This window comes from Phodopus roborovskii, unplaced genomic scaffold (assembly GCF_943737965.1).
Source record: "Phodopus roborovskii unplaced genomic scaffold, PHOROB, whole genome shotgun sequence".
Classification (NCBI taxonomy): Eukaryota; Metazoa; Chordata; class Mammalia; order Rodentia; family Cricetidae; genus Phodopus; species Phodopus roborovskii.
Genome location: NW_026126418.1, coordinates 67,052,841 through 67,331,435, shown reverse-complemented (window position 1 = coordinate 67,331,435; position 278,595 = coordinate 67,052,841). Strand labels below are relative to the sequence as shown.

The 278,595-nt window shown below is 51.0% G+C and overlaps 10 protein-coding genes across 23 annotated transcripts; 8 read left to right on the top strand and 2 right to left on the bottom strand.

Moving 5' to 3' along the window:
• The first annotated feature begins 32,224 nt into the window (after positions 1–32,224).
• Notch1 (notch receptor 1) lies at positions 32,225–79,676 on the top strand. Its single transcript, XM_051184905.1, has 34 exons — positions 32,225–32,503; positions 34,056–34,134; positions 50,958–51,220; positions 51,757–52,095; positions 54,870–54,992; positions 55,476–55,709; positions 56,329–56,484; positions 56,642–56,827; positions 57,125–57,238; positions 58,001–58,114; positions 58,412–58,645; positions 58,724–58,834; positions 59,608–59,800; positions 60,269–60,414; positions 60,606–60,719; positions 62,488–62,607; positions 62,869–63,021; positions 63,718–63,946; positions 64,438–64,639; positions 65,435–65,588; positions 65,719–65,903; positions 66,348–66,480; positions 66,691–66,948; positions 67,032–67,144; positions 67,983–68,554; positions 68,757–69,158; positions 70,238–70,386; positions 71,321–71,537; positions 71,749–71,836; positions 71,927–72,092; positions 73,171–73,466; positions 74,905–75,052; positions 75,150–75,247; positions 76,538–79,676. The coding sequence occupies exons 1-34, from the start codon at positions 32,443–32,445 to the stop codon at positions 77,981–77,983; spliced, it is 7,596 nt and encodes a 2,531-aa protein (XP_051040862.1). The 5' UTR covers positions 32,225–32,442; the 3' UTR covers positions 77,984–79,676.
• Positions 79,677–88,378: 8,702 nt separating this feature from the next.
• On the top strand, positions 88,379–124,117 carry Sec16a (SEC16 homolog A, endoplasmic reticulum export factor). Of its 4 annotated transcripts, XM_051184904.1 has the most exons (32): positions 88,380–88,612; positions 92,457–95,012; positions 95,709–96,146; positions 98,421–98,557; positions 101,203–101,300; positions 102,648–102,771; positions 103,239–103,437; positions 103,580–103,754; positions 104,297–104,439; positions 104,923–104,984; positions 105,094–105,232; positions 105,623–105,868; positions 106,311–106,408; positions 106,682–106,763; positions 106,950–107,067; positions 107,239–107,350; positions 107,543–107,648; positions 108,895–109,035; positions 109,879–109,992; positions 110,218–110,401; positions 111,579–111,824; positions 112,374–112,456; positions 113,864–114,013; positions 116,474–116,551; positions 116,947–117,003; positions 117,147–117,258; positions 117,640–117,777; positions 118,039–118,103; positions 118,777–118,851; positions 119,494–119,553; positions 120,531–120,608; positions 122,561–124,117. In XM_051184904.1, the coding sequence occupies exons 2-32, from the start codon at positions 92,520–92,522 to the stop codon at positions 122,627–122,629; spliced, it is 6,420 nt and encodes a 2,139-aa protein (XP_051040861.1). In that variant the 5' UTR covers positions 88,380–88,612; positions 92,457–92,519; the 3' UTR covers positions 122,630–124,117. The 4 variants fall into 4 exon arrangements, with proteins under 4 accessions (XP_051040857.1, XP_051040858.1, XP_051040859.1 ...); XM_051184900.1 differs by having other exon boundaries at positions 88,379–88,612; positions 92,457–96,146; XM_051184901.1 differs by lacking the exon at positions 119,494–119,553 and having other exon boundaries at positions 88,379–88,612; positions 92,457–96,146.
• Positions 124,118–124,349: 232 nt separating this feature from the next.
• Inpp5e (inositol polyphosphate-5-phosphatase E) lies at positions 124,350–135,985 on the top strand. 3 transcript variants are annotated; one of them, XM_051184892.1, is made up of 10 exons: positions 124,351–125,741; positions 130,551–130,674; positions 131,145–131,242; positions 131,900–132,024; positions 132,456–132,575; positions 132,846–132,953; positions 133,443–133,601; positions 133,667–133,782; positions 134,368–134,504; positions 134,983–135,985. In XM_051184892.1, exons 1-10 carry the CDS (start codon positions 124,945–124,947, stop codon positions 135,113–135,115), a joined length of 1,917 nt encoding a protein of 638 aa, XP_051040849.1. In that variant the 5' UTR covers positions 124,351–124,944; the 3' UTR covers positions 135,116–135,985. The 3 variants fall into 3 exon arrangements, with proteins under 3 accessions (XP_051040850.1, XP_051040851.1, XP_051040849.1); XM_051184893.1 differs by lacking the exon at positions 132,846–132,953 and having other exon boundaries at positions 124,350–125,741; XM_051184894.1 differs by lacking the exon at positions 133,443–133,601 and having other exon boundaries at positions 124,350–125,741.
• A 1,671-nt stretch (positions 135,986–137,656) lies between these two features.
• On the bottom strand, positions 137,657–144,903 carry Pmpca (peptidase, mitochondrial processing subunit alpha). Its single transcript, XM_051184895.1, has 13 exons — positions 144,774–144,903; positions 143,887–144,089; positions 143,419–143,498; positions 143,149–143,231; positions 142,679–142,773; positions 141,882–141,982; positions 141,273–141,536; positions 140,950–141,042; positions 140,755–140,873; positions 140,564–140,654; positions 140,343–140,405; positions 138,832–138,976; positions 137,657–137,957 (listed from the first exon to the last, which is right to left on the bottom strand). Exons 1-13 carry the CDS (start codon positions 144,839–144,841, stop codon positions 137,788–137,790), a joined length of 1,575 nt encoding a protein of 524 aa, XP_051040852.1. The 5' UTR covers positions 144,842–144,903; the 3' UTR covers positions 137,657–137,787.
• On the top strand, positions 144,878–152,073 carry Entr1 (endosome associated trafficking regulator 1). 4 transcript variants are annotated; one of them, XM_051184896.1, is made up of 10 exons: positions 144,878–145,057; positions 145,141–145,290; positions 145,626–145,694; positions 146,453–146,568; positions 146,812–147,222; positions 147,969–148,042; positions 148,435–148,546; positions 148,903–148,965; positions 149,458–149,597; positions 151,138–152,073. In XM_051184896.1, the coding sequence occupies exons 1-10, from the start codon at positions 144,988–144,990 to the stop codon at positions 151,232–151,234; spliced, it is 1,302 nt and encodes a 433-aa protein (XP_051040853.1). In that variant the 5' UTR covers positions 144,878–144,987; the 3' UTR covers positions 151,235–152,073. The 4 variants fall into 4 exon arrangements, with proteins under 4 accessions (XP_051040853.1, XP_051040854.1, XP_051040855.1 ...); XM_051184897.1 differs by lacking the exon at positions 145,626–145,694; XM_051184898.1 differs by lacking the exon at positions 145,141–145,290 and having other exon boundaries at positions 144,879–145,057.
• A 1,583-nt stretch (positions 152,074–153,656) lies between these two features.
• Positions 153,657–171,411, top strand: Snapc4 (small nuclear RNA activating complex polypeptide 4). Of its 2 annotated transcripts, none has more exons than XM_051184891.1 (23): positions 153,657–153,766; positions 155,484–155,622; positions 156,020–156,066; positions 156,444–156,611; positions 156,750–156,875; positions 157,359–157,437; positions 157,916–157,997; positions 158,968–159,072; positions 159,147–159,219; positions 159,579–159,743; positions 160,718–160,865; positions 161,103–161,209; positions 161,360–161,454; positions 163,080–163,174; positions 164,361–164,440; positions 164,732–165,100; positions 165,807–166,134; positions 166,403–166,473; positions 166,716–166,832; positions 167,599–167,626; positions 168,021–169,480; positions 170,290–170,411; positions 171,044–171,411. In XM_051184891.1, the coding sequence occupies exons 2-22, from the start codon at positions 155,493–155,495 to the stop codon at positions 170,401–170,403; spliced, it is 3,987 nt and encodes a 1,328-aa protein (XP_051040848.1). In that variant the 5' UTR covers positions 153,657–153,766; positions 155,484–155,492; the 3' UTR covers positions 170,404–170,411; positions 171,044–171,411. The 2 variants fall into 2 exon arrangements, with proteins under 2 accessions (XP_051040848.1, XP_051040847.1); XM_051184890.1 differs by having other exon boundaries at positions 153,659–153,766; positions 155,480–155,622.
• A 2,290-nt stretch (positions 171,412–173,701) lies between these two features.
• Card9 (caspase recruitment domain family member 9) lies at positions 173,702–182,352 on the top strand. 3 transcript variants are annotated; one of them, XM_051184887.1, is made up of 13 exons: positions 173,702–173,830; positions 174,536–174,724; positions 175,168–175,305; positions 176,055–176,359; positions 176,429–176,608; positions 176,719–176,862; positions 177,189–177,314; positions 178,650–178,841; positions 179,311–179,352; positions 179,775–179,823; positions 181,139–181,212; positions 182,011–182,087; positions 182,163–182,352. In XM_051184887.1, exons 1-13 carry the CDS (start codon positions 173,776–173,778, stop codon positions 182,260–182,262), a joined length of 1,671 nt encoding a protein of 556 aa, XP_051040844.1. In that variant the 5' UTR covers positions 173,702–173,775; the 3' UTR covers positions 182,263–182,352. The 3 variants fall into 3 exon arrangements, 2 of the variants coding, with proteins under 2 accessions (XP_051040844.1, XP_051040843.1); XR_007834557.1 differs by lacking the exons at positions 182,011–182,087; positions 182,163–182,352 and adding an exon at positions 180,760–180,909 and having other exon boundaries at positions 181,139–181,268; XM_051184886.1 differs by lacking the exons at positions 179,775–179,823; positions 182,011–182,087; positions 182,163–182,352 and having other exon boundaries at positions 181,139–181,343.
• Positions 182,353–182,482: 130 nt separating this feature from the next.
• On the top strand, positions 182,483–184,357 carry Dnlz (DNL-type zinc finger). The gene is made up of 3 exons (XM_051184888.1): positions 182,483–182,784; positions 183,120–183,259; positions 184,100–184,357. Exons 1-3 carry the CDS (start codon positions 182,557–182,559, stop codon positions 184,251–184,253), a joined length of 522 nt encoding a protein of 173 aa, XP_051040845.1. The 5' UTR covers positions 182,483–182,556; the 3' UTR covers positions 184,254–184,357.
• Positions 184,358–186,279: 1,922 nt separating this feature from the next.
• Positions 186,280–212,121, bottom strand: Gpsm1 (G protein signaling modulator 1). Of its 3 annotated transcripts, none has more exons than XM_051184883.1 (14): positions 211,960–212,121; positions 205,165–205,386; positions 204,198–204,333; positions 203,801–203,943; positions 203,291–203,414; positions 202,920–203,035; positions 202,237–202,392; positions 201,335–201,443; positions 200,262–200,385; positions 194,923–194,993; positions 194,068–194,247; positions 189,744–189,900; positions 189,118–189,326; positions 186,280–187,711 (listed from the first exon to the last, which is right to left on the bottom strand). In XM_051184883.1, the coding sequence occupies exons 1-14, from the start codon at positions 212,025–212,027 to the stop codon at positions 187,505–187,507; spliced, it is 2,022 nt and encodes a 673-aa protein (XP_051040840.1). In that variant the 5' UTR covers positions 212,028–212,121; the 3' UTR covers positions 186,280–187,504. The 3 variants fall into 3 exon arrangements, with proteins under 3 accessions (XP_051040840.1, XP_051040842.1, XP_051040841.1); XM_051184884.1 differs by lacking the exon at positions 186,280–187,711 and adding an exon at positions 188,090–188,386; XM_051184885.1 differs by lacking the exon at positions 194,068–194,247.
• A 20,432-nt stretch (positions 212,122–232,553) lies between these two features.
• On the top strand, positions 232,554–278,013 carry Ccdc187 (coiled-coil domain containing 187). The gene is made up of 23 exons (XM_051183867.1): positions 232,554–232,696; positions 233,085–233,590; positions 237,114–237,212; positions 238,750–238,884; positions 247,205–247,321; positions 247,807–248,978; positions 249,421–249,515; positions 252,657–253,228; positions 253,594–253,681; positions 256,478–256,590; positions 261,147–261,244; positions 261,546–261,682; positions 262,349–262,422; positions 265,459–265,535; positions 266,006–266,199; positions 266,975–267,062; positions 267,822–267,968; positions 268,817–268,947; positions 270,645–270,787; positions 272,107–272,195; positions 272,417–272,486; positions 274,382–274,512; positions 275,896–278,013. The coding sequence occupies exons 1-23, from the start codon at positions 232,554–232,556 to the stop codon at positions 277,924–277,926; spliced, it is 6,450 nt and encodes a 2,149-aa protein (XP_051039824.1). The 3' UTR covers positions 277,927–278,013.
• Positions 278,014–278,595: the final 582 nt, after the last annotated feature.

The following is a 278,595-nucleotide window of genomic DNA, read 5'->3' as shown; positions in this document are numbered from 1 at the left end:
AGACTCCAATCTCCTCCAGCCTGGGCCCAGCCCTCTGAGGCTGTGACCCACCAGAGGTGTGAGGAGGAGGAGCACCTCCCTACCCTGTCCACAGACTTGAGTAGCCTCAGTTTCCCCACTGTGTGTTGACTTTTGCTAAGTGTACAGATGCTTTTCCTGTTCTCAGGCAGACCGGAACTCCCCCAGCCCCCTTCTGGAGCCAGTCTGGAGTTGGTTTCTGGAGAGAGGTTGCCCAGGCCTGTTCAGACTTATCGCCGATACTGGCAGCATAGCCCCTTTCTTGTGCTGGAGCCAGCCCAGCACCCCGTTCCTATTGGGGGTATACCTTCTCCAGCCCATCATGGAGGCTGAAAACAGATTAAAGGCTAAGCAGAGTGGGGCCAGAGACAATGAAAGGTATGCTGGTCTCAGGATCTTCCACCAGAGCTTTGCTGACAAGCTGGCAAGCACCCTCTGAAGCCCACTGAGTGACCGACCACTCCTTGCCTTGTGACATCTTCCTCTTCCCATCCAGTGGGGCCTGCAACTGCCTTCCTACTTCAGTTTCCTCCATTGTCACTAGGCTACTGGTGGCTTTGCCAAGTCCCTGGCACAATGTGGCATCTGCCTTGTCAGGCCCTGGTAAACCACTGGCTACTTGACAACATTTCCTCTGGGGCAAGAGAGATGTCATGGGGTGAGAGGCCCAGAGAGGAGTCTCCCCCTGGTCACATAAAAATGGGCCAGCCTGGGCTTGGACCCTTGCCTTGTCTTTGGCTGAGAAGATAAATTCTATCTCTTCATCAGTGCTGAGGGGAACAAAGAGGCTTTGTGTGGCCTCTGAGTGACAAGGCACAGTGTTTTCCCTCCAAATGCAGGATGAGATACCAGGGATCCTTTCCCCAGCACTGAATCTTGTTATAGAGGGCAGGTTCATGGTGGTCACAAAGGCTTTCTGCTCCTCATACTCAGGGCAGGGGATGCCATGCAGGAACTGTGCAGTCTTAGAGGTCAGCCATGTTTTAGCTAGGAATGGCCTCATCCACATTCACCCTCACAGAACATTCATCCTCACATGAACCTGCAGATCCCACACACCACTATAGAACATTTATCATCCAGGACCTTCTCTGTGATTTCTAAAGTTTCTCAATCACTGAAACAGCAAAAAAAGTACACACACTCATGCACAGGCACACACAATTGCACACACAATCATACACAGACACACACACACACATACACACACACACACTTATGCATAGACTTGTGTACAAGCACACAGACTCATGCACAGACAAATATGTGTACACACAACCATGCACAGATACACATGCATGTACACACATAGTTACACACACTCATGCACAGGCACACATAGTTACACACACAGTCATGGTCAGGAAGAGAGGTATACATACATAGTTACACATTCACAGTCTCACACACAAAAATAGCACACATACACAATTACACAAATCATGTGTGCAAATATAGACTCACATACTATCATGCATACACATATCACATGTGCACACAAATGTCCCCACACATACTCGTGCACACATGCATGCACACACACTGGCACACACAAAGATATAAGGCAGCCTGAGATTGGTCTGTCTCATTTGTTTTTCTGTACTTTTATCATGTACATCCTGATTTACAAAATTAGAATCATGCCTTCATTCATTTGTTTGCTCATTCACCCATTCATTCTTTCCATGAGTAATTATTCACAGCCTTGCTCATTCCAGGGACACCGCTGAAACAGCTGAGCTCAGCCCTGCCTTGCCCTATGTGGTCTATCAAGGCCACACAATAGACCACATGAGATTTACATATGGGATCAGTACTCAGTTACTACTCAAACTCTCTCCTTACTTCTAAATATTAAATGGGTTTCTGCAATGTACCAGGGGGTCACAGTGGATCCTGCTGGAGATGTGGTGGAGATGTGGCAATTCCATTATTCAACATGTTGGCATAGACTGATGTTTTTATACCACTCTTTGCAGAAATGTGGTTTCTTGGAACCATCCCTGTAGGTGTGTGCTGGTTTAAGCTTGCTATGAAGATGAGAAAACCACAGCAGGAGGGATGACCCAAGCTGTACCCACCAGTGAAGACATACCATTTGTCTGACTTTGTAGCTTCTCATGGAACACTGCCTTTTCCAGGCCCCTTTGGGGACTGAGTCCCTAGCTATGGTTTTGGATAGATCTTCCACATCTTAACTGTTTACCAGGACCCTCCCATACCCAGAAATGGATGCAGCATGATGCCAGAAGATAAACCCCAGCTCAGCAAGCATCTGTGTAAGGCTCAGGCAGGGCTCCCAACCCTGAGCTCAGCCACAGTTGCACTAGAGGATGGTACTCAGGTTGAATGGCCCTGCTTCTCCCAGTCCTTAAAAGGGTACCTCTTAAATATCTGACAGTGGTGGTGCATGCCTTTCGTGCCAGCACTGGGGAGGCAGAGACAGGTGGGACTCTGTGAGTCTGAGGGTTAGCCTGGTCTACAAAGGGAGTTCCAGAATAGCCGGAGCTGTTATATGAGAAACATTGCCTCAAAAAAAAAAAAAAAAAAAGTGTTAAAATGTATAAGACAAAAACCTACTTGTTTCAAAACCACAGTGCAGTGCAGGACACAAAACCTACCACCCTGGGATGAATATCCAGGTATGGTAATGCTTGTTGGTCAGTCCTCATGTCCTGTGTCCAATGGCCAGACACTCTGTTTCTGTCCCCAACTGCCATAACAAAGTGCCACAAAGGAGATGGCGTTGGGCCATGGAATCAACTTCTCTCCCAGACCTGAGAGTGAGGTGTGGCAGGGATCCAGGCTCTGAGCAGGAGCCTTCTTGTCTCTTCTGGATTCTGGTGCCTCCGAGTCTTCCAGGTCCATGACAGCATCATTTCAATCACTGCCCCCTCTTCCCTCTGTATACTCTCTTCTTGTAGAGAAACCCGACATTGGATTGAGAGCGACCCTGAACCTAGGCTAAACTCAACTCAAGTCCTTCACTAACTACTACAGCCCAAACCTTAGTTCCAACTAAGGCTACAGTATGAGGTGTGGCCAAGATGGGTTTGGGAGAATTCTTTTCTCATTGTTGGTCCAGCACCCCAGAGGTTAGGTGTAAAGTCACCTTAGGCACTGTCGGTTCATCCCCTGAAGGGTAGGCGAGTAAGCAGCTTCCCTTAGGAACCCTGCTTCCTCAGTGGATGTTACTGAGCAGGTTTGCTAAGATGTGCCAGGGTAGAATGAGCAGCACAGGCTTGTGTTGAACTCCCACTTCACAGCTGGGAGCTGAACCTAGACTGTCCTGGAGCCGCCTCTAAAGTACCATCCCAATCAAAGCGGTCCCAGGGAATCTAACCGCAGGCCCAGTGTTGCCAGCTGCTGAAATCTGCCTGTCTCTGCCTCCTGAGTGCTAGGATTAAAGGCATGTGCGACCAGGTGTTGTGGGTGCGAGCACTCAGGAGTCAGAGAGGCAGGCAAATCTCTGTGAGTTTGAAATCAGACTGGTCTACAGAGCAAGTTCTGGGAAGGCTCTAAATCAATACAGAGAAACCCTGTCCAGAAAAAACAAAAACAAAAAGGAAGAAAGCGAGGCAGAACGAAAGAGAGAAAGAACGAAAGAACAAAAGAAAGGAAGGAAGGAAGGAAGAAAGAAAGAAAGAAAGAAAGAAAGGAAAAGAAACCAGCAGGGCGATGGTGGCATATGCTTTTAATCCTAGCACTCAGGAGGCAGAGACAGGCAGATCTCTGGGAGTTCAAAGCCAGCCTGGTCTACAGAGTGAGTGCCAGGACAGCCAGGGCTGTTATATAAGAAGCAGACAAAACAGTAATATCAAAAGACCAGCCAAAGTAGGCTGGTACTGTCACTATCCCCACTTCAGATAGGAGAAGGAGAAGAAGAAGCTAAAGAGATCAGGTATTCTAAACAAATTTTATTTGTGTGTGTGTGTGTGTGTGTGTGTGTGTGTGTGTGTGTGTGTGCTCGTGCGCGTGCATGCACTTGCACGTGCAGGCACACACCTGTGGACATCAGAAGCTAAGTAAGCTACAGAAGTTGGTTCTCTCTGCCCATTATCTGGGTCCTGGGCATCAAATGCAGGCTGCTGCATTTAGCTGCAGGCTCTTTACCTGCTGAGATTTCTCACTGGCCTAAGACCAGGTCTCCTGCTTGGACCAAGGATCTAGCAGATGAGCATCTAAGGAGCTCACTGCTTAACCCCTTGCCTACCTTCCCTTCAAAACAGCAATTCCCCAGTTACCTTGGTGCTCAGAAACTACCCTCTTTAGTCTATAACTCCAGGAGGCTTTGAAGGCCATCCTGTGTGCCTGAAGTCTGTGGCCAGGCCCTACTGTCACATTCCCGTGTAACAGCTCTGAGGGGGAAAGTTTCCTCAATGGAGGTGTTGCAGCTCTGAGAGGAAAGGCATCCTGGCAGTTGGGAGCCAAGGAATACCACCAAGTCAGACCACACAACAAATATCACACTAGAGATTTGTTGGGAGAGACACAAGAAGGTAGCTGTCTCAGCTAGGGCAGAAGCTGCAGGGAACTGAGCAGGAGACGAGCTTTACATAGGGTTTCTTGGGGGCAGAATTTTCCAGGGTGGATATTTCCAGGGTGAGGATTGGTGGGATTCCAAGTCCTAAGGTTAGGGTGAGCTCAGGGATTGGCAGGATTTCAAGTTCAGGGGCTGGTAGTTTTTTAGCTCAGAGATTGACTTTCAAACCAGGAAGTATGCTTGGACCTTTTACCCTACAGGCAGGCCTCTGAACACTTCCAACAGGGAAACCCTCACCAGCTGACCCTTCCTGGCATAGTTGCAGCAGGTCCCTTTCCTTCCTCAGTCCCTTGTCTAACCACCAGCCAGCTTCTGATATAGAATCATGGCATCCATTTCCTAAGTCTTGGGCCTCCCCTTAAGTACCAGATGGAGATGCAATGGGGCTGCTGGCATTGTGGGGGTATACTTGCCATCCCAGCACTCAGGCAGTTGAGGGAGGAAGATTGTGACTCAAGGCCAATGTAGCCTATACAATGACCATTTGTGTAGTTGTAGACAGTTTTTGTCTCAACAACAAAATGCAGAATGCCTCCCAAGGCCTGGGCAGTACCACGTGATATTCACTTCGCCTGTCAGTTGCCACCCTGCCTAGAAGCCATGTTCACCCTTTTCTGTTTCTTGAAGGCACTAAGTACCTTCCTGCCAGGGCTGCCTTCCTTTAGGGGCATGACTCACCCCCCTTTTCTGGTCTCTCACCACCCCCTCCCTTTTGGGGGGGGGTGTTCCAAGACAAGAGTTCTCTGTTAGCCCTGGCTGTCCCGGAACAAGCTCTGTAGAACAGAACGCTACCACCACCTGGCTCTGTCCCCATCTTTTTAAGGCAGGTGCAGCAATGGGCTTCAGAGAGGGTCTCCCACCTGGAGTAAGGAGCTGCCTTGCTCAGTACACAGCAGAATCCCTGACAGACATGGAGGACAGTCCATACTGCAGTAGCTCTGGGTCACCGCTCCACAAGCCCAGGTGTCTTCTGGAGTCTCGAGTAACCCTGACCACCTAGCTGGAGGTTCTGGAGACAGAGGACAAGAGGCCTGCTCCCAGTTAACAAGGGGCTGGCCAGGGGAGCCCTTGCCCACCCAGGGTTCCCTTCCTGCCCATCCACCCCCCACTGTGGCTCCAGGGGTCTCAGGGACAGTCCCACCCGACCAGAGGAAATCCTTGAATTTTCCGAGGGTGAATGGAAGCAAACCTTCTTGTTTATTTCCTGGTGAATTGTAGAGGGTGGGAAAGTGGCTGGGGGCTGGCTTTAACTCTTTCTCCCCTGGATTTAATTGTCCCCTTTCCGGCCAGGCTCCTCCAGGCTCCTGGCGCCTGGTTTTCCTGAGACTTGGGGTGGGGGGAGGGTTATGTGAAAAAACACAACAAAAAACAAAGTTCAGCAATAAATAAGTCCCTGGCGTGTAGAGTCTGGGAACCAGGAAATGCTTCCCAGGCCCCTGAAGGAGCAAGGATGCAAAGCTGGGGGCTGGGGAAGTACACACACACCTGACCAGGATCCAGGCCTGGTGAGGCCAGGGAGGTGGGAATCTCAGCTCCTGCCCTAGCTGCAAAGCTGGAATACCCCACCCCCATCCTACCCACCCTGCAGTGCAGAGTGAACTCTCAGGCGCTCTGGGGTTCTGAGATGTTCAGTTCTGGCAAGGGGGCCAGGCAGCCACGGCAAGCTTTTCCCATTACCTCACCGGAAGGGCTGAGCCGAGGCTCTCAGTGGGTTATGGATCTGGCCTGAGCTGCCCCTGCAGATGTGTACCCCAAGTCCAAAGCCTGAGGTCTCCTTCCAGCTGAGACCAGTTTAGGAGTGTGTGGGTAGTAAGTCCACTGAGACCCCAGATGCAGACCCAATGTACTAAAGACTTCCTTTCTGCCCACTTGCAGTGGAGTCTTTCGGTTGGGAGCTGAAGCCTCATCCTCTCTAACACCCAGGACTATGTAGCCTTCTTCTACCCTTCTCTGCACAGGAATGGCTAGAGTACTTCCCTGCATGCATGACACCCTGGGTTTGATTCCTCAGCACCACAATCCCCCACCACCATCCGCACAGACTTACATAAACTGGTGGCTTATTCCTGCATTCCCAGCACTTGGGAAGTTGAAGCATGGGAGCTGCTTTGAGTTCAAAGCTAGCCCAGGATACAGAGCAAGAAATGACACAAAACTAAAACCCAAACCTACCAGACTAGGATCCTGGCTCAATGAAGAGGCGCGCGCGCACGCGCGCGCACACACACACACACACACACACACCAGCACCAACACCTGATTTGAACTTCTCAGTGTAGTTGGCCTGCTCACCCAACTTTCTGAATTGTGTATACACACACACACACACACACACACACACACACACACACACGCCCACACAAGCCTGGGATACACAAGGAAATGTGATCTGTCAATGTGACCGGCAGGCCAGCCCAGCCCTTGACACCAGTTCTCACAGCCCCAGCAGCAGGACTGAGGCTCCCACAAGGCTGCTTCCCTCAGCAGATGCTCCTCTGCCCCCAACTTGCTACAAACACCAACCAGATGTTGGGACTGTCGCCCGCGGGGTGTGTGTGTGAGTGTGTGTGTGCGTGTGTGTGTGTGTGTGCGTGTGTGTGTGTGTGTGTGTGCGTGCGTGTGTGTGTGTGTGTGTGTGTGTGTGTGTAAGTGGTTTATCTGGGGAGCCCAGCCTGGAGTGAGTATGACCTGGAGGGGTGCATGTCTATGCTGAGGACACAGCTGAGGCCATCAGAACTAGGGCAATGCAAGCCTTCCTTGTGGCACAGAGAGGGAGACCAACAATGGGGAGGTCAGTAGGTTAACCTGCCTAAAATTACCAACCCAGGCCTCCTTTTGAGTCTGACCCACAGAGACTTCAGGCTACACCCTGCCTCCCTGAGCCTGCTTGGCCTCTGTCCCCCATGTACTAGCTGGAGCATGTAGGAGGCTGTGCAGGATCAGTGCAGCGGGATCACATGGAGAAGGAAAAACCCTCAAGCTCAGCTCACCACACCTCAGCATCACTGTGGAGAATCCACAAGTCAAAACTCCTGAAATTCAGTCTCTTCATGACACCTCTTACTAGAGGTCCATGTCTCTAGAACAAACCCAGGTGACCCCCCCTCAACTATGCACACTCAACTGCAGATGTGTTAGCAATTATATGTATATGCTTATACATGCACACACCACAGGTCACATACCATTAAAAGTATGCAAACAAGACCTTACACATGTACATATACATGCTCATAAATACCTATGTGCCTTCACATATGACAACAAGCATTTGAATGGAACTCTTGTATAGGTACCCACACACATTCCTGTACACCACAAAGCTGTTTCTAGAGCACACACTTCAATCCCAAGCCTTTTCCAGTGCACTCTGCCAGGTTATGTACTAGTGAGAACTCAGAGCAGAGTCACAAGGGGCTATGGCCTCAAAAAGCCACCACAAAGCTTCACAGGACAGGTCTCTCTCCCTGAAGCCTACAGAAATGCAGATCAGGACAGAGGAAAGGTGTATGTCCAGGAGACAGGCATCTGACAAGCTGCAGGAACTCAGCCTTGGCATAGTGCAGCCAGGACTGCCTCCAGCTACTGATACCAGGGAATAGAGACCCGTCTCCTCCACATAACTGAACATAACTGAAGTAAGTGAATGAAAGCTGCTTTTCAGGTTGGTTCCTGACACTTGGAAATTGGCTCTGGGGTTCAGGCTGCCTGCTGTGCCAGCATTTCTTGCCTTTTCTGCTTGTCAGGGTACCAGTCATGTGTCATGCCACTGTATCAGTGAGAAGACCTTGTATGTAAGCCCAGACAGGCAAGTTAAACATCATCATTTATGAGTTGCATAGTCATGGTGTCTCTTCACAGCATTAGAAACCCTAAGATGGTGGTATTTCCTCTCATGTCTGTGGGATTAACATTTGGAGGACCCAGCAAGATAAAACTCCCAACCCAAATTCAGAAGCCAGACCCTTCCCTCCAGCCCTCAGGAACTGAATAGTTACTTCATAGGGAGTATACACCTTAGGGACACTCCAAGGCCCAGGGACATGACTTCAGTTCAGTGGATTGCCTAAGTAAACAGCTACATCAAAAGAAGCCGGCAAGTGCCTATCTACATGAATGCAGCTTGTTTTAATTAATTTGGCCATGATTTGAGTCAGTGGTCTTTCTCTTTGTATCTGTGGGATTAACAGCTTCTGCTTCTCCCAGGCAGCTGGTCTGGTCCTAAAGTCTTCTTTGCAGCTTTCCTCCTCTGAGGAGTTTTCTTTGCAGCTCAGCTTCTTTGGTCTAAGAGGCACTCTCAGCTTTTATAGTTTACTCTGGCAGGGAGGGGAGCGGAGTGAATCTGGTCAGTTTCAGGGACTTCCTGGAGATATTTTGAATTGTTTACTTTCTTGTTAAGGAACTTCCTGGTAGAATGGAATGTTTTAATCTAGGAGGAAACTGTTACACAGCAAGGGTCTGTGCTTCTGGGAATGTCAGCATAGTGAGTTCCCAAGGACACTCTTGTGCCTCACACAAGGCCCAACTTTGCTAGGGTTACAGCTACATGCTACATAGATGGATGAATGGATGAGTGAGTAGATGGACAGATGTGCTTTTGACTAGGGAGAAATGGGGAAAGGGAGTCAGGGCTTATGGAGACCCAGGAATGCTCCCAAATCCATGTTTCCTATTTCCCCACTCACTCAATGCACAGGGTAGGATCTCACAGGCCCACACTAAAGACCCAGGGGAGGACCAAGGCCAGCAAACTGGAGTATTTGCTCAAGGGATTCTGAGGAAGGCTTTTAGCTTGTGGGAAAGGTGATTGACCTCTACTGAATAAGGAGGCTTCTGATCCCTAGAGGATAGGGCAATGTTAACAGGTGCAAGTGGGGGGAGGGGCAGAGATCAGGGACAGGGATGGGAATCCAACTAGGTCTGGTCCTACCCTTCCCTTGAGATGTGACCTTAACAGTTTGATTATCCTCTCTGGCCTGCCTCAGTTTCCCATCCTAAGTTTGTAAGCATAGGTATCTTGGTTTCCTACAGGTTCCCAGGGGACCTGAGGCACAGGGGTTGGGTGGTGAGCAGCTGACTGGCTGTGGGAAGCAGTCTTGAGGTGGAAGGAAGGCTGGCTCCAGACAACCCAGGACAAGGGTGACTGCAAAGACAGCCTCTGGGAGCTGCTTATCGTGAATTGACACCCGAGAGAGGGAGGAAGTAGGGTAGGGGTGGGGCCTACAGATCCCAGGCAGTAGGAGGGGAGTGGAGCAGCAGGTGGGTGGGAATAGTTGTCCCTGAAGACTGGCTCCTTGTAGCCTACAGCAGCTCACAGGGCAGCTGACCAGGTAACAGCTGTCAGGACAGCAGCAGAGCTGAGGTCTTACCATGTGCTATTCATATGAGGTCTTTCACTGTCCTAGTGCAAGAAGCTCCCAGCTATGGGGCCTGACTAGCCCAGAATGAAGTCCTAGGGACTTAGGGGACTCCTCCAGGAAACTTCTGGCCATGATGTACAGAAGGTACAGGGCACCAGGACATCTTACCTAGGTCCGTATCTCCTTGGAAAACCCAATGCCCGTGCTGCATGTGCTGGGGTGGCAGAGCACCACAGACTGGGGGTCTTGAAACAATGGAAATCAATACCCTCCTTCTTTCCACCAGAGACGTCCAAGGCCAGGTGAGGTCAGGTCTGGTGCCCCAGGATTGAGGATTCACCCTCTACTCCACCTTCCCTCAGTGTCTGTCTCTAAGGCCTGGCCCACCTCGTGACAAATCCTTCACTCATCAGGTCTGAAGTCCTCTTCCCAGATAAGGTCCCATTCCTGAGAGTTTGCCACTTACAAATCAAGACCCTAGCCCAACACCAGGGACTAATGGGAACCTCCCCTCCCCTTACTGCCTCTGGTCCTTAATTAGGATTTGGTAGTTTTTTTCTTTGTTTTTCTGGAGCAGGAGTATTCTTGTAGATGGGACAGTTGGTGTTCCTGCCTACCTGTTTGGCTGTAGGCATTCTCTGGGTCCTAGTAAGTAGCATACCTGTCCCTCACAGGCGACCTGCCTCCTTGCTGAGGTCACCAAAGCCAAAAACAGAGCTATAGGTAGCAGTAGCTGTGGGCTGAGCCCAGCATGGGCACAGAAAGAAGACACCTCCTGTGGGTCCAAGAGCCTGGGAAGCCTGGGGCAGGCATGGTCCCCAACCCCCAGGGCCCAGCCAGGGCTGGGCTAGGGTTTCCCAAACTGGTGCCACCACCAGGCAGGGGCCTCCCTGGCATGTCCAGCCTGTGGCTGGCTCCCAGGACGCTGCAGAAATGTCCTTTTGTTGGTTGAACAAAGCAGCTTTGAGCTGGGCCCTTATCACAGGCTGTAGTGAGATGGGACACCATAGATCCAGGCAGGGGCCGGCTGGCCAGCCTGGACAGGCATCCCCCAAACCTGGGGAGACAGTGAAAGCCTGTGGAGGGTTGGGGGAGGGATAGGTGAGTGTCACCTGAACTCAGGAAACAAGGTACATAAAGCAGGCACAGGTGGGCACAGACATGGGCATGCTCTTGCACACGGGTAAACATAGGCAGGTTTCCCTGGCTGGACCAAGCCTCTTCCTATGCATGATCCCCGGTGGATGTGCTACTCATCCTGTGTCCATGCCTGATGGTTAAACCCTGTACTGCTAGACCAAGACCGCTTTAAGATGCCACATTGGGCACAGTACAGTGGCTCTCTATCTCTGCCTCCTGCCTTGACCAGCCTGTAGGGCTCTGGGCATACTTCTCCCTCTTGCCTTCCTCTTACTGCATCCTGTGCCAAACGAATCAGGAGCCATCTGAATGATGAATGAATGAATGAATGAATGAATGAATGAGTGAGTGAGTGAGTGAAAAGTGAATAGTACTTACCTAACATTCACAAAGCCCCAGGTGTGTTGATGTGCACCTGTGATCTTAGCCTGTAGGAGGTGGAGACAGTAAGCTGTGTCACAGTTCAAGTCTAGCTTGGGCTACATGAGACCCTGTCTCAAAAAGAAAACAAAAACAAAATACAAACAAACAAACAAAACACCCAGAGGGGCTTTGAGATGCCATTTCAGTTGAGGACCCTTGGCACCAAGCCTGATGGCCTGAGTTTGAGGTTTACAACCCATATGGAAGGAAAGAACTGATTTCTGAAAGTTGTCTTTTGATCCAAACACATGCAATAAGTAACTATTAAAGAAAATAAATCTGAAAAAGGAAAAAAAATAAATGAAGAATGAGTAAGGGGTAGAAAGAGTCCCAAGCCTCAGGCATTCAACCCTTGGTGAGGGAACTGGTATTTCCCAGACCCCAGATTAAATAGGGAGACCCGCCAGGTGCTGGCCCTTCTAGATGGATGGAGGCCAGATAAAGTGCTTGGCAGACTCGTGCTGTCTGTCCTGAGAGGCTCTCACTCTGCTGGAGGCTGGGTGGGTTCCATGGAGATGGCTCCATGACTGGGCAAGGCATGGATGTCAAGATCCATTGCAGGCCCATCAATGTCCACAACGGGCAGGGACCTCACTCACTGTCCATGCTGCAGGCCAGACTGGCCCTGGGCTGGTACTGAAGTTGAAAGAGGGCCCCATGGTTCCTGCCTCCCCCTCTCCCAGCCCCTGAGCACTAGCCCCGACCTCACGTGGTCTTGGCCTGGTGTCCAGGGACACTAGAGGTCCCCTATGAGGACCCCTCCTTCAGCTCTGTACCTGGTACTTAGCCAGGTCAGTCTGTCTCTCCTTTGTCCCTTGGATTCCCACCTATATAGCCCATTCTGCCCATGATTAGGGTCTTCTGTTGTTCTTCCTCTAGCCTCCACAACTTTCTCACAAGCACTTTTTATTTTTCTGGAGACAGGATCTCATGTCATCCAAGTTAAACCTAAAACTCTCTGTACAGTCAAAGATGACTTAGAACTTGCAGTCTTCTACCTCGCAAATACACCATGCTATGTACACAGTGACAGGCACTGAGCCCAGGACTTTGTGTTTCCTAGTCATGCACTCTGCTAACTGAGTTACACTGCTAGCCCCCCACCCAATAAAATGTAACATCATCAGGAAGGACTGGGATCCTGTGGCTCATTTGAGAACCTGTCTCATCTAGAGCAACCCTGGATGGCTGGACTTCAGGACTGTGTCTTGTAGAAAATCCATCTTGTTCTGCCCACTGACCAGCAGGCTGCAGCTGGGTAAAAGTTCTGAGTCCTCAGCATAGTGTGTGCTTCTGTCCCTGTGGAAAGGGCCTCATAGAAGCTTTGAGGGCCCACTCAGCCTGGGACAGACAGGCTGGAAATCCTGAGTGAAGTAGAACCTTTCTGGAATTCACACTGAAAAAGATAAGTCCCAAAGATCTCAGTAACCTGAGGGACTCTGTCATTCTGTCCCTGATGGCTAGTCATGAGAAGAACCCAACAAGTCATGGATGGGTGATCCCTGGGTAGAGCAGAGAGCAGGAAGAGGAAGAGTAAAGCCACCACAATCACTGATGAGGACAGCATGGCACTCACCCACTCATGTACACACACACACAGAGAGAGAGAGAGAGAGAGACACATTTTATTTTATTTTATTTTATTTTAACCTTTATTTTATGTGCATTGGTGTAAAGGTATCAGATCCCCTGGAACCTGAATTACAGACAGTTGTGAGCTGTCATGTGGGTGCTGGGAATTGAACCTGCGTCCTCTGGAAGAACAGTCAGTGCTCCAGCCTCCAAATAAATTTTCTTGTCAATTTGTCCTAAGGCTGACAAAAATCAAATACAGAAGATTTTTGTTTGTTTGTTTGTTTTTTATGAACTCAACTATACAGAGTAACTCTTTTACATATCAACAGCTACACAGAATAACTGTTCTACATAGCAACAACCACTAAGTAAATAAATCAGAACAAGATGGCTCAGTAGGTAAAGGTACTTGCTGCCAAGTCCAAAGACCTGAGTTCCATGTGTGGAACTCACATGGTGGAAGGACAGAACCAGCTCCTGCAAATCATCCCCTGACCTACACACACACACAGACACTGTGTGATAGTTTTAAAAAGTCAATGTCTGACTGGTGGCCACACCTTTGATCCCAGCACTCAGGAGGCAGAAGCAGGCAAATCTCTGTGAGTTCTAGGCCAGCCTGATCTAAAGAGCGTATTCCACAATAGCCAGAGCTACACAGAGCAACGTTGTCTCAGAAACACACACACACACACACACACACACACACACACACACACAAGGTCTGCTATTTAGCAAAATGGAGAAAGCATTTGGTTGACTACATCACAAAAGACTGCTTTTTTTCCCCCTCAAATATAAAGAGCTACAACAAACCAACAACCAGTGTCAAGGTGTGTGGAAAGACAGATGAGTCACAAGAGAGAAGATGGTTTATAAAGAGTTGAGAAAAATGTAAATTAAAGTTGCACTAACATATCAGATTGGCAGGGTCTGCTTCCAAGGCCATGGCAGTGGGAGGAGCCAAGGCTCACAAACTGTTGTCATGGTTGTGACCTCGCTAACAGTGACTTGGGGAATTTCCCAGCATTACCCATGCACACTCTTTGACCCCATTCTAGGACGGCATCCTGACACTGGGTACATCAGAGGAATGCTGAGCACCTTGCATAGGCTGTGCAGGCCACTCTGAAATAGTTCACAGGCAGATGCAAGAGTGAAAGGAAGTGCTTTCTTTGTTTGACATCGTCACTGGGAAAAGAGGGTGGCAGTCAGAGGCAGTCACGGGACAGAGTGCAGTGCCTGTAGAACCTGAGGCAGGGAGGGTCTACAGGACCCTGTCACCTTGGCTGTTCTTAGAAGAGGTTTGTCTGAACACTTGTTCTGGAGCAGGTGAGCTTATTCCTCTTTCAAATCCGTAAGGAGCAGGGAAGAGGGTGGCTGCATCCCTTTTGCCTTCAGTCTGGGTCAGAGCTCTGGGTACCAAGTCAGAGGTGGGAAGGATGAAGTTGTTCTATCAGGCACCACTGAGCTGGGTAGGAAGAGTTCAGCGCTGACCAAGGGAGCCTTTTCTTCTCAAACTCGGGCTTTGCAGATGCAAGGGCAAGTCACGGGTGAGAGGTGACAAACATTCTGTGGCCTGCTGTGCTGGACCAGATGCAGAGAAAGGAATGAAAAGCCAAGGCTGGCAGCTGCTGGACCCACCCCTTCTATTTCCTGGTCTGAGCTTCCAGCTCAGGCTGAAATGGAGTCTGCACGGCCAGGCTGTCAAGACCATTGTGTGGCACAAGTGCCTGCATACTTAGTGTCTCACTGAATGGAGCACAAGTGTCCCATGAATGTTGCCAGAGCCAATGAGACTGCTTGGAGCCCCATTCCAGGGACAGCCCAGCAGTGTACAGCCTTCCCAACCTCTGAGTGTCTTCATCACTCACGCTTGCCAGGAGAGAAGATGGAGAAGTTCCCACACCAACTAGGAGTGGATGAGGCCTGCTGAGCATAGTGGTCCAGGTTCTACACTGTGCATCTCTTAGCAGCAGGCTGGTCTTCCTGTTGCCTTAGTGATTACAGCTATAAAATAGGTGGGAGACCCCCTCCTGAGAGGGCAACTAGTGTCAGCCCAAGGTATAAGGGAGTGGGGGAGATGGAGAGGGAGGAAGGAGAACATTCTCACTGGGGATGAGCAGATACTGCTCTTGTATATCTGGTCACGGTCCTGTGGGCTGTGGGGTCTGTATTACCATCTTCCTCTAGTGGTTAGTTCAAGGCTCTGTAGCCCATGATGGGAAGACTGAAGTTCTAGAGACTGCTCTCTCTCCCACTTGGTCCCACACAATGGTAGGGGGGCACCAGGTACTCAGATGCCCAGAATCTAGGTGCATGCAGACAACAAGGCCCAGTGACCCCCAAGGGCACAACCTTGTTTCATCCCAGTACTCTGGCTCTTTGTTAACTGGGCTCTTGTAGGAGTAGTTGCACATTGAGGACTCTTACTCTGTTGTACCCCAAGGTTGGCTCTGCTGATCCTCACTTTAGGATACAATCTGAGTGTGGAATTATAGCTTCTGCCTTTACATTTGACACTGGGTATGGGGGTGCATTGTTATGCTCCTGGACCAGAGGAGCCAGAGGCCCTGAAATATCAGGCAGAGAGGCTCAGAGCCAATTCCCAGGTAGGACAGGCAGACTGCTAGACATTGGCACCAGACTTACAGCAATGGGCATGGGGCAACAAAAAGGGGCTGCACATGAGCCTGGAACCTACATGAGGATAGGGGACAGGCAGGTCACAGGAGCATGCTGAGGATGAGGAAGAGGAGAGATTTGGGAAGAGAGGAGGCTGTGGGGGCAGTAAGGAGTTCAGGCCTGGTGTGCCTGCCTTTTCCATAGCTTTATTCTGTCCAGGGAACAGGTATTCTGTAGAAGACAGAGAGGCTAGGGTAAAGAGTGCCAGGCTTTGTCCTTTCCCAGTCTGGTGTCCAAAGTTTCATAGATAACCAACAGTAGCCAGCCTAGACCAGTGCTTGGCTGGATGCCTGTAGAAGCTCTCCTCCTCTCTGTATAGGGCAATGCTGGCCTGGCTGGCTCCCCTGGGAGCTGGACAGAGAAGCTATTCTTTCCTGTCTCAAGAGAATGTGATCACTCTACACCTATGGCAGATAAAGAGTTAAGATTCTAGTTCCTAGCTAGCATGTTTTCCTAGTGTGATGTCGAACCAGTTGGCCCCTACCCTCAGACTGTTACCCTATCTGTAAGGTGGGTTTGGTGGCTGTCCGTGTGTCAAGGCTAAGCTGTGAACTCTGAGCCTGGCTGTAGGGAGCACTCTGGGTGAGCATATGGCCAAGAGCAGGCCATAGGTGAGGTCCTCAGGGATGACAGCAGGCTCTGCTATCTGTAAGTGAGGAAAACCAAGGCATGAAATAGTGGGGACTTTCCAAGGACAGAGCCTGAGAATGAGGGATAAGCAGGATGAGTGTGGGGCCCCAGAAACCAATTGTAGTGTTGAAAAGGACAGAGGATGCGGGACAGCAAGGGCTGGAAGAGCTACACCTACCACCAGGCATTCATGGTAGTCATCAGAGGTCTGAGCAGCCTTGGATGCCTCTGGGTCATGGTTAAAGAGGTGGAAGCTGATGGCCAGTGTGAAGATGCCTGCCACCACAGACCACAGAGATTTGCAGAGTAGCACTGGTGGCAAGAGCCTAGGCTGACATAACTGGCAGAGTGACTATGGCTAGGAATCCAACATGGCCACACACCCTCCTCCCATACTCTGGGGCTCGAGGATCCTCCCTAGTAGGGTCTGGTCTGCACTTACTCAAAGTTCTCAAGGGCTGCTCTAAGCCTTTTACCCCTACAGGCTGGGAACTCAGCAGAGGCAGTAACCTAGAGAGAAAGAGAGCTTCCACTCTCCAAAGTCAGCAGGGTGCACAATCAGGGGCTCTCTTTCTAGAATTGGTCTGGGCTCCAGAGAGCCACAGACTATGGGCACTGGTGACTTTCCATGTATGATGTTTAAGAACCCTAGGGAATGGGTGATGATGTGGGACACCTCTGTGTTAGTGTTCCAGCTTATCTTGGGTTCAGGCCTTCTAGGCCTCCCCTCTCCCTACCCTGGCTGGCTCTGGCTTTCAACTCCCTGGACCCACATGGAGACAATGAGGTGAAAGGAGGCCCTGGGGCTGGAGTGAAGGGGCCACAGGGCTAGGAAGAGGCCTAAACTGTGCTATCCAAGGCCACACTTGGGCTGGTTCTACCAGACCAGTGCTCCTACGCCTTAGAAAAACTGTGATCCATCCAGGGCCTATGTCATAGCCTGGTTCTACTGTCCCTGCCTCTGAAGATACTCTTGAAAACACAGGCCTTTGATAAGCAGAACAGGACCTAACCCTTTCCTACACCACAGACTCATGCTTCAGAAGGAGAAACTGAGTCAGGACTCCTCATCTGCATCTGCATAGGTAAATACACACACAGGAACTGTTGATTCACCTGCACCCTACGTCTTCCTTCCCGACACATGAGTTAGGACCTGGGATGGACCTCAACCTCAGCACCCGCTATGGTGAGTAAAATTCCTGGAGCACAGAAGCTGCCTGTGCCCCACACTGAATATCCATCATGGTCCCCAGGCCAGCTACTCATTGAATACAGCATTTACGCCACCCAAGAGATCACATTCTCTTATCTCCTGCCCACTAATTATCTGTGGCAGCAGATTTTGTGAAATTCATACAGCATATGATCCTGGCACCGGCTTCTCTTACTGAGTCTAGCCTGGTACTCCAGACCAATTTGTTGAACCCTTCATCAGAGCTTGGTTCTCCTCCTTGTTCCTTCTCCAGTCCTCTGCATCTCTCTCTCTCTCTCTCTCTCTCTCTTTCTCTCTCTCTCTCTCTCTCTCTGTGTGTGTGTGTGTGTGTGAGAGAGAGAGAGAGAGAGAGAGAGGAAGAGAGAGAGAGAGGAAGAGAGACGGTCTCTTGCCCTGCTGGTTTTGCACAGCTTGGAGAAGAAGAAGCAAGTACCACTTCAATTCTCCAGACCTGGGCCAGGAGGTAACAGACTTTACTGAAGTCACTGAGAGCTTCCCCTGCAGAAGATGTTGGAGATGCTCCTCTGACCCTCCAGGTAGGGACTGGGCATCCAGCAGGATGTGTGGTGTGATTCTGAGCAGGGGTATGGAGGCTTTCTCTCAGGAAAGATGTATAGGAACCCTCCCCACATCACCTCATGTGCAGCCCTGCAGCCTGAGGGAAGCTCACCCAGCAAGGAGAGGAGATAACTACTCCACTTAGCCTAATAATTGCTCCTGTAGAACAGAGGTGGTTAATGGTGAGAATAACACATCACCCCTGATGGTGGCTGAACACCACTGGGCTACAGCATGTTTTCCCAGCAGCCTGGTCATTTTCCCTTTGCTTTATGACATCCATGAAGCCTAGTACGGCTGCTCCCTTCCAAACCATGGAAACCCAGGGCTGACCTACAGCACACTGGGACTCTCAAGAGAAGTGTCCATTCTCAGCTCTTCAGGTTAGGCAGAGGCCAAAATGGAAAATCTATGGAGTTCTGGGCCCCCACAAGATACAGAACCCTCAGAACTTCTGAGCCAGTGGTTCTCAGCCTTTCTAATGGGCCCTTTAACATAGTTCCTCATGTTCTGGTGGACCCCAACCATAAAATTATTTTTGTTGCTATTTCATAACTGTAATTTTGCTACTGTTATGAATCATAATGCAAATATCTGTGTATTCTGATGGCCTTGGGCTACCTCTGTGAAAGGGCTGTTCAGCCCCCAAATGGGTTGTAATCTACTGGTTGAGAACCACTGCCCTGAGCTGTGCCAAAGTAGCTGCTGGTTTGTCTCTGTCTTTGTCTCTATGGTGATTCAGTTTCACCATTGTCTTATTTTTTTTCCTTCAAGACAGGGCCTCACTATGTAGCTCTGGCTGTCCTGGAACCGACTATGTAGACCTGCTGGCCTCAAACCCACAGATCCTCCTGCCTCTGCCTTCTGTCCGACACTGTGCTTGGCCTCACTTTCCCATCCTTAAAACAAGCCTTACAGGGAGATGATAATGTATCAAGAAAGTGAGTGACTATTTTCCTTAATCCAGGGCCCCAGGACCACGTGAAGATACTCTGGCCATGAGAGCACCAACCCAACTCAGGCCCATAATGTGGGGCTAGAGCAGGCACTGAACCTACCTCTGGGACTGGCTGTTTGAGATGAAGAATCATCCTCTGCCCACCTAGGCTAGGAGAAAGGAAGTGGACATGGGTGAACTATCTTGGAGTTGCTCAAAATAGCCATCCAGCCCTGCCAGGCCCTGCTGCATCTGGCCAAGGTAGTGGTCCCTGAGTGTAGTCCCCAAGCTGTGTTAGTAGTCCCTTCAGCCAGCTGGTCTTTCGTTGTTCAGGGTCTTTGTTCCTACCCTCCCCATTCCTAGTCTAATTTCCATGGTTGTGAGGATATCATCACAATTGTGGTGGCCCCCACCCCACCTTTGGAATCTGTAGCTACCTCTACTCCCAGGAAATGATGTTAGGCTAGACATTTGGATGCTACACTTCTCAGCTAATATTCAGGGAGCAATAGAGACAGACAATGAGAGCTGGAGGACTAGAGAATATTGTTGGAGCAGTTCAGGATGCTCTCCCTCCCCTCCCAGAAGCACATCTGGCTCTGTATCCCCAGGAGCTGGGGCAAGTCCTAGGGACGTCTCTACCCAAGGGATGGGGATTGGCTGATCCAGGTGGTACGACCCTGCCCTCTGCCCTGCTGCCCACTCACCCCAGCCCACTCAGTGACCCAGAGACAGACCCGGAATCCAGCCAGAGCAGAATGCTGCAGCTTCCCACCGGAATAGCTGGTGGGTGGTGGCCTCCCTCCTGTGTGTTCAGGCACAAGCTGGAATGCAGACTCCATTGCTCTTCTTGGCTGGAGCAGCATACAGAGCTCAACTTTCTGCCTGCCTCTGTCCTGCCTCTTCTCATCCAAGTCCATCACTGTGAGCATTTCCCACGCCGTCGGACTTTCCGTGGTTCGGCAGGCGTCACTGGTTACTGTCAGCAGCCCACTGCTTAGTTAGATGGCGCCGCCCAGCTCCACACATTTGGTCCTCTTCCAGGTCTGGGGTTATAAATAACACCTCCAGGGGTCCCCGCAGCAGCCAGTTTTCTGGCTCCCACGATGCTTCCTCAAGAGGAACTCCCAGAGGTGGAACCCACAGGTCATGGTGCTTGGGCCTCTAATGCCTCTCTCGCTACCCACGGTCGCTGGAGTGAATCTGGGAACCAGCTGGGTGAAGAGAGAAAGCTGCCAGGCCCTTACTGTAGCAGGGAACCTCAACTGCTCAGGATTGACGGTCTCCTCAGGCCTTATACTGCTCAGCTTGCACAATTCCAAGGAGTTCTCACGCTATCAGACCCACATGACAAGCTCATATTTTTGGTGGACAATTTGGGTCTTCAGGATCTGCTTAAAATATCCCAGGGCTTTTGTTTGTTTAGTGGTGCTACTGGAGTTGTAACTCAGGGCCTTGGTAATACTAGGCAAGTGCCCTGCCACTGGGCCCCAGCCCTGGCACTCCTGGAGCTTTTTCATCCATTGCAAGCTCCAATCAAGAGACAGGCCGACATCAACCACCAACCTTAGGCTGACCTTGGCTGCCTTCCCCTACAGGGCCTCAGTTACCCCACACAGCTCTAGTGGGGAGGGGACAGGGGCAGGCTTGACCAAAGTCCCAGCATATGCTGATGGAATCATTCTGGAGCTACATGGCGTGGAGAGTGTACTTTGAGTCCAGGCCCCCAGAGCCTCAGGGAGCTGGCCAGGGACTCTGGCTTTGTCTGTGATACTGAGCCAGCCCTGCTCTGCAACCCAGCTGTGGGCTCCTGAGACAGCCCCATGGGCAGAGCTGTTGTGTGGTCTTGACAGCTGGCACAGTCAGGTAGTGGACACAGCACAAGGAAGTCACCGTTTCCTGCCAACTCCACAAGCACTGTGATGCCTCTGGCCTGTTCCTTCCTTTCTCTCAGGACCTCCAGCCTCTGTGGATTTTCCTGTTTACTGTGTCTCAGAGGCCAGCCTGGATCTGGATGGTCAGGGCTGGTTGTCAGAGTCCATTGTCATCTTATTCCCAGGTCACAGCACTACCAGGCAGAGATAGGCTCATCTCGCATCTGCCTCTACTCTAGACCCTGGCTTAGTGGCCCAGTCCTTTTCAGAAACCCAGCCCAGCTTGGCTGCCCTCATATAGGAAGCTATCCCCAGGCTTGAGGGAGCAAAGGAGCAGTCTGCTGCGGGCACTTCCCATCCAAGCTGACCTTCCTAGCCACCTATTTAGGCCTCTGAGCCGTATGACTCCTGGGCTGGTGCTCAGAGCCAGGACCTTGAGCAAGGCCCACTCAGGGGACTGTGAGTTCCCCACACTGATACTCATACTGTCAGCTCAGTTGGAGATGCTAGGGAAGTAGGGGGTAGGAGGGGTAAGGGGCTGTCTACTACCTATCAGAGACCACTCAATAGCAAACTCTAGGTTAGTGCGGGGTGCGGGGTAGGGGGTGGGGAGTGGGGGGTGGGGGCACCCAGAGGTCAGGGCTCAGAATCTACCAGGTAAAGGGTTCAGTGAATTAGGAAGGACAAGCTGTGAAGTGCCTGCCTTACTCTGTTAATTACCACATGTCCAGCTCGAATTCTGTCAATGTTTCCCAAGCAGGCGTGGTCAGATAACAAGGCTGAAATAATCTAAACTTTTCTTTTTTTACTTATTTTTACTTTTTAGATAAAGTCTCGTGTATTTCAGGCTGATTTTGAACTGACTATTTAGCTAAGGATGACCTTGATTTTGGATCCTTTTGCCTCCACCTCCCAAGAGCTGGAAGTACAGGCCATGTGTTACCACAGTCAGTTTATAGTTTATACAGTGCTGGGGATGGAGGCCTTTGTGCTTCCCAGGCAAGCACTCTACATTCTATCTACTGAGTCCCAGCCCCAGCCTATACTTTTAACCACATTGCCTTTGCTTGTTTTGTTTTATTTTTCAAGACAGGCTTTTTCTGTACAACCCTGACTGTCTGAGAACTCACTCAGTAGACCAGGCTGGCCTCGAATTTACAGCGATCTCTCTGCCTCTGCCTCAGAGTGCTGGGACTAAATTTGACCCCACTACACCCATACCCGGCAAACACACATTGTAGTTTATATGCTTGGCCTACCCATGGGAAAGTGCAGGAGAAAGAAAGTATGTACCCAGTTTACGTGGACACTTAGCAAGTGTTCACAAGTCTGGCTCCTGGAAGAACAGGCCTAGGATCCAGGCTTCTGTCAGTGATATGGTGGACAGTCTTCAACATTCCCTTTTCCACTCAGGTTTGGCCTTCCTGACTGAGCCTGGCATCCTGGGAAAAGTCTTCCTTACGACAGCCAAAGGACACGAGACACTCCTGAAAATGGTGACCTGAGATGGACAAGGACAAAGGGCTGGAAGTTAGGGACCCAGAGAACTCCTCCAGGGCTGACTTGCTGTGTACCCTAGGTAGGTGTGACTGCAATCGCAGGAGCAGGGCATCCTGGAACTTACTGTCTTTAGGATGACACTACAGATCCTGAACTTTACACCCAGCATGGTGGAACCTCAGGTTGTACTCACTCACTACTGGTCACTGTCCACATCAGGACAGGGTCCCGTTGTCTGTCTCTCAACCGCCATCCAAGCAATCCAACTGGATCTCCCTGTACCCATACTCTGCTCACCTCCTTCCTTGACTGTCACAGTACCCTGGGACCTTCCCTCTGCTCTGAACTCTGAACTGGTACTTTCTAAAAGTTCAGTCCCTTCTAAGCAGGGACAGGTGGTAGAGAGTCTGTCCAGGGCAGGCTCTCCCCATGCTCCAGAGGAAGCTTTCTTCTTCTAAGAGCAAACAGAACCTACAGTCTGGCTGTGGGGCCCCCAGTACCTCTGACCCCATGATGAAGCCCTGAGTCCTCCCAAGCCCATGTGTGTGCGGAAACACCTGTTGGCCCTAGGAGTCTGGCAGCAGGCACAGCTCAGCATGTGGGAGAGCAATGGGCAGCCGTTTCCCTAAGGAGCCACCAACCACAGCCACAACTACAGCTGGGTGGATTGAGGAAGTAGGCAAGGGGCGGGTGGGTAAATGTCCTCAACTGGAGATGGGGTTGTCACTTAGCCAGGTTGGAAGGGGACACATGGTCCTGAGGCAGCCATTGAGGCAAGCTGCAGACTGGCCTTAGTGGCCTGGCAAGGAAGAAGGTGGACACAGTACTATTGTGACAGACTTTGGGCCAAGGCCCTTCCCACATACCCTGACTGAGTAAACAGGCTCTGTGCTCATCCTGTCCTTATGCTGGCCAGCTTACCCCATTACTGGACATAGTCTGAACAGAGAGGTAGAGAAGGGGAACATCATAGGTCCCCCATCTCAACTATCCACTAAAAATACTAACCACAGTTGTATCAGGGCAGTACACTGAGATCTCAGTTATTCCACTTACCCCACAGTGCCAAAAGCAGACCCATTCCATGACGTGGAACCTGAGACACAAAGCAGGACTGCCATCAGCTAGCTTGCTAGACCCCATTCTGAGGGCCTGTAGCCAAGGACTTGCTTCTAAGCCTGAAAGCCAACTCCCAAACTCCTGAGTAGGCACAGGGCTTGTAGAGGCTTCTGGAGGAGAACTCAGACCGAATCCTTCTGTCTCTGCTTCCCGAGTGCTGGGTTTATGAATGAGTGTGTGCACGCGTGCATGGACGTGTGTGTGTGTGTGTGTGTGTGTGTGTGTGTGTGCTTACCACATGAATATAGCACTGTTGGGAGCCTCCATAAGGGTATTGGGCCCTGAACCTAGATGCTCTGCAAGAGCAGGAAGTATTCTGAACTGCTGAGCCATCTCTAGTCATTAAACTCAGTCTTAAAAATGTGAGCCCATAGTCAATGGGAGTCAGTCAATAGGAAGTCAGCTGGGCTTCAAAGAGATGATCTACAGCCCCAAGGTCTCAGTCCTGTCCATACTGTTCTGTGGGCAAGCTTCCTTGGGAATCTCTGTGTTTCTGGGATGTCTAGCTACCCCAGAAGGTCAAATAGAGACCGATAGAGACAAGAGACAAACACACACACACACACACACACACACACACACACACTTAACAAGTAAATACCCCCCCCCACACACACACTAAACTGGCTTTCTCACAGAGTAGAGATGGAGATAGAGGCCCAGAGGACCTGGGCCCTACCTTCTCTGATTTAAAGCCACCTCAGGATGTTTGTGACTCAAACCAGTCCTTCTGGCTGTCTTATTTCCTTGGGTAAGGTTGGTTAGACCAACACAGCAACTAAAGATATAGCCTGCCACTTAATCCCTTCTGTGTATTCAGAAAGCCATGGTGCCCAGATCCCAGGTGCTCTTGCCTTTATAAGCCCAGGTCTTGGAGCAATGCTGCCTTACTGAGTGATCTACACACACTAAGATATCTCATCATGCTGTTTCACCTAAAATGACGCCTCCAGGCCTCAGGTTCAGAAGAGACAGGTACCTGGCAACTTCAGGAAGGCTCAATTCCCTCCATTGACCCAATACTTCTGCCAGCCTTGGACAAAGCTTAGACGTTTAAGAGCTACCTTTGGTAGCATGAAAATACATCACCTTGTATCTGCTTCCAGGACAGCAAGTTACCAGGACCTTAGTGGCTGGAAACCATGGAAATGTAGAGTTTCTCAATTCTGGAGACTATAATATTATTCATTCATTCACTCCTTCATTGAGCAGGGTTCCTTATAGGCGGAGCTGGTCTCTATTTTTCTGTAAGATCAAGGATGAGAGCCAAGTACTGGTCCTTGTCTCCATCCCAAGCAGTGTGATTATGGCTGTGCAAATAGCCTTAATGAAGGTATGGCAGAGTCTCACTGCCTACAGGATGCTCCCTGCAGGTTCTAGTGTATCCCTGCCTTCAGTGCATATCTGCATTACTCTTTCTTACCCATCTCCACGAAGCCTTCTCTCCCTCTTCTTGTAAGGTACTAGCCTTAGCAGAGGACCACACTGATGTATAATGACCTTATTTCAATCCGTTACATCTGCAAAGACTTTTCTCCCAAAGAAAGCCACACAGATTCCAGGGGGACACACATCAACTCATAATATCCCATGAGCTGGAACTGGGTTCTGACGGGAAGAATCAAAGCACAGCTAGGGAAGATGGTTTCATGAGGTCATACTGTATGGCCCAGCCTGGCCTGGCCAAAGTCCTCTCAAGCACTCATTGCTTCCAGTCCTTTCAAACTTGGAGGTCCATCTGTAGATACACGGTGAGGTGCAGGACAGCAGAGAACTGTGTGCACCCCTTGCCCTCACCTTCTTGGTTCTCCATTCACACATCGCTTCTTTAGAGCCTCATACCCTAAATGGCACCAGTACTCCACCTCTCCCCTCCCCCACACCCCCGTTCCAACCCCCAAACCCTCATGGTCCCTTTTACCCTAGAGACACCTGCTTTCTGTCTTCCTTCCTCCTTCCAGGAGCTCCACCAAGAAGGGTCTCTGTCTTGGTTACAAGTGCCCAGAACCCAGATCAGCAGGAAGAGGTTCAAACAGATTCTGAACCCACAGAATACTACCATACTCGAAGGCTGCCCCTGCTCCCAACCTTCCCCCATTCGGATCTTATTAAAACCCAAGATGCTCAGACTGATTTTTTTCTCTGTGTGTGTGTCTCTCTCTCTCTCAGATCTCACTCACTTTGAAACAGTGGTATGCTGGGGCTTTTCCTCAGACCTAGTCTGTAAGAGGCCTCTTGGTCCAGGCATCAGGTCTTCAAACACCGACTTGGGAAGACAGCTGTGGCTCAGTGAGGGATTCGAATACATGGACCAACCAATGGATGGATGGAGTGGCACAGGCACAGGCTACTATGGCCTGTGCCTGTAGGTTGCCTGTGGCTCCCATTCCTTGTTCAGGTTCCCTGGACTCTGTGGTTCCCCCATAGTGCTAAAAAGCCCAACAAGCTCTCCCCAACAAGCTCTCTCCCTCAGTACCCCCACCCCCCAGTTCTTACAGCTTCACAGGCTCCCAGGATCTGGAGGTGGAGCGTAGGGGGTCTCGGTGCAGACAGCATCTGCTTTGCTTCACTGTTCTCTGGAAGGGGCTCTATGACTTGCTATTCGAAGTTTGCAGCAGATGTTTCCATGACCGAACTCAGGAGGACCCCCAGCTTTGAGCAAAGGAGGCCAGATACTCCTGGGAGTGTGGGCTCTGAGGACAAGAGGATTTGATCGGGTCAGACGCTTCGTAGCAGTCCACCTTCCCGATTGTCCCCAAGTGTCACCCTAGCTTAGAGAGACTTATCAATCAGCTCAAGATAATCAAGGAACGACTCAAGAAACTGCTCCCCCCCCCCACACACACACTGGCCTTCACCAGAAAGGCCCTAGGCTGTCACCCCCTCCCACCTCCACATTCAGTCGATGGGAAGCAACGGTCTTTTCATGGGTGAGAACAGAAGAATAGAAAGACCAATAAATTCTGAGAGGCCCCCTGAGACTGCCATTCCACAGGGAACTCGAAGAAGCGCTGTCAGCACTCAGCCTGGCTCAACGGGTGCCTGGCACGTGCTCACCAGCCTTGAGTCCTGGCCCCATATGCATAGCCCTGGTATCCTGGTTCCCAGAGTTCTCATGTCCCCTGGATGGGCTAAGAAGCTCTGCCTCCCCTGTCACTGGGAGCCTCTGGGAATGAGTCCTACTGCAGTCCGTTGGCTCTGCCCCCTCCACCCCTGGTGACAGTTCCTTCCGCTGATTTATGTGTGGTAAAGACTTCAGTGCCCCAGAGCTGAGCACCAGGAGATGCTGAGAAATCTCTCTGTCCAGCTCTAGGCTACAAGGACTGGTCTGTCTCTACTGATTTTCATTATTCCAGCAGACATTCACCAGTGAGATGTTCCTTGTGATAAGCAGCTTAAGATCTTGAACCCCCTTCCTGGGTCCTGTCCCAGAAGCACCAAGCATGCTTGCACATTTGACTGGCATTGCCACAGAGGTGCCAGTGCCGGTGCCTGTTTTTATTTAAATGGCCCTGAGCAAGGCTGACTAAACTAACATTCCCACGCCAACCCTCGGCAGTGCCTCTGGTTTGGGGTAATTTTTTTCCCTTAACTGTCAAGGCAAAAATATAGAAGAATTCTGGCATTACTTAAGGATTGTTGGGGTTTTTTTCCCTTCTCTCTAGAGACCCAAAAATAGCTCACAGATGTGCTGTACCTGCTATTGTTCGAGCTCTTGTTACTTTACCACCAGAACTCCCAGCTCTCCCTGTAACCCAAACCCTGATTTCCAGGTCCATTTTCTGTTAAAGAGGGGGCTGTCGGGGAAGCAAGCCTAGAGGACGGAAGCTCTAAACATGTCTAAATGTGTCTGGAGCAAATTCCAGGAAACACAGGCCAGTGAGAAGCCAACCCGTGTGTGGGAGGGGGTCTCTAGGATTGTAGCCAGGGCAAGAGTGGGCAGTGAATGGATGCAGGGCCTCATAGATTTCTGCTAGGGCAGGAGACTTGAGTGGGAATCCCACCCAGTCCCAGGAAAACTAAAGTGGACTTTTTTTTTCTTTTTTGAAAAGGCAACTTCCCAGCTATTTTTAATCACCAAAAAGGAAGAGAGGAAAGAAGAGGAAGGAAGAAGAGTAAAAGAAAGGGAAGGAAAAAGGAGGGAGATGGTAGGAAGGAGTCGGCTTTTCCAATGACTCAGCCCCTAGGCTGGTGAAGGCTGAACTGGTACTGAGCCCAAAGGGTGGAGCTTCACAGTTTCGTCCCCTGGGGCCTTTTCTTTTTGGAGAAAGTTCTGAGCTGGAGTGGGCAGGGGGCCAGGCAGGGTGGAGGCTCCCCTCCTCCCAGCTCTGCAGGGGTTCTTGGGCCCCAGGATCCTGGGATTCTGAGGATATGTGGGCAGACCGAGAGGCCTGGCCAGGATCCACAACCCTGCACAGACCAGCAGGATAGTATGGTAACAGCTTCCTGTGGGCCCAGCCCCTGCCCAGAGGTACAGTTTCTGGGTTCAGCCTCTCAATTCTGCTGGGGTTCACCCTCCATTAAACTACCCTGATTTGAGCAAGGCTGTTCAATTTCTCAGTGTACCCTCAGTGTAACCCACATGACGGCACTGTTTCTTTCCCTGGAGCTCTCAGGAAGTAACAGAAGTGACTACTGACCACAAAGGATACCATCTTAGGCTGTATGAACAGCTGAGGGAATCTCAGGGCTTGGATAAACTTCAGTGAGGTGTTCATCAGCACACACCCCAAGCCCCACTAAATTTTGGGAGCCCATCGGTTGGGTGTTCTTTCAACAGTTTGGGAACTCCTGGGGACAGGCAGATGGCCTCCATCAGAAAGCCTGAGGCTATCATCTCTGGGATGACAGTGGCAAACCTGTAGCCTGAGTGTGCCTCATGTGGGCCTTGGGAGCTCACCTGCTAGGGAGCTAGGTACCTGTCTCAGAGACTTGCCCGGGCAGCACACTGTGGGGCCTCCCCATAGTAGGGGAGCATCAGGGCCTGCCTCTGGGATGCTTTTCCTCCTTCTCAGGTTCCTAAGGCAGCAGAAAGCCCTGAGAAGGCTCCCAGCTATACAAGGAGCCATTGACCTCATAGATGGGCTCAGGGAGGCACTGGCTGGTCAGAGCATTTGATGCACCAAAAACAAACAAACAAACAAACAAAAATCCAAAACCATGAAACATCTCTGCTGGCCTTTGTACACTCCCTTCAGCCTCCCTTAGTTATGGGTCAATCAGCAAACCTTCCTGAGCATTTGGTTCCAGGACCCAGTAGGGCACAGGTCCTTCTTCTGAGACCCAAGCAGACAAGGTATCACCAACCGTTAGCTGGCAAAAGCTTAGGGAAGGGGGCCCAGAACTGGGAGGGCATTTTACAAGGCAGGGGGCCTGGAGTGTGCGTTCACACTGGCACAGCTGAGACAGCCAACACTAGTCGCAGGGGAGCCAGCCCCGGCCTGTCTGTCTAGGACAACAGTTCAGGCCCTGGAAGCACATATGGAGAGAGGTTCAAACCTCTGGGAAAATGTTCAAAGCAGTGCTTGAGTGCAAGTAGACAGGCATCTACAGCTCACTTAGTAAGGGGAAACTGAGGCCTAGAGGCTCGAGAGGCCCACAGTAGTTGCTCTGACTTAGAATCCAGGGATCTAGCTCAGAGGCTAATAGATACACCAGGACTGAAGCCTGGCTGAGGTTAATACAGAGGTCAGTGTTCCTGTACCCTCTAGGCTGGGCACTTCTTGGATCTCTAAGCCCAAATGTTGTAAACAGCTGGATTCCAAGGATGGTGATCTGGAATGTTCTTGTAGCAGCCTGTTCTGCTGGCACTCCACTCAGGACAAGACACTCACCACCACAGAACACCTTCACGTTCAGCCCTTCCTTTCCCCTACCCTATGCTGTCTCCTCTGTCACTCCAACCAGGGGATACCATGAAGACATATCCTGTGCCCTAAGTGGGACATGTCTGAGCCTCGCTGAGAACTAACTGGAGAACCTATTTCTACCTGCACCCACACTGCTGAGTCCTGCGGGGTACAAGTGCCAGAGTGAGGCCCTGCAGGAGGAAAAGGCTCCTGAATCCAAGCTTGGGAGGCCTAATCCCAGGTACTCCTAGGACTCTGCTGCCCATCATATTCTTATGCAGACCTGGTCTCTCCAGGACAACCAGGCCATGCTGGTCTGTATTCATGAAGCAGGTGGTTGCAATGTTCCAGGTTTATGTCACACAGCCTGAGAGTGAGTATACAGCAGGCCCTCCATAAAGGCCTGTGTGCTGACCAGCTGTGCTTTAGAGGGGTCCAGAGTCCGGCATGGGAACACTTGCTCTGCTCTTAGAAACCCTTGCAGTCTTGGGGATGCCCTGCAGGCACCCCAGGGAATGAAGGAGGGAGACTGACCCAATGCAGACTTAAGTGGCCTCTCTGTACCAATTGTCTGAGGTGGGCCCCAAGAGAGGAAGGAGGTGGCTGTTAGCCACTCTGTCTCTCCACTCCTCACTCCAGGCTCTGAAGCCTTACCTGACTGAGAAACTTATCCTGGCTCCTATTATAAGCTGCAACTGGGAGCTAAAAGTTACTTCCCACTGGGGTAGCCTTGCTGGGCACCTCTTCCTCACTTCCATTGGGTTTCTGGAAGGTCTTTTTCCTGACTGGCCAGGTTTTCTTACTTTCTAATCTCTTTTCCTTGTTTTACCTGGAAGAGGAGGCCCACTATCTCCAGCAGCTTCACACCTACTTGCCAAGAGCTCAGCCCCAGCCCTGCCCCCACCCAGGCCCTTTCTCTGGCCCAGCTGTCTGAGTGTTTTGTAGCTAAGGATATGTATGCATCTCTCCTGGCTGTGTGCTTGGTTTCTACCTATAAAGAGAGCCAACAAGTGTTTGGTGTCAGCTGGTCTGATGTGTAGCCATACTCGTTGCTGGACATGAGTGGAAGAGACACAGGCACCTGTAGACAGACAGGATGGCAGGTAGGGAGATGCTGCCTGACCAATGCATTGCTCCCCAGACTCTGGAAGGAGGAGACCTTTGTAACCAAGCCAGCCTGGGTGGCCCATCTTGGCAAGGCTGGAATATAGTTGTTCCATACCCCAGCAGCCAGAGGCCTTCAGAGCCCATCTCAGAAGAGGCACTTGCAGAGTCTTGAGTATGTGAACTCTGCACAGCTAGCCAGCCCTTCCTTCTATGGAAACTGCTCTCTGGGGCTGCAAATCTGTTATATAAATATTTCTCAGCACTGGGCACCTTTTCTCCTGGGTACTGACCCCATGCTGCTACACCTCCCTCCCCCCACTTGATGCCAGCTTCTGAAAGGAGCAGGGGAGGGGCCTGGATAATGGGTCTGCACTGGCTCTCTAGAATACCCTCTAGAAACAGGTATGTCAAGCGCAATGGGTAGGGCTGCAGGAGAAATGAACCCACTTCTGTCTCCCTGGGCAAGGGCTGCCTTCCAAATTCTGGATTCCCAAATTCGTTTGACTTTCCCGTTTTAGGATTCTCCTGCCAGGTTCTATCAAGATTTAAGGCTCCTTTAGGCATTCCCCTGCTCTGGGAGCCTCCTAGGACAATATAAGCTGGGGGCTATATCCTGTGTTGCACTCACCATCCTGTTTAGGGATGGGGAGATGTTGTCCATTCCAGATTTCATTGAACTTTGATTGCACAGGGACAAGGAAGGCATCTTGGACGCCCAGAGCTAATCAGCTTGGCACAGGATGTCCAAGTCTAGCACCAAGGTAGAGCGATAACTGGTCAAAGAAAACCATGTTGAGAGAGGCTGCGCTGGGTTAGCAGTCATTGTACTGGGTTTCTGCACTTTCCCGGGCCACCTTAGCTGGGCAGAGCCAGGAACCAGTGAAAAGAGTGGCCATGGAACGTCTAGACACGGATTCCTTCTGGGGAGCGAGAGTGCAATTTATTCAGAAAGGCACTGGCCCTTTGGGGAGTTCCCTCGGGGAGCCCCGAGCTCACTTCTATAGAGGCTGCAGGCGCGAAGCCACTATCCTTTAAGGTCAAGCGTTCCGGAAGTCACGGCTGGAGTGCCTGGCCTCATTCATCCAGATGCCTAAAACCGAGACCAAAGTTTCCCAGGAGTGGGGCCCCAGGGCCAGCGACGCACCCAACGTCGTCAGGGCGTGACTTCTAAACTCTCACTCCGGGAGTTCCCAAACTGGGCTTCAGCAGCTCCTACCTACGGGCCCAGACCTAGCTCCAAGAGGGACCTAGTTCCCGGGTCAGCTTCGCCTTTCCTACTCGGCCCAAATCTCTTCGGCTATTGAAATGCAAATCTTGGCCAAATGTCCCTGAGGGAGGCGACACACAAAGCCTGATCCTTCCGCAGCCCCAGCTCAAACTTTTGGTCTCTGTAAACTTTCGAACAAGAAGTAGTCCCTAAGTGTCTGTTCTCTATATACCCCTCCAAGCTTCCTTGTCTTGCAAAACACAGGGTCCTGGCTCGGGACGCTCTCTCTAGCCGGAGAAGGCGCAGAGCCCACCAGGGTGCTGGGAGGGACAGGGCCAGCAAGGGGGGCTTTGGGTGCTCAGGAACCGGGGGCGGAGCGCGTTGAGATGGGGCGGGGCAGGGGCGGGCCCCCATGGGGGCGGAGCGCACGCCTGCCCTGAGCCTCACTAGTGCCTTGGCCGCGGGAGGGAGCGCAGGGGCGTGGGGCACAGGGCGCGGGTGCGAGCCCAGTGAAGGAACGAGCCGGGGTGCCTAGTAGCGCTGGGGAGACCCTGAGAGCCCAGCGCCGCCCACCTGCCAGGAAAGAGAGGGCAGCAGTGGGTGGACGCCCGCGGGACCGCCGGTGGTGCGCGTAAACGTCCGATCCCCGCCGGCCACCGCAAGAGGCCGCCGCCCGGGCAGCGGGCAGCCGGCGTGCAGGCATGCCGCGGCTTCTGGCGCCCTTGCTCTGCCTAACGCTGCTGCCTGCGCTCGCCGCAAGAGGTAGGCGCCTGCGAGCCCGCAACTTCGCGCGCCCTTCGGAAACTTCGGCTGCGCCTTGCGCGCGCCATGGGTGGATGGGAGTGAGGGCTCCAGCTGCCAGAGTTGGGAGCGGGAGAGGGCGGACGGGACCTGGGGGCCTGGCGTCCTCGCTTGTGAGGGGGATCCTTCTCAGCTCCCCTTCCGGGTGGACTCGCTTTACCCAGAACGCCCGAAGATGTTGGAAGTTCGGTTTGGGGCCTTGGGACTTCGGGGCCCTGGGCCCGGGAGGCTCAACCCTGACTCGCACTTGGGCAGCCACGCCTGGGGCTCGCCGCGGGGGCGGACAGGCTGCCTGTGCCTGCTACTTTTCGATTTGAATCGAATCGGTTTTGGTTTCCTGTTGCTTCTTGGGACCATTATTTTTTTTTCCTTCTTCGCCACTGGTTTGTGCTTGGGCGGATGTTGGGGCTCTGTGTTCGCCTTGCTTAGCGCGGGGTGGGGGCGATGTGCCCTGGACTCTCAGTGCCCGATTTCGGAATCGCTGTCCTCTAGCGGTATTCAAACTTTCAAAGGGGTCTATGTGTAGGCGGCTTGCTGCTTAGGGTAGGGGTGGGACTCACTCACTTAGGAAGTTTGGAACTCATGCTCGAGCAGAGACTGGAACCTGCTGCGGGAGGCGGGGGGGGGGGTACGCTTTTTTCCCTGCCGGATTCACAGAATGGGGCACTGCTGAGGAGTCTCGTAGTGACCAGCTGCACCCGTCTCCCAGTAATTGGAGCGGAGAAGTACCTGCTCTTCTCTTAAAAGTGGGTTTTTATGTGACACTCCAGCTCGGTCCCCACACCAGGGCTACATTTCTGGAGCTCTTTAAGTTGGGGGTGGGAGGGACTTGATTAAGAGCCCTTTCCCGAGAAGAGGGTGGAATTCTTTCCAAGTGCGGGCTCTAAGACCCCCTCCCTGGGTGCGGCGGGGGGCTGCCCCTGGAGATGCCTGCGAACAGGTATTGGGTGTCGGAGGAGGCGGGGCAGGTCTCGGGTGCGGCCCCGCTGCCCCAGGAGGCGGCCCTGGCGCGACAATGGGCTGCTCTGATTCCCGGGCCGGCGCTTTGTTGGAGGGCGGGGTGGCGGGCTCCGCAGCTGTCGCTTTTTCCCACGATCGGGGGAGCTTGAGTATGGCTGTCCCCTCCCTCCTGCAGCCCCCTCGAACCTTGTGTTTGAACTGAGGCAAGGATGGAGGCTGGTCGGGGGCTTTGCTGGGCTTCTTAATCCACACCCACTTTTGGCTGTGTTTGTAAGAAGTTTGGGAGTCATTCAGTTCTTTCTGTTGCTGTCCACTTCGAGTAAGTGGGGTTGTACACCTGACACCTAGCCAGCTTATTCCTTTTCCACCCTATTTCTGACTACAACAGTGCGAACAGAACATTGATCCCCGAAGGGCTGCCCATTGTCACCACCCGACTTTGAGTAACTCTAATACACAAACACCGTGGCAGTCGTCTCCATCCACCATCAGGACCACAAGGAGTCAGCTGCTCAGAACCCAGACTGACCTCTCTCCTCTCACCCTTCCCCAGGCTTGAGATGCTCCCAGCCAAGTGGGACCTGCCTGAATGGAGGGAGGTGTGAAGTGGCCAACGGCACTGAAGCCTGCGTGTGAGTACCGCCCCTGAGGGGACCTGTTGCTTTTGTCAGAGCAGAGCCCCTGCCTTCTGGGGACAGAACACTGGGCCATTGTCTTCAGAAGACAGCCCAGAGGCTGAGTATAGTCACGTGCTGACTTTTATTGGACAAAGTCTGGCAATTACTTAATCACCAGCAATTATGCCGCGTGTGGAGCTACTCTGGCCCCTGGAGGTTGGCACACTCCTTCATGGGCCCCCTCAGGCTCCTGAGAATCCATGGTACCCTAATTCCTTTTTTTTTTTTTTTTTTTTTTTTTTTTTTTTTTTTTTTTTGAGACAGGTTTTCTCTGTTTTGCTTTGGAGCTCTTTAGACCAGGCTGGCCTTGAACTCACAGAAATCCACCTGCCTCTACCTCCTGAATGCTGGGACTAAGGGCATGCACCAGCAATGCCTGGCCTATTTCTTATTTAAAATGCTTGAGAAATTGATGTCTTTGATGGGCAGTCTGGAGCACTTACTGAGAGTCTGACCCCCAGTCCCCCACCCCATACACACACACCTGGGAGCCCTCTTCTGGGCAGGAAACCACTAAGCAGAAAATTGTCCCTTTTTTGTTGTTTTGTTTGTTTGTTTTTGGCTTTTGCTTTCTTGAGATAGGGTCTCACTATGTAGCTCAGGCAGTCCCGGAACTCACTATGTATAGAGACCTTCAACTCAAGAGATCTGCATGCCTCTGCCCCCAGGTGGGATCGCAACCACTAGCTAGTGGAAGGTGCCTGTATTAAGACGAGACTCACCCCTCCTTTCTCCTTGGGTTCAAGGTGAGGTTGGGAGAGTTGGAATGGTGCTTGTTGGCACTGCTGCCTGGGTGGTGGGTGTGGGTAATCACTGGAGTCTGGTTTCTCTCCTGGCAGCTGCAGCACCACCTTCTGACTCAATGCCAGAGGTCCTCAGCCTCAGGTCCTCAGCTGTGAAATGGGCGTGACTTGGGGGTGGGAAGGTCTCCTTCATGCTGGGAAATCCTTTTGGGAAGGATCCCTGCCTGGCTGCCCACAGAGACCAGCCAGCCAGGGGAAGTCTCCAGGGCTAGGGCTAGGGCTAGTGCCCTTCAACTTGAGCTCCTCTCTGATGAGACTAGCAAGGTGCTGGAGGCTAAGGCCTCCCCTGGAAGCTGCAGACAGAAAGGTCTCCAGGCTCCAGCCTTCATGGCGCGCTCTCATTCCAACTGCTGAAGGGCCCATCCCCTTGACAACGGGTACTGCTGCCTACAGTACCCAGCCTGTGGGCTGCAGCCCCACCTCCCTGGCCAGCCCGCCCTGTACTGAAGCCAATTAAGCAGGTCTGTGAGCAGTTTATTGGACAAAGCCGATTGTGCTTCTGTCAGACACTAATGAATGCACACTACTTTTTTTTTTTTTTTGCTTTTTTGGGGGGCCCCTTTCTCCCCCTGCAGAAGCCTCACGGACGCTTGATGCCCTAAATCTTATTTCCTTCCATTCAGAGGCCGACAGCTGGGATTCAGTAGAAGGGCAGCAGCTATTGTTGGGAGGCGATTAATGCTGTGTGATTAATTATGCGTGGCTTCCCAGAAAATGCACAACCCCCTTCCCCGCCACTGTGCTCCTTGCTTTGCCTGCCTCACTGGTAGGGCAGGGCTGAAAGTCTTCTTACTTCTGCTTACTTCAAACTGAGGAAGGTGGGGGTAGTTTCTTCTTAGCCCCACCAGGCAGTGGGTACAGCCTGGCCTGTTGTGCGCCAGACACTTGTGCTATGTTATCTGGTAGAGCTGTGCATGGGGTGCAGTCTGCTTGCTGCAGTCCCACCAATAGCTTGTATTTTAGTATCTGTATGAAGACCTTTCAAGCCAAAGGCAAAATGGTGCTGTACTTTCTCTCTCACCTTCCAAACTTGGGGGTGCTGCTTGCAAATCCCTTGCAGTCAAGCTAGGCCACCTAAAGAACCTTGGTGCCAGGCCTTGTGTCTTGCATTGGATCCTAAGGCCCTTCCTTCTTGGCGGAAAACTTGCCTCAGTTTGGCTCAGAGTACCACGGAGGTCTGTCCACAGAGGCCCCATTGTGCTCACTCCGTAAGTCCAATGAGATGAAATAGATACACTCATTTCTGGTCAGCAGAGCTGAAGGCCAAGGCTACAGCTAGGTCTGGCTTGTGATGAGTACAGGTTGGGACTCACCATGTAGTTTAGGGGACTTTGTAGCCAGCCCATAGAGGACTCGTTCACTGTCTGGGCTTGGGTGCTTGAGGACCCCCTCCTCCTGTTACTTGGTGGCTATTACATTCCCATCCCTGTCCACTTCTTCGGATGGCCTCAGGAGGCCTATCCAAGAGTTGACCACAGAACTTATGGAGAGTCCACCTCTCCTAGCTGAGGAGAAGAAGAAGCCTCCCCTTTTTCTCAGGGGCAGGTTTGGAGCCTGTAGACCTCAGTCTGGTGCTGCCTACTCTGAGAAGGGCCTGGGAAGGATGGAGTCATAGGAAAGCGAATTAGTGCCTTGTGAATTACCTCTTCTACCTAGACAGAGAAACTTACCCCGAAGCTGCTTGACAGGGAGTTTCAGAACTTACGATTGAAAAATGAATCCTTTTGGTGCCAAGTGCCTTCTCAAAATGCTCAGGGCCACTGAGATCTATCGAGCCAGTGACTATGTGGGAAAGGCCTGGTTTTGCACACTGTACACCCAGCACAGTCCAGGCAGTTGCTGGGTGAGGTGGGATATCGGAACCCCTTTGGGGAAGCTTAGTGTTCACTGTGGCTTCCTTGTGGACCCAGTGTGTGCTGAGGGGTAATGCTAAAAAAGAGCTGTCATTTGAAGAGCTGGTGGAGGGGGTGGTGTACACACTTAGGTTAAACATGAGTTTGCTGATCAAAAGGGCTTACAAAGGGCTGCAGGCTCTGAGCTGAGGGAGCTTAAGCATAGTGTTAGGGAGACTTCATCAGAAGCAAAGTCAGATGTGATGCTGGCATCTTCTAAATGCGTTTAGAAATTTGGGCTGATGGATGATAATCTTGGGACACCCTACATTTGAGGTTTGAGCTCAGCCTTGCCATCTTTAAATCGGGGCAGATACAGGATTGATGTCCTGGTGGTGCATAAGGGTTGAGTAAGAGCTGTGGGTGGTAGACACTGTAGAATGTCTGTCTTTTGCATGCTGTCCTCGTGAGCTCGTGAGCCTGGCTTCAAGGGTCTCGCTTGTTCTCCTTTATTAAGTTGGTTAATGAATGAATCCACCATCCCAAAAGTGCTGTGTGGTGGGCCTGTTTGGATTACTGTTTAGGAATGAGCTGGCTGGTTCTGAGGATTCTAGCCTGGGACATGGCTGCTGTTGTCGGTTCTTTTGGTTTCCTTTTTTGGACTTTCTGTGTCTGTGCTCTCACAGCAGGCATATGTATGGGAGCCAGATGACAACTTTTTGTGAGTCAGTTCTCTGAGATCTGGAGATCGAAATCAGGTAGTCAGGCTCGTATAGTAAATGCCTTTACCCTCTGAGCCATCTTGCTGCTCCTTCAAACACTTCAAAGCAGCTGCTGTGTTCCGAGTCCATTCCAGGTATAGCCCAGATCTGAGCCAGGACCACTCAGCATTAATAGCCATGCTGCATGTGTGTGATATATAGCAGGTGGGCCTATCCCACCATGGCCTGACAATCTCTCAGTGGATCACCAGAGTGTCTCAGCTGATGCCATTTCCTCCAGAGAATGTGATAGCCACATTCCTGGCCCATCACTTCCCGCCTCCTTGGTGAGGAAACAGGGGTGAGGCCGGAAGTGATTGGTGGGCTGAGGAGGGACCCAACATAATGTCATGTGTCTTCTGTCATCTGGCCCTGCTACTGTTCCATTGAGTCACTTGCCATCTTGGGTTGGTCCCACCCTCCCCAGTAGGAGAGTCGAAGCTGTTGTCCCAGGCCTGCCTATCTGTGCAGTGCCATGACTGGCCTTCAAGGACATGAGGTTAGAAAAACAGGTGAAAAACAGCCTCACAACCTCACTTGTCATGGAACCAGTGGGGAGATGTCCAGGTACTGGAACACCTGAGTAGAGGCGGGGTGTTCCATGAAGGAAAGTGTCTCTGTGGGCAGCCCTGCCTCTGGCCAGCAGCCAAGCGTTTTTCCATTGAATGAATAATAATAATGCTAAAAGGAGAGAGACAGAAAGCAAGCTGTGACCTCAGCAGGAAGAGGGTGGGGTAAGGCAGGCAGGAGCACCCTGTTTCAAGGAACTGAGCAGAGTGTAGATAACCAGGGCTGGCTGCTGGTTTCCCCAGAAGCTGGGTGATAGAAGGGTCTCCACAAAGTTCCATAGCCAGAGTCAAAGGTGGAATCTCCACTGGGGCAAAAGAAAGCTGGCTCTAGTGGTCCTTGCCCCTGGCCCCTGGCCCCTGTGGTGGGGCAGTACACACTGGTCAGACAGGGCCCAGAGGACAGTGGCAGGCAGGGCTGAGGGGTTGAGCTGTATCATGTGGGGAGGGATGTGCTTCACGTCTCATCTATAAATAGTGAGAGGATGTGGCTTTGCAGTAGAGTGGAATCCACGTTGCTTTCCTCAAAAACATAAAGGTAGCAGCACTGGCAGAACCAGGGCTGCCATGATCAGCCCCGGAAACTTGGTGGCAGTAGGCAGGGTTTTCCCTGAGGGTCTGCCTGGTCTACCCTGTTTGTTTCATCTCCAGTTTATAGGTGAAGCTAAGGGTGAAGAGGCCGGCGGGGGGGGGGGGGCAGAGGACCTAAGGCCAACTTGCATCAGCTTTCACCTTCATGTGCAGGCGTATCCAGAACTTTCCAGACCTTTCCCAGAGGCTGAGGGGGACTCGTCACCAGCTTTAACGAGCGGCTGGCTTCAGGGCATCGCTGTGACTGCGTCAGGATGTGTCTGATCCCCCTTGTTTCCCAGGCAGGGCACACCCTGGCATCTGCTGGCTGGAAGACACAGACCAGCTGGTTGTGGTGAACTTTACTCCAGTCTCAGTTTACCCTCATTCATGAGAGGGCCCCAGAGCCTCTTTCCTGCTGTTTCTAGGCTGGGCTCAGGGATAACCTACAGGTGTAAGAGTGGCTGTTACAGGTAACAGCACCTAGGATTGAAAAGTAGCCATGTGGCAGGGCCAGTTCTGCAAGCTGGGGCATATTTTGGCCTCAGGCTGGGGACACCCCTACTGAAGAGGGGAGTGATTGTCAGGGTGGGAGGGCAGTAGATGTCTTTCTTGTGGCCTCACCCCACCCTATCTTGCTGTCCCAGAGCCCAGGTTCTGAGGACTAATTTGGGAGACGGGGCTTTTGAGTGGTAGATTACACATTTCATAAAATGTGCTATTTGAGCCATGGAAAGTGCACAATACAGCGTGCTTGGTGGAGGCATGGATTGCACAACCGGCACACCTATCCAGTTCCAGACTCTTAATCGCTCCAAAGGCAGCTGCTTGCCAGCCCCCCCCCCCCCATCCCTGGCACCCACCGAGCTGCCCTCTGTCCCTGAGCCTTTGCTGTTCCATTTCCTGTGGATGAAGTTACCCTGTCGGTGGCTACTGAGCGCTGCTTTTTGAGCGTGAATAATGTCAGGGTCTCCCTGTGCCACTCTGGGTGCCAGCTCTGCGCTCCTCTTAGGCTACATTCCAGATGCTGGCATCACCAGGATGAGTCCTGTTCTGAGTCCTGACAAGTCCTTAGGGGTCAGGATGTACATCTCTAGGTGTCTGTGCTGCCACCTGGGACGATAGGGTTCCTTGAGCAGGGCCTGGTATGCTCCCATGTGAGTCAGTGATAATGGCCTGGTGTGCCCAAGTCCCCACATTGCCCAGTGCCCATGGCAGACTCGGCCATCCTTACCTTGCCTTCCATCCTGAAGGAAGATATAGTGAAGCCTGTGTGCCCAGTGCAGGACAGTGGAGGCAGAGGATTTTTGCTGAGTGTTCAGCAAACTCTGGATCCTAGGGTACGGAGCAGGCATGGCAGCCACCCTACCTAGGCACCCAGCTGAGGAGATGGGAAGCCAGGGAAGGTGGGCCTCTGGGGTCAGCCTTAGTCTCCAAAGAGTAAAGCTTGGGGGATGCCTTGTCTGTGTGTGCTGGGCCTTCCATAGCTTTGGGTGAGGCCCACCACAGGGTGGCATGTACAGTAGCCTGGATGGGTCTACAGGAAGGGGACTTGAGCCAGCAAGCGCAGTGTGTTGGGGCAGTAGGGAGGGAAGTTCTGGCCCTGCCCTGCTTCAGCATGTGCTGTGGTTTCCCCTCCATGGACTGGGAGCCTTGAGCAGACCTGCCAGTCACTCATAGGCACTGACTGTTCCCTGGGAGGGGAACTAAGCTCCATGAGAGCAGAGAGCCCTGCCCTCACCTTAGAGATGGAGGTTACCTCCTCAGTTGTCCCTGACGCTCAGAGGGGTATAATGTCTCCCACAGGACTGTCTACTTAGCAAGCACAGGTGGGAGCTGACCATCCAGACCCGAGTGTTCCCAGTGTAGGGACTAGGGGTTGTTGGACGGACTTAGAATTTGGGGGCTGCTTTTTCATTGTGCCCAAGACCCATACGATTCCAGGAATAGAACACCCCGTCCCCCAGGACCTCACCTCTGAACCGTGCCTTTTTGTTGCAGCTCTTCCCTCCAGTGGCTCTTGGGACAGAAGTGCTCTGGATAGGTGGCCCTCCCAACTGTCCCCTGGTTTCTCCCTGTGCTCCTGTCATTTGCATATTGGAGGGAATTAACTAGGTTAATTCTCTCCTTCCTGCCCCTCCCCCAAGCTTTTAAAGCAGTTTCTATGTGTGGCAGGTGAGTTATATCCACCCCTGAGACACAGGTCGGAATGGCTATCCCCAGCTGTGGAACCAGCCTTGCCCTAACTGGTGGATAAGAGGAGCTGTCATTGGGCTTGTGTTGGCTTATCCTATCACCTGGCTGGGTGTCCCTAGTGCGACTGAAGTGCTTAAAGTGCTTGTCCTTCTGAACTAAGTAAATGAGCCCCTTGTCATCTGTCGACATTGCTAATTTGCTGAACAAATTCTACCACAGGTAGTGCCAGAGGCCAGTCTGCCCCAAGCCCCAGCACAGGCCTGGGGAGCCAGGCCCTGCCAGAGGCACTGTCAATCTTGTGTGAGCAACTCTTCCTTATGCAACTAGCTGAGGATTTGAAAGGTGGCTACCTCTACCCCTGAGAGTCCTTAGGCCTGAGCTGGGGGACAAAGGACTGTCCCTCCAAGATGATACCCAGGCCTTGAGGCCATAGTTTGGCTCTGGGCATCCTGCCTTAACACCACATGTGGGTCACCCTGTATGAATCACAGCCCAGCCGCAGGGAGGCCAGGGAGCCGCAGGCAGCATGGAGGCCACTGACTTTCCTAGAGAAACATCTGTGTTTAATCAAGTTCAGGAAGAAAGCTGGGGCAGCAGCCCGCTCCCTGGAGCAGGTTTTCCCACGGTCCAGAATCTCAAGTGTGCGCGCCTGTGTGTGTGTGTGTGTGTGTGTGTGTGTGTGTGTGTGGTATTGTAGTTGCTTATGTGTGTGCTCGTGTGTGTGTGAGGGTGCATGGAAGTGGGAGGAGAGGAGACAAAGTTGACAGCGGCTTTCTTTCCTCCACCATACTCCCTCCGCCTTTATTTTTGTGATAGTGTGTGGCACTGAACTTGAAGCCCATCAATTCAGCTGCACAGCCAGCCATTGGTCTTCAGGGATCCTACTCCTGTCTTCTCTCCTTGGAAGGCTGGGGCTACAGTAACATGCCAACACACCCACATTTTTACCTGGGCTCTGGGAATTTGAACTTAGGTCTTTGTACTTGCACAGCAAGTGCTTTGCCTACTGAGTCAATATTTTATGTGTGTGTTCATGTATGTATCTGTGTATGTTTGGCATGTGTATGGAGGCCAGAGGTCAACACTGGGTGTCCTCTAATGCATTCCATCTTATTTTTTATAAAAGGGTTGCTCACAGAACCTGGAGCTCACCAAGTCAACTAGAGTGGTTGGCCAACAAGTCCCAAGGATTCTCTTGTCTCCACCTCCCTAGTGCTAGGATTACAACTATGTGCCACCATTCTTGGCTTATGTGGGTGCTGAGGGTTGATCTTAAGTCCTCATGCTTGCTCAGAAAACACTTTACTGATGGAGCCAGTGTCCTTACTTTAAAGACCCTGTCTGCATAGGCCAGATCCCAGAGAGACCCCAGGGGAAGCAGCTCACACTGGGATCCCAACTTGCTGGCTTCAGGCTCTCAGACCATTGCTGTGCATGAGAAGGAATGTGGGTGGTAAAAGCTGGAAAGATCACCCAGGTCTGAAGAACAGCAGCTCGGGTCTTGGGCTTGGGGACCTGCCTCCCACCATTTCCTCTCAGTTTCGGTTCTTAGTGAGCGGAAACAGTACAGTTACTGGAAATGAGAGGTTTGGGGGGAAAGCGGGGCTTCCAATGTTTGTGCTTTGCCCCGAGGTGCCTGGGGTAGGAGCAGATGCTATCTGTGCACTTGACCCTCTGCTGCTTCTTGGATCTCTGTTTCATGTGTGGGCCTAGTTGATCATGGCTTCTAGTGGTTGTTGGTCCTGTGATGTGGGGCTTTCCTCCTTTACTTCCTCTTCTAGGGGTCAGACTAGGGTGACCACAACTCTGTCTCAGAGTCTGATAGTCAAGACCAGGTGGGGCTGTGTCCCAGGGACTGTGATATGACAAGTCAAGCCATGGCTGTATCCTATCTTCATGGCCCAGAGTCTGTGGTATTGGCAAGTAGGCTAAACTAAGTGGTCTAGTTAGATGGATTGGGGCAGGCCTGGGGCCAGGTGGGTAGCCCTGGGTTTCTAAGATCTGGTGCACAGTCTTCAGAACCCACAGTGCAGGCAGGATTCCCTCCTCTCCTATATTCTGGACTTGGCCTCTGAGCCAGCATGTCCCCTTCTAGCACTCTGTTTCACTAGCCTGTGCCTGCCTGGTCAAAGCTTAGATAATGTTTCCTTCAGACTTGGGGCTGCAACTACAGTCTCATACTTCCTCTTCATGTGACAGGACCCAGCTCCTTGGGGTGACTGGAGGATCCCATGGGGCTGCTGATGCTGGAGGTGCTGGCTGGCCTTACTGCTGGTGTACTGGGCTTCGTTTGTCTTTGGGTCTCACTGTGCTATCGTGAAGCTGCTGAAAATGCTGGGTTGACCTTGGATGGCTCTGACTTAATGGGGAAATGTTCTTTTTGTTTTGTTCAACCCCAGCTAAGGCTTTGGGAGGTCACAGGGATGTCAGTGAACTGATGCTTAAGAAGAGGCTAGGCAGGCTAGAGAGATGGTTCAGCCATTAAGGCTAGGCTCACAACCAAAAAATATAAGAGAAGAGGCCAGGCATGGGGGAATCAGTGTCTAAAGGCGCAGAGAGTCCAGAACCTGCAAGCCCAAAGCTTGTCCTAGACCAACTGCCCTGGGACACCCCGGACCCCATACAGGTCCCAGCCCTAGAGCGCCCACTCCTCTCTGGACGCCTTCTAGGGCAGAGTATACTCAATTGGCTGTCCCTCTCCTCTAGAGTTTACCGCGTCCTGAAGCAGAGTGAGAGTTTCTCATGGATGGCCGGTACACTGTGAGACTTTTTGTGACCAGGATGGGGATGAGGCTATCTAGCTGTCTGTTGGGGTGTGGGGACGTCCCTGGCATGGGAGCTCTTTTCTTGTTGGAAAACATTTGGCTGGGGTGGGAGCTGCTGAGTTTTGAAGGGTTGGGGTGACCTCTGGGGCCCCCACCAAAACTGCAGTCTGCACTTCAGCCAGTCATCCGAAGGATTCACTGAATGCGGGTTTCCTGGGAGCCTCAGAAGAATGCAGCCAAGGTCTGTCTCTCTTTGTGTGCCCAGTAGCCGGTGGCTCTGCCCCAGTGGGTAGCTGGACATGGGCTTCACTGCAGTCTTCAGAGCCCACAGTTGGGAAGGGTGGCCACAGGGATGGCATCGGGCAACCCTTCTACTTGGAGGGTCCTGAGGAGTTTGGAGAAGCTAGGAGTTTTGAGATTTCTCTTGCAGTGGCAGGGGCCTTTCGATTCCTAGGCTTCTCACTAAGAACCCTGCCCCTTCCCTAGGAATTTTGTTGCAGCCAAACTCCTCTACTATGTGCTTTGCCCTTTCTTTCTGGGAGAGCAGGTGATCAGGCCACAATCTAGACAGGGGGATGAGGCAGCTTGGGACATAGGGGCACCTTTTCCACTTTCCCAAGAAGCCTCTACTACTTTGCTCTGCCTGTGACTGTTCTCTGAGCAAAGGCTAGTCCACCATGGACAAAGGAATTAAGTACTATAGAATCTGGGGTGTGTGTATAGAACCTGTTGAGCCTTTGTCTTCCCATCTGTAAAATGGGCCTAGCCTACCTCTAGAACTGTAGTAAGGGTCTAGTGAAGTGAAGCTTCTAACATCCAAGGGCCAGTTTAGCCTTTTGGACCTGAGCAGCCACCTTCACCGTCTTCACATTTACATGAGGAAGCAGAGATGGGCAGGAGGCACGCTGCTTCTGGCTTTGTCGTAGAGCTCAGTGTAGGGCGTCTGACTTCGTCTCGCTCTGGACGAAGCTCTTCACTTAGCCTGAGTAGCTATAGGTGCAGGGCTGAGCTACACAGACCAGAGTGGCCTGTACTTGTTGGCTGTGGCCATCCCTAGCTTTCCTTGGTACTGCTGTTACACAGAGGCTTGTCCCTGTGAGTCCCCAGGACCACTCAGAGTGGCTGTCGGGCGTTGTGGCGTGCCAAAGGAAGTCAAATTCTTAGCCTTGCCTGAAACTTGGGGCTCTCTGTGTTTTAGGAAGATTAAGCAGGAAACTGTCCCCAGTGGAAGCAGGAGCTTTAGCAGGTGTTTTTCACACCCTAGCAGTGACCTCTGCTTCCTGGTGACCCCAGTTTGCTGGGTGATGCTTTTGCCAATGGTGGAAGGGGCAGGTTGGGTGGGGTCCCCCACCACCCCTGCTCCCATGGGTCACCACTTCCCACAGACCAACTCCAGGAAATTATTTGATTGCCCCTCCCCCAGGAGCCTTTGGTCCCCTCAAAGGGGCCTTCACAGGCAGCAGCCAGGGGCATTGTTTTCCCTGTAGTGGGAAAGGTGGCTTCCCTGGAGGGCAGGTTCCAACCTCAACTGTCTCCCACACAAAGGGCTTCCCTGAGCCAGGCCAGGAAGCGGGTGCTTTTCCTGAGCTTCCTTTTCCAGCATATTTTAAACCACCCAAGGATGCAACTGGGGGGAAAGATTTGAAGACAAAAAAGCTGAGTGTGCTGGGAGTGGTTCTTTGAGCTGGAAAGCCTGGGCCCTGGCTTCAATCCTGGCTAGCACCTGTAGCCACCTGTAGACATGCTACACCTGCCCCCGCTGTGACCCACTCTCCTCTGTCCACTACAGTCTCAACAGCAGCTGTTTGGTGCAGGACATTCTACCCACCCACAGTGCTTGCTGCTGCTGTGGCAGCCAGTGAGTGGCAGGGCCTCAGGGGCTGGGAGGAGACCACAGTTCAGTTATCCCTGCCTGCCATCCCTGCTGGGATGGATGCAACCATAGGCACTGGCTATAAGTAGCAATGTTGCTGTCCCCATTGAGAAAAGGCTATCAGTGCCTTGAGCTGCATGGACACCCATATGCTTATGTACCTCATCTAGCCAGGGTGGGGAAGGATGCTTGGTTGTGAGTATGAAATCAAGAGACCATGAGGTTGAAGGGGGCTATTCCCACCCCCTGTGTTCTGAATGATTTTCAGATAAGTGTTTGGATCCAGGCAGGTTTGATAGGAAGCTAGGATCTTGTATGCTGTTTGTGCTGAGGGCTGTGGGGAAGTAAAGGGATGGGCTGTGGTTTGCAGGGGTCTTCTGTCTTTTGGACTTTGAACGGACTGTTTCTGAACCAGGGAGAACACCAGGGAGTCAGCAGGTCACTGAGCCACTGCTCAGCCTTCTGTGATGCCTTCCTTCTGCAAGGCACTGGGATTTATTTGGGGGGGGGGGACCTTGAACTGGCCTCTGCTCAGGGAAAAAAATAAATAAAGTGCCAGAACCTCTCTCCTGCTCCCAGAAGCCTTTGCCAAGGATGGGGCTGGGATTGTTGACCCTGGGAAAACCCTACAGGGTAGGCTGTTTAAGAGGTAGGCCTGGTTTGGGACCCATTGTGGGAAGGCTAGGTGGCAGGCGGCCAGCCTTACCGCGTTTTAGCTGAACAGAACAAAGTCAGACTGGAGAGAAGTAATCTACCTTTCTTCCTTCCTTCTGTTCTTCCTTCCTTCCTTCCTTCCTTCCTTTTTCTCTTCAAAGAGTCCTTTATTTACTGTACATTTGGGATTGTCTGTATGAAGGTGTCAGATCACCTGAAACTAGAGCTACCGACAGTTGTGAACTGCCATGTGGTTGCTGGGAATTGAACACTGGTCCTTTGGAAGGGACGCCAGTGTTCTTCACCACTTGAGCCATCTCTGCAGCCCCCAGAAATCTATATTTCTACATTGAACCTTCCCTGAGTTATAAGTGCATGGCCACTACTTGTTGAGTGGGAGTTTGCAAAACCCGCTATACTTGGGTAGCTCTAGACACAGGTAGAGAAGACCTAAGGGATGGATGAAGACAAGGGCTCCCTCCGCCACCACCACCTTGTGCCAGATACTCTTATTGGTGTGGGGGACTGAGGGATACAATAATGCACTGGATGGGGAGGCCAGCCTCTGCTCACACTTTGGATCATAGACCTGGTGTGTACTCTGGGCCCAGGGGATCAGATGCCTCCCTGCAGGTCCCTGGCCTCAGAGAAGAATAAGCAGGGATCTTGGTGCTCAGATAGGGGCCTGTGATGCCTTCCAGTCCTCAGATGGGTGCTCTTACCTATGCAATGAATGTGTTCCCCAAGGGACAGGACCACACCTTTGTGAATCAAACCTAGCCGTACCCCAGAATGACAGTCCCTCAGCGTCTTGGATCTGTTGGTGCCTGCTGCAAGGGTCCCCCTTCAACAGCCACCCCCACACCTGTACACTCATGCTTACGAGTGTACACACACGTACACAGCTCTCTTGTGAAACTGAGGCTAAACTGAGTGGTTCGCCTCACTGTGTAGCGGCTGAAGCAGAGCTGGGAGGGCCCTACAAGTCTCACCCCCTTCTGGAAGTGCTTTCTCTCGCTTGAAAGTTCCTCTGGCCACTAGGTTCTGGGAAGCCAATGAAGGGTCTCCAGCACTGAGGACCCCCCCCCACCGCAAGCCATATTTAATAGACCCTCTACTCCTTTCCCCAGCCCTGCTTGACCAGACCATAAACCCATCAATGGCAGGAGCTAAGAAGCTCCCACCACAGTCCCTCTGCCCCTCCTCATTTTGGGGTGGAGGAGCTGTCATCTGTCCCCTGGGGGTGGCAGATGGCCATGTAGTTTGGAAAGGAAAACAGCACAATTTAGAATTAGTCCCGGGTGAGAGGCCGCAGCAACATCTGCCTCCGGATGCTTTGGGGAATCACATTTCTATGGAGCAGCGCTGCCAGGGAGGTGGGAGGCAGCACAGTAGAAATACTGAAGCCGCCAACAAAGCGCACCCAGCAGTTGTGGGATGACGGGCACAGGGGCCATTTGTACTCCTCTGCATCTGCGGAAGCCTGCCCCCTTCCTGGGCCCCAGCCTGCCTGCCACTCACCTGCAGCCAGCCACAGTGGGGCAGGTCACACCTCAGGCCTTGGAGTATGTGATGTAGAAGAGGCAAAGTGGAGAAGTAGGTACCTTAGGAGGCCTCAAGAAGGAAGCAAAGGGAGGCGCACCTGCCGTGGCCAGGTTCCCACTGCGGGAAGCCTTGAGTGCCAGAGCTTGGCAGAGTTCTCATCTTGTTGACACAGTTCAGGCTCCTGTCCTGAAGTCCCACCTTTCAGTCCTTGGAAGGATCCTTCTGCCACCTGGATAGGAGGACTCGGGGGAAGCAGAGGACATTCTAGGTCGCTCAGGGCGGCTCTGGTCTGGTGCTTAGGGACTCCCCAGTGAATGTACACTGTTGGCTACAGCTTCCCATGCAGGGTTTAGGTGCCTTTTCATTGCTCTCAACCACAGCGTTGAGGACCAAATGGTCTCTGATGCTGGGGATTGTGGCCATGACTGTAGCCCAGCTGTGACCTCAAGGTCCCTTCTACCGTCTTAGGGACACATGGATGCTATGAGGAAAGAATGTGGCTAGGTGGTACAGACAGAGGAGAAGGGCCTTCCCCCTCCCCCACGCTCCCCAGCTGCCCCTGAGCTAGACCCTGCCACCCGGCTCCAGGCATCTGAGGGATGGTCCCATCCAGGTATCCCTGCTGGTCTTCCAGCTGTGTTATGTAGGTGGTGGTGGACAGTGGCCTCCCTCCCCTAGGCCCAGCTAGGCAACATGCCTGCACTATGGTGTCCCCAAGCTCAGGGTGGCAGTGGGGCAGACAATGGGCCTTCTCAGTCACCACATTCCCCCACGGAGGAGCTTCCCTGGCCACTGGCTCCCCAGCTCCTGCTCCACCCGCTGGGGTTGGCGTCTGGCCGCACCCAGCAGGAGCAGCTGTCCCCTCTACAGCCGCACCTGCTCCCTGATGCCCTTTGTCCATACTGCTGGTGCCTGATTTATTGGCCATATTTTCCCCCTTGCTGGTCCAGCAGAACACGGCCGCGCTGGCAAGTGTACATCACGCTTAGGCAGGTTCCCCCAGTCCTCCCATTGTGGTTCCTATTCAGGGCGTTATAGGGAACACAGCCCCTGGCTGCAGGGGAAGAGGAGTGTGAGCAGGTCTAGAGCCTTGGCTACATTCAGTGTCTATACATTTAAAAACCTAATAGGGAGTTGCTTGAGGGCTGGAGACCCAGAATGGCATTGTGTTTGCCCCATTTTTCCACCCAGAAAAATCTTCCCGCCTCTTAGATCCTCAGTCTCACTGGCCAAGAGCTCCCCCCCCCCCACTCCCCTAGACTGCAGGGATGGGTGGACGGCAGCTCCATTTGGCTTTGAAGATGAAGCTCCCTCTGTCCCTCAACACCCCCTCCCCCGCGGCTTCACCAGTGGCTGGGAAAGAAAAAAAAAACCTTTTCTCCAAGTGGGCTGAGGCCAACTCTGCCCGACAAAGGGGCATTGATCCAGAGAGGAGGGCTGCTTCTAGGGGCCAGCTCAGCCTGCAGATCCCAGGCTCCCAGCGGCCTCTCCAGCCGGTTAGTAACTGGATCCATGAGTAGCAAAGGCAATGTCTGCCTCCTAGCCTCCCCAAGTGTGGCTCTGCCAGAGCCTAGGTGCCCCAGAGAAGCAGGTGTGGATCTCAGTGGCCAGTCACACTGGTGGGGAGGTGCCCTTCAAGGATACCCCATGCAGGAGGAGCCAGATGCCTCTCACCCTGACACACACACACACACACACACACACACACACACACACACACCAAACGCACACTTCCCATGCTGTGCAGGAACCATTGCAAAGGCTTGAGTTAACTCCCTGGGGGAGGGGGTGATTTGTTTTCTTTAAGCCAGTTGGTTTGAGACTTTTGGCTTCTGGCAACAGATGGTCTCCGGAGTGGCCATTTTGTGTCCTCCATACCCAAGCCATGGACACAGATGAAAGGCTTCAGAGAGGACAGATGCCTCCCAGTTTTTCTGCTGAGATACCTGACCCCAGGCCCCAAGCTGCCTCCAGCAGCTCTCAGTGGGGTGGTCTCTCCTGGGGCCACTCACACATAGAGGTTTGGTTATAAATAGCAGTTGAGAAGCAAGTGGAGGCCAGCAGGCTGGCACTGGAGGTGGGGTGTGGGGCAGGTTACAGCCTCAACTTTGGGTGCTTGGGGATCAAGGGACAGTCTGTCTCAGTGGGCAGGCTCTGTTGGTAGGGGCTATGTCTACCCAGACCCCTCCATGGAGCTGCTTTGTCAGGCAGCACGTTCTGCCTCAGAGCCTTTGCCTCTGGGAAGAGCTTGGCTTGGCTGCTCCCAGAGCCTTCTCTGGGAGTGTGGGGCCTGGAGGTGGGGCAGGAATGGGGTCTGGGAATTTATGGCAGGCAGGTGGCTAAGGCAATGGCTGGGGCAGTGGTGGACCTTGAGCTTGTCCCTTCAGGGAACCAGTGAGTCTAAGCACGGAGTTTCCACAAAGAGCTGAGGAGGGCTATCCTTCACTGCATTGTGTCTCAGAGAACGGTGCTACTACTGCTGGACGTACAGAGAACTTGTGTCTGGAAATTTAATTTGTCCCCTGAGGGGATGCCATTGCTGCCAGGGGTATGATATGAGGAACCCGTGTCTGGGAGCTGAGTTGTAGAGAGTGGGTGCCAGCCTGCATCCTGGCATAGCCCCCTTGCTATGGGGCAGGAACTGAATAGAAAGAAAGCACATACACTCTCCAGTCTGTCTCGCTTCCCGCGTTTACTGTGCTATTGATGTTTGAAAGTCGAAGGAACCGTGAACTCTTTTATTACTCAGATGATGCATATTCATGACAGAAGCTGGGAGAGAAAAGCAGATCAGCCTCCCAAATGAGAATTTCACAGAGTGCCCCCCGCCTTGGGGGCTCTGCTGGGCCTGCTGGGGCCCCTTCTCCATGGCTGTCTGCAAGTATAGACCCACAGGTTTGAAATCTGCCTGGTCTGAAATTCAAGCTGGTCTTGTCTGTAGCCTGGCCCCAATTAGCAGTTATTATTATTTCTTTTTATTGAGGTGAAGTTCACGTAGTACGTGAAAGTACCCACTTTAAAGGGAGAGCCTCTGAGGTACTGGTTCACGCTCCAGAAATGTCATCTCAAGAACCTCTGCCCAAGCACCAAGCAGCCACTGTGTCTCTGTTCTAGAACCTGATTCCAGTTGCACCTGCTGCCCCGGGTGGGAATAGCTGTGGCCATGACAGAAAGGAGGGCTGGGAGCTAACTGCCCTGTATGTCTGTCAACAGCTGCAGTGGGCCCTTCGTGGGCCAACGATGCCAGGACCCCAATCCATGCCTGAGCACACCCTGCAAGAATGCTGGAACATGCCATGTTGTGGACCATGGTGGCACTGTGAATTATGCCTGTAGCTGTCCCCTGGGTTACTCTGGGCCCCTCTGCCTGACACCTCTGGACAATGCCTGCCTAGCTAACCCCTGCCGCAATGGGGGTACCTGTGACCTGCTCACTCTCACAGAATACAAGTGCCGTTGTCCCCCAGGATGGTCAGGTAAGGGCTGTAGGAAAGTTGTGAAATTCATGGCTGGGACCCTTATAGTAGTCCAGGCTACCATACTATCTATTTGCCTTGAGATACTTTGGTATGCCACACTTTCTTCTAGCTCAGAGATAAGAAGGCAACTACTATCTAGAAAAATCTTGGTAATGAACTCTGGCCCTTTTGCAGCCCCGAACTGTCTGATTTTTGCCTGCACTATTCCAGAGCCCTGAACCCTCACTATTTCTGTGAGCAAAGGGGGAGCCCTCATGCAGCCCTGGTCTCACCTTCTCCTTGCTAGGATGCTTTGAGCTGCCATTGGTTATATATGTGGTGTACAAACTTTAGGCAACCCATTCCTACTCCTGTCTTTGTCCTTGGGTGGTCACCTGGTCTCTTGTAATCCCCAGTCCTCTGTGTGCAGAAAGATGTTCACAGCAGGTACTAAGAATCATCCCTAGTTGGTGCCTCCATGATGTCCAAATCTGCCATGGGCTCATAGGGAGGCCCTGGCTACAGCTGACGCTCTTACCCACCCCTCTCCCCAGGAAAGTCATGTCAGCAAGCTGACCCGTGTGCCTCCAACCCCTGTGCCAATGGTGGCCAGTGCCTGCCCTTTGAGTCTTCGTACATCTGTGGCTGCCCACCTGGTTTCCATGGCCCCACCTGCAGGCAAGATGTTAACGAGTGCAGCCAGAACCCTGGGCTGTGCCGCCACGGAGGCACCTGCCACAATGAGATCGGCTCCTATCGCTGCGCCTGCCGCGCCACCCATACTGGTCCCCACTGTGAACTACCCTACGTGCCTTGCAGCCCCTCACCCTGCCAGAATGGGGGCACCTGCCGCCCTACGGGGGACACCACCCATGAGTGCGCCTGTCTGCCAGGTAAGTCCCATCTCGAAGTGCTGGCCTATAGCCTGGATGTCTGTGTCCATGCATGTTATGTTGTCAAGCCAGAGGGGTGCAGAAAAGGGATCATACCCTTTGTGGAAGGAGCACAGGAAGAAGTTTAGAGAAGAGCAGCAGCAGAGAGCTTGGCAGACAGGTGTCCATGGAGGGAACCTTAGGAGTAGAGTAAGAGCAGGTCAAGATAAAGGTACCAGGACTGGAGAGATGACTCAGCTGTTGGAAGCACTGGCTGCTCTTCCAAAGGTCCTGGGTTCAATTCCCATCACCCACATGGCAGCTCACAGCTGTCCAGTGGTTCTGATTTCCTCATCAGTGCACATTAAAAAAAATTAGGTAGAGGTACCAGAAGCCAGGTGACACTCTCAATGACACCACACACTTCAGGCCCCACTGGTCCGTTTCTGTCTGGGCCATCTGCTGAGATCTGACAGCTGGTTGCATGAAAGCCTTCTTTCTGCTAAGGGCGGCTTCCCTTGGTGCTCCCTTCATCCTGAAACTCCCCTGAGCTCGGCCGCCTGACACCCTGTCAATACCCTGAGCCTTTCAGGGCTGGGGCCAACCTGCCTCATAAACAAGCTGCCTGGTACCTACACGTGAGTCTCTATATGTCAGGAGAGCACCCTGTTGTGGGCAGTCCCTGGGGTTTCCCCTGTCTCGGGGGATGGAAGTTGAGAAGTAGGGCCTTGAGGACTTAGGGGCTGAGAATTGCTCATCACATCTGCAGTGTTCTTCCCTCTGGGCCAGCTCTCTCTACAAGGGTGGGGCCTACAGGCCCAACCCTAGTCCTTTCTGCTGCCTCTAAGGATGGTAACTCAGAGGTTTGAGACCTCATCTCAGCCACATACCAGGTGGTTGGGAGGAAGGGAGAGTGGGCTCAGGAAATAGGAATAAGTTTGGTTGCTGGGGGTAACCTTAGGCCACTCCACCCCCTTTGCAACCCTGGGGCCACCCTACCCCCTGAAAAAGGGAAGTTCCCTTCTGCACTGAGCTTGCAGAGCAAGCCTCAAGACTCTGCGTGCAGACACTGGCTTGTGCATTTCCTGAAAGTCATTGGGCAAGCTTAGAGGTAACAGCTGCATACACATTCTATGCCTGGCTTGGCTTTCTGGTGGGCTGGAACAGAATCTTCATGCTCAGTAGGCCCCAGAGCTATGGGTTCAGATCCTTCTTGGTGGCCACATAAGACCTTAGGCGTTAGAACCTGGGTTGAGAGGCTATAATGGTGGGTCTGTCATGTGGGCTGGGTAAAAGTGGCTTTGTCCAAGGATCTTGTGCATGGAGCTGGCACCAGTCCACCTTAGGCAGGGTGGGGTGGGTCAACTCAGGGTACTGGGAGGTGGGCAGGAGGGAAGGAAGGGCTGGGTGAGGTCTATTTACCATAACTGGTGGGTCTCAGAGGTTAATATGTAGTGACTGGGTCACCCCTAAAAATGGGACACCCATTACCCTGCATGGAGACTGTTTCAGAGTAAGGAGAGGTGAGAATTATTTGCCCAAGTTGCTGTTGAAGGGACTCAGTCAGGGATCAGTTATACCTACCATTTGGTATCTCAGGTAGCCCTGTACCAGTTCCCCTGAGGGGCACATGACCTAGGGAGATACAGGACACTAAGGTCAGGACAGAATTCAGCCCCAGGAGCTCTGACTAGGAACTGAAGTGGTCCCAGCTCCTGTGTACCTGCTGAGCCTCCCTTGGCTCCCTCATGCTCTCACAGGCCCTATTTCCCTGGAGGATGCTGTACAGGCAACGGAGGCTCCAGCCAGCCTGCATGTGGGACTTACACTCTCTTGTCCTCTCCCCCAGTGAGATCGTTCGTTCTGCACTGCTCAGGGCTCCTCAGGCTCAATTCTAGCCTGGAAACTTGCCCTGTGTTAGAATAAAACTCTGCACAGGCAGGGAGACATGGTGTTTGGTCTTGCTGACCTCTAGGTGGGCCCTAGGCTCCAAATCGTTTCTTCTTCCACTCAGACAAGCATTTGCTCTTCACTTTGGCTTTTCCCAGCCTCCAACTTTTTGCTGTGGTGCAAGGTGGTGGGGTGGAGGGGAATCTTTGAGAAGGAGCCAAACAGGTGGGTTCTCCAAGGGCAGGAGGGGTTCAAAGGCATCCCCAGAGAGGGTGTTAATTAGTAACTGGCTGCAGGTTTGGCTGTTGCCAGACTCGCCTTTCTGGGTTGATCATTGAACCGGCGGGAGTTGAGGAGATTAATAGCTAACTGGCAGCTGAGGAGGCCCTCATGAAGGCCACACTGCAGGCCACACCTCGGGGCTCAGCCCCAGGCTAGATGGGCTGCTTTAGCCTGTGGAGGAGAGACATGTGCCCTGACTGTGCTCTGAGGAAAAGGGCTCACAGGTCCTGATTCGGCAGGCCTGCCGGGGTCCCACTGCTCTGGTTTCCAGCACAGTGCTCCCAACCCCCAGTTAAGCTCTCGCAGTTTTAGGCATTTGTGGCTGCCACACTGGTTTAGTATAGAGGACCCCAGGATGCAGTCACCAGAAACTCTGTTAGTGTTTTTGTGACAGAACCTTCTAGAACACTATGTTCCCGGATCCCTCTCTGTTTAGCCAGCCCTTTACACAGCGACTTTCTAGAGAGGAGCTGTCTGTTACCTGTGGACACAGAGGGTTATATAGGTACCTTGCCTTGAAGAGGATATTGCAGACCCAGCCAGACACTGAAGACACTGGAGCCCAACAGGGCACCTCAGCAGGCCCCTAAGGCCAGGTTGACTTGATGGACCCTGTCCCACAGGCTTTGCTGGCCAGAACTGTGAAGAAAATGTGGATGACTGTCCAGGAAACAACTGTAAGAATGGGGGTGCCTGTGTGGATGGTGTGAATACCTATAATTGCCGCTGCCCACCAGAATGGACAGGTATGTACATGGGACTTCCATGGGACAGCCTTCTACTAGCCAAACTGCACACAATGGAGTGATAGAGAGGTCTGGGCTCTGTTCTATGCTGGAAGCCCAAACTGGAAGACCCAGGGTGACCCATGTGACTGGTGGCATAGGACAGCCCCTGTACCTCCACTCGGAGTCAGCCCAGCTCATCATCTCATCATGTGCTGGTTCAGGTGGACTGTTAGCACACTTCCAGAATCAGAACCTTAGCACTGAGCCAGACAGGAGTCTAACACTCTAGACAAGCTACCCAGGGATGAATACAGAGCTGTCCTCAGGGGGCTCACTAGTTATTGGTAAGCTAGGACAGCCATGAGATGACAGCCCTTTGGGCTGGAGAATGGGGTGATGTGTGCTGGACTTCTGGAGAGGGTGGCTTGCAGCCCCATAGTCCAGGGCAGGGAGCTCAGTGCATAGCATCTCTTGAGGTTGATGGTCCTGTGGGCCTCGCAGGTCAGTACTGCACAGAAGATGTGGATGAGTGTCAGCTCATGCCCAACGCTTGCCAGAATGGTGGAACCTGCCACAATACCCATGGTGGCTACAACTGCGTGTGTGTCAACGGCTGGACTGGCGAGGACTGCAGTGAGAATATTGATGACTGTGCCAGTGCTGCCTGTTTCCAGGGTGCCACCTGCCATGATCGTGTGGCCTCCTTCTACTGCGAGTGTCCACATGGGCGCACAGGTGAGTGAGCTAAGAGTCTCCCAGGAGAATGCAAGCTCACCATCCCTGGCTCACCATCCCTGGCTACACACACCTGAGACACTGAGTGAGGTGGCAGGGACCAGCTTCACTCAGACATAGATAGCTACAGGGCTGGGCACTCAGTGCAGTTGGTAGAGTGCCTGCCTAGCATGCATAGGGGCCTCAATTTAACTCCCAGTGCCACATAAACTGTGTGGGTAGTGGTACATATCTGTCAACCCATCAGTCAGGGAACAGTGGATCAAAAGTTCAAAGTCTTCTTTGGCTACATAGCAAACTTGAGTCCAGCCTAGAATATTTGAGAGACCCTGTCTCAGAGAAGCAAAACAAACAAACAAAAAAACACCACCACCAACAACAACAAAAAACAGATAAAGCTGTGGCTCTTTGGCACCTCCAGCAGTGACCAGGTGGGCCTTGCTAGACAGAAAGGCATACTGGTGACAAGACACTTGCAGTGATCTGAGCATTGTGGGATGCTTGAGTGGACCACATAGATTCATTTCAGTGTGTTGGGTGAGGATGGTCCAGCTGCAAAAGCTAGTCATTCCCAGGGTAGGGAAAAGCAATGGCCACTCACCACAGGTGCCCTGTCTAGGTCTGCTGTGCCACCTCAACGATGCATGCATCAGCAACCCCTGCAATGAGGGCTCCAACTGCGACACCAATCCTGTCAATGGCAAGGCCATCTGCACTTGCCCCTCAGGATACACGGGACCAGCCTGCAGCCAGGATGTGGATGAATGTGCTCTGGGTAGGTGCAGATGCAAGGGCAAGGCAGCTGGAACAGCCTGGCCTGTCATATTGGGGATTTGACATGTCCTGGAGAACCACCAGTTTGATGGCATGGGCTAGGGCATTGTGGGTGATCTGGAGGCCAGATCAGCCCTCATCTATGCCTCCCCAACCAGGTGCCAACCCCTGTGAGCATGCGGGCAAGTGCCTAAACACCTTGGGTTCCTTTGAGTGCCAGTGTCTACAGGGCTACACGGGGCCCCGCTGTGAGATTGATGTCAATGAGTGCATCTCCAACCCATGTCAGAATGATGCCACCTGCCTGGACCAAATTGGGGAGTTCCAGTGTATATGTATGCCAGGTATGTTTATGCTGTCTCCTACCTTGGGGGCTGCCAAGAGCATGGAAACAGGAGACTTGAGTCGTGGCTGGATAGCTTCAAGTAAGGCTTCAGTCAAGGTTGGCAGCATCTTGGAAACTGAGGCTCGGTTAACAGGACAAAGCAGAGAAGTATCCAGAGTAGATATAGACATGAACCACAGTGGGCTGGCATACTAGGGCTACATGAGGGAGGGTCATTTCTGTCCCAAGTCTTCAGCTGGGGGCTCTAGTAGGATCTACTGAAGCTATCTTCAGTCTTACCATCTCCCATCCACAGGGTATGAGGGTGTGTACTGTGAGGTCAACACAGACGAGTGCGCCAGCAGCCCCTGCCTGCACAATGGCCACTGTATGGACAAGATCAACGAGTTCCTGTGTCAGTGTCCCAAAGGTGAGACCACCTACTTAACATAGGATCTGTGTCCTCTTGATCTCTACCAGACTGCTTTAGGGAGGACTTCACCTTGTTAGTTGACCAGGGTGTTTTTAGGCCTCCCTCAAAGGTGAAGGCCCACCTGAGTGAGCAGTGGCCATTGAGCCCATGCTGAGATGTCAGAGCCTGGCACCAGAAAACATTTACTACAGAGGGGAAGGATGACAAGAGCTGCAGTGCTCCTGAGATAGGAGGGTTCACCTGCCTGGCTTTCCCCATGTCCACTTCTTGATGATCATGGGAAATGAGGACATAGTGTGGGCATCTGACTTTTGGGGCTGGAAAGGACTTGGAGGAACTGTGGAGGGAATGGAGGGGTCTTGGGAAGGTGTCTCCCTGCCTCAGGGCTCGACCAGGCCTTGGGCCTTCTGAGATGTAAATCAGCCATCCTAGACATGGTTGAGCCAGGGGAGCCCCATTCACAGCCTAGTGCAGCTGTATCCATAGCAACCAGAGGAGGTTTGGGGAAAAAGGACCCTCTGTTGGGCTAGGGAGGCAGCCACTGAGAATGCTGAACAAGGAGCTTTGATCAGAGGGACAGGGTGCAAGAGGCAGAATTCAAGGGGTACATAGAAGCCTGGAGGTTAGCTGCACCGCGGGCCAAAGCACTGGCTATGGATTCCACGTGGGCAGGCATTCAACTAACTGTAGGGTTGGTGGGTAGCAACCAAGGGGCTAGGATACAGTCAGATGTGACCATCTTCTCTCGCTTGGCCACAGGCTTCAGCGGGCACCTGTGCCAGTATGATGTGGATGAGTGTGCAAGCACACCTTGCAAGAATGGTGCCAAGTGTCTGGATGGGCCCAACACCTACACCTGCGTGTGCACAGAAGGTACAAGAGGCAGTACAGGATCTGGGGGAGGACACGGGGCTAGACGGTAGGAAGGGAATGGGAGACTGGGAAGGCCTTGTCTAGAGCCATCTAATCTGCGGATCAGGAACTTAGCTCCACTTTTCACTGCAGGCAGGAGTGATGAAAATATCCCAGGGTATATGACATCTCCACATCCATCAGTGACCTGGCAGTGACCTTGGGCCTGCTCAGTGGTTTCCCAATGTGTGACCAACTGAGTATTGAGGGAGTAACTGGCCCTGAAGCTCAACTGTGCCCACCCTTCTTGTGATCCAGGTTACACAGGAACACACTGCGAGGTGGACATTGATGAATGTGACCCTGACCCATGTCACTATGGTTCCTGCAAGGATGGTGTGGCCACATTTACCTGCCTCTGCCAGCCAGGCTACACAGGCCACCACTGCGAGACCAACATTAATGAGTGCCACAGCCAGCCGTGCCGTCACGGGGGCACTTGCCAGGACCGTGACAACTCCTACCTCTGCTTATGCCTCAAGGGAACCACAGGTGACTGGCCAGAACTGGCAATGGGTGGAAAAGGCAAGGCTAGTCTTGGAAGCTGACCGCATTTCACTCTGACCCTAGGACCCAACTGTGAGATCAACTTGGATGACTGTGCCAGCAACCCCTGCGACTCAGGCACATGCCTAGACAAGATTGATGGCTACGAGTGTGCCTGTGAGCCAGGTTACACAGGTAAATGGCAGAAGTCAAAGGTCAAGGTTAACCCTAGAGTCCTTAGATGAGTCAGGTCTGGGAGGGACTCTGGGGTCAGCGGGGTTCAAGGGCTGGATGATACAAGGTGGGTTGCCACTACCCAACTCTTGGTCTGCCAAATAGTGGAGGTGTCAGAAAGACTGGGTGGCCTCCACATACTTTCTGTCCCCTGTGAGTGTCAGCCGTGGCCACGTAAGATCTGATGGCCCAATAAGCTGTGTCCAGGCTCTTGGGCATGTGTTCTAATTCTGACCCTTAGATCTGATTGGATCCTTAGCTTCTCTGGGCTCCTGTGGTCTTGTCAGCTAGAGGGACAGTGATACCCTCTGTCCAAGAGATACACTGGGAGGACAGTGGAAGAGAATGGGTCTCAAGACTATAGTGACGCTGGGCTGAGGAATGACCCAGTTGGTACGGTGTTGGCCTAGTGTACATGAAGTCCTGGGTTCGGTTCTACACCACATACCAGATTCGGTGGCATATGTTTATAACACCAGCACTTTGACATTGAAAGCAAGGGGATCAGAAGTTCGGGTCATTCTCAGCTACTTAGTGAGTTTGAGGCCAGACTGGAAAGAGACCCTGAAGCTACTGGCACTACAGTCATGTGGCTCATTGCTACATAAAGCAGTTTACCATAGCTTAGAATTTCATAGAATTGCATGGGGAAACTGAGGCCCAGAAAGGTCTAGCTCCAGGAGGGGTGGGCCCTGGGTGGCAGGCCTGGTATCTAAATCCCTCCCCATCCACAGGGAGCATGTGCAACGTCAACATTGATGAGTGTGCAGGCAGCCCCTGCCACAATGGGGGTACCTGTGAGGATGGCATCGCTGGCTTCACCTGCCGCTGCCCCGAGGGCTACCATGACCCCACATGCCTGTCTGAGGTCAACGAGTGCAACAGTAACCCCTGCATCCATGGGGCTTGCCGGGATGCTCTCAATGGGTACGGCAGGCTGGCCTGGGAGGTACCAGCTAGAAGCCTGGAGCAGACACAGGCTGGGTGGATGGGTGCTCCTGTGAGACCAGTGGTCCTGAGGTCAGCCCCCAGCATCTTCCCGGGATCCCTGGGCCATGTCCTCATTGGTCAGCAACAACGCAAGACACAGGCTTTACCCTAAAAACACTGTGGTAGCTGATATCTGTGATAAGGGCAGAAAGAAACCCTTTGGTAGGTGTGGGGGGTGGAGTGGGGCTCAGGACAAGGACAAGCAGATTGTTAAAGTCCTTTATTAAAGCTATTGAAGTTTTACACAGGTCAGTAAATTGTCAAGTTTACATTGTCCCAGTCTGGAACCCTTGCACTGTTTTAGGCAAAGTGGGTACCTCCGGCCTTCCTTAAAAGAGTATTCCAGTGATGATATGTCTAGCAGGAGGGCTCTGAGCCCAGACTGCAGCACAGTCCTCTGTGTAGGTACAAGTGTGACTGTGCCCCTGGATGGAGTGGAACAAACTGTGACATCAACAACAATGAGTGTGAGTCAAACCCTTGTGTCAATGGCGGCACCTGCAAAGACATGACCGGTGGCTACGTGTGCACCTGCCGAGAAGGCTTCAGTGGTGAGTGTCGTGGGTGGCATGGCAGAATGGGTCCTCCCTGGTGACTTGGGGCTGGCACAGCCCACAGCATCCTCTTGGTCCACCTAATATACAGGAACTGCTGGTGTCTCTCAGGCTGGGCCTCTGGCTCTCCAGAGTAAATGCCCAGAGGAGAGGTACAGGCCTACCCACTCTTATTCCTCTTCTTATAGGTCCTAACTGCCAGACCAACATCAATGAGTGTGCCTCCAACCCCTGCCTGAACCAGGGGACCTGTATTGATGATGTTGCTGGGTACAAGTGCAACTGTCCTCTGCCCTATACAGGTACAAGCAGCCAAGGGGTGTTATGGGCTCTGGTGGTAGCTAAAAGTTTATGGGATCACCAGGCATTCTAGAAAGTTCTGCTCTTGCTAAGCGCCATAGGTCCTGCAGCACTTGGGCCTGAACCTTGGGATAGAGTCACCAGATGAGCAAACATAGATGATACCTGCGAGGAAACTCCATGGTGTGTGTCCGGGTGTTTATCTGGCAGGCTTGGAGTGAGGTGAACACTGAACTCCTCCAGGGAAGCCCAGGGGACTGGTGGATAGTATATGGATCAGTGTCCACTTTGCCTGTGCCTCCGAGGGGCCTGGCTGTCCTCCTCCGCTGGCTGGGCCCGAGATTCCTTTGATGGCAGCTTCTTTGTGTGAGGAGACAAGGAGTCCTCTGTTCAGATGAACAGAAGCAGCTCCTGCCATGGGCACTGCCTGAGGAATGGCAAGAAGTGGACCCCTGCAGGAGAGATGAGCAAAGCATTGAACATAAAAGCCATGGCCACATTGCCCCCCCCACCAAAGCCTGCAGTTCCCAATACTGCCACTGGATACTGTGGCTTTATGCTGCTGCTGCTGCTGCTGCTGCTGCTGCTGGGCTCTGGACATCCCAGCTGGGTCTATGAAGGTGGAGGCTCCACTGGCAGCCGGTGACCAGGATGCTGTTTTGTTTTGTTTTTTGGTTTCAGGTTTTGTTTTGTTTTGTTTGACGAAAGTTAAAGGGCCTGGATTTTGTCTCCCGTGTTGGTCAGTGAGGAAACTGTCAGCAGCTGGGCGCACCCCATGTCCCTTTAGGTCTTGTTGCTATCGGGGCTGGCAGGAGGAGTCAAGCCATGCTGACCCGCTTCCTGCTGGCCTGCTTCCTGCTTCCTTTTGCACAATTGTCGGAAACTCTGTCAAAGTTCCTGTCTGCCCAGGTCACCGTGGAAACCGATAGAGATAGGGGCCCTGGAGACTCACAGCAGCAGGCTGGGGACATGGTGGGAGACAAGGAAGATAAGGCTTCCTTGCTCAGCTCTGCAGCCAACCATAGCCATAAACAGGAAAGCTAGCCCGGATTACAGGGAGAGTGGGTGCACATGGCTCCCCCAGGCGGTTATCAGATTCGCTCTCTAGTGTGAGGCTTTGTCCCATGCACCCCCTAGAGCCTCAGGATCGGCTGCAGGCAGGGCTTTTCCTGGAATGGGGAGCAGGCCAGGGTTTGCCAGACAAAACCACCTGTTACAGTATGGGTCTTGTTTTGAGTTTTTTCTGGTTGGGTAAGGCCCAGGCTTCATCTTGCAGTGTTTGGGAGATGAGATGGCTTCAGGGGCTAAGTGGATGGCTCCACTTGCTGTGGAAACATGAGACCTGTTACATGAAAACAGAGCACTACTAAATGCCTGTTACCCCAACATTTGGAAGCAGAGACTGATGTATCCTATGAGTTTTCTAGCTGGCCAGCCTAGCTGAAATGGCAGTCTTCTAGTTCAATGAGATTCTGTCTCAAAGGAATAAAGTGCAGAGTTGACAGAAGACACCTGACATCCGTCTGTTCGCATACACACTCATGTGCACTCACACACCCACATGCACATACCATACACTTAAAAAAAAAAAAGTGGCTTCAGAGAGAGACTTGTTTCTGCTTTGTCTCTAACTTCCTGTCTGTGATTATTACTCCTCCCAGGATCAGAGTCTGGCCGGCCAATCATACAGGGTCCCTATGCTCCCCCCTCCTCTATGGGAGATGCAATGGGACATGCCCACTAGGTTCTACTACATATCTTTCTCCTTAGGAGCAACGTGTGAGGTGGTGTTGGCACCATGTGCCACCAGCCCCTGCAAAAACAGTGGGGTGTGCAAGGAGTCTGAAGACTACGAGAGCTTTTCCTGTGTGTGTCCCACAGGCTGGCAGGGTGAGGCTTGCCTGGTCCCACCAGACTGGGACAGGGGTGGCGGGTGGGAAATTAAAGGACCCCAGGGCAGATGGGAGTAGGCTCTGGTCTCCAGAGATGAGCCAATAGGTGCTGAGCCACCAGCTCTTAGAAGCTCTAAAAGCAGGAGATGACCTTGAGTGGCCCTTCCCATCTTTGTAGCCCTCTGTTCCCCAGAGGCCTAGCTAGGGCAGGGGCTCAGAGGGCAGGGGCAGGGCAACCAACTGAGTCTTGTCATCACAGGTCAAACCTGTGAGATTGACATCAATGAGTGTGTGAAGAGTCCATGTCGCCATGGTGCCTCCTGCCAGAACACCAATGGCAGCTACCGCTGCCTCTGCCAGGCTGGCTACACAGGTCGCAACTGTGAGAGTGACATCGATGACTGCCGACCGAGTAAGTGATACCCAGCTCTGCTCACCCAGTGTTTCATTGTCTGTCCCTTAGGCACACATGGCAGGGAGCTGTTAAATCTGAGGTGGGAAAATAGTCCTGGAGCCCAGCAACAGCCAGTGATGTCAGCTACATGGCTGTGGGTAGCCATGCCCTCAGCTCGGTCCACCTGCCTTGTCTAGAAGGAGACAGGTCAGATGTTAGGAACAGGCCAGGAGGTGGCTGTTGAGCACCACTGTGTACTTCACATGGGCTGACCAAAATGGCTCCAAAAGGCTTTGTAGCTAGATTGCCCAACCCAGTTGAATGACATGAAACGGAGGCACCAGGCACTACATGATGGCCTGGGGCCTGGCTGTACCCAACCTTGACACTTGACCATTGTCAGGACCTTCTGAGCTATGTGGGGCTCTGGGTCTGCCCTCATCCTGAGTCAAAGCTATGATTTAGAAAGATTGAGGGTCTTCCTGGCACCATCAGGGTGTGTATAGGAAGATGAGTTTCCCCATGACTTGTGTGAAGCTGGCTGAATTTCTGTCTCCCCACTGCCTTGGGGCCTTAGGGAAGGAATGTGTGTGAAGCAGAGCCCAGGCTCTGAGCTGGGATCAGCCTGGAGTGAGTGGCCCCATGGACTGTGGTGTCACCAGAGGCATGGTGTGAGCCCTGGCCACCCTAAGGCTCATCCATCTGTCCCTCCAGACCCATGTCACAATGGGGGTTCCTGCACTGATGGTATCAACACGGCCTTCTGCGACTGCCTGCCCGGCTTTCAGGGTGCCTTCTGTGAGGAGGACATCAACGAATGTGCCAGTAATCCCTGCCGAAACGGTGCCAACTGCACCGATTGTGTGGACAGCTACACATGCACCTGCCCTGCAGGTTTCAATGGCATCCACTGTGAGAATAACACACCTGACTGTACCGAAAGGTGAGTCCCAGACTTCTAGTCTCACAGGGAGCCCGGTGGGACCCAGCCTCAGCAGGGAAAGGGATGAGTGGTGGAGGACACACAGTGACTGACAGCATGGCACCTTAAGCAAGTGTCTTGCCCAGACCCAGTGGACATTCAGCACTAATTGAGTTGAATCCAGCATTGTTCATTATACTGCAGTGTCGTTCCTAAAAGAGCCATTGTGACCTCTGGTGACTTAGAACAAGGAAGTTTATCCAGAGGAATTGGTGAACCAGCCTCCTACTAAACAAGAGCTTTGTAATCCATCTTATTTCCCCCTTTGCCTTGATTGCCAGGAAGCTTAATGTTAAATGTCAATCTCATGCCTGGTTTGTAATGTATTTCCTATAGTATTCTGATTTTGCTTTTGATATGAGTGTCACAGCCAGGCTGGCATAGAGTTGCCTTCTCCAGGCAAAGACATTAATTAGTACACTCATCTTCCTTTGCTTCCTGTCTACCTCCAGCTCCTGCTTCAATGGTGGCACCTGTGTGGATGGTATCAACTCCTTCACCTGTCTGTGTCCACCTGGCTTCACGGGCAGCTACTGCCAGTATGATGTCAATGAGTGTGACTCACGACCCTGTCTGCATGGTGGCACCTGTCAAGACAGCTATGGCACCTATAAGTGCACCTGCCCACAGGGTTACACTGGCCTCAACTGCCAGGTGAGCTGAGGTTGCAGGGTGTGACCCAGAAGGCCTAGGACTCTTCACTGCCCAGTGCCCAGCCCTAGGCTATGTTGCTTCAGAGGATCAGGGACACACAGAAGCAGAGAGGGCTCCCAGGTGTCATCATGGGTTTATGGGGCCAGAGTGGACCCACATCCTCTGGGAAAATGACAAAATGGATATTTCTAAGGGAGAAAGGTGGGTGGGGATGCCAGGCTCTTGCTTCTATGGAGTGCATTATGTGGCCATTTATCCAAAGCAGCCTGGGGGGGGGGGCAGTGATCATTTCTGGTGGAGGGTGTCCAGAGGAAGGTGGTAGATGGCCTGGGTTTGCAGAGGGCCTTAAAGGAGAGCAAGGGAGACACAGGACCTTGTCCCAGGCTACTCCCAGGATAGGGAGTGTCTGTGAGCTCTGTGCCTGGGAGTTCTTAGGTGACATTCTTTCTGAACTGATATGGGAGTAGGTGAGGAAGGAGAGAATATCCTACTCAGTTGGTCTCACCTGTGAGTCAGAGCTCCACAGGGGTCACATATCAGATATCTGGCATATCAGATAATTACATTAGAGTTCATAACAGTAGCAGAATTACAGCTATGAAGCAGTAATGAGATGATTTTTATGGTTGGGGCTCACCACAACGTTAGCAACTAATGGCTGTGAACTAAAAGGCCACCGCATTAGGAAGGCTGAGAACCACTGCACTACTTAGAACTGGCCAGGGCCAGGGCAGGAGGGTGTCCGTGGCAGTCAGAGTTGGCGGAGAAGAGGCTGACCACTGACTCTCTCCTCAGAACCTTGTGCGCTGGTGCGACTCAGCTCCCTGCAAGAATGGTGGCAAGTGCTGGCAGACCAACACACAGTACCACTGCGAATGCCGTAGTGGCTGGACTGGTTTCAATTGTGATGTGCTCAGTGTGTCCTGCGAGGTAGCTGCACAGAAACGAGGTAACTGGCCCAGCCCATCTGTCCTTGCTCTGGCTCAACCCAGGTGAGGCCTATCAGGTCAGGAGGACATGGACAGTAGTCCTGAAAGTTGTGGCCCAGGCCTCATTTCCTTCTCATCTTGTCCCCACAGGCATCGACGTCACCCTCCTGTGCCAGCATGGAGGCCTCTGTGTGGATGAGGAAGACAAGCATTACTGCCACTGCCAGGCAGGCTACACGGGCAGCTACTGTGAGGATGAGGTGGATGAGTGCTCACCTAACCCATGCCAGAATGGAGCCACCTGCACTGACTACCTGGGTGGCTTTTCCTGCAAGGTGTGGACCGTCCTGGGGTGGAGGGGAGGGGATGGACATGAGTGTTGCTGCAGGAGGGCCGTTGGACTGGGAGCTGGTGTGCCATGGCAGACTGAGCCCAGTGTCTTGTTAGGGCAAGGTGTCACACACCTGCAGGGTCCATTCACATTACAGATGTGCTGGAGGAGAGACATGCCAAGCAGTGGCTTGGGGTACTCTTTCCCTAGATAGTTTTATGCTACCTAACACCTGCTACAAGACCCCACTCCTGTGGGACCAGGTTTTGTCCCCTTCCCCACTTTGGACAGTGACTTTAATTTACTGAGATCCTGCCTGGGGTCTGTTGGATGAAGTCCCTCTTCAGGGCTGCCAGTGTAGGCCTAACTTGGTGTGTGAGCCTGCGCAGTAGGTGTGGGACACGATACCATGACTCCAGCTGAGCTGTGGTCTGTGTTGTTTCTACAGTGTGTGGCTGGCTATCACGGATCTAACTGTTCTGAAGAGATCAATGAGTGCCTCTCCCAGCCCTGTCAAAATGGGGGTACCTGCATTGATCTGACCAACACTTACAAGTGCTCCTGCCCCAGGGGCACACAGGGTAAGAGTGGGAGCCTGGGTGGTGTGGCTAGGATCCAGCTAGAACTCACTCCATCTTGCCTTGTGGGACCAATCTTAGTAGGAAGATGGATTCCACTGGCACTGTGCCACCTTCCCTGGGTCTCAGTTTCTCACTGATTGCTGTGCTGGGCCACACAGGACAGACTACAGCCAGTACCATCCTCTGAGAGTGTCCATGGTCATTCTGCAGGTGTACACTGTGAGATCAATGTCGATGACTGCCATCCCCACCTTGACCCTGCCTCCCGAAGCCCCAAGTGCTTCAACAATGGCACCTGTGTGGACCAGGTGGGTGGCTACAGCTGCACCTGCCCACCAGGCTTCGTCGGGGAACGTTGTGAGGGCGATGTCAATGAGTGTCTCTCCAACCCCTGTGACCCACGTGGCACCCAGGACTGCGTGCAGCGTGTTAATGACTTCCACTGCGAGTGCCGGGCTGGCCACACTGGTGCGTGCCTTGGGCAGGTGGGCAGGGGTCTTGGGTGGATGGCAGTGTTAGCAGGGCTAGCTCCTTACAATCTTCTCACCCAGGACGCCGCTGCGAGTCAGTCATCAATGGCTGCCGGGGCAAACCATGCAAGAATGGGGGTGTCTGTGCCGTGGCCTCCAACACTGCCCGCGGATTCATCTGCAGGTGCCCTGCGGTAGGTGCTCCTGGCCCTATGCAGCTGCTGGGGTCCAGGTCTGAGGGTGCGAGAACCCCTGAATTTTACATTGGATGGACCTGTGCCACACCCACCCTCACCCAGGGTAGATTAGCCTGAAGACTTCTAGCCAAGGCTAAGAACCAAGCCCCATGCTTCCTCATGCCCACTCTCCTAGCTCATTCATAAAACCTGAGTGAGCATAATACATACATATCTGTAATTCTAGTACTCTGGGGCTGAGGCTGAAAGATTGGCCCACATTTAAGGTTATCTTAGGCTACAGGACAAGACCCTGTTTAAAAAAGCTTATTTGCTGCTATGCTGTACTGGGAACTTAGGCCCTTACACATGATGGGCAAATGTTCTGCCCCTGAGTCCCAGCACAGCCTCTTATTTTTAAATAAATGTTCATTTTAAAACAGTTTTAGGTTTGCATGAAAACTTATCAGGAAGGCCAGGTCCCCACCCAGCCTGCCATTTCCTATGGTTACCACCTTGCATGGAAGGTGTTGAGGGTCACACTCAGAAATGTGGTGTAGTATTTGCTCTAGGTGTTAACACTCAGGAATTCATACACATATAATGTACTAGTGTCAGCCTGGTTTTTCATGGGTCTAAAATCTCCTAGGGTTCTACCCACTTAGCTATTCCTCCCTTTCAAAGCCTGTGATAATCCTGACCTTTCTATGGTGAGGATGTTAAAGGGTTGTGTTACTGGGGAAGGGCCATATACACTTTTCACAGGTCATGGGATGTGGCCAGGCCTAGGCTGGGGTGCATGGTGTCCCTGAACCCTAACACCTTGATCCAATGCACCATCCTCTCTCCACCACAGGGCTTTGAGGGCGCCACCTGTGAGAATGATGCCCGCACTTGTGGCAGCTTACGCTGCCTGAATGGTGGTACATGTATCTCAGGCCCACGCAATCCCACCTGCCTGTGCCTGGGCTCCTTCACTGGCCCCGAGTGCCAGTTCCCAGCCAGCAGCCCCTGTGTGGGTAGCAACCCTTGCTACAATCAGGGCACCTGTGAGCCCACATCCGAGAGCCCTTTCTACCGATGTCTGTGCCCTGCCAAATTCAACGGGCTGCTGTGCCACATCCTGGACTACAGCTTCACAGGTGGTGCTGGGCGCGACATTCCCCCACCACAGATTGAGGAGGCCTGCGAGCTGCCCGAGTGCCAGGAGGATGCAGGCAACAAGGTCTGCAACCTGCAGTGCAATAATCATGCTTGTGGCTGGGATGGTGGTGACTGCTCCCTCAACTTCAATGACCCTTGGAAGAACTGCACGCAGTCCCTGCAGTGCTGGAAGTATTTCAGTGATGGCCATTGTGACAGCCAGTGCAACTCAGCCGGCTGCCTCTTTGATGGCTTCGACTGCCAGCGCACCGAGGGGCAGTGCAAGTAAGTAAGGCTGGGTTGCCTCTGGGTCTCGGGGCTGAGCAGACAGCTGTGGGAGGAAGGACCAAACAAATACCAGGAACACGAGGCCAGTGTCTATCCCTGCCCGTAGGGGACACCAAGCACATTTCCCAGGTCTGTGCCAGTCAGGGTGGGTGTGAGGCCCTCAGGCTGGGATGTGACGAGTGTGTCCTGTACCCCTCAGCCCTCTCTATGACCAGTATTGCAAGGACCACTTCAGTGATGGCCATTGCGACCAGGGCTGCAACAGCGCTGAGTGCGAGTGGGATGGGCTAGACTGTGCAGAGCATGTGCCCGAACGGCTGGCAGCCGGCACGTTGGTGTTGGTGGTGCTGCTCCCACCTGAGCAGCTACGCAACAACTCCTTCCACTTCCTGCGGGAGCTCAGCCACGTGCTGCACACCAACGTGGTCTTCAAGCGTGATGCGCAAGGCCAGCAGATGATCTTCCCCTACTACGGCCGTGAGGAAGAGCTGCGCAAGCACCCCATCAAGCGCTCTGCAGTGGGGTGGACCACCTCTTCACTGCTTCCCAGCACCAGTGGGGGGCGCCAGCGCAGGGAGCTGGACCCCATGGACATCAGAGGGTGAGTGAGCTCCAGATCCAGCTGCTGTGGGCTGTTTCCTAGTGCATCCCTGGGCCCTGTTACCAGTTCAACCCTGGAGGTGAACTCTGGGGAGGTAGTATTTAGCCTGCTTTATGGTAAAAAAAAAAAAAAAAAAAAAGGACCTGGAATGCGGAGGCCACCCCTTTCTGGGTACCAGGCAAGCTTCACTCTGCTCAGCTTGTGATTTTGCAGCCCTACTCTGTACCAGGTGTTTAATCAGGACCAAGCTGGTTAAAGCCTCCAGGGTGGTCCCTGGAGCTAAGTCATCCTAGACCAAGCCTGCACCTCAGTCTCTGCAGCCCCCTTATCACTGCAGAGGAAGCTGAGCCTTGAAGGCTGAGGAGCTGAGGGTGGCAGTGAGGGCACAGATAAGGGCATCTCATGGATGCTGCACAGAGCCACCTGGGGATGGGCAGAGATGCACCAGCCAGTACTGAAGTGGTCATTGCAGCTACTGGTTGCCCCCATACCCTGAATTTGGGGGTTCCAGGAGCCTGCCACCTTTTCCTCGTTGAGATATTGGGTGTCTGCCTGGTGGCATCTTGGTGTCTCTTGACCCCAGTAGTTTCCAGTCCTGGCTTCCTTGCCATGGAGCTGTAGTAAAGGTTAGAAATGTATTGTTGCTTGGAAGCTGTGTTAGAATCCTGTGTCTGAGAGGCCGTGCCTGAGAGTGGGTGACCTGGCTGGCATAAGAGTCTCAGCCCTCTAGCATCTGAGTCTGCTGTCGTCTCAAGCCACTCCTAGGGGAGTTCTGAGGAATAACCCATAATTGCATCCTTGCCCTTCTGTGACTCTGGGTGCCTGAGAACATTCTCTTCCCTGAGGTGAAGAAAGGGGTGTTAGGGTACCTAAGGGGCAAGGCTGAAAAACATGTTGGGCAGTAGGAAGAACACCTGCTGAGTGCTAAAAACTGGGGCTGCAGGGAGACTTGTCCAGTTGCCGGGCTATTGCTTCCAGATGTGCAGTCTGGGTCAGGGTGATAGGATAGGGAATCAGAGCTGGTGTGCAGGCAGTGTGCTAAGCTGTGTCTGATCTCAGTGTGATGTGTGTGTTCCCAGCTCCATTGTCTACCTGGAGATTGACAACCGGCAATGTGTACAGTCATCCTCACAGTGTTTCCAGAGTGCCACCGATGTGGCCGCCTTCCTGGGCGCGCTTGCTTCCCTCGGCAACCTCAATATCCCCTACAAGATCGAGGCCGTAAAGAGTGAGTGGTCATGGTTGGAAAGATGGCTCAGTAGTTAAGAACACTGGCTGCTGTCACAGAGGACTGGGGTTCAAATCTCAGAACCCACACAGTATTTTAAAACTATATGTAGCTCCAATTCCAGGTGATCAGACACCTTCTGACCTCTGCAGACACTATGCATGCACAGGGTTCATAGGCATACATGCAGGTAAAACACCCATACATGTTAAAAAAAATTTTAAGTGAGTGCCCTACCCACCAGCCCTGCTTTTTCAGGGATGGATTGCTAGAGTGGAGAGAGAGTCTGTCTGGGAGGGGCACAAGCAGACAGTCTCTCTCTCCTTATGCCAGCTGCCATCCAGAGCTCAGGAAGTGCTTTTCTGGAATTTTCTTGATGGCCTTCTGTCCCAATGGATGGTGACAGACATAGATAAAGCTTAGATGTATACATATGCCAGAAACTGTGGGGGAGCTCTTTTCTCTCCCCATTTTTCTCTCCCCTGATTTTTCTTTGTTGGGTATTATTTCAAAATCATTACAGGTTTTTTGGGGCTTTTTTTTTTTTTTGGTTTTTTTTTTTTTTTTTTTTTAAGAGAGAAAGAGAAGAATTGATCGGTGTCATGTGAAGTGTTGAAGTTTGTATCTTGAAAATCCCCCTAAATCCTTTGTCTTAACAGCTCAATGCGAGCGCAGCGATTTGAAGTTCGCTAATCCTCCTCCTCGAAAGGGGAGAAGTGAGCACTGTCTCCAGACAGATCGGCTGGTGCAGGAGAGAATTTAGCGATAGTTTGCAATTCTGATTAATCACGTAGAAAATGACCTTATTTTGGGGGGTGGGATGGAGGAGAGTGGGTGAGGAGGCACTGGCCGTGGAGCCAGTCCGCCGCCCCCCGCCGGCCCACAGCATCACCACGCCTGACGTGGGGTGCTTGGCTGCCGCCCCTGCCCGCAGGTGAGACGGTGGAGCCTCCGCTGCCCCCGCAGCTGCACCTCATGTACGTGGCAGCTGCTGCCTTCGTGCTTCTGTTCTTTGTGGGCTGTGGGGTGCTGCTGTCCCGCAAGCGCCGGCGGCAGCATGGCCAGCTGTGGTTCCCTGAGGGTTTCAAAGTGTCAGAGGCCAGCAAGAAGAAGCGGAGAGAGCCCCTCGGCGAGGACTCTGTCGGCCTCAAGTGAGTGGATACTGCTCTCACTGTGTGTGTGTGTGGGGGGGGGTGGATGAGTGGCAGGGTGGGTGGTGGGTGCTTAGCTCCCACAAGCCCATGGGCCCATCCATCCCTGTCCTCACTCTGAGCCCATTTGCATGTAGAGGATGCCCATATGAGCTATGGCTACAGGGCATTTCCTGGAGCACCTGCTCAGTTTCCCCACCCCATCACCCAGGCCCCTGAAGAATGCCTCAGATGGTGCCCTGATGGATGACAATCAGAACGAGTGGGGGGACGAAGACCTGGAGACCAAGAAGTTCCGGGTAAGTCCAGCAGCCTCCCAGATTTCCCTGGATGACACTGCTCACCTGGGCCGCAAATGATGAGGCTCTGCTTACTCTGTCCAAATTCAGTTTGAGGAGCCAGTGGTTGTTCCTGACCTGGATGATCAGACTGACCATCGGCAGTGGACCCAGCAGCACCTGGATGCTGCTGACCTGCGAATGTCTGCCATGGCCCCAACACCACCTCAGGGTGAGGTGGATGCTGACTGCATGGATGTCAATGTCCGAGGACCTGGTAAGACCACTGGACACACACACACACACACACACACACACACACACACACACACACCTTAGTGTAGACTTACAGTTGGGTCACTGAATGGCTCTACCTAGCAGCACCCTCCCCTTAACTGAACTCCAGTCTCCTGCTGCCCCCAGAGTACACTTTTTCATGAAATGTTGCTTTGCAATACATCCAAGTGTTGGGTTTTTTTCCCCTTTGGTTTTTGAGTCAGGGTCTTACTCTGTAGGCCAGGCTAACTCCAAATATGATTCTTCTGTCTTAGCTTCCAGAGTGCTCTGTGACTCCCATGACTAGCTAAAGTGTTGACTTTGAAAATTATATGCATATATGTATATAAAATATATGTGTGTAATAAATAAATGTGTTATTTTATGTGCATGGTTCTGCCTACACATACATATGTCTGTGTACCATGTGCATGCCTAGTGCCTATGGAAGCCAGAAGAGGCCACTGAATCCTCTGGAATTAGAGTTGCAGATTGTTGTGAGCAGCTATATGGGTGCTGGGATTGAACCCAGGTCCTCTGGAAGAGCAGCCAGTGCTCTAACGAGCTATCTCTTCAGCCCTTATTTTATTTTTAAATATTTATTCATTTGAGTGCCATAGTGCATACGTGGAGGTCAGAGGACAACTTGCATGAGTTGTTTCTCCCTTTCTACCATGTGGGTCCCAGGGATCGAACTCAGGTTGGTAGGCCCGGCAGCAAAGACCTTTACTCACTGAACCATTTCAGTTGCCCAGTGGTGACTTTTTAAGTTCATTTTTTCTTGTGTTTTTTCTGAATGGGTCCTCAATGAAGGGTATCTTGGGCAGACCAGGAAGTAAAACTTGGAGGGATCTTCATCACCCCATCTCTTCAAGTTGGTAGTTACACTAGGCCAACTCAGGGTAACTTCAATAGCCCCCAGTAGCCACTATGTGCTCAGAGGTGTGTCTGTCCACACAGCTGTCCCTTGACCTGAAGGCTTTGGCAGGGCTGCTGCCATAATCATAGCTGGGTACTAACCCTCCCTGAAGCTGTTACTACCCCTTCCACGCTCACCCCTATCTGTCTCCTCTCTGCAGATGGCTTCACACCACTCATGATCGCCTCCTGCAGTGGAGGGGGCCTTGAGACAGGCAATAGTGAAGAAGAAGAAGATGCGCCTGCTGTCATCTCGGACTTCATCTACCAGGGTGCCAGCTTGCACAACCAGACAGACCGCACAGGGGAGACTGCCCTGCACCTGGCTGCCAGATACTCTCGTTCAGATGCTGCCAAGCGCTTGCTAGAGGCCAGTGCAGATGCCAACATCCAGGACAACATGGGGCGCACCCCATTGCATGCAGCTGTTTCTGCAGATGCTCAGGGTGTCTTTCAGGTAGGCAGCACTGCATCCTTAGGGCCAGTGACCTGATCTGGGCCAGTGGTCTGGCTAGCATGGGCCCTGCAAGCCCTAATTCCAAGTGTGACTGGGCAGGAACAGCTAGCACCTGTATTACAACTACAGTGGAGGAAGGCCAAGTTACAAAGGGCATCAAGCCCTACCTGTGTTCTCTGGGCAAGCTGGCTGAAGGTGGTTCTGAGAAACCTACAAGGTGAGGCAGGACTTCCCTACCCTCAGTAAGACCCTCCAGTCTAAAGGTCATGGCCTTACCTGAGGCCCCCAGCCCAGTGCTGTAGCCTTTGCATCCTAGTCCTACCCCATTCATCTGTGGCTGCAGGCATAGCCCATGGCAGCAGAAAGAGAGCTTTAGAGGCTGCTGGTCCTGGCCTTTGCCTGGAAGCCTAAAGCCAGCCAGGGTAGATTTAGAGATTTAACTGCATGGATCTCCAGGGACCATCTAGTAGCTGCTTCTGCATGCTGCCAGCCATGGATCCTGGCTACCAGGTCCCATCCTCTAGGCCGCCCTGGAGCAAGCTCCAATGGGGCATAGACCAGGCATCAAAAATGCTTGCCATTTAATCATTTCTTTTTTTTAAAAAAATAATTTATTTTTGTCTTATGTGTATTGGTGTTTTGCTTGCATATATGTCTGTGTGAGTAGGCCAAATCCCCCTGAGCTGGAGTTACAGACAGCTATGAGCTTCTATGTGGTTGCTGGGAATTGAATCAGGGTCCTCTGGAAGAGCCTCCAGTGCTCCTAACCACTGAGCCATCTCTCCAGTTCCCATTTAATAATTTCTTAACTCAAGCAACATATTGTTGGTTTGCAGAAGAAAGTAAACCAGACATGCCAGTGCACACCTATTATCCCGGCACTCTAGAATCTGAGAGGATTGTAAGCACAAGGCTAGCCTGGTCTTTATAGAAAGACCCTGTTTCAAAATAGCAGAGAGACTGTGACCAGCCTGGGACATGGACACATTGCCTGCTCTGCTTGCACAGACAGCTCTGTGTCTGCTCTGCAGAGATCCAGGCAGTGCTTAGTCCCAACTCACTTCACCATCCCACTCTTCCCACCTGTGTCTCAAACAAGGCGGCTTAGCAGTTCCACGTATGGCTGTAGACTGCAAGCGGCATTCCCGTCCTGGTTCCCCTCCCTTCTGTCCCCCATGCATGGCAGAAGCTTGACTCCTTTAGCCTGGAGATGTTTCTGGTAGCCATGACCAAAAGATGAGGCCACACGTGGTTCACAATGGGTCATCAGTGTCTCCAGGGGTTGGGGTAGGAACTCTAGCCTCTCCTGCACATTGAATGTAAGCTCCGTGGCATCCGTTTCTCAGGGTTCATCTGAGTCATGGGAACAGCTGAGCCCAATCCAGGCATTGGTTCCTGGAGATACCAGCTTGTGTTTGGATCCTTCTCTGCCTTCCAGATCCTGCTCCGGAACCGAGCCACAGATCTGGATGCCCGCATGCATGATGGCACAACCCCACTGATCCTGGCTGCACGCCTGGCCGTGGAGGGCATGCTAGAAGACCTCATTAACTCCCATGCAGACGTCAATGCTGTGGATGACCTAGGTACCCAAGCTACAACCCAGCTACCTAGGTACCCAAGCATCAACCACTACATGGTCTGTCTGGCCCTAACCTACTTCTCTCCTTGCTTTCTTTCCAGGCAAGTCAGCCTTGCACTGGGCAGCAGCCGTGAACAATGTGGATGCTGCAGTTGTGCTCCTGAAGAACGGAGCCAACAAAGACATGCAGAACAACAAGGTAAGCAAAAGGGCTGCTTTAACCACAGGGACATGGTAGGGACCACTTACGGTGTTACAGTGTCTGGGATGCAGCTAATTCTTCTGACACCTCCCAAATGTGGGGGCTGGGACAACAGCAGATAAAGTAGCCCACCCTTACAGAGACCGGATGAGGCGGAAACTGATATCCTATGTCACTGTTACTTGATCCTTGCTCTCTGTACCCTTCTGTCCTTGAGGGATATGATGACCCTAGGGGCTCAGGATTGGCCAAGGGGTTTGGGTGGGGTGGCTCTGTGTGACCCACCACTAGTATCCTCCTTTTGGGATAAAGGAAACTTACTGCTTTAAGACTATGTTTAGAGCCAGGCAGTGGTGGCTCATGCCTTTAATCCCAGCACTGGGGGGTGGGGGGAGGCGGATCTCTGTGAGTTCAAGACCTGCCTGATCTATAAGTGCAATCCAGGACAGCCTCCAAAGCTGCCACAGAGAAACGCTGTCCCTAACCTGCACCCCCCCCCAAAAAAAGGTTATGTTTAGTTGCTCAGAAGTGCAGAGTTTGTGCTTCTCTTACCAACTCCACCACAGGTCTGGAAATGCAACAGGCATCAGGCACAGGGGGTTGTTATTGGACACAGGTTTCCCCCAGTCCAGGGTGGGCCAGTGGTTATAAAGGGAATCAGAGCCTGGTAGACGGCTCTCTAGGTTCCTAGGCCTTTCATACTCCTCACAGAGAGGTGTATGGTTATATCTATTAGACAGAGCAGAGCTGGAAGGAGCTGAGAGGCCATGGCCACTTGTAACTCTCTGGACAGGAAATGCCTTCCCCATGTCCATTGATTAACTTTAAAGGTTCCTGAGTCCCAAAATTGCAGTATTTTGCACCTGCAATTAGGGGAGGCGGATAAACGGCACCAGGTTCTTTAGGGTTCTGGCAATCTGACCCCAGACAGGGGAAGCCCTGTGGATTTAACATGGAGGGTCCCACAGAACTTCTCTGGGGGTGGGGCGACATATCTAGGCTCTCTAAAAAAGGACTCAGGCCCAGCCAGGTGTGGTGGCACACACCTGTACTCCTAGCTAGCACTAGGCCATCTTGGGTAACATAGGGAGGCCCCACTATAACCCTCCTCTCTGCAAGCCTGGTCGTCTACAATGTTTGGGTCTAGATAGGTCTCACTCACTGTGAAAAGAGGAAGAGGAACCATTGCTTCCCTAGCTCCTCCTCCCAGGCCATCCATCGTGAATGACTCAGCAGGTCCTATACCAGGCCCAGCTCCCTCATAGGCCTCCCATCCATGTCCTACAGGAGGAGACTCCCCTGTTCCTGGCTGCCCGTGAGGGCAGCTACGAAACTGCCAAAGTGCTGCTGGACCACTTTGCCAACCGGGACATCACAGATCACATGGACCGACTGCCACGGGACATTGCTCAGGAGCGCATGCATCATGATATCGTGCGGCTGCTGGACGAGTACAACCTGGTGCGCAGCCCACAGCTGCACGGCACTGCCCTGGGTGGCACACCCACCCTATCTCCCACACTCTGCTCGCCCAATGGCTACCTGGGCAACCTCAAGTCTGCCACACAAGGCAAAAAGGCCCGCAAGCCCAGCACCAAAGGGCTAGCCTGTGGCAGCAAGGAAGCTAAGGACCTCAAAGCACGGAGGAAGAAGTCCCAGGATGGCAAGGGCTGCCTGTTGGACAGCTCAAGCATGCTGTCACCTGTGGACTCCCTTGAGTCACCTCATGGCTACTTGTCAGATGTGGCCTCACCACCCCTCCTCCCCTCCCCATTCCAGCAGTCTCCATCCATGCCTCTCAGCCACCTTCCTGGTATGCCTGACACCCACCTGGGCATCAGCCACTTGAATGTGGCCGCCAAGCCTGAGATGGCAGCACTGGCTGGAAGCAGCCGGCTGGCCTTTGAGCCGCCTCCCCCACGCCTCTCCCACCTGCCTGTAGCCTCCAATGCCAGCACAGTGCTGAGTACCAATGGCACAGGGGCTATGAATTTCACCGTGGGCACACCTGCAAGCTTGAATGGCCAGTGTGAGTGGCTCCCCAGGTTGCAGAACGGCATGGTGCCCAGCCAATACAACCCACTACGGCCAGGTGTGGCATCGGGCACACTGAGCACACAGGCGGCTGGCCTCCAGCATGGCATGATGGGCCCACTACACAGCAGCCTCTCCACCAATACCTTGTCCCCAATGATCTACCAGGGCTTGCCCAACACACGGCTGGCCACACAGCCCCATCTGGTGCAGACCCAGCAGGTGCAGCCACAGAACTTACAAATCCAGCCTCAGAACCTGCAGCCACCATCACAGCCACACCTCAGTGTGAGCTCAGCAGCCAATGGGCACCTGGGCCGGAGCTTCCTGGGTGGGGAGCACAGCCAGGCGGATGTACAACCACTGGGTCCCAGCAGTCTGCCTGTGCACACCATTCTGCCCCAGGAGAGCCAGGCCCTGCCGACATCACTGCCATCTTCGATGGTCCCGCCCATGACCACTACCCAATTCCTGACCCCTCCTTCTCAGCACAGTTACTCCTCCTCACCTGTGGACAACACCCCCAGCCACCAGCTGCAGGTGCCAGAGCACCCCTTCCTCACCCCATCCCCTGAATCCCCCGACCAATGGTCCAGCTCCTCCCCGCATTCCAACATCTCTGATTGGTCCGAGGGCATCTCCAGCCCGCCCACCAGCATGCCGTCCCAGATCACCCACATTCCAGAGGCATTTAAGTAAACAGTGATGCGGGATGCAGGACCCCAGCTTCCGTTCCCAAGCCCTGTTGGGAGTCGTTTCCAGTGCTCCAGGATGCAGGGGCGACCAAAGGAGCTTTAAAAAAAAATGTTTTTATACAAAATAAGAGGACAAGGATTTCCATTTTTTTTTAGTATTTATTTATGTACTTTTATTTTCCACAGAAACACTGCCTTTTTATTTATATGTATTGTTTTCTATGGCACTAGGGAAAAACGTATCTGTTCCAAGAAAATAAACTAGTTCTCAGAGCCTTGATTTTCCTGGTCAGGATGAAGTTCCCTGTGTGTTTGTAAAATATGAACAAGGATTCATGATTTGTAAATGCTGTTTATTTATTGACTGCTTCTTCCAAAATCAAAAAAGAAACCATGACAGAAGGGAAGCTGGAGCATGCCATTGCCAGAAATTCCCATCTACCCAGAGGCCTGCCACCCTACAACCGATGCCCCTCCTCCCAGTTTGACCTGGGATTTGTAGAAGTGTTTAGAGAGAGGCCAAGACCTTCACACCTTGGGCTCATAGATTAGTTTTGTATCTAAAACAGGAAGCAAGTAAAATTATGTGGTTTGGACATTTTCTGAAACCACCAGCTTGGGTTTGAAGAGGTGTCCCTGGCATGTACAGAGAGTGTGCCACCCGATACCAGTCATGAATCTTCAGGCTTCAGTGTTCTGTAGTAGTGTTTATGGGCCTTGGGAGTACTTCCCTCCCCTGCTTGCCCTGACTCACTGTCCCCTTCCTGACACCTTGAGCCAGTGAGCCATGCAGGATGTGGTGCCTCCTGGGACCATGCAGAGTAACCCCACCTCCTGGAGAAAGACACTGCCTGGACTTTTCCCTGTGGGGTTCCAGCATCACTCCTTGAACAGTATCATCCAAATTCAGCTGAGGATGGACTGTCCCTGTCCTGCCTGGGCTCCCAAAACCTGACTGCTGAAGGGCTCCAATGTGCATTATGGACTCACCAGAGTAGCCTGCATTGAGACCTCAAGGAAATCTGGGCTGTGCAGTCCTCTGATCCCCTAACTGCCCTGGGTGAGGACATGCCTTGAATGTGCTGGAATGTGGGTAGAGCCTGTTTCTGGGACATCCCTCCTGGTTCAGGGTGGTGCTCACAGCAGATTCTTGCAGTATCAAGTATAAGCCTGTGGCAGAATAAGTATCTGTAAATACATGTTTAAAGGTGGATTTTGTTTAAAAAATCTAAAAGAACAAGTCTGTCCTGTGTCAAGCTGATGAATGTCAGAATGTGGCTCAGCTCAGTGTGACCCAGGCCTCATGACCTGCAACTGCCAAACCAGTAGCTCCTAAGAGCACAACAGAGGATGGTCCATCTGCCATCCACCAAGCCCTCTCCCAGCCACAGTGTGCTGGAGGCTCGCTCAGGGGCAGGTGCCCACCTCCTCAGGGTAGCTCCTCCTGGCTTTTGGGGGCCAGTGTCTGTACCATTCCTAGTAGGTATGACCAGGCACATCCTTAAGATGTTGATTCTTACCATGTTTTATAAAATAAGGTGTAGTTTACAGAAAAAGAAAACTTTTTAAAAATGTTATCTACATGTAAAACTGTAGGTAATGGAAATGATGTATTTTTTCATCTTGTTTTTTTTTTTTTTTTTGTTAACTAATTTGCAATAAAAATGATGCTGATGGTCATCCAGATTTTTGCTAAACTTGGAGTGTTGTTTTGCTCATTTTGTGGGGTGGGTGGCAGAGCAAGGACCACCCAGTACTGAGATAACCAAAAGCAGAACCTTCTCTTACACAGTAGTAATAGAGAAGTTGTTCACAGGGGCATTCCATTCCCAGAAACTTCACAGCACAGAGCATCAAGGTGGAAAACAGTGCCAGAAGAGTTGATGCACTCTCCTGGGGGTGGGGGTTGATGTCACCTCCATCCCTGTCAGCAGCAGAGGAGTCAAGGCACCTTTCATTGCTATATATGACTCTCCTCTGAACCCAATAACCTCCATCATCTTCAAGTTCAGCTGTGCCCTCTTGCAAACGATCATCCCAGCTGGGCCTGCTGACTGTTTATACACCACCACCACCATCACCATTCCCCTTTCCCCCAAAAGGGTTAGGAGGGTCATGGGACTCACAGGACCTTCACCTGTGATCCAGTTGTATGCAATCCTGTCCTAATTGTGCATGACCTCAAGGAGGGACTAGAGTATTTAGTCTGGGAAGACTAGTGGAGGGAGTCTCCATCTATGTGGCTGTGAGAAAGCCTTATCTCTGCTAGATAAAGTCTTTCCAATATGGGTTTTTTGTTTGGTTATTTTTTTTTTTTTTTTTTTTTTTTTTTTTTTGTAGGGAGAAGCATCCATACTCAGAAAGTAATGTTCACCTATGTTCTGTATGTCAGCCCAATAGATCCATTGGTGCCTAGGGTCTACTTTGGTGGAATTGTACCTAGCACTGTCATTAGGACCGTAGGAGGAGGGGTAGGTGTTGTCTCCCCTTGGGAAGGAATATTAGCAACATTCATCTAGCCAAAGATCCCCTGCAGCGGGCAGAAGGGAACATGGGGAGGGGGCTTGGGGCAAGCACCCAAGACCTAAAAGGGAACTGAAGAAACAACAGGGCAGGGCAGTGTGTCTGGAAAGGTTTATGAACCTAAGAAGCTGAGTGCTACAAAGGCATCCTTGCCCTGAGAAGAAATCAGCATAGTAAGGATTGTCTCTCTTCCTCCCTGGTCCTCTTCACTTGCCCTAAAGCCATTGGAAACAAAAAATGTAAAGCAATATTAAGAGCTAGGGATGTAGCCCAGTAGTAGAGAATTTGTTTACTATGCACAGTGCTCCAGATTCCATCTCCAGGACCAAATAAAAAGTAATCAATGAATTGACTTGGGCGATAACTGTCAATAAAGTGCTTGTAGTGTAAACCTGAGCACCTGAGTTTGAGCCCATGTAAAAAAGCTGGGTGTGGTAAGGTGCTGTAATCTCAACAGCACCATTGATGTGGAGAGGTGGAGACAGGTGGATTCCTGGGGCTCACTGGCTAGCCAGCCTTGGCTAATCAGTGAGCCCCAGGTCCCAGTGAGAGACCCTATCTCAAAAACTAAAACTAAAAAGCCAGGCAGGACTGGGGAGATGGCTCAGATAGTAAAAATTGCTGCTGTACTAGCACCAAGACCTGATTTTGGATCCCCAGCATCCACATAAAAGCCTGGCATGACCACACATCTGTAATCACGTGTTGGAGTGGAGAGGAGGACAGGATCCTGGAGTTCCGTTGGCCTAACCAATCAGCAGAATACCAGGTCCAGTGAAAGATCCTGCCTCAGAAAACAGGGTGGAGTTGGGCTTGGGAGCACAACTTTTAACCCCAGCATCAGGAGGCAGAAGAAGTCAAATCTCTGAGTTCCAGGCCAGTCTGGTCTACATTTGGAGTACCAGGACAGCCCAGAGCTAATAGTCTCTGTCTTAAAAACAAACTAAACAACCAAGATGGAGAATGAGAAAGACATCCTCTGGCCTCTACAAGCGTGCATGTGCACACGCGTGCAAACACACACACACACACACACACACACACACACACACACACACACACACGGACTAAATGGGACACTCAAAAACCATACAGCCCAGAGAGGAAAGGGAGTCTTTTAGTCTCAGCTTTCCCTTGTTTAGGGGGAATACAGGACAACAGGCCCTGCCATCTCCCAGCAGAAATATTCAAAACTAACAAGCAGATATAAATAATCCAAGAACAGGCAGGTACATTCCTTTAATCCTAGCACTCAGGAGGCAGAGGCAGAGGCAGAGGCAGAAGGATCTCTGTGAGTTTGAGGCCAGCCTGGTCTACACAGGGAGTTCTAGAACAGCCAGGGCCACACTGAGAAACCCTGTCTTGAAAACCCAAAAAGAAAAGGGAAAAAGAAAAGAAAAAAAAAACCCACAAAAAACTCCCCACCCCACCCCCTGAAAAACTAGCCCCTCATTCCTCCCTCTTACCCAAATGCCCTTCCTTCTCCTGCCTGTGTAGTTTTGGGGTATGTGGGGTCCCATCCTTTTGAAGAATAAGGGCTTCCTTAGTCTCTCAAGGTGATTTAAAAAAAGTACAAAGGAGGAGGCTCATTCAGTGGAGCCACAGTTACCACTTAACCAGCAGTCAACATAAGCACAGTACTAAAAAGACTAAGTTCACATTCTTTTTATTATTTATTTGATGTGTGTGTATTCACACATGCCACACATGTGAAGTCAGAGGACAACTAGTGTGAGACAGTTCTCTCTCTCTGCCATATGGGTTCCAGGGATTGAACTTGGGTTGTCCAGTTTAGCAACAGGTACCCTTACCCACTGACTTACCTCACTGTTATTACCATTATTTGTACTGTGTCTGAAACCCAGGGTTGGACTGGCCACACTAAAGGTGCTGAGGCCACACATGACTCAAAATATTATACCAGACAGGAATATTTAGACTTCAAAACCTTTGCCACCAATACAGATAAACCATGGAGCCAGATGTAGTGTTGGGAGCACTTGGTAGGTAAGACAGGAGGAGCAGGAATTCGAGGCCAGACCCTGCTATACATAAGTAAACAAATAAAGAAGGATGAGGAGAGACTGCCACTCTGGTGTTCCGTTTCTTGTCAGAGGGGGCCCCAATTGTGGCCAAGGCAACATGGCTACACCTGCAAACAAAAATGATGGCATGCTGACATCCTCTTGCAACTGCAGGAGCCAACCAGCCACGAATCTTGCCTTGCCCTAAAAGTCTTACCATTAGGGAAGCTCTATGGAGAGATAATTTTTACCATGTGACTCCAGGCCCTGTGGAGTTGTGGTGGCCCAGGCCAATCCTCAGCTGGAAGAGGGGACAATAGTCCTAAGCAATGCCCTATTAAGCAATGCCCTATTAGAGGTTCTTGTCATAACACAAGGCACATTTTTCTGCAAAGGTATTTTGACAAAATACTTGAACAGTGCTAGTTAGCATGGTACCAAAAAAGGCCAGTGGCCTTGAGAAATCCAGAGTTAGGAGTTAGGGGAAACTGGATCTCCAACCCTGAATGGGCTGTGTGTACTGTGGGTCTCTAAAGAGGGGTGTGAAGGCAGGGGTGGAGAGATGGCTCAGTGGTTAAGAGTACTGCACCAGGGTTCAATTCCCAGCACCCACATGGCAGCTCACAATTGTCTGTAACTCCAGTTGTGGGGGATCCAAGACCCTCATACAGACATAAATACAAGCAAAACACCAGTGCACATAAAGTAAATAAATAAATAAAAGGAGAGGTATGTGGAACCTCTCCAAAGAATGTCTTTATTTCAAGATGGGTGGCTCCATGCTCTGCATATACACCTTAAAGATGGTGTGGCTCTGCCCTCTGTACCTGAACTTTAGAGATGGTATGGCTCTCCTCTGGTTCTAGACCACCCACATGGTTGGTGTTTTCATGTTCTATCTGGCAGCTTTGGGATAGAAGATTCCTAGAGTGTCCTCTTGTGTGAGGTGCTGGCCTCCAAGGCCTGTGTGTGGATGGTTTGGCTATAAATGTAGAACTGGCACTCAGTTTGGAGCATGGTAAGAAACCAGAAACAGCATGGCCTTTACCATCACCATTGGATTTTAAGAGCATTCTTGAGCAGTCAAGCCCAGCATATATAGTCACTAGTCATCATCCTTATTTTGAAATGGCAACACCAGGTTTCCAGCAGCCAAAAGTGAGTGATGCTGGGCTTTTATGTGCACATCACTCAGGGTTTTGCACAAAGTGAGGTGTAATGATACCTTCACACAACTTTGACCTCATGGCTTAGTTTTGAGTCCCACAGCTTGTGAGGGCCATTCTCTAAAGGACCATGCAATTTCTATAACTCTATAGAACACTGTATTCTGCATGCCTTCTACTGAAGTTGGCATTGAGAACCAAGCCTGACCTAAGTTATTTATTTACTACCCCCCCCCAACTCAGTCTTCTTAATCTGGAAATGGGAAGGGGAGGAAAAAAGGTCACTGACCTTAGCTACAGTAGGCTATGTAGAAGGATGACACAGGACAAGGTTCTTTTCTTTATCTAGCAGCATTGTTACTGGCTCCCACATGGTTGAGGATTGAGTCTGACCTCAGAGCTTGGAGAGCCATCATCTTTTAAGACTCTACTGTGCTCAACTCAGGGAGCACTTATGCAGCACCTGATGTCTTCAGCAAGCCCATAACCCTCAGGGAATCCAGAAATAAAGAGTTCCCTCAAGCAGGGCCTGGTGGGGGCATTTGCAGAGTGGGAAACACCTGCACCCAACTAAAGTGAGGAAGGCTGGAAGGAGCCCTCAAAAGCTGGTCAGATTTGTAGATGGCTCTCTGCCTCCCTCTGCTGGCAGTGTTCCACAATGCTCCTCTGGCCTGCAGGATGTCCTCCAGATAGCATTTGTGCACATCCCAAGATATTATTCATGTTGCAAACAAGGAAGCCAAAGCTCATCCATCATGTAGTTCATCCAAGTTCATTCACTAGAACCAGGGCCAATTGACTCCCAGATCCACGAGAGGGGTCACCTCCCGCAGAAAGCATATAAGGAATCCATGTAACCATGTTGCCCAGCACAGTCACTTCAAAAGCAGAAATGGGTGCTCAGAGAGAAAGAAAGGTTTGGCAGGTCACTTGTCCAGGATCCAATTTGGCACACTGGAGTTCCTCCTGGCTCTCTCAAGGCCCTTGTCCCTGGGTAGTCGACCCACCCAATGCAAATCATCACCCATGTTACAGATTCACATGCTGCTGCTGTGCTGGTGCTGCCTTGGGGACAAAGAAGCAGTTGCAGCCAGAAAGTTCGATCTTTGCTCAGAGGCTTCATCTAGGGTGGGCTCTGCATTTGTTCCATAAAGCTCCCCACTTGCCTGGGATGCCCAAGGCCACCTCTGGAGCAGGCCAAACTCAGCTGAAAAGCCCCCAGGACCTCCCTTGCTTCACAATATCCCTTGGTGTGCCTACAGAGCTGTACCCAAGGATCCCTTTCCTTGTCATACAGAAGCTTTACCCAGACTGTCCCTTCAACCCAAAGAGCTCCTGCCCCTGCTTTGACAAGTGCCTCACACAGCTCCACATCTGCAGCTTTCTAGTGCCCACGCCCCCTCCAGGACAGAAGGCTGGCTTATCTATCCCAGTCCCAGCCAGCTGTGCCTGGAGAACCGTGGGGACTCTGCATCACCTTTGTGCATGTGCTGGGAAAGAGGTCCCCAGAACAGCTGAGATATCTTCCAGCTCTACCTGTGCCCTGGGTTAGTGCGATGTCAACATCTGCCTAGTGTTTTCTACTTCATCCCCATTACCTGCTTGTCACCTTGTATGGTGATCTAAGACTGCCCCCTGAGACACATCATATTTCAGGACTCAGAAGATATGAAAGTGAAGCCATAGGCTAATCAGGAAACTAGTAACAGTGCAGTTAACATGTACCACACCTGGAAGGAACCAGGGAGTGGTCTACTGTAGATTCTGAGCCCTTCTTACCCATGAAGATGGTTCCAGAAGTTTTCAAGGAAGGGGAGGAAATGCAGGTGTCTAATACCCTGGAATCTCTGGCTTCTAAAATATTTTTAAACTATTCTTTTGAAAAAATTTAGATTTATTTTATGTATCTGGATGTACACCCGCATGCCATGTGGTTGCTGGGAATTGGACTCAACACCTCAGGAAGAGCAGCCAGTACTCTTAACCACTGAGCCATCTCTCCAGCCCCCATGGGTTTTAGAATCTTGCAGTACAGTTGGACATAACAACTACCCAACAATTTCTCAAGCCATTTTATCTATGCTCTACCAGCCAGGTGGGCACCATGGCGAGGAAGGACTGTAGGCCCCATTCTCGGCAGCCCAGAATAGGGATACAGTGGCCAGGGCTTTTTTGGTTGACATCTTCTCTCCATAGTTCAGCCCTCATCCACCCTGCAGTGAGTACCCAGAATGTCTATGACACTATGGATGGAAAGCAGGACTGCTGAGGTACAACTGTCTGGGTATGGAGCCTCATCTGTAAGCTAGCCCTGTACTATGGGCACATGAAAAGGTGAGGCTGGCCTGCGGTTCCTTTCATGCTGCCCACCTTCAGGGGCCAGGCCTTAACCTTCCAGAAAGGATCTCTCCTCACACTGGCCATATGGTAGCCATGGTAGCCTGGATGGCACACTGGCAGAAGCCTATACATTATAGGGCCTCGGAGCAAATGACATACAACTCTAAATCACAGCTGTTTTTCCTGTCAATCACCTACTCTTCCTCCAGGAAGCCCTCCCAGTCAGCGCTTTCTATCCCTGTGGCCCTCACGTGCTTTTGGCTGTGACTACTCAGGGAGCTCTGGATCCTGGACACTGACCATTTCTCCTCTCCAGGTTCTGTGTCCATGCTAAGGGTCAGTCAGGGGCTGAGCACAGTGTCACAGAGCAGGCACAGTCTACCAAGTGATGTTGGAACTTCATCCAGCAGGTCTGAGAGACAGAGGCTTGAGGCCCAGAGCTGCCCTCTCTTCACCTCCAGCTACCTCTTCCTCTAGCACTAAATGTCAGAATAAAGCCAGCACCATGTGGCCCTGACTAGAGGAGGCTACAAACCCTAGACTAGGGGTGCCAAGATCACTCCATTTCGGCCACCACTGTCCAAGGGGATATTCCCAGCCACATGTGGAATTTTATAGTTCCTAGTTACATTAAGAAAAAATAAATAAATTTTAATAAGGGGTTTATTTAATCCAACATACCCAGAATACTGCTGTTTCAACATGCAATAAACACTCACCAGTGAGTCACTGTGAATTCTTACCTATCTAGTGTGTTTCATGTTCACAGCCCAGACCAGCCAGAGTGAACCAGCTACATGTAATCACCCAGGGGCCACCATACCAGTCAGTACAGCTACTGGGAGAGGCTGATCAGGTGGAGATACAGACAACATAATGTCACCAACTGTTGGTCATAGGGACAGACAGGACAGACAGGGAGCAAATGCCTTCAATCCCAGCACTTGGGAGGCAGAGGCAGGTGGATCTCAGTGAGTTCAAAGCCAGTCTGCCTGCTCTTCAAAGCAAGTTCCAGGACAGCCAGGACTGTTACACAGAGAAACCCTGCTCAAAAGAAAAACAAAGGGCAGGGAATTTCTGACATGGCTTCCATGCATGGGAGCATTGCATTTTGTGCTCTGTAGTACACTGTAGGCTGTAACAGCTTGTATCAGATGCCAGCTCCGTGGGACTGAAGGGAGCTAGAGACACTGTGCCAAACTACTAAATAGAAGTCCCCAGGCAAAGGGAAGAGGCATAACCAGGAGTACCCATGGTGATCATGGGAGCACCCCTAGACACAGGAGTCACCATGGCTTTGCCTAGCACAGGCAGCTCCAGTTTGTGCCCGTTGCCTCAGCATATACATAAAAGTACTCTATTCCAGTCCTTAGACTTTCCAGTGGCTCTCCCAATGCCCAGAGAGGTTACAGTCAACAAAGGACATGTGGGTGCAGCCTGGGCCTTAAACTGGAGTTTGTCATTCAAGAGGCCAGATTCTCCTGGCGGCAGGACGCCAGCCTGCCTACAGGCAGTGAGTCTTGTCTCTACTTTAGGACAGGAAGTTAGAACAGCTGAAGAGAGATAGCCAATCCAGTTGCCTCTAACATCCCTACGCTTGGGAGCCTGAAGGTTTTGGGGTTTTTGTTTTGTTTTGTTTGGCAAGGTCTTTCTATTATGTTGTAGCTCTAGTCATCCTGGGGCTGGGGTTGCTGCTGCTTCTTCTTCTTACGGACCTAGGATTAAGTTTACCATGTGTTCTCCTGTGTTGAAAGAGGTTGAGAACCTGGCTCTCGAAAGACAAATGTTAGCTTTACAAAGTGACCCACATAGTGCCACGTCAGACGGGCTGAAATTGGCCTTCAGAGCTCGCGGCTCTGCTTGCGTGGCTGAGCGCTGGCTAGCTCCACCACACTCCCTCCTCCTGGATCCGCCACTGGCCAGGCTGCCTCGCAGGCGCGGCACCTTCGCGCCCTCTGGAATACAGGTGAGGGGGTCGGGCCTAGCCACTTCTTATATGACAGCACCCACCTTTTCCAGAGAGCCTGACCTGCGGATGTCCCTAATCTAAGAGGTCCAGCGCTCAGCCCGGGGCTTGAGGCCGCGCCCCACCGGGAGGAGTCGTGAGGGAGGTTAGAGGACCGAGCCATCTGGCTCCGGCTCCTCTCCTTTGGCAGAGGCCGGCAGGCGGCGTGAGCGCGCCCGCCAGCTCCAGGCAAAAACAGCAGCCGGGCGAACTGCACCCGGCAGGCTGCAGGTGAAAGCCGTAACCAAGCAACAGATGCAGCCCGGCGCACGCGCTTGCTCAACCCGTAGAAGGCAGCAGCCAAGCCACTCGCGCGAGGAGGGTGACGCACGCGCAAACACCCCTCGGCATCCAGGGGTATCCAACGGAAAAATGGGGAGGGAGAGGGCAGCAGGGCCCGCTGGGGCTTTGGACTCAGTAGAGCTGCCGGCTTCGGTCTTTCCAGACTGTTTCTTCCTGGGGGGTCTCAATTGAAGGACCCTGTCTCGTCAAATCATAAAACAGGAAGCCTGCAGGACAGAACCGGCGTAACCAGGGCGACGTCGGGAGGCGGGGTCCGCGCTCCGGCCCGGCAGGTGGGTGAGGGGCGGGGCCACGGGGAGTAGCTGTGAAGGATTGACGCGAGGGGGCGGGACCTATAGGGGTGGGGCGAAGGAATGAGGCGGCGAAAGACTGGACGAGAATGAGGGGCGGAGTCAAGAGAGGCATGACGGAAAGGGAGCGCTAAAGGAAAGGGGGGGCATAGGGGCGGGGCAAAATGATGAAGGAGCGAAAAACTGGACCAGAGGGGACGGAGTCGAAAAGGGGCGTGGCAAGACTGACGCTGACGAACCAGTTCGGAGCAATGCCAAGGGGGCAGCACAGTGTGGGCGAGGCAAGGGGTGAGGCAGCGAAAGACTGGACGAAGGCGAGAGGCGGGGCGATCCAGGGGCGTGGCGCGCGCTGACGTAGCCGTCGGACACGTCGGCGGCGGCGACCGGAGCCGGATGTGCCAAGATGGCTGCGACTGCTGCTGAGTACGCGGTAGTTCCCCCTACTGCGGCCGCTGTCGCCGGCTAGGTTTCAGTCCGCGGCGCCTGAGAGGCCAGCTGCAGCAGCTCGGGTGAGGGCTGAGCGTGTGAATCACGGCGGAGGCCCGTGGGCGGGAGAGGCTGTGGAGGCCGGGTAGGCGCAGGAGCGCCGGGCCTAGCCTGGAGTGGCGAGCGCATCTCAAGAGACGCCGCCAGGTCTGGGGAGAACCACAATACTGAGCCACCTGGTGCTGAGACACCCGACTGGCCACGGACCACGTCATCTTGGTGGGTTGTCCGGGGTCCCGCAATTGCCCGGCCTGACAGGAGGCCGATGCCGAGTCTAGACTGTGGGAACTGGTCGGCCACTGGGGAAGGTGTTAGCCTGGCTGGCTAACCTGCAACTTCTTTAAAACGAAGGAAGGTGCAGGAAATTGCCGAGCATGACTTCTGCTGGATACTGAAGATTTTTGATTCTCTTTGGCTCGAAGACTGCCTCCGCAGAGCTGGTGATGAGACACATTTTCATTTGAACCAGGGAGTAACAGCATTTATTTGTAATCCTTTGACTGTCAGAGCAGGAAGGGAGGTCGTGTGGATTGTTTTCTGCAAGGTGTAGAAGGATGTCCTCATGGCCATGGAGCATTCAGACACTAAGTCCTGTAGAATCAACTCTGTCTGCTTTGTTTACACACATTTTTAAGTGGCTTGTAGAGTGGTCGTGCACTGGTGGAGATTTCCTTTCAAATGTGTTAACTATAGGCGTTTTCCATCCTGAATATGGCAATAAGAAACAGCAGGCTCACAGATTACTGTTCCTGCGGGTCTTTTTGCAAGTCGCAGCACAGTGCCAGCTCTTTGCACTTTTTCTCCACATAGTCTTTCCTAGGGTTTCGATGCTCATGTTTTGCAACTAAGAGGCAAAAGAATTGGTTCTTCTTTTTTGAGTCATTGCTCCTGGTGGCATTTACCTGAGTGAATCTTCAAATTGCCCTTGGAATTTTTTTTCTGAGATGCTGTGCAGGGTTTGCTTTTGTAACCGTTTGTGAATGTCATTGTGTCCTCGTATGTCATCCTCTTCTGTGGATGCCTTCTTCAACATTTCAAAGGTTGAGGTTCAGATTTTGACTTAGAAAAGAAGTGTTTATCTTGTCTCTCCGATAAGTGTATCACCAGCAGTCTCCATGGGGGAAATTGTTGGCAGAGGGGAACTCACTGCTGGGTTGGTTTTTGTTTTTTGGGTTTTTTTTTTTTTTTTTTGGTGGAGGTGCCCCTATGGTTTTACAGTTTACAGCTGTTAAGTCAGTGGCAGTGAGAGGAGGGGAAGTGTTTTAAATACCTCAGTTACTCAGAGTCATACTTTGCATGTCTTATGTAGACATGAGGCAGTTGAGCTGCAGAGCTGGGTTTATGAATAAAGCATCTTTGAGCCCCATAGGTCTCTGAAACAGGTGCTTCTTTAAAAAGTAGATAACTGGCTGAACATAGTGAAAGTGTCTATAATCTTGAGATAAATGATATGCAGTTCATTATCTTTCTGTTGGTGAGTAAACAAAAGTAAGAGAATAATGTTCCCTGGCCAGTAGTGGTGCATACCTTTAGTCCCAGCACTTAGGAGGTAGAGGCAGGTGAATCTCTGTAAGTTGGAGGCCAGTCTGGGTCTACAGAGCTAGTTCCAGGACAGGCAGGTCACAAAGAGAAACCCTGTCTCAGCCCCCACCCCCCAAAAAAGAATACTGTTCAAATCACAGGATTGTTCCACCTGAAACAGGCATATTGTGAAAAGCTTTGGGCATGGGAGCTGGGGGTTTTCTTTGTAAATGATAGTGTTAGCTCATAAAACAGCTCTTCATCTGTTGCTATTAAGAAAACAATTCCAAGTTTCTACAAACGAAAGTATAAATTTAGGCAATTTAGATTCTGGTAGGCAGCAATAGGCCCTAAAAAGAAGAATCTATGGGTAGAATTTTAAGAGTAAATTTAGGAAAAACTAGGAAAAAGAAACTTACTCTCTTATTCTGTGGATGTAGAAACTAGTTGCAGAAAGAGGTAGTTGCCCTGAACTGCTCAATGTATACCCAACCTACTGATACTTGATGCACCTTTAGTTTAGTTTTTGTTTGCTTGTTTTTAATTGTTTGGGGTGTTTGAAATTCTTGAAATGGGATAGCCTCTGATGCCTCTTACACTTGGCAACCAGGTTTCAGAAGGAACATGGAAGTCTTTGTGTCCAAGCTGGGTTCACATCCATGATATTGTAGCAGCTCTCTTTTGGTTTGTATAAATTGAAACAGCAATGTTCTAACTTAAAACAAGAAGAGCCTAACTTCTAATTGAAGTTCTATTGTAGTATCAAGGTTCTAGTCAGTTGGATAGGAGTCTCTATTGACATAGAAAGAAGTATATGAGGGTAGTAATGGAACTGAGTTAATAGATTAATAGAACTAACATTTAGGTAGGGATTAGAGACCCTTTGTAAATTGCTTTACTTAAAATACATCGGTGGTTTTCTTTATTTTTAATCTGAGTATCATATCAGAAAGATGTTCAAGGACAAAGTGTACCTCTGTGAACTAAACTGCCTTTGCTTTATTTTCCTATGGATTAGCTAAACAATTTTTTTTCCTTGAGGGTAGTGCCAGGAAGAAGGTATGACAAAAGAAAAGGGGTTTCAAGGTGTGCCTTGTTCAAAAACAAAAACCACTGGTGAGAACCTTGCCCCCCCCCTTTCTGAGGTTTTGCCCCTCAACCCCCTCACCCCTTTGAGGTTTGTTGGAACCTGTTGAAAAGGTGAGTCTGGAAAAGCTGCTATAAATTTTCTTGGGATTTTTGGTCTCGGCCTTCTTATAACTTCAGTGGTCAACCTTAGACATTTCATTTGGTGGGGTAAACATATTTAGTAATTTTATAACTGTGTTTTAGGAAGTATAAACTCTTCTTTTCCAGATTTAAAATTAACATTACAAAACACATGATATGCATGTATCTTTCTAAATAGTGGAGTTGACTCTTTCTGGATGTGATAGTTGCAGCTTAGAGAAATGTCAAGTGTCAGACTGGTAATAATAAGGTTGTTTCTTGTCCCTGACATTGTGGGGTGGGATGTGAAGAAATGTTTAAAATCACATTTAGTCTTTTTATTTTCATAGTTTTATTGATTACAGCTAGGACTGTGAGTCTATAGGAGCTTTTTATGTTAATATTTTTTTATTTAAATTTGAAACAAGCTAGTTTTATATGTCAATCCCAGTTCCCTCATCGTCCTCTCCTCCCCATCCTCTGACAACCCCCATCCCATCCCCTTTCTGCTCCCCAGGGAGAGTGAGACCTTCCATGGGGGATCTTCAGAATCTATAAATTTTATATTCCTCTTCTGTTTTCTTTTCTTTTTTTCTTTTTTTTATTTTAGCACAAATTAAAGAAAAGCTCCACCTGCCTCCTCTGTAAGCAGCATCTTCTTGAAGACTTCAGCATGCAACCACCACCTCAGGCAGCCCCAGCTGGTGTGGCTGGACCACCCCCAGCTGGGAATCCTCGGAGCATGTTCTGGGCCAACAGCCCTTACAGGAGGCCAGCCAATAATGCACCAGTGGCTCCCATAACACGCCCATTACAGCCAGTAACGGATCCGTTTGCTTTTAATAGACAGACTCTTCAAAACATACCAGTAGGCAGTTCATCCAAAAGTAGCCTGCCCAATTTGCCTGGCCCACCTCTTTCTGCTTTTTCTCCATGGCCTGTTTTGCCTGTGCCTCCCACAAATGCTGGGGATAGCTCCATAGGACTTCATGAGCCTCTGTCAGGAACTCTGTCACAGCCCAGAGCAGATACCAGTTCATTTCCCCCCGCATCTACCCCTTCTGCACTGCCTGGACTGGAGATGAATAGGAGTGCTGAAGTTGGTTCCAGCTCAGGACCTGAAGTACAGATGCTGCCACATCCACCTCACTACATTCCAGGAGTGGGTCCTGAGCAGCCTCATGCAATCCATCTGAATGACAGTGGTTCTGGGCCTGACCAACCCATGAATAGGCACACCCCACATGATGGTGCTGTGTCCCAAGCAGCATCTCCTTTCTTCCCTCAGCCACAGATGCCAGGTCAGTGGGGGCCAGTACAGGGAGGTCCTCAGCCCTCGTATCAGCATCACTCACCCTGCCTGGAGGGACCTGTTCAGAACATGGGGCCCCAGGCTACTAGCTTGCCCCACTTCCCCTCTCCACCTAGTCTGTATCAGGGGCCTGGCAGTGAGCCCCATGTTCCACTAATGTCTACTGTAGCATCCTTGGCCAGTGGCAAAGGGAATGAGGGGGTCCACCAGCAAAGTAAAAATCCCTCATTGAGTAGCTTCCCCCCTAAACATACTTTTGAACAGAATCCCAGAGTTGGGAATATGTGGGCAAGCCCAGAGTTTAGGCAAAATGTAGGCATGAATAAAGAACATCTGCTAGACCCTGCTCATGTGAATCCCTTCACTCAGGGAAATAGCCCTGAAAACCAGGTGCACCGTCCCTCGGAGGCTGCAACTAACAATGCCCTGCAAGACACAGCCTCTGGAGCTCTCTCAATGTTTTTTCAAGGGGAGGAGACAGAAAATGAGGAGAATCTCTCATCTGAAAAGGCAGGCCTTGATGACAGATTGGACTTGGATGGCTTCTCTTCTACCCCCAGATTGGGCCATCCACCACCACCCACACATGGAACTGGTGGTGTCTACCAGGCCTTTCTCAAAGGCCCTAGCAGTGAGGCTGCTCAAGAAGGAGATGTACAACCTTATTTTTCTCAGTCTTTGGGCATCCGGCATGACAAACAGACCACTATGACCCCTGCTAGTGATATGTGGGGGGATACTTCCAGTGCTGAGACCCAGTGTGTTAGTGGGCCACAGTGTGAGAATGTTGAGAACTTGGAATTTGTTCAGAATCAAGAAGTTTTACCCCGTGAGACCCTTAATGTGGATCCCTCTTCTCTGAGTGATCAGTTCCGACATGGGTCCCTTTCTGGACCGCCTGTCTCCAGGCCTGTTACTGTGGGCATCACCAGAGGTGGGGGGCTAAATCTTGAGGCCCCTGACATACCAGTGCATCCTACACGACCTGACAGTGTGTCATCCAGCTACAGCAGCCACGGCCACAAAAGTCCTCCTGGGTCAGCCAGACCCCAAGAATTGGTAGGCACATTCATTCAGCAAGAGGTTGGAAAACTTGAAGATGATACTTCGGGGAGTTTTTTTAAGCAAATTGATTCTTCTCCTGTTGGAGGTGAGACAGATAAGGTAACTGGGAGCCAAAATTACTGCAGCAGCCTATCACAGCCCTCAACCCCAAGCCCTCCAAAACCCACAGGAGTGTTCCAGACAAGTGCAAATAGTTCTTTTGAACCAGTAAAATCCCACTTGGTTGGAGTGAAACCAGTTGAAGCAGATCGTGCCAATATGGTGGTTGAAGTGAGAGGGACCCGGGACCTCCAGAAGAAGCACAAGGCAACTGCTGTACCGTCTGATGCCACCCCAGGGAATCTGGAACAGCCACCAGACAACATGGAGACACTATGTGCACCTCAGGCCTGCCCTCTGCCTCTTAGCACCACTGGGGAGGCTGGACACCTGGTTTCACACACAGCAGGGCCACCCTTGGATACTGTGCGCCCAGTGCCTGAGAAGAGGCTCTCCACCAGGGCCCAGGGGCCTGTGAAGTGTGAGAGTCCAGCAACAACTTTGTGGGCGCAAAATGAGCTGCCAGATTTTGGTGGCAATGTCCTTTTAGCCCCTGCTGCCCCTGCACTTTATGTCCCTGTAAAACCAAAACCTTCAGAAGTTATTCATCATCCAGAAAAGGGAATGTCTGGGCAACAGTCACGGAAACCAGGACCTATTCCACCCTTGCAGAACCAAGACCCTTCTGGTGCTTCTGAGAACCTTGAGAACCCTCCCAAGGTGGGAGAAGAGGAGGCCCTTCCATTGCAGGCAAGTTCTGGTTATGCGAGTTTGCTGTCCTCACCGCCCACTGAATCTTTGCACAATCAACCTGTCCTGATTGCCCAGCCTGATCAAAGCTATAATTTGGCTCAGCCCATTAATTTTTCTGTGTCCTTACTGAATCCTAATGAGAAGAATCAGTCCTGGGGAGATGCTGTGGTGGGGGAGAAATCCATAGTGAGCAGCAGTCGGGCTCTCAGTGGTGATTCTGAAGAACATGCTCCTTTGTCTGGAGTTCCAACCAGTACTGTCATTGGCTTATCTTTGCCTAACAGTGTTTCTCGAGGTTCTGGGTCTTCTGAAATGATTACTAGCCAGCCTGCCAGTTTGTTGGTTCAGCAGCTATCCCCTCCAATTCCAAAGAACTCACTTCCTAAAAGTCAGAATCCTAATGCAGAAAAGGGTCCTTCTGATTTTGTTAAAAGCTCTGCTGGAAGTACAAGTGTGATGCTAGTTCCACCTGCAAACAATACCTTGGTACCTAATAGTAATAAGGCAAATTACTCCAATAATCAGGAAGAAGCTGTTGGTGCCCTAGACTTCACATTAAATAGAACTTTGGAAAATCCTGTAAGAATATATAGCCCATCTCATTTAGATGGCCCAGCTTTTCAGCAGGTTAATGCCAATCATCCCAGACAATCTGGGCCTGGGCTACATAACCAGGATCATTTCTACCAGCAGGTAACAAAAGATGCCCAGGACCAGTATAGCCTAGAAAGAACCCAGAAAGAGCTGGTACCTCCTCAGCCACAGAATTCTCTCCCACAAGTGCCCCAAGCAGTGTGTCCAGAGCCTTCAAATCCAGAAAGCCCACCCACACAAGTACAGTCTGAAAGCTTGGCCCAGCCACCAGCAAGTCCGACTCCAGTCAACACGGGCCAGCAGCTGCTGCCTCAGCCAACTCAGTCCTCCAGTGCATCGGTTACATCTACCAACTCCAACCAAACATCTGTACGGTCAGAGCAGCCATGGCTACAACCACCACCTCCCAATGCTTTTGGCCCAGCACCTCAAGACTTGGCATCCTACTATTATTATAGACCCCTATATAATGCCTACCAGTCTCAGTACCCTTCACCATACCCATCAGATCCTGGGATGGCTTCCCTATACTACCAGGTAAGAGCACTAACATTTAACCATCTTTCTTTGCTCACTTTGTCCCCTTTCCTCCTCTTATGCTGTTTCTCTCAAGAGTGGCCTGTCTTCAGACCCATGTAGTGCCCCTGAAAAATGTCTTCCCTGTTCATAAGTGAAATTCTTCTTTCAGAGGGTCCTGTCATCATATTTAGTATGTTTGATTGCTTGTAATAGTAGTGTAGTTTTTGTGTAACCCAATATCTCATTGACAAAAAATGCCATGTTTCCAATAGCATTCATGTGCTTGTTACAGTTACAGTGCTGTATGGTTAGCCTTTGGTATATTGTGTGTTTTATTTTTTGTTGCTGTGCTTTTGATATAGTGTGTCACTGTGTCCACCGAGTTAGCTGTGAACTTAAAATCCTTCTGCCTCATCCCTCAGCATGCGTCACTTTTGTATGTGGTGGTTTTGTTTTTGTGTTTGACAGGCCTTATTTAGCCCTAGCTAGCCTCATATGTAACTAAGGATGATCTTGGAAATCTTGAAGTTCTTATCCTCCTGCCTCCACCTCCTGAGTGGTGGAATTACAAGTGTGTGCCATTATATCCAACTCTTTTATATATTTTTAAGCCATCTATTTGTGTGCATCTGTATGTAAGTGTGTATTTGCATGTGGTCACACACATGCTACATTATACATAAGGTCAGAAGACAACTTTCAGGAATTGGTTTTCTTCTTCCACCTTGTGGGTTCAGGATCAAAATCAGGTCAGCCAATTTGCTGGTACCTTTCATATGGTTTTAACAACAAAAACAACTCATGAAACCTATGACAGGAATAAATTTAGGATGAGCACAAAATCTTTGAGAGAAAAGGTTAAATTATCCATGTCCAGTAATGAAAAGAGGTGAGGGACCCTAAACTTGTCAGGTGCATAGCAGTGACCCTGCAGAGTAGGAGCAGAATAGGAGGTTCCCTGAATTCCTTCCTGCTTCCTGCAAGCTCACAACTGCTGCTTAGTTTCTGCTTAATCCTGCAGTAATTTAAAAGGGTGTTTGTAAACATTCTTGATCACTAGTAACTTTTCCTTACTTATGGCTTATACTAATCATTACTCAAGGTAGATGGATTATGTTACTGAAAGGTGAAAGACCCAAGTCCTCCAGTGTTTGGGGCCAGGTGGTGGTGTTCTTGTGTGGCCTGAGAACAGTTGGCACTGGCACCATACAGGAAGATGGGTAAGAAAGAATCTTAGGAACAGGGTTATAGCAGCTAGGCCAGAAGCTGTCATAGCCACTGGCTTATACCTTCTTGTCAGCCTGGTGTGCCATCAGGTATACATATGTGAACAGTTACTCATGTGCCCTAAAGGCTAGTAAATTCTAGATTCTAGGAGGAGGAGCCATAGTTATTATTTCTGTATGAGGGAATTCAGCCTTGTGGCCTGATCTCGTGCTGCAAAGTAGATGGAAGAACAGGTCTTAGGTTGCAGGTTCCTTGGGAACCCCAAGCCTCACAGCTCTTCTGTGAAGGTGTATGCATGCCTCCTTATTGCTGTGGTCCTTAGTAGTCAGAAAAACCATTTACCATGATTTCATATTACCTGTCAGCCATTGGCAGAGCTAAGGTTTTTACACATGGAGGATGAACTCTGATTCATGCCAATATCACCTCATCTCTCTTCAGACCTTCACCTGTCTTATGGTGCCTTTTTTCAGAGATAGGACAGAGGCCATGGTTTTTGTTATAACAGGGCTAAAATCTTTATCAGAATAAGACACGATTCTTTTGGGCCAGGTATGATGGTTCTTGCCTGAATTCTAAGACTGGGAAGGCTGATAAATGTGGATTCCACAAGTTTGTGGCTAGTGTGAGCTATATAGTGAATTTCAGGCCAGTTAGGCTTAAGTATGAGCAGCAAAAATAAATAAATAAAACAAAAAAACCCTCCAGCTAAATTCTAAAACAAGTAATGAGATCTCTTTGTGAGGCTTTAAAATCTGGTGATTTTAGGGTTCGTTCACGTGGACCCCTAGTCCTGTTGCTTTAGTGAGGTGGTGGCTGATGCACATTTATGCTGTTCAGTTCATATTGGCTCATGTTTAAGACTGTAGGAGGAAGAATGCTTTAGGGAGAGTCTGCTGACTGCTTGTTGACGTGGATTGCACTGTAGGCTTTGTTCTCATGAGAGAATCCTACCCACCATACTACTCTTGGACAGTAGACATCTGGAACACCTAGAGCTAGTCCTGGCCACTCAATGTCTGCTCTTCATAGAGTCTAACAATCCCCAAAACTTCTTTTCCACAGGATATCTATGGCCCGTATGAGCCTCGATACAGGCCCTGTGACAGCTCAGCATCTGCTTATGCCGAAAACCATCGCTATTTGGAGCCTGAGCGGCCCAGCTCCCGAGCAAGTCACTATTCCGACCAGCTCACTCCCAGGTGGGAGCTGCGTCCCATGCGGCTGCTTTACTGTCATACTCAGTTGTTTGTATTGCTGGCTATGATGTAACTTAGTGATTAGAATAATTCTTTATCTGTAGACATTTCTACAAACCCATTTAGTCAGCATGAGCAAACAGGAGCTAAGCACACTGTCACATGCGGCCCTAGCAGAGCTGTTACTTAGCATTTGTCCCCAAACCCTAACTAGGCCAAACCCTATGCAAAGCCATAAAGAAGTAGATGCTAGTAGATGGGTGGATCTTCCTGGAAAAGGCACACCCATTCTGCTGGCAATTTGATGGTGCATGGTTAGAGCTCTTAGACTGCTGCAGATGTTCTCAAAGTCTTGAGAACATTTGTTGAAATGATGACATAATCCATAGATCCATCAAATGTTTTCTAATATAGGGACCGAAAGTTGTGTTGTGTGCTGGCTCTGCCCACTTTGCTGGAATTTTTGCCCACCACCCCCTTCTGCTCCCCCGAACTTGCATATCTCCTATACTGGCTATCCATGTCTCTTTTGTAGTCATAGAAGAGAGATTTGGAAAGAACCCTGGCCTTGTGCCCTCTGAGTAAGTCTGTGAGCCAGATCAAAGTTCCATCTGCATTATCAGTTGTCCAGAGCCTGTTTTTGATCTTGTGTCCACTCCAGGCCATTGCATAAAATAGTAGGGTGTGGGCCTCTGTCACTGTGGCCTCTGCTGCCTCAGTTTCTGCAATTGTCCTGCTTACTCAAGCCTAGAAGTAGGTGCTCATGCTAGAAAGGATGTGTCACTCTTTTGCTTAGCAGCTCCCACCTTGCTTTCATGTAAGCATGTTCTTGGAGGCATTTGGTGACTTGTATGAAGTCAGACTGTTTTGCATGTGAACCTTTACCCATTTAGCTAGTCCTAGTATATACCTTGCTCAAAAGGTACATTCTGAACTGTGTATAGGCATGCATCATTCTTGGTCTTTATGAAACAAATACTGAAGCTTAGGTGAATTCTGGAGTACCTGCCTGGTACGTGTGAGGCTCTGTGTTTGACCCCTAATACACATACACATGAGAGGGGTCAGAGACAAAGAGACAGATAGACACTTGATTGTGAGAAAATTCTTGGGATCTTAGATGGGAAGTAGCATTTGAACTCATACAGCTTAGCTTTTTGATTCAAAGTCTGTGAGAAGACAAGAGGCATGGGGATCTGTTTGCTGGAATGCAGAAGAGAGAGAACATGGGGGCCAGAGCCAGAGTGTGTCTTCCCACTGTGTCATTTTGCCTTTCACATGTCTGCCTGCAGTTTCATTTTAAGAACTAACTTAACAGTGCTGGGCAGTGGTGGCATACACCTGTAATCTCAGCAGTTGGTAGGCAGAGGCAGGCGGATCTCTTGAGTTTGAGGACAGCCTGGTCTATAGAGTGAGTTCCAGGACAGCCAAAGCTACACAGAGAAACCCTGTCTCAACAAAACAAAATAAAAGAATTAACTTCTAAGTGTGACTGAATGACACAGCCTCAGGCTAGGTCAAGTTACCACTCTTGTGATTTGTCACTATGACTGCAGCTTCCCCTTTGCCTCTTGGGATCCTCTGAGTGTCTTCAACCCTCATTTGTCACAGCCTGCAGGAGAGTCTGTTTTTTTGTCTCCTCTGTCTATGTGTGTGGACACTCAGTGTTATAAATATAAGGTCACTGTTGGACATGCTTGAGGTGGAACATATTTCTCAAGTTTGTGACTGAGTTCTTCATGAATTGAATATAGCTAAGTTGATGAGAACAGTTGAGGTAGTGGCATGCCCTTGATCTTGCTTTATATTATCAAGGTGTTTTTCTATAGCCACTGCCATACAGATAAAGTCTGGAGTGGTCAACCTGAATGAAACCTTAAGGCCAAGCTGGTGATATTTCTGTGGCTGGGCAGCTGGGTGAGCAGTTGCTATGCTAGCCAAACAGCCAAGCTCAGCTGAGTAGTTTTCCCAAAGGGAATAAGAAAATTAAAAAAGCAATGTTTAGTGCTTTTGAGAATTCCAGAGTGCCAGAAGCACTCTTTTGAGTAAATCTCATCTTCTCCATAGTGAGTTGGGGCATAGTTCAGTCTGTTGGGTATAGAAGAGGCTAACTCCTAATTGCTCTGCTAGTCCTGGCCCACTTCACAGATCTGCTTCTCTAAGGCCATGCTGAGCACACATAGCTAGTGATCTTCCCTGAAGGCTGTTAAAATTATTTTCTTGTTGCTCACAACTGTAATCCCATTACTGTGGAGGCATAGGCAGGAGGATTGTCAAGGGTTTAAAGCCAGCCTAAGCTATATAGTGATATCTTGTCTCGAAAAGAAAAAGAAAGCAGTAGGAATTTTAGGTTGGTTTTGGACTTAGTGGTTTTTGTTACTGCTTAGTATGACATAACTTGTTAGCACTGAAACATGTGAAGAATCTGTTCTTTTGCTGAACACAGTCCAATAGTCATACTGATGATTTCAGGTAGCTGTATAATGGGGAGTTCCGTAGCCTCATCTTTGTTTCTGCTTTTTATCTGTGAGTTTTTCACAGCTGAGGAGCTTTTTTGAATGTCTGAATGTGCTTTGGGTTGGCTAATTTCTCACTACAGTTTAAGAAACAGATACTATGTTTAACAGCTCTTTTTTTTTTTTTTCCAGGCAAGGGTATCCTGAAGGACATTATAATTCTAAGAGTGGATGGAGCAGTCAGAGTGACTACTATGCTAATTATTACTCCAGCCAGTATGATTATGGAGGTATGTTTAGAAATTGTAGCCATTAGTAGGGGACTGTCCAACCAGTCATTGCCTGTGATCCTGCAGCCATGTACAAGTCATAGTCTAGCAGGTGAATCAAGATCACTTTTCCTTTCACTGGCCAAAGTAATTGAGAATTCATAGTATCTGAGATGACCATTTTGACAACTTCATTGAAAAGTCACATTGTACCCACAGCATGGTGTCTGTTGTATTGTTATGAAGGATAGTGACTAGTTCTGAGACTTTCTCGTCTACTTGTAACCACTCAAGTATGAACTAATGAGGCTGCGGTGGAGTGCAAGGCTGGCACCCCGGTCACACAGTCACACTTAAATGCTCAAAAACCATGTGATACTGATGTTTGCTCCTTGGTGACAGATGTAGCATGTCCATTGTGGCAGTTCCAGTTACTTCACAAACCTCCATACTTCTCTTCCACAAAATATGTCCTAGGAAAAGCTGTGAGTTCCCTTAGCAACCTTGCTAAATGCTGCTGTACCACAAGGCCTGCAGTCCCTTTACATGTGTACATGGTGTTTCCTTATGCCTCCCAGAGGCTCTTTGCCCCTTAAACATTTGTGTTAGTTTTAAACAGGAGTATTGTACACACTCCCCTAAAATCTTTGTTCATAACGTTGATATTTCTTTTTAGAGTTAGTTTTTAATAAAATTATTTCTTACAATACCCTGAAACACAGGCTGGAGAGGTGGCTCAACTGTTACAGCACTGACTGGCTGCTCTTCCAGAGGACCTGGGTTCAACTCCCAGCACCCACATGACAGCTCACAACATCTGTAACTCTAGTTCCAGGGGATTTGGCACCCTCTCACAGACAAACATACAGGCAAAACACCAATGCACATAGAAATAAATAAATCTTAAAATATATCCTGAATCGGGCTGGAGAGATGGTTCAGCTGTTAAAGGCTAAGCTCACAACCAAAATATATCCTGAATCATGTTAGAATATAATTAGTATAATTTATAGTTAGTGTTAACTATTAAAAAGTATTATCTGTGGTACCTACCTTCATATCTGACTATTCTTAAAGCCTTAGGTTTGATCTCTCACATCTCAAAACAAACCAAAAACGTGATAAAGAACTTAATATAGAAAGAACTCTTATAGTGGCTTTTCCTTTTTTCATCCAAATACATATATTGAGAGAACAGCCAGTGACTGCCACATTATGAGCGGGAGGCAGCTGGCCTCGCTGGATTGGAGCTCATTCTCTAGGCCATGCCTGTCCTTTATATTTCTGAGCCGTCTGCCTGCTCCAGGGCAGCTGGGTGGGTCTTCGGTGTGTTGCTGCTGCACTCATCTCTTCATTCTTCACTTATAGACCCAGGCCGCTGGGATCGTTACTATGGGTCTCGCTTCAGGGATCCTCGCACCTGGGACCGGAGATACTGGTATGACTCGGAGCATGACTCATACAGGAAGGAAAACTATGCTTACAGTGACAGGTTGGTGATATTTACATGTATGAAGGAAGTTGGAGGGAGCTGAGGTGTGCTCTTGCTTGCCTTCCTTCTGTCTTTGGAAGTAATCAGCTATAGTTCTTGGCTTCTGGGAAGGAATCTCTTAGTGTCTGAAAGTATTGGCCACCCCTCCCCATATACCCCTCTGGCCTATGGGAGAAGTACTGGCTGAAATGTGTTCCTTCCCAGTAGCTCTGGGAGGACCTTAAAGCTGCCTCCTTTCTCCCTTCTCCATCCTGCCCATAACCCAGGGAAGAAACCACCCTCAAGTTGCACCTGCAGTGTGTTCTCTGAGATCACCTGCGACTGAACCTAGGATTCGGTTTCTTGTGTCAGGTGTGCAAGATTATCTATAACTAACATTTTGCAGCCTTAGGAAGTTGCTGGGTAGTATGCGGTATCCCAGGGAGTAGCCCTTCCAATCCCCTGCCTTGGTCCCCTGTTTACTCTAGGCCTGAGAAATGTGATGATCACTGGAGATACGACCCTCGCTTCACGGGGAGCTTCGATGATGACACTGAGCTCCACAGGGACCCCTATGGAGAAGAAGTAGACAGGCGCAGCATCCACAGCGAGCATTCAGCTCGGAGCCTGCGCAGTACTCACAGCCTGCCCAGCCGTCGAAGCAGCCTCAGCTCCCACTCACACCAGGTGTGCTGGGCAGGCTTGGCAGGGGGAAGAGCAGGTGTTACGTCTTGGCCACAGCTTTGTCTCTTCCTAGTTCTAATAGTGTACCCACAATCTTTCTGGCATTCATGGGAACTCACTTTTTCTGCTTGATTTCTTTCCCAAGAGTCAGATTTACAGAAGCCATAATGTGACTGGCAGTTCCTTTGAGGCCCCTCATGCCCCAGGCTCATTTCATGGTGATTATGCCTATGGCACCTATGCCAGCAATTTCAGCGGTGCCCATGGTTTTCCAGAGTACAGCTACCCTGCAGACACCTCCTGGCCTGTTGTGGAACAAGGTGCGTCTCAGCAGTTCAAAAGCCACCAGGTTGGGATAAAACAAGGGAGTCCAATTAGCTCCTCTGCACACTGTGCCCACTGTCCCGAATGTCATGGTTTGTTGGTACAGGCCAGTGCTGGCCCTTGGTTTGAGAGCTGTCTGCTTAACCACACGTGCATGGTTAATGTGTAATAACTTTGAGTCCAGTCAAACCTTGGGTGGCTCTTCTCTATGTTCCCACACTGGCCATGTGAGTGAGCAGTTTTGGAACTCCCAGTTCCCCTTGAGAGACTTGTGTTCCGATTTGTGCCAGTATCCCATTTTGACTCCCTCCTGAAAGATGTAGCTGAGAACTCTCCTGACTGAAGCATCAGTCAGTGAGAAACAATTTTTGTGTGTGAGTTGCTCAGGTATTTTGCTCTTGGGTGCTCTGTGACAGTCAGCCTGATGCTGAGCTGGGCAGGGAGCTAGGGCAGGAAGCCTGAGCTGGGAATCTGGTACAGAAGCTATTAGACATGGCCAGCTAGCTTATTGTTTTTCTTCCTGTTTATTTAACTTCAGTTCCATCAAGACCGACCTCTCCTGAGAAATTTACAGTGCCTCATGTCTGTGCCAGGTTTGGTCCTGGTGGTCAGCTCCTTAAAGTGATTCCCAACCTACCTTCAGAAGGACAGCCTGCACTGGTGGAGATCCACAGTTTGGAGGTAAGCATGGACCTGTGGCGCTCTTTGCACCCCTTGGAAAGCCTTGGGAAACGTGCCTTCCTGGGAAGCTTAGGCCTATAGGGCTTTTGTTCTATTTAGAGGCTGGCTTTTCTAGAACTCAGCACTTTAAGCAGGTGTTGTAGTTATTAGATACTATTTTTATGTGCTTATGATTTTATGTGCTTTTCTGCCTTCTTTCATGTTTTGACACTAATTTTTTTTTTTTTTTTTTTTTTTTAAATGAAATTGGGGACATACTTTCTCTGTAGCCTCAGAAGCTTCTCGTCATGTCTGTCAAGACCCAAATAAGTGTTTCTGTTTAAAATTTGAAAACTATGGTAGTTCATGCATGCTCATATAATTGTACCAAGCACCTTCACCCTCTGGATGGAGGGATGAGCGTGGTCCCAGAATTGGCTTTGTGACTCAGTCTGCTGGTGGTTCTGACTGTACATGTGAGCTGCTTTGCCCCTTTCATTGCAGACCTTGCTGCAGCACACACCTGAGCAGGAAGAAATGCGCTCCTTCCCAGGACCTCTTGGAAAGTAAGGTTCCCTGCTGCGATGTCTCTTGACAAAATGGCATAATGGCAGCTGCTGAGTTTGGATCACAGTTTTGGTACCACCATTCACTGAGTGTTCATTCTTTCCCCAGAGATGATACCCACAAAGTAGATGTTATTAACTTTGCACAGAACAAAGCGACAAAATGTTTGCAGAATGAGAGTTTAATTGACAAAGAGTCTGCAAGTCTTCTTTGGAATTTCATTATTCTGTTATGCAGACAGAATGGGGTATGTTCTCTTTTACTTCTAATGTTCTCCCTGTTTTCCTTTAGTCTCAGAATCTGTTTCCTATTCCTGTCCTGAGCTTTGGGTGGTGTCAAGCCTGCCATACAGTGCTTCCTCAGGAAGAGCGTCCAGCCATGCCATGCTTCCTTGGGAAGAGCATCATGGTAGCAACCTGGGAAAGTAGAAGGAAAGGGAGGTGTAAGATTTGTGATGAGGTGACACCTCAGCCAGTGTGTCCCTGCCCACATGAAAAGGCAGGCTTCTATCCTGAGGTCTAGCATGTGCTACCTTTGCAGGCTTGGCCAGGTTCTGACAGCATGAGGATTTCTTGTCATCTTCCTAGAAACCCTATATCTAATAAAATCTTATGCTGCTTGCCATCTGACCCTGTAGACCGTGGTGGGAACAGACATTGCAGAGCTCTTGTTACGAGACCACAGAACTGTGTGGCTTCCTGGGAAGTCACCCAATGAGGCAAACTTGATAGATTTTACTAATGAAGCCGTGGAACAAGTGGAAGAGGAGGAGTCAGGGGAGGCCCAGCTCTCATTTCTCACAGACAGTCAGACGGCGACCACCAGTGTGCTGGAGAAGGAAATTGAGCGGTTCCGTGAACTCTTACTATACGGCCGGAAGAAGGTAGGCAGGGCCCTGCAGATGTTTCTTCTAGTGTCTGTTGGCCCAGAGAAAAGACCAACCTCCTCCAGGAAGCCAAAAGTGCTCAACTGTACCACAGAATATTTGGGGTGAAGGGAAACTAAGTTGAGGATGCTGTTTGGGGAGTGTATTCGTGGCAGCCATATGTCACCTGGATGGGGAACCATGCTGATATTGCACTTCCTCACGTTTCTAGCTGGTGTGCTGGTTCCTCACACAGAAGGGAGAATAAAATTAGCATGCATCTAGAGGGAAAGGGCAGAAGAACAAGGCTTACTGTCATCTATAAACTATGAACATATTTGTCTTTTGACCTGCTGTATTAGTCCTTTTTGTGTGTGTATGCATGACAACATGTGGTTCTGCCTGGTCTAACAGTAAGCAGCACTCTGATCATTCTCATGCGCCCTGAAATTCATTGCAGGATGCTCTGGAGTCTGCCATGAAAAATGGCTTATGGGGTCATGCTCTGCTGCTCGCTAGTAAGATGGACAGCCGGACACATGCACGTGTCATGACTAGGTGAGTTTGCACCCCCATCTAGTTGTGTAACCTGACTTTGGTACTCAAGTATCTTTCTCTGCTGTGGGGCTTTCAGTTGTGGAGTCATAGGCTTCCTTGACCCTTCTTGGATTATACTGTTGAAGAGTTTTAATTCTTTATTGCTCAGTGTTTAATGTTTTCTGTAAAACCTCAGTGAGCGCTTCATTCTGATTGTTGATAAAGGGCTGAGAACGGGCTGTGGTTTCTTCTAACTGAGCCAGAGATAGATCTCTTCATTCTCTGTATACATAGGTTTGCCAACAGTCTCCCAATCAATGACCCCCTGCAGACCGTCTACCAGCTTATGTCTGGAAGGATGCCTGCTGCGTCCACGGTGAGTGTGCAGGTCCCCGGGACATTAGTGGAGGCCCTGTTGGGTTTGTGCATGCTAAAGACTTTGACCATGGGGTCTGTCTGAAACCTGTGTTTCTTGTCTTGCTTTCTCATTGAGTTTGGCCATCAGCAAATTAAAGTTGATGGTCTCTGAAGGATAAGGATTTGTTTGGTGTTCTCATTGTAGTGTTGTGGAGATGAGAAATGGGGAGATTGGAGGCCACATCTTGCAATGGTTTTATCCAACCTGAACAACAACATGGATGTTGAGTCTAGGACTATGGCTACAATGGGCGATACTCTAGGTGAGTTAGGTGTGAGGTAGGCCTTTAGCTATCATGTGGTAGACCCCAGAGTCTGGCTATGTGCCAGGACTTGTAAGAGACATGGTACATCTTAACACGTCTAATGTTTTATGACATCTTCGCTAGAGAGTTTCCAAGGTCTGATGAGATGTGGTTGCTCTTTCTCTTCAGCATCAAAGGGCCTCCTGGATGCTGCACACTTCTGCTACCTGATGGCCCAGGTTGGATTTGGGGTTTACACAAAGAAAACCACGAAACTTGTCTTGATAGGCTCAAATCACAGGTAAGGAATCAAGTCAATATAGCAGTATCCATTTCTCTCTAAGAAGCAAAAGACCCATCCTTCAGTTATTTTGAAAATGGCCAGTTGTGCATCTTTGCCATGTGATGGGACATGCTTGGGATGACCTGCTCGGAGGTTGGTGATGCCAGTAATCATCCACTTTTCAAAGGGAATAATTCACTTCTTCCACAGTTTGCCATTTTTCAAGTTTGCCACCAATGAAGCTATTCAAAGGACGGAGGCTTATGAGTATGCTCAGTCTCTTGGGGCGCACACCTGCTCGTTACCTAACTTCCAGGTGAGCAGGGGCTGTAGGAGTGGTGGTGGCCAGTGATCACCAGTGCTTGCTTGGTTAGGTTTTTGAATTCTCACAAAAGTAATGATGAGGTATTTTGTTTTTTTGTTTGTTTGTTTTGACATCTTGAATATACAGTTTATCAAAATGCTATATTGAATAGAGAATTTTTGTTTATATTTTGTTCTTAATATTTCAGATGAGGTTTCAAGACCTTTTATATATAAGGTTTTGTTTGGTTTGGTGTGTAAAAGGAGTTTTTAATTGGTCTAGATAATGAATGGCTGGGGTCAGATATAGAGGGAAATGCTGAGAGATCAAAGAGAAGAGCAAGCCATGGCATACCTTACCCTGTCTAGGTAGAGAAGAGAGCAATTTCTTGTTTGTACCTGCTTATATCCTGTTACTGCCCAACTATGTCACTTCCTGACTGTCTGTACAGACCTCTATGGTTAGCTGGTAGCAAGCTCCATTCTCTGACCTTCAGACAGGCTTTATTTGTGCCAGAAAGATATCACCACAGTTTGGTTTGGTTTGGTTTGGCTTTTCGAGACTGGGTTTCTCTGTAGCTTTGGAACTCGCTCTATAGATCAGGCTGGCTCCAACTCACAGAATTCTGCCCATCTCTGCCTCCTAAATACTGGGATTAAAGGCATGCACCACCACTGCCTGGAGTATATAAGGTATTTTTTAATGAGATTGTGTGATTTTATCCAATATGTGCATGTGTGCGTGTGATTTTATCTAATATGTGCATGTGTGCGTGCGTGCGTGCTTGTATGCGTGTGTGTATTAGTAGGGAATATTTAGTTTGCATGGTGCCAGGGGTGGGGTGGAGTGTGTGTGAAGCCTTTAATCCCAGCACTCAGGAGGCAGAGGCAGACAGATCTCTGTAGTTCAAGGCCAGCCTAGTCAGCCTGGTCAGCCTGGTATACAGAGTTCCAGGACAGCCAGAACTACATAGTGGTACCCTGTCTCAGAAAACAAACAAAACAAAACATTAAATATACTTTACCCATGCCAAAGACAGTTGTCTGGATGTCTGGCAGCCCTAGGACATCAAATCTTAAACTGCTAGTTGTATCAGAGGTGTTATGAGGAGTGCAGGTGTCATTGTTGACCCTGCACTATCACAGAGGCTGCTATGGTGCACATCATCTAAGCTCGCAGGAGTAATGGGCAGCCCCAGGATTGTGACAGTGCACTTGATAGGAGTCCCAGGTCTGTGATGGTGCACTTCTCATTTCAGGTGTTTAAATTCATCTACTTGTGCCGCCTGGCTGAAATGGGACTAGCCACACAGGCCTTCCACTACTGTGAAGTGATAGCCAAGAGTGTACTGACACAGCCTGGCTCATATTCTCCTGTGTTGATTAGCCAGTTGACTCAGGTAGGATCTTTGGGTATCTTTCTGTTGGCATTGTGCCAACTCTGGGAAGGCACAGGCTTCATCTTGCTGGGCTTGGTAGAGTTGTGGTGAGTGGTACTCAACAGAGTGACACCTAGAACCTACTTTAGATACTTCATTGCTCTTGGGTGGCTGTTTTGGCTTTATAGAATTAATATAGGAACTCTTCAAGTATCCTGTGCCCGTGCAGAAATTTAGCTCCAAATGGAGCTCCATAAGCTCCAAGATGAGAGGATCCATCTATATATATCCAGGGAACCTGCATTTACAGTGCTTTCACTTAGTTAAATGTGCATACTTGTCAGTTAATGTCTAGGTCTGAGTCCTAGCACCTCTGCCAGCCATTTCCTTTCTTGTTAGTTTGATCAGACTCCAGTACAGGTGCAGAAAGCCTACAGCCACTCTAAGTGGGTCCCAGATCATGGCATGTCAAGGTAACCCCTCCCTAACAGCTCCATTCCTAAAAATATATCCATAGGATAAGTAAAAAATTTGTTAACATGGAAATATTCAGATAAAGGAGGCTCATGCCCTGTCCTCCAGCTTTAATAGTCACAACTCAACAAGGCTAAATTTGGTTCATCTGGATCCACTCAAATCCTTCAAAGATCCTATCAAAGAATTGTACCTACCTTGGTCTGCTGAGTGCTGGGACAGGCCTGCTGATCTATACAAGTGTAAACTCCACCCTGGGCTCACTCTGATCACCTAGCTTTGCACAACCCACACATGACCTCCTTGAGCTCTAACCAAGTGTGTTGCACGTGGGGACAGTTTTGTTGGTGCATCTAGCAGTAACAAGAACTTCTGTTGTCTTTGGACTAGATGGCTTCCCAGTTACGCCTCTTCGATCCTCAACTGAAGGAGAAGCCAGAGGAGGAGTCCTTTGTGGAGCCTTCATGGTTGGTGCAGCTGCGACACGTGGAGAGGCAGATCCAGGTGCGCCTTTTGAAAGCACAGTCTTGTCCTAGAACTTGGCCTGGAGGCATTTGATGAGAGTTTTATGCCCCTGTTGTTTTCACACTGAAGCATTTGATGGTGGCACTGTGACTTCAGAAGCATACATACTGTGGGAGTTTCCTTGTTACCAGGGAGGCACTGGAGAACACACTGGGGTCCACGTGTACCGTTGAGCATGGGCTACAGTTTGTCTTTTTCCCATAGGAGGGCACTGTGCTGTGGAACCTGGATGAAACTGGCCCCCAGCACTGTCACACCACACCAGGCTCTGAGGTAGAGCACTTGGATGGACCAGGACTCAGCCAGCAGGCAGGGCTGAGGGCTGACAACCCTCTACTGATGCCAAGCACTGAGCCTTTGATGAACAGTGTGCAGCTACTGCCCACAGGTGGGACCCACAAAACCCATGTACTTGCTCACTGATGTCTGCTTTGGAATAGAGAGTGTTTTGCTGCCAGAATTGAGGCAGTGTCTCACCATAGTTGGTGATCTTTGGGCTTCCTCCTATGGTGAGCAGGTGAAGTTGTGGAACTTTAGGTGCTCTTCTGCTGATGTTACTCATGTTCTCCCAGCCCTGGCCCTTGACTGGCTCCAGCTGCCATTTACCTGCTTCTTCCTGTGGAGCCTCACAGCTCTATCAGAACAAGTGCCACTGCTGCTCCCCATCTTTCTTCGGAAGGTTTACCCCGTTCCTCTAGGAGGTGGGGTCTAGACCCCTCACTCATTTGTTGAACCTCTTTCCTGGTCGGGCAAGCACTTTTTCTGCCCACTGTTTGTCATTCTGCCCCTGCTTTGCAGGTGTCCCCAACTTGCCTGAGGACAGGTAGGTCTTCCCAGCAGGTCATCCCTGATACCCTCTATTCCAAAGCTCCCCTCCCACCTGTGTTCTGGCTACTCCTGACGCAGACTGTTGCTGGCCTTCACCCTGTGGCCTTCCATCCCTACTAGATAGCCACTCCCCATTTGTACAGGTTTCCTGCCATGATCCAGGAATTACTACCCTCTGTACCTGTTTTCCTTCTTCCTCCTTCATTCCCGTATCAGGATTCTTGTTTTGTATTGGGAGATAGGAATCTCATTTTGTTGCACAGGCCAGTCTGGAACTTGTGGTTCATAAATTCCCATCTGAGCCTTCTGAGAAATTGGGATCATAGGCGTGTGCCCTTGTGACCAGTGTTGAGCTGGCAGAGAGGACTTGCTTGAGAGTTGAACTGTGTGGATACCTGTGTTGCATAAGTGTTCTGTTTGACCCCTGGCAATGGGGAGAGTACACCACTGGAGCAGCACTGTGCTAGGGGCCATTTGATATAAGTTGTAGCATGTGCCCCATATCCAATCTGTTGATGGGCACTAGTGCACCCATCCTGTTCTCAGGCTCCTAGGACATGAATGTTCTGCTTTTTGCTAGACCACTGGTAGATGTTTTCAGCTACCTTGTTATAAAAGAAGTGTGGCTATGCAGAACCACATGTAGGAAATGTGTTTGTGACATGCCAATCAGTGCCTGCCTGGGATCAGTCAGTCTCAGTGACCTTAGACTTCCTCTTCTCCACTGTGCCCTGCAGCTCCGCAGACATTCCCTGATGGCCAACCAGCTCACCTTGCCAGGGTGCCGATGTTCCCAGTGCCAATATCCCGGGGTCCCATAGAGCTGGGTACTACCTATGGACCCCCAGGGTCCACACTTGGCTTCCCTGAGTCCTCCAGATCTGATCCTGCAGTACTGCACCCTGGGTCGGCCCTGCCACCCACTACACCATGTCTCCAGGAAAGTGGGCCTCCACTCCAGGAGGCCAGAAGCCCAGACTCAGGTATGTCTGCTGAGGGATAGAAGCTGTATTGAGAGCAGAGCTAGTTGGTCTTGCTGTGAAAGGAAGTAGCTGGCAGAAGTTATGTGTACCAAAAGTGCTAGAATTCTAAACTGAATGGATTAAGAGTTTTAGTGTAGTGATGCAGTAATTCTAGTTTCTGTTGTGGCTTGACTATATGCTACCATTTGGAGCCCAGCTGCCCATTTAGAGTATAATAGAATGGCCCTGGGCATTTGCAGGGTCTGTCTTGGTGCTGTACTAAGTCCCTTGGACTATACAGGTAGAGGTGGCAAATGTTTCTCTGGAAATCAAATTTAATGGATCTTGTGCCTGTCTGTGCCTGTCTGACTATCTGAACAAAACAACAGGCTTGATTCTTAGGAATAAAGCAGATGCTAGACACTTAGGAAAACCTTCCTTTTTGGTATTAGAAAAGAACACTGATGCCCGAGCCTATTTGTTCTCAGTCTGAGCCTTGCCAGTGTATCGCCTCCCTCTCGACTCATGGCAACAGCTCCGGAACCCAATTACTCTCTTTTGTTTTGACAGAAATGGTGCCACGGGACTCACCTGTCAGACACTTACCTCCAGAGCTCAATGAAGAGAAGTTTGGTGGGAACTTGGCTGACCCGGTACTTCCCATATCTTGTTGTAACTGTTTTCTGTGTGTTTGTTGAGTAGAGACCTTGGTTCCTTGTTCTTAGCCTGAAGCAGGAAGGTAATGAAGGTAAGGAGATTATTTTTAAATTGGATTCTTAAAGAGAAAGTGTTTCTGGAGCCAGGGAGATGGCTCAGTTGGTAGGGTGCTTGCCACCAAACCTCATGATCTGAGCTCATTCTTACACAGGAGACAGAGAGAACCAACTCCTACAAGTTACCCCCTGACCTCCACACAAGTGATGCAACACACATACCCCCACACACATGCAAACAATTCATTTTAAAAGGTACTTTAACTCTTCAAATGTGAAATGAAAGTTGGTGAAAATGATGGGGAAGAGGCAAAAGAGAGAACTGAGTGGTATAAAATCAGTTCTTTCAAGAATCTCCAGATTTAATTTTCAAAGGCGAAGAACCTTCCTGATTCTCCCCTTTGTACAACAGAACCTAACATCAAGACTGCTCTAAATTGCAGTAATTGACACAAATTTTGGTACAGATACTCTGTGTGCTCTCAACTAAGAGGGACAGACGGTACATTCTTAGAAGTCTCTTTACAGATACTCTGCTCTTGATGGATGTTCCTTCGAGGTGCTTCCTCTATCATTTCAGACAGTCTGTTCCTAAGAAGTTGTGTGTGTGTGTGTGTGTGTGTGTTGTGGGGGGGCGGGGGAGGTCGTCACTTAACTTTATTTTATTTGTTTGTGTACATACATGGGTTCCTGTAGAGGGCAGAGGAGGACATTGGATCCCCTGGAGCTGGAGTTACAGGTGTTGGTGAACTGCTGGATGTGAGTGCTGAGAACTGAACTCTAGTCCTTTGCAAGAACAAGAAGCACTCTTTATAACTAAGCCATCTCTTCAGCCCCTTTATTTTATTTTTTAACATTATTATATATGCATATGGGGGTTTTTATATGGGTAGGTGTGCATATGCCACAGTTTACTCATAGAGTTCAGGAGAAACTGTGGCATTGGTTCTTTCCTTCTACCTTCAAATGGGTTCTGGAGTCAAACTCAGGTTTGTCAGGCTTGAGCTACAAGCCCCTAACAGTATGAGGAGGATATTTTAGATTGTGATATTTTTTTAAAGGTACCTGGCCCAGCTCCAAGCAGCCTTACCCTAGGGCATGCATATATTCCATCTCCTGGAGCACTATGATGCTCCCTGTTAAGTGCTTGTTAGGTATGGTTGGCATTTCGATAGCAAACTGAGGATGCTTCAAATGCCTAGCTAGGATGCTGTCATGTCCCTCTTCTCTGTTCCCACGAGTTCTCTGCCCTACTAGGGGGATACTTGTGGGATATACTGCCTTGGCCCCCTTTAGTTCCTCACAAGGAGCTCCAGGAGAGCTAGTTTTCCTCTTGCCTTGTGACAGGGTTCCTCCAGAACAGCACAGGACTTAGAGACCTCCCCAGTGTGGGATCGTGGCAGCTCCAGTCTGACACCTGCTCTGTCTCTGACACCTGCTTCAGAAGGGAAGAAACCTGCACAAGCTGTCAAAAAAGAGACCAAGGAGCCCAAGAAGGTATATCACAGTCCCACCACTTATCTAGTGGGCAGAGAGGTGAGGCCGGTGCTGGAGGTAGGCACAATGTCCTGAAGCAGCTTTCTTTGGAAGTTGGAGGCAAAGAAAAGACATTTATTGGTAAATTTTTCTTCCAAGATATAGCATACATAAACTTGAGTGTGTAAAGCATATAGCTCTTTCTCTGAGAGAGAGAGAGTGTGTGTGTGTGTTTGTATCTGTTTACAAGTGCACACACCCATGTTGGTGAGGACACACCCAGGCCCCCTAGAGATTCACTCATCGCCAGTCCATGACAGACAAGCCCTAGTGCAACCAGAGTAGGGCAACATGCAACTCCTGATGTCATCGGCAAAGCTGAGCACCTTTGCACAAGCTTAGTCCCAAGAGCTCCTTTATCTTGTACTTGTTCTAACTTTTCTCCACTCTGAACTGTTATTTCAGTGATTAATGGGAGTCCCTGCATAGTAGATACAGGTCTTTTGTTGAATGACAGTGTGGTGCACAGTCCCTCCCAATCTGTAGACCACCTTTTTGTTCTTGATGATGTCTTAACAAAAGAATACAGTTCTTCATTTCCAGAAAAGATTTTATGTAATTTTTAAATTACGTGTACGTGAGGTGGGTATGTGCATATGAGTTCAGGTGCCAGCGGAGACAAGAAGAGGGTGTCAGATGCCCTGGAGCTAGAGTTAAAGTTGTGAGCTGCCCAGACTTTGGGCTAAGGACTGAATCAGGTCCTCTGTAAGGATTTTAATCACATAGCCGTCTCTTTAGCCTCCATAGTTTAACATTTTAAGAGAGTTCAGCTTATCAGAGCCATTGCCCCTCCCTCCCCACCCCCCCAAGGCAATTTTTTTTTTTTAAATAAACACAAGTTTAATTTTTAAAAATGTGTGAAGGCTGGGGATGCAGCACAATGCCTGGGGTTCAGGGTTCAGTCCCTAGTACAGGGGAAAGAAACAAAACAAAAGGACCCTAAGGTAACTTTAAGGGTTAGAGAGATGGCTCAGCAGTTAATAGCATATACTACTCTTATAGAGGACATGCAATTTTAAAAAGGAGGCCATGCCTTGTGTAGTGGTACATACCTTTAATCCAAGCACTCTGGAGGCAGAAACAAGCCAGCCTCTCTAAATTTGAGGCCAGTTTGCTCTGCTAGAGAGTTCCTAGGGCTACATAGTAAGATCCTGTGTAAAAGAGAGAAAAACAAACAAAAAATATGCCAAAGGAAACTGGCTGACTGAATAAATGTCATAGGAACCATAGTCTCTCTCAGTCACTGTTTCTTACCTAAGTGCTAATCAGGGGTTAGCTAGTAATGACCTCCAGGCTTCCATCTACACTATAATTCCTGGTCCACTTCTACCTTGTTTTCTGCAAGCAAGACCCGGAACATCCAGGAAAGCTCCATCTGCAATTCTAGCAGCTCATAAAAATATCTTTCAGGAGCCAGCAGGTGCCAGTGGTGGCACATGCCTTTAATTCCAACGCTCAGGAGGCAGAGGCAGGCAGGTCTTGAAGAGTTTGAGATCAGCCTGGTCTACATAGTTCCAGGTAGAAAAAAAAAAAAGTATATAAATTATAAGCTAGGCTCCTGCTCCATTTATATTTAGCTTTTTTGTTGTATTGGGGATGAACCCAAGGTCCATACATACTGGGTAAACAACTATCACTGAGCCATTTCAACCATTCAGTTTACATAAAGAGGTAATTGCCTACCTCCTAGGACAGGTGGATTCCAGGAGAAATAAAATGCTTCTCTTTTCTCCTTTTAAATAAAATAGTCCAGAACAGTAAAGATATAAGATCCTCTCTGTACAGGAAGAGGGGCTTTGTTTGGAGGCCATCCTGACTGCTCAACAACTTCTACTCCTGGAGTAGGAAGAGCCTATTGCGCCTTCATTTTGTCAAGAGCTTGAATATGGAATGCTTCTGTAGAATGGGTGTAGGTGGCATATTGTCATCCTGGGTTTGTGTTTATTACAGATAACACTTAACAGCCAGGTGAGGCACATTCCTTTAATCCCAGCACCCAGGAGGCAGAGGCAGGTGGATCTCTGTGAGTTCCAGGACAGCCAGATCTACATAGTGAGATATTGTCTCATAAAAAGATTGCTTAGGGTTATGGGATGTTGCCCAGAGGTAGAGTGCATACCTGGCATTTGAGGGGTCCTGAGTCTCATCCCCAGCACTATGAAAGTGTACAGATCATTGCACAGCAGAGCCTCTTTGACTTTCTGGTCAGAGCATCCCAGATGGACTCATCCTCATTGTCCAAACTGACCCTCTGTCCCCATGATCACTGACTCTTCAGCTCTTGTTATCTATCAGCATTTCATCTCTGTGGATGTGGCTTTGAAGGACACTGTTGTAAATGGCATCAGATAATGCTTTCCTTATTGTGTCAGGCTCCTATCCCTGGGAAGTGTCCTCACGCTCTTTCAATGTTTTATTTAGAGTGAGTCCTGGTTCTCACGGTGGCTGCCTGGGAAGAAAAGGACAGAAGCTTATCTACCAGATGACAAAAACAAATCAGTGAGTATTGTCCAGGTGTGGCAGTTGCTTGGTGGAGATGGATCCTTGGTAATGATAGCCAGTCACTGGGTGTTTGGTGGGGTGGGTGGTAGGTAATGATGGCCTGTCACTGGTTGATAGTGTAATGTCTTAGGATTCATGACAGACCTGAAAGAGCTGACATTTTCTGAAGCTGTAAAGTACCTAAATCAGACTCTAATTCTTTGTAGTTTAATTCTACTGATTTTCTTTTTGAAATGGTTTCTCTGTATAGCTTTGGAGCCTGTCCTGGTACTCGCTCTATAGGCCAGGCTGGCCTCAAATTCAGAGGTCCACCTATTTATGTCACCTGAGTGCTGGGATTAAAGGTGTGTGTCACCACTGCTGGGCTGATTTTATTTTTTAAATTTTGGCAGATTGTTTGGGATGAAAAGAAAAACCAGTGGGTGAATTTGAATGAACCAGAGGAGGAGGTAAGCAGTGCCTTGAGGTCCCAGTGTGAGGGGAAGGGTGGCTGCTTTACTCCTTGTCACCTGAGCATTGTGCCTCCCTTTGGAGAGTCCTCACTGGTCTCCATCATGTTAAAGTCATTGCTGAGCTGTCTCTCCCTCTGCAGAAGAAGGCTCCACCCCCACCTCCAACATCGTTCCCCAGGGTTCCCCAGGTGGCTCCTACTGGGCCTGCAGGACCACCTACGGCCTCCGTGAACATGTTTTCTAGAAAAGCAGGTAATAGCTACAGCAGAAATCATAGGTGTCCAATAGAAGGGTGTCCTATGGAATGCAGAGCACAGTCAGCTGTGACAGTACTCACACTGCCCATCCTGGAAAGAGTGCATTTCTACCCTTGAGAGAGGGGTTCAGTTTTCCAGTACATGATGATGCTATGCCTTGGAATCTGAAGATGGCCTACAGATTAAAGTCTTCCATTAGTAAAATATGTAGTGTATGTGCCTGGGTGGAAAGGAAGCCAAGCCCAAATGGCAATTCTGCTGAGGCCTGTCCTCTGGTGAACCCTCATTGCTTTTCTGACTCAGTGGGAACCCAGTATTTTGGATATTGTAGGTTGCTTGCTGTTCAACTGAATTTGACTCCCCATCTCATTGGTAGGTGGGTCCAGAGCTCGCTATGTGGATGTTCTAAACCCAAGTGGGACACAGCGGAGTGAGCCAGCTCTCGCTCCTTCGGATTTCTTTGCTCCACTTGCCCCGCTCCCAATCCCTTCTAACTTGTTCATACCAAACCCAGGTAGGTAGCCCATGTGCTAGCAAGTCTGTTGCTACCCTGCTTCTTCCTATCCATAGTCTTTTTGTCTATGAGCCTCTGACCCCAGTCTTCCTTACAAGAATGACTGGGCCAAGGTACAAGGGACCAGAGGCTTGCGTGCACTTCTTTGGCAATTGGCCTTTCTTCTCTGAGGGTCCAGGTTGAATCCTTGCATGTGGATTATTGTACAGAATGTCCCAGAGATTGGGATGGGGTGATGACCTCATGCCTCCTCATTCACAGATGCAGAGGAGTCGAATCCTGCAGATGGGGCTCAGTCTAAGGCAGAGCCCACTCTCGAACCCAAGGTATGCACAGTGCAGTGGAAAAAAGGTGAGGGGTTCCTTGTGTCCTTCAGGATTCCTTTCTCTGCAAATCAGTGTCTGGTCACACTGTCTGCATTTGTTTGGTAGAGAGAGTAGAAGGTGGGTGCAAGGCCTGAGGAAAGCAGTCAAGGTTCAGTTTGGAAAGATGGAAAACTAAAGGTAGCTGGGGGTGATTGCTGTAAAACAGTGCAGTGCATTAATGCTTCTTGTTTTGAAATGGAGTAGGTATTGACTTCTGCATTGAACATACTTTACCAAAGTTTCAAAAATCAAAAGAATTAGCTAGTACTAAAAGTAAAAAAGTGTATCTCTGTGCAAAGAGAGCAAATGAATCCCATGTTATTAGGGAAGCCTACCCTGATCTGGACCCCATGGTTTCTCACTGCTTCCATAAAAGTTGGAGGGCAATGATGTGGGGCACACACAGGCTTGTGGGCTCTGCCTCCTGGGATTTGATGGCTGTTGCATCAAGAACTACTCCAGGCAGGACAGGAGGATCCTGGGAAAACACCTTCTGTGTGGCCCCTCACAAAGGCTCCCGGGGATGTCAGAACAATCTAGGCTGTGTTACAGGAGCAGGCAGTTCTCTTTTGCCTGGTGTCAGTCTTAGATCCTTGGAACTTCAGAATTGTCGCATTTTATATTTCCTCAACAGATGATAAGCTCTGCAGCATCACCCCCTGTACCTGAACTCTCACCCTCCAAGCTAGATGGTTCCCAGGGAGGAGAGGTAGGGAACACCACTCCTATATGAATGTAGTGTGTGTGTATGTGTGTGTGTATGGTGTGTGTGCATGGGTGAGAAAGTGGGGGGCATATGTGTGCATGTGCATGAGTGTGTGCATGTGCATGTATGTGTAGTCATGTGTGGGTGTGGTGGGATATTATGGCCTGGAATGGAGGCTTAGCCAGGTCAGTGTATTGCCTAGTGGCTTCTCTCTTTAGAAATACGTGTGAGTGAGTAGAAAAAGGAAGTACAAAGAAGTACAAAGCTGAAACACTTAATGTGTTTTATTCACAGAAAAACATTAACTTGTTTGACACTTTTGCTCAGGGGCTCTGAGCACCCAACATCATCATCCTCTAGCCAGGTCTCCCTCAGAGTAGCCTGAGCAGTTCCAGAGTTTTGAGGTATCATGAAGTGAAGCTGTTGTGGGCTGAGTGCTAGACAGGTTTTTCCCCCCGCCCCCAGGGTAATGATGGTTTCTTAACAAAGCTGTGGAGGGCATGTGAAGCTACCCCTGGCTGTCTTCATTTGAGTGACATTGAGTCTAATGGCATCATAAAGCTTTTGAACCCAGCTGGCAGCTTAGAGCAGTGGCGCATGCTGATCTTCATGTCTGTATCTGTGTGTGTTCTTGCTGTTCCGTAGCTCTCGCGCTGTAGCTCTCTGAGCTCGCTCTCACAGGAAGTAAGCCGGCATTTCCATCAGGTACCTGTGGCTGGTGGCTCCCTCCTTCCACGGGGCTGGCTGTGTAGCCCCTGTGCCCCTTAGAGAGTCTGTTGTCCTCTTCACTTTGTCACTAACCCCTTGTCTTACCCAAGCATCCTGTGGGCAAAGACAAAATTTTCCAGCCAGGCAGTGATGGCACACACCTTTTAATCCCAGCACGCAGCAGAGGCAGGTAGATCTCTGTCAGTTTGAGGCCAGCCTGGTCTGCAGAGTGAGTTCCAGGACAGGCTTCAAAGCTACACAGAGAAATCCTGTTTCGAAAAACCAAAAAAAAAAAAGAAAGAAAGAAAGAAAGATACCATTTTCCTTTAAGGAACCTGGGTTTGTGATACTGTCTAGATACAATGTTGGTGGACTCACCTCACAGGGTTCAGAATGCTCAGGTGAGCTTCCTGACTGCTCCTTGTGAAATGGGCATGACCCCAGCCATACTGTCGGCATCTCCTGAGTTAACACTATTTGGGAAGAAAGATTTCTTCTTGCTGATGAGGCTTGAGGAAGTCTGTTTGCAGCCAATGGGATTGTGGCTATGATGGCCATTGTATGAGCAGTCTAGAGGAGACAAGGAATGCTTCTTCGCCTTCTGTTTTGGAGCCAGGCTGTGTCAGTAGCTTTTAACAAAAAGTCTTAGGGGGGCATTTCTGGCTACCTATTGGCTGTAGAGCAAGCACACTGTCCAGGTCTCCTAACTGCTTAACCAGCACTAATGAAATCTCAGTGCTCTGCATTCATTGTCTGCATGGTGTTGTTCAGATTATTTTACTGCATGGTGCTTTCACTTTGACTGTTCTGTAATGAACCATCCAGTAATGAAAACCAGTGTTGCCAGAGCTCTCTCTCTCTGGGGCCTATTTGGCACATTATTGGTCCTTTCTGAGGTGTGGCTTTTGTCTACTGCTGGGATAGCAATGTCTGAGTAATCCTGGCTTGCTGAGGTCCATCTCTGTGCTTCACAGGCTCCTGGAGATCACTGTCCTGCAGGGGCCACTCCAGGTGGGTCTGTGCCCTTTTACAACCCTGCTCAGTTGGTGCAGGTGAGTGACACTTGCCTTTGTTCCCCACAGCCCCAGCTTGCCTGCTCTGAGTCTCTTTTGTTCCTTGGCTCTTCTTTTTTTTTTTTTTTTTTTTTTGTTTTGTTTTGTTTTGTTGAGACAGGGTTTCTCTGTGTAGCCTTGGCTGTCCTAGAAATCACTTTGTAGGTCCCTGGCTATTCTTTACGCAGCCACAGGGCAGAGATCCATGGCCTCCAGTCCCTCTCCAAGTCCTGTGCCTCCCCCTCTTGTAGATTTGCCCTCTTACTTAACTTGCATCCTCCTCTTGCCTCATGTTCCTCTCACTGATTTGGGCTCTTCAGGTTCAGAGCTTTTCTTTCTGTTCTTTGCCATGGGTGAGACCAGCCTCCCATTCCTTCACAGGATGTATGGCTATCCCAGTTAGCCACAGACTCCTAGCCCAGTCCTCTGCTCTCCCTCCTGCCTCTTCCCCTCGAGAGCAGCTCTATCAAGGAGACCCCTGGTTTGGAATCTTTCATTTTTTATTCCTGATTAATGCCTCTGTCTGGGTGACACACTGTCTAGTAGCTTCAGGCCTCAGCAGTTGACTCTGGAAGACCCTTTGGCTCTTCCTAGGTACTGTGGGTTGAGAGTTTGCTGAGTGCACTTTTCAGATGGGAATTTTCTTCAGATCAGAAGTAGTAATGCCATTTTGTGGTGCCTGCTGTGAGAGTTCAAGGTCTACATTCTGTGTCTCTGGAGACTGGAATGGCGTCTTTCCTCAAGGATTTATACAGCCCTTCCCTCAGTCATTGCCCTAGGTACTTATGCCAAGAAGAGTCTGGAATGCGCTGTATGGAGAAGTGTAGTCTAACTACTGTTAGGGGGAGCTGTGTCAGGGAAGAATTCTAGGTAGGCATCTTTATTTTGGGGAGCAGGGGTCTTGAGCCAGGTACATGCTAAACAAGCCAGGTACAAGCATACATGCTAAACAAGTACTCTACAAACTGAGTTGTATCCCCAGCCCCGGGGTATGCATCTTGTGGTTTTTATTTTTTCTTTCTTTTTTATAAAAGGATAAGCAAGCAAAGTTTATTATTTATTTTATGTGTATGGGCTTTTGCTGTATATTTGTCTGTGTCATGTGCATGCCTAGTACCTTCAGAGACCAGAGGAAGGCATCAAATCTCCTGGAACTGGAGTTACAGACAGTTGTGTCAGAGGGTGCTGGGAATTGAACACAGGTCCTCTGGAAAAGCAACCAGTGCTTTTAACCACTGAGTCATCTCTCTAGCCCTTGTTTATTTATTTATTAGTTTATTTTTGTGTATGTCATGCAAAGTCTATTGAGAAATAATTAAATAATTCCTTGCAGCCAGGGAAGGTCTCAAAAATGAGTTACCCAATCAGGTGTCTTAACTTCTGAATTTGATGTTCTCAGCCTACTCTCCAGTCATGGTCACTCTCTATATAGTCCTCTTGAGGATCCTGATATCCCCTATGTGAGGATCCTGCTCCTATGTAGATGAGGTTGCTATACCCCATATTTTCAACTACAAGATCTCAGTTTTCTTCTGACCTTGTCGTTAAATAGCTCTTCCAGATTCCTTGATTTTGATCCCAGTGAGGTCCTGTGAGGGAGGAAAAATGTATGCCAGTGTTCTCTCCTGGCATGGGGCATCCCTGTGCTTTGCAGCAACGGAAGACCATACGCCACTGCCCACTCTTAGACTCACTGAACCCTTAGCTGGCCCAGCTCTGTAGTTAGCCTCAGTCCTGTCCTTGACAAAACTGTGACAGAACAAAGCATGTCTGTAGTTCTGTGGGCTAGGAAATGCTGAGCAGCAGAAACTTGGCGCCAACAGGAGGTCTCACACTTGAAGCCAGAGTTTGCCCATTTTTCAGTGATCTGTGTGTTTACCCTGTAGACTCATCCTGCTACACAGCCACTGGGCATGGACACATGTGGGTCATTGTTGTTCCTTTTGTTTCAGGCTTCAGTCACCTCGGGGAATTCAAGGCCAGGGAGGATTGGCCAAAGAAAATACGCAGCATTGAACTAGGATTGCAGCTGGATTTGTAGTTGGAACCCTGAGATGACTAGATAACTGTTCTCCACCAAGAACCAAACTAGCTGCCTCAGGTCTCATGGATCCCAGATGGACATGGCAGTAACCCAGAGCCGTTCATACTGTGTGTCTCCCTCCTTGCAGCCCATGTATATGAATTACTGAAAAATTGATTCCATGGTTCCTTTCAGATGCTGGATAGAATGAATATAATTCAAAGTCTTCTATGTAAAAGAAGAATGTTTCTTTCTTAGTCACTTTAGACAAATTAAGAATATAATAGTTTGAGTCACTTGAGAATACCCCTACAGTGAGATTAGACAGGGCTTCTCCACAGAAGAGCACAGTTCCTTGGAAACCAGGGCCTTGCTCACACAAGAAATGGTACAAGCCAACCAGGTTTCTTTAGGATGCTGAGAGAAGAGCGAGTGCTTGACTGGAGGAGAGGAGTCCTGACTCTCCTTGGGCTGCCTGGCCTAAGAGGAGCCCCAGCTGCATTTGGGCAGCTCTGCCCTGTCCTGTGAACCAGGGAGTTAACACCAGCTCCTCTAAGGCCACCAGATGGCAGTGGCTCACAGGCTGGGAGGGAAGCCATTACCAAGGCATGTCTCCAAGAAATTCCCAGCCTCACTCCATTTTCTATGGCCCGATTAGGGCTGGGTGGATTCTGCTGCTCAGAGCTTCCCCTCGTGGCCCAGTCACTGGGGAGAGCCCAGGGAGCTGATGTTCTGAAGCTGCTGATCTGACTAACCAACCAGGTCAAAACCTGGCTGCATGCTGCCAAGTACTGCCCTCCTATTGAGGGGTCTGTCTGCCCCCCCCCCCAGCTGACTCGCTGTCACCTGTGCAGACATCTTTTAGGACTTGGTGGTGTCTTGGAGTGACTTACGGTGTCCTAGCAGACACTCTGGAACCTGACATCTCTACCCCAAAGCCCATCAGGGCCCTTCAGCGGCTTCTCTCACTGACTCAGCCACATCATTCTTTAAGGAGCTGCCACTACCTTCAAACTCAGAGCTTTAAGGCTTCACTGACTGTTTCTAAAACTATCCTTTTGCTCTAAAGAGGAGGGGAAAGAGATTTTTAAATATTATAAAAATCAGGTAATTTGGGTAGGAAACAAATGGTTTGCTTGGTATTAAATTTAGAAATTGTAGAATGTGGAATTAGTACAGCCCTTCCTGGTTTTCTGGTTCCCTGCATCATCTGGGAAAGACTCACAGAATGGTTTCCAGAATGTTCCATAGATGAGTGTGCCCAGACCCTCCTGTTCTGTCACTAAGAAAGGCCTGTCCCTGTGGGTCAGTAGCAACTTATGTCCTTGTTGGGACCAGGCAGGACCCTTGCCTCTGGTGCAACCCTGTCCAGGCTCTGTGTTGACTGCCAACCACTTTTGATTCAAGATGCTTCCTCCCTGGGAGCTGCTATTTTTCCTAAATTCAAATTGTTAAATAAAATATTTTGGGCTCTCAAGTAACTTCATTTATGGCTTCCTTTGTGTTTTCAGGGGCAGGCCAGTGAGGTTTTAAGTGTGGCCAGAGCCTTGGGCTGCTGTCGGATTGGTCATGGTCTGTCTGGAGGGGGTACAGCCTCTGTAGGACAGAGGGACAGAGCTTGGCTTCATGTGGGGTTGAGACTTCCAGGAACGGGATATGATCCTCCAAGCCGCCAGGGGCCGCTGTGAGCGGTGGTGTGATCGTGAACCGGGCTGTTCGCAGGGCAACCACAGAGCGGGGCATGGGCCAGGGTGACCACTAGGCTGAGCTGTGGCGAACCCTGGGCGGGGGCCGGGGCACGGGGCAGCAGTCGTTGTTCCAGCCGCCACCGTGACTGGGCTAGCCTCACCTCCCCCAGCGCCGGGCTCTCCTGGATCAGACCAGGCGCCGGGCGGCGTGTCTGCGACCGAACGAAGGGCACAGGTGAGCCTAGGACGCCGAGCACGCTGCCCTACTCTGCCACGGTGGGGTGGAGGGCTCACCCAGGGTGTGGGACGGGCTTCTGCAGCTCCGATCTCCTGGTGCCAGTTCCTATGAGGTCTCTTTAAGACCAGCAAGCTGGCTTCAGGGAGCTAAGAGAGACTCTAGAGAGATTTTCTAGATTTCCTCAGGACTTAAGCCATGCTGCCGCAGGCCCTGCTCCAAAAAGACCGCCCCGTGCCACAAAGGGAGCCGCCCGAATTTTCTTGGCATCCATCTGGTGACCTCTGACGTGCATCCTTGACAACACAAGTTGCTTGCTTACCTCCCGGAGAGGATCCCTTTCCTTAGGAGGGCCAGACTGAGTGGGCGAGGACTGGCCAGGTCCAGACTATGCCGTCCAAGTCAGCTTATCTACGTCACACGGAGGCACCTGGGCAGCTGGAGGGCAGAATGCTCAAGGGACAGCTTCCAAATACAGCCAAGAACCTCACCCCAGCACCAGGCTCCCTACCAGCCACTGAGCCTCAGGATTCAGAGACAAATCCCATGCCTCCTTTCAGCATTCCAGCAAAACCAAGCAACCAGAACCCACAGCTACCTATGAGACCCAAGTTGGAGCGAACCCTGTCCCTGGATGATAAGGGCTGGAGAAGAAGGCGTTTCCAAGGTAGTCAGGAGGATCTGACAGTCCAGAATGGGGCCAGTCCCTGCAGGGGCTCCATGCAGGATTCTGTCACCCAGTCTTCTGCCTGCAGTCGGCCCCTACCCTGCCTCAGCACATCCTTGCAAGAGATCCCTAAGACCCGAAAGGCCACAGGCAGTGAGGGAGGGAGCCCATCGTTGTGGAGTGACTGTCTCCCTGGGATGATCAGCACCTCCTTGGACCTCTTGCACAGAGAGACAACCCCAGGTGGGGGCTCCCCCAAGTTGGCAAGTTTGCATTCTTCACACACACCACCCGCCATGGACCTCAACATAGCCTCCAGCTCCCTGAGAACAGCAAACAAGGTTGACCCTGAGCATGCTGACTACAAGCTCCGCATGCAGACCAGGCTGGTCAGGGCCCACAGCAACCTGGGCCCTAGCAGGCCCCGGAGCCCCCTGGCTGGTGATGATCACTCCATTCATTCAGCCAGGTCCTCCTTCAGCCTTCTGGCCCCCATCCGCACCAAGGACATCAGAAGCAGGTAGGATTCTTGGAGTGGCGGGGAGCTCTGGGGCTGTCATCCGTCCAGAGGCCTCTGTCTAATCAGGCCAAGGACGTAGTAAGCCAGGCATGGTGGTTCATGCTTGTAATCCCCGTACTTGAAAGGTAGAGATAGGATAATATAAGTTCAAATCCAGCCTGAGCTACATAGTGAGCTGATATATATGTATGTATGTATGTATGTATGTAAATAAAGAGGACAAGCTGCACAGGGGCCATGTAAATGGATTCACATAGAGAATGCCCGAGACTTGGAAATAGGAAATAAGACAGGACCCCCATCCCCTCTCAGACATCATGCCTTTCTCCTCCTGTCTGTATTATTCCAGTACCTTTCCTTTGTGGCTCACTGTCATCCAGAAACTATGAACCCATAAAAGTAGATCATTCTGCCTCATTCCTTATGTAGGCAGATGAGAACACACCCATCATGTTGTCATTGCTCCTGTAGTTTGTACTTCCATACACCCTGTTGGGAAGCTTTCTCAGTCAGTGTCTGAATTAGTCCCTTTTTTTTTTTTTTTTTTTTTTTTTCTCCTCCCCGTGTGGAGGATTAGAGATTTCTTTAGCTGTACTATTATTTAACCACTGCCCATGAGGAGTACTCAGGGGCCTCATAGTGATGCCTGTGGAAGCGTTGAGAGTGCTGTCCCTCACACTTTGAGCCACAGATCAGCATTTTACCAGGATATTTAGACACCAGTTAACCTACTGGACCAAGTGACATCCAAGGGGCCACTTGCAGGAACAAACCACAGGCTTGACTAGTTTATGCCCTTGGGAAAGCTTCCACACTGCCTAGAGCTACAGGGTCCCAGTGTCTGTGGTGGGGTCTTGTTGATGTCCACCGAGGCCTCTCACCTGCCACACAACATCCCAAGAATGTACAGACTTCAGTTTCTTATGCTTGATCTTTCTGACTCCAGCAATTAACTTGTATGGACTTATACTGAAAAGAGCCTGGGTGTACCCCAAGATGAGCCCTTCCTGCCTATGACTTTCCGGTGTTGGCTCCCCTTTCCTGAGTCCAGGAGCCACATCCACCACAACCATTTTGCAGGACAAGGGTAGTTGGGGAAGTGAGAACAGGGAGAATCTAGAGATGGTTCATGCATTGTTTCCACGAGCTGCCTAAACAGGTGACTGTGGGTTCGAAGGTTTCATACTAGAGAACTGGAGGCAGAGATTGAATGGAGTGTCAACAGGACTGCTTCAATCTAGAGGGCCAAAAGAGCGTTCCTTTCCTCAGAGAGAGATGTGATCTCTGGCAAGGGTAGTTTCTGCCTGTATCTCCAGGTGGTCACTTCTAAGTTTCCCAGCTGTGCTAACTCCAGGGCCCTCTGGAGATGCTGCAGTACTTATATCTGCACAGACCGTTTCTAAAGAGGGCCTCATTCTGAGGATCCTGTTGGGGGACCATTCAGTCACCTTATTCCCAGAACCCATAGGCAGCCCTACAGCTACTACCCTCTATGCCACACCTCTTCACCAAGCCTGGCTCTTCCTCGATATGCCCTAGTGCTCTTCTATCACCTCTAGTTATCAGTAGGCCAGCAATCCTTTTACTTAAAATACTTAAATATTTTTATTATTTTTAATTAGGTGTAGGGTGTGTGTGTGTGTCTGCATGTGGGTTATGTGCATGTGAGTACAGGTGCCTGCAGAGAGCAGAAGTGTTGATTCCCCAGAGCTGGGGTTATAGGCAGTTGTGAGCTGTCTGGTGTGAGTGCTGGGTACCAAACTTGGATCCTCTGGAAGAGCAGCAAGCACTCTTAACCACTGAGCCATCTCTCCATTCCCACAGGGCTCTTTTTAAAGAGTACCATTTCTACCACATTCAAAGCATTTATTACTTGCAGTCAGTCCATAGGAAGTGAAAAAAAGTCTGAGTGGGCCTCTGTTGCATCACTGGGAAGTGATGGAGGAGGGGCTGTAGCAGGCTTTCTCAGACTCCCAGCCCCCAAATCATGACACACTTATTATGAAAGCTATAAATCTGCATGCTGCCATGTGGCTTGTGGCTTTTACCGCTCCTCTTGCATGTCCTGTTTCATTTCCATCTCCTCTGGTGTCTCTCCCACGCCTAGATTCATCTCTTCTTTCCCTCTACCTGGAAGTCCCACTCCTGCCTAGCTATTGGCCATTCAGCTCTTTATTAAATTCATCAGAAAGTGCCTTGGCAAAGACACATCTTCATGGTGTACAAAAAGATTATTCCACAGCAAGGGGCTTTGTCCAGTTCTGCCTCGTACCTCATAACTCCAGTTTGTGGGAGTTGATTCTTCCCCACCATGTAGGTTCTGAGAACCAAACTTATACCATCTTGTTGGTGGCAAGCACCTTTACCTACTGAATCCTCTCATCAGCCTAAACTGCCACTTGGGGTGTGTGTGTGTGTGAGAGAGAGAGAGAGAGAGAGAGAGAGAGAGAGAGAGAGAGAGAGAGAGAGAGAGCAACAGAGACAGAGAGTAAGAGAGAGAGAAAGAAACAGGTTCTCACTATGTAGACCAGGCTGGGGGGGGCAGGTTCTCACTATGTAGACCAGGCTGGCCTTAAACTCACAAATACTTACCTCCTGGGATTAAAGGCTTCCATGCCACTTTTTCCCCAGAAGATCTGGGGTGCCCTTCCCTAAATGGGTTGGGAAGAAGCTGTGCTTCCTAAGGCTAGGCACAGCAGTGAGTTTTTACTCTGCTGCTGTCCAGTGATGTTCTGTAGCCACCTGGACAAACTGTATGGCTCCCTGGTTTGGTGGAAGCAAAGTCAGCCTCTAGGGAGGGACATGGGACTTAGGGCTGGTGTCTGAAAGACTAGCCCGTGCCTACCCTTTGCTCAGTGGTCCCTTCCTAATGATATATGATTTGGGAATGTGCTCCACCCTGACTGGTGTTTGGACCCAGCTAGGACATTGGTGACTTTGACTCATTACCTCGGAGGGAAGATCAAGAAGTTCCCTCGCTATGACAGACCAGTCTCCCTCCTGAAAGTATACAGATCTGGACCATTATGATGTTCTGCCAGTGGGGCTCACAATCATGGGTTCTGGCTTCAGTTGGCCATTGTTCTTAGAGATTTGGTTATAATTTGATCTTCAGAGGAACATGAATTTGTTCATGCATTCTTAGCAAGTTTGGAAAAACAGTAAGGTAGGCCAAGCATTGTGGAGCATACCTTCATCCCAGCTACTGGGAGACAGAAGCAGGAAGATCTCCAGTTGAAGGTCAGTCTGAGCACAGCATTACCTTGTCTCAAAGCAAAACAAAATCAAACAAACAAAAAAAAAAATCCAACCAAACAAATTGAAAAAGGTCCAAGATGTAGTAGCTCAGAGGTAAAGCTTGCTTAGCATGCATGAAGACCTGGGTTCCATCTCTTGTGTCAACAAAAATAGGGGTGGGGGTGGTTAGAGAGATGGCTTAGCAGTTGAGAACACTAGCTGTTGCTTGCAGAGGACCTGGGTTTGGTTCCCAGTACCCATTGTGGTGGCTCACAATCTTAACTCTAGTTCTAGGGAGTCTGATGCCACATTCTGACCTCCAAGAGCACTAGGTATGCACAGGGTACATATATATATACGTGCAGGCAAAACACTCATACAAATGAAAGAATTTTGGTTTTGTTGTTTTGTTTTTCAGTTTTTGGTTTTTCAAGACAGGGTTTTTCTGTGTGACAGCCCAGACAGTCCTGGAACTCACTTTGTAGACCAAGCAGGCCTTGAACTCACAGGGATCTGCCTGCCTTTGCCTCCTGAGTGCTGGGACTGAAGGCGTGGGCTGCTGTTGCCCACCAGGACTTCATTTCTTAAAGGTCTGGAGAATAATGCAAACACATCTAGTATTTCTCAGTGTATGAAAAATCATGAGATTCATATTTTTTTAATATTTTTAAAAATTTATTTGTTATGTATACAGTGTCTGCATGCATGCCTGCAGGCCAGAGGAGGACACCAAATCTCATTACAGGTGGTTGTGAGCCATCATGTGGTTGCTGGGAATTGAACTTAGAACCTCTGGAAGAGCAGCCAATGCTCTTAACCCTCTGAGTCATCTCTCCAGCCCTCAGATATTTTTAAATGCTTTATTTATTCATATTTCATGTACATTAGTGTTTTGCCTATATGTTTGTCAGTGTGAGGGTGTCAAACTCCCTGGAGCTGGTTTTAGACAGTTGTGAGCTGCCATGTAGTGAGAATTGAACCTAGATCCTCAGAAAGAGTAGCTAGTGCTCTTAACTGTCCATCTCTGTCCATGGACTTAGCCTGTTCATCTTTCCAACGCTGAGAATTGAATTAAGCACATCTTCTAGGCACACAACCTTACCCATCGTTTCTCTCTAGGGCTTTCATACCTTCTGTGCTGTAGCAATGGAGTTGAGTGATATGGCAGAGACCTGGTCATCTACAGGACTGTATATGTCCAGTATCCCTGCACAGGATGGTTGGGCAGGCCCTGTAGCACATGGTACACACATGTATCCTGGGTAGGTCAAGAGATTCCTCACAGTTAGGACTGTATCTCAACTTGACAGGTATAGCTTCATTCCACTGAACTCTGGAGATGGATTGAAATCAGAGGGAGATGAGTGCCGTACTGGGTTGTCATGAAAGTGGTGATGCACTCCAGCTGAGGGAATTCCCAACTCCAGGGGTGAGACTGATACCTGCTATGGTCAGTGTTGTCCTCAGGGCTCACATAGCTTGTAAGCCCTTTGACTTGTAGGCACCTGTCCTGAGTGAAGGGGCTTCTAGGTTACTTTGGTGTCACTCAGGCTGGCCGCTCACTTGTTGCAGGAGCTATCTGGAAGGAAGTCTTATGGCCAGCGGGGCCCTGCTAGGAGCAGACGAGCTGGCCAGGTACTTCCCAGACCGGAACATGGCTCTCTTTGTGGCTACCTGGAACATGCAGGGCCAGAAGGTGAGAGGGGTCACAGTGAGGTAAGGCAGAGGCAGCTGGGCTCCATGTCCTTGGGGAACCTATTCCAAGAGGCCCCCAGCACAGTCCTTTTGTCACAACATAGGCCTAAAGATAGGCAAGCAGGCCGCCTCCGTCTCTGTGAGTCCTTGTGAAGGACCAGGGTTGGGCATGCACCTGGGAGGATAGTCAAACCAGGTAGCATGCCGCATGATCTAGGGCCCCCAGAAAGGAGGGCCCCAGGCTGGGAGGTGGCAGGTCAACCAATTTGGGCTCAAAGAGGGAAACTGAAATACCTGACATGTCAAGGTTCTCTGGGAGACCAAACCCACAGCTGTGCACAACTTCTCTTTGAAAAGAGGCTATTTCTATGGCCACCCCCACATGACTGTGCAGGGCCTTGTTCTTCAGCTTCTACCCGCAGACCTGAGGGAGCCTAGTGGCCTTGACTGTTTTGTGGCTCTTCACTGCAGGAGCTCCCAGTGAGCCTGGATGAGTTTCTGCTCCCCACTGAGGCTGACTACACTCAGGACTTGTATGTCATTGGAGTTCAGGAGGGCTGCTCTGACAGGTGAGACACCACACAGCCTCCAGTATTGGAGCCTGCAGCATTCTGTGTGGACAGCTCACTGAGATAGGTCTGTAAGCCTGAAGGGTGGGACCTGAGGCCCTTGTATGGTTGGCTAGATGAGCAACCTCCATGCCTCGCTGAAATGAGCATAGCTGAAGTCAGTAATGTCTCAGGTTTTGTCTGCAGAAGCAGCTAAGATGCCTGGTTCATCCAGAAGCTCTGGGCTGTCGCGGTTCTCATCACATCCCATGGCATCCTGACTGGTTTCCCTGAGAAGCAGTCCCACAGCTATGTGCTCCTCACTGCATCTCCTGGGGCTTCTTGCCTGTGAGGAGAGCAGCCAGCCTTGTATGCTCTGGGAAAGGGATCCTGTCCTCAGAGCCCCCACTCCTGTCAGCCTACAGATCTCTGACAACTCATTCATGTGGGTCTTAGATGGGATGGAAAGTCTTGGGCCTGCAGCCAACCTGAAGGGTCTCAGTGCACAAGGATGTCATTAGCCCAGTCATGATTCTCAGTACAAGATGAGGCCCAGTTGTGGGGTCCTCTAGGAATGCTTCCAGGGGCTCTCTGGGCAGCATATGGGGGGAAGGTGAAGCTGGAAGTCCTCCTTTCTGTAAAGGCCATGCCCTCATCTAACCTGCCTCCTCCCCACAGGCGGGAGTGGGAGACACGCCTGCAGGAGACACTGGGCCCTCAGTATGTGTTGCTGTCATCAGCAGCGCATGGGGTCCTCTATATGTCCCTGTTTATTCGCAGGGACCTCATCTGGTTCTGCTCAGGTAGGTACCATCATGGGGCTTCTCCCCCACTGCTCCTCCCTCTCTCCGTTTCTCCCTGTCTTTCCCTTATGTGTGCATGTACCACAGAGCACATGTGGAGGTCAGAGGGCAACATGCAAGAGTCAGTTCTCTTTCCACCATGAGTTTTAGGGATCAAGCTCAGGTCTTCAGGATTGACAGCCTGCTGGCCCTTGCCATGCTTCTGTATCTACTGCTCCCAGGTCTCTAGGTACCTCCATATGCCAGCGCTTATAACATGTGGACCCTGTCTACATAGAGGTTCCCTCAAAGCAAACTGCAACCTCTCTGGCAAATGTGCACTTCCTGCCTGGGATGCAGCCTTTGAGGTTCCCATGTGTGAAAATACACACAAGCACACCTACTGTAGCTGTGTTGGTGAAGGCCCTGAACCGTCATTCCTTGCCCTGCAGAGGTCGAGTACTCCACAGTGACTACACGCATCGTGTCTCAGATCAAGACCAAGGGGGCCCTGGGCGTGAGCTTCACCTTTTTTGGCACTTCCTTCCTCTTCATCACATCTCACTTCACCTGTAAGTGCTTCCAACCCAGCCATGTGGTCCTGACACTGGCTTGTGAACAGCTTCCTCCTGGCCTCTGTCCAGGTGCGGTGCCAGTTACTCTGGGCTAGTAATGGTGGGCTCTGCCTGGCCAGGGCCTGACACTTGGAACATTCACATAGTCCTCCGAGGCAGAGGCCCTCAGCAAGGCAGCTGGGTAGTAGTGGGGGAGAGTCAGGGTGTGGGGCAGTATTTGGGGCAGGCTTTCCACAGAAGCTCAAGTGTCTCCTGTTTGTCTCATAGCTGGAGATGGGAAGGTAGCCGAGAGGTTGCTGGACTACAGCAGAACCATCCAAGCCCTAGCCCTGCCCCGGAATGTGCCAGACACAAACCCCTACCGCTCTAGTGCAGGTAAGGGTTACACAAGGCACTCAAGCACATGACTGTTTCTGTCCCTGTCCCCTGGCAGCTTAGCAGAAACCAAATCATGTAGTCCTCACTACCGAAATATCCACCAGGTTTACAGCTGGGCAGATGGGAGCCTAAAAGGTCCAGTGGCTTGCCCAGCGCTATCATTGTCCACAAGTCCTCACTGCTGACTACTTCATGGCCCTCGCTGAGTTGCGAGAAGCTGATAGGATGTGGCTAGCCTGCCATGTGCATTGAGGCTGCCCTTTGTACCTGGACTACACAGATGTCTCCCCAATCCTCTGCAGCTGTTGGCATTGGCTGTTCCCAACACTAGCCTCTTCCTGGGGGAGCTGCTCCCCAGCTGTGATTCTGTGGGGAAGGGGACCCAGACAAAGGACCTATCACTTGGCCTAGAGCTCATCCACCTGTCAGCAGATCATAGCATGTGAGGGGAGGCCAGCACCAATGTATTCTCCCACATGTGCCCAGGGGATGTCACTACCCGGTTTGATGAGGTGTTCTGGTTTGGGGACTTCAACTTCCGCCTGAGTGGTGGAAGAGTAGCTGTGGAGGCCTTCCTGAAGCGAGACCCAGTGGATGTGCTGGCACTCCTGCAACATGACCAGCTCACCCGGGAGATGAAGAAAGGTGAGTGGCCCGGGTAGCAGCACCTTAGGTGCGGCAGGCCCTTCCTGAACTCTCCTGTGTTACAGGGTCCATCTTCAGGGGCTTCGAGGAGGCAGAAATCCACTTTCTTCCATCCTACAAGTTTGACATTGGAAAGGACACCTACGACAGTACCTCTAAGCAGAGGACACCTTCCTACACGGTATATAACTCAGCCCAGCCTCAGGGCTCCTGCCAACCTAGTTCATATCAAACAGTGTGGGACTGGCACTCAACACACATCAGCCAGCCAGGTTAGACAGCCTAAAACTCAGCTCCAGGTCCAAGGCTGGTGACTGCGTGCTCACAGCTTACTGGGGGTGGAGGGTAGTCTCTGAGTGTATTACAGGGCTAAGCAAGCCATCCCTCAAAAGCAGGCCATAGTTGAATTCACACCTGGGTTCATCTACCAGGAGGGGACAAACAGGAGACTGCACTCTTGCTTGGCTTTTCCACCAGTCCTTGGCCTCTCTGGTACACAGTAGCACCTGGTGGGACCATAGGGCATCCATGAGGCAAGGTATTTCTCCACTCATCTCAGAGGGCTAGAAGGGAACAGATGCTATCCATTAGATTCCTAATAAGATGCTATCTATTGAATGCTATCCATTAGATTCCCCACAATTCAGTGGGGAGGGCTCCCTAACTGAAGCATACCTAGGCCTGGGCTGCTGGCCCTACCTTGCTGTAGAGGTACTTGCAGCAGAATGACTCACAGTCTCTGCTCCTGCTTTACCATCTCCTGAAGGACCGAGTCTTATACAAAAGCCGCCACAAGGGTGACATCTGTCCCATGAAGTATTCCTCTTGCCCTGGGATCAAGACTTCAGACCACCGTCCTGTGTACGGCCTGTTTCGGGTGAAAGTGAGGCCAGGGAGAGACAAGTAAGTCCCTGCTCACCTCTCAGAGCTGGCTGGGCTTTGGGATCTCTTGCCAGTTTTGGACGGGATGACTTTTTTGGGAGGGGTAGCAGGCTTAGGTGTGGAGGAACAATGTTTCTTGCTGTTAACACACCAGACAAGTTGGGTGCCAACAAGCCTAGATTAATATGAAGTTGTTTTCATCTGAGCCTAGGTCCTAGTAGTTCTCAGGATTTTCCTGTTATCCTCAGGTTGCTAACCTTTGGGGTTGCATGAAGAAGCAGCTTGTTCTGTGGCCTCAGGTTCCCTGGGGTTGAGCAAGCTCCTTCTGGAGCAGTATTACCTTTTTTGGCAATTCCACACCCAGGGAGTGGTTGGGGTAGGGCAGCCTAGATGGGATGAACCATAACCTTTGGACAGTGGTCCATTCTATCTGGAGCTCAGCAGGTGTGCAGCTGGGTGACATTGAGGCCAGCTCTTGTAACGGGTCTTTCTTCCACAGCATCCCATTAGCCGCTGGCAAGTTTGACCGAGAACTGTACTTGATAGGAATTAAAAGACGGATTTCAAAAGAACTTCAGAAACAGCAAACAATGAAGAATCAGAGCTCCAGTGCTGTCTGCACTGTGTCTTGAAGTCAGACAAGTACTGGCCACTGCAGCTCGGGGACCAAGGACACTGGAAAGAGATTGGGCTTGTTCTTTGGTGCCTCTTGCCATGTTAGGGTCTAATAAACTATGGCTAGGGGCTCTCCTGCTCTCACTACAGACCCCACCCCTCAGGACAGCAGTGGGCTGTTACCGGGCTATGCTTATGTCAGAGCAGCCCTATTATTTATGTCATGTTCCCACAGGCACATGACAGGGATTTGTTCTGAGTAGGTCATGTAGTCACCAAGCAACAGTTGCACACAGCAGTAGATAGTGAGGTTTGCCCTAAGCTCCCACACCTTCCCTGCAGGAAGTCCCAGCTTCCTGGCCTTGAACACTGCAACTTCTTCAAAACTCCTTTGTTCCTGTTCTAATATCAGAGCCCAGGTTATAGATGTGTTCTAGCAGCCCCTTTCCTTCTGGGAGGGATCAGGCAACCTCTGGTTGCTTAGACTTGCAATGGCCCCAAAACTAGCCAAGACCTAGAATTCCAAGGCCAAAGCCAGTCACTTCTGGAATGTGCCCAGCTGGCATTTTGGCAGGCTTTGGGGTTCTACATACCGGCCCCAGGCTCCCAGGCCTCCAGTTAAGTAGGGACTTCTCTCCACAGTTGTATCAACTCATGGTTTTGGGAGCTTCAGACCATTGCTGTTCTGCTGCTAACCCCAGAATGGCATTAGAAGTGTATAAAGTAGCACCTTGCTAGGCTTCATTCCTTGAAGGCGGCTTAGAACTCATTATTGCTTCTAATCTTACCCCATCCCTGAGAGTCATAGCCTTGAAGGGCATCCACTCTAGTCTTCTAAATAATTTATTTTTCCATATTTATATTTTTAAATAAATGCATATATTCAATTGTGAGCTCTTTCTGGCCAAAGACTGAACCTTGGAAGAAGCAGTGTTGCATGCATCCCAGAGCCTCAGGACAACTCCAGGATTTTAAAGGACAATAGAAATTAAAAGGTTTTTTTTTTTTTTTCATTTTATAAAGTTTCTGTGTAACAGCCCTGGCTGTCCTGAAATTTACCTTGTAGACCAGGCTAGCCTCAAATTCAGAGATCCATCTGCCTCAGCCTCCAGAGTGCTAGGGTTTTTACTCTCAAATTTAGTCACTTGCTACTTAGCCCCATCCCAAGTCCTTCTGCTAGGTGTTGTCCCTGCTCACAGCCAAAAGTGGCAACAGCTGGAAAAAGTGACTACTCCAGTGAACCATGGTAAAGCAAGCTAATGAGATAAAACCTGCCAGCATCAGCTTCAGGAATGTGGGATGTCAGCAAAGCCAAACCTTCTTGCTTTAATGCCCCCTCCCCCCACACACTACCCCAGCTGCCTTGGAACTTGTGACCTTTCTGCCTTTAGCTGCCTCCACTACTCCTGATTTGAGTAAGGTTTGGTGCTTTTCTTTCTTATTTGGGGAAGGAGTGTACAAGGCAAGATTTCTCTACGTAGGCTTGGTCGTCCTGGAATTAACTCTGTAGATGAGACCAGGCTCAAACCCACAGAGGTTCTCTTGCCTCTGCCTCCTGCTAGGATTAAAGGCATGCACTACCACTGCCTTTGGTGCTTCTTTGTGGACATTCTCTGGTCCTTTAGAAAAGACTGAGGTAATCCCAAACATCCCAGTTTGACCTGAGAGGAAGAAATCAAATCTTGGGTGTAAGGGTAGGAGGCAAAGTGCAATGATGACCATTTAGACTGCCATATGTTTAGACACGGAATTTCAGTTGCAAAGTTAAACATTTAAACTAGTGCAAATGAAGAGGGAAACTAGAAACTGGGCTTTGTAAATAATTGTGAGACACATCTGGCACAGTGACTCATACTTTGGTGCCCAGTAATTGAGGCCAAAGCAAGATGATCACTATGAGGCCAGCTTCATCTATATATTTAGTTACCAGAGAGCTAGGGCTAAGTAAAACCCCCATCTCAAAAAAAAAAAAAAAAAAAAAGGTGGGGGAGGAGGGGAGGGCTGTGAAATACCATCAGATTTATTCAGAAACTTAGCTTTAAAAATGAGCTGCCCAGGGAGCTGGAGAGAAGACTCAGTGGTTAACAGCACCGACTGCTTTTCCAGAGGTTCTGAGTTCAATTCCCACCAACATGGTGGCTTACAACCATCCACAAATAGATGTCATGCAGGCAGAATGCTGTATGTGTAATAAATCTTAAAAAAAAAAAAAAAAATGAGCAGGCCAGGTGTGGTGGCACATGTCTATAATCCTAGCACTTGGCAGGAGAATCTCTGTGACTTTGAGGCCAGCTTGATGTCTACATACTGAGTTCCCGACCATGTTGTGAGATCCTCTCTAAAGGAAAAAAGAACAGGTATGGGTGGCCCTGTATGCTTTATGTTGCAATGTTTTGTCTCCTTGGAGTCCTGGGGCTTCTAAACTTCTGACCTCAAGCCTGTGCCTTAACCCCCCCAACCTTCCTTGCTCTAGAATCTCTAGTGGCCAGACTGGCACTCAGTAAAGAACACTCATTAGATGAAGGAAGGACAAGCCACTTGCGTTTGAGACACACAGGTACGGTGGCAACAGTAACTTTCATTCTAGTTTTCAGTCTTACTGTTGGCACTGTTTACAGAGCTATCCATCCTTATGCAATGTCTACAACAACATGCATAGAAGCACTCCGCAGCCTGCCCTTAAGGGACTCTACCGGAAGAGCCGGTATGACCTAGGCAGGCGCCCATCTCTGCTGGCCAACGCTGCCTGGATGTGCTCATAGGTGGGCAGGTCAGTCAAATCACCCAGGGCAGCTACAGCAGGCTTCCCACGGAGCATCTTGGAAGCAACCCTCTTGATATCTTCTGGCTTCACATTGCCTACAACAAAGAGGAAAAAGCAGTGAGAACTAGAGCACAGTCTCCATCTCAGGCTGTGTGTGCACTCCACAAAGGCAGATTAAGGAGCCTTGCTCTACACTCCCACCACTGGGGGTGAAGGTGGAGGCTGCTGAGGGATCCAGCTCAGCTGTAGCTGGACCAACCAAGGGTGAGTCAGGGCAAAGTCAGAGTTTAGGTGGGGTACACCAGTGGCTTAAAACTATTTTCAAGCTGAATGGAGTGGTATATCCCTGTAATCCAAGCACTTCGGAGGCAGAGGCAGGAGGATCAGAATCAACGCCAGGCTGTGCTACACAAGACCCTGTCTCAAATCCCTAAGCAGCAGCAGCAAAAACTACTTTCAAACACATGAGGGCTGCCAGGCAGGGCGATGCATACTCAAGAGGCTGAGCAGGAAGATCTAGAGTTTGAGGACAATCTGAGCTGAGAGTCTGACAGACTTAAAAAACAATCCAACAATGGAGGGAATAGCCACCCCATCAGGAGTCTTGAGTTTAGATAGTAGGCTGTCAAAAGTCTACTTTTTTCCAGTCTGAAGAAAAAGTCCAGACTACTTCCCCCAGTGCTGCAAAAAGCCTGCACCCAGACTGCAGGCAAACTAAACAAAAGCCATGAGACGCACTGCCAGAGCCACAAGGCAGAGCCTGCAATGAGCAGTGTCCAAACCAGTGAAACTGCTCCACCACTAGGTACAGAATGGAACTGAGAACAAAGTCTGAGCTCTACCAGAGGACTTTCCCTGCCAGATTGTTGGAGAAGGCAGAGCTTGTGGTGTGGCAGACAAGAGGACCATCTGTCTATCCTCTCCAGGGCACAATCTCAAATAACCCAACCCAGGCTTGTGTGTACTTACGAATGAGCGTGCATAGTTCATGGGGGAGCTTTCTTGAATGTGTAGCCAACACCTGCCTCCCCACATCCTCAAAGATCACAGGCCTGGACTCCAGGTTCATCATGAGCATGGACATCAGCTGTGTCTTGGCCCGTTCTAGCTCCACCTGAGGGCCAAACACCACGAGTCACCTATAACTGGCTCAAGCTGGCATAGGGTCTGACCTAAACATACCCCAGTAAATGGCCTCCATGTGCCCAAAGATGAGCAGATTGGAGATGATGTTCCCAATGATGACACACCTCCTGAGCATGGGAGGAACTGTTCTGGAAAGGCCTTCATCACACCTGAGACAGACACATGCCCAATCTCTGCTGCCTGTTTGAATCACAGGAAAGCAACATGCATCAGGAAGCCACACTTGGCTACACAGGAAACCAGAGGATGTTGATGAAATAAGGACTCTGGTAGCTCAGACTCCTGAGCACAGGACCCAGGCCACTAGCCCCTGGATCTGAGGCAGCAGAATCAACAGCTGAGCCTCTGGCTAGGTGTGGACTTCAAACGTAGCACCAAAGAATCAGGACCAAAAAGGGACAGACCAAACTGGGTGTGTCAGCACTTGCCTGTAAGGCTAGCATACAGGAAAAGGCAAGGGGTGGGGGTGGGTACTGCAAGTTTAAGGTCAGCCTGGTTATGAGAGTTTGTCTTAACACAAGTTACTTGTCACTGTACAATTTCAGGCAAATACTTAATACTGTAAATTTTCTCGGATTTGACATTAGTAGAATGCACTTTTATCAAGATGTATTTGAAAAACAAAAAACAAAACAAAATAAAAAACCCCCAGAGCATTAGTTATGGCTGTGCTGGGGGTGGAACCCAGGGCCTTGAGCATACCTAGCAAGCTCTCTACCACTGATCATACCCCCAGACTTTGGTTTGTTTTATATATTAGCTTAGGCTGGCTTTGAACTCATTACCTCCTGCCTCCACTTCCTGAGAGACAGTTGGGATCACAGGCATGCATATGCATTACCTTGCCTTGCTGTGCTTTTAATTTTTAAGCGTATTTAATTTTTTCAACAATGTTGCCTTTTTTTCCTTAAAAAGACAGTATGCGGCATGTGACCACATAAGAAAGCTTGCATTATATAGAAAGAAGGAAAGGCCAAATATATGCTCCACCACCTTTAATCCCAGCACTCGGGAGACAGAGGCAAACAGATCTGAGTTCCAGGCCAGCCTGCTCTACATAGTTAGTTCTAGGACAGCCAGGGCTACACAGACAAATCTTACCTTGAAGAAAAAACAATAAACTTGGGTTGCAACATAAAATGGTGCCAAAGAAAGGTCCAGAAAAGATGCCACTTATTGCTCATCTTGTACAATGCTGCATTAACTCATGGTCATGCTATAAGAAACACTGTCCTTGGGTGGCACCACAGAGAAATAGCTCATCAGCCTGTGGCTCCTTCAGGTGTGTGACTTAGATGAGTGGATAAGAGTGCAAGGGATGCTCCAGGCCTTACCAAATCCACTGTTCTGCCCATCAAGATAAACTCCTTTGTGATGATTTCCACCATCTCTCGAACCTATAAAGGAGCATGAGATGAGGGTGAGAACTGAAGCACTGGTCTGCTGACTTCACGAGTACCCCTGCCACCACACCCAGAGCTGTGGTACTGCTTTGGAGTGTACTGGAGTGAGAAGTAAACACTGAAGGCTGTACAGACATGAGTGCTGCCTTTACCTGTCTTGGGTCTGCACTGGCATGAATGCATAGGAGGCCTGTGTCTTCATAGCTGTGGTGGTAGGAGGTTGCATTGTACATCCAGTGGTGCCTGTGAGGGGATATACTGTGTCTGGGTGAAGGCAACAGGATGTCTGGAAGGTGTCTGCACAGCTGCACAGGGACAGCAGCAATAGGCCAGCAGTACCCACCGATTGAGCACGTTGAGGTAGAGCCTGGAGAACATGCCTTTGCCAGGCCCTCCAGCTGAGAAGGAGCCACCTCCTCCCATCATCATATTCAAGACTGCAAAAGGGATGAAGTCATCCTCCTATGGAGCACAAGGTGTAAGAGTCAGCCACAGTGGCTTGGCCCTACTGATACACCTGGCCTATACCAGGACTCACCAGAAAGGAACAGCTCTCTAGTCCCACCATGATGTGTGTGAGCTCAGGAATTGGGGTTGGGCCAAGGCTAACATTGGACATATCTCTCTCCACCTGTAACCAACCAGATACATGTCAGCAAGACAGGCAAACTTCCACTAAGCAAACAGCCACATTCAACCAGACACCAGGTGACCAGGTTCAATTCTTGCCTTGAACAAGGGACAATGACATCCTGTCACAGTGCTGAACTGTACACAAAGGGGAAAGCACACACACTTCCATCAAAGCACATATCCAGACGATACATGGCACAAGCCCTGAGAGCCTTCTTGCTGAGTTACCTTGATGATGCCCCCAGTGTACTGTGCTACTGATCTGTCAACATCCACTGCCCCAGCAGCTCCCCAGGCAGGCTGAGCTCCTAAGAGGTACTTTCTGGCACATTCTACCAGATGCTCATGCTCCACTCCCACCCCAGCAAGCACCATGCGGTCTGGGGTGTAGTAGTTCTTCAGGTAAGAATGCAGCACTTCTCGATCAATCTTTGCTATGTTTTCTGCAGGGCAAAACCGGTGCAGGCCCACTGTGTTCTCCCTAAAAGCAGCCTGAGGCAGGCAGAAGGGGAATAAACAAAAGTGAGAAAGAAAACATCAGGTACCCTAAGGCAGGACACCCCAACATGGACTACAGCCATATCTTTGACAAAAAGGCTTGCATCATCTATGGTCTGGCTCTGTTTGAGGGGTGGCACATGCCTATAATTTTAGCACTCAGGAGGCCAAGACCTGGAGATTATGAGTTCAAGACAGAACCTGAATAATAAGTATAGCAATTGTCTCAAAAAACAAAAAAAAAAAAAAAAAAAACTAAGAAGCTAAGCTAAGCCTGTTCTGTAAACCTTGCCACTTGCAAGGTGAGCAGGGAGAGGCACATATGGGCTCCTATTTTACTTCATGAATCATCTCGGTGAGCAGTGGCTCTGGGTCCGGTCTCATGTTCAGGTCCTCAAGCTCAAACTGGACAGCCATCCTTGTCATCCCAATTTCTTCATCTGCAAGAATCCAAACAAGGGTTTGGTCTGAACCAACAAAGTAGAAGACAGCACTAACCTTGAGCAGCTGAGACTGGCAGATGCTCTAATCACCTCCTAGGGAAAGCCTTAGAGCACCTATGTATGAAAGGGGGCATCCCAGCCTCTTGTCCTGGTCTGTTCTACAGCCCCTTGGACCTGCTCCAAGCTCAGCTGCCTCACCTGCTGTCTGTTCCAGAAAACACCTGTGATAACACAAGGTGGACGTGATGGCACTTAGGAACAGACACCAACTGAGTCAGGGCATCAATCCTCAGCCGAAGATATGAGGCCAGGCTGCTATGAAACTGAGCAAAGAGCAGCTAGTGCAGACCAGCAACTGTTCCCTCCAGAGTCCTCCTAACAGGAATCTCCAAGTCCTGCCATTTGCAAGGCCAGGGAATAATGGAGACTATGCAAGGGAAACTTCTGTAGGCATGGATGACATTAGGTGTTTACATACAGGATGAAAGCCAATTCTGAAACAGAATTTCAGGAAACCCTTTAAGGTTTTTAGAAAGAGGTATGGAAGTACAAAGCATTTATACAATAGTAAGGGCCTGTTTAAACACTGGCACTACTTCCAGTGACTGACATAAGTGTCCAGCTCCAACAGTGCCCTCCCTCAGTTACAGCCTTTCCAAAGCTCCCCCTAACCACCCAGCCACAGAGCCACACCTGTCAGGCAGGGGTGCAGAACGACGTCAGCCAACAGGCCCACCACAGTGTCCAAGCCTTTGCTGTCAGCAGACACAGCATACATGGTGGTGTCTCTGGAAGGAAATAAGTCACAATGGCAGGTGCTAATGCTTTTCATAGATACTGTGGAACCAAAGAATTGGTTCTCCCTCTTTCCATAAAGGGAATCTCTCCATGCTTCACAAGCCTGGCTAAATAACCAGGTGATCCAGATGAAGACTGACTTCACATAGAAACACGCTCAGCTTCAGACAGCTGTCAGGGCCTGCTGTCTAGCTTAGCATTCCTCACAGGTCAAGGCCTGGATAATTACAAGTTCAAAGGATGTCAGGGAAGAAACAAGCATGGTATGCTTTAGGTCCCCAGCACACCATCAGGCCTGCTATTAATCTTTGCAGCATCTCTGATTCTAGGAGCTCCAAGAGACTATGACCAAGGACACAAAATACCTTGAGGTCTGGCAGTCACAGATACCACCATGCTTTTCCAGTGTAAGCAGAATTTCATCTTTGCTGTCAAATCGAGCAGTAGACTATAAAAATGAGAAAGCTTAAGTAAGCAATCTAAAACCCAAGAAATACTAAGAAGTTTACTTTTGCTTTCAAACACAAAATTATCTGTCTTTTACAATTTAGCATCAACTTCACAACTGAATTAACTAATACAAGTTCTAAAAAGAGGAAAACTGAAGTTATAAAAAACACAAATTAGACACTAACCGAAAATGCCAATTTTTCCAAAAAATGAGCAATTCCACTAAGATATTTCGCTTCATATCGTGATCCTGAATTAATAAGAACTGGTAATAAGAAGAAAATTGACAGGTTATGCCAGGTATTCAAAACATATTTAATCAACAGAAAGCTTTCAAAACCACAGTTATAACTTGGCCAGTCACTATTACATGGGGGCAATGAACACATGTTATCCTTGGTGATGGTCTTAGAGATACACACAAGTTAATGTTTATGGGATCCTATCCTATACATAATGGAAACTTCTAGAATTACAGAAAAGTAAAATGGGGGGACGCATACCTTACATAACATCTCCAAATATGGCCATCGTTCAAATCTTGAATAAGTTTTCAAAATGAACAAGCTTTCCCTGTGAGTAGTCCATGATGGACATACTAATTACAGCTGTCAAAATAGAGAGCACACCTTCAGCCAGCCAATAGAACTTACTTCCTACGGTACAGAATTGTCCAAATTTATTTTGAGATGCCACACGAAGTCCATTGTCCAGCGTGGTAACTTTGGTTTCAAACTTTTCCTGTCCATCAACTGTAGCAAAGACAGGCTTGGGCACTCCCGGTAAGGGAGAAGAGAGAGGGATATTCGGGTACGTGGCGCCACTGCTGAACTGTCTGTGTGCAGGAGGTCCAAACCTACAGCAGAGCAACCAGCCAGTTACATAAGCTAGTAGTGACCACTCATGTATATCACATGTGTGCGCATGAAAGTCAACAGGGAAGTCTTCAGTAGAATTTACTCCATGGGCCTCAACAGAATGTGTAAGAGCGACAGAGATCCAGGTTCTGCCATAGGATTTCAGGCAAGTTAGCTGAAGCCTTTGGATCCTTTTTAACAGAAAAATAATTTTCTGTTTTTATTTTATGTGTGTGAGTGTTTGCCTGTACGTATGTATGTGCATCACGTGCATGCCTGGTGTCCAAGGAGGTCAGAAGAGGATGTTGGATCCCCTGGAAGTTATGAATGTTGTGAGACACCATGTGGATGCTGGTAACCAAACCCAGAGGAAGCAATCAGTGCGCTTAACTGCTAAGCACCCGGCTCCAGGTATTTGGGTCTTCATTGCCCATTCTGGACAGCAGGCTGTGTGAGAAAGCATTTCTCGCATATAAGAACCAGGGCCAGCGCTGTTCCTCAATAGTTCCCAGCCGGCTGACTCTATTAACCTCTCTAACTAGCTTCCAGTCTCTGGCTCGTTCTCCAGGCCCAACGCGCCTGCACTCTGCTCCGGGGCCCATTCTCCTCTTCCAGTTCCCTAGGATGCCTGGTCCCCCACCCCCAGTCCCCACTTCTTTGCGCCCGGACGCGCCTCAGTTTACCTGGGCCGTGCGCACCGAGCCGCAGAGCCCCGAAGCAACCGTGCGGCCGCCCACACCGCCGTCGCCATCGCGCCGCCGCGCTTCTGCGGTCACTTCCGCTTCCGACCCCGCCCCGTGGCGTTCGGCGCTGGCTTCCGGCCGGCCGTGCCGGGTCGGGCATAAGCTGGCAGCGGCGCCGTGGGCCATGGGGTCGCGGCCGGGTTAGGGCGCGGCGATGTCGGGCTACACGCGGCGGCCGGGCGCGCCCCCACTATCGAGGACCCGGAGCCTCGTGGTTCCCGACGGTAAGCAGCGCACGGCCGGGGCTGGGCCGGGGGGCGCGGGCGGAGGCGGCCCGCGGTGAAGCCGCTCTCGTTGTCGCTTACAGCTCCTGCGTTCTATGAGCGCCGGTCTTGTCTCCCCCAGCTAGACTGTGAGCGCCCCTATGGCGGGGACCTGCACCCCCACTTCTTCGGCTTTCGGCCGACGTTTATGTGCTATGTGCCCAGCCCGGTGCTGGCTTCGGTAGGAGACACAGGTGAGAGTCGGGGCGCCGATCGCAGTGCGGAGCTGGGTAGCGCGGGAAGCCCTCCCCACAGCTCGCCTGCCCGCCCCAAGGCAGGAAGGTCAGTGCCCGGTGGAGCTCGGAGACCGCTTCAGCCCACTGGATTGGGAGAGGCCAGAGGCTGGCCCTAGTGATTCTGCGTTGCACCGGCAGCTACGCCGTGAGCGTGCCCGAGTGTGTAGTTTACTGCGCCCAGACCAGGGCCAGTCAGTGGGAGTCAGGCGGTCTGCGGTCTTCACCTCCCTGGACAAATGCTGCAGTCATAAAGCTTGCTGTGATTACGGTGAGCTGACAGTGTCTCTTTGCAGATTTTGGCTATGGAAAGGGAAAATGTACTAAGCAAGGTCCGCCGGGAGCCTATGAGACGCGCTTTGGAGGTAGAGTAGTTCAGTGATTCTTCTTGTCCTCTTCCGCAGACATGGTGCCAGGCAGTGGTCTGGCCATGGACAGTCAGAATGACAGGATTTAAATGGGTGTACCTAGAGCCCAAACAGTCAGTGGAGGTAGAAGCCCAAGGATTAGAAACTGGGTGTGAGGGCAAAATAACCTAAGATGTCAGAGATGCCTGGGAGGTGGAGAGTATCATCAAAGGGCCCTGCAGAGTCAGCAAGACACAAGTCACAAGAACCCACTTTACTCAGGCTGACACTTGGAAGAGACCCATATAAGTAAGTGGAGTGTGATAGGTGTGGAGGAAGGTAGAGGCTGATCAACTAGGATACCTGGAGAAAAGGTCAGAGGAAGGGATGTCATGGAGTAGTTCTGGGCACTGTGGCATCCCAAACGCTTTGAATCACCTACAGGAATAACCTTAAGCCCACACTGAATGTGTGGAGTCAAGTCAGCCTTAGCCATCTGGAAGATTCACTGGGGAGCTTCAATGGTAGACCAGTTGTCTGAATGTGTTCAGGATCCTGGATTTGATCTTTGGCACAGCAGGGTTTTTTTCCTTTATTTTATTTTAAGATGGCAGTGGGGAGGTCAAGGGGTGAGAACATGCCAAAGCCAGCCTGTTCTCCCCCTCTCTTTGGGCAGCTTTCTTGTTTGTAGCATTCTCTGAGTCATAGTTGAAATGTAATGGTGACACAGATGCTGTTGGACCCTTTAACAGTCTTTGTGGTGTCCATTATTTCAGGTGACAAACTTGAAGACCTTGAAGAAGCCAATCCATTTTCCTTCAAAGAGTTTCTGAAAACCAAGAATCTCAGCCTGTCAAAAGAAGACACGAGCAACAGTCGAATTTACCCGAAGGTACATCTGGAAGCTCTCAGTGGTTGCCTTAGATGACATCTCTTCTAACTTACAACTTTGGAGACAGACATTTGAGTGTGGGGAGCAAAACAGGACAGCTGTGGCTGCTGATGGAGAAACTGTGGGTGGAGTAGCTGCTTGGCCCCTTTTGATAGATGAAATGGGCCTTCTTTGTGCAAGCTGAGCATAAAGAAGGCTGAGCATGGGCTTGCAGGTCGTAGTGTTTATCTCCACTGTTTTTAGGAAGCCTCGAGGCACCCACTGGGATTAGATCACAGCAGCCCTGCCCCTCAGCCTGTGGGGTATGGCCTGGAATATCAGCAGCCATTTTTTGAAGACCCAACAAGAGCCAGCAACCTGGAGGAGGATGAGGAAGAAGATGGATGGAATGGAGCCTACTTGCCATCAGCTGTGGAGCAGACTCATTCCTCCAGGGCCACAGAGAATACATCGCCCTGTGGCACCTACCTTTCCTTTTTTTCCAATGCATCAGAGCTGGCAGGTCCTGAGTCTTTGCCCCCATGGACACTGAGTGACACTGACTCAAGGCTCTCCCCAGCATCTCCAGCTGGGAGTCCTAATGCAGACTTTGCAGCTCATGGAGAGTCCCTGGGAGACAGACACCTTCGGACGCTGCAGATAAGTTATGAAGCAGTAAGTGAGGGCTGCATGACACCAAACACAGACAGCTGAGCAGTGTTCTCGAGAAAAGATACAGTCATCCACCTCTTGGATGGCCTGGGTTTAATGCTGTAGAATGTCCCTACAGAGGGGCCTAGAGATATAGCTCAGTAGTAACATTTTTCCTAGGTCCTGAAAAATAAGAAAGAAAATGGAATTTCTCTGTTGGTTTTGGTTGTACTCAGTATAGCAGGCTGAAAAGTACTGTGGTGAGCTCAAAGGCAAACAGGCATGAGCTAGAATGAATAAATGGTCCACTGGATGCGTTTACCTGGGGATGTCCTACTGAATGTACTACATGAAGAAGGTTTTTAAACTAGTCACCTAGAAACATTCAAGTCCGTTGCCACAGTTATCTTTTGTATAAGGGCTTGAGGGTGATTCCATTGACCTGGGATAATTAAGTTCTGGAGCTGGGTGTGGTAGTTCACAGCTGTCATCCCAGCACTTGGAAAATGAAGGCAGGAGAAACAAGAGTTCAAGGCCATCCTTGGCTATCTAGAAACAAATTAGAGGGCAACCTGGTTCCAGGAGATGCTGCATCAAAAGGATATTTCATGGACAAATGGGATGTGTCTCCGTACTTCAGCCCTGATTTGAATGCATAAGGTTCTAGGTTCTACCTCCGAACTGACCAAAGAAAATATTCCAGAACAGAAGTATGTTCCACAATAGTATGGGTGTCTAATGAGGATTCTTTTTTCTCTCTCTCTCTACAGCTGAAAGATGAAAATTCTAAGCTCAGAAGAAAGCTAAATGAGGTTCAGAGCTTCTCTGAAACTCAAACAGAAATGTATGTAAACTTGTAGTTAGGTATAACCTTACAAACCTTCTCTACCATTCAGAGTACTTGGTTCCAAGGGATGAGGTGCCTAGCTGCTTATTGTCCATAACCTTAAAGCAGCAAACACACTTTCATGTTGTTGTAGTTTTTTTAAGCACCAGACAGAAGTCAGCTGAACTTTGTCTTGGTTGGCAGAGCTTGAGAAAATGTTATCTGTGCCATCTACTGGGAGCATGGAACAGCAATGGCTGGAGGTCCTTGCCACCCTGTGGCTGCCTGCCTGGGGCAGCTGCTCCATCCATGGGCTCTAGTGGGTTTCTCCAGTTAATGAGGCTAAAATGCTATTGGAAGCATCCTTAACAATGGCCTGGAGAACTCAATACAGTGTTTCCTTTACTGAGGGTGAGGACGCTTGAACGAAAGTTGGAAGCGAAGATGATCAAGGAGGAGAGTGACTTCCATGACCTGGAGTCTGTGGTCCAGCAAGTCGAACAGAACCTCGAACTGATGACTGTACGGAGGGGCTCTGCTGTGGGGTAGTGGGCAGGGGGCAAGAAGCTGCTGAGACAGAGCACTTGCTGCTGTTGCCAGGGTTCACAGCAGGACCCTGAGTTTTTTCACCATGCTGAGTATGTGTTCTATGGTAGGCCAGCATACCCTGGTACTATAAACAGGTTGTGTCTTGGGGTGGGGTGGGTGGTTCCTAGTGCTGTTGGTGAGCAGAGGCAGAGCCCAGATCCTAAGGGATGGGTGTCCATGGGCTGAGTAATAGGAAGGGAGGTTATAGCTCACTACTATCTGTTGAGCTAAGTGTCCTGTACTGACACAGCCTTAGTGATATGTGTTGTGTTTATTTTTGGGGGCCACAGAAACGGGCTGTAAAAGCAGAAAATCATGTCATGAAGCTGAAACAGGAAATAAGTTTGCTCCAGGTAAGTAGAGAAAAGGGTTTAACTGTTTGTGTTTTCCTTTGTAAAGTCTCATAAATGTGAGTTCAGGGAAGAAACAAAATGTAAGAACCAGGCATGGTGATGTTTGCTTATAATCAATCCCAGCATTCATGAAGCTAAGGCAAAAGAAAAGTCCTAAGTTTTTATTTATTTATTTATTTAGTTTTCAAAACAGGGTTTCTCTGTAGTGCTATGGAGTCTGTCCTGGAACTAGCTCTGTAAACCAGGCTGGACTTGAACTCACAGAAATTTGCCTGTCTCTGCCTCCCGAGTACTGGGTTTAAAGGCGTGTGCCACCAATGCCCGGCTAAAAAATCTTAAGTTTAAGGCCAGCCTGGGCTACAGGGCAAGAAAGCACCTGTTGTGAGTAGATCAGGGTCAGGTGCAGCCCCATTTACAAGTCTATGCCTCTTAGGTGTGATGCAGCAGTTTTCCTCTGGATTGCTTTGTATCACTAACTTCTCACCCTCCTAGGCACAGCTCTCCAATTTCAAACGAGAGAATGAAGCCCTGCGGTCCGGCCAGGGTGCCAGCCTTACAGTGGTGAAGCAAAACACCGATGTGGCCTTGCAGAACCTCCATGTTGTCATGAACAGTGCACATGCATCCATAAAGTGAGTCCGGATGGCCTGGCTTCCAGATATTCTAGCTCTGTAGTCTGACTAGACCAGGAAGGGAACTGTGCAAAGTGGTCTGGCTAACCTGCTAGCTCACTAACTAGGCAGTCAAGCAGGGTTGTTCTTTTGTTTTTAAGATGGGGTCTTATCATGTAGCTCTGATTGGCCTGAAACTATGTAGACCAGGCTGGCCTTGAACTCACATAGATCCATCTGCATCTGCCCTGGAGTGCTAGGACTAAAGGTGTATACCATCACATCTAGTTTTTTGAGATTTATTTATTTATTTATTTATTTATTTATTTATTTATTTATTTATTTATTTTTGAGGCAAAGTCTCATTGTGTAGCCCTGAGCTCTGGAACTGTGTGGACCAGGCTAGCCTCAGACTTACAGAGATCCCCTGCTTGTCTCTCAAGTTCTGTGACTAAAGGTATATAGTGTCATGCCCAGTTTAGAATTTTTTTATTTTAATTTTTTTGGTTTTTTGAGACAGTGTTTCTCTGTCTAGTCCTGGCTAGCCTGGAACTAGCTCTAAAGACCAAGCTGGCCTCAAACTCAGAGATCTGCCTGCCTCTGCCTCCTGAGTACTGGGATTAAAGGCAGGATTTTTTTTTTTAATTTATTTTATTTCATGTACATGTGTTTTGCCTGCATGTATATCTGTGTAATTGTGTTGAATCCCCTGAAACTGGAGTTATAGGCAGTTATGAGCCACTATGTGGGTGTGTACTAGGAATTGAACCCAGATCCTCCAGAAGAGCAGCCAGTGCTCTTAACCACTGAGCCATCTCTCCAGCCCCGCATGTATCTTTGTTTGTTGTTTGTTTGTTTGTTTTTGAGTCAGGGTTTCTTTGTGTAGCTTGGGAGCCTGTCCTGCTCTGAGAGCAGGCTGGCCTCAAACTCACAGAGATCCACCTGCCTCTGCCTCCCAAGTACTGGCTAGCCCCAGACTTTTATTTTCAATCTGTCCCAGAGAACCTTCTCATTTGGAAGATGTAGATGGTACCAAGGCTTGAATCCAGCTCCTTTACCTATAGACCAGACCCTGCAGCTCTGAATAGAGGGGATGATGTAGCTTCCCCCTTATCCAGAAGACTGCCACAGTGAGTGTACTATGCACTAGTCAGTAGTTGATGATTGTGATTAAACAGTCACCAAAGCTGCAGCCTGGTAAACCTATCAAAGTATATTTAATTATCTGACCTACTGTCCCGGTCATTGCCCTCATGACTAGGAATGTGGCTGGCAGTGACTGCTGACCACATCATTGAGAGCACTGCATCACCACCTTGGCCTAGGTCAGACCAAAATTCAGAATCAGTTTCTACTGAACTTGTCTGGCTTCCAGCCCACCATGTGTACCTGACTCTACTGAGCTCTATTGGTAGACCCAGGGTAGCTGGCCAACACAAAGTCCAGTGTGCCAAAGCCTGGTTGATCTGAGGAACTTTCTCTCTAGGACTCTTTCCTTTAAATCTGTCCTTGGCTGCTTTTGCACAGCTCGAATAATGGCCCTGGTATCTGTCTATTTCAGGCAGCTGGTGTCTGGAGCAGAGACCCTGAACCTTGTTGCTGAAATCCTAAAGTCTATCGACAGAATTACTGAAATTAAAGATGAGGCGGACTCTTGAACCACTAGCTGCCACCAGATCCCACCATCTCTGCACCAGTATCACCACCACATCTTCTAAATGTGCCCCTAACTATGCAGTCTTCACCAAAGCATTTCATGGCCTAAGCAGTGTAACTGGCCACCTGCAGTATGGGGCTCCTTTCCCCCAGCTGCACCTGACAGTTTACATGTAGTCCTTTGGGACTCTATTGATAGACTCACTGATGTACTGGAAGGCATTTTTATAAATTCAGCCATTTTTAAGAAATCACTAAAGCTAAAAACAGCACTTTCATAGAAAGCTTCTTCCACTATCTGCTTGGATTTAGCTGTAATATAAACTCAGGCTCAGCCTCAACTTTGCTAAGCTGAATACTGAGCCAGTGTGGAAGTGAGCAGCCTGTACAGGGACTCATGCCTTTTTCTGACATTCAGTGCCTCACTAGCTGACAGTTAACGTTGTGGCCTTCACGGGGTGGCTCCTGCAGTCAACCTCAGCAAGCACCACTTGCTAGATGCTGTCCTCTCACCAGGACCATAGAACCAACCAAGGTCACAGATCTTCCACGTTGCAAAGCTTTGGAAAGACATTTGGGGCTGTCAGTTTTGATGCATGTGATGAATCAGTGAGCCTTTTGCACAGTGCAACCAAACTGAAATTTTAAGGACACACACACACCCTGGGGAGTCAGCACCAGGTCTCTGGGCTATCTGATTTTTCAAGGATGAGCAAGGCATAATCAGCACCCTGTGCTAAAGGCTGGAAGTTTGGGGACCATTTTCCTATAGATTTTTTTTTTCCTTTTCCCCTCCTGTGAGATTGACAGCTTTCTAGTCTAATAAATCCTGAAGATCATTTATACTGCCTTGTCATTCTGACTTTGTCAGGGATTCATGCTTGAGAGCCATCCTGCTCTTTTTTAACCTCAAAGTCTCCATTTTGAGAGGGTGTGGTTTGGTTTGGCTTGGTTTGGTTTTGTGTGTGTGTGTTTTTCCAAGACAGGGTTTCTCTGTATTGCTTTGGAGCCTGTCCTGAAACTAGCTCTGTAGACCAAGCTGGCCTTGAACTCACAAAGATCCACTTGCCTCTTCCTCCCTAGTGCTGGGTTTAAAGGCAGGTGCCACCAACACCCACCGGGCAAGAGGGTGTTTTTGTTATTTGCTAGCTTATCAGATCCCCATGTTCTTCTTGACCCTTGGAGTCAGGCATATTGCAAGAATCACTACATTCTCAGTATGATGGGTGAGCTATATCTTTGCTGCACGTTTTGAGTCTGAGTGAATGGAAACCTAGCATCAGATCTTTAGACAAGACACTAAACTACTAGGCCCTTTAACTCAGCCGCAAGAAAATTTACAACTTTCTAGGAGCCATGGTGTAGCACCCTACCCCTACTGTTGGTGTCAATGACTCAGAACAGACCAAAGTGAAAGATGGAGGGACATTGTAGGGAGACCCCAGCAATGTTCCCTTTGCCCACAGGGCTTGAGGCAGAATTGCCATCCAGAGCAGGCTTCTGCCAGCCCTTACCACTGTGAGATGGGAGCTACACAACTGCATAAACATTATTTTCATAGTTTATGTGCAGTGTTCATAGATTACAAGCACCACAAGGCATGGTGGTGCATGCCTTTACTCATAGCATCATGGAGCAAAGGCGGAATGATCTCTGTCAACCTGCTCTACATAGCCCGACTCAAAAAAATAAAAGTTACAGGTATGGTAGTGAAATTTGCCTGTTTATACCAGACTCCCCATGCACTAACAGATCCTTGTACACAGAAGATTAAAAACCAATAGGTCTGCTTTAATGCCCCAGACTCACTCTGACCAATCCCAACGCTTGGCCAGGCTTGCACATGACTCTGCCTTGTTTTGTTTCAGAAAGGGTCTACATAGTCCTGGAATTTGTGTGCAGACCAGGCTGGACTTGAACTCAAAGAGATCTGCCTGCCTCTTCTAAGTGCTGGATTCAAGGGTTGTACCGCCAGCTTTCATAACTAGTTCTTTGTGGTTAACAATGGCACCCTGTCCCCGCTCCCAGCAGTGTGGGCAGCTGGCTTCTATTCAGTACACCGTGAAGCCAGGGCCTTTCCCACAACTGACAGGTCACTGAGCCAGATTTTCACCAGCCTTGTGCCTTAAGCCTTTGCTATGCTCCTGCCACTCATGTATCCAGCCCTGTTGATGTGTTAGCCTCTAAAGACAGGACAGGCAGAATGTTCCTGAATAAATGAATGTTTCCAGCTAGGCGGTCCAAGGCTATAGGCTCTGGGGTCGCCAATTGCGGGACAGTTCTTGGCGACACTCACTGACCATTCACCCGAACTAGGATACCAAGAACGAAACCTACAACTCCCACAGACCTTGGAGGAAGCTGAGCTGCTGACTAGGGCCCCGCCCCAGCAGCTGTCCAGCATGCTCTGCGTTGCGGTCTTGGGCGGGACTTCCGGTATGAGCTACTGAGGTCCGTGGCCGCCAGAAGCGTGATGTGCGTGTAGTCGCCTGGGTGACGGAACAGGCTGTGGAGTGTGCAGAGCGGCCTAGCAGGTGAGGACAGGTGGGCTGCAGCTAATGTACAGGAGGGTCGAGGCAGGCAGCGTGAGGAAACCAAGGCCCGGCATGGCCACGACCTTGCCGGAACGGAAAGCCCGCATCCCAAGCCCAGCCGAGGTCTAGCATCCGGTGAGACACAGCAGGTTTGCACAGTGCTGTGTGCTTCGAGCCGCTGCTCTTCCCGGTTATGCTCCGCGGCACCTGGCTAATCGAGTCTACACATGGAGAGTGCATGGACCCTCACCTGCCTTTCACGGAATCAGATTATGCCCTTAGAAGAGACTGGCAGAAAGGCTCCTCTGATGTCAGTGAAGGCGGCCTGTGGCTCCCAATTTGGGACTTGAACATGTGACCTTTTTCTTCCTTTACATGGACAACGCAATGCGGGGAGATGGAATTCCTGACGCCTCAAAATACACGTCTTATCGCTGGAGGCCAGGGGTCCAGGGGTAGTGGTTTTTACTACGTCTGCAGACCTGACAGACTAAGCATGCTTGGTTAGAAGTAAGGCATCTTGCCTGGCGTTGATGGCGCACGCCTTTAATCCCAGCACTCGGGATGCAGAGGCAGTGGCAGAGGCAGGCGGGTCTCTGTAAGTTCGAGCCAGTCTGGTCTACAGAGCGAGTTTCAGGACAGGCTCCAAATCAATAAATACAGAGAAACCCTGTCTTGAAAAAAAAAAAGAAAGAAAGAAAGAAAAAGAACTCATCTCTCCCTCCCTGTGCTGTCTGCATGTAAGCCTTTATGCCAGAAGAGAGCATCACATTCCCATGTGGTTGTTGGGAATTGAACTGAGGACCTCTGAAAGAGTAGCCAGTGCACTTCACCATTGAGCCATCTCTCCAACCCCCCAGACAAGGTTTCTCTGTAGCCCTGGCTTTCCTGAAACTCATTCTGTAGACCAAGCTGGCCTCAAACTTAGAGATCCATCCACATGCCTCTGCCTCCAGAGTGCTGGGATTAAAGGTGTGGGCCACTATGCCCAACTTTACCACCCAACCTTCTATCGTTATTATATGTGTTTATATACTTATTTGTATATGTGTGGGGAGGTGTCCGTGGAAAACCTGGAGTTGGGCCTCTCCACCGTGTTGTTCCTGGGACTGAACTTGGTGGCAAGTACCTTTACCTGGTAAGCCATCTCACACCCCTGAGATTTCTATAAGTCTTTCACTCTTCTCTCCCCAATTTCCTTCTCTCTTGGATTTTGCTTAGTGTTTCCAAGAGAAAGGCTCCTTTGTGCTTTAGTAAATACTTGCTCAGTGTCAGGCAGCACCATGTGCCAGTTGCTGTTCTGAAAAGATAGGTCACAGAGCAAGCAAAGTCTCCAGACAGGCTACCTACAGCTGTGGTCAAGGTTTAGATCACAAGGGCTGAGTGTCTTTTGCTCTGTAATTTTTGCACATGGTGACCAGCTCCCGGTGGTTGGTGTTTTTAATCTATGCTGATGGTACCTCAAGGAAGGCAGGATCATTTTCAGGTGTTTATGACAGGTGTTGAGTTAAGAACAGGAGTTCCTGGGTATAAAAGTGTCAGCTTGTAGGAACTTAATCTCAGGGCATCCCCAAGCTGATCTTGAGCCTGAGTCTCCATCTGGATAGCCCGTTTTCAGCTTTTGAACAGGCTCTTGCCATCTCCAGCAAGTGTGTATCTAAAAGAAGTTGAGGTCCAGGTATACTGTTTCTCATGTTTCATAACACTGTGAAGGCAGGTTGAAGCCATGGACATAGACGCTGAGAGAGAGAAAATAACACAGGAGATTGAGGAGCTCGAAAGGATTTTGTATCCTGGATCCTCCAGCACCCATTTGGAGATCTCTGAATCCAGTCTCAGTTCAGACTCTGAAACAGGTGAGCCCATGTACTTGGCCTAAGATGGCATGGCTAGAGCAGGTAGCTGTATGTGCCCTTTAGCTATATTAGGCTGTGGACTATTCTGTGGCTATACTCTGTTCCTTGCCCAAACTGTCTTCTGCTTTTACCAAAGCAAGAAAGTTTCTTCTATTCCCTCAATCTTTAGCTCTTAAGTCTGCATGTGCATACCTGCCTCTACTGCCCTTTGGCCTGGGACCTTCTAGGCAACCGTGTCGTCCTGGTGGGAGGGGAGGGCTCAGTTCAGTCTGTCAGCTTGAGTAGTATCCATGGCCCAGACACCAGGATTTCTTTCCTGAGCTTAGTGGGTAACCTCCAGTGGGTACCCTGTTGTGAGGACTCCCACTCTAACACCGTGTGCTTGTGTTTCTTATAGATTTCCTGCCTGATGAGGACTTAGAAACTGCTGGTGCCCCCGTCTTGGTAATTGTTCCTTACTAGGCTGGGCTTCTGGGTCATATCTGCTACCACCTTCCAAACTGGTCCAAGAGGGCTTGGTTTGCACCCCTGGTAGTTTTTCTACAACTAATGCCCATCTATTGTGGAAATAAGACTCAATATGTATATATTTGGTACTAGGAATGGGACCCAGGGGATCATTCATACTAGGCTCACACTCTGCCACTGAGCTGCACCCCTGAACACAAATTCTTATCAAAACTAAAGTTATTGATGGAAGTAACCCTTTTAACAGACTGGTAGCCATAGCCACATCAGTGACCCTTGTGGGCTTGAGCTTCAGTGTGGCAACAAGGAGGATGTCGCTATCTCTTCATTTGCCATTTCTGGCTCCTAACCAGGAAGAAGAAAGGTGGAGTGAGGCCAGCAATGATGAGGAGGATCCCAAAGACAAAGCTCTTCCTGAAGACCCTGAGACCTGTCTGCAACTAAATATGGTCTACCAGGAGGTGATCCAGGAGAAGCTGGCAGAGGTCAGCCAGCTGCTAGCCCAGAACCAGGAGCAGCAGGTAAAATAACCTACTCAAGGCCTGTATAAGCTCTCCTGACCCTCAGCATCCCATAGGACAGGGCTCAGAGTGGATCTGTTCACCTACCACCTTCCCTCTTCCTCTACTTGCTCACTGATGGCCTTGCTTTTGTTCCAGGAGGAGATCATGTTTGATCTGTCTGGGACCAAATGTCCCAAGGTGAAGGACGGCAAAAGTTTGCCCTCATACATGTACATAGGCCACTTCATGAAGCCATACTTCAAGGACAAGGTTACTGGAATGGTAAGTAGTAAAGACCTCTCTTTCAACAGCTGGCTGAATGTCCTGGCAGAAAGGGGCTATCTTCTCCACAGCCTCTTGTGAGTGTTCACAAGTTCCCTTGGGTCTTTGGATTAACATTTTCTATCCTCCTTAAAACTGCCTCATCCTTTAATGAAGGTCAGAGCCTCCAACTGACATTGCCCTCTGGGGTGTGTTTCCCTGAAAAGAGTCACGGCATTTAGCAAGTCAATAGTATAGACCTGAAAGTACTGATGGCCTCACGTGTCTGTCAGCTTCATAGAGTCTCTGGCTACTTCCTTGTGCTGGATGGGTCAAGCCCAAGGTTTTTCACTCAGCAGTAACTTGTAATACAGATGTCTTGGCCTGGCCCTCCATGTGAACAGCATGTAAGGAGACTGGAGGGGAGATTCTGAGTCTCTATGGGGACCTTGGATGGTGAGTGTGGTTGGTGTGCCATGTCCTGACACTGTACACTCTTGACAGGGGCCTCCTGCCAATGAAGACACACGAGAGAAGGCTGCCCAGGGAATCAAGGCCTTTGAACAGCTCTTGGTGACCAAGTGTAAGAGACAGGCTTTTGGGTGGGCATCCATCCACCAACATAGAAACCACAGAGGCCATTCCCACAGCCTGGCCTCTCCTCTCCTAGGCATGTGCTGTAGTTCTTAGGCCTGTCCCAATTGTGGCTTCATGTGCTCCTGCAGGCCTTGATCACTGGGACTGACCACTTGACCCTTTGCCTTTCCAGTGCTGAGCTGATGCAGGCTGAGCCACACACAGCCCTTCCCAACTCTAGTTATTCTCAGAACACCTAACCCTGAAAGAATACTCTGAGCTAGGCTTTGGGTGGAGGGTGGAATCATGGGCCAGAAGGTGTTCTGGCTGGCTGCCCTACTGGCATCCAGAGAGGTAGCCACTGCCTTTCTGGAGCAGGAAGCAAGAGGAGGTGGGCTAGGATTGTAGGGAGGATTCAGGGGACACGTGTGTCCATGGAGCAGGCAAGGTGTCATGACATGACATCACTGTTTCTTCCACTTCAGGGAAGCACTGGGAGAAATCTTTGCTCAGGAAGTCTGTAGTGAGTGATCGCTTGCAACGCCTGCTTCAGCCCAAGATGCTGAAGTAAGTCCGGAAACAGGCCATCATGGTCTTCCCCACACATGAAAGCCAAGCGCCTGTGGGGCTGGGGAGGTTCATGGTGGCAGGCTCTGTCTTTTCGTTCTCCTGCTGCCCTTCCTGCACTCTGATGTCAATGTCTGTCCTTTGCTCTGAAGAAGGTGGCCCAGCATTGTGGCCAAATGTGGAGCACGGGATCAGAGGGAGCGTCCATGTTTAGCTACATGCTATAGGCAGTTTCTCGACTTTCTCTTTTCTGGGTTTCTGGGCCTGTCTGTGAAGCCAGCTTTATGAGTGTGTTGATGGGTACGTATCACATGACCAAAGGGCATCATGCAGTACCCGATGTGAGCACAAAATGAAGGGCGTTATTGTATTGATAAGTGGCTGGAAACAGGCATGTGGCAGTGTCAGCTGTGTCTGATAAAAAGGGCCAGCCAAGTGGCCACATGATGCTGACAAAGTTAAAGATAGAGTAACCAGAACAGATGTGTCTCTTAGAAGTGGATCATGGGGTACAAGTCACCTCTGAACTTGTGTGCTCAATACTGATGGTGAAAGTGATGGTTTTCCTGAAGTGTGAGAGAGCTAGCTCTTCCTCCCAACCCCTTCTGTTTGTGATTTGCTAAAGCAGTAGCTGCAGAACTGTCGGGCTTGCCTGAGATGTCTGTGTCCTGGAAGCTGAGATTGGCAGAGAATCCAGGCTTTGAGATGCAAATACCTCCCATCTGCCTCTGCAAACAACCTAGCAACTCCTGCCCTACATGGTGCTATTCTGATGGTAGGGGTGCCCCCAGAGGTGGTACCAGGGCCTCCTTTGTGGTAAGGGACCAAGGCAAGAGAGAAAGCACGTTCCTGTGCAGGTTTTCCAACACTGAGCCATGAGACTTGCACAAGAGCAGTTCAGAGAACAGGGCCTTGGCTTACATCGTGCATCTCATCCACAGCTCTTCCACTCTACCTACCTACCTTGCAGGCTTGAGTACTTACATGAGAAACAGAGCCGAGTCTCCAGCGACTTGGAGAGGCAGGCCCTAGAGAAGCAGATTAAGGAAGCAGAGAAAGAGATTCAGGACATCAAGTAAGCTGGGGCCTGTGGGTCCAGGGAAGAGCTGCTAGCCTCGCATGATACCAGCCCCTTCTTTTTTCCTTTAGCCAGCTCCCAGAGGAAGCTTTGCTGGGGAATCGACTGGACAACCACGACTGGGAAAAGATTTCCAACATTAATGTAAGTCAGGCAGGCCTGGGCACCCACAACTACAGCAGGGCATCTAAGCCAAGTGTGGATGAGAACTAGGTGGTAAAGCCTCACCTTCCCTTGTGCCTTAACCCACTATAAACTCTCCAGTCAAGTATGCCTAGCAGTATTGTAAGTCGAGAAGGACTAAAAGGCACCCTTCCCAACTAATAAGGTACCCTTCCTGAGATGAACAGTCTTCAGTGCCTTTTGGCTACACAAATGGGTCCACTTGCTTTAATGGTCACAGAAGCCCCTGACTGGCAGTGACAGCCCAGCCAGGAGCTATGTCATTGATATGCTTGGCATCAGCAGCCCCTCTGAAGGCTTGTTCTTTCTTGTGAGTGCAGTTTGAAGGAGGCCGCAGTGCAGACGAGATCCAGAAGTTCTGGCAGAGTTCTGAGCACCCAAGCATCAATAAGCAAGACTGGAGCACAGAGGAGGTAGAGCGACTGAAAGCCATTGCTGCCACACATGGCCACCTGGAGTGGCATTTGGTTGCAGAAGAGCTAGGGGTAAGGACCAAGACCTGCGGACCTTGGAAGTCTGGGAGGACATGGGCTTCTGGGTTTGGGGTGGAGCTCAGTCTCATGCTGTATGGTTTTTTTTAAAGAAAGTTATTTGAGCCAGGCTGTGGTGCACGCCTTTAATCCCACCGCTCTGGAGATAGAGGCAGGAGGATCTTAGTGAGTTCAAGGCCAACCTGGTCTACAGAGCGAGTGCCAGGACAGCCAAGCCTACATAAAGAAACCCTGTCTTGAAAAACCAAAGAAAGAAATCATTTGGCCCTTTTATCTTCTTTTTAACTTTAAATTTCATCTTGTCTGGTGAAAATGTGACCATTTACTGCATTTTCTTTGCTTTTTATTTGTTGTGGGAAAAGGCCTAGGAGCAAACCATAGCTGAGCACCTACCACATCCAGCCCCGAAAGTCCTGTGACTGGAAAGCTGACTCAGGTAGTGAGTCTACTAGAAAAGCCTTTCCATGAGGGGATGGATGAGTGATGGGGCACGTGCAGCAGCAGTTTCACGTGGCTGTGGCTTATCTGTTGGGTGCCCCTTCTTGAGGTATGTTCCTCATCCCTGCCTATCAGAGGCTCTAAATAGCCTGCCTTAGAGCTTCAGAGCTAGAGGGATTCTGTGAGAGGTGTTCCCACAGCATCTCCTTCCATCCCCCAGGGAATTGGCAATGTAGTTTGAACATCTGCGTTAGCTGTCATAAGGATTTTTCTTGTTTGTTGTTAAGATAGGGTCTCACTCTGTAGTCCAGGCTGGCAAGGAGCTCACAGTGTAGCCCATGGTTTTCTTTTGTAAGCCCTCAGAACCCTCTCCGAGCTGTTCCTATGAAGAGGAGAGCTCTGTTGTATAGAGTGCTGCCTGTGCTTCAGGCCCACCTATCTCGAGGCCCTTGGGAGGCTGTCCTGGGTATCTCTGCCTGTGCAGGGTGAAGCCCAGTGATGCCCATTTGTTTCTGTTTGGACTTGGGAAGACAAGCCGCAGTGCCTTCCAGTGCCTGCAGAAATTCCAGCAGTACAACAAAGCCCTGAAACGCAAAGAGTGGACAGAAGAGGAAGACCACATGCTCACCCAACTGGTCCAGGAGATGCGTGTTGGGAACCATATTCCATACCGCAAGAGTAAGCCCACCACACCAAAAGGCATCTTCCAGTCCCTTCCAAGCCCTAGTGGCCTGAGGCCTTGGGTGCCTAGAAGCAGAGACTTGTAGAAGAGTTCACATCTGTACTAGGGAGAGGTGGGAGGGGGAAAGAAGTTCCTGATGACCAGAGTAACTCCTCTGTAGCTTCTGGGAGGCCCCTCTGTCCCTGCTTATTGCCTGCATCAGATGCATGAGTCCCAGTCTTCTCTGTCCCCAGTTGTCTACTTCATGGAAGGAAGAGACTCCATGCAACTGATCTACCGTTGGACCAAGAGCTTGGATCCTAGCCTGAAAAGAGGATCCTGGACACCAGAAGAAGATGCTGTAAGTCTGGCATCCAGAGAAAACTCTACCCAGGAAGTTTGCCTGGCTGTCCTTAGTACAGTCATATGCCCTTCTTAAGCTAACAGACCTCAGGGTGGGGAAGATATAGCTATCCCGTGGAGGCATTGTCTGTTCGCTTCTTTCCTGCAGAAGTTGCTTCAAGCTGTTGCCAAGTATGGGGCGCAGGACTGGTTTAAAATCCGGGAAGAGGTACCAGGTAGGAGCGATGCCCAGTGCAGAGACCGGTGAGTTGCCCGCACTGGCTTGAAGGAGCGACTTGCTTGAGTCACACTTCTATAGGCAGGCTGGGTGACAGCATCCCAAAAGTACTGTGTCCACAGGAGCTTTGCATACTAGGGTTGGCACTGTTGGGAAACAGGACTCTCGTATTTCTGTTGTTCACAAGGTGTCAAATGCAGATATCCTCCCACATTTTGGTGAGAAGGTCCCCATCAGGTTACTAGGGTTTTCTCCTCTTCTTCCTAGTTTCTTTCAGTGGTTTGTTCAGATATACTTCACTTTACCTTGTTAATGTAAATCACTCTACAATCTATACTCAGCAACCCCACAGAATTCCATTCAAATAGACAAAGGTCAACAGACTTGTCTCCAGACATGCTCAAGTAACCAAAAAAGCCCATGAAAAGATGCTCAGTCACTAATTGCAGGATGCAAGTCAGAACCACGGTGAAGTATTTCATCCATGTAGGGGTATGGGCAGCTGTTAAACAAAAAACAAATCAGGTTCCTGAGGAGCAGAGCACAGCTTCTGGAGAAACCAGACCTATGAGGCAGCATTATGCAGGATAGTGTAGTCTACCTGCAAAACTCATGTCCCAAGCAGGAACTCTTGTACTCAATAAGAATGTTTATAGAACATTGTTCATTGTCAATAAGAAATTGAGGTTACAAATTTGGAGTCCTGGCATTTGCAAGGAAGAGCATTCTGATAGATGCTATGTTTCCATACATTGGATAAAAGGTACACAAGCCTTGAACATTTTGACCATTTGGACAAATATTTATCAAGGCGTGCTTATTTCTCTCAGAAATGTCCCTGGGTCAATGACTCTTGTGTTTGCCTTTTTGTGAAGCTGCCAGACTTTGTGCAAAGTGTGCCTATTATTTTGTGCTCCCACAAGCAGCATGTAAGGGTTCAGGCTTTCTACATTCACCCCTGGCATTTGTCCCTTCTGTCACTGTTTCTGCTTGTGACTGACCGCACCCCTCCAAGTGACCGTGAAGTGAACTCTCACAGAAGCTAACTGCTGAGCCTACTTGCTTGTGCCTACTGGTTTCTTACATACGTACATCTCTTTGGAGAAACATCTGTTAAGTCCCTTGTCTGGTTTAAATTACTTGTCTTTGCATTACTGGCTTGTGAGAGTTTATGTGTTCCAGATGCAAGTACCTGTCAAATACAGGATTTGCATGGAGTGCCAGTCTATGGCTTGTTTCTCCTTTCTTTACCAAAGCCTTCAAAGCAGTGGTTCTCAACCTGTGGGTTGTTACCCCTTTGGAGGTTGAATGACTCCTTCACAGGGATCACCTAAGACCATTGGAAAACATAGATATTTACATTATAATTCATAACAGTAGCAAAATTACAGTTATGAAGTAGCAATGAAAGTAATTTTATGGTTGGGAGTCACTACACTATGAAGAACTGTATCAAAGGGTCACAGCATTAGGAAGGTTGAGAACCACTGCCCTAAAGTATAAATTTTTTTTAAATGTTTGATCAAGTCCAGCTTGTCTTTATTTTTATTTATTTATTTATTTATTTATATGCTTATGGTGTGGCTCTAAGAAATCATTGGGGAAGGCACTGGAGGAGTCTCACACTCCATCTGTTCCATACCATTTTCAGCTACATCAGAAGATTACATTTTAGCCTGAAGAAGGGACGATGGAATGCAAAAGAAGAACAACAGCTGATGCAGTTAATAGAAAAGTATGGTGTTGGTGAGTTGTTGGGAACTGTCCTTTCTGTTGCCGCTGACTCCAAGCATACTGTGAATTCTTACAGTCCATCTGGAGACCTGCATTTTTTCAGATCTCAGGCTGCTGTCCTGATACCAGCTTCTGCCTCATGCTCATTCTTGACAAGTGGGTGTGTGTCTCCCCAATTGCAAATGCTCTTTTGTTTTACTGCTGGTGCGGGGGATGGAATCCACAACCTTATTCTGGCTAGGCAAGCATGCCTCCAAGCTCCAGCCCCATGCTCTCCATTACAAGTGAGTGGATATTCACTCTAGGAAATTGGGAAGCCAGACAAAGTGGTACAAACCTTTAATCCTGGCATACACACGCAACATACACAAATACAAACCACAAGGTGGAGAGCATTGAGGAGCATTACCCAATATTTGCCCCTGGCCTCCACGTTCATGTGCACATACATGCACCTGCAGTCATTGTGTCACCTAACATGGCCACAGTTGTGCTACTCTGGTCCTGCTTCAGTGGCTGCCTTGGTGTTTTGTGCAGAGGAGGCTCTGGGATGTTCAGTCAAATCTTTTGTGACTAGTGTTTTCAGTATTTCCTAATTTTTAAAAAAGATGTATTTATTATGTAGAGTGTTCTGCCTGCATGACAGAAGGCGGAACCAGATCTCATTATAGATGGTTGTGAGCCACCATGTGATTGCTGAGAATTGAACTCAGGACCTCTGGAAGAGTAGCCAGTACTCTTAAACTCTGAGTCCTCTCTCCAGCCCAGTATTTCCCAGTTTTTTATTTACTACAGGGCAGTAGAGTGTTTGTAACTAAATCTTGCTGACACTGGTGGTACCAGCTCAGAAAAAAGCTAACTATAATTCTGGGACATGCGAAATACAACGGATTTTGTCACCTGTTGTCACACTTCCCCATAAGTGCGACCTACAGGTGTCCCTCTGCAGCACTAGGAACAAAGCATTAACATTCTCTCTTTAGAGCCTTGGTACAGCAGAGGCACCAGGGCCTGGAGTGACTTTCCTTTCCTACCTGTGTATGCCAGAACTTCTCAAGGGGTTGGTCAGTCCTGAGATACAGATGCTGCCAAACACAGCTGTTCTGGCCAAGCACATGAGGGAAGACTATCCTAATGACTTAGCCTCAATCCTAGAGGCTGAATTGTGGTTGTTTGTTTGTTTGTTTGTTTGTTGCAGGTCACTGGGCAAGAATAGCTTCTGAACTGCCCCATCGGTCAGGCTCCCAGTGTCTGAGCAAGTGGAAAATAATGGCCAGGGTAAGACATTTGTTTGCTTTCTCTGTATATGTTTTGCTCAAGCTCAGGTAGAAGGCCCATAACCTTTGTGAGTGCTTAGGCAAGATAAGGTGTAGTGGTTGTGGAGAGGGGAGTGCACAGGTTCTGACCCTTACATGCCCTTTTTTAGGAGGCCCAGGGCAGAGGGAGACCACACCTCAGTAGCAGCCCCAGGAGCTTTTCATTCCTGGAACTTCTTTAAGGCTAGCCTACTTGCTTGTCACCAGCAAGCCTGGGTAGCTGAGACCTGACACAGCCCTTTCCTCCCCTCAGAAGAAGCAGCATCTCCGCAGGAGGAGGGTGAGGCCCCGTCATAGTAGCCAGTGGAGCTCTAGCAGCAGCAGTGACAGCAGCGACAGTGAGGGCTATGGCGGCGGCAGCAGCAGCAGCAGCAGCAGCAGCAGCAACGAAGACTCAGATGAGCTGGAAGAGCCTGTGGAGAATGGCAGAGCACTGGTTCCTCAACAGCACCGAGTGCCAGACATTGACCTGTGGGTTCCTACCAAGCCCATCACCAGCCAGCCACAGAGAGAAGGGGCAGGGTGCTACCCAGCATACCGTGCTGTCTCCTGCACTCTTGACACCACTCAAAGTCACCACAAGGAAGGTTCCACCACTGTCTCCACTCCTCAGACAAGCCAGGTGCAGATGCCCTATGAGACCCACAGCACTGTTCTAAGAGAAGTCTAGTTCCTACACTTACATAACAAGTAAGGGGGATCCAGCCAGCTAGGTGGGTCCCAGTGCACCCTAGAGTGTGAGAAAGGGGAGTAGTAGGTGCTCAGTGCTCTTAGTGGTCCCCAATGCTGGCACTCCAGACAGTTTGGTAGTTTGGTTTCTGACCTGGCCAGAGTTGTGCAGTATCTGTGGCCTTTACAGTGCACCCTCCATTGTCTCCAAGTCATTTGCTTTAAAGGCTGTAAGGACATCTGTTTCAGGACACACCTGAATGGGCAGTTCCCCACCTCCAACTGCTGAGTCCAGGAGGTGTCCCTGTGCAAGTGTCTCCAATTTGTCTGGTCCCCTCCCTGTCCTCAGAGTTGGGGCCAGGGCAGGACACAGTTCTGGCCGTGGCTATAGCAGCTTTGTGGGCTGCATAGACTGCCCTACCCAGGGGGTTTCTGGAAGACTGGTACAGTAAGCTCAGCTATGGTCCTGCCTGCCTGCCTGCCTGCCTGCCTGCCATATGGGCCAGATCATCCCTTAGAGAGGGAGCTAAGCCAGGCCCTACCTGAAGACCACATACTTGCCTTACCACAGAGTATTTTCCCAAATAGCAAGTGGTATTCACAAAGAGCTGTTACATCTGCACCAGGTCCTGAGTCTTACAGTGTCTTTTCATGTGCAGCATGTGATGAATGTGCCCCTAGAGAAAATGCTGAAGTTGATCAGGACCCGCCCAGCCACCCAGAGCCACACACTGGTGAAGGACAGACCGAGGCAGCCACCCCTACCTAATTCACACTCAGAGTCTGACCCTGGTGATAATGTGGCTGGGCCCCATCTGCGGCGGCTGTGGCATGGAACTTTCCAGAATAAGCTGAGACGTAAGCGACAGGCTCTGCACCGCAGGCTCCTTAAGCACAGGCTTTTGCTGGCTGTGATACCCTGGGTGGGTGACATCAACCTGTCCTGCACACAAGCTTCTAGGAGACCTGCAATAGTGCAAACTCAAGGTACTGCGCAGGGTTCTTTTGGGAGCTTTCCAGGGCTAGGGTGGGAGTGAGCAGTGAGCTGTAGGGGAATGGCCTGATTGGGGTTCTTTGGAGAGGCAAAGCCATGAAGGAGTCCAGCTGGGTTTGGGGTGGTGGTGAGAGGCTTGGGGGGGGGGGGCTCCACCTTCTGCTCTTTGAAGTAATGTAGAGCACCGAGGCTGCTCTGCCCCAGACTGTCTTGGGGAACTTCAAAACTGGAGTCACTTTGTGCTTTGCCCTTGTTCTCTAGCTGACAGTGTCAGAACGCAATTAGAGTGTGCCCGCCTGACCAGCACTCCAGTGTTCACACTGCTTATTCAGGTAAGCTGCCAGCAGACTACTGTCTGCTTTGTTCTGTTCTGGGGAAGAAGCATGCACAGAGCCCAAGTCCAGGCTGGAGGCTGTAAAGCTGTCCTGACCTCCCCAGACAGTCAGAGGCTTGAGGAGTTTGGGTCTACTCCAGGAACAGCCATAGTCAGGCCAACTTTCCATCTCCTTGACCATCGCTGGGCCTGGCCCAGTGTGGGGTGGAGCAGGGAGGGTCTTATTCTCTGGTCTCTCAGCTATTGCAGATTGATACTGCAGGCTGCATGGAGGTGGTCCGAGAGAGGAAGGCCCAGCCACCTGTGCCACCTGTACTGCTCCAGCCTGGCACCCAGAGCCCCCAACCACATTTGCAGGTAACAGACACTGGGAACAAGAAGGTCACACTGGGTATGGGGGCATACTCCTTTAATCCCAGCACTCAGAGGGCAGAAACAGGTGAATTTGGGTGAGTTCAGAGCCAACCTGGTCTACATAGCAAGTTTTAGGCCAGCCAAGGCTACATAATGAGACCTTATTTCAAAAATCATAGAACAAATATTGCCCATCCTCCACCCCATCTCTTCCCCCATAGTGGCCCAGATTTAGTGCCAACCCTTCCTCAGAGGGGCAGTTCCCAGGCATTTCCATAGAAAAGTTGGCTCTCCCTCAGAACAACTCTTACCATACCTTCTCTAGGGAGGTGTCTGTGTGAGCTACCCCACAGGAGGCCTGATTAGAGTCTGAGGCAGGAACAAGGTAGGCTATGGGTAGGCTGGCCATCTGCAAGGCCTGGTCTCTGCAAGTCACTAATACCATCTGTTCTAGGAACCAAACTCATGAGTTTTGTTAGGGGGAGACTTCACCCTGGAGCCCTGTCACTTTAGGAGACAGTGAACCAAAATAGAACTCTGGTGCCCATAGGCCATGAGCCCCACACTGTCCAATAATGACTTGACAAGCTCTGGCCAGGTAGCCATTAGTGGAGCTTTGCTGGAAGACTACACCAGCAGCTGCTGTCCTTTCCCAGGACCCCTGTGCTCAGTGCAGATGGGAAGGCCCCCAAAGTTGGAGTGGGTGGTAGTGGGAAGAACCAATGGGATCCAGCAAAGATTCTACAGGCTGACTCTCCTCTATTCACAGGCATTCTCCAGTGCCAAGAACAGCACAGGTACCATCTGCCACATCTTTCTCTCTTATGGTGGGAAATGCAATGCATTTGAGCCACAGCCTCAGCACAGCTAGTGACCCTGAGAATAGTGTAGAAGGGCCTGGGACTACTTCTTGGGCTTTCAACTTTGGGCAGCCACTGAGGGTTTGAGGCACTGTGTTGTGTCACATGGGGAGGGGGGGGAGCCCAGCAGCCCTGGTTTTGAGGACGCTAGAGGTTTAGGAGCCAGGTTCTCACAACTTGTTAGATGTAGACTGGCATGCTACCCTCTCTGTGAACAGAGTGTCTTGTGTTGGGGGCCCATGAGGTAAGCTAAAGCTTCACACATGGGCTTGCTGGAGTCCCTGGCCGTAGATCCTGAAGTTCTCGTCAAGCTAGTTGTCTCTTGTTCTAGGCTGCCTCCTCCCAAGCATGCCAGGTCAGCAAACTACAAAGAGAGATAGCCACAAAGGGCGTCCACGGCTGGGATCCTGCAGGACTGAAGCTACCTCCTTCCAAGTTCCTGTGGCAGCCCCAGGTGGCCTCCGGCCAAAGCCCAAGACTGTATCTGAGCTGCTTCGGGAGAAGCGGCTCCGGGAGTCCCGTGCTAAGAAGGCCACTGAGGCCCTCACTGCCATCAACAGCCAGTTGCTGATCTCCTCACCTGTGATCCTCCAGTCCCCTCTGCTTCCAGCCCCCCAGGGCTCCCCAGTAGCAGGCCCTGTGACATCCAGTGTAGAACTCTCTGTCCCTGTGGCCCCAGTGATGGTCAGTTCAAGTCCTCCTGGCTCCTGGCAGGTGGCTGGGATATCAACCACAGACAAGCAGCCCCCCACCCAGCAAACCATTCCCCTAAGTCCTTCCCATACAGAGACCCACATTCCAGCCCCTGTTGCTTTTAGGAGCCTGGCCCTAGCTCCCAGGCAGATCCCCACAGGATGCCCTCTGAGTATTCTTGGACAGTCTCAGGCCTCTGTCATATCCCAGAAGCAGGGCCTGCCCAAGGTCCTGCCCCTTCTCCCAGCAGCCCCCAGCCCCACTCAGCTGCCTGTGCAGCCCCTCAGTCTACCACCAGTTCTTGGCTCACAGGCAAGTGGGCAGCCCCAGGCAGCCAAAGCCAGCCTGCCTATCAACTGGGTACTCACAACTCAGAAGCTGCTCTCTGTCCCAGTGCCGGCTGTGGTGGGCCTCCCCCAGTCAGTGATGAACCCTGACACAATAGGACCACCAGCGAAACAGAGACCTTCCCCTGCCACGACTCCTGCTTGCCTGGGACAGCTTCCAGCCAGTACAGATGCAGAGCCCAAAGGTCCTCAGGACCAGGAAATACCAACCACATCTGGAGCCGAAAAGAAGGCCTTGGACTTAAGTCTGCTTTCCCAGGAAAGTGAGGCAGCCACGCTGACATGGCTGAAGGGGTGCCAAGGTGCTTGTGTGCCCCCACTAGGGAGCAGGATGCCCTATCAGCCCCCTTCCCTGTGCAGCTTGCGAGCATTGTCCAGCCTCCTCCTCCATAAAAAGGACTTGGAGCGCAAGGCTTCCTCTCTGGTGGCCAGCCAGGCAGCTGGGTCCCAACCTGAGTCCAAGGCTGGAGCCCTACAAACTTCCTTGGGGCTGGTACAGAGGCAGCTCCGGGACAACCCAGCCTACCTCCTGCTAAAGACACGTTTCCTGGCTGTCTTCTCACTTCCTGCACTCCTGGCCACTCTGCCACCCAACAATGTCCCCACCACCCTGTCACCAGCCATGGCTGCTGGTTCTGAAAGTGACGGTGAAGACCTCTGTGGTGACCTGGAACTCAAGGATAGGACCCGGCAGTTGGACTGTCTGGCTTGCAGGACACAAGCAAGCCCAGCAGCTACAGACCATGAACAAGTAAGGATGCTGTTGCCTGCCTGGGTGTCTGGCTTGCTGGGAGTGGTGAGCTAGGCAGGTGGACGTTATGCAAGGGAGCATTCTGTGGGTTTCTAAAGGAGGAGGAAGCTTCTCCAGTCTGCCCGGTTGGGAAAGAAAGGACTTCTTAGCAGAAGTTGCCTCTCCCGGGCTGGCTGTAGCAGAAGAGGGAGGCAGCCTTCTACTATGACATAGTCCCACCCCATGTACATGCCACATACCCAAACACACAGTAGAGAGGCAGCCCTGACACATGATCCTGGGAGAGGGGGGACAGGTGGCTGTGGGTACAGTGGAGGTAGTAGTTGCCCTTATTCATGTTCTCATGGGTAAAGTAGTTACTCCCAGGCATCTCTCTCTCAGAGAGCTGGCCTGGTAAGACAGTCTGTTCCTGTAGGAATGTGTGGATCCATTTCCCTCCCTGACTGCTCCCAGGGAGCCCTACCAGGCCTCTTTCCCTGCAAGGGTTAGATATATGGAACCTTCACACAGCTGTTACTCCATTCCTGGTGGTGCTACCATAGTTCCAGGGTGACCTGGGAATCTCCGGGATATAGTATCATCTCTGTCTCCATTAGTCTGCACCTCAGAGTAGAACAGTGGTTACCATGGGATTGTCTAATGGTTGGAGACCCTACCCAAGGGGCAAAAAGCTAGGCCCTACATGGTCTCACGTGCCTGTGCTGGAGAGGCATTGCTAGCATGTCCTAGGGACGCATGTATTAGGACTGGGGTGGTAGTGGGGTTTGTCCTGTCACTCTTATCTAACCTGGCCTGGCCTTTTATTTCAGAGAGCTCCAGGTCCTGGTGAGGATTCTGCCGCCTCCCACCTGGATGTTTCAGATGACCTTGATGTGCTCAGGACTCGGCATGCTCGGCATTCCCGGAAACGGAGGCTGCTATGAGCAGCAAGGTGAGTTCCTGTGGAGGCTGCCACCCAGCAACTAGGAAGAGGCACAGTCCAGAGCATGGGCTTCTTCTACCTGCTCTGGGAACAGCTAAGCTGAGGTGCGGATAGTGGTATCAAGCCTGAAGTTTGACTTATGTGGACAGGACAAGGCTTCTAGAGGTGCTTTTGGGATGCTTAGTTCCCCTGGTCCTCCGTCCTTTCTTCCTGAAGCCCCTTGCTGCCCAGTGCGGCTTTGGTCCTTGGCACTATTCCCCAGGCCTGAGTTTTATCTCCTCCCTCCCCAGGAAGCTCCTCAGAAGCACCCCTCTAACTGCTGACTCCATGTAGGTCTCGGGTGTTGACCCCATGCAGCCCGTCAGTATAGTTACCTGTTTGTGATCTCTCTGACCACAGACCCCAGACTGTACCTTGCTTTCATTTCTGAGTCCTTGGGCTCAGGTCAGTGTAAGCAAGGAAGGCAATGGAACCATGGAGAATAGGTATTCAGGACGTTCTAGCTGGCTTGTGAAGCCACCACAAATCGTGCTGCCTGCCCTCATATCGCAGTGCCCTTCAGCAGTGCCATCTGTGGCGTCTATCTTGGTGCTTGGGACCTGCTGGGTAGGAACACTATCGAGAGTACTCCTATATTTCAGGACAAGGACTCAAGAGGTCCAGAAACCCACTCTTACACCAGGCAGGAGGCAGAGCCCAGTCCTGACCAGAAGTCCACAGCCCTCTGCAAGAGGAAGCAGAGGCCAGGAAGCTACAGACCTGCAGACTAACCTGTCTGCAACAAGCAACGGGAACTCTGATGCCAGTGGCCATGTGATCACAGGCTTAAGTGCTACAAAATGCAAATCCACATATAATAATAAAGGAAATGTCTATTTTTTACTTTAAAAGCAATGCATAGCCTTTTGTGGTTTTGTCTTCTGGTACTGGGTACCCACCAGCATCTAGGGATGTGGTTGTCTGCCAGTCCTGAGAGCCTCCCACACCCTTGGCTGCCCATGCAGCCCCTAGACCCAGTAGTTCACCAGAAAGCAGAGAGAATGAAGAAACAGCTCTTCTTCCTACTTCATGAGAATGTCAGTTGTCCTGTGCCCCCCTAGGCAAGGTCTCTAGAACCAGCATCTACCACAACAGCAGCTCCCCTCACGATGGTAGGTATGTCTTTGGCATGGAACCAAGGCCCAACTGGGGCTTGCCTCTCCCTTTTCTTAGTCACTATTATGATACCAAGTTTTCTGGGAGTCCCAGACCCCTTTGTTCTCCAGAATTTGGTTCTTACATGGGTTTTATCCTTTGTTGTGGGAAATTTCCAACTCAGAGAAGAAGGGTAAATGTGACCAACCTGGTCTTCATGCTTGTACCAGCTGTCAACAAACAGGTGGTCACCCTTCAACCCAGCAGGTGGCTCATCACTCACAAACCACCAGCTGTGTTTGGTTGCCTGCTAATCAGGCATATTATGCATCCAGGATCCAGTCTTTTTTAGTGGCTCCCTCTAACCTCCACATTAGATTCCTTCATTCTGGAGTATTCTGAGTTTTTCAGGTGTCTTTGTGCTATTGATTTCTATGTCAGTTCTATGGCTGAAGACTTGGCATTTTGGCATTTGTATTAACTCTTTAAAAAGACACCATGATCTGTATTTTTACTATTTGGGGACAGAGCCTTGATAGGCCTGGTGCTGACTTTCCTGGAGTGACTGCAACACCATGAACCCCTCTGCCCTCCTGAAAACCCAGGCAAAGCACAGTCTCTAGCAGTATGGCTCCCAAAGGCCAAAGAGGACTCCTACTGTCTGCTTCTAGAAATTGTGGGCCACTGTCCACACAGGAGCCAGCAGAAGGGTAGAAAGCTGCAAAGGGAGGGACCAGCTGGGGCTCTGCTCTGTGTAAGCTTCCTACCCGTCCCACAACAGCACCGGGAGCTTTTGCCTCAACTCAATCCAGGAGGCCAGGTAGCAGCACCTGTCAAACAGCTACAGTGACTGGGCAGGGCTGGCAGGTCCCCACACCCATCTCAGGCTGACTCGAAGGGCCACCCTGAAGTAGAGGCTGTAGCACATAGTAGCACTGCCTATAGCCTGTGGATTTTGATCAAGCTTTGTCCTGGTGCCTAGACTGGCTCTGCAACTCCTAGATTAGCTCTGAGTTGACCCCATGGCCTGGGAGAGAGGGGAGCACAGGGTGGGAATGCTGTAATGATGGATATGAAGGTGATTGGGGCACCATATCTCTACTGAGTGCCACACTGTGGGCTGCCAGCTTTGGTGTGGCTAGAGCCTGTGAGCTCAGGGTTGTGGCTAAACCCTTTACCCTGTAGTTCTGACCATGTCCTGCTGCACCTATCCTGTACCACTGTTCCTGGTTGATAGATGAGGGTATGAGACACAATGCCATGCTAGAAAAGCAGCTTTCAGAAGCCTGGATGCAGAAGGGCCTTGGACCAGCCATCCACAGTGCCAGATGTTTGATTCTCTGTCCTCCAGGCCCCTAGTCCTGGGTTTATGGGTAGACAGGGAGGGTTCCTGTGTTCCCAGAGCACTTCTGCTTCCCTCTGTTCTATTCCTTGCTGGGCCAATCAGAGAGTAGACCAGCAAGGGCTGTCCTGTGGGAGGACTGGCTGGCCTGTGGCGTCAGCCAGAACACATCAGGAAGTGCACAGCCTCCCTCATGGCTCCACCCTTCTCCAGTCAAGGAGCATCTCCACACTCCCAGAGACCCAGGTTTCTGGTGTGCTCATAGCCCAGGCAGCCTCCAGCTGGCAGGTGTCTCCCACAAGACGCTGAGGTAAGTTCAGCTGGCCTACCCTTCCTGGAAGGTGGGTAGAAGCCTGTGGCGACTCTGCTGGGGATCCTGAAGCAGGTACCCCAGAGCAGCAGTCAGTCAGCGCCTACAGTCAGGTGGCCTCCATTCTCATCCCTTTGTCTGACTAATCCTTGTTCATTGCAGCAGTACTGGGACTGTGTGGCTATGGGGCTGGAATGGCAGGCAATTGGCTTAAGGTTCCAAGGAATGTCCACTGGATCAACAAGAAGGTGCAGCAGGTTACTGAGAAGCATTTCTGAAGACTAACTAAGCCTGCCATGGCCGTGTCTAGACCTAGTGATGCAGCTTCTCTGGTCAGGGTCTCAGTGCTCTTTGAGGGCTAGAGACTGGGCTCGGGGGCCCTCTATGACCTCTTTAATTCAGTCCTAGAGTCATTGAAGCAACTCACTGAGACTACACCTGCCCACAGGTAGAAGCAGCAGGGAGTCCCACATGAGTAATCCCCCTGTCAACAACTGGCCTGATTGACCCCCCCCAGCATGTGGCCAGAGGCCAGAGCTCACCTGGAGCATAAAAGCACAGGGTTTGTTGGAGGGGAGTCATAGCAGATGTCTGGAGACTGGATGGCATCACCTGCCCTTCCAGGGTACCCCAGCCTGGCAGGTAGATAAGACATGCCTATGGCCAACCCTCACTTGCCCTCCCAGAATAGCAGCACCATGTCACAGGCAGCTGCCAGAGGGCTGTTGCATCACTGGCTGGCTACAACGGAAGGCTTGAAGGACACGGGGCCTGTCAGAAAATGAGGAAGTCACACATAGGACTGGCTCCCTGGCAGAGAGAAAGCCTCCAGCCAACCAGCCTCTCAGCCCTAACCTGGACACTAGCCAGCCAGAGCCCATGCCACCCGAGGAGGTGCCATGTAGGATGGCTACTAGAGACAAAAGCTCCCTACATTCTTCTACCTTTGAGGGGTTCAAGAGCACTTTCGGGTAAAGGGCAGAAGCTAAAGGAGGGCCGTTGTACAAGGAGTGTTCTCTTGGACCCCAACCTGTCCCTTCCCTGACATACCAGGTGACTCAGGAAGAGAGGTGAGAGAGGGACAGTTGCTTGGGGAAGGTGAGCTTGACAGGGTGGCATGACGAGGGGCTATCAGTGCACCTCTGCTATCCCTCAGACTCTGGAACTAGAATGAGGTTGATCCCTCAAATTTCCCTAGAATGAGTCCATTAGTGTCCTTGCCCAAAGCCCTGTCCTGGCACTCACAGGCCTGGGTCCTATTGCAGGCTGACTGCTCCAGACCCAGTAGGGAACAGAAGGTGGGCACTACCTGAGCGGCTCTCCCCTGACTGTGACCGCCACCTACAGAGGACATGTCAGACTATGAGAATGACGACGAGTGCTGGAGTGCCCTGGAGAGCTTCCGGGTGAAGCTCATCTCTGTCATTGACCCCTCACGAATCACACCCTATCTGCGCCAGTGTAAAGTCCTGAACCCCGATGACGAGGAGCAGGTGCTCAGTGATCCCAACCTGGTCATTCGCAAGCGGAAAGTGGGTGAGGGCTGCTCCCCACACCAGCAGGGCAGTCCCCAGTCCTTCATGATCCCCACAGACACCTGGCCAGAAGCTGCTACATGCTCTGCTGCCCTGGCCTTGTCCCCACCCAGCTCCCAGCTCCACGTAGGATGTATTCGTGCAAGCCTCTTCTCTCATCATGCTTACCTGCTGCTGCCCAGAGGAGGGAAGGGGAGTTCCTACCATTGTTCAGGCCATGAGAGCCACAAGGGTGAAGGCGGCACCTTGCTCTGCCTTGACTGAGCCCTGCAGGGTGCCTTATGCAATGGCCCAGATCCCTCTGCTAGGAATGGCCCAGAAGTGAGGGGTGGGGGTACACAGCTTGGGGGTCTTTACCCAGAGCAATCATCCACTGTCCCACGTGGGCCCCAGAGCTTCTACGTACCTGGATCTCGGCCTCAGCCCTGTCTCTTCCTCCTGTAGGTGTGCTCCTGGACATTCTGCAGCGGACAGGCCACAAGGGCTATGTGGCCTTCCTTGAGAGTCTGGAACTCTACTACCCTCAGTTATACAGGAAAGTCACTGGCAAGGAGCCAGCACGTGTCTTCTCCATGATCATTGGTGAGAGGCACAAGTGTGGGTTGGTGCTGTGAGTGGAGTCAGGTGCCACCAGGTCCTGGCTTCTGTGATTACATCAGAGCGAATGAGTCTGATACAAGCCCTATGGTGCATATCAGGGTAGTGGTACCAGCGACTACTCTCAGGTGCTCAGGGTCAGGGCTCCCTTCTCTGCTTCTCCTACTCCCATCGTAAGAATATTCACTGAGAAGCAGTGACCCCTCTAAAATGCCAATTCCATGGGGCCCAGTTATCACTTAAGGACAGAACCCTACAGTTTCTAGAGGGGACAGAGGTGTCCTCTCCTGATGGAATAGCCACATCCCTATCAGTCTTCATTTATCTCATAAAGATCATTATAAAAGTAGACAGAGGGTCAGGCATGGTGGCACACATCTTAAATCCCAGGAGGGAGAGGCAGGCAGATCTCGGAGTTAGAGACCACTCTGAACCTTGCCTCAGGGGGAAAGAAAAAGGAGACAGAGGACCAGCCAGAGTCCTGGTATGTAAATGGTCCTGGGTGATGAGTTAGAATCTCAGTCAGTTTATCTGTGCGGGGCAGCAAGGCACACTGGGCCTGGCGAGCACAGTCCTGAGGGGGCCTTCCCACCAGCTTTCTCTCTGTGGAAGATCAGTAGCGTTCCCTCTGCCCCTCAAACTGCTGGTCTTCACACGCACACTTCTGGACAAGGACAAGCACAGGGTCTTCAGGTGACAGCCACAGGCTCCATCTAACACTGCATGGTTCCCAGATGCATCAGGGGAGTCAGGCCTGACACAGCTGCTGATGACAGAGGTCATGAAGCTGCAGAAGAAGGTGCAGGACCTGACAGCACTTCTGAGCTCCAAGGACGACTTCATCAAGGAGCTGCGAGTGAAGGACAGCCTACTGCGAAAGCACCAGGAGCGTGTGCAGCGGCTCAAGGAAGAGTGTGAGCTGAGCAGCCGAGAGCTGAAGCGCTGCAAGGATGAGAACTATGACCTGGCCATGCGCCTAGCGCATCTGAGTGAAGAGAAGGGCTCAGCGCTCATGCGGAACCGGGACCTGCAGCTCGAGGTGACCGCTTGCCTCACCTGTGGGGAGGGGGGTCCTGGAGGAGGCTGCTGCTGACTGGACCACCCACAGGTGGACCGGCTCAGGCATAGCCTCATGAAGGCAGAGGATGATTGCAAGGTGGAGCGAAAACACACACTGAAGCTCAGGCACGCCATGGAGCAGAGGCCTAGCCAGGAGCTGATGTGGGAACTGCAGCAGGAAAAGGACTTGCTGCAGGCCCGGGTGCAGGAGCTAGAGGTCTCTGTACAGGTAGGGCTACCATCAGTGCACACCAGGTTCCACAGTCTGCAGGGCTTCAAGCTGGGCACACCAGACTGCACAACTGCAATGGCGGACTTGTTGCCCTCTGCCACCTCCAGGAGGGGAAGCTGGACAGGAACAGCCCCTACATTCAAGTGCTGGAGGAGGACTGGCACCAGGCACTGAAGGAGCACCAAGAGCAGGCCAATACCATCTTCTCCCTACGAAAGGACCTCCGCCAGGCTGAGACCCTCCGGACCCGGGTGAGAGGTCTGGGCAGGCAAGCGGTACCCACTGGGTACCTGGAAGGGAGGGTCTGGGATCTAGCTCACTGTCTCCCCTTCACCAATTCCTGGTACACAGTGGTGTCATGGCCACAGCTAGGGTCACCCTTTGGGTTTACAATGTGACCAGTGGTGGCTGAGGCCATGGTCTGAGACCAGGCTAGCCTGCTGTGCCTGGGACTCCAGAGCCCTTCCCGTCATCCCGGCTAGCCTGGTCTGTGTGCTCTGGAGCTGTTGCCCTGAGTCCAGCCCAGGGACCAGGTGAGCACGGGAGAGTGGGTGAGGCTGAGTGGTGCTTCCTGTAGTGCATGGAGGAAAGGGAGATGTTTGAGCTGCAGTGCCTGGCCTTGCGCAAGGATGCCAAGATGTACAAGGACCGGATCGAGGCTATCCTGCAGCAGATGGAGGAAGTCTCCATTGAGCGGGACCAGGTAGGTGCCACATTTGTGTTCAGAAGATGGGAATGGGAGAGGTGTTGGGTGCCAATGTAGAGGCTTTTGGAGCTGTGGTCAACCCATTATTTATTTATTTACACTTGAGGTAACTTGGCAGTGTTGAAAGATAGAACCCGGGGCCTCTTGTACAAAGACAGGAATGTCTGCCTCCCTCACAGGAAGGACTTGTGTAGCAGGGGAGTCCCAGTGGTCCCTGTGCTGGTTAGGGGAAGATCAGGGTTGGAGACTTCAATAGGGGAGAGGAAGTTGCTATTTGCACAGGTGGGGGGGGGTGGAGGGCAGGGCAGCAGCAGTAGTAGCTCATACCTGTATTCCCAGCATTTGGAGGTTGAGACAAAATAATTACTATGAATTCAAGGCCAGCTTGGATTACGCGGTGAGTTCCAAGCCAGTTTAGGCTACAATGGTAGACCTTGTCTCAAAAAGCCAAAAACAACAAAAAGTATTACCAACTGAGCCAAATTTGGTGGCACATGCCTATAATTGCAGGCTTTGAAGGGAGAGGCAGGAGGATCAGAAATACAAGGCCATCCTCAGATACATAGTAAACTTTAGGCCAGCTTGGAAAATGAATGAAACTGTCTCCCCGGAAACAAAAGAAAAGCATGGTGTTAATTTTAACAGCCATCAATCATGTTCTTTGTTGTTTGCTTTTTGGGTTTTGGTTTTTTTGAGACAGGGTTGGCTGTCCTGAAACTTACTTTGTAGTTCATGCTGGCCTCGAACTCACAGAAATCCGTCTGCCTCTGCCTCCCTAGCCCTGGGATTAAAGGTGTGGGCCACCACTGCCCGGTGATCATGTTCTTGCAGCATCTAGAACTTGAAACCATGCCACCCGGGTAGAACCGAGACACAGACTGTCTATCTACTAGGGAGGGATGACTTCTTGGTTGGACTTCCCTAGGAACTACCTTGAGTGTTGGTCATGGTAATTTCAGCTGCTTCTATGTAGAATTTTTCTTTTTAAATTAATTTTAGCTATTTATTTTTGACTGTTTTGAGACAGTGTCTTATGTAGCTTGCCTCAAACTCAAAGTATGTCCAAAGACAACCTTGAACTACTGATCCTGCTTCTGCCTCCCAAATGCAAGGATGCTGGGCATGTGATATCCCACTCAGTGTCTGTCCTTTTATACCGAAGTCCTGACTGCTTTGAGAATCCCTCCAGGTCAGCAACTCCAACTACACAACAGGGTGGCAAACATCCAGTCAGGACCTTTAGCAGAGGCCAGGTGTGTACTGCCAAATAAAAGCCAAAAGCACCACTAACCAGGTCTCTTACTGAGGGTGTGCCCTCTCCTGTCCCTACAGGCTATGGCCTCGAGGGAGGAGCTGCATGCACAGTGTGCCCAGAGCTTTCAGGACAAAGATGAGCTTCGAAAGCAGGTTCGAGAGCTGAGTGAGAAGGCAGACGAGTTGCAGCTGCAGCTATTCCAGAGTGAGGGCCGGTTAGTGGCTGCTGAGGCCAGACTCAAGCAGCAGCAGCTGGACATGCTCACCCTGGTAGGCCTCCGCGTCTGCTCTATCTTGGGTAGTCTGGGATGTGAGGGATCTGGGGAGGACATGGGATCAGGGCAAGATTCCAAGAGGGACCATGCAGCCTAGGGGCATCCCCATCCCTAACCTGGCATGACTGGCGACCTGCTTGTGGCTTCCAAAACTGTCTGGGCCGTCCTGAGTTCCTTTTCCTCTTTGGAGCACCTCATGTCGGTGATAGACATACGTGTAACTCAAGGTCCAGTCATCATATAGACAGCGGTCTTGAACAAAGTGTAAACTTCAGGTGGCTTGGCAGAGTAGAATTAAGAAAGGCAGATGTTCTGGGCAGGGTCCTGAAGAGATGTACTGGCATGGCTGAGATGCATGTAGGGCCTCCCTAGAGGATGGGGTCCTCACCATACCCTGCACACCCCCTGCCCAGGTGCTTAGAACCCTGTATCCCACTGACCAATTCCCTTTTTTGTGGCCACAGAGCTCTGACCTGGAGGACACTTCGCCAAGAAACTCCCAGGAGGTGAGTGTGATCCAATGGGTGGGCACAGAGTGGACCTCTCCCTGGCCTCCAACCTCCCTCTGACCCCACACTCATCTCCCACATGGTCCTGTTCACCCAAACTGGGCTCTCTCCTATTTTGGCTTGGATACAGAGTAGAGTGCTGGCCAAACTCCGAGGCCTTTGTTTGTGAGCAAAGTGAGGCACTGTCCAATGCCCACACCCTGGCCTCTTAGGACAGGAACTTCATGCTAGGGTTCCCTTTGCCTGTTGACCCAGCTGGCACTGAGTCCCTGAGGGTCTCTGCAGAGGGGTGACAGTGATAGCCATACCAACTGAGGAGCTAAAGCCCAGTGGGCAGTGGGGTCGGCCACATCTAGTCCTGGAAGAGCAATGGTGGCTTGTAGCATGGCCTAACTGGGTGGCATGTCTCTGTCTGGAAGCTCTCACTGCCTCAGGACCTGGACGAGGATGCCCAGCTCTCAGACAAAGGTGAGGAGGTGGGGGTACCATGCACTTCCAGAATCTCCCCTAGCCCAGAGGCACCTGGGCTTTAGTCTCCTGGCCTCCCGGAACCCTAGCCCATCCTTAGCACACAGAGTTGTGTGGCTTACTCTGTCTCAGTAGTCGCCACTCCAAGGATGGAGGAACTGAGGCAGGGAGGCAGTGGTGAAGGGCTGAATTAGGCTAACATTCCCAGAGAATAAGGACTCTGATTTGATCATGGCCCTTAGGTCTCAGGGTTTGTGGCTCAGAGGGCAGTGAGTGTGGAGCCCCCATCCTGCGTAGGCCCATATTTCCCTACCAGCCTTCCCCCTGTAGAGGGAGATACTAGCTAGTATCCAGGTGAGCTCATTGAGGAAGTAAGGGATGGTGCTATGGACAGAGCAGCAAGCAAGGAGACAGAGGTGTGCTATCCACAGTAGCAGGCTACCAAACAGGACCCTCCTCTGGGCTGGAGGTGGGGAGGTGGGGGGGGGTCTGGTGCAGAGAGGAGGAGGCCTGAGAACTTTCGTGAGAAGGCAAACAGACTTCCTCACCCCAGGCTTTAACCAAAGGCAAAAGGGGAACAAGTGGTGTGGATGGAGAAGTGTGGAGGTGGCTCACCCACTGCAGCCCCCAAGACCCGAGCTGAGGCCACTGAGCTCCATGTGGGCACAAAAGGAGGCGGTCCCAGAACAGCCAGCTCCCTGAAAGGCGTGCCGGGAGTTAGGCACCACGACAAGGAGAGGGGTACAGGGTTAGGTCTGCCGGCTGCTCTCGTCCTCTGAGTCCTCCTTGGGTATAACTGTTTCTTGATGTTCCTAGCCCTCCCTGGACACCTGCCTGGAGGCTTGAGCCGTGGCCTGCCCAGGAGGACCTTGGGCATGCTGGGTCTGGCCACCTAGTCTGGTCTAACTAATAAAGTGTACTCGCTCTCACCTCCAGAGGTCCTGAGCTCTCCACTGAGGCTGCTCCCACCCTACCCATGGGAACCACTAGGCACATAAATGTTGCCACGCCAACAGGGACATGGCCTGGGACATTCATGAGCAAACTGTCCTGGGGACCAGGAGTCTTTCCTACCCATCCATCTTTGTATGTTTGGTGACAGTCAGCTTGGAAGGTGTGGGTGGGTGAGTGATGGTAGTAGCCCTGTTGAGTGCTCCTGGCAGCCAAAGGGCAGTCTGGGAAAAGCAGTCTCCACTGGACTCGTGTGAGGATCCCAGCCCATAAGGCTGGCCTGGGCAAGGGCTAGTGAGGCTGTTGGCAGAGGGAGGTGGGAGCCATGCCAAATAGGGCTCCCACACGCAGCTCTTCCTTTCAGGTGTTCTGGCAGACAGGGAGAGCCCAGAGCAGCCCTTCGTGGCTCAGAGCAAGGAGCAGCTTTCACAAACCCATGTAAGGCTGACTGGGGCTCCCAGAACCTTGGGTGACTCAATGGCTGATCTTAGGGAGGAAGGTGATGCCACCTGTACCTCTAGACAGCTGGGGATCACAAGGTACATGGATGGGGTGGGGGCAACACGAAAGGACACCTATACAGCAAAAGAAGTGTACCAGGCTCTCGCTGGGTCACCAACCAGCTCCCAAATGGCATGGAAACATTATTATTAGTTATGGATACTCGGCCTTTTCTTATGCTAGGTCTTAGAACTTAATTTAACCTGTTTCTCTTCATCTATGTCTTGCCTCATGGCTTTTTACCTTTCTTTCATTCTGCATTTTCTACTTTAACTGCTTCCTCCGTGTCTGTCTGTCTGTCTGGTCTTTCTCGCTCAATCTCTTCTCTCTCAAGCCTGGGTTCCTCCTCCTACTTATTCTTTCTGACCACCAACACCACCTATCCCTCTTCCGTCTAGCTTTTCATTAGATCGTTTAGGTGCCTTAGGTAGGCAAGATAAAAAAGCAACACATAATTAAACAAATGCAGCATAAACAAAAGCAACACACCTTTACATAACGTAATATCCTGCAACATAAAGAAATGTAACACATCTTTACAAAGTTAAAGTAATATTCCTCAACAAAGAAATCATCCAGTCAGCCTGTCTAAAGGGGTAGTTCCCCCATGCTCACTCATCTTGGAGTCCATCGGGCATTCTGCCAGCTGACTCGTCTTCACACTTGCAGGAGTCCCAGCAGGGCGGCCTTGGGAAGGTTCCCGGTGTCCAGCTGCCAGCCCCGTTCCTTCTGCAGGGCATGGGGCCCAGCAGCAGCGAACCCCCGGAGAAGGAGCGGCGGCGCCTCAAGGAGAGCTTCGAGAACTACCGCAGGTGTGGGGCGGCGGGCAGGACGGCCTGGGAGGGTGGGACACCTGCGTGTACCTGCTCACACTGCGGGTCCCACAGGAAGCGGGCACTCCGCAAGGCGCAGAACAGCTGGCGACCGGACGAGGGGGACCGCGAGAACACCACAGGCAGCGACAACACCGACACCGAGGGCTCCTAGCAGCCCGCGCCCAGGCTGAGCATCTGTGTAACTGGGAAGGGATTTTTTACTGTGCGCTACACATACGTTGTACAAGTATTGAAAAATGCAACTGAATAAAATGACCACCAAGCCGAGCCTGTTAGGTGGATGTGCACTCAGGGGGACACCAGGGGGAGACAGAGGGCAGAGAGCCGGCGACGACAGAAGCCGAAGAGGGCCGCTTCCGGCCACAGCGCCCGTTTCCAAGATGGCCAATGCAGCCTCAGTCTTACGGGGCGGTGCAAGAAGGGGCGGCCAAGGACTGCAGACAGGATGTTGCGGACAGCTCTGAGCCGCGTGCCCATACTACTCCGTAGTATACGGACCCGGAATCCTGGCCCGGGGCGGCTTTGGGATTCAGAGGCTCGCCTGAGGACCGCGGAGAGACAACGGGGCTGGTCCTGGGGCTGGCGTAGCTCGAGCTCCGCGCAGGGATCGGGGCCTGTGGCAGCGCTGGGGCGGGTGGAGGCGGACCGCTACCAGCTCGTCTACACCTGCAAGGTGGGCGCGGTCCGCAGAACCTGACGCTGGTTGATTTCTGGAAGGACTGATTGACTTCCGGAAGGAATGGGGTTCTGGTAGAAGGGGATGGAAGTAACCGGCCGGGGAAGGGGCGGAGTCTTCACGAGAGGGCTGAGAAGGGGTGGAGCGATCTTTGAGGGACAGGGCCTTCTGAGTGATGGGTAAGGTTGTCGTTCTGGGAAGAAAGTGTCTGGGATCTCACCTAGGTGGGACCATCTAGCAAAGAGCTGGGGCTGCCCCTCAGGGTGGAGTCAGGCCTCGGGAGGGGGCTTTCCTGTGTGTACCTGGCCTGACCACCTCTCTAACCCAGCTAGGTCTGTGGGACTCGGTCATCCAAGCACATCTCCAAGTTGGCCTATCACCAAGGTGTGGTCATTGTTACCTGCCCTGGCTGCCAGAACCACCACATCATCGCTGACAACCTAGGCTGGTTCTCTGACCTGAAGGGGAAGAGGTAAGTCCAGCTGGGACGGGTAGGAGTCAGTAGGATTGTGGCTCTATGACCTCGGTCCTGGGTCATGAGCCCGCTCAGGAGTCCTGCCTGTCTTCACTGGGACCCTCTTCCTGAACAGCCCCACTTCCATATGGATCTAGAAACTGTTGATTTTGAACTTGGGATAAATCATGAATAGCACCCAAATGTGGCCAACTATATCTGTAGGCATCTCAGCCTGGCCCTGAGACTTCCTGTCACTGCCTGACCTCTGATATGTCCATTGGCCTTTTCAGGTTCTAATGAAGGCCTTTGTCCTCTGCCAACTCAGAGCAGATGGACAGGTATGTGTCAGGCTATAGAGTGGGTGCCGGCCTGCAGTTGGTTGAGAGGGCATTGGGAAGGGCCAGGAGCCAGTGTGGAGGATGGGCCTATGGCTGTGCCTAATGGCTTCTTAGTGTCCTCCTGTGAGGAGGGATCATTGGCAGGAGTATGGGCAGAGCCACAGAGGAGAGCCTATGAGATGAGCATGTAGGCCTTGGGTCTCTGGAGTTCACCTGTTGGACCTGTGCTGCAGAGAAATCTCAGCTCTGCTACCTAGGGACAGAACAGAGCTGCAGGCATGGCTACCTGGTGAGAGGAAGGGCTGAGGCCCCTCCCCTTGTGGTACACTGTGCAGCGGAGATGACACCCTGTCTGCCAGCTTCTGAGGTGGCGCTTACTAGCACACACATTTGGTGAGGGTACATTAGGTACCTGTGAGGTACTGGTGTCACTTGGGGGCTGGGATAAGTGTTCCAGATCCAAGCTGGCCCTTGAGGGAGCCCAGTACAGGGCTGATGCTGCCTTCCTGTCTTACAGGAACATTGAAGAGATCCTAGCAGCCAGAGGAGAGGAGGTTCGCCGAGTGCTTGGCGAGGGTGCCCTGGAACTGCTTCTAGAGGCTGCTGAGCCACCTGCCACCTCAGAAGGGGGTGAGGATCCTACCCTTACCGGCAAAATTGAACAGAGCTGACTTGGACACTCTGCGGCTGTGGACTCTAGCCCCCCAAAAGTTTCACCCACCTGGAACCTGTCAGGCCCGGCCTGTTCCTTGTCAGTAAACAGCCGTCACCTCTAGGTGCTGGTCCCAGGCTCCTGTTTTTCTTTTCTGGAGTCAGAACAACTCTGTGGCTCTAGGACTGAGCCTCATGAGCACTCCACCTCTTCAGGGGAGTCGCCTCCTCCCTGTCTGTAGGAGTCCTCCTCCCAGTGTTCCTATTGTGTGAACGAGTGTCAAGCCCAGGCCTGAGGCATGGCTTTGCAGCAGAACAGGCTTCTCAGTATGGCCATAGGCCCATAGGGTACTGGTCAGAGGCTGGAGAAGCGGGAGCCGGCCAAGGAGAGGCCCCCATGAGCTGCCTGCGCCTCTAATGCATCTTCCTGTGTTGGGGCTTAAGAGGAGATGTGTGGCAGTGATGAGGGCCACAGCGTGCTTGCCTTGGTGTGTGGTTCGTCTCCCAGCTTTGTTTGACACACCTTCAGGATGTTCTTGTGTTTAGGAAACAAACCGATGCAAGACCAGGACAGGCTTTTTGCCGGAGTTTCTGGTACCCCATGACCTTTAACATTAATCACCAGCCCATCTGGCAGGGAAAGACCTGGGACAGGAGGGTGGAGAAGACAGCTGAGTGGAGTATGACAGTGACACAATGCAGCCCTGTCTCCCGGGACCCAGCTAGTGATTAGCAGTTCACTCTAGGCTGTGGGAGGCCGGGTGCACTTGCAGTCTGTGTCTCCACTCGATTACCCCCTGTCCTTCCTTCAGCAAACACCCTGCTATTATCCCCACCCAGAGCCTCCTGTGCCATTTGTGCACACTGTCATAGTCCTAGAGACAGAACCAGCCCCCGACTCCAGCCCGCTCCCTGTGGAGGACACAAGAGGTCAGAGGGGGACTGGCTGTGTTGCTCGTGGGTTTTTAAGTGCAGGAGGCCACTGTAGCCTGGCTAGGCTGCCTTGTTGCCTTCGAGTGTCTGGACCAGAGTTTGAGGAAGCCTAGAACTGGCTATATCTGATGGCTAGTGCCAAGCTGGATCTAAGGGACCACTGGATAGGAAGCCAAAGCCCATGGTTTGAACTTAATCGCTGTGTGTGCCTTCTGCATGCTGCTGCTCTCCATCTGGGGTCTTGCTGCTCCAGAGCCCTCCTTCAAAGACATCAAGGTTTTACTTTTAAGCCTTGCCTTCCACACAGACCACTGTACAGTCTATACCCCCACCCTGTTCTGCAGACTCACCCTAGGCCACTGTTCCCAGATGGCAGCTTGAAGGTGTTCTGACTGGCTAGTTAAGCTGTCTATTCCTCTCTCTCAGTGGAGACTTTAGTAAAGTATCACCCCAACATCCTAGTACTTCTTGGCCAGCCCAGCGTGACTCCTGTGGAGTGACGTGGCCCCTCACCATATTCCCTTCCAATGGCAGTTCCTTCCAAAGTTGGCCTCCCAGTAACTAAGTAATCCAGCCTGCCTGGAAGAGTTTGGCTGCCTCTAGAGCCACCACAGTGCTCCAGACTCCCAGGGGCTTCTCTAGGTTATTTTATTGGTCTTAGCCTTTAGTAGGCTAAGGGCCCAATCAGGACTTGTCCAGGGGATGCTGCTCACCTCATGAACACTGAGGACAAGCCAGGCCCTCCAAGTTCTTCTGTTGCTTGGAGTGGCATAATCCAGTCCCAGTAATAGGAACTGCTAGGAAAAGGAAGTCCTGTGACTGGAGCTAATCCCATCAGGGTAAGATTGCTCAGGATGGGTAGTCCTCATAGTGTCCGCCAATGCAGGGTGGCATCCCTGGCTTCTGCTGCCTATCTCTGGAAAGCCAGGACAATGAAGAACAGCAGAGAACGCAGCAGGTTGAGGCCCTGGCCCCAGCCCCTCATTGTTACACACAACAAGGACACATTCTTCATGATCTCAAATGGCTTGTACGCTAGAGGATGCTGCACTGGGCAAGCCAATCCCATGTTCTGAGAAGGCTGACAGACACAAATTCCAACGGAAGCCACACTCACTTGGCAGACTTTTATTTTTGGGTAGAACAAAAACGTACCTCTCAGGTTGGAAAGAACCCACGGATAACATGGCAAACACGTGTGAGCAATAAATACGCATGTACATTCAAGTATGCAGGCGGCCACTATGTCCCGCCTGAGACCCTGTGCTCTGGTATTTGCTCCTGCCCTTGCCTCTCAGAAGTTGGGTCCCCAGGGTTGGCCCTGCAGTTTCCCTTACCCTGGCCCCCTCCTAGGCTTCAGGGTTAGAGGTCCTGGGTTGGAAGGTTGTACAGAGCCCTTCAGTAGGGCTATCTGCAGGATCTGCAGGCAAGAGCTGGGACCACAGTCCCCAAAGGTCTGTCTCATGGGTGACGCAGCGGTCCAGCCTAAATCCCCACCCCAACTACAATGCCCTGTGTCCAACTCAGATATTGCAGCTGGAGCCCTTGATGAGAAAGCCAAGATACTATTTCCCTAGTAAAATGGGGTGGATGCTCACTGAGGAGACTGGAGGTTCTAGCTGAGCAGATTCCTCATGAATATCCACTGCCAGCCAGCAGGACAAGCCCTCCTTGGAGAAGACCCTGTGTTTTTGGCTTGGAGGCTTGCCTTGTCCCCCTGCTTCAAAGGCCAAATTCGAGGCTGGGAACTACTTGGTCAGGGTGTCTGGACTTTGCAGTTGCCAATCTCCCACAGCAGAGTTGGGCACTGACAAGCTAGGATAGGGCCTGCCCTGGGGAGGTGAGGCAGAGTACAGAGTGTACCTCCTGCATAGCCATCCCAGGACCAGCTGGGGGGGCAGAACATGCCATGCCACTGTAGCCCCAGAAGAGTCTTTAAGGCTCCCCTGGGGAGATTGGGGGAGTTGGCAGAATTTCACATTTGGTAGGGCTGGGCTCGAGGGAGTAGGGTCTGGACAGCACCGGGGCTTGGGGCCAACATGCTGAAGGCCTAGCCTGGAGCAGGGAAGGGCAGGGCGGGCAGGAAGCTATGGGCCATATGGGGACAGAAGCATGCCCTCCCCCATACAGCAGCTCCAGCCTGAGCCCACCACCCTGGGATAGGGGTTCCTTGAAGGCTGGGTGCCCACTATCTGGCTCAGTGGGAAGAGGTTAGGGGCTGAGCTGGCTCTCCATCATGGCCTTGGGAAGATTTGGCTTATCAAGGGGCCATGGCCACTGTGGACATCTGAATCCCCAGAGTCCAGGGCAGGGCATGCCTGGCAGGACGGGTGAGGCCTTAGCTGGCACCTGGTGGACACTGCTGCCGAGGCTCATGCAGCCCACTGGCCTCCTGCTCTGGACTCCCAGCAAGGTCCACACGCTGCTCATCCATCCGCTTAGCCTGCACTCTCTGGATAAGGCTGAAGAAATCCTCATCAGGCATGGTGGGGCCTCGGGGCAGCACATCGGGGGGTGGACAGCGCTGGTCATCAATCCTGGAGGACTGGGCAGACACACAGTGTAGGTTGATGATCTTGCATTTCTCAGGCCTTTGTAGGTCCTATCCTGGCACTGGGTGGGCAAGGGGCTTCTTGAAAAATATGAGGGCAGCAAACACTGACTTGGGAGGAGTGGAATACTCTAAGTGGGACCTGTTTCAGCCACCTCGTCTTCCTGGGTAGGGGTAGTGTTAGCAGCCTTGCCCTGACATTGTCTCTTGAAAACATCTCCCAGAATTGTGGCTGGCTAATCAAACAGGAAGGGCTAGATGATATATTCTGGATAGAACAAGCCAGCAGCTACTGGGCAGCTCTAAGGCCAACTCCTGGGACCTGTTGATCCAGGGACTGTACCCTAACACTGTCCTAGAACCTAGCGCAACACTGGACTGCCCTTGGAGGGCCTGGGGGCTACAGCTCAAAGCCTGTTGCTTGGAAATCACCACCACCACCCCAACCCGACAAGGGTCTCCTTTGGATCAATCAGCTGACACCACGGGCTCTGCCTGTCCTGATGTGGAGGCTGGGGGGCCTGAAAGGTGTTGGTTTTTCTTCAGGGCCTGGAGCAGAAGGGACCGGAGCCGGTGCAGGTGATGGCTCAAGTATTGGAGTGGGCAGGGCTTCTCAGGAGGAGCAGACTTAGAGGAGGCTGTCTGGATGCTGCTGTGGTTCTGTCTCCTCTGTGAGAATGAACATTAATCTGGAAACTTAGCCTGATGCAGAGGTGGAGTGCTGGCCCCCATCATTCCTGCATCTGACCAAGCTCCACCACATACGTGCTGCTCTAGTCAGAGGGCAGCTGGCCTGCAGAGTGCACCTACCACCCATCCTCTGTGCTGCTAGGCCTTGGCTAGGCGGCTCAGGTCAGCAACACCCCACCCTCACCCCATCCCATATAGTGAGGCCCATCCATGGATAGCCCTACCCTGGTTCTGTCTTCACAGGCCTACCTCTCCATCTTACCTGTCAGCCCCATGAAGTGTCCTTTTTCAGAGCCATTCCTGCCCCCATCCCTCCAGTCAGCTGCTAATACCCCAGCTCTCCTTCCCTCCCAATTCCAGAGTTCCACTTGACCCTCAGCTCCCTCTGCCCAGATGTAGAAGCTGTAGCAGACATTCCTGGATTTGGGGACCTGGCAACCCAAGCTGAACTTGGGCACCAAAGTGTGTCCTGAGGCTGCTGCCTCGGAAGGTGCTTGGTCCCTGAGCATCTGTGCATGGTCCCTGACTCTGCCTGTGTCATCCTTATCCGCCAGCTTGTTGCTATGTATCCCTCAGGCATCCCTCAGACAAGACCAGAGAGATCAGACCTTGCTGTGTGTCTGCTGGGTGTCTATACTGCAACTGACTGAGGACCACCAGAAAGCTGGCCTAGAAGAGGTCCCACCCATTGTCTCTGAGTGCAGGCCCACCTGGTACTTGATAAGCATGTTGAAAAACTCATCCCCTGGCTCCTGAGGGTCCCCGTCACCTCGGAGGTGCCCCACATTGTTGAGAGTGATACGTAGCCCAGGCAGGCTGCCCACGCTAGCTCTCTGGTCGTCCAGCCGGCGGCTCTGGGAGCTGGCAATGAGGTCAAAGAACTCCTCAGTCTGTGGTGAAGCTGTCACGGAGGGCTGAGCTGCAAGGGCAGACAGAAGGTTAGGCCTGGAGAGGGGGCCACTTGGAAAGCTGGCTGGCCCAGCTCTAGCCAAAGGAATATGGCCCCAGTAAGTCCTCTATGCCTGGGGCTGCTCCTAATCATCTTGCCCCTGCCCTGCCTCCCACCCCTTGCCTCCCAGGACTTCAAGAGTTGACAGGAGAAAGCTTTGGCCTCCCACACACTCAAAGGCTGGGATGCATAGACACTTCGTGCTCTTCAGGGCGGGGTAATTACATACTTCCCAGGTTGCAGCTTCGGGGACAAGTGTGGAGGGGGCGCTGGGTGGATGGGAGGGCACTTTGTAGCTGGTGCTCCTGCCCTCTGGACTAGATGGTTCCGGGCTCATAGGAGTAGTACTGGGTCTGGCTGGTGGGTGCACCAAGGTTCTATACTCACCTGCCCTCTCCTCCAGGGCTGGGGCAGCTGTGGCCTCAGCAGCTCCTGCCTGGCCTTCCTCCAGGGGGCAGCGCTGGTCATCCATTCGACTGCTCTGGAACTTACTCAGCAGGTCGAAGAAGCACTCCTCGTCAGAAGATGGGGCCCTGGGAATACCCTGGGTGGGGAGGAAGGCCCAACTCAGCCCTCATTGCCCCAGCCTCCTAGACCTATGGAAAGGATTGCCTACCCTAACCACACACATTCCCAACACAAGGTCTCAGGCCCCCCCCCCCAGGGCGCCACTCCCATCGACATAATGTCCCCCAAACCTGCCCTTCTGTGGCTGCCACCCCTCAGCCAGCCTCAGTCACTTCCCTGTCTTGTTGCTACCTCAGCCTGGGCCAGCCCTACCCAGTCTCAGCGTGAACTTTCCCCAAACTGACCCAGGTCAGGAACCACCATCTTCAGGAATCCTCCTGCATTTTATCTCAGGGGGCCTTGTCAGTTATGCAGAGTTCTATCTGTACCTGACCCCCTAATCCTGTCACCTTCCAATGTCCAGTGAGTAGGCCTCTGCAAGCATTGAGCCAGGCAGGACTGCCACTAGACATGTGACTTCAGTAGCTGAAGTGATGGAAGGATCCATCATTTCATGGCATGGAGACCCAGGTGGGAGGTGAGGGTCTTCTTGACTTTCTGGGCTTAGGCCACACAACAGAAAGGTTGTAAATCAGTGTCAAGCTCAGAAGACAGCAGCTGTGTGAGTGAGGGCCAGCGTATAAGGGAAGACACTAACAGCCCTAAGTCCTCTGTGAGCTGACTGAGGGGAGGGCCCAGGTGAGTGAAGGGGAAGAGCTGGACCTCCACAGAGACTGAGAGTCGGGGGGACACAGCTGCCTACTGCTCAGAGTTCCTTCCTGGGAAGGAAGAACTTGCTGGAGTCTGTAGTGGACTCTGAATCACTGGGCTGACTGGATGGCAGGATCTATCCTTCAATGTATGGGTAGCTTAGTAGGGGGATCTAGTCTAAGCCCTAGGTCAGAGATGACTGTCCTGAGTCCACACAAGTCATGGCAGTACTGGAGGCTACTTCCAAAGGGAGGGTTTGGGTCTGTGAACCCTGAGCATCAGGTGACTGGAACAGGATATGACATTCCAAACTCAGTTTACACATCCTTGGAGGGAAGGGGTATGACTTTGGCCTGCTCTGCAGGCTGAGTCTCAAAAGCCTGGCCTGGGGTCCTAGCATGGTAATAGACGGGATGGGGGGGGGTCCAGACCCACCTGCTGCAAGAAGGTGGAACCTGCCCCTAACCTACCAAAGTCCACACAAAGAGAAAGGAAGCAAGATTGGGAAGGCTTGGTTCTGCAAAGCTATGGCCTTCTGAATGCAGAAAGATTCCTACCATAAGGCACTTCCCATGCCTCGAATTGCCCTGCACACAGAGGCACAGGCACAGAGAAGTTGTATGGTCACCACAAGGTCACACAGGGGTAAGAACAGAACTGCAGTCAGGATACAAACAGACCTGGTAGACAACCCGGACTCCGAAGGCAATGTGAACCCAGTCACAGGAGCTGTGGACAGGGAAGTCACAGGGCAAAGAGAGACCCTACAGGATCTGGGTCCTCGGGTTGACCTTGCTCTCCTTCAGGCTTTGTCCTTCTGTGGCTTAAATAAGCCCTGCCGCCTGACACTGTCAGAGCCAGGAGAAAAACCAGAGCCAAAAGAAAAGGAAAGCTAATGTACACAGCCCCAGCCAGATGACAGTGAGCACTTGGGCTGAGCCTGCACTACTCGAGGCCAGCAGGGGCTTCACGGGTGTGTCTGAAGGACTGAATGCCTGCAGGGTCTGAGCTGCACTGTGGAAAGGGTCTACTTAGCAAACACACACACACACACACACACACACACACACACACACACACACACACACACACACACACACGGACAGAGCTCGTCTTCACTGCTTGGATCTGGATTTGTTCTGAGACTCTTGCCCTCACTCCTGAGTTGTGAAGAGCCATATCCTGGCTAGAGACTTGCTTACTCTCCAGGCTTACTGCTCTGTCCCTACCCCATACCCTTCAGGAACATGAACCCATTTCTGAGAGCATTCTGTGAGGACTGTGAAAGGGCCCCTGCCCCCTGCCGAAAGCCTAAGTCTCTGGCTCTTTCCCAAAGGTCTGAGTTCCTCTTGAGGTCTGACTGCAATCTCTACTACTTTAGTTTAAGCCCAGGTCCCAGAGAAGTGTATAGACCTGGCCTAGCCCACCCCTACCCTAGCTGACCAAAGTCCTGCATGCCCAAGGACCCACACTCACACAGGATCACAGGTTCCCTCCAGCAGCAGCAATCAGGAGTTGTATGGGCGCCAGGCCACGTGCAACCCAGGCAGGATGCCAAGGTGCCAGGCACAGCCGCTACCACCTGCTCGAAGTGCCAAGAGTCTCCTCACTGCCGCTGCTGGGACCCACAGTGTTCGCCAGATGCTTAAATAGGAGCCAGGAAGAAGGCTGGGCTCTCAGCACCGCCCTCACTGCTGCAGCTCATGAGTGCTTGAACACACACACACACACACACACACACACACACACGAAGAAGGCTGGGTTCTTCTAGTGCCCACCCTCACTGCTGCAGCTCAAGAGTGTGTGAGCACCTCTCTCTCTCTCTCTCTCTCTCTCTCTCTCTCTCTCTCTCTCTCTCTGTCTCCCTCAACAATGAGCTGGCTTCCCCCAGCTCAACAGAGCACACCCCTTGAGGCCTGTGGGTGGGCATGCTAAAGGCTGTGGGGGTGGACAGCTTATTTGAAAGCCCTTTCCCACCCAAGCCCTGGGCCCCTGGGCTTCCTTCCAAAGCTAAATCTGGGCCCCTGGGAGAAGCAGTCTCTTCCTTCAGCTTTGCTCCTGTGGCCACCCTAGGTGGACTCCCACTCTGGCTTGAGTAGCCCTTGACACTGGCAAGGCGGCCACTTGGCTCTACCACAACCTTCCTCTGAGCCCATGGATAAGAGCGTATGTGTTCCCTTCCCCAAAGCCTCCCTGTGATGGGAATAAAGTGGGCTGGTGTGGGGTTGAAGGCAGCCGCCCTGGCAGGAAGGGTGGGCTCCAGGCACTAAGAATAACCAAGGCCCCTATGCAGCACAGGCTGCCAAGCCTGTGGCAGGGGAGGATGCTGTATGCTACTTCCTAAGAACCTCAGGACCACAGTGTCCTGCATAGAGACTCCTAAGTCTAAATACAGACTCTGCCTTCGGACCTCTACCAGTGCCCAGTGCCTGCAGATACTGTCCAGGCACAGTGGGCACCTATTGGACCTGGCAGGCCCCACCCCTCCACCCACTGGCCACCCGTCTTGGAACTGGCCATTGAGCTACCCATTTTACCATGTCTGTGTACTGTCAAGAATGCTGAGTGCTCCTAGGAAATGAGCATCCAGGCTGTGCTGTGGGTTCCTGCCAGACCACACCAACCCTCTAGCAGCTCTCCAGTCTCACTTTGATCAGGATGCTAAGCCCAGGTAGAGTTGGATGGCATCTCCCTGCCCAGAGCTGTTGGAACACTGGACAGATGCTAGCTTCCTGCTGTCCCTTCCACAGCTGGCTCTACAATTGTACACAACTGGGTCCCCACATCATGCCACTCCTTAAGACTAGGGATGGAGCATGTGCCCCTCTCACACTGAACTGTCCCCAGTAGTAAGGTCTTTCCCTTGGGACCTGTCCCATGGGCAAGCTTGGGGCCATCTCGTCATCCTCAGCCACCCCTCACATTACTCTGCTCAGGGCCACCATTCTGCAACTTAGGAGACTCCCCAGGAGCCCTCTTAGACTCTTGAGACACACTGAGGAGTTGCAGGCTATATCATGTCTTGGCCTGGAGGCAGATCTCCCAAACTGGAGCCCCTGCCTGGGATCTCCTGGCCTGTGCCCAGGCACTCCAGAGATTCTAAGGTGAGGACAGAATGCATTCTTGGAGTAGGTTGTGTAGCCCAGCTCCTTTAGCTTGTACAGCCAGGATTCAAGGGCCCCAGAAAGGCAACGAAGGGGCCTGTGACACAGAGGGAGCTCCCCTGAAGACTGGTGGCAAAGGTGGAAACTGAGGCCCAGAGACAGCCTGTCTGCAGGAAGGCTGACCTAGAGTGCTCATGAGGGCTCCCTGAGGTGCAGTTATGTCTGTACCCCGCAGGGTGCCTGGACTGCACAAGGCCAGACAGAGGGCCCAGCAGCTTACAGCTCTGCCTCCCAGCTCAGCCTCGATGCCCCCACCCCAGGCTACCAGGCTGGATGGACAGAGAGGACTCAGTGTTCACAACTGTCTCCTGGACTCAAGAGGCACCTACCGTACGAGGCACCTGTACCCTTACATCAGCGCTGTCCAGTGGAGAGTGGCTACCCTCCCGCTGTCTCCTCTCAGTAGCATCCGCCCCTTCCTGGTACTTCCTGCTCCTCATGGGGAGGGGGAGTGAGTCCCTGCCTGGCCCCCTCCAGTCCCCTGTGTGGTGGATGTCTCCATTTTGCTCCTGGAGAGGGAAAGGCAGGTTGGACATGAGCTAGGGCACTTTGAAACCAAAGTCCCCTCTCAGTAGTTGGCCCAGCTGCCCACCTTAATGGATACACATAGAAAGTTCTCAGTTTCTGAGAATAGGAAGTAGAGGGCACAGAGCAGACATTTGAGGAGTGCCAACTTCCTTAAATGCCAGCCTTCTAATGCTAGGCAACAGAGGTGGTCCCAGGTGTCCCTGACCTTGAACTCATGTTATGCCCCAAAGGATATTTACAACTAGAAGATCAGAGGGGCCAGGCTACAATGGACTATATAGTACCCACACTAGTACCCCAGATTTGGAATTTGCCAAAAGCCATCAGCTTCTCCAACAATAATAGCTGTTCCCCTTCTCAAAGTCAGTCCAGTGGCAAGGAACAGACAGGACCCAGGACATGCCACCCAGGGAAAGTTCATGCCAGAGGGTAGAGCTGGAACACCTCACGGGAAATGATGACAAATGGGCTCCTGTAGGGCCTCAGGCTGCTGGGGGAGGGACATTTATCTCCCAGGGTACAGGACCCAAAGACAGTGCCGCCAGCTCAGCAAACACTGCACATTGGGCTCATTAACCTAGAGGCCACACGCCGACCATGTCTCTGCTGCCATCTGTTCCTCAGTCCCTCCACCTCCAGCCCTGATCCCAGCTCACCCGGTCCAGGGGGAGCCGAAGCAGGTCCCAGGTCTCAGCACTCAGTCTCTGTGTCCTCTTGGGTCTAGCTCCTGGAAGAGATCACAGCCCATCAGCTCAGTGCTGACCCTGAGCTTTGAGGCCACTAGCCAAGCATGGGGCGTGGGAGACCAAAGACGCAGCAGGACTGCACCCCGGGGCCAGAGTTCATAAATCCCCTCTCGCGTAGGGAAAATCTAGTGTCTGAGTGTTCACTGAGTCACCTAACTAAGCTGTGGGCAGCAGACAAGGCAGGTAAGGCCTAAGGACAGATCTGACCCCGAGAAGGATGCAGCAGAAGTAGCTTTGGTGTCTCCACTCCATCCCCAACATACAGGGGATTCTCGGCCAAGCCACGCCTTGTGCTTCCCACTGACTTAGCTGGTATTGTTCCTTCTTCCTGGAAGGCAGCCCAGGTATTCCACAGAATACCTGCCATGAAGCCACACCTGATCTCCCTATCTTTTTTTCCCTCTTGAGTCAGGTTTTCTCTGTGTATCTTTGTAGTCCAAGCTGGACTTGAACTCACAGAGATCCCCCTGCCTCTGCCTCCACAGGGGAGACAGGAGTGTAGAGTGCCTGGCTATTTGAAGACCCAGCCTCTTCCTTGTCCCTGATGTACCAGTTCTCCAAGGAACTGCCGGCCTGCCACAGAGAGCAGGACCTCATTTAACAGCCCAACATACCTGCCACCTTTCTCAGCCCTCATTGGGTCTTCCAAGCATCCTTCAGTCCCCAGACAGATGCTGGGTACCAACCACTCAGGAGCACATCATGCAGTGCACACATATCCTGGGAAGGGCTTGTGAGGCGGAGAAGTGCAATAAGGAGAGGCAGCTGGGTGCTGGCAACACTGGACTGATGCTGGCATTGTCCTACGGGCTCACCCCGAGGAGCATGGAGTGACACGTGTGGAGGGCTGGTCAATAACCTCTGACCTATCCATTGTTGCATTATGGGACAAAGTGGTCAGTGCTGCACTCACGAAAGCAGCAAATTCAAGGCCATCATTGGCTACATAGTGAGTTTGAGGCCATCCTGAGCCACAGTCTCAAAAAGAAAAATGATGGAGAGAAGTGAGGATTAGTGCAAGGCAAGCCAGGCCTCCTGTACCAGGTCTTTAGCCTGATGGCTCCGGACCAGCCCTTAGCAAAAGCACAGAGTATCAAATGCCCGTGAGACAGGGAAGGCCATCAGAAGGCGATGTGACCCCATTTCCTGTCCAAGCTGGGACCAAGTGGCTCTGAACACCCAGGAGGGCCCTGCCTGCTGTCCCTCCTGCCCTCAACACCAGCTCCTCACAGCCGCAAACAGCCCCTGCAGGTGCAGCTGCAGCAATGAGCCACTCGATGCCCACTCCACGCCCAGGTTAGGAGAGGAAGCCTATGGAGGAAGAAATGATGAACACTCAGCATGGAGACATCCGGGTGGCGGTGTGTCCAGGATGAGTCCTCTGAAGAGCAGAGAGGGCCCTCTCCTGTGATGCTGCATGGGTGGACCTGAGCTGTGGCACAGACTAAGCAGTCCTTCTGAACCACAGCCTGCAGCTGGCTCAGGGAGGGCATCCTTCTTGTGCAGACAGGGTGGGAGGCTTGCTGGGCCCAACTAAATGAATCCTCTGTCTAGAGTCCAAAAGGTCAGGTCCGGCCAGTGTTAACGACCATGCCTCCTTGGCTGAGCCTCCTCCACTGAGGCCTCAGATCCTAACCACTCCTTCAGTTTCCTGTCCACCCCACCTACAGTACAAGGTCTAGAAACTTTTCCAATATGTCTACCCATCCAAGGTGGACAGTCACTGTCTTGTGAAGGCCCCTGACCTCTATGTCTGAGGGAAAGTCATCCAAACTTATGTGTTCCTTGTCTCAACCCTCCCTACAATGGGAAGTACACCATTCCCAGTCCATGGTGGCTGCTACTGGTAGTTTTACCTTCCAGGTGGACCTGTGTCAGCGCTTCTCCGTGCCAGATACACAGTGGGCCCTGAAGATCTGCTTCCTGTCTACTGGGTCTGCGGGTCCATAAGGTCCTCCCTTGTGGCCCTCAACAGATGCAGACACATCTGCACAGCAGACTCAGCACTCTGGCCGTTTGCCTGGCTGTCACTCTCAGCACTACTATCTGCCTCCCAGAAGGGGCACTGAGGCACAGGGCTAGGGCAGACAGCCAAGGCTAGAGCCCACAGCCTATACTGCGGCTCAGACATCCACCAAGCATAAAGCATATCCCTGACCCAGAAGTGGAGAAGGGCCTCCAGTACATTTCCCTAAGTGAGCTGCCCTGTGCTCATACCACAACGCTGTGCCCAGAGACGAAAGGCTACAGACCATCAGGAGCAGAGGGTTTCTACTATGTCACTGTGTGCATGTGGAAGCCCAGGCCCATCAACCCTGGCATGGATCAGGGCTGGCCTCCCTTCTTCCATGCATACTCATCAGAAGGGCAAACAGAAACACTGCCTGCATGCTTCCCATACCACTGCATTCTGGATGGCATGGACCCAATAGCCAAGTATGCTTTAAGGGTCTAAGACAGCTACACAACCAGAGGAACTGGGCAAGGGAAAAGCTGGCAGGGCAGTACCCCCACCAACTAGGACAGTCTGGGGCTGCTGCTTTGCTGGCTGAGAAGGCACCACCAAGGAGAGGTAAAGGGGTCTGTCTTCGTGCACAGGAGTCCTTCTTATGACCCCCACCAAGTCAGGAGAGAAAAACAGCCTTTTCCTGGCTCTCGAGCCCACTGGCCACCATCACACACTACTCAGCTCAAAACACAGACCAATCACTGCCCAAAGTCCAAATGCATGTCTCCCCCGCCCCCATGGCCCACTCAAATCACTCCAGTTTTGCAAGCCCACAATGAGTGCCTTGTCTTGCAGTCCCACGGGCCACACCCACATGTAAATACCACACCAGACTGAGTCTAACAACATAAAGGCCCCGTCTCCCCGGGCTGTGTCTTCCTTCCAGCCCTAGCAAAATGAAGTCCCCAGACCCGGAGGCCACCTATCCCCAACTCTGCTGGGTCTGTGCCCTTTGGGGTGCCCACTTAGCCTCCTGAACCAGAACCACTGGGTATGTACCTGCCTAGCTCCCGGTCAGTTTATAGGTGACAGAGCCAGCCCTTCTCAAGTTTCTCAGCTGGGTCCAGCTCTCTGCTGGCTTCCTGACCCTGCTCATTCCTTGCTCACCTGAGTGGGGGTCTCCCTCAGGGCCACCCAGACTCTCACAGTGCCGGCCTGCCTTCAGCAGCTGCATCCCGGGACTTCAGAGCACCAGATCCCTCTCCCTGGAGTCCTCCTTGGAGCATAGACTCTTCTCTAGTGTCCAGAGCCTGGCCGTTAGGCGCAAGTAGCCCTGTGGGGAGGAGACTTCGGGGGCCCCAGCTGGGAAGGGTCTGGCATGCAGGGCAGGGCAGAGAAGCCAATGCGGGGAGGACAGAGCTGCCTTGTCCCTGGCCATTCACTCGTGACTTGCCCCCCTTTCACTTAGCTTGGAGGAGGAAGAAAGAGTCTGGACGAGGAGCTGGCCGCCTCTGCGGGAATCTTTCCAGAAGCCAGCCAGTCCTGCTCAGGGTACAGGGGCTGGGGTCTGTGCTAAGAGCTCTATACAGAGCTATCTACCCTGGAGAGCCCCAGCCATAGGCCCACACTACACAGTTCTATCACACACCATTCATCACTGCATCCCTTGCCACATATGATGACTGAGGGTCCCCAGCCTTATTTTCCAGGTCAGGTCATGTTGAAAAATACCAGGCTTGAGGCACCAGGGGGCTCTCATGGTAGTAAATATCCCTTCTGGATATCCTGAGAGTCTGGAGCCAGTGGGTGTCCCACGAATAGCTGGGGCTCCACTCCTGGCAAACTCAAGAAGCAGGGGGGAGCTGACTCCCTGCTGGGGCCTGCCCCCACCCCAAAGCCCTATGAGCCTCCAGAAGCTAACTCAGCATAGCGGCCTGCATCCACCCTGCCCCTCCTTTGTACGTATTAATGTATTTACTTTGTAAGGAACATTCTGTCCTTTCATTCACTGTGTCTGACCTGCATGGGGCAATCATCAGTCTGAATGAGGTCACTAAAGTGGCTTTGCCCAATTAGTACTCCAGGCAGGCACATATTGGCTCCCTCCAGCCTCCCCGAGCCCCTCCTATAGAGCATGGTGACAGACACTCTAGCTACTGGGCTGCTTGGGAAGAAGCCATTTCCTGTCTTCTTGCCATGAGTCCTGTGGATCAGAGAGGGAGGGGCTCTAGGTGACCATGAGTCCTCACTCTCTCAGGGACAGTGCAGAACTGGCCACCATCCCTCTGCCATCGCTCCTGACTGGCTCCTGACTATCATTTTGGCCCCAGATCTTTCAGATGCCCCTTGTGATGGCTTGAAGAGGAATAGCCCTTATAAACTCATGTTTGTATACTTAATTCCTAGGTAGTGGAACTGTTTAGAAAGGATTAAGAGGTATGGTGTTGTTGGCAGTGTGTCATCTGGAGTGAGCTTTTGAGCTTTGAGGTTTCAAAAGCCCATGCCAGCTCGGCAGTGGTGGCGCACACCTTTAATTCTAGCACTTGGGAGGCAGAGGCAGGCGGATCTCTGTGAATTCCAGGCCAGCCTGGTCTATAGAGCGAGTTCCAGGACAGCCAATGCCTCACAGAGAAACAGTGTCTCAAAAAACCGAGAGAGAGAGAGAGAGAGAGAGAGAGCCCATGCCAAGCCTGTTTTCTTGCTCTGCCTGCAATGTTTGGATTAAATGTGTACTCTCTGAAGCTCTCCAGTACCATACATGCTACCTGCCATCACACTTCCCCACTGTGATGGACTAAGCCTCTGAAACTGTAAGCAAGATCCCAATTAAATGCTTTTTTTCCCCATGAGATTTGCCTCAGTCATGATGTTTCTTCACAGCAATAGAACTGTAACAACTAAAATACCCCTGATTCCTGATTTGTTCCAGTGAGGTCCATTTGTGCCCCAGAACTCTGGACACCCTGTCTCTCCCCACATCACAGTGCAACACAGCTGTGTCTACCTGTTTCCCTACTACCACTGTGAGCCCCCCTGGGCAGTGGGAAGTGGTCTCCCCTGGGCCCACAACAGGGGTGGGAGGTATAGCCTCTTCCTTTACTGAGGTGTTAGTCCCTCCCTTTCTAGCAGACCTACTATGTGTCCTGAACCAAAAGTCAGTCTTGTTTCTCGAACCCTGTGTCATTTCCTGAGTTTCTCTCTTGCCACGTCCCTGCTCGGATGCTGCTCTGACTGTATTTACCTCAGGCTGAAGCCAGAGCCAATGAGGAAGCAGACCCCAGCCCTTAGAACTCGAACTCACCTTGTGCTTCATAGCCAGCCAGATCTGGCTTCTCTGCCGCTGCTGGGCTAGTCAGCCGACCCAGTGCCAGCTGCAGCTGAGTAATATTCATGCGGGCTGTGAGCTCCCCGTTTCGATCTCCGATCTGAAGCAAGCAGAGGTGGGTAGATGGGCAGGTGAGGCTGGGAACCACACTCTCTTTATGTTGGTGACAGGGCTCCAGCATACCAGCCTTGGCCTGCTGGATAGCCTGAGCTGACCTCAGACCCTTGGATTTCTTAGAGAGCCAGTGCCCACTATCAGAAGTTGACTGGGGGGGGGGGTTGGGTGAGGGTTATTCCTAGATGTTCCGGATGGCCTCTAGTCCACCCCTGAAGTGCTCAGGGTCTTAGGAGACATGCTCTGAGTGGTCAGCTTGACCCTGCCCTGGGCTATGCCTGTCTCCACCCTAGGGGCTGGTCTCCTCTTAGGCCCCACCAGCCTGGGGCTCCACCAGTGGGACCCTCTTGAGTGCAAGCCCAATATGACGAGGACAGAGCTCAGAACTCTTTGGAGATCTCTGCTTGCACTCGAGGGGCAAGAGATCCCATGCAGGGATCTCTTCTGCTCTGAGCTATTTTATCCCCCCCACCTGAACCTGGGCGCCCATGAAGCTCCTTGTGATGCTGTGGGGACTTGAGGCCCAGCCTTAGTTAGGGAGGGCAGGTTCCGTGGGAGGTCTCTGCACTGTCCACAGTAGCAAGGGACTGAACAAAGAGGAGGGGCACCGGCTTCCTAGGGATGTGTCCAGGGAGTTCCTGGACAGACAGCCTGTCTCCCTGGTCCACCTCCAAGAGGTTACTCCCAGCAGCCTCATAACCCAACTTGACCCAATTAAATTAGGGGTTGGAGGATGGAATCCACACAGGAGACACCAACACTCCAAGAGTGGAAAACGGATCCTTGCTTCCCCACAGACCCACTGACCCTGTACACACGGGTGGGCCTTGTTCTCTCAGGGAACCCAGTGTTCAGAAAAGCCAATGGGGGCAGCCCAAGGAGACAACAGGCTGCTGTGGCTCCAGCAGAGGCTTAGGGGAGTGGGCCCAGCTCACCTCCTGGGAGATCTGTAGGTGTTTCTTGGCAAAGGTCAAGGCCTGTGCGGGGCTCCCCATGGACACATAGGCGTTCCCCAGGCTCCAGCACGCCCGGCCCTCTCCCACCCTGCGGAAGGTTAGACAATTACACCTGCCTTCCAAGAATATCTGTTGTCCCAAGTCCCTGATCCTTTCCCAACCCTGGTACACAAGGTACCAACAGCACAGCAAGTCCTCTGCCACCGAGGGGCCCACTGGCCCTGGCCCTGGCCACAGTGCTAACTGGTTCACTCCCTTAAGGGAGAAGCGCAAACCAGCTGAACTTTTATTATTATTATTGAAAGAATTAACTTGATAAACTTGAGTTTGTGACCAGCTTACCCTGGGGCCAGTAGAGGGCGTCCATATGGCCCTCAAGGCTCAGCTCTTAGGTTGTTGCTCAAAGCCTGGGTCGCCCTCTAGTGGCCAGCAAGGTAATAACCCCCGCAGTTTGCTCCAAGGTTCCCTCACCCAGGTCCTAAGTGAGACATTTCGCTGTTTCCATTGCTGTATGGCCATTATCTCTATCTAGTTCCAGGACATTTCCATTATTTACCCCTCCCTGAAGCAGAAAATCCTGGGGATAGGGCAGCTCTTGGAGAATACCCCCACTATTGCTGCCCCTAGGCCTGTGGCTCTGAGACCCTGCCTGCTACAGCAGATCTGCGTGGAAGGCTATGCCAGAGTTAGAGGCCATGAGATTTAGAGGCCATGTTGCCACAGGAAGAAGGCTGCAGATCTAAATGATGGAAAAAACCTTTCTCCACCCCAGGTCCTGGGTGGGAAGCTGCTCTGACCATGCTGTGGTCAGCAGGGAAGCAGGGACTCATACTCAGGTTGTCACTGTAAGCCGCCCCGGCCCAGGCCTTGTTCCCACACACCTATCAGCCAGCTCTTGGGCAATGACCAGGTGCCGCAGATGGTACTCAGCAGCGCGCTCGTAGTCCTGCAGCAGCGTGTAGGTGTTGCCCAGGCTGTAGCAGGCCTGTGCTTCCACCGCCTGGTCCCTGAGCTGCCGGGACAGCTGCAGCGTCTTCCTGTGCAGAATGAGCCAGTCCGTAAATGGGTGGAGTGCCCTTCCCTCCTCAGGAAAGCCTTGCGTTTCATTCACAGCACCACAGGAGTGTGAGTGCATGGGTTCCCACTGGCTAAGGAACTGGGAGGCCACTAGCCACTCCGAGCTGATGACACTTTACCGGGGATCCAAGACCAAGTGTCCACAGCTCAGAACCATGAGACGAGCATGTAGCCCCGACACCAGGCCAGGTCCTGGAGTCTCAGTTCCATCTAGTAGCCACCACTCTACCCAGGAAGCAGCTGACTAACAACTGTGGCACAGATTGGGAACACACATGAGTTTCACCCACTGGCTTTTTGCAGGGCAGCCAAGGTCCCCAACTGGCTCCTGGGAATGCTAAGTTATCAGTGAGCCCTCCCCCTCCTCCAACCCCCCCCCCGCAACATGGGAGGGGCATCTCCACAGCCTGGTGTTCAGCACACCCCAAGGCTGCCCCTGGGATGGGCATTTCTATGTGGCCTATTATCCACTGCACCCAGGACTTACTTGTAATGTTCAGCAGCCACATCAAAGCGCCCCAAGAAGATGTGGGCATTGCCCAAGTTGCTGTAGGCCCTCCTCTCGGCTGCCTTGTCTCCAAACTCCTTGGCGATGGCCAGGCGCTGCAGACAGACCCAAGCCCAGAGATGATCACATAACCTTGGGACCCCAGACACACAGTCAGGGATGTCTCCCTGCCCGCGATGTTGATTTGATGTCTGAGTGTCCAAGAGATCAGATGGGAACCCCAGGACTAAATACAGTAGGAGCTGGGGGAATCATGGGGCAACCAGCTGCCCTGTTGTAGAGGACAATGAGGGGTGACCCTAGAGTTTCCTGTTGTAGCATCCCTGCCCCAGCACCCAGGCCCAGCTCACCTCTTTGTGGAAGGTTGTAGCCTCAGTGAAGTTTCCCAGCAGGTAGTGGGTGTTACCCAGGTTGCCATAGGCCCTGCCCTGGGCCGCCCGATCACCTAGCTCCTTCACCAGGGACAGGTTCCTCCTAGGGAGACCAAGTCTGGCTGAGCTATGTCCTTCCCAGCACCAGGAGAGTAGCTTACACCTCCCCCCTCCCAGGATGAAAGTACTGAGTGGTTCTCCTAGGATAGAGGGTGGCTTGGAATGGGTTCCTTAGCTCCAATGACATCTGAGCCTCAGGGTGGCATCTGGTCAAGACCTATCAGTCCCTGATGGGTGTGTGGGAGGGGAAGAGTAGCCATAAAGCATCAGAGCTAGATATGTGTGGGGATGCTTTGGGTCTGGGGTCCTGCCCAGTCCCTTGCCTGGCAATATTGGTTCAAGAACTGTCTCTGGAATGCAGAGGCATTCAGACAAGCCCTGGTCCCACCAGCCCCCACCCTGTGGCACCGGCCCACCCCACTCACTCACTCATAGAACTCAGAGGCCCTGTGCAGTGTCTCACGGACATCAGGTGGCAGGTGCCCAGGGTCCTGTGCAGCATTCCAGGACAGCTGCTTGCCCTTGGCGTGGTACACATTTCCAATGTTGTAGAGTGCTCTCGCCTCTCCAACCTGTGGGCAGCAGTGGGATATGGGCCCATGCTCTACAGTCCCCCAGGAAACTCACCCCAAGGTGCCAGCTATGTAGTCCCCCAGCCTGCTGGGTCCCTGAGGAAGAGTAAACCCAGTTTTACCCCCTACCCCTTCTATTCTCTGCCAGTTGGGTGGAAGAGAGGGCCAGGCCCATTGTTCTGACTGCTAATGTTTGAGGTTAAGAGCCCCAGCAGGGATGGAAAGGGCACATGATTCAAGGGCCAATCACCCACCTTGTCCCCCTGCTCCTGGGCAATGTCCAAGTGTCGCTGGCAGCAGACGATGGCCTCATCAAACCGGCCTAAGACCTTGAGTGTGTTGCCCAAGTTCCCGCTGGCCTTGGCCTCCCCCATGCGGTCACCAATGGTCCTAGAGGGTAGGAAGGAATGAGGAGCCAGGTAGGGTCCATCTGGGCCCTGAGCTGAGCAAGGGCCAAAAGCCTTGGAGGAGAAGGACTGGCAATGGAGAGTTAGCTTTACACACTCATCAGTGAACCCTAAGGGTTCAGGCCACTGGCACCAAACCTGAACTGAATGTTGAGGACAGGATGGGGCTACCTGGTGAGTAGGGTTACCAGTATGGGCAGGGCTGGGAGAATTCTGCCATTCTGCCCCCGCTCCCCCATCTAGGAAGTCAAGATGACTTTAAAGCCTCAATAAGGAGCTGGGTTGAATGAGGAACAAGGGAAGGGCCCTGTAGAACACAGTAGGACCAAGAGTCAGAGGCTGGATAAGACTGGGGACATCAGAGTAGAAACTCAGGAATGGTGGGAATTTGAGAAGGGTGTGTGCAGGTGGGAGATCATAAACCTTTGAGGGGTTAGAGTTCAGAGGGGGAGCAGGGAGCCCCTGGGGGCAAGGCCACTCCTAACAGAGAAGATGGCAAGGATGGAGTAAGCCTGAAGTCAAAACCATCGAAAAGAAACAGCTGTGGGTGGTACAGGCAGTCTCAGGGAGAAAGTCACAGGTACAGGAGGAGGCCAGACAGAACACATGGACTGACACATGTTCATACACGCGTTCATGCACATACGCACACACCTCTTGACTTGAACATAGACCTCTAAGGGGTCCCAGATCCTCCTTTCAAGCCAGGGCCCCCTGCTGGGCTCTCCAGGCTCTGAGACATCTGCATCTTCCAACGGCCCCACGGGCAGGGCACCAGGCTAGTGCCGTCAGGCCACAGTCCACCAGTGCTTACCGTGCCAGCAGGAGGTCATGTTTGTGGAACTGCAGGGCCCGGGCATACTCCTTCAGATAGAAGTAGGCATTGCCCAGCTGGCTATAGATGGCACTCAGGGTCTTCAGGTCCTCGGTGCCCACCTGCACAGCAGCCTCGAAGAAGGCCACACCTGCCTTGAAGTCTCCTGCCTTGCACAGTCGTTCGCCTTCCAGTGCCAGCTCCAGACAGGAGGCCTCCATCCTGGACAAAGAAGGAGTATCAGAGCCTTTGGGACCCTGTGTGGTCACAACAGAGACAATGTCCTTCAGCAGCTGTGGTCCACAGCACAGCTTTGTTCGCAGACATGCCTGTTGAGGATTCATGTCTCAGAGCAGATACTAGACCCAACAATGCCCCAGACATTCAGCTCACCTTTGCTACCTTTTTTGTTTTTTTCTTTTTCTTTCCTTTGTTTTTCGAGATAGGATTTCTCTGTATAACAGCCCTGGCTATCCTGGAACTCACTATATAGACCAGACTGGCCTGGATGGAACTCACAGAGATCCGCCTGCTTCTGCCTCTGCCTCTGGAGTACTGGGATTAAAGGCGTGTGCCACCACTGCCCAGCCTGATTGAGTCTTTTTTTCTTTTTTATTGGCTGAGACAGGTTTTTCTGTATAACAGCTCTGGCTGTTGCTCTGTGGACCTGTAGACCAGGCTGGCTGGCCTCCAATTCACAGAGATCTGCCTGCCTCTGCTTCCCAAGTGCTGGGATTAAAGGTGTGTGCCACCAACACCCGGCCTGACTGGTTAAGTTTAAAGCCAACATCAAGTGCTTTGTTGCCCAAGATGCTGGCCCCTCCTCTGTGTCATGAGAATCAGTCAACAATTTGGAGCGATGAGGGGAAGGGGTGACAATCAAGGACAGTAACCAAAGGTTCGTTAACCAAACTGCAAAGCCACACCCACTGCATTCTGTGCTATCACGAAAATGGGGCATTTTGAACTTTCCCAAGATAACACTGCCATGTGAACAGATGGTGGAGTCAACGGACCCTGACAAGCCCATGTATCTGCATCCCTGGGCTCAGAGCACTCTAAGTCCCACACTCCCTGTGCCCACACACCAACACCCTGGGAACCAGGCCATGGTGTCAAGTCCCTTTGGTATCCCAAAGCCCACAGCACTTACGACTTCTTTTCTGTAGTACAGTGACCGCTTGCAAGGCCCCTATTGTTCCAAACCAACCACTAGCTGCCCTGCCCTTCTCCTCTGACACCATGAGACCAGGTGCCAAGAAGCTGGGGTGCCTCCACTCTCCCCAGGGAATGGAACATGAATTCTCAGGATGCGTGGCTTCTGGTACCTGCCATCATGCTCCAGTCTGGGCTTTTCTTGCTAGGGCATCTCTGGCTATCCCCCAGTCAGCTTACCACACACCCATGCTGTGCCAGCTGAGGCCTTGCTTCAGTACGGTGTTGCTCTCTGGGACTGTCAGGTCTGTCTGCCACAGGGAGGCTGTGGAGACCTGTCCCTTCTACACACACAGTCCAGACATTTCTTACCAGGGCTGAGGACTTCCTGGCAGCCACCTTACCAAGCCCTCTGGGAAAGGCCATCAGATGCCACGTTGGCCACAAGAGGCCTGGTTACTGTGGCAACCAGCCACAAGGCATCTTTCTCCTGTGGCCAGTGCCAAGTTCTGGCTTCTTAATTAAGGCCTAACTGTCGCTGCCCCATGGTTGCTCTGCTGCCCTTCTAGAGGACTGCACAGGAGTGTCTGTTACATGGGGTACTACTGACTGGGGGGGGAGTTGCCATTCCACCCTGTCATCCTCCTATCCCAGAGATTTGGCATCCAGAAAGCAAAAGTTTGGGAGAGGTCTTGGGCAGAAGCCCTCGAAAATATGCCAGAAAGGGCATTACTGTGTTTACTTTGTACCAGATGGGGAATTGACATGGGCCATGACACAAAGAGTCCCTCCCCACAATACACCCCTGAGTCATGCCAAGCATCCACTTCTGACACCTGCCACTTGGCCAACTAGCACCTTTTTCTCTGCCAGTTCCTGTCTCCCCCCCACCCCAACTCCAAGAAACTCCCAGATCATGCCTGGACCCACCCAGACACCCAGCCCTGAAGTCTGACACCTGGCTGGCCCCCACCTCTTTCTCTGTAGGTTCCGCATCTTCTGCACATACAGCCACAGCTCCAGGCCCACAGGCAGCAGCAACGGGCGGGGGCGAGGAGCACCATAGACCACCTTGCACACAGCCTTCTCGGCCAAGCTCAGGGCCAGAGGCTGGCCCTCCATGGTCGCAGCCTGCATCACAGAGCTCTGTCTATAGTCTGAGGGATGTGCCCATCTCAGGATCCAAGGGGATCCCAAGCTCTTCAGTAACATTGTTCTCCTTCCCTGGTATGACGTGGATCAAAGGCTCAAGGGCTTTGGATGGACCAGGGGGGCGGGGAGCCTGCGGTAATCCTCTGCCACCCTTCTGTCATCCTTGGGGGTTGGGCAGAGAGCATGGAACCAGTCCTTTGGCAAACTTTCATGCAGGTCAGACTCAGGACCCAGGGACTTCAAGAGTGTTAAGACTGCACACAGCAGCCGCTGGGACGTTAGTGGTGAAAAAAGGGTTAGACACAATTCACGAGAATCTCCCAATCTAGCTCTGCTCCCAACCTAGCACTGACAGAGGCCGGCAGGACAAGCTTGGTGCTTGGCCCCTTCCCTCTCTCGAGCCCCTGGCGTTTGCTCTGCCCTGGATGCTGGTGTGGACAACTCAACTGACCTGGAACACGGAGTCCTTGTCACCCTGCAGGACCCTTGCCTGCTGTCACACTTGCCCAACTCTTCAAGGTAAGCTCTCGATTCTACGTCTAACCAGGGGTAGGGCCACACAGGGTCTGCAGAGGTCATTTCCAAGGAAGTTGGGATTTTCCTCTAACTTCTAATTTCCCAGACACCTTCTCAGCCCTGCTGGGACCAAAGGAGGGACCCCAAGAATGGAGGGGAGCGACCAATGCCCACCTATGGAGAGGCCCACACAGCAGTGCACACTCCAGTGTCTGAGGGCAGTGTGCACACTCCAGTGTCTGAGGGCAGTATACAGATGGCCTCTCATAGGCCTTTCCCTAGACCACTGACCCGTTTTGGCCTTATCTCAGTGATGACAGAACCACTCTTGAAGTCCTCTAGCTAGACTACATGCCTTTTGGCCATGTAACCCAGAGATGAGAATGAGGAGGTTTTAGCTGCAGTCACAGAGATTGGACAGCAGGGTAGTGCTCTCCCTGGGAACACTTTGGGCTCTTAGCAGAGACAGAAACTCCAGGGTGGGTAGAAAAGGCTTCCAGGCCCTGGGTAACTCATTTCAGCTCCGAGGCTCTGCGGGCACAGGGCTTCCACTTCTGGTTACCTTGGCCAAAAGAATCATGGTATAGCCTGAACCACCCCCCACCCCACCCCCGGCTCTTTTGGGCCTCCTTTCCTTCCCATTGACATTCCTGCTTTGTTTCCACCCTCTCCTGCCCTCTTGGGCCCAGCCAGTATGACATGGCTGAGCAGAGAAGTAGCTGGAACCTTTGTGCCCCACATCACCTCTGCAGGCTCATAAGGGACTGCTCATCTGTCACCTGTCAAGGTGTCCATATGCCCTAGGGGGGCTGCAGCCATTTGAACAAACAGATGCTGGGTTATCTGAGGCCTCTAAAAGACCTGTCCACTCCAAGGGTTACCTGAAATCCTGCCCTCTAGGCTTAAGACCAAACTTATTTGGGGTTTGGAGCTTAGTGTTCCCCACTGGTCACACCATCCCAATCCTGGGAGTCAACAACTTCTTCCTGGGATTTGTCATCTGGCTAGACAGACCTATTGCTGAGCAGGTAAACAGCAATCCTTCACCTCACCAAAGAGGACGGCACTGCCTGCCCCAACTGACCCTCCTCCACACTGAGGTCTTGACCCCAAGCCATGTCACCAACTGGAGTCACTTTAAAAGGATCACAGCCCTGTGCTGTTTCACTTAAGGATGCCAAGAACAGTAGATTGCAGCAACAGGGACCAGGTGTCACTGAAGCAGTGACTGACTCCCTAGGTGCCAGCCGCATTCTGCTCATGTTCCCTGGCCTCCTGATCTCACCTGCCCGTCCCCTTAAGGCTCCTGGTGTCCTCCAGTTCCCACAACCATCTGGCTCCTTAGCACTCCAGGTCTAGCTACCTGAATCTTTGCCTGCCTCCTTCACTGAAGAGTAGTCACCCGGCACCGGTCCCTGGCCAAAGGCTTGAGAGACCCTTTCTCACAGCTGTCGCAGGCCGCCACCCCTCCCATTCAGCATCTCCTGGAAAGAAGTCACACTGACAGCCGGGGAAGAGAGAGAGAGAAAGAAGTAGGAAGACTGGGGGTGAGCACGGTGGGGGCAGGAAATGCTGGAAGGGAAGGTCCCTAAGGACAGGTGTGCAGGGATATCTGGGGCTAGGATGGGGAATGGCCCTGTCTGTGGCAGTGCTGAGGGAAAAGACACAGGAAGAAGTGGCTGAGTGGCAGAGTGGGAGCCAACACTGCTTGGCCATGCAGCCACAGAGGCCTTGCCCATACCTAGGGATGCCATTCCCAGGCACCAGGTGCACCTCTTGTCAGGCCACCCCAATGTGCACTCCCCTGCTTCCCCTCCATTCCCAGCCTCACTCAGCACTTAGCTACTTGCCTCCTGGAGCTGGGAAGCCAGAAGAGGACTTCCAGGGACTTCCTGGCTACTTGTTCATCCCTCTGGAAGCCTCTGTCCCAAGTCCCTCCCTGTTCTGGCCCCAGTGTCAGTGGGCCAGGGATTCTCAGAGAGCTTCCCCACCCCCACCCCCTTTAGTGTCCCTGCCTCCCTGACCCAGCCCCTCTCTGCACTCCATGAGGAGCGGACAGATCAGGGGCACATGGGTCTGTCTTCTCAGCTCTTTAGCCCCATTTCATGCGTACCAAACCCTCTCAGTCAGGTGTCAGTGAGATCGGGATGCTCCTGGGAAGGTGAATGGTGCAGAGAATGTCTCCCACCACGATATCCTGTACCAGCCCAGAATAGCCACAGGAGTTCTTAGATCAGGTGGACTCAGTCCACCTAGGCACCCATGTACCTGAGCAGCCACAGGTCTTGGCTCCCATGCCGGCAGGCAAGCTTCCCTAGACACCCTGGGGTTCACGTGGGGACAGGACATGCTTGGCTTTCTTCCTTCTTAGTTCCAGTGGCCACAGGTTTCTGAGCCTGATGGTAGAGACATTTCTTCTCTGACCCCTTTCTAAAACCTGCTTCACATCTGTGCAGCCTATCAAAGCCAAAGACTGGCTGTCCAGGCCTGGCTGTGACCTCTAGGTGGAGACCAAATAGCTCAGGGGCCTCCTGGAAGGCTCTTAGCTGCTCAGCTTAAATCTGGTCCCAGCTCAAACCTCTGAGCTCAGCTTGGGTTTCAGCTTGGATGGGTGCCAAGTTGAGCTCAGGGCCTCAACCACTATCCTGAATACCGTCCCTAACCAGTGAGAGCTACTCAGGGCCTGAATTCTGCCTAGTGAATCACCGCAAGGGAGAACGGGGCCAACGACACAGCTTGGAGATCTGTGCTCTGAATATTCTTTCTCTCTCTCCCCCTCCCTCTTACACACACACACACACACACACACACACACACACACACTCTCTCTCTCTCTCTCTGCCTGGCAGACACCTCCTTCTCAAAGGTGGCTGGTCCTGAGGTAAATGTGACCCTACACAGCCTCTGCCCCCAGGGAACTCTAGGAAGAAGCTGCCGGCAAACCTCTACCCCTGCACCATAACCAGGAGACACAGTACAAGGCTGGGACTTTATCTTCAACACCACACAATGGGGACACTGTCTTCGAGCTGCAGCAGAGTAGAAGGGGGAGGGCCAGGTCTCTTTTCACCAGCCACGAAACCCTCATTTTGATCTTTGGGGGTACTGGGCAGAGCTTGACCAGCTGATAAGCCACCTCACTTGGGACATTTTTCTTCAGAGTTGGCTCCTAGCAGGGAGGCCCCATATTTGGGGGAAGGCTTAGAAGAGGTGGGAATCAGAAGCTCACAGCAGAGAGCCAGGCCTTCCTCTAGGGCTGGTGACAATCTGCAGACACTGCCCAGCACTCAGGCCTTTCCAGTTCAGCCTGGGAGGCCAGAGCGAACTGGCGGTACCCGGTCCACATCTGGAACCAGCACCTCATGGGGAACACCCTCATCAGGCTGGAGTCACCAGGAAAGCATGCAACCAGAGGCAGGGCTATCCTGTCATCCCCAGTGGGCGTGGGCACAGAGCACAGACCGCTGGATCACCTGTGAACCTGCCTGGAAGGCAAGTGCCTTTGTGAGGAGGCACACACCCACCTGCCTGGCGCAGGCCCAGGTCCTGCTAGCCTGGGGCTGCGGATAGCTAGTGAAGGCAGGGCCCCATCAGGACAGCCTGGGTCGTGTCCATGCCACCCCAGCACCGGGTCATGGCAGTCTCAGGCTTGAGAGGAGAACTCCTGGCAACAAACCCTGCCATCCCTGGATATTCAGGGGCCCGCAGAGCTCGGGGGAGGAGCGCCCGCCTCGAAAGCCCCTTTGGCACGGGGATGGGGTTGCCGGCAGAACCCAGCCCCCAGCCCCCCCCAGCCCCTCTGCCGCGGGGCCCATCTTTGGGCCCCGCGTCCCCACCGCTCCCTGCGCAGAGCTAGGGAGGCGCGTCCCCGGCCACGTTGCGCGCCACCGCTGCAGCCTTTGTTCTGGCCCGGCAGCCTCCCGCCCGCGCCCGCCGCTAGGGTCCCCGTTCCCATCCCGGTCCTCGAACTACCTGGAGTAGAGGCGCCTGGCGGCCGGGCCCGGGAGCTCGTCGGCCGCGGGCGGGGCTGGGCTCGCCATGAGTCGGGGACGCGCCGAGCAGGAGCACCGCCCCGCGCTGCGGCCGTCCGCCCGCCGATCTGCCCGCCTGTCCGCGCGTCCGTCCGCCTGTCCGCGCGTCCGCGCGAGGCGCCGAGGAAGTGATGTGCTGGGGTGCCACCGCCCCTCCCGCCGGAGCCGTGATGTCACCGCCGCCAGGCGGAGAGAGGGTGGGGAGGGGCAGGCGCCCACCGGTCACCACTGCGGCGATCCCGCCTTCCGCGGGGTGGGCGGGGCCCTATCTTTGGGTCCAGTGCAGGGATCGGTCTCCTCTTAGTGAGAGCAATGCTGGATGCCCTTTTCTTTGGCGGAAGATCTACTAAGCCCCTGGGGTGCCGCCATGCCCCCCCAACCCTCTCTCTCTCTCTCTCTCTCTCTCTCTCTCTCTCTCTCTCTCTCTCTCTCTCTCTCTCTCTCTCTCTCTCTCTCTCTCTCTCTCTCTTTCTCTCTCTCTCTCTCTCTCTCACACACACACACACACACACACACATCCCAAGACCCTGCACTCTGGCTTGAGGTGTTAAAACCTCTTTGCCTTTGCTGTCACACACACATCCTGGGCCTTTACTGTCACCTCTGTGGCAAACAGGTCATGCTGATGAACCCAGGGCTAAGGAGTATACAGTTCTTCCTGGCTTGGGGGAGGGGGATGCATGCTGTGGGGCCCTGGGCAAGTCTCTACCTTCCTAGGGCTTTCACCACCAGACTTCTTGCTGCCAGCACTTGTGAATGCAACTGTTTGGAAAGCCTAATGGTAGAACCCTAGGGGCCCACCTGGGAGCCTGGTACTCACTCATCTGCTTACCTTCTGCCTCTGAATTCTCAGGCCCATGAGGGTCTGGAGCCCTTAGTCATCTTTTTTTCATCCATGCTTGAGTAGCCTTGGAGCCTTCACCCCAGCCAACTGCCAACCAGGCACAGGGCACCATCTGGACACACCAAAGGTCTCAGGACAGCCAGCCCAAATGGGATTCATCTAGCCTTCTGCTCCCCTCTCCAGCCCAGTCCCAATATTATTGGAAAAGTAGCTGTGACCCTCGGTGGTACTGGGATGAGTCAGGGTGCAGAAAATGGCTATGTCCTTGGTAATTTTTCTTCATCCCTGGCCCCAGGCCTGAAGATGGACACCATGCCAAGGTCACCCTAACCAGACCCTGCAGACTCAGCCCACAGTACAGTGGCGTCAGGCAAAGAAAAATGGCAACAAAAACAAACAGGAGATAAAACGGGCCTGTTGGCCCTGAGCTAGTTTGTTTTCCTAGGAAAGAAAGAGCAGGAGCAATGAGAACCATCTGTGCCTGGGACGAGGAGGCTCAGGCTTGCTGCTGTCCGCATGCCAACCCCTAAGACCACAGGAGCCAGGCCTTGCTCTCACTTGGCTAAGTCAGGGGGAGTGTTGTGGCTGGCCAGACACCACCCACATTTGTTGAAGTCTCCAGCCTCACCCCTAGCAGACCTCAGAGAGGTCTTTGGACTGCAGGCACTTCCTGGTTGCCCCCAAAGGGCACCATACACAAGTGGGGGCTGCTATGGGCCACTCGGTATCAGGCTGGGCTTATCTCTCCTCCTGGCTTTAGGAGGCCCTTAGAGACATACTGCAGCCACACAAACCCCCGTGGGCCCCCAGCTTTGCCAGGGACCAAACCAAGAAGCCCCACACATGTGTTACAGGGTTCTGGAGATGAGGGGATGTGTGGGCCACAACATTCTCACTAAGGATGAATTTCCTTCATCCTTGAGGCACCACGCACGCGGGGGTGGGGGGGGTGGGGTGGGGGGGATGGGAGAGTAGGGGGGAACGGTTGTTAGAGCCCAGATTTGCAGGTATTCTCTGAAGCAGGCTGGCTGAGGATTCAGGCTCTGTGCCAGGAAGACCTGACCTCAAGGCTATCTCTGTCCCTACTGACCAGGAATAAGCTGCTTTCTCTTAAGTTTTAGTCTGTCACCTGCAAAGGGACCAAGCTGTCCCAGCCTGTGTAGTCCTTGTGGTTACTGGTATACAATGTGCACTGCTGCCATCAGAAAACCATTACAGTTGTACTGGACTTGGAGCACTCCTGGCAGACACCACACAGGTAGGGCAGCTCCTCCCAACCCGGGCCTTTTCAGGTGGAATGTGATAAGGGTAGGCATGAGGTAATAGGCCTAACACAGGAGACACTCACAGAAATGGCAGGGTAGGCCTAGGAGAAGAGGGACTCTCGGGGTGTCAACACACATCTCTGCCTGTCCCCTGCTAGCTCCAAATACCCCCTCTCAATATCTGTTCAGTGTGAAAAAGAGCTCCTTCCTCTCACCCCTCCCCCACCACAGCTCCCCTGCCTAGATACAGGTTACCTCCACCTGTAAAAGTCTCTGGAGCAGCTGAATGGAGACTTCTGTCTCATCCCTAACAGTTGTATTTCCTCCCAGTGGGACATCTGAGGGAAGAAAATGATTTCCCGTTTAAGCATAATCAATAGCTATCCTACAAGAGTGGATGATGGGTGGCTTTGTCATCACCCCATGTCAGGCGAGTGCCAAGGGGTTCATGTCAGCTCCAGTCACCATCATATGCGAGATGACTTCCTGTGGTCACCTGATGGCCATGCACAAGGTGGCAGTAGTGACTCATTCCAGGTCATCTGCCTGGGCTGTGGAGAAACACGGCAAAGCTTGGCTTTCTCAGGCCTAAAAGTCACTTTGTCCTGGACCTGTCATCTGGATCAGGAGTGGATTTGAATAACCCCGTGATGGGTGTCTAAACCCTGCCTTCAACCTGCTGCTTCTTCAGCATGCTGCCCCCTGCCCAGCAGAGCTGTTTCTGCAGGGCCTTAAGGGAGCTGTGGCCAGAGGCCATGGGCTATGGTATCAAGTCAAAGTCTAATTGAGGACAATGACACCTAGACAGCTTCTGCCAGGTATTCCAAACTGATATGTGTGTGTGAGAGAGACAGGAAGACAGAAGGGGACAAGAGAGAAGGAGGGTTAGCCAGAGTCACCTATAAGAAAATGTGCTCAGTTTTACCCTGATCTCCAAATAAATTCACTGGTCTGAGAAAAGACTTGTTTTTTGTTTTGTTTTGTTTTTTGGATGTAGGTATGAATTCCCCTTTGCTGTCCTGACTGAACGCGCATCCTCCCTTAACAAAATCATCCAGTGATGTTCCGTTGGGGGCTTCAAAGCCTTGGAGATGGAGTAGCAAGTAGGTAGATGACCTATGTTATTTTCCTATAGGAGCCAAGAAGGAAACTGTCTGTCCCACCCACGAGAGCCTCAGGAGATGACATACGCACAGATGCACACAGGAAAATAGCTCCAGGCCCACATGAGGTTGAATGTCATCGTCAGCCAGCATGAGACACCAGGCCACACAGCATTCCTGGCACACTCCCTGACTGTTGCAGGCTTTGTCACCCAGGTTGTCCCTGGGGCCAGCAGGAGCAGGTAGAACACGCAGGAAGTGGGCACACACTTCCTCATTGTCTATGGGTCTTGTCCTTGTCCTGCTTCCCGCCCATCGTGCCCCACTAGGCCTCACAGACAAGTGACATGGGAGTGCCAGGGAGTAACACACACAAGGACGCACTCACCAGGACCTGTAACACAGGGATGTACTCACTCACCGGGACCTGTAGGCACGTGGCTCATGAGTTTTTTCAGATACTCCTGGCTGTGAGTGTATGGTGGGAAAGACTTGACAGGTACCTAACTCAGCAGAGTTAGGAAGTTGCAACTGTTCTCCCCACAAAGCCTGGACAGTCCCTCCATAGCAAACACAACTCAGCAGGTCCTTCCCTTGTACAGGCTCTGGATCCCCCAGAAGTGAGGTGGTGGAGTGTGGGCTTGAAGCCTACTAGAAGTGGGATTGTATAATGGAATTTCGTATTCTTACTGGTCTCCTATGTGTGAGGCCACTAATGCACCACCGAGCTCTTATTCTGACCCTCCAGAATCTTGAGATGGAGTGTACTAGGATGATGATGTAATGGATAGTAAGTACTCATTAAATGTGACCAGGAAAAAGCATATGGTTGCTCCAGGACTGGTGAAGTCAATGCCCACAAACTGGATGGCTTAAAAATAGACTCTTAGATCTCCAGAGTGCTGGGGCTAGATGCCCCAGGTCTAGATGGCAGCAGGACCTTCTCCCCACAATGTGTGCTTGCCCAGGGCATGCTCCTTCCAGAGACTCAGAGCAGAAGCTGTCTTCATCAGGTACAGACTGGGGCTCTGCTGACATTCCTGGGCTTGTGGCCCCACCCCTCCACGTGGGCTTCTCTTTTCTCTGTGTCTTGCAAGAACATATGTCTTTGCATTTGGGACCAACCGAATCCAGGATGATCTTATCTGTAGATCCTTCATTACATCAGCAACTACCTTTCTCCTAGATCACATTCACAGATGCAGGGAGTGTCTTCTGAGGTGATGCCACTCAGCCACTGCACCCATTGCTCAGTCCACTCACCCACATTGGCTATTATAGAACTTGGGTCATGTAGCACCTGCCAATATGTATCCTTTTTTATTTTTTCACTTACACTATACTGTTACTTTTACCCCTGTTGGGGTCAAATCAGTACAGCAGCTGGGGGGGTGGTTGCACACACCTTTAATCCCAGCACTCTGGAGGCAGAGGCAGTTGGATCTATCTCTGTGAGTTCGAGGCCAGCCTGGTCTACAGAGTGAGTGAGTGAGTTCCAGAACAGCCTCCAAAAGCTACAGAGAAACTCAGTCTTGAAAAACAAAACAAACAAACAAACAAACAAAAAAAGGGAGCTGGAGCTGGAGAGATAGCTCTGAAGTTAAGAGAACTGGCTGCTCTTTCAGAGGACCTGGTTCAGTTCTCAACACCCACATGGAAGTTCACAACTGTCTATAACGTCAGTCCCAGGGATCCAATGCCCCGTTTTGGTCTCCATGGGCAATGCACACACATGTTACCCATACATACATGCAGGCAAAGCACCCATACACATACAATAACAATAAAGGAAGAGGTGGGGTTTGTGGAATACGACTGAGTCAGGAGGGATCTCTCTCTATCAATAGAATTTAGCTACTCCACTGAAGTATTCAGGGGAGCCAGCCATCATTTGCCTTTTACCCTTCAGCTTCCACCATATGAGCAGGAAAGCATCATGTTGGAAACAGAGAGTAGTTCTCGCCAGACACCAAATCTGCCAGCATCTTGGACTCAGACTTGCATAGCCAGTCCCTAAGGATGCTTCTCAGGCTGGCTCCACCTGACTCTGTGGGAGCAGAACTGTACATTCCAGACTACAGCAGCTCCCAGCGCAGGGCTGACATGCAAACACTCACTGAGCATAGAGCTAATCTGTCTGTTTGGACAGTGCCCTTTATGGAATGTAGAAACTATTGTCTATTGTCTCCGCTGTCCCTGAGCTGTGGGGGACCAGATTCCTGGACTTAGCATCAGTGCCATAACTGGGATCATTTTTCAACTGTGGCCTGAGGGTGACCCAGGCATTCTCTCTGTTTCTGTCTCTGTCCCTCTCAAGTCTTAGCCAGGATGTTTGAAATCCTAGGTTGTGTCGCTGTGAGAACAGGCTGGGAAATATTCAGGATAGATGGTGTGTCAGAGAGAGCAGGGCCACACTAATGTCGTCTATCTGCCAGAGAAAGGGACAAGTCAGCTGTTTATACAACAAAGCCTCAGTCCTTATGGCTTTGTCTACAGCCCCACCCACAGACCCCATTCTGTAGGCTTCATCTTTCAGCTCATCTGTGGGCATGGGGGTTATGTCTCCCCTCGGGGACAGCTACTCCCTTTGACCAAAAAAAAAAAAAAAAACCTCAGGGAGCCTGGACACCTCTAGAGCAGCCAGGCTGAGAAACAGGAGTCTTTTGGTCAGGATCCTGGAAAAATTCTGGTCCTTGGTCCTCCTACAGCTGCCCCTCTAATCTCATGTAAGCTCTAGCCCCAGCTGTTTGGGAACATGGACCACTTTGCCACAAGATGGGAACTTGGGATGGGTGTAGAGCATGGTGGCATGCTCAGGTTTGTGGGGACCCATAGGGATGTCTGAAGGGCTTTTAGTAGGACCAGCATGGCAGGAGACAAGGAGACAAGGTTCTCAGCCGGGATGCTTTATACCTCCCTGGGCCTCCAATCTCCAATGTGCAACTGGCTGTGGACACTTTTCCCTAGTCAAGTGAGGCACAAAACTTCTCAGCTCTTGCTTGTGCATTATACAGTCACAGTGCAATGTCCTTCTGACTGGTGGACCTCAGGAAAGAAGACTTGTTCCCTATCTTTACTTCCAGAAGGTTTCTTTCCAGAGTCTATTCTCCCACCCCAGGCCTGGTGACCAGCTTCTGGCTGTCCGCTTTCCTTTAGCCTGTTCTCAAAGTAGAAGTCAAAGTTTGCCAGCTGACTTGATCTTCAGTTTTCCCCTCACTGTGCTGGTCTGAATGAGAATGGTCCCACAGGCTCACATGTTTGAATGATTGATACCCGGTTAATAGAACTGTTTGGGAAGGATTAAGAGGTGTGGCCTTGTTGGAGGAGGTGTGTCCCTGGGGTGGGGTTGGGGGTTTCAAAAGAGGTCTGTTATCCCCAGTGTTCTCTCTGCATCCTGGTTGCAGATAAAGATGTGAGCTCTCAGCTGTTCCTGCTGCCCTGCTTTGCTCTGCCATCATGGACTCTAATCCTCTGAAACAAAGGGAAAGAACCCAATTAAACACTTCTTTTTACAGTTACCTTGGTCATGGTTTTATCACAGCGATAAAGTAATTAAGATAGTCTCCCTGCAGGACCAGTGTACCAAAGTTTCTAGTGGGATTCTGCAGCTGAGGAGAGCTGGCTGTTCTTATCACAGGGGAAGACACTGCAGGGCCTACAGCCAATTAAAATGTGGATCCAAGTGGAGATGCATGAGGCTGAGGGCATTCTGCCTGCTTATAAGCTTTACTTCCTTTCTGGGAGGTCAGACTGGATGCAAGTGTTGACCCTGACACCCTGAAGCCCCACTGAAATAACAGCAAATTGTAGAGTTTCTGTTTGTTTTTTGAGACAGGGTTTCTCTGTGTAGCTTTGAAGCCTGTCCTGGAACTCGATCTGTAGATCAAGTTGGCCTTGAACTCAGAGAGATCCACTTGCCTCTGCCTCCCAAGTGCTGGGATTAAGAGTGTGAGCCACCAGATGGGCTTTAGTCCCAGCACTTGGGAGGCAGAAGGGGGTGGATCTGGGACCTCACCCTCAGGACCTTATCTAATTTTTAATGACTTTCTTGCAATACCAATGTGGGGGATACATTAGGGGTCTCATTGCTCATGTGGGCCCTGAGTCTGGGCTGTGATTCTCTGTCTGGGGCTAGACCTAGACACAAACCCATGCCTGCTACATTCATGCGTCCACATGCCACTCCTACAGAAACCTGGCAGGCTGTGAGTCTTTTCCTGTGCCAGATCATGCTCAAAGCTGGACGCCTCTGTCACTCTGAAAATGGTTAGAGCATGTCACTAGTGTGGATTGTGCTGCTTCTACAGTGTGAGCAGGTCAGCAGATGCCAATCTCCTCTGTCACCATAGCAGATAGCTTCTGCTGGAAAGGGGACGCCCAGCAGCACTTCTGACCACTAGCTCTGGAATTGTTAAAGACAGGACTTAAGAGTTTGCAGCCATCATAGCTGGTGAGTGTTAGGCATAGTTCTGTCACCTGAGGCCACCACCCTCTTAGTGTGTGTGTTTCACTGAGACCTCTTGTTCAGCTGGCTTAGCAGCATTGCTCATTGAGGAAGCTAGTTGATATGACACTCAGACAAATGTCTGTACAGCTGGGGCAGGAGAGTGAAGCCTAGTTTTAGGCAGGGTTCTATGTACCAGCTGCTTGCAGATGGACCAAGCATACACCAGAGCTTGGAGGATGCCTTGGAGCCATGTGAACCTGAGCAGCATAGCAGCATCAGCCTGGAGGACATGATCGACTGGCTACTGGGCAGCATTCTCTGTCACTCTCCAATCTGTTCTGCCCTAGCAGGAGCAAGATATAACATGAAAAACAAATGACTTAGAGACTGATATTGGGGTTCAAACTTCAAGCTGGAGATCAAAAAAGCAAAGCACCTGGCCATTAGCTCTTACTCTACCTCAGACTAAAAGGCAATCCTGGCTCCACCAAAGCTCAGACTGTAGCTTCTCCTCAGTGTGGCTGGAGAATCCTGGGACTTCAATGTCTTCCTATCCTCAGTGTGGCTGGAGAATGAATGCCTGATCTGACCCTGTTCCTGTTTTAAATACCGCTCATGAGGCCTGGGACTAAAGGTGTGTGATCTCAGGTGCTGGGATCAAAGGCATGAGCTCTGTTACTCTTCACTCTAGTGTAGGCCATGGTGGCCTTGAACTAACAGAGGTCCCTCTACCTCTTAATTCTGAGTCCTTGGATTAAAGGTGTGTGCCATCACTGCCTGATCTCTGTAGCTTTGCTTTCTGAATCCTCAGGCAAGCTTTAATAAATCATAAATAATATATCACCACAGCAGGATTGGTGGTTAGAGATGTGAAGGGAGCTAATGTTCCTGTATCTTTAGGTCCTCAAGGATGGAGCTAAGTCTCCATTGTCCCAGCCCATTCTGTTTTAATATTTTGACTAGGTGGGGTATGACTCTGTAGGCTCCTCCTAAACCCTCAGGGCAGTCATGCCATAATTCCTCAAAAGATCAGGGTTCTACTATGGGTAGTAAGCCAACTGCCAAGGATGCCCATGGAGGAATATCATTCTCTATTAGCCATCTCTGTGACTTCACGGTTTAGACCCTTTGGTCCCTGCCCTTAAGTATGGAATTTGTAACATGGCTTTTGGCAGGTAAGCGTCATCTCTGATATGTTAGGGTCCTCTCCACCATCGTTATGCATACAACTTGTTAGAGGTGCTAATGTCCTAAATATTGCCATCCATGTGACCTGTATAAATTTTACACAGGTTTTCCTGGATATTTTTTGTTGTTGTTGTTGAGACAGGGTTTACTCTGTAGTCTAGAACCTGCTATGTAGATCAGGCTGACTTCAAGCTTGCAGCAAACTTCTTGTTTTGTCTCCTAAGTGCTTGTATTACAAGTGTATACCACCAAGTCCAGCTTTCCTGAACTTTTAATTTATTTAGCTTTGGATTTCTCAAAAGCAACCTAGGAGCTGGAAGGTCATATGAAATGCCTTCATGTCAGAATTCTACACCTAACCAAACTAACTAACGTTCACATGGAGAATGGTACAAAGACATCAGAAGAGCATCCATTCTCGTGAAGCCACTAGCAGAATATGTCCCACCAAAACTTAAGAGGCCAACTAGAAAGAAAAGCTAGCAAAAAAGGAAGTATGAAGTTTTTTCAGAGAAGTATGGGGACCTTAAGAATGAGTAGGGTGCAGAACGATCATGAGGTACCAGCTCTGTCTGGGGTAGAGGGCTACAAATCATTGTGGATCAAATCAGAAGATTCTGTAGTATTCTAAGCCCTGTTAGCCCCAAACCCTGGGAGCTTAGGAACTCATTCCTTCTGGCTACAGAGCAGGTTGGTAGAGAGTTGGAGAATAATGGTAGGCTTGGGGAAGACAGTTCAGACAATCATACCATAGCATGGTTGTTTCTTCCAAGCTTGGTGACTCATTATTGTGAAGCAATGATGCTGTTGTGACCCATGGGAGACTTTGTCCCAGTCATAGAAATGAAATAAGCAGAACAGTATAGTAAATGATGAAGCTGCTAATTGTGGAAGGACAGAGGTGAGCCTCGAGACCCTCACCTGGGACTCAAGCTACCACTCTCTCCCAAGGAGGGTGCACACAGTCTTGTGGGTCCTAGGCTGATTCAAGATAGACCTCCCTGGAGGTTTACCTGCTCACAAGTCACTCACTTCTGAAAGTAACTTATTGATTTTTGTCAGTTGAAGCCTTTAAGCCACCCAACAAGCACACAAAGTGTCCTGGAGTCAAAGCGATCCTTTGGGCTCTGCACCTGGAGCCCGGAGCCCCTTGATCTGCTCGCTTGGGAGGAGGCATTGGCTATTTGGCTATTCTGTAGAGACTGTGAGATTCAGGTTTATGTCTGCTCCAGTTGGGCTTCTTGTTCTCCACAGGGACAGCCATGTCCCTGCAGCTACAGGCCAGAGACAAAAGGAGGCAGGAGGCCAGGCCAAGGAGAAAATGATAGGGACCAGAGCAGGAGAGTCTGGCAGGAGACTCCGGAGACATAGGATGGGGTTCTTTTAAAGCTTAGGAGATCAAGTAGTTTGGGTGCATTACCTGTCAATGAAAAGAAATAACTTTATGAGGGCTGGACAGATGGCTCAGTGGTTAAGAGCACTGCTGTACCGGCAGAGACCTGGATTCTATTCCCATCACCCACAAGGTGGCTTAAAACCATCCATAGCCCCATTTATGGTGGGATCCCAACAGGTATGTGTGTGGTGTACATACATGCATACATGTAAAAATTTCATACACACAAAGAAAAATTTAAATTTATTTATTTAATATATGAGTGATCTACCTACATGTACACTTTTGTGCCAAAAGACAGCATCAGATCCTACTGCAGATGGCTGTGAGCCACCATGTGGTTTCTAGGAATTAGACTCAGGACCTCTGGTAGAGCAGCCAGTGCTCTTAACCACTGGACCATCTCTCCAGTCCCCCAAAATATCATTTTTTCCACTGTTTTTTTAAAAAATCATTTAAAAACAATCTTAATTTACATACCAATCCCAGTTCCCTCTCCCCTCCTGCCCATCCTCCCATTTCCCCCCACCAACCCCCTCATCCCACCCTCAGGGATGGTGAGGTCTCCCATGGGAGATCATCAAAGTTTGTCACATCAAAGTTTGTCACATCATTTTTTTTTCTAGTTTAAAAATAAATCTTTTTTTTTTTTTTTTTTTTTTTAAGAAATAACCTTGCACTTTTGAACCCAAAGCCTTCTGACTTTGGCAAAGATCTGTGTGATATCATTCTGTCTGCCCAGTGCCTGTGACATGGAAATTAGTACCCATGGGGCAGTTCTAGAGTTGTCCTGAAATATCCAGTCTCCCAGCTGCAGAGCTGACATGTTGTGTAACAGTTTCCTCCTAGACTGAAATGTTCCATCCTATAGGAAGCTCCTTAATCAGCAAGGTGGACAACTTAAAATGGTTCCAGGAAGTCCCTGAAACTGATCAGATTCACTAGGCCCCTTCCTGCCAGAGCAACAAATAAAAGCTAAGAGTTCTTCTCTGCCTAGCCAACCTGCAAAGACTTGAGACAAGTCAAGATGCTTGGATAAAGTTTAAACCAATTGAGTCACTTTCCAGCCTGTTGAGATGCCTGCAAGAATGTGCAGTGTGTTTCAGGTTTCCCAGCTTTTGTGAGCTGGTGTGGGCTTTGGTAACAAAGCTGTCTGCAAGTCATTTCTGCTTCTGTAAATAACCCCTTACACATATGCCTATAAGTAACCCCAGTAAAATTCATTGGACTTTGGTGGTATTCCTACTTTGTGCTCTGTGATGGGATTCCTATCTGGGGTGAAGATATGTGTATGTTGCATTTCTCCTGGAAAAGTTCTGTCACATACCATTACCTTCTGGAACTGAGGTAGGGGGTTGAGAAGGCACTGCAGATGAGTCCCAGTGCACCCAGGCAACCCTCTGAGAGGTGCCTCCATCTCGTTTGCTAGTGTGGGGACTTCACCCATGATGACAGAGGTGGGGGATGACCCAGGATCTCCCTCAGGAATTCTGGGTCCTCACAGATTGGTCTCTGTCTTGGTTAGGGTTTCTATGACTGTGATGAAATATCATGACCAAAAGCAACTTGGGGAAAAATGGTTTATTTGGTTCACATATACTGAATCAGTCTATTAAGTGAAGCTAAGATAGGAACTCAAGCCGGGTGGGAACCTAGAGGCAGGAGTTGATGCTGAGGCCACTGAGGAATGCTGCTTACTGGCTTGCTCCTTATGGCTTGCTTATTTTGATTTCTTTTAGATCCAGGACCACTTGTCCAAGGGTGACACTGCCCACAGTGAGCTGGTCCCTCCCACAACAATCATCTACTTGTTTGTTTATTGTTTTTTATCCAGGCAGGGTTTCTCTGTGTAGCCCTGGCTATTCTGGAACTTGCTCTGTAGACCAGGCTGGTCATGAATCCAGAGATCCTCCTATCTCTGCCTCCTGAGTGCTGGGATTAAAGTCTGCACCACCACTGCCCAACATCAATCACTAGTTTTTTTTTTTTTTTTGTTTTTTGTTTTTAAATACCCTACAGGCTTGCTTACAGCCTGATTTTACAGAGGTATTTCCTCGGTTGAGGTTCTCTCTTCAAAGATGACTCTGATTTGTGTCAAATTGACATTGAAATCAGCAGCATAACCTCTGTGCTTAGCCTTTGGGTCAGAGGACTTCTTGTTTTTCTGACATTAAAAGGCAAAATCAGCCTATGTCTGAAAGTGATCGGCTCAGGACACCCCAAGACCAAGTTCTCAGCACAAAGGAGATTTATTTGCCCCAGAGGGACAAAAGGCAGAGAATAAGAGACAAAGACAGGAGGTAGGGGACTAGAAAGAGAAGGGACAAGGAAGATGGGGGATGCATTTGTTGGGGGATGGAGGCAAAGGACAGAGAGGAGACATATGTAGCCCATAAGGGAAATGGTGGTTTAGAACTGTAAATAGCCCCAAATGATGTGACAGACTTTGAAGACTCCCCACGGAAGGCCTCACCGGGGAGGGTGAGGGAACTGGGATTGACATGTAAAACAACCCTGTTTCAAATTTAAATAAAAAGGTAGGGGGGGAAAACTGTAAATGGGACGAGGTTTTTCATTTTAATTGGGTGTGTTAATTAGTAAGTCAAAGGGGATTTTTTTCTCTTTTAATAAATTATTTAACTTTATTTTATGTGCATTGGTTTAAAATTGTCAGATTCCCTGGAACTGGAGTTACTGATATTTTTGAGCTGCCGTGGGGGTTCCTCTGGAAGAGAAGAGAGCCAGTGCTCTTCACTGATGAACTCTCCTCTCTTCAGCCCCCAAAGGGTGCTTCTGATTGCTGGATTTCAATACTTTGGTAGCTGGACCTTGGTGGTCAGCCTCAGGATGAGGAAGTGGCCAATAAAGGAACAGACCGTGGGGGCTAGCTTTAGGAAAGTAATCTAACCATTTTAGAAAGACAGAGGGATGGCGTAAGAACAAGGCTTGCCATGTTTGCTGTGCTTGGGATGGCTAGAGTCTCTTCAGGGTCACCTCATCTCCTGGGACCAGCACACATCTGAGGCCTGGCCACATGCAGAAATGAACCTCACATGTTGGGGCCAGGTGTTAATGGTGACTGGGGTGACCCTTGACAGGTCCCCAGAACACTAGAACACTAGGCTGCAGAAGCTACCCTTCCAGGACTGCCTGCCTAGAACAGAAGCAATCTTGAGCAAGGGCTTGCTGCAGACTGGGGGGTAGGGATGGGGGGCATGCCTGGGAAAGCGCTGAGTCCCTACCCCCTCCACTGCCCTGTTCCTTCTAGAGGACAAGGAGTGTCCTGTGTATCCCAGGGGCAAGGCCATCTCCCAACCTTTGCCCCAAACCATATTTTCATGAACACCTAGAGGAATTTCTTGATAAAAGGTCCCCTCCCCCTCCGGAGTGCTTTTTGGATAAGAGGTAAATACCTCTTTTTAATGGTGGGGCTGAGGGTGGCAGGGACGCTTTGTGCCCTTTTGCACCACCTGCTGGCATAATTAGAAGTTGCAGCTGGAGAAAACCATCAGACTGCTATATGGTGGCAGGAAACAGAAGTCTAGCTAACAGCTCTGTCCTATACATTAGCACCCCGGTTGAAAGTTCAAAGGTCACAGCCCTGGGGAAAATGTATGTTCTTTACTTCAAAGGCCCTGCACGTGCAGACTAAAAGCGGCAGGATTTAGGAGCCTGAGCCCAACCAACTGCCATCCACACAGCCTCCTGTCACTGTCCCAAGGATACCCACTCCAGCTATAGAAGTGGCTTTTCAGGTTTTGAGCTTGGTATATTACACGCAGAAGTCTTGGGACCTTGGGCCACGTATGTCTGCCTACTCTCCTGGAAGATTTCCCTGGCTTCTCTCCAGGCCTGGTTGTTCTGTCCAATCTGCCTGTGGGTTAGCATTCTGGGGTCCTGCAGGCTTTCACGTCTCCAGGCGGCTGCTGCCAGAGGTAGGACTGGGGGTATGTCTGCAGCAGGCAACATGGACAGACCAAGAGCTAAATCAATATCACCACCTGCCGAAAGCTCTGGGCCAGGCTGAAGATAAATCACCACGGCCTTGGGGTGGGGGGCAGTGAGGGTGGAGGGTGGCTCAGGTGTATGTGTGCACAACCCTTCCTTCCCCAACTCTAGCTCTCATGCCTTCCTCACCTCCAGGGCTAACGGGGTTGGGAGCCCCAGGTGTAAACTACACTCTTCCCACAAGCCCGCATGGGGCGGCAGCACAGATAAGGTCCCTGACGTAGAGTTTCCCAGGTGCTACACAGGGATTTGGGGGAGGAGTCAGGGTTTCTCAGGCAACCCTTGTACAGGTCCGCCTTCCTCCCTGCCTCAAGCCTGGGCTCCTGCTCCTAGGCTTTTGCCCTTCCCAACCGGCCTTCCAGTGAGTGAGTACCTGGGAGGGGTCCTAGCAGATCCCTTCCCCAGGTCTCTAGGGGGAGGGGCAGGATCCCACAGAGGGTGTGGGACATGGTGGTATGGCAAAGGTGGGCAAGGCTTCTTAGCTTCCTCAACTTAGAGCAGTCTTGCCTCCATTCTGTAAGCTGCTCTTCACTGGACTCAGGCCCCACTGTCGGGAGCTCCCTGAACTAGACTGTGTCAGTTGGAAAGGCGCTAGGCTGTGCCGCTTGGCTGAAAGTCCCGCTGGAGGGAGGGGCTCTGTGTGTTGAGGACTAAAGCAGCACTGGATGGAAACCCAGAGCTGCGCCTCCCAGACGCCTTCTGAACCCTTCAGGGAGGGGTGCCCACAGACTCCTTTCAGAGTATGTTCCCTGCCAGGACCTGACTATTGCAAGCCCCTAGGAGCAGAGCTCTGAGGACTGTGGACTCCAGGAAGTCATACGGAAATGGGATCTCTTTCTTTTTTGTATGAATGTGGGTACTTCCCTCACGGCTACTAGCAAGGATCCAGAGCCTGGTGAGAGACCCAGGTGAAGAGCTGTTGTCCACAGAAGTTTGGGGACTACCAGTGGCCTGCCTGTTCAGCAGAGACTGCTGTTGTTGGCTATGACGGTGGGGCAGAGGGACAGTACTGGAAGGGCTGGCAGGCCTTCACTTCTTGCTGAGTAGGCTTGTGCTGGAAGTGGGTTGGGGGTTTCTTCTTGTTGCCTTCACTCTGTAGCATGGGTCCTCAGTCATCCACCTCCTTGGTGGGGCAGGGCCATGTCTCTTGGCTGCTGTGTCACAGTTCTTAGCTGCTTAGCAGAGGGGCTTTGCGGGAGCAGGCTTAAGAGGTGGGCTGGAGGAGCTCCTTGCATCTGTGCCTGCATTTCCTGCCAGCCACCTCCTGTGAGGAGAGGACAGCCGCGTGTCCACTCCACTTATCTGCTTCATCTCCATCCTTTCAGCACTCCCATCTGCCTCCTGAATGGCAGCCTCCGTCCCAAGTCATTGCTATTGTACTGGTTGGTTTCCACCCTTGCATCTGCCACCTCTGTGTGCCCTTTGTCCCCTGGGGCTCAGATCAGACAGAGGCATCAGTTGGCTTCCCTGGAGAGCAGTCTGTGTTGGAACAGGCTATGGGGCTAGAGAGAGAGGCTCACCGGATTTAGAAGTGCAAATATCTCCCCCACCCACCCCCAGCCACAGAGCTGGCCGGCATGTGTGTGTGTGTGTGTGTGTGTGTGTTACGTGCTATGCATATGATGTGCATGTTGTGTCTCATGGAAAAGAACTGTGCTTTATACACAGGGTGTTCCTGCCATCTGCCTGTTGTTGTAAACTGGGACCTCCTTTGACCTGTGGAAAGCAAGGTGCTTTTGTTAGAAGCCAGAGGCTCTGCTCCTTTCCCTGGCAGTGTGGTGTGTTCAGGGCAGGGCTGTGGCCGCTGCAGGTGTTGATCAGGCTACAGTCTGGGCAGTCATGTTGGCAGTTGGGTGCCATGCCAACACAAGGACGCCAGACTTGAATTGAGGTTGCTGTGGAGTGCTCCGAGGTATCAAGCCCCAGGGGCCCCTAGGATGGTGGGTGTGGTGCCCTGCCCCCTTCATGGTTCACTGACTGCCCCCAGACTGCTCTGGGGTTTGCTTTTCCTGGGAGGAGGCGGTGAGAAATAAACAATGGGGCTAATTAGAGTCATTGCAGGTTTCCAGAAGAAAGCCCCTCCCCACCCGCTGCCACCTGCCCACCCAGACTGTAGCCTAAACATAGCATATGCTGCAGGCTAAAGCTTGTGTGCTTTTCACAGTCACAGGGGACTGGGGGACGGTGCCTCTTGGGCTATGCTGTCGAGTAGCTGTCACTCTTAGCTGTGCCTGTGTGGTTCATGGAGGAACTGGACAGTGGGCTGTGCCCAGGCCAGGGTCTGGGCTCTAGCAAATTTTTAAGTATTATTCTATGCCCAGCCAGGTGAGCACCTTGTAATCTGTGCATTTCTGACATCCCATGAGCCCTGCTAAGGCGGGGCCCACTCTAGTAAGGAGTATACTTAGACTGAGAGCTCTGAATGACTTGTCTGAGGTCACTGAAGGGAGTCCCTCCTTCTGCTGGACAGAAGGCATGTGGCCATTCTGCTGGTTGCTCCTGTCCCTTCCCTGACAAGAAGTTGCACTTTAGGTGAAGTTACACATGGTCCACAGGTGTCTGCTGCTGCTGGCCACAAGGGTCTGGTGGATTGTAGAGAGGATTTGGTACCCTGGACTATGACCCTGTCAGGACCTTAGATGTGTGACTTGGTCCCTCTGGTACAGTAGACTTCATAAGACTGTCAAAGAATGATGCAACATCAAAGCCACCAGTGATGAGCACAGTGCCCAAGCCTTGCAGAGGGCTCTGTGAAGGCTACATTAAAGGAACATGGCCAGTGCTGGCTGCTAGCAAGGCTGCGCTCATCCCTGAGGAGTCCCTGCCCTTGGAGGGAGGCAGAAGGGGATCTGGCCAGTACCACCAATGTGGGACCAGTGTGGGGACCCCAGGCCCTCAGCAGGATGGAGGTAACCACCCTCCCAAGAGTGGTGAGGGAGGGTGCAGGAAGAAAGGGGACATGCGTGGCCTCCGGACCTGAGCTAGTGTTGCACATGGTTGGAGGCAAAGGGAATGATACATTAGTAAGGGCTGGGAGCCCAAGATCGAGTCATGAGGGGTTCAGACCTCCAGGCCTGAGATGCACTGGCGATAAGAGCAGGCCTGACCTGTGGGGGTAAGTGCTATCCTTTCCTGGGCTGCAGTTTGCCCCGAGGCCACAAAGCCTTGCTCCTAGTTACCCTAAGGCAGCCATAGTGCAGTTCTGCCCTGCCAGCTGCTGTAGCAGCCCTGGGCCAGGGCAGGCAGTCTGTAGATTTTATCCTGCTGGACTGGGTATCAGCAGAAGGCACCCTGACTTTGACCTTGGCCTGTGGTCCAATTTGGAGCTGCAGCTGAGGCCTCAGGGGTGAACCTGGTCTTCGAGAAAAGACGTGGCCGCAGCCTCTACTGCGCTGCCGTACGCCAAGGCTGAGGGAGACAAGGAAGGGCAGAGTGCCAAACTTGCAGTGGCATGGGAGGCACAGAGGGATAGGAGCTCCTGGCCTGCAGGATGGTGGCTCGGCTCCCGCAGGGTGGGTGGGAGCCAGCCTGCAGGGTGCTGCTGCTTTTGCACACTGGTTTTCTCTTTCTGCTCACAAGGCATTTGTTTCAATAGCTTAGTTTGAAGCAACAGTCAAGTATTCGTTCTGGCTAATCTGTTGTGTTTATGGTGCGGTTTCTTCCAGACAAGTCAAACCCCAGTTAGTGGAGACAGCTCAACCCCTAGGCAGCTTCCTGTGGGTAGGAGTGACAAAACACTGTCTCGTGGGCTCAGAACCACCCTGCCCCTCTGCCTCAGGGAGAACAAAACAGGACCTCACGCACTCCCTGGTGTGAAAGGTAACCATCATTCAAGGGTGTTGTGTGACAAAACTTTCCCTGGGGAGACATAACCCAAGTCTACTCACCCCAGACAGGGAGCCCAGGATGGACCAAAGTATGGATACCACCAAGTCCAGCTTGGTGAACCAATGAGTTTTACTGGTGTTACTTACAGTAATACAGCTGAGGGGCTGCTTATAGGAGCAGAAATGACTCAAAGACAGCTACATCACCAAGGGCCACCCCAGCATAGGTGACAGCTCACAAAAGCTGATAAAATGGAGCACACTGCACAGCCTGCAGGCAGCTCAGCAGGTTGGAGAGTGTCCTTTCTTAGTGACTCTGGTCTGAAAGTTCTGCTTCTCGAGGCAGCTGTCTTTTGAAGTGAGAGAAGTCTTTTATTGCTCACCCTGGCAGCAGGGACCTAGGAAATCTGGTCAGTTTCAGGGACTTCCTTAAGTATTTTGAGTTGTTTACCTCACAGCTGAAAGAGCTTCTCTTCAGTTTGTAACATTTCAACCTCCGCAGAAACTGTTACATAACAAAGGTTCAAGCCTCTAGAACTTGGATAGCCTTTGTACTTCAGGGCTGCCTGGGCCCTACCATTTTAGAGGCAGCAAGGTGGGAGACAGGGTAGCAAAGGCTACAAAGGGCCATCTGCCGAGGCTCTATGGAACACAGAATCCTAAACCAGAGCTCTCTAAGCCCCCAGAGTTGTGTGGTCATTCCCTGCTAAGATCCAGCTTCCTCATGTCCTGGCTTGGGCTAGCATGCCCCAGTCTGGTATAATCCTATTGCAGTTAAATAAGGATCAGGATAAACAAATAGGCTGAATAGATGTTTATTCAGGGAGAAATAACTTACAACCTAGACAGAAGAACACCAGCAAGTTCCACTGGATGCTCTCCTCTCCTCATCTCATCAGCAAGAGAGTGTTCTGGCTCCTCCTCAGACCTCCTTCCACAAGTCACTTCCGCCCCTGGCTCCACCCTCCAATGGGCGTGGCCAGTGCCACAGAAGGAGACAAAGTGAATATCCCTCTACATAATCCTACCTGGCTTTCTAGTCAGAGGTACACACCATCTCTTGGAACATGTTTGGAAAAGTCTAGAAGGCCTACATGTTTTCCAGATACGTAAAAATATTTGAAGCCACCCCGCTCATAGAGACCACCGATCTCTTGCAAATGTCATCAAGGAACATATAGATGGGGTCTGTTCCAGTCTGCCCATGACAGCAGAAGAGCTCAGGCAGGACTACTGTAAGCCAGGGCAGTCAAGGCAGAACCATGTAGTTACTACTGCCAAGAGGAACACACATATGGCTGTACTGAGGCGCTAGGTAGCAGGGCTCACCCTCCACATCCCCCTGCCTCAGCCCCACAGCAATATCAGATCCCTATCCTGAGTGTGCTATCTTGCAGATCTGCTAACATCCAGTTAGAAGGCCTCTTCTCCCTCAGCCTTGGGGAGAATGATAGATGGAAAAGCTTGCACCAGGTCTGTTCAGGGCCCTGGGCCCTGGACTCAACTCTGGGTCCTATCTGTTGCGTACCACAATGTCCTGGCTATGAGGGAGCGCCTAGGAGCTGGTGGGGGTAGCCTCCCCTCACAATCAGGCACTCTGTCCCTGGATTGCTATCTTCTGGGATTTGTGTCCCCATTCCTAGATCAGGTCCTTTAGTAACAGTCTCAGGACTGAAGTGTATCTCAGTGGTAGAGGCTCACCCAACATATACAATCCCTGTGAACTATCTCCAGCACCGTTAAGGGAAAGAAAGGTCAAGTCTTCGGTATTTTTCATGCTGCTCTAGTCTTCTGTTCTCTGGGGACACTTGCGAAGAAAAGCCCCAAGCCTGGTAGGATTCCTAATCTTGACCACACCTTCCCTTCCCAGCCAACAGGAAGGAGGTGAGACACCAAAGGGCCTGTGAGGCACTCACAGTCCTCAGGGTGGGGTGCGGTCCCTGGTGTCCAAGGTTATCCTGCTTGGTGCTGAGATTCAAGTCCTTTGTCTTTTGAACTGTGCTAAACACTGGGTTTACCAATCACAGAACCCTATCCTTCCCCCCATATTGACTTCCAGAAGTCTCAGATGAATGTCAGCCTCTAGAATGTCAGGGCCAGCTGGATGCCCACTAGAGCCACAAGTAGGGGTTGACGCCTCAGGCTGTCACTCAGTGACACGGGGTTATTATGCTGTCATGGGCCACCTGGAATTCTCTCCCACCCCATGAGAAGCAGACCCATCTGGAAGTCCCACAGCCATTGTCTACCCAGGGTTAATACTCATTGTCCCTACCCACCTTCAATGACTGTCCCGAGGGCCAGAGGACCCATACTAGACAGTACCCAGAGCAAGGCAATAGCCAGTCCGTGATGGGTGCTGGGTGGTAGACCTACAGGCTACCATGTGACTAAATTCTTAGACCGGGGCCCCCTGGTGGTGTGGCTTGTCATCCATACCCTTCTGCCTTGGCTGCAATGGCAACCCCGGCCATGGGTGTGCTGCCCACCTCCCGAAGGGTAACCCTGCAAACCTGTCCCAGGAACAGCCAGCAAGAAGGTCTCTACTCCCTCAAGGCCTCAAGGAGAACGGCCCATCAGAAGGCCAGCACCAAGGCCAGGTAGTGTTTGTGTGGGCTTGGACAAGACTATTAGTACTGCTATTAGTTGTGTGGTCGCCTTCCCCCAGGGGCATCTTTGTGGGAGGTAGGTAGATGTGCCAGTTGAGTGTGTGGGTCTCTGGCCAAAACCTGCTTGTGTGTTTAGGGTTAGCCTGGCTACTAACTTCAGTTTTTTCATTCATAAATTGAACTTACCATGACACCTATGTTAAAAGGTTGTAGTTAGTGTCTGAGGGAGAATGTCACAGCATCCACACAGTAGGGGCATTTTCTGGTCCCTCCTGTCTTTCCCAGGCTGTGAAGTAGAAACAGGGAGAAGGGGTTCTGGGGATTACAGGACTCCACCCGAGATTCTGCTCTGACTGGTTGTGCTGTTGCTCTCTCCAAGGGAAGAAGTGTTCCATCCACATGCAGCCAAGGACAGCCTTCTGGACACGCTGAGGTGGCCTACGCTTTCCCAGCAGCTGGGGTCTCTTCCGGCAGTTCCCTATGTGGCCTGGTCTGATTATATCAAGGAGCCGGACCCCCACATGAAGGACTGCAGCCTGCCAATGTGGTCTCCATGCTTGGACACCAGGGATGTGAACAGCTCAGTGTCATCTGGCCGATTCTCTGGTTCCTCAGGGGGGCATGAATCTTGTGCACTTTCCCATGGGCCTTGGAAAGAAAGGCCACCCCTGGTGTTGGGGCCCCAGCGTCAGCCCAGGAAGAGTAACCCTCGTCTGGAGCAGTTGAGGGACAAGATCCGAGCCCAGGCACAGTGGCAGGCTAGCTGTGCCTCCCTGGGCACCTCTGTCCCCTCTAGTGCCTCGTGCCTCTACAAGAACTCTTCGACAGTGCTGCGACGGAAGACCCCCAAGGTGACAAATGCTGTCCCGGTGACTACCAGCCCAGGTCAGTGGTTGCTTTGCCCAGCTGGTTAGACCACAGGCTGTGGGAAAAGAGGAGAGCTGGTAGGAAGGTGATGTTCCAGGCAAGGCTATGGTAGTGACCAAGGCACACAGAACAGACAAGTGGGAGCTACATGTCATATGTTCCTAAGGCCCCCAAAGAGGTTTGAGGTCTGGGATGCCAGTGCAGCTTGGGGTGGGGCTTCTGAGCTGAGGTAAGTATGAAGAAAGTTCATTATTGTATCAGGAGATGAGAGGGGTAGGGCCTTGGAACAGACCCAGAGGGCCTGTGGGAGGTGTAGAAAAGACCTGCTGTCCTGGGAATGGGGTCTTGGTTTTGTCTCTGCAGCCATAGGGGGTATTTAAACAGGCCTGGCACTGTCAGGCTAACCAGTGTGGGACTTAGAAGGCCCACCTACAACCCATAAGCAAGACAGGTGGTTTTCTGGAGCTTCCTGTCAGGGATGCTAGAGGCTAAGCAGCTGATCAAGGGTTTCTCTAAGTGGGGAGGGATCTCCTTTCTAAGGCTGTAGCTTGTTTTCAAGAAGCTACTTACCATTTTAAAAATTCATTTCATTCGTGTGTGTGTGTGTGTGTGTGTGTGTGTGTGTATGTGTGAGAGAGGGAGAGAGGGAGAGAGAAGAAAAGGGAGAGAGAGAGAGAGAGAGAGAGAGAGAGAGAGAGAACAGCTTGTAGGAGTCAGGATCTCTCTTGTCACCATCCATCTAGGGAATAGGACAACTCTTGGCAGCAAGAACCTTTACCATCTTTAAAAATGTCCTATTCATTATAGACATCTGCTCCTTGTTATGTAGCCATCACCACCAGCCTTCTCTAAAATGATCCATCCTTCATATTCAACCCCAGCAGCCCCATCCCCTCCCCAGACCCTGGAACCTACCTTCTGTTTCCAAACCCCATGGGTTTGATGACTCTGGGCACCTCATAGAAATAGGATTCCACCAGACTTGTCCTTTTGTGCCTTTTTTCAAGTACATTGTTTTTAAAGCACAGTTAAATATAGAGGAAGAAACAAAACTCATCAGCAGTCCCCATGTGCCCCCCCCCCCAGATTGCCCTGGCCAGGTCTTTGAGGACAAAATATCTGAGAAAAATTACCTGGAAGAGGGGGATTTTCTTTGGTTTGTGTTTCAAAGGGCTCTGTCCATTGTTTCTGGGCCCACTGTGAAACAGAGCATCATGGTGCAAGGGTGTGGCAGATCACAACTTGCACATGTGGTACAGGGGCATGGAGGAGCTGATCTGTACACATAGTGCAGGGGTGTGGTGGAGCTGATCTGCACACATGGTGCAGGGGTGTGGTGGAGCTGATCTGCACACATGGTGCAGGGGCATGCCAAAGCCAACTGGCACACCGTACAGTGAACAGGAAGCAGAGAGAGTGAGAAAAAAAAAAAAAAAAAAAAAAAGAATCCAGGGACAAGAGGTACCCTGCAAAGACACACTTGGTCCTTGTATCATAGTCTATTTGGTTAGAAACCCATCAATGGTTTTTAATGCATCCCTAGAATTAGCATCTGGTCACCTCAGGTAGTGTCACCATTTGGTGACACAGGAGCTTTTGAGACCTTTTATTATCAAAACCACACCATTCTGCCCTGGACTCTGAAGGCTTATCTCAGAGTAAATGTCCACTTAGTCCATCTTCAAGAAGCTTAAAGGTTCTAAAATTGCTAAAAGGTCCTATCAAACTTTCCTCCGAGACTCCAGGCAGAAAGTTTTGTTTTCCCAATATACAATATGAGCTAAAATATCTATTTCAAAAGAGAATAAGAGGAACATCAAATGTATTAGGGCCAAATTGAGATTGAAACTATTAGGGAAAGTATAACCTAAAGCTTAAATTTTTAAAAGTTTTTTTTTTTTTAAATGTATGTAGTGCTTTGCCTGTGTATCTGAATGTGTACTACATGTGTGCCTGGTGCCCATGGAGGCCAGAAGAGGGATTTGGAGCATATAAACAGTATGAGCTCACATAAACACATCAGTATGAGCTACCTGAGGTGGGGCTAGGAGCCAAGCCATTATCTTCTGCAAGAACAGCAAGTGTACTTAACCACTGAACCATCTGTCCAGTCCCTGTAGTGTGTAGGTTTGTGTCTGGCATTCGGGGTGCATGGCCTTCGACAGCCCCACCTCTAAGCCCTACTTGCTGCAGCCTCCACGGTCCCTCTCCTGGGATGGCTGTTTTTCTGCCTGCATCTTTCCTCAGCGAGTCTGCTGCCCTGGAATCTCTAACTTCCTGGGGTCTTCTTTGCAGCTTAGACCTCACCTGGAGAGCTTCAGGCTCCATCCTTCCAAGGGCAATACATTTACAGGGATCTTGACCTTGCCTCCCAAAAGACTTTGCTTTGAAATCTCAACAGGAGCCTCCACGAGCTCATTATCTCTGAGTTCTACGTGCCTCAAAACCAGACTCATATAGACAATACTAAGGTCTCCCACCAGCTTAGCAATCAGGGGTCCACTTGGACCCCTTTGGCTTCTGAGGCCTTTGAGTGCCTAGGTGTTCCTCCACAAGTAGGATGTCCCAGCAGCTCTCTCCTAAAATTAATCTTCATCAGGATCATCCTCAGCTCCAACTGTACATAAGGCTCTTTTTGAGCCAAACCGAAGACTTTTCCAACCCTTATTTGCTTCTTGCTTCTTATTTTCACTGTAAACCTGGCTAAAAGGCAGTGATACCCATGCTATATCCTGAACACTGGATTGCTTTGGAATTTCTTCTGTGAAATGAAATGGTTTATCACTTTTAAACTCAGCCTTATACATGGTCTCAAGAGTGAAGACAAAATGCAGAGAAGTTCTCTGCTATCATGCAGAGTTCTCGAGACCCAGACCCTCAAGAGCTCAGACTTTACTGTTTACATTGCCTTCTGGCCTTCTGAGCTTATGCCAAAGTCACTTGTCAACCTGAGATGTACAATCACCTGAGAAATAAGCTTATGAGATATGGTCTTTAAAAAATAATCCTGTGTGTGTGTATGATATATGTATATGATGGGTATGCATGCCATGGCAAGTGTATGGAGGTCAGAGGGCAACTTTGTGACTTTGTTCTCTCCTTCCACCTTTATGAGGGTTCTGTGGATTGAATCAGGTTACCAAACATACATGGCCATGTGGTTTTAGCCCCTGAACCTTCTTGCTGTCCCCAGGATTATCTCAGTTGTATTAACTGAGGTGCCCATTGTAGGTGACACCATTCCCTGGGCTTGGATCCCAGACTGTATAAAAAGGAGAAAGTTTGCCTGTGAGATGGCTCTGCTCATAGTTGAGAAAGCTTCCAGGGCAAGATGTTTATGCCAGGTTTGATGAGAATGAAGTGTGGCTTCTTATCAAGTCACAATGGAATGTGTCTAGATGGCCTTGAGAGATGTGTTTTCTGGCCTGAGGTATTGAGCAGAGGAACAATTTAAAGGCTCTAAACTGGACCTCCATTCTGGAAATTATTTCATTCTGCTCTCCTTCTTCTCCTCCTCCTCCTCCTCCTCCTTCTTCTTCAGGTCCTGGAATTCTTCATGCAGCTGAATATAGAAGCAAGGACAGGGCACCTTTCAGTCTGGGACAGGAGCTCTCAAGGATTCCCCAGCACCATGCTTCAGGTGAGTGGCTCTAGGTTGGATGCTGACATAAGGACACTTATGGTCAGAAAGAAACCTGGCTAGAAAGGGGTCACTCAGAAGTTTGTAGATACCCTGACATTCTTAGGAGCCTGGGTTCTCATTCTTTGCCTCTCAAGTGAAGGAGTCAAGGTAGGAATGTAAAGCAGGGACTGTCTCCTAGCAAAGACATCCTCTGTACAGAGGACAGGCCCTTTCCACAGCCTTGTAGGCCAGCCCCATTCTGAACCTACACCTCTAGGTCCCTGCCAGCCCTAAGGCTTGTTGTCCCATTTTGTAGATGGAAGGCAGTACTCAAGATGACCTTGCCTGGCTTAGCCCTGGGGTGCTAAAACATGGGTGTTGGGTCAGAAGACTTAGATCATTACAGCTGTTGTTTTGATCACACTTCTGATTAGCAATAAAGGAGCATGGATGGAGAGGTGGCAGGAGCCTCAACCCTGCCTGAGGATGTTGGGCTCAGGGGCTGCTGGATGTTGTGTAGTCACTAAGGAGGTTTTGTAGAGAGGAGGGGAGGTGTAGGAGCACAGGTGCTTTGGGACTCCCCCAGATCATGTAGACCCTGGGCATTTGGGGCCTCCAAGTTCTCCATCTCAGGAGAATAGGAGGGTTTCTCACAGAAGGAGGAAGTGGTAAGAGGCAGATCGCTAGCAAAGCTAGAATAAAGGCTGGTCAGAATTCCATTTGGCAGCTACAGCCACGGGCATATTAGAGGCACACCCTGCCTTGTGATTGTGAGTCAATGGCAGATGTAGACACGGTCCCAAGCTGCCTGATGGGCAGGTCAGACAGGACCTTCTTTAGCCTTGCCTTTTTTTTCTTCTGTCTTCATGAAATCCTGTTCTAGCAGCTATCAGATAAGCCATCTTTTCTTCCATACCACGAGTGTGGCTACTGGGCTACAGGTCAAGTTCAGAATGCAGAAGGCACAGTCCTCCCATGCCCATTGGCCCCCAGCTCTTGGCTGTCACACGTTCCTTCCCTCTTCCTCTGGGAGCAGGATATGCAGGAAAGCCTGTACCTTCTATTCTGCTTCCTGTCTCTGTAGATCTGACTACACTGGGCATGTCACATGACAGGAATCCCACAGGACATGTCCCCCCACCTCCACTTCCTCCTCTTGTTTCCTCTTTCTTCTCCTCTTAGTCCTCTTCCTCTTTCCTGTTTAGACAGGACCTCTCTGTATAGCTTAGGTTGGCCTTGAATTCATCCTCAGCTTCAGTTTCCCAAATGGATGAGTCCACCGTGGTTGGCCAATAGACTTGCTTGTAGGGCTTTGAAGAGGCTCTCCCCCACAAGTGTGATGTCACCATGTCTGTCAGTCTCCATCTTTCTTCCCTGGTAGGAGCCATGTTCTGGGCAAAGATGCTTTCCTGGAATTTTGGGGCTTGGCTCATTTAGTCATTCATCCACTCATCAAGCATGAACCCAGGCCCTAGTGTCAAGGTGAGCAGGTTGCTTACTTGCAGGTTGTCTGATTAAGATTCCTCATGCCCTCTCTCCTCCTCTCCTCTTTCAGTTCCAAGGACAAACAACAAAAGGATCAGAGGTGCTTCATACAAAAGAGAGATCCCAAAGCTATCCGTCCCACGCAGAACTGCCAAACGCAAAGGTGAGGTTTGCTACTTGGCACCAGAGTCTGCGAGTCTAGCTGGTGAGGGTGATGCAAGGCTCTTGATTCTGTGTTGGGGATATTGGCTGCCAGCTCTGCCACATGCAAGGAGGCTTGGGGGCCTTGGAATCTGAGGTACCTTCCTGTGAAGTGGAAGCCCACAACTCCCCAGGTGGTGTGAGCTGTCCTTTAAGCGCCTGCAGACTGGAATGACAACAAGCTGTTTGGCCACACTCCAAATGTTCTCAGCCCATTGCTCTTCAGAGCAGAAACATGCTGGAAAGATGGGGGACTGTAGAAGCCCTGCCTCTCCTCTTGTCTGAGATGTGTTGACACTTTGCTGCCCTTCTAGGCAGGTATCCTGGAAGAGGATGTGCCTTCCTGATTTGGGATTCAGGATTGTAGGTAGAAGCATGCCTGGTGGGGCTCTGTGAGCTGCCTGCAAGCGCTCCACCCTGACTTATGTGCCTGTCAACTTTATGGCAGATCCTCAGGGGATCTAGTTAGTGACCCTGTTGGTGGTAGGTGGGCCTGGTGGACTTCTGTCTAGGGCACCCCTTCCCTGAGCTTGGATCCTAATAGATACCCAGCCTCCCAGCCAGGGTGCTTCCTCTGCTGCTTATGGGGGTGAACTGAAGGGCTCCTTCCATCTAACTGGATCCATGAACCCCAGAGAAAGAGCAGATTGAGTATTTTGAGATTGTTGGAAGGGAGTTAAGAAGGGTCTCAGATTTTGCTGAGAGGATGGATCCTATTTTATAGATATGGAAACTAGGCCCAGGGAGGTTTGGCAGTCTGCTCAGGGCCACACAGGCAGAGACCTGGGTTGGGCCCTGACCCATCTAGGCCTGTGCTCCCTGCCAGAGAGCCAGGTATATTTGAGACCATGCCTGAGCCCTATGTCGTCGAGGCCTCCTGCTCCAGCCTATGCTCAGCAATACCATTTAGACTTCCCAGGTGGGGAGATCACTACCCACTGGGAATGAGGTCAGTACTTTCTTTCTGAGTGGCCTCTGGAAATCTCCCTGCCTCAGTTCTCCCAACCCCATGAGGTCACCATTCTGGACCCAGCAGCATTTGGACCTCACTTCCATTTCTGCTCAGTATCTCGCCTCCCCTGCCCCCAAGCAAAGCTATATCTTCTAGAGTAATGAGTGTCTGCCTAGCCCACTGTGTGCTTAGCGGAGGGTGCATACAAGCCTTCCAGTTGGCCAGAGGTGAAACAAGGTGGGAAGGACAAACACCATTGGGACCCAAGAGTGAGAGACACTGAAACGACGAGAATCTGGAGGGGCCCCTGGAAATGCATAAAATACAACCATCTTCTGCACCATCATCTCCCTCATCCCCAGCTTTCTGTTGTTTTGTTTTAATGGCTTGCTTGAAAAATGACCTGCCGTCTGCCTGACACAGGGTCAGAGGGCATGCCACCAACTGCATTCATCATCGCAGTCACTATGTCACCCCGATGGTAGTGACCATTAGTTTCTGTCAGTGACGAAGCCACAGCTGGGCTAAGGAGAGATGAGTTTGAGTTCAGGGGTCAGAGCCACAGGACTTGGGAATTGGATGAATTAGAAATTTGCTGTAGTTAACAAAAAATTAAATCACAATAGTTATAAAATATTCATCCATCCGGGCCAAAGGAAAATGAAGCCCGATATTTAATTTCAGATTATATCACCTCGCTTTGCATTTTTTATCATAGATTAGGTCGGTGTGGAGCTTTGACAGGGCACTTGGGGACTCCATCCATTTCCACAGATTAAAAATCCTCCCGTAAAAAAATTAATTGCCATTAAACTGCTCAGCAGAAGAAAAAAAATGTGCCCATCAGGACCCATTTATCGACCAGGACTCCTCTGGTGGGCTAATGGGGAGGCTGGATGACGATGAGAGGCTAGTGGGGGCTGTCCTCCCTACATGGGGCCTCTGGCCCAGTGCCTGGCAGAGACAGCATAGCGGACAGAGCACATAAGGGCAGGACTGAGATGCCTTCTTGGAAAGCTCAACCACCCCCATTCCTACTGAAACCTGCACGTGGCCAGCCCAGCTGAACAACCTCTCCCTGAGACTGCAGAATTCGGCTTGTGTTCCCATCTGACTGTAAAGGCAGTAGCCATACTTGGCCTGTCAGGAGGTACTGTTAGACACATTTCCCTTTTATAGATGGAAAAGTCTAGGCACTATCCCTACAGCCATAGCTGATGAACAGCAGCTGGGATTAGCCCCAGGTCCGGGACTATGAGGTCCCAGTGTTACCTTTCTTGGCCTGGTGTCTTGTTCTGCAGCAGAATGTCTTAAACTGTCTCCTTTCAATTATGCAATCATCTATTAAAAACAAAAGCACATTTGCATACCAATGGGATGCCTGTGCTTATTTATTTACATATTTTACATAAAGGATTAAATCTTTCCTGAATATTTGATACTGCAGGATGCAAAAGCATCCTCAAAGTTTTTCAGAGTTGATGACTTTCCACATAAATATGTGCCAGGAATGTGTTTAGGCTATTTCAGAGATTTTTGGAAATTTTGTCCTAATATCCAGCCAAACTCTACTTAAGTTTTTTTTCTTAGTTTATTTTACATAAGATCGTTTAACCTGCATGTATGTATATGTATCATATACGTGCCTGGTACCTCTGGAAGCTAGAAGAGATTGGCTGATCCCTTGGAACTGCAGTTACAGGCAGTTGTGAGCCACTATGAGGGTGCTGAAAAACAAACCTGGGTTCTCTGAAAGAGCGATCAGTGCTCTGGACCACTGAACCATCTCTCCAGCATCTCAAGGACTGATTGTTTAAGTGAAACTCAAGTCAGCAATTCAAAGAGCAGTTTTAAAAATCAAATACTCTTCAGGGCAGTGGTGGCTCACACCTTTAATCCCAGCACTCGGGAGGTAGAGGCAGGTGGATCTCTGAGTTTGAGGCCAGCCTGATCTACAGAGTGAATTCCAGGACTACACTGAAAAGTCTTGTCTTGGGAAAAAAAAATCAGACACTCTAACAAATATAATCCATTTGAGACTTACATACTGAGGAATGATCATAGGAAAATGCATGTTTTTATAATAAAACCACTTTGTCTCTATAAGAACAGAAAACTTTGTATGTATAGTAAAATCATTGCAGTTTATGATATGCAGTGATCCGGAATCTAGCAGAGGTGTTTCAGGTTGTATTTTTTGGAATTGTGTAGAGTGATGGCATGTACAGTGTGTATGCAGTGTGTTCAGAACCGAGGCTGTTGTGAATCTTTGAGATGTAACACAGCACAGCCAGGAACATTCTGGATTCATGATGCATTTGCTTTTTTAAACTGATTTTGGGATGCTATCTTAATTTGGGTTCCTGTTGCTATGAAGAGACACTATGACCACAGTAGCCCCCCACCCCAAGACAGGGTTTGACTATTGCTTTGGAGCCTATCCTGGCACTTGCTCTGTAGACCAGGCTGGCCTCAAACTCACTGAGATCCGCCTGCCTCTGCCTCCCAGGTGTTGGGATTAAAGGCATGCACTACCATCCAGCTTGCAGCACCTCTTATAAAAGAAGAACATTTAATTGGGGCTGGCTTATAGTTTTAGAGGTTTAGTTTCTATCATTATGGTGGGACATGGCAGCATGCAGGAAGATATGGTTCTGGGGAAGGAGCTGAGTGAGAGCTGTACATCTTCAACAACTTCAGGCAACAGGAAGTAAACTGTTACACTGGGTATAGCTTGAGCATAGGAGGCCTCAAAGGCCACCCTCTGTGACACACCTTCTAATAGTGCCATTTCCTATGGGCTTATGGGAGCCAATTACATTCAAACTACCACATTCCACTCTCTGTTCCCCATAAGCTTGAAACAATATCATATTACAAAATGCACTTAAAAGTTTAAGTCCAGCTTCAAAGTCCCCATAGTCCATCACAGTCTTTACAATGTTTAAAAGTCCAAAGTTCAAAGTATCTTCTGAGATTGATGCAATCTCTTAATGGTAATCCCCTATAAAGTCAAGATCAAAAAACAGATCACATACTTCCAACATATAACAGCACAGGATATATATATAGATATATAGATATATAGATATATATCCATTCCAAAATGGAGGAAAGGGAAGATAAAGTGAGGAAACACTGGACGAAAGCAAGACCAAAAACCAGCTGGGCAAACTCCAAACTTAGTATCTCCATGTCTGATGTCAAAATCTCCAACTCCTTTCAGCTTTGTTGACTGAAACACACTTCTTTCTCTTGAGCTGGTTCACTCCCTGTTAGCAGCTTTTCTCAGCAGGTAGCCCATGGTGCTGGCATCTCCAAAGCAATCTGGGCTTCACCTTCACAGCTTTATGCAATGGCCTCTCTAGGCCTCCTTGCAGGAGCACCCCTAACACAGCCCTGCCCTCAGTGGCTTTCCTTAGTTACAGAAGAAGATTCCATCACCCCTTTCTCCTATCCCTGACTCTAAAGCCAGAACCGTGTGGCTGAAGCTGCCAAGTTCTGCTGCTTGTTTAGGCTGGAACATGGCCCCTTTGTTCAATCACATCTTCCCCATGGCTTCCTTCACTGCCCAAGCTTGGCTGTCCTTGAACTTGATCTATAGACCAGGCTGGCCTCAAACTCAGAGATCCACCAGCTCTGTCTGCTTGGTGCTGGGATTAAAGGTGTGTAACTTTTTCTGTAATTCCTTTTTACAAGTTGGAAATTTAACTGGTGGCGTCACCACTCCCTTTATCCCACATCTGAATCTGTTTATCTCCTCAAGCATAGGGTTTAGCTCCACTCCACTTCCTGGTGCCCCCTTTCTCAGTCTGTACATTTTATATTTTTCCTTGCTCAGCTTGTTCCTTTTTGTTATAATCTTCATTAGAGTTAACACTAGTAACCACACAACAGAATCTACACTAGGCTGTTTTGACATTCCCTTAGCCAACACCATTAATCCAAAACTCTTCACTTTAGCCTCAGGCACACATTTTGGGAAAGGCAAAAGCACAATGTAACTATGTGCTCAGGGTGTGCTATATGGATGAGTTTCACAGCCTTCTTACACGGCTTTCACAGAGCACGTGAACCTGTGACTGTATGTGAGTCTGCGTGAAACTGAGAGTTATAACTTGTGAGTGTGTAAGAATGAGCTTTGTGAAAATGAGCCTGGTAAAATATTACAAGAATGATCTTTAGGCAACATTAAAATTCTTCTCCTCTGAAACCTCTTGAGCTAGGCTCCCAAAGTTCATCAAATCATACTCAGTACCACTGTCTTCCATGCTCCTACTAGTATGGCCCATTAGTCAGCACTTAAAGTGTTCAACTGCTTTTCTAATCTATAGTTCCAAGGTCAAACAAATAAAAGCATCACCAGGCCTATTACAGCAATACCCCAGCCTCTGGTACCAACTTCTGCCTTAGTTAGGGTTTCTATTGTTGTGAAGAGACACTATGACCACAGCAACTCTTATAAAGGAAAACATTTAATTAGGGTGGCTTACAGTTCAGTCCGTTATCATGGTGGGTCATGGTGGCATGCAGGCAGACATGGTGCTGGAGAAGGAGCTCAGATTTCTATATCTTGATGTGCAGGCAACAGTAAGTAAACTGTCACACTATGTGTAGCTTGAGCATAGGAGGCCTCAGAGCCCACCCCTTACAGTGACACACTTCTTCCAACAAGGCTACACCTATTCCAACTAAGCCACACCTCTGAATAGTGTCACTCCCTATGAGGTTATAGGGTCCAGTTACATTCAAACTACCACAGATGCTGTTGCTATTTTTTTTCCTGCCCCCACATTTTCAGTTTTGCAGAGCTGGCTAGACAGGGAGTAGTATGTCTGTGTCTGTGAGTATGCAGGCCCAGATGGGATCAAGACCTACAGTTTAAGAAGCTGGGGCCTGGGGCTGGAAAGGTGGCTCAGAGGTTAAGAGTACTGGGTGCTCTGAGTTCAATTCCCAGCAACCATCTATAATAAGATCTGGTGCCCCTTTCTGGCCTGCAGGGATACATGTGGGCAGAATACTGTATATATGATAAACAAATATATAATTATTAAAAAAGAAGAATAAGGAGGAGGAGGAGAAGAAGAAAGAAGCAGCTAGGGCCTAGAGAAAGCCTGGTCTGGAAGCCTTGTCCCCAAGGAAGGTGTGACAGGGTACAACCCATCCTCTGCCCAGGAAAGGTTTCAGGCCTGGAGAATCATGTGACCTGGGGCAGCTCAGCACAGCAGAGTTCTTTTGGGCTGAAGAGATCACTCAGTCTGTGTAATATAGAGCTTAGTTTTTCTTTGGCCTGGATAGGTGGATATTTTACAACCATCATGATATAACTACTTTTCAAAATGTTTTTAAATTAAAAAATGTTTATTGCTTTAAATTTTTATGGGTATTCTGCTTGCATGCATATCTGTGTACCACTTGCATGCCTGGTACCCAAGAAGGCCGGAAGTTGGTGTGAGCCCCTTAGGAACTTCTGTTAGTGAGCTGCCATGTGGATGCTGGGATCACAGCCAGGACTCGGGAAGAGCAGCCAGTGCTCTTAACTACTGAGCCACCTCTCCAATCCCAAGTGACTTTTCATTTTTCTAAACCATGGCAGATTGCTGATTCAATTCACAACTGTCGGGTCAGTGGAGGGAGGAGCGCTGTGAAGGACTTGACTCAGATAGGCTGTCCTCAGGGGTAGGTGCTCTGGATTATCTGAGAGGCAATGTGCTATACCCAGGGGAAACTGGGCAAGTCCTGGCTGAGTACACAGAGATGTGATCCTGAGCCTCAGATAGTGTTGTCACCTTTAGCAGGAGCATGGGTGGAGTGGCTGGGAATGCAGCAGACATGGACTGAGTTTTGCAGAACTGGCTGGATTCAGAGTAGTATGTCTGTGTCTGTGTGAGCATGTGTGTGTGAGGAGAGCCTGTGTGTGGATGTGCATGTGCACACATGTGAGTGTCCAAGACATGTGTTTATGGTTGCTTGTGCATTTGTGTGTGTGATTGTGTATATGAATGAGTGTGCACGCATTTTTGAGCAATGAGCATGTGTGAATATGTAAGTATGTATGCTAATGTGATTGAGAGTCTATGAATGTATGTGAGCCTGTGTGTGAACATGTGAACATATGAGTATGTGGATATATGTGAGCTGTGAACCTGTGTGGATGTGTGAGTATAAGCATGTGAATGTGTGAATCTGTGTGTGAGAATTATGACAGCCTGTGTAAGAAAACTGTGAACTTATTGTGAACTATGGATGGGGCAGAGTGTAGAATGTCTCTCTCATGAGGTGGCCTTCTGGAAAGAATTATGTAAACTATGATAGGTGAATGCACTTGAAAGCAAGGACATGCTGGGAACACCTGGCATGTCCACATTATCTCTGTAGAAAGAACATTCTTTTGTTCTTGTTTTGTTTGTTTGTGGAGACAGGGTTTCTCAATGTAACAGTCCTGGCTGTCCTGGAGCTCACTCTACAGACCAGGCTGGCCTCAAACTCACAAAGATCCACCTGCCTCTGCCTCCTGAGTGCTGGGACTAAAGGCATGTGCTACCACCACCTGGTAAGGAAGAACATTCTGTGCCCTGCACATGCACAGTAAGTTCACAATTGTCTTCCACAGAGCATGTGAACCTGTGTAAGCCTGTATGTGAGTCTGTGTGAAACTGCACTATACCTTGTGAGTGTGTAAGAATGAGCCTTGTGAGCACGTGGGAATGGGTGTATAGATGGGTTTTGGTGAAAGGCATGCTTTCCGTTTTTTGTGGGGCCCTGTGACTGGGGCTGTCATGATGGCCAGTCAGTGTTGTCATTGGTAGAGGCAATCTGAGGTTGTTGAATGGACATATTTATCATATGACAGTGTCTGTCAGGGGGAGCTCAGCTTCTGGTCATTTATTTCTGTACCATTTAGGAGGCCTAAAACCATCCCAGTCTCACTCCTGTGACTCTGAGCAACTTCAGAGCACATTAATCCCTCAGCTAAGGTGTGTGGTTGTGACATTGCTGCCATAGTGGCCCTGGCATGAGCTCCTGACTGAGTGGCCAGCGGCAGGTGTCATCTGAGGCAAAAGCCTTGTCATTGTCCCTGGTCAAGTGTGGGCTGTGTGCCTGAGCTGTGTTGAATGACTCATGGGTAGAGCTGTTGGTGCAGTTTTTATTACCTTCTCTAATTAGCAGGATCCTGGGGGTTCACCATGAAGTACCCGGAAATGCCCCTCACCCATGCTGGCTAGTGACTAAACATCTGGCTTTGTTTCCACAGGGGTTTGAATGTGAGGGGTTTTCCTATGAGCCCTTGCAGGGTATGCAAGTTGTCTCCAGTATGAATCTTTGCCAGTGGTCTGAGGGCCATGGTCCAGCTGTATGTTTTCTATTTAAGATTCTGAGTTGGCTGGTGTTTACGCCTGGAGAAAAGGACAAGCCCTGGTGAGGCGGCTGCTTGGGCCCCCTCCTACCCTCTCCCGGCTCCAGAGCAAGCCCCCTGCCACGGACTTAGGTATCTCATGCCTCACTCAGCCTTAGCCTGGTGTGTTTTGCTGTGGCATTAGTGGGTGGGCACAGAGGAAATACATGTGCTGCCTGGTGGGGGGGGGGGTAGCTGGGCAGCCTCTTGAGATTTCCCTCAGAGATGGAAATTTGGAAATAACTACCTTTCCAAACCTGAAGAGAGAGGCTCTTCTCAGCTTTGGCAGCACATGTACAACTTGGGGTTTTGTGAAGAGAGCAGATGGGAACGGCCACTCCTGTGGGGGATACCTGCTGCCGCTCTGCTCCGCGTGCACTCGGTCAGCACATGAGGAGCTAGTGGCTCACTCAAAAGCAGCTGCACTCCTGTGTGCTGATGTGAGGGCCGAGGCTGAGAGGGAGTTTGTGGGGCCGGGGCCTCTCTGGTCACCCCATGATGCCCCCGAATGGAGGAGCAGGTCTGTATTTTCCTACAGGCCACAGACCCCAACACTCCTTCATTGCCTGTCTTTGCAGGCTTTAAGAAAGCAACTGTTGGGAACTCATCTGCCCACACCTGGTTGTCTAAGCCTACCTGTGCCTTCAGTGACCAGCAGGCTTCTGAGCACACACTGAGCTCAGCTCTCCGCGATCAGTCAACAACTATCCAAGGTGCCATGGAGATGCTACAAGACCTGCGCCAGCAAATCCAGGCTGGTCTGGAGCTTGCCAGGCGCCCCAGGGTGGCAAGGAAGCTCTCATCATCAAAACCAAAGCCACAGACCCTGGCAGGGAGCAGGCAGCAGGGACCCCAAAGCACCTGGGACATGCAGAGCTCCTTCCCAAAGAGTGCTTGGATGGCGACAGGAGAAAGGTCCTCTTCCTTGGACAGGGACGGAAACTTGAACAGTCAGCAACACTGGAAGAAAGCCGTGACTGAGTGGGAGTCTTGTCCACAGAGGGCCTGGACAGCACAGGGGCAAGACACCTCCTTCCAAAGGCCTGGAAGCACCCCAGAAAAGCCAAGTTCTTTCTCACAGCGGCCCTGGAGTGCCCAGGCTTGGCAGACATGTCCACAGAGGGTTTGGGAAGCTCAGGGACAGGACACCTCCTTCCAGAGGTCTGCGAGCCTCCCTAAAAAGCCAAGCCCCTTCTCACAGAGACCCTGGAGTGCTCTGGCTGGTCAGGCTTATTCACAGGGGATTTCCACAGCTTGTAAAGACTGGGAGGCTCCCAGGTCCAGTCCATGGAGCTCTGTGGCTAGGCCACATCCTGCTCCGCATCAGCCCTGGAATAGTTCTTGTGTGCAGAGGCCCAGTTCCTACAGCAAAGGCAAAAGTGTTGTTGGCCCTCCTCCCTCAAAAGCCAAGCCAGCTTGGCCAGAGCCTGCCCAGGGCTTTACTCATAGCAAACCAGCAAAGGAGCAGGACACACAGGAAATCCCACGCTGTCCAAGGTTGCAGCAATCTCTGGGCCAGTCACACAGCTCTGAGTCCTTGCATGACTTCATGCGTCAGAAGGCCCAGGCCTGGCGGCAGCAGGCCATGGAACAGAAGGCCTTGGCCACACATGCACTCGAGCTGCGGAATCAGAGACTGCAGGAGGTATACCGGAAGCAGCGAGAGGCCATCCTTGGCAAGGCTGTCCCTGTGGTCTCCCAGAGGAGCCCTGGCATCGTCACCTTTGTTCCCAGTTCCGTACAGTCTGAGGTATGTACTGGGTGGGTGACAAGAAGGGGATTAGCCCAGGCTTTGAGCCTATGGCCCTTTGCTACCCCTGCCTGCTACTGCCCATCAACAGGTGGGTGGTTGGGTGCCACTGGGCCCAGAGGATGAGATGGCATTGGCTCTGGGCTGCTTGCAGTCATTTATCTGGAACAGAGACCATGCCAGAGAGAAGAGGCTAGACATGGGGCACTTTTGTCCCTGACTAGAATGGTGGCAATGTTGGGGAATGTTCCTAGTTGAACTTGGTTCCTGTGAGGTTGTTTGGGGGAGTTCCTACACACTGTCTCCATAGGATGACAACAGGGCTAGAGGGGCCTAATGCTTTGATTAGCTCTGAGAGTCTAGGGTGAAGTCCCAGGCAGAGCTGGAGCCCAACTCTGAACTGAAATGAAGTTGTGGGTCTTACGTGCCTTCTCTGCTTTAGGGCCTGGAAGCCCCCGGGAGTCTGGGGTCACCACTGCAGAAGTGGAGCAAGGTGACATCTGGCATGGTGCTTGGGGACCAAGAGGCTTCAGACAGGTAGGTGAGGGGGGCAGGGATGCTCTTCCTGGGCAAAAAATACAGGGAGCTCAGAGTAGAGGAGGGTAGGATGAACTCTGGGGGTTCTCTGCGCATTGCTTATAACAGTGTGGCTCCTTGGGGGACTTTGCTTCTCCTGGCCATGGCAACCCAGTGGTTTGCAGAGCAGAGACACTACTGTGTTTTGCTGAGATGAGAAAGTCACTGTGCATATGTGTGTGCACACATATAAATGTACTTTGTGTGTATACAGTTTCACATGTTGATGTGTGTTGGTGTGACCTCAGATACTGGTTCTCAGGAGATATCCACCTTGGGTATTTGAGACAGGGTCTCTCACTGGGACCTGTGTCTTGCTGTTTAGAGTAGGCTGGCTGGTCAGTGGGCTCCAGGAATTGTCCTGCCTCTGCTCTCCTGGCATTGAGATTACAAATATGTACCAACACATCTGGGTTGCTTTTTTAAATGTGGATTCTGGAGATTATTAAATCCATGCTTATATGACAGGCATGTTGCTGATTCCGCTCTCTCTACAGAACAACCTTTTTGTTTGTTTCATGTTTTTTTTTTTTTCTCCAAGACAAGGTTTCTCTGTCTAACAGTCCTGGCTGTCCTGGAACTCACTTTGTAGACCCAATGGGCCTTGAACTCACAGAGATCTGCCTGCCTCTGTCTCCCAAGTGCTGAAAACTTTTTTCCCCTTCCATTTACTTATTTATTTATATGCCTACACGTATGCCTGTATAATGATGTTGGATCCTAGAACTGGAGTTACCGACAGTTGTGAGATGCCCCATGTGGGTGCTGGGATTTGAACCAACCAACCAAAACAGGACAGCTCTTTTCCCCCTCCACCTCTGGTTCTTGCCAGCCACTCCGTGGCCTGGCTTCATTCTGGCCACTGGCTAAGGTATTCCTCATGGCCAGTACAGGAAGGTGAGAAGGAGCAGGTACAAGGGACATTGGTGGGCATATTTGTGCCGTCAGTGTTGGAGGAACTTTGAGCTGATCTCCTTGGTCCCTGGTCCTACCCTTCTATATATACCTTTGGCCAGATGGGATGGACACTCTCCTCCCCCTCTGGCTCCTCTCTCCAACTCTCTTCTTTCTTCTGCCTAATCTTTCCCTGGCTGTATCCTGAGATATCATGTCTGAAGGGCAGCTTTAGATGCCTGTGTCTGTGAATTTTTAAAGCAGCCTCTAGTTCTGAACAGAGGAGGACTCAGATCCAACCAGTTACCACACCCAGGAGCCCTCAGCAGTCTGCATGGCTCCTCCAACTTCCTAAAGTCTTAGAGGGGTGTCCCCGTCACTGTGGGAAGCTGTAGACTTATCTCCCTCTACTTCATCCTGGCCCTTTTTTATTCCTGCTTTTAAAAACTATGCTAAAATACACACAGCATAACATTTACAATGATAACCATTTTTTAAATCCCAATCCATCTGGATTTTGTTTTAAGTTTATGTTTAACTGATACATAAAAATATAAAAATTGTACATATGGATGGATGGGGTACATGTGGTGTTTTGATACATGCACACATTGCATGATATTTAAATTAGGTTAAATGCATCCATCTCCAAACATCATTTCTGTATGATAAAACATATTTAACACCCTTTCTTCCGAGATTTTTTGGCGTTTTACAGTATGTTATTATTAAGGGCGGTTAGAATAACTTCAACTACAGTCCAATTGATCAGCTTCTTCCCACTGGTGTCTCACACGCCCTCCTGTCTTCTGTGTTGGGAATTGAACCCAGAGTTTCACACCTGTTGGGCAAACCCTCTACCACTGAGCTACACCCTAGCATTTATCTATCTATCTATCTATCTATCTATCTATCTATCTATCTATCTATCTATCTATCTATCTATCTATGGTGGGATCTTATTATGCCCTGGCTGGCCTCAAATTCCCAAAGATCCACCTGCCTTTGTCTCCTGAGTGCTGGGATTATAGGTATTTACCCCCCCCTCAGCCTTTTAAAACAGCAACAAACAAACCAAAACAGCCTTTTATTTTGAGGCAGGGTCTCACTAAGTTACCCAGCTAGTATTAAACTCTGATCTTCCTGCCTCAGCCTCCTAAGAAATTGGGTATTTTTTTTTTCAGGTCTGTGCCACCACCTAACTTCTTTTTTGTTTTGATTAGCTTTCTTTCTTTCTTTCTTTTTTCTTTTTTAAATTGTTTTTGTTTGGAGACAGTGTCTCATTGTGTAGAACTTGCTGGCCTAGAACTCACAGAGATAATCTTGCCTCTGCTTCCCACATGCTAGGAGGGATAAAGACATGCAACGTCACACGAGCATTTGTTCTGTTTTTCAGGAGAGGGACTCACTATGTAGTCTTAGATTCACAGTCCTCTTGCTTCAGCCTCTCAGGGTGCTGAGGTTGCAGACATGCATCACCATGTGTGGCTTGACGGTTTTTAGGCACACCGCCAGTGGAGTTCATTGGTATTACTGTGCAGTCATCACCTCCATCCATGCTCGGAACCTTCTCCTCTTTCCTAGTAGATCCTCTGTCCCCATTGACACCAACCTAGAAGACCCTGACAGTCCCTGGCATCACCTGCCTCTCTGGATCTGATGGCCTAGGTGAACTCAGACATGGAGAATCAGACTTGTTCTTTTGTGGTGGATGGCGCTTAGCTTGGTGTCTTTGAGGTTCATCCCTGGTGTAGAGTAGTGACCATTCTCTCCTTGCTTAAAGCTGAGAAACATCCCATTTTGTGGATGGGCTTCATGTTGCCAGTCCATGGTGGACCTCACTTGTTTGTTTGTTGGGAGCGTTGCTATGGTGAACATGGTATGCAGACATCTGTTCACACCCTGGCTTCTGGTACTTCTGGTAAAACCCCTTGCTGGTGATTGTGTTAATTTGGTATTTGATTTGTGAAGACTCACCAGACTATTTCCCAGGGGCTGCAGCATCTGACCGTCCTGCCATCATGTGTCTCTGTACACTTGCTCCTCAAGTGTGGTCTGACATGTGATGTCCTAGCCTTGACCTCCGGTCTGCAGTGAACCTGACTCTGTCACAGATGCCCTCATTGTCCCTCCTTGCTTCGCTCACATGTGTTTTGCACATACAATGTTGCTGAGGCTGAGCATCCAACCACTCTTCTCTCCTTGCAGCTTCTGTCTGTGTTTGAACAAACCATGGAACCATGCTGAGACCCAGGACAGTGGACGCCCCCGGGACGGTGTGAGTGATAACCCTCTGCTACCATCTACGACTTCCTCCCCTGACCCCAGGAAGCTTCAGGACATGTCCGGGGGGCTGTGCATCTACATGGATCCCCAGGACACTGAGCATCTGGGCCCATCGGGCCTCCTGCACTTCCAGTACAAGCAAGCCCGGCTGCAGGCACTGGAGACCATGGCCGATGTCCTCAAGCAGCGTATTGACATCCTAACCACCAAGCTGCACAAGTCGACATCGCCTGACACAGCTGGTGACCTGGCCTCGGACGTGCTGCCCTTTGGCCCCAGCACAGCGCCTGTCACCCCCACTCTCTCTCCTCCCTCTCACCTCAGAAGTTTAGTGTCTGATGGAGGCAGAGGAACTTCCCAGGACTGGGCAGACATGCAGTGCAAGCCCCTTCTCCCCAGGACCTACTTCCAGGACGGTGAGATGCTACCATGGAGACCCAGCCGGGAGCCACAGAGCTTGAACCTGGGGACCCACAGTGAGAACCAGCCCCAAGGTGGGGCTGGGCAGTGGGTGTCATGCCTGCTGGGTGATCCTTGGGCTGGGAACAACAGGGCTCCATTCCTTTTCCTGTCTGGAGAGCAGGATGGGAGTTGCTAATGAGAGTAGTGACAATAGCTGAAGTTCCCTGAGTGACATATAGCACAGGACATAGTTGTCTCATCCCATGTTGGGGTAGGGGTGAGGTTCTTCCCAAAGCCTGCTGCCTACCTGCCCTACCTTCCCTAGGGGCAAGAAGGCCAGCAAGGCCTCCACACTCTGCAGGTTCTGTATACGGTACCCCTGCCTCAGTGTCTCAGGTCATCCCTCATACTCAACCTTGCCCTGCTGGCTCATCAAGTCATGGTGCCCTTTCCAAAGGTGCCACAGAGGAGAGACACTGGGAGCTGGAGAAGAAGCTACAGAGAGAGATGGCTACCCTCCAGGCCCTCGGTGCCTGCATGAGGAGGTGAGTCTAGTTTGTTGTGCTGTGGCCATTATGTGTGCCTGTCACGTCCCCTGTGGAGGGTCCTCGTGTTAGCCCGGGGCCCACCGCTAGGAATCTGGGTGCATCAGGCCAGGTGGAGAGTGACATGGGTTGTGCTGACTCTGACACTGGTCCACCTCACACATCTGATTTACCTCTGACCTCAGCTGCTCACTGGTCAGAGAGACACACTCACCAGTGGCCCGTAGTCCATGGGAGATGCTTTCGTCTTAGCTTTTCGTCATTGATGCCTGTAGGCTGACTGTCTGAGGACATTGACACAGGGTTCGTCAGCCTGTCTGGGTTCACTGACCCAGGAGCTCTCAGGACTTGTGCCTGTACCTTCTTCTGGCCTTTGTCCCTAGCCCTGGCCCCAGCCTTTTCTCTGTGCAGTCCACACAGGAGCTTATGATGTCCCTTCTGTAGTTTTCATGACCCTCACATCCATCTCATCCCGCTTCCTTCCTGTTCACAGAAGGCCCATTCTGCCCCCATCACACTCAGCCCTTAGTGATCCCCACCCAGGAGGCTTTTGTCCTGTAGGGACTCTTCATCTCACTCTCAGCAATTGCCCACCAGAAAGCTAATGGCTTCCTGTATCTGCAGCTATGGTTTCTGTCCTTTCCAGAACTTGGAAGTATGCTTGGTCACCTCTCCTGAAAATTTCCTCTGCCTCCCAGACACCTCCCCTCACCTGCCTACTGTTCTCTCACCTGGGCCTCCTCCAGCATTAGAAGCTCTGGGGTTCCCAAGACCCCTTCCCCAGGCCTCTTTCTTGTAACTCTTTGTGCCATGTGACCTCCCCCAGAGGGACCAACCCATGTCCTTCTCACTTTGCTGCCCTTAGATTGCAGCACCCTAGGCAGGTAATTGCAGCCTGTACAGCCTCTCTGTGGAGTCGTGGCTGGAAGGGACAGAGGGTGCACGTTCTGGAGTAGGCTGGGAGGCCCCTACCACAAGGCCCTGTGTCTACACCTGACAGAGTTCACTAGAATAACCTCGGACCTCAGCTTGGTCCCCAGGCACAGGTTATCCTGCTAACCACAGCCTGAGCTGTCTTCCAATTGGCAGCTGGTTAGTTATCTTAGAGGACAGCCCCTCTCGTAGGAGGAGAGGCGGTGCATGGCCAGGCGTGAGAGCAGACGCCACTTACTCAGAGCAGGGAGAACAGACTGTGAAGGGGCTGTGGTTAAGGTAGCCATGTCATGCAAGCCAAAGGGTGGATGCTTCTCCACTTCTGGCCCAACCCTGAGCAGGGGCAGGGGGGCCGGGACAGCAGGATTTATGTCAAATCTTAGGTCTGTTTATCTTGAGCAAGCTCATACTTCCTCTCCTCCCCAGCAGAGGGCTGCCAAGTGCATTCAGCTACAGGAGAAGGCTATGTAACCTCCTCAGTCCCCTACCTTTGCTCCTCCTGGAGCTGGGACACTTCTTTCCAGACGCCTCCCCTGCCACCTCACAAGGAAACCCATTCCTCCTCTAATGAACTTTTTGATGGATTTGATGTTTCCTGGGTGGTAAGGCCTGTGTCGTCATTGACTCATAATGGCCAGTAGGGGGCAGCATTGCTCTGAGATTTTTCTCAGCTAATGAGGGAGGAGGCTTGCTGGTCTCTCTAGGTGGTAGGCCACAGCCACTTGCCAGTTTACTTTTGAATATCAAAGTTAGCCTTCCTTCTCCAGGCCTGTGGTTTTCCATCTATTCCCCTCAGATGCACCATCCAGGGCCTGGACCTCTCAGGCTGAGTCTGGGCAGGATCCTCTCCTCCACTCACAGTTAAGGACACTAGGGGTTCAGGTTCTAGCCAGCTATTCATGGGATTTGGCCCCATATTTAACTCTACCCCCATTGCTCCTGCTTTCTGGAAACTCTTTCTACGTCTGTGTTCCCATGATGCCTCACAGCCTTAACATATGTTCGTATGTTCAGAAAGACTTTTACTCCATCCAGGCAGGGGTTGGGTGTGGTCATATTATAGCCTAGCCTTGCACAGCACCTAACCTGAAGAAGGATGGAGACAGAGACCTGTGGGCTTCCAGGGCTGCTGGACCCAGGCATGGGTGACTTATTTGGTGATTCAGGTGGAGTCCAGGTCACTCTGTGCCAGGGACAGATGGTGCCCCGGGGAAAAGGTAGAATGAGCTGAGGCTGTGTTCACCGCCCACACCGACTAATTTACATACTCATCCTCAGTGGAGCTTCAAAGCCTTCTAATCCCTGCAGCTGCTGCATACCCACCTGGACCAGGCAGCTTGCTGCCCACTGTGGCTGCTTTGACCTGGGTGAAGGCCACAGCCCTTCCTGTCCAAGGGAGGCAGCTGCCTGAGACCATAAAGAATTAGGGTCCTTTGTGTGGCTGTACCTCTCCCTGGCGGCCCAGCGCTACATCACACACACAGCTATAATGCAGAGCCATGAGGTGGGATTGTGAGGTGTCACCTCATTCCACATAGCCTTGTGGGTGGTGTCCTTATCAGTCAACAGGGATGACCGAGGATAGTTGCATTGGCACACGGGGCTGGTGGTGCTGGAGCTAACACTGCGCTAGCTGGGCTGCTATACACACACACACACACACACACACACACACACACACACACACACACGCATTGTGACCAGACCTTAAGCCCTCAGGTCTGTCTCTAATCACACTGCCTGGGTCTTAGGGCTACTGGGGGCCATGTGAGCCCAGATTCCTGCTGAGTTAGAGTACTTCCACTCCTCCTTTATCCCGATCCTGATCCTGACTTCACTCATCATATACTCATTGTCTTCTAGCTCACTTGGGGTGCCAGCTGCCCCAGACCCCACCTGTGGCTCCCTTTGGCAGGAGGAGATACCAGAAGCCAAAAAGGCAGGCTTGGTAACGCCCTGGACCACCCATAGCTGCGGTAAGGGCGAGCCTGCAGATAGGCCCTGGGCTGGCTGGTCGGGTGGCCAGGGGGACCTCCCATGGGCCTCTTCCACTGCCTAGCTTGAGCTTGGTCTTGCAGGGTAGAGGCCTTTATCTATGTGGACGGCAGCCACATGCCAGTATTAAAGTGTTTTGAGGCTCTCCAGCCCCTACTGCCTACTCTGCTCCTGTTGTGCCTGTTGTGATATATTCATCGCTGGTCTCCAGAATAGCCTCACTCCTGCCGCCCAGTAGTGTCACCCTTCTTTCCATCCTTATTTCTGTCAGCCCAGTTTCTACCTTTTCTTTGGTACTTAAGTGTCCTTGTTCCTAGGTTTCAGCTAAGGACACTCAGGGCTGAAGAGCCGGCACCTGGAGGGGGTATGAGGCATGCTCTTGCTGACCCCAGAAGTCACAGAATCTCTGGGGGAGGCTGCCTGCCCTCGGGGTACATCTCACTAGTGATCTATAGGCTGCAGGGGGGGGGGAGGCTTCCTGCCCAGCATGGCAAGGAGATAGGTACCAGGTTTGAACAAGCCTGGGACTCTGTTCACTGTTTCATTACTATTTGCTTATTTTCCTCAGAAAACAGGTTTTGAATATGGTAGAAAGGTATTCTGTATGTAAGGCCAGCACTTAGGAGGCTAAGGGAAGAGGGTCACAAATTTAAGGCCAGCCTGGGAAATACAAAGTTCCAGGGCTGCCTGGGATACACAGTGAGACAAATAAATAACAACAAAGCAAAGACAATAATAAACACACACACGCAATTCGGAAACAGTGCTGGGGATATAGCTCAAGCATAGTGCTTGCTTAGCACGTATGAGACTATGGGTTCACCCCTAATACTGCACAATGAAACCAAACCAAACAGCAATAAAGTGATACGCCTGGTTTGGAGAAACATTAGAGCAAATGTGACCCTTAGCTCTGCTCAGATCCCTCAACCAGACAGAGTAGCCCAGGATAGGCATCAAGGCCTCAGAAAGGCCCAGGCTTTTCCCTCCAGGATAGAGCCAGCCAGGTGGGTGGGAATGTCCGACTGGGCTCAGAGCCATGCACGTACCTGGTAGGTGTGAGCTGAGAGAGAGAGAGAGAAGAGAGAGAGTTGAGGGGCCACCAACTGTGCTATGTGAGAACCAGCACATGGGGGTTCCTGGCCTCTGACTCGGGGGACACTCTCCCTTAGAGTAGGCTATCTGGGGGTTTCAGGCAACAGCTGCCAACTCTCCTAGGCTCCAGGGCTACAACAACATCTCAGTTGTCCATGGACCTATTACTCCTGCCACATTGACTAAGCATGACATCATACTTGACAGTCATCAGAGCTCGAGTCTCTATCCCAGCAAAATCTACATTTTAGGGGCACCAGGAGATGAGGGGCATTCGTGGAGATCCTCAGCCAGCGAAGGCCCTGGCTGGTTTTTTAGTTACTCACCTGGACTAGAATTAAACCCAAGGGAGATAAGGGTATCAAAGGGAGAGACTATCATAGTGGAGAGCCAGGCAGCAGGAGCTCGAGGCAGCAGGTCACATAGCATCAGCAGGGAGGAAGCAGAAAGTATCGGATGCTGGTGCTCCGTGCAGAACCTCAGCCCATGGGATATTGTGACTCACAGTCAAGGTGGGTCTTCTCACCTCAGTTAGTCTACTCTGGAGAAACCCCACAGATTTGCCCAGAGGCTTGTCTCCTGGATGACTCCAGAGCCTGCCAAGTTGACAGTATTAGGTGGGTCTCCAGCCTGTCCCTGAGCGGCTGCTGATAGCAGCACACAGGAAGGTGTGGGCTCACAGTTCAGAAGGTGGGAAGTTAGCAGCACTGCCCAGCCTTCTGTTACCCCATTACAGCAGAAGGCCACAGAGCCAAACCCTCCCATTGGTGTTCATTTCTTTTCTGAGACAGTGTAGACTTTATTTAACCCACTATGTAGACAAAGATGGCCTTGAACTTCTGACTCTCCTGCCTCTTTCCCAAGAGATGGGATTACAGGTTTGTGCCACCAGACCCTGTTTATAGGGTACTAGAGAAGAACCCAAGGCAAACATCTAATGCACTACCCTCACACACAAGCCCCCCCGCCCTTTATAATAAGCCCATTCCTGGCTTTAGCGGTAAGGCTTTACCACTCTAGAGATAAGTCTTCACCGTTCAGAAGCTTTACCTCCTAGCCCTGTTACCATGGCTACTAAATGTCTACATGAATTTGAGAAGGGGCATTTAAACCAGAGGAAAGCCCCATCTCTCCACAGAAAGTGTACTCCAGAGAGAGTCAGTGAGACTCCCAGAATGCCCTGGGCTCTGCCCATCCCTGGCTGGGCAGGTCTGCTGTTGTGTGAGAGTCAAGAGCAATTCCTGATCACAAGATGGCCATCTCCTCCAAGGGTGTGGTCCTTCCCTTACACGTGTGTGTGGCGGGGGCACCCTGTCTTATCCCTCAGCCTCATTCACCATTCCCTGAGCAGAAGTGCTGGTAGGTAGGTCACAGGAACAGCAGTGAGAGGGAAGCCTCCATTTCTAGCCACTAGCATATACGAGCAGCACTGTCCAGTGAAACTTTCTGGACTTCAACACCTAGACGTCCCTACTCAGTGGAATGTTTGTTAATGAGGGATATGTGGTAGCTGTCAGACATATGTGACTGTCAAGACCTGGGGCTGTGATGAAGTGGGAACAGAAGATGTAACATTTTTGCAGAGTGTGTGTGTGCATGTGTGTGTTCACGCTCACATGTGAGCATACATGTTTAGAGGCCAGAAGACAACCTTGAGTAATATTCCTCAGATACCCCTACCTTGCTTTTTGAGACAGAGTCTCTCACTGGCTGGAACTCAATACACAGGCTAGGTTGGCTGTCTGGTGAGCCCAGGCTTTGCCTTTCTTCATCTCTGCAACACTGGGATTACATGGGCATGCCACCACACCCAGGATTTTTCTTTTTTAATACAAGGGTTTTGAGGTCAGACTTGGGTTCCCATTTTTCTCTTCTAAATGTACCAAGTGTGCCCTTTGCTGCTTTTCTGGAAGCGAAGCTGTACTCTCTGTCTTAGCAGGTCTGCCCTGGGGGCAGAGGAACCACACAGCCTAAGCACAGCCTAAGTCATCACCCTTCCTTCATCAACCTGCAGGCTGTAGCCGCTGGGCCCTCATGAGGCCATCACCCTGGGGCCCACAGCACTGGCTATGGGGTGCTGAATTCTGGGGGCTCCTCCCTAACTATCTTTTGAAAGGAGTTAGGGATTAAGACAGGGTCATTCACTGTGTGTGGTGATCCCAGTTGGGGGCTGATCTAGTTTTCTTTTGGGTTACAGATCAGTGCTCAGGGACATGCAGCCTGTGATCTTTGGGGGTGCTGACATGGCCTAGAGGACCAGGAGCTATCCCCTCAGACGCATGGGTCAGAGGCTTTGGGCTGCAATATTTAGAGGCTGTGGAAGGGTGGCAGAGTACGAGGACCTGCTTCATCCTCAGTCTCCTCGTGGGCTTGGACACAGTAGTGAAGCCTCATCTCCTGCAAAGGAGCACAGTTAGCCCAAGAGTTGTGCCCAATTATATGGGACACTCCAGGAGTACCCGATTGCTCTGTATGTCCTGCGGATGCATCCTGCTAACCCCTGGTCTTTTTGTTGTTGTTGTTGTTGTTTTTTTTTTTCCATTGGTAATGCCCATGGACTATGTAGCTTCTGTTCACAGCTTTACGTATGCTTCCACTCCAAGTCCCTGAGCTTCTCTGTCTATGCAGTCTGCCAGGGAAGATGGTTCTCCTTGGGCAGAGGACTGGCATTCTGTATCATGACCAGCCAGTGGCTGACAGTTATCCAAGACCATCAGGAAGGCCCTCTCGTTCAGGCCAGAGGGTTCAAGCCAAACATCCTGAGCCCTCCCCTAACAGCTAACTCATAGAAAAAATGAGGCTGAGGTTAAGGCTGGGTCAGGAGGGGACACAGCCAAGCCTTAGACTCAGCTCTTCCCCACAGGGCAGGGAACACCAACAGTGTGCAGAGCCTTGACTCTGGGGAAGCATCAGAAAGAAAAGAAGCCCCTCAGCTACGCTCAGGGATTTTGTAACCTAAGGGGGAGCACCCCAGAATTACATGGAGCACCTCAACTCACCTCTCTGTAGCACATACCCACCTGAACACCATTGGCAACAACTGTGGTGCTTCCCCCAGAGGCTCTGGTTGGCCAGCAATTTGTTCAGGGTCATCTAGAAAGTGTAGGCCAGAGCTGATACTGGGACCTGGGTCCTTCTGGTGGCTCCTGTCACCTTTGCTAACCTGATTTTTGCTTCTGGAATGAATGGTGGCCAGAGAGAGAACAACGAACTTGAGGGAGGGAAGACAGACACATGGCAGCCGTGCTCTCCCAAAGGGCTGCAGGGAAGGGGACCTTCTTGAAGTGCTGGGTACCGGCACAGTGCTTGCGTTGTGGGCCTTCCCTCCCGGCCGCTGGCCTCAGTTTCCTTGCAGGCCAAGAAGCTGTGAGCGCTGAGGCTCAACCAGGAGAGAGGCTCAGAGCATACCTGCCACTCAGGTGCCCTCCTCCGTGGTCTGCAGGTCAGCAGGAGCCCAAGGGGCCACATTCTGGAGGCCTGCATGGAGGGCACCTGACCAATTTCCAGATGAAATCCTTGAGCTTTGTCAAGTCACTGAAGGTATGTCCTGCCCTATGTAGGCCAGTGACAGCTGTGTCCCCTTTAGGCTTCTGTTTGGAAATTAGCTGTGAGAAGCCCTTGCCCCCAATGCTGAATAGAAGTCTCCAAAACACAGAACTGAGGGTTAAGAGGCAGCCCTCACCCCTGTTCCTCAACCTGGATAGGGAAGTCCCAGGTAGAAAGAGTAGTTGGTTGCTAAAAGGAACAGGCCCTGCCCAGGCATGGGATCTACCAGGGTGATCCTCATAGCCTGTTGCCAGCAAGACACAGGTGAACCCTGGGGTATGGGCTCTCATGACAGCTGGACCAGCAGAAGCAGGAGCAGGCGCTGGCCCTTCTGCGGCAGCGGGCAGAGCAGGAGGTATGGGAGACGCAGATGGCATTGGATGAACTTCTCTTCAAACACCAGCTGAAGGTCAGCGGGATACCCCTTCTAAGGCGTTAACTGGTGTGCCACCCCTGCCCAGTGTCCCTTCCAGCCCACCCAGCCTGAGGTCCTTCTAAAGTGGGTAATACCCCATGGATACAGAGAGACGTCACCAGTCTAAGAGGGAGCACAGAGCCACATGAACTGGGGGCCGTGGACTTTTTTGAAGGGATTGGATGCTTTGGCCTCTTATGTTCTGGGGTGCCCATGGCTGGTCCCAGAGCTGGGTCACTGATAGGGGTCTTTACCTTAGACTCATCCCAGTCTGTGGCCTATAAGGCATTGAGCAGCAGGATCTCTGTTGGAGCCCAGAGCTTATGACCTGTGGGATGTGAGATATATAAACCCCAGTATGTCTCTCTTGCATGATCCTGAGGTCCAGCCTGGCCTGGCTGGCCGTGAAATCTCCTCTCCTGCTTTCTGCAACATCAGACTGTTTCCTCACAGCAGCAGATGGAGAAATCTGCAGCCCAGCAAAAGCCAGAAAAGGTTTTGAGGCTGGGACAGCAGCAGACGTGCAGTGACCTAAAGTCAAGCACACTCCCTCTTAACACAATGACAGCCAGATCCAGGTGAGGCCAAGGCTTGGACCAGATGCCACCCCACAGGGTAGAGGAGGGCAGGCTTAAGTTCAGGTGTCAGGTGCTGGCAATGACAGTGGTCTCTGGTGGTTTCAGATCACCACCCACCCTGCAGAGAGACAACATGGGGTCCTTGAAGCGTCCTGAGGAAGCAAGGGCATTTTCTGCAGGTGAGTGCCCCGTGTGATGTGCTGGCAGGTTAGGGATAGAACAAGGGTAAAGGCAGTGCTGTAAAGATTCCCAGATGAGTTTTTAGCTTCAAGGAGCTAGTCACACTAGCCTACAGCTTCACCCCCATCCTGACACAGCCACTTGCCTGGAAAGCTTGGCCCCTCTGTCCACTTCTGGTGGCCATAAAATATATTTGTAGACTTTTGATTGTTTCCACTATAGTTGTACTTACTCATTTATTTATTTATTTATTTATTTATTTATTGTTATTTTATGTGTATGGGTGTCTACATGCCTACATGTATGTTTGTGTACCACTTGTGTGCACTACGTGGTATCTACAGAGGCCAAAAGGAGGCATCAGATTTCCTGGAACTGGAATTACAGACTGTTATGAGCTGCCTTGTAGATTCTGGGGATACAACCCAAGTCTTCTAAAAGAGCAGCCAGTGCTCTTAACACCAAGCTATTTCTCCAGCAAAGAGTACTTAGCCTTTTAAACATAAAAATACAGTTAAACTATTTTTTTTGTTTTGTTTTGTTTTTTTGTTTTTGAGAAAGGATTTCTCTGTGTAGCAGTCCTGGCTGTCCTGGAACTCATTTTGTAGACCACGCTGGCCTAGAACTCACTGAGATCCACCTTCTTCTGCCTCCTAAGTGCATGTGCTATCACTGCCTGAAAAGTTGCTTTCTGTTTAAAATTTTATATTTGTTTATTTATTGAGGGGTTTGTGTAGCAGGGCATGCATGTGGAGGTCAGGAGACAGCAAGCAGGAATGGTCCCCTCTTCCCACCATTGGAGTCCTGGATATTGAACTCAGATTGTCAGGCTTGGTGACAGCTTCTGTATCGGCTGAGCCATCTTGCCAGTTATGAAAACTTGAGGTGTGCATCTCTGGGCTGGTTTTAGTTGATGACTCCCTGCTGTTGTGCTAACTGCTGAGTGTAGTGGACTTTACTCGGTGGAAGATAGTTTGTTTCTATACATGATTATTTAAAGAAAATAGTATTTTATTAATTCTTTGATAATTTCCAACTACTTTTGATCATATTCAAGCCCCCTAAGTCACCCAGACCTACCCTAACCACCCAACTCACTCTCACAGTTTCATATTCTCCATTCCCTCCCCTCCTCTCCCTCACCTCTCTCTCTCTCTCTCTCTCTCTCTCTCTCTCACACACACACACACACACACACACACACACACACACACACACACACACAGAGTCTAATTTGTGTTCCCCAAATACTCCTGGGTGTGAAGCCTTCCTTGGAGCTTGTGAGCCTGCCAGGGGTCACACCTTTAAAGAAAATCAGTTCTTCCTTTCTCAGCAGCTATCAACTGTCCAGGGCCACTCAGCTAATGATTACACTTCCTGCCCACCTCTCCTACCATTATTGGAGAATTTTGTGTGGCTTGAGCTTGCACAGATCTCAATTGCTATGAGCTCATTTGTGCAGCTGCCTTGTTGTATCCAGCAAACACTGGTTCCCGTGGTGATCTACCACCGCTGGCTCTTGGATTTTGGATTCATCCTGCCCCTCTTTTGTGAGCTGTTCCATTTAGAACTAAGCAGTCTGCAGTCTCTGTATACACATCTTAAGCTTGGTCCTCGGATGTAGTTACTGGACTTGTTCTGATTCTTTTGGGTCTTTTTTCTGTACCTGGCTAGTTGGACCCAGATCACTACTACTAAAGCTGAGGCCTGTGAAACCTCCCAAACAAGGCAGGATGGTGTGTGTGTGCTACCCAGTGATCCATGAGTCACGAGGCACATAACCCTCAGCCTCCTGTATGCCTTTTATTTTTATTTGTTTATTTAAAGATTTATCTATCTATTTACTTATTATGTTCACACTGTTTTGTCTGCATGTATGTCTGCACACCAGAGGAGGACACCAGATCTCATTACAGATGGTTGTGAACCACCATATGGGTGCTGGGAATTGAACTCAGGACCTCTGAAGAACAGCCAGTGCTCTTAACCACTGAGCCATCTCTCCAGCCCAGTGGATGCTTTTAACCTACACTAAACCAGTCAGTTCTCACTTGAAAATCAGAGATATTGAGTACTAGAAGCATAGAATCATGGGGTTCTCTTTGTGGTTTCTTCTCTAATATACCATTCCATCAACCCTGGTTGTCTCCCCAGACTCGTTCTGTCTCCTCTGCTGGGGGTGTGCCTACCTTAGTTTGTCCTCCCTGTGCTGAAGCCTAGGTCCCTGGGGATGTTGTCATTGTTGGTCTTACCTCCTTTGTTTCTGTCTAGCACTGCGCTAGGCTGTTGATATCTAAAAAATGTTCTTTCATATGTGTGAAAATGTATGTATGTCTGTGTAAAACATATATTTTCATATATGATGGTGAGTCTAGTTCCTTTTGTCCTTTCTTGGTGGGATGTCAAAAATACCTTTTAATTATTTTTAATTATTTTTAACTAGAAAGCCTTCTTGAGCCAGATGTGGTGGCATATGCCTTTAATCCCAGCACTTGAGAGGTAGAGGTAGGCAGATTTTTTGAGTTCAAGGCCAGCCTTGAACAAAGTGAGTTCTAGGACAGCCAGGGCTATTACACAGAAAAACCCTGTCTAGGGTGGGGGGAGCCTACCCTATGAAACCCACCATATCAAGGTGGTGGATAGGGGTCAGCAGCAAGGGAGCTAGGTTAGCAGGGAGTCTGGGCTCTGCAGTGTCCCTATTCCTGCTTGGTGCCGGACTCAGGACATCCTGACCCCATCTGGCCTCAGCATCTCCTTCTTCAAGAGCAAGGGCTGTTATCCTGAGCACCTTGTGTTTGCCCTGGTCCTGGGTACAACTATGGGTCCCCTTTCACAGCCTCAGTTTAGGAAACAAGAAGCCACCAGTCCCTTCCAACATTGTCTTGAGATCTGGTATGAAGCTGTGTGTTTGAGGTCAAGTGTGAGCCTTTCCTGCCTCAGTCATACACCATTTGTGAGGCCCTCGTGTAGGAAAGGCCCTAAGCACATGTCACTGGTTCCCTCAGGACCCAACTAAGGCCTGCTTTCTCTCTCAGAGCCAGTGCAGCAGAATCCAGTCCGCTCCCAGCTGGCTCTAGCCAAGTTCTATCCTTCAGACAGACCCACCTACAAGGTACAAAGAACGCAGCATGGTTTAAGACTACATGATACTGGTGGTGGGTAGCGGGTCCCCAGTGACCCTGGTCTTGGGAGGGTCACTCTGCCATCCCATTGTTCATCCTTGCAGCTGGCTACCCCAGCTAGTTCCTCCCACCCTGGGTGATAGCTGAGGGTCTGGATGACAACAGGGAGCTTTGGGCAGGGTAATGCACAGTCCAGCCTGCCTTGCAAAATTTCTGCAGGACATAAACAAGTGTCCTGCCTAGCTTGGGGCAGGCGTGAGTCCAGGATGATGAGGACCCTGCCTGCCCTCTGGGAGCTTACAGTCAGGAAGGGTGCCTTACCAAGAGGGAGCACCGAAAGGGGGATAAACTGGTGGGCATTTAAAGAGGACTTCTTAGAGTCTGTGGCATCTTCCTGAGAGCTGGGACTGCTTGAGAGGATCCAGGGGTGACAAGACCGGGTGGGTCTGCCTCTCTGCAGTGGGGCATAAGGAGACCAGAGCCAGGAACGGAAAGGTCCAGAACCTTCCACCGCTTCACTATTGCAATGCTGCAGCAGAGTCTAAGAGACGAAGAGCTGCGCGCACAGCATCAGGCTGCAGTGCTGCGACTGCGTGAGTTGGCACTGGAGGAAAAAGCCCGGGCGGAGCTGACCCGCCTGGAGCATCAGATAGGGTGAGCTCCCTGCTTGCCGGCTGGTTCTGCTCCGCCCCTGTCGGTGTGCCCCTCCCCCACCCACCACACCCGAACACAGACGGAGAACGATGGCTCTAGTGATCTAGGCAGTGATAGGCATTTGTATAAATTGAGGCAAGATAGTAAAGTGTCCCAAACAAAAACAAAAACAAACAAACAAACAAAAAACCCCAGCCATTGCCCCAGTCTCTGTGATGCCTGCCGTATGCCCAGTGTGTCCTGTGGTGTTGCTGGGGGCTTATGCCTCACATGCTGCTGCCTGTAACAAAGCCTCACATCACACTGTAACTGCCAACACATGGGCAGTGCGGGTCACCAACACTCCCTTGGCTTGTCCCCGATTATAGACCTTTAGTGTGTGTCCAGCTTTTTGCTATTATGAACATTGAGAAACTTTCCTTAGAGTGATTTCTTAGACATAGGACTTCCACGCCAGTGAGACAGCTGAGGCTGGCCTCCACGGGTTCCTCTATTCACAGTCGAATTCCACCCTGGGCACGGGATGCTGAGAGTGGATTAGTCCTTGGTGTCAGTGGAGAACCCTTGCCTGGATGCAGTTTGCAGGCAGGAGACTCTGCCTTCACGCCCTAGACCATAAGAAATCATAAGCATGGTGGGAGGGAAGAGTGGCAGCCCAGGCCCCCCCTTGGGGCCCCCAGGCTCTGCTCTGTGTCTGGGAGATGTCTAGGTATACCTGGCTGCTGGAGATGTCCTGGTCCTGCTCTCAAGACTGTGTTTTTCCCCCCTCCCCTAGGTGCCTGGGGCTTATGGGACATGAAGCAGCACAGGCTACTCTGTGGGAAAAGCAACAACAAGCCCTCAGAAGGCTTAAGAAGGAACGGGTAGGCCTGGGCAAGGAATGGTCACACAGGAGCAGGCCTGCAGCCCTTCCAGTTGGGGGATCAGAATACCCCTGTGCCACAGAACAACCTTGAGCTCTTGCCACCCTCCAGTGATGCTTAGAACTGTATGGTGCATGGAAGAGCCCATGGTCAGAGGACTACAATCTAGGGTGGCACATGGCCCTACATCCCTAGATGTAAACTAAAGCCAAGCTTAGCCTCCTGCTAACTGTGGCCCTCAACAAGTAGCTTAGCCTCTGGGAGCTTCAAGTCCCCACTGAACAGCAGTGTCTGTTTCCTAGCTCTTGGGGGGCTTTTTATAATAAAGCAATGTTACAGAAGCAGGGGCCAACACACACACACACACACACACACACACACACACGACACATGCATGCATACACATACATGAGAGACAGAGAGGTGAGAAGAGAGAGGGAGGGAGAGACAGAGAAGAGAGGAGAGAAAGGGAAGAAGGGAAGGAGAGAGAGGGAAGGAAGGATGGGGGAGGGAGTGTGTGGGGGGACTCCATATGGAAGTCATTTGGTACATAAGTACCCCATCTTCCCTCCTGCATCTGGTGCCTCCTGACCAAATTCAGAGGAAAGTAGCAGCTAAGAGGCTGAGCAAGGAGGGTCAGGCAAAAGGCCTGTGGAGGGAAGAGGAGGGATAAGCATCATGAAAGGCAAAGGCCCCTAGATGTCTCCTCCCTGCTAAGCTGCTTGTCCTAACTGGAATTTTTCTTCTCTGGAACTTCAGAGGGAGATCCATTACTTGAAGAAGGCGTACTTGTCCCTGCACAATGGCAGGAAGCAGCTCTTGCAGCATCAGCAGTCTATCCTTGATGTGCAGAGGTCTGTGGCCCACTTGCGGAAGGAGCTCCAGGCTCGAAACCGGCTGCTGCAGGTGGGCACTCCCAGCATCTGCACCTGGCCCCTTCATGTCACACCTGTCATTCTTGGTGGAAAGGGTCTGGGACAGGGTGATTGTGCTGAGGGAGAAGAGGATGTGAGGTGGAGCAGGGCGGGGGAGGAGGGCACCGCAGAGGCACTCTGGGGGAGGGCCCAGCCTTCCAAGATATGGCAGTGATTACAGAACAAAGGTGAAAGAAAAGCCCTATGGGAGGTGGAGAGCCTAGCAGAGGGACGGAGGGTAATGGTCTAGCTAGAGGAGGCCCAGGGTACCACTCAGATGGGCCAGCAGTAGAAGAGTAGCAGTGGGGATCTCTGTGTCCCCTAGCAGGCCCGGAGTGCACAGGAGAGGCCAGCCACTCAGACAAAACACCTACCGTGCCTGTGGAGCTGAGTCCCTGTTCCTCTCACACAGTTGAAAGTGAGAGGTGTGTGAGTGAGGGCAAGAGAACGTCAGGCACTCTGAGCTTCCCCTACCTCTATAAGCAGCAGGACAGTGGCCTCACCTCAAGGACAGGGACAAGGGTGGGTTGCCTGTCTGAAGCACCTGCCATCGCCCAACCTTCAGGTTGCCTGACTCTAGAGTTCTCCATGCCTCTGGGCAACTTTGGGCAGAAATACCAGCTCTGTCTTTTGTCCGCTACCCCGTCAGTAGAGGGTATAGGCCTGATAAGGGACAGGACAGCTTGTTCCAGCTGCTGCCCACTCGTGTGGGAGCATGCTGCCTACAGTGCTGAGCTTTGCTGTGGTGGCCACTGCCATGTGCACCTGCCTCCCGCTTTTCTGAAGAGGGGACTAGCTGAATGTCACCACTCCAGCCTTGCCCTGTGCTATTTTTCCTAGAGTTCCAGCCCCAGCACCAAGGTCACCCGGGACGGGGTCTCAGACACAAGTCAGAAAACAGAGGGATGCAGACTTGGAAGCCCCCAAAGCTACCACCTCCGGGAAATCTCTGAGAGCTCAGAGGTTGCAAAGTGAGTGGGTGAGGGTTTGAGTGAGGGGACCTGCGCCTGGCACTTGCCATATACAACAAGCCTTTCATGCCTTCACTTTCTGCTGTGTGATTCCATTTCACTCAGTTGCTCCCAGGAGGAGGATAGAAGGGCATGGGAGGACCAGAGCTGCTCTGAGCTTCAGGGAAGGACAAACAGCAGTCACAGTTACTGGCTCTGTGGCTGAGGGATGTGGGCACATGGAGTTCCCTAGAGCTTCTGTGGGGTATGGAGTGCCACAGCACAACAAACTGGCTGGCTTAGGGCAGCAGAAAACACATGTGTGAGCATGACAGTCTCTGGGACTACTATAGGGTTTTTTCTATAGCCAGCAACAACTGGGCTCTTTCTGAGTCCTGGCCACTAAGGCCATTTGCAGTAACAGGGGGTGAAGGTCCCGCCCCCGTATTAGATGAGGAGCATGAAGAATGTCTCTCGATCACAGGCTGGTAGAAGAAGCAGGGCTTTTCCCATTAGGACCATCCTGGCTTCCTCTTGCTGGAAACTGTAGCAGGCCTTCTCAGACCGCCAGCCCCCAAATCATGACATAGAGACTTACTGTTAGTTGTGGATGCTTGGCCTTATCTTATGCTTGTCCCTCTAGCTCTTGTAACTTAATTTAACATGTTTCTCTTCATCTGTGTTTAGCCTCAGGGCTTTTTGCCTTTCTTTCATTCTGTATGTCCTCTCACTGCAGCTGCCTGGCTTGTGTCTGTCTCTCTTTCCCCCTCCATTCTCTTCCCTCTGTCTTCTCTCGGCTCCAGGCCCTCTACTGCCTAGCTATTGGCCATTCAGCTTTTTATTAGGCAGGCAAAGCACCACACCTTTACATTAACAAATGCAGCATAAACGAAAGCCACGCATCTTTACATCATTAGGCAAATGCCACATAAACAAATGCAACACACCTTTACATGGCTAATGAAATATTCCACAACAGACACCACTCAGTTCCACTCTGCCAAGCAGCACTTTAGCGGTGGGATGATCTGGAGGTGGTTCCCATCCTGGCAGTCCCATCTTCCCCAGGCACCCACTGCCAGCGCAGCAAGGCTATCACCACCCAGGCCCTGGACCTCCTCCCTACATCTTGAGGGGGGGTAGGGATTGAATGAGCCCACCTCTATAAATCACCTGCTTTAGGCTGGTCTGCAAGAGAGGGGGATCTTCTAGAGCTTTCTCTGGGACCTCTCACCAGCATTGGCAAGAACGGTCCCTCCATGCCCTCCTCTGTGTGCCTGTCAGCAGGGTGAAGGCTGGGCCAGGGTAACATGCCTGATCTGGAGCACTTGCTGCTGGTGAAAGGTCTAGGACTCAGAAGCTGCCCCATACAGAGCCCTGCCTTTTGAACCTCTAGAGTTTTTCCCCAGGGTACTAAGAGGGAGGGAGACTGGTACCCACATGGTGGTGGCCCAGGCAACAAGGTAAAGGATAAAAGGCTTCTAGGCCCCGTTCATGTTCCACAGCAACTGCTCTATCTGAGGCACAGGCTCTGCTTGGGAAGCTGCTGAGTGAAGAGGGTCAGGACCCTGTCTGCTGCTTGGCCACTGGCCACAGCTGGCCCTGTATGTAGCTCAAGGTTCTAGGGATGAGGTCCTGCTGAGTGTTGCGGTTAGTGATGGGTTCCCTGGGTGGAACAGCTGGTGTCCATTCACATCTATCCTGTGTATTCCCTGCAGCCTTTCCCCTGAGCAGAAGGAAATGATACCTCCCCAGACAACTTCAGTTGCAGACAAACACCTGCAGCCTCTGTGGGTGAAGTGGGCAGATGCCACATCTGGGACTGGAAGCCTACCTGTGGAGACCGGACCTGACAGTCAAGGTAGTTCAGGGCAGTGGCAATGACCAGCAAAAACAACCACTCAATCAGCTGGCCCCAGCCTTCTGTGGGGACAGCTTTAAGCTTGGGGTGAGACAGTCCCATATACCAGGCCACCAGGCCAGTGTGTGACCTGGGCTACCCAGGCCTCCCTGGGCACATCTAAGTCACAGCAGAGTTGCAGACCTGCCCCTGGAAGCACTTGGAGATACAGAATATGGGGTGCCACAGAGAACTGCCCAAACAGGCTTTCCTGCTGCAGAGGGTTCCTGGCAGGTGCAGTTGCTCAGAGCTAATGTAACCTGCCACTCAGTCCACAGGCAGATCAGAGCACAAACCTGTCAGAGCAGCCTGGCCACATCCCCCTGCTGCCAGGCAAGGATTAGGGCTGAACATGCCCTTCTCTGGCACAAAGGGACTCTGCTTTCTTGGTTCAGGGCAGAACCCCCAAATGGAAACATTAGCAGAAAACAGTCTAACATGAGTCCTGACTGTCCCCATCTCACCATGGCCTGGTACATTTGCTCTCTGTCCCACAAGGAAGAATCCAGGAAGATCACTCTCTGCCTTCACCAGCCCACTCAGCCTGTGTCCCATTCTGCCTCCATTATCTTCCTCCCCATCTTTATCTCAGTCTTGACCCTATGGAGGCTGCCACACAATAGACTTCTGTAAAACTGGATGCCTCAAACAAATGTATGCTCTCACATTCTGAAGACCAGAAGTGGGAAATCTGTATTCCTTCCAAGGACTCCAGGGCAGGTCCCTTCTAGTTCTTTTTGGCTCCAAATGTCCCCAGATCTTAGGCCGTCTCCAGTCTCTGCCTCCCTGTGCCTGTCTCTCTTCTTCGGTGTCCAATTCCTCTCCATCTCTTTTAGAGTTAGAACCTACCTAACTCTAAGATGAGCTTGTCTAGAGATTTTTCATGATGTCTGCAAAGGCCCTCTTACAAATATGATCTCATTCCAAGGTTTGCAAGTTATGACTTGAACACAGTGTCTTTAGACCCCAGAGTACCTAGGCACACAGTCTGGGGGAGTCAGGGTGGAGCTGCGCCCCCTCTCAGGCACTCCAGTCAGGGATGCTGAAAAGGTGTGGGCACAGAGTCAGAGGACCAGACATCATTATGACCAGAACATGAGGCAGGTGGGGAAGGGAGGGTGTAGGGAGCAGCAGTAGGGGCTCAAGGCTACGTGGTCCTTAGAGAGGGAAAGCAGTAGGAAGCCTCACCTCCAAAGTAGCAAAACTGTGTGAAGCCTCTTAAGTCTAAGGTTCTACACAGGCTGGTCAGTGTGAGTGACCCCAGCAATTGTGTCTTTCAGGGCCTGGAAAACAGCCTTGTGTCTCTCCCCCTGGTCTGCTCCACAGAAGCTCTCTGGATCCTGAACATCAGAAACACCCAGCCTTCCCTGTATGCAACTGTTAGGAAGCCCCTCTCCTCAGCCCTGCTGGTTTTGGGACCCTCCCTACCATTCTGCCAGTCTACAGCTTGATCTTAGTCGGGACTCCTAGGTGCCCATGGACTAGTACCCATGGTGCTGGTGGCCCTTGATCATCCTAGTCTTTGGAGTTCTGTCTCCAGGTGGCTCCTATACTCTTTGGTATATCTCTCCTTCTATCTTGTTGACACAGGTCATGAAGAAAGATGATAGCCCAGGCTCTCAGCTGAAGCCACAGGAGGCCAAGGAACCGTCTCCTCCAGGTAATATCCCTGGATCTTTCCAGGAGCTTTCCCCACATCCAGTGGACCCTGTCCAAGGCTGGTATCCAACGGTCAAGCAGGGACAGGGAGGTCCCCATGGAAAGTCGAAGAGAATGGATGCTCATGGCCCCCTGCCATGACTACAGACTTCTTTATGGCTAGAAGACTGGCTGACTCCATTGCCTGTGGGAGATGATTCGGCTGCTCCTCTGGGGACATTAAAGACAATACTTGGTCTAGTCCGTTTCAGCTGTAGCTTGGTTTATCTAGACATTTCCAAGAGCTTAGAAATCAGCACCACCAGAAACATCCTCAATAGTGGACACCACAGTTTTTTACATAACAAATTCTTCTGAACCATGCACTTGGCTCTGAGGCCTCCCTGAGGACAAAACTCCCGGTTTTCAGGGGGTGGGAGAGTCTACTTCTTACTCTCTGTGTTGCTCTAAGACTGACATTGAGGGGTTGGCATGGCCTGGCTGGCTCTTGGTGAGTTGATGCCATCTGTGAGTTCCCCACCCCTGGGTCACAGCCCTGGGTTCAGAAGCTCCACCCCTGCACTCCTTGTTCAACATCTACACACAGAAACAGGAGGGATGCCAAGCCTTGTCAGACATTAAGGCACCCTCCACATTTGGGACTGGAGAGAGTGAATTCCAAGTCCATCAGGATAGGAAGAAGCAAGGCCTTCCCAATGCACTAAGATTACCCAGGAGAGCTGGGACCAATGTGGTTCCTAGGGGTCCAAAGGTGATGGTGAGCAGGGGGTAGGCAGAGCCCACTTCCATGGCCTTCCCTTCTGCTGGAGGCCCACCTCTGTTGGCTGTTGTTCAGGGCTCTGTGGATGTTTGTTAGGCCTGATGCCCCTCACCATTCATGTCACTCTCTGTGACCACACCCTGTGTACTAGCTGTCATACTGAAACCAGCCAGTACTTACTTATACCACACTCAGGGACCCTGTCGTCTCTTGTGGTAAACAAGCTCATGACCCACCCTGCAGGTGAAGAAGCTGGGGCCTGAGAACTGAAGCACTTGGACCAAGATGGTGGAGCTTGCTAGTGACGGTCCAGGACGCACCCATCTGACCCAGTTCTCACTGCTCCCTATCAGAAAACTGCTCCTGCTAGGTTCTTAGGAGCACCCCGGTGTGGCCATTAGAGAAGTCCAGGGTCCTTCTTGCAGTGGCCCTATCACCTCAGCCTTCAACTCTGGCTCTGGATGACCCATTAAGTAACCATAGCTCTGGTCCCATAGGCCAGTGGCCTTGGGCCTCAGGATCCCAACAGTCTACCAGGGTCCAGGCAGGACTCAGACCTAGGAGTATGGAGGTATAACCTGCCTCTACTGTGCCCTGCTTTGTGCTCACGTGGCTGGTCTTTTAGCTTGCTGTGGAAGACCATGCCATGTCCAAGGCCTACCGTTGCCTGAGTGCCAGGGCCCTCACAGTGCTAGAGGACCTCAGCACAGTGCTGAGACAAGGAAAGGAACAGCTCGGGCAAGGGTTCCCAAAGGAGGGAACAGTGTACAGTTTGTGTTTCTTTTCTGAGACAAGGGTCTCACTATGTAAACCAGGTTGGCCTGAGCTCAAAGAGGTCCGCCTGCCTCTGCCTCCCAAGTGCTTGTGTTAAAGGTGTGTGCCACCAACCTGACAATAGGGCTACAAATTTGAAATGATTTTTCCATGTGCTCTCCCCTACCCAGGGCTTCATATCACGAACTGTCCAACAGGATAATTTGGGAAACACATAATCACACCTTTTGGGTCCTCACACTAATCAAATGCCACGGTCAAGTCTTGCATCCATTTTGAATTTTCAGATATCTTTTCTGGAGTCACCCCTCCCCTCACATGCATCTATACATACCAGCATTCATAGTCTGTTTGTCCCACAGGCCACCTACAGACCAAGCCCAGTGCAGCCTGGGCAATGGAGAGACAGCCTACAGACAGTCATGTTTGGAGCTTGCATGGACAGTGTGGGCTGCCCCTAAGTGGAGATGGTTCTTGTCCCAAGGAAGACAGAGTGAGTTGTTATGGCCACATGCTATCTGCAGGCTTTGGGTGCATTGGCCTGCTGTGTGGCCTCCAGAGACTACCTTGCACATCACACCAGGTTGCCATGGGAGGAGGGCTCAGAGGGTATTACAGGCGGTTCATACGGTTCTGCAAGTTGCAGGCTCCACGGGTTTCACCTCATACCCAACGCTTGGACAGAAAAAAGTCTTCCCAGGGTGAAAGGAGGTGTTTGATGATTGGTATTTTTGGGGTCCTTGGAGAGTCTCTGAAAACACAGCCTTTGATGCCTAGTCAAGGAGGTGGGGGAGGCCCTAATAGATATCTTACTTTTCCAATGTGTTTCTTCCAGGAGGCTGGAAACAGAACAAGTCAAGGACTAAGTGTTTCCAGAAGCCCCAAGGAGGAACCCCAGGAAGAGGCACACTGGAAGTCAGAGCAGCAAAGGTGTGGAGCATGGGTAGGGTAAGGAAGACACTGAGGCGTGGAGACAGTCTCAGTCAGTATCTGGGACCTCTCAGTGCTGCACTGGGCCCAGCTGTGTGCCACTGGCTCTGACTCCATCTTGGTATCAAAGTTGTTGCCCACTGAAGGGCCAAGATGAAGTTGGGGTACACAGGTGTCTGGAAGTGTCTCCATCTGCGACCTGATCAAGTGGTCAGATGTCCTCCCTACCCCCCATCCACCCCATCCCAAGTAACCCTGTGTAGCAATGGTCACTTCTCATGGTGGTGATAGGCAGGGCTGTTCATAAGAGTGGGTCATGGGGGTAGTAGACTATGAGCCCTGGGGCAAAGGCAACTGAAAGGCAAGAATCCTTCCCTCAGCCAGGACTTCATCATGTGCTTGCAGGAGAGAAACTTGTCACCAGGAGAACCCAGATAACCCCTCTACCCACCTGGAAGCTGACCGGGAGACTGCTACCCCAGGTGAGGCTCCCACCCCTCACCCACCGCAAGGCTATTCAAAGACCATAAGTCTTCACTTAGAGGCTGTCCAGAAACAGTTCTTAGATCAAAGTGAGGCTCTTCTGAAGGCACATTGCCCTGTCCTCCATACTGCCTTGGGTGAGATGGGGGAACCCTGCTGACCCATTTCCCTGGGGCTGCAGGCTGAGTCTAACACTTCAAAACAAGATAAATAGAGCCAACCACCAGAACTAACAAGAGCTGAGGTGGCACAGGTTCAGTCCAGACACACAGTCACATGTGACCCACAAGGCGGGAATGGGCTGGAACAGTTAGTTACCTAGGAGTTGTCACACTGTACCAACTGTAACTGGTACCATCACCCTTTTTAATGTCTTCTGTTGGAGCATCTTTTCCGTTTGGGACTGCTTCTGGGATAGTCTACCATGCAGGGTGTGGTAACTTTTAGCCACTCCCTAATCCAGTCCATCTCAGCAGCTCCTGCGGCCATCGAGGAAGAGGCGCAGTCTGCCTGGCACCCAGACAGCCCTCCGTCCGAGCCTGCTGCCGTCTTGGACGCGTGTTCTGAGTCTGCCTTTAGTAGCTGCTCTGGGTCCTCGGAAGCCCCCGCCTTCTCCCTCACCCCCTCAGAGGGCTCATCAAGTGACCTTTCAGGTTCATCCCTCCAGGAGTTCCAGAGAGCCACAGCTACCCTCGTCCAGCTTTCTAGCGGTTCCACGTCCCTGTCTAATTTGGAAGCTGAAGACACCCTGCACGCAGATCCTGGTTGGTCTAGGGAGCTTTCGGCTCTGGATTCCTGGGAGGAACCTGGCCTGCCTCCATTCTGGGATCCCCACCAGGGACTTCCTCAGCTGGAGGAGGTTCCTGGGGATGTAGGTCAGGTGACCCTGCAGAGACTGGAAGATGGTGGGGCCAGACTCCTGAGTGGCTTCTCTGAGGAGGCAGCTGTGGCAGGAAGCTCAGAGCCGGGGGACAACTTCCGTCAGGCAGGCTGGCCATTGTCATTCCCACACGTTCCTTCTCCAAGATTGGGGTCAGAGTTGTCAGAGTCCTCAAGCCAAATTTGGGATGAGAACAATGAAGAGAGTCTTGAAGAACCTCACCCTTGTGCTGAGCCACCCTCAGGGAGCTCCTGGCCTGCAAATGGTTCATTGGACATGGAAGGCAGTGGAGGGCCCTATACCACTCTTCCCTCCCCGGGGCCTGGGGAAGAACAAGAAGCTCCCAGATCCAGTAAGAGCCTGTCTGGTACATTGAATACAGGGAAAACCAGGCAGATGTCCCCTGTGACCACCTTCACAACCTTCCCTCCCCAGGTCCCTTCTATCAGTGACTCTACTCTGCCACTGCCCTTTCATTTGGACACTTCCTCCTCTGAAAGGGCAGGTCTAAGTAAAGGAAACATGCCTACTCCTACTGAGGCCTCAGCTGGCTACCAGGAGGAACCCCAGGATTCCAATGCATCCATGGATAGGAAGCCTCTACAGGCCTTGCCTAACCTTAAGGCCCCTATGACTCTGAAGACTTCTTCTGAGGACAGAGCTCCCCTTGTCACAGAGGTAGCCAGTCCCTTATATGAAGATGGCTTCCTGACTGAAATACTGTCCCCTGTGGATGAGGAGCTATCTTATGGCAGTGGGGACCTTCCATCCTCTATCCATGGGGACACTCACCTCCCTCCACCACCTCCTACTCTCCAAGCAAAGAGTGACATCAATGAGCCCAACCCCAGCTCAGAAGACTTCCCTTCCCCACCTGAGGAGGCCATGTTTCCAGGTGATTCACTGGATACCCTAGGAGAGGATACGTCCATTGCTACTGAGGACATGTCTTCCCTATCTGAGGGGGCTCTTGAGAAAACCCTTTCCCTGGGGCCCCAGAAGTCAGGGCCCTGCTTGGGAAGATCTGGGCAAGATGGAAGCCTGAATAATTCAAGTTCAACATTTCCCTTGAATAATCACGTAGTCAGTGCCCCTGAGACACCCCTAAGACTGTCAAATCAACCCCAGAGTTCATCCTCAGTGGCTTGTGTAGCCAGAGAGAATCTTGAGGAGGCCCCAGGCAGTCAAGGTGGACCCCGGGAAGCAGAGCAGTGTTTGGAGGCTGCAGGGCACCAGCAAGGAATAGAACACCTCCTAGACAGAAGGGCAGCCACATTGTCACCCTCCTGGTCTGCACCCTCTGAAAGCCCATCCCCCCAGCCAGTGTCCTTGGTGGCTGAATCCCTCAAGCACACTAGTGAGAAAGAAAGCCAGAGCTGCTGGACAGAGGACCAACGCAAGCTCCAGGGGTTGTTGGACAGACAGCCACTCTGTAGGAGAAACTGGGCTTTTGACCCTGCCTCTGGTGTCTGTGCTGATTTTTCAGGGACAGGAGATGCTGGGCTGGTGGATATGGTGTCTACCCAGCTTAGCAGGAGGATCTTGTGTGACTCTCTGGCTGCACTTTCAGGGCTGGCCCCTGAAGACAGCCCCTATGAGTGTGCTCCGAAATGACAGGAACTCATAGATATCTGACGTATGACTCCGTGTGTGTGAGTGAGTGTGTCTGTCTGTCTGTCACAAATGCCGGGAACTGGAGTTACAAGTGGTTGTGAGCCACCTGGTATGGTTGCTGGGAACTGAACTTAAGTCTTCTGGAAGAGCATGAAACACACTTAACCACCAAGCCATCTCTCTAGTTCTTTTAAGCAATTGTGGGGTGTGTGTGTGTGTGTGTGTGTGTGTGTGTGTGTGTGTGTGTGTGTGCGCGCGCGCGCGCACCATGGTCCTTGTGTGGAGGTTAGAGGACAACTTTGGGAAGTTGGTTCCTTCTGCAGTGGACTCTAGGGATCAAACTCAGCTCATGAAGCTTGCATGGCTAGTGCTTCTACAGGCTGAGCCATCTGTGTCTAGTTCGTTTGTCTTTTGAACATAGATTCTAGGAACTGAATATAGGTTCTCATACTTGCAGGGCAAGTGCTTTACCAACTGAGCTATGTCTCCAGTCCCATCTGGATCTTGCCATGTCTCCTATTTCCAACAGATTTTTTTTGTGGCTAAGGGATATTTGTTCAGTCTGTGGAGCCGATAATTGGTCATCCTTGACAAGCAAGGCCTGGGGCTTGTCCCCAGGGGCTGGGGGTCTTTCCTGGTTTTGTGATTTTTTTTCTATCATGGAACTTT

Bases quoted from the DNA above. Each gene is read 5' to 3' on its own strand.
- Notch1 (XM_051184905.1), top strand. From the start codon at position 32,443: ATGCCGCGGCTTCTGGCGCCCTTGCTCTGCCTAACGCTGCTGCCTGCG. The intron at 59,801-60,268 runs GTACGGCAGGCT...TCCTCTGTGTAG, and splicing joins TGCCGGGATGCTCTCAATGG to GTACAAGTGTGACTGTGCCC. The intron at 66,481-66,690 runs GTAAGAGTGGGA...GTCATTCTGCAG, and splicing joins CTGCCCCAGGGGCACACAGG to GTGTACACTGTGAGATCAAT.
- Sec16a (XM_051184900.1), top strand. From the start codon at position 92,520: ATGCAACCACCACCTCAGGCAGCCCCAGCTGGTGTGGCTGGACCACCC. The intron at 106,764-106,949 runs GTGAGTGTGCAG...TTCTCATTGTAG, and splicing joins GGATGCCTGCTGCGTCCACG to TGTTGTGGAGATGAGAAATG. The intron at 111,825-112,373 runs GTATGTCTGCTG...TTGTTTTGACAG, and splicing joins GGCCAGAAGCCCAGACTCAG to AAATGGTGCCACGGGACTCA.
- Inpp5e (XM_051184892.1), top strand. From the start codon at position 124,945: ATGCCGTCCAAGTCAGCTTATCTACGTCACACGGAGGCACCTGGGCAG. The intron at 130,675-131,144 runs GTGAGAGGGGTC...TCTTCACTGCAG, and splicing joins GGAACATGCAGGGCCAGAAG to GAGCTCCCAGTGAGCCTGGA. The intron at 134,505-134,982 runs GTAAGTCCCTGC...TTTCTTCCACAG, and splicing joins GTGAGGCCAGGGAGAGACAA to CATCCCATTAGCCGCTGGCA.
- Pmpca (XM_051184895.1), bottom strand. From the start codon at position 144,841: ATGGCGACGGCGGTGTGGGCGGCCGCACGGTTGCTTCGGGGCTCTGCG. The intron at 141,983-142,678 runs GTGTGGCTCTGT...GGATTCTTGCAG, and splicing joins TCTGCACCCCTGCCTGACAG to ATGAAGAAATTGGGATGACA. The intron at 138,977-140,342 runs GTAAGGCCTGGA...TTTGGCCCTCAG, and splicing joins TGGGCAGAACAGTGGATTTG to GTGGAGCTAGAACGGGCCAA.
- Entr1 (XM_051184896.1), top strand. From the start codon at position 144,988: ATGTCGGGCTACACGCGGCGGCCGGGCGCGCCCCCACTATCGAGGACC. The intron at 145,058-145,140 runs GTAAGCAGCGCA...TGTCGCTTACAG, and splicing joins GAGCCTCGTGGTTCCCGACG to CTCCTGCGTTCTATGAGCGC. The intron at 146,569-146,811 runs GTACATCTGGAA...CACTGTTTTTAG, and splicing joins ACAGTCGAATTTACCCGAAG to GAAGCCTCGAGGCACCCACT.
- Snapc4 (XM_051184891.1), top strand. From the start codon at position 155,493: ATGGACATAGACGCTGAGAGAGAGAAAATAACACAGGAGATTGAGGAG. The intron at 156,876-157,358 runs GTAAGTAGTAAA...CACTCTTGACAG, and splicing joins AGGACAAGGTTACTGGAATG to GGGCCTCCTGCCAATGAAGA. The intron at 164,441-164,731 runs GTAAGACATTTG...TCCTCCCCTCAG, and splicing joins AGTGGAAAATAATGGCCAGG to AAGAAGCAGCATCTCCGCAG.
- Card9 (XM_051184887.1), top strand. From the start codon at position 173,776: ATGTCTGGAGACTGGATGGCATCACCTGCCCTTCCAGGGTACCCCAGC. The intron at 173,831-174,535 runs GTAGATAAGACA...CGCCACCTACAG, and splicing joins AGGGTACCCCAGCCTGGCAG to AGGACATGTCAGACTATGAG. The intron at 175,306-176,054 runs GTGAGAGGCACA...CATGGTTCCCAG, and splicing joins TGTCTTCTCCATGATCATTG to ATGCATCAGGGGAGTCAGGC.
- Dnlz (XM_051184888.1), top strand. From the start codon at position 182,557: ATGTTGCGGACAGCTCTGAGCCGCGTGCCCATACTACTCCGTAGTATA. The intron at 182,785-183,119 runs GTGGGCGCGGTC...TAACCCAGCTAG, and splicing joins AGCTCGTCTACACCTGCAAG to GTCTGTGGGACTCGGTCATC. The intron at 183,260-184,099 runs GTAAGTCCAGCT...CCTGTCTTACAG, and splicing joins TCTGACCTGAAGGGGAAGAG to GAACATTGAAGAGATCCTAG.
- Gpsm1 (XM_051184883.1), bottom strand. From the start codon at position 212,027: ATGGCGAGCCCAGCCCCGCCCGCGGCCGACGAGCTCCCGGGCCCGGCC. The intron at 200,386-201,334 runs GTGAGCTGGGCC...TGCTTGCTTCAG, and splicing joins ACCTACAGATCTCCCAGGAG to ATCGGAGATCGAAACGGGGA. The intron at 189,901-194,067 runs GTAGGTGCCTCT...CTCCCCACCCAG, and splicing joins GGGTACAGGTGCCTCGTACG to GGTATTCCCAGGGCCCCATC.
- Ccdc187 (XM_051183867.1), top strand. From the start codon at position 232,554: ATGGCAACCCCGGCCATGGGTGTGCTGCCCACCTCCCGAAGGGTAACC. The intron at 267,969-268,816 runs GTGGGCACTCCC...TATTTTTCCTAG, and splicing joins CTCGAAACCGGCTGCTGCAG to AGTTCCAGCCCCAGCACCAA. The intron at 270,788-272,106 runs GTAGTTCAGGGC...TGTGTCTTTCAG, and splicing joins GACCGGACCTGACAGTCAAG to GGCCTGGAAAACAGCCTTGT.